Source organism: Sphaerodactylus townsendi, linkage group LG01 (genome assembly GCF_021028975.2).
Source record: "Sphaerodactylus townsendi isolate TG3544 linkage group LG01, MPM_Stown_v2.3, whole genome shotgun sequence".
Lineage (NCBI taxonomy): Eukaryota > Metazoa > Chordata > Lepidosauria > Squamata > Sphaerodactylidae > Sphaerodactylus > Sphaerodactylus townsendi.
This window is the reverse complement of record NC_059425.1, coordinates 120,178,557-120,466,914: the sequence shown is the minus strand read 5'-3', so window position 1 is coordinate 120,466,914 and position 288,358 is coordinate 120,178,557.

The following is a 288,358-nucleotide window of genomic DNA, read 5'->3' as shown; positions in this document are numbered from 1 at the left end:
ATATTTTATTAATATGCCACCCTCATCCTGCCAAAACAGGGTTTGGGGTGCTTTACAATAAGATTAAAACTTCATTAATAATTTAGAACATAAAAACACAAAAGCTAATAGGCTGAAACAGAGAAAAGCACAACACTTAAAATATGGCACTTGCAAATCTGCCTCCATTAAATCGTAGTACAATAATGTGGTGAAATGATCAAAAATCTAGTCTAGTTAGAAAAAGGGAGGCTGTAATGGAAAAGGGACAATGGGAGGGGGTTACTTTTCAAGATACTGGGTTTTGATGTTCTAAGCATCAACATGTACCCAAGTAGATGGCAGTTCAGAAAGGCAGCTCATGGTAGGCAGTGTCTATTAGAAAGGTGGGTTAGTTCTAAACGTGAAAGTTGTTGGAGTTGAGGATGCTGGTGTTGACCTTCAAGGCCTTACGCGGCCTGGGACCCTCGTATCTTCGAGAGCGCATCACCCCATATGTCCCTGCATGGCCTCTCCGTTCGGTGGAGGCCAATTTATTAGTGGTCCCTGGCCCCTCAATGATGCGGCTGGCCTCCACGCGGGCCAGGGCCTTTACGGCTCTGGCCCCGGCCTGGTGGAACACCCTTCCTCCGGCTGTCCGGGCCCTGCGGGACCTTAACGAGTTCCGCAGGGCCTGTAAAACGGAGTTGTTCCGCCGGGCCTTTGGAGGGACCAGCCGCTGAAATGGTGCCTCCCCCAGCCGGCCTTTTCATCTAGGCCACCATCTATAATGACTCGCCGCCCTCCTCCCTCTCTCTTCTGGGGAGAATTTTAAAAGTAGGGTTGGTCGGGCGCCCTAGTACTATTACTATTGTTGTTGTTATCGCTGTTTTAAAGATTTTAATAACTTTTATCTATACCTTATGTTGTACACCGCCCAGAGCCCCCCGGGGATGGGGCGGTATAAAAGCTGAAACAATAAATAAATAAAAAAAATAAGAGTCGGAGAAGAGGCTTGATCATGTTCCTGATGACAATACTAGGAGCATGGCAAGATCTGGAGTAAATAATAAACTGAATTTAAAATGGAGACTATCTAAACTGAGCCCCATTTCAGTAACCCTGTTTCAAATTAAGTTCAGGATCCCACTATCTGAAATGTTGCTGAAAAGAAGATTTTTTTGATCATATTGGTTAATCATCTCCCTAACAATGAAAAACCTGGTGGAAAAAGTTTCATATGTTTCTAGTTTAAAACCTTCAGCATTAGCTATTGTTACAACAACATTTATCTTTTCCCTCTTACTGAGGGGGAGTAAATATGTTTGCAAGCCTTCTCATATTAGAAGTGTCAGTTGTTATTTAGTAATGTCATTATGTAGTATTTGGAGAATGATAGCATTTTGCAAGGTATTTAATAAGAATAGAGCCAGATGTATTTTTTCTAATTTTTCCTTTGGGTGATTTAGGATGATATGGAGAGAGGTACTATATCAGCAGCCTTAGGTCTTTGTATACATTTTATTTCCAAGGCTACATTGTGGCATTTTTCCAATCTTAATTAAATCGTGAATACCAGCTACAAGGAGTGTCTCATATGTTTCTAGTTCAACAAAAGCTATGAAAACTAGAAAAAACAACATCCCTATAATTTTCACTGCTATCAATGTACAAAAATAACTCAGCATTACATTTTTTCTCTGAACCTTCACATTTTATCTCCATGGTTATTAGGCTGCACTGGCCAATTATGGTAAACTCTTGTTTTTCTTATTTGCTGTTTGTTTTTGACATCTCTTGTATTAATCTGCTTTGCGTTAAAGCAATTTTCAAAGAATCCACTACCTGGTGCTCTTGAGTTACCTTTTAACAATATTTATATATTCTTCTTTAGGGGGTGGGAACCAACTTTATAGCAGCCTCCAAGGTTGTGACATCATTTCTGCTATGAATTGGAAGTGACAACAACATATTGAGGCAACACTTTGGTGTTCTCCACACAGCAGAAATAAAATGTTTTGAGGATCTTTAAAAAAGTGTTCCGGGGAAGATGTTTGCTCAGCTCTCTCCCCCAAAATGCCTTCGGAATGTTTTATTTCCCTCAACCCAGGTTTTCCAAAAATTGCTAAACTAGCCATCTTTTCTCCCCAACCTGGGTTGAAGCCATTTCCTGCCTGCTGAGTGAATAAAAGCAGGCAGGAAAAGCTTTATTTTTCTTACTCAAACCTCTAACTTTCATTTTTGCAGTTTGTGCCCACCATTTTGTGTGCTGCAGTGGAGATCTCTGAAGGTTCCCCACGGAGATTTTGTCTGCTTGCAGCTCATTGGCTGACAACACGTTTAGTTGGCTGTTATTGACAGGCTGTGTGTAAACTAAAAAAGTCAAAATGGATCTTTTAAAAATGTCTGCAGGACATTTTATTTCTGCTGTGCAGACATCACCTTTAACATTTGCCAAAAACTCTATGGCAACACAGGGAAGGAAATGTATTACCTCCCATTTCCCCATCAACGCCGTAGTAATTGGTGGCAGAGGTGTTGGGGTGCCACCAGGAAATGTCCCACTGAAGCAGGAAACCTGGCAAGGCTCATTCATTTCTTGTCTCATTCTAATTTTCTTTGGCACCAGACTTTTAAAAAAATCTCCTTAAACATTTCATTGTTAATTGGAAGTAGTCCAAGCAGTAAATGCTATACTGCTAAGCCGACTGTTAGAAACAGTTGGTCTTGTTTTTCTTGATTTTTCTGTCTGCCATATTTGAGCCATTTGTTCCATACACATTCCTATTAGCAATATCTCTTATAGATAACTGTTCCTCTTATTTTTCTACAGCAGCATTTCCCAACCTCTGGATCTTAATGCAAAAGTGGGTTGCAAAGTTGTGAAAGAGGGTTCTGGGTCTTTACAGTTTTATTCCATTTGTATATGTTCTGTTGTTTTAAATGACACCATTCTAAATAAACTTAGAGTTCAAGGTCACTGCTCCAAAATGGTTGGGAATCAGTATTCTAAACTATTAAGTTAAAATTGGTTTCCAACATCATATATTTCATTGTTTCTGTTGATATTTTCCTGTAACGGTAGCTGAAGTTCTTGTCTGATGTTTGGATCAACAAGCAAACTCAAACCTGAAGTAACTGGACTCCAAAATACTGTTGATATGTAACTGAACCATTAGGCCAGCAGATCTCATGTTGTTACAGTAACTTATGAATTGGGTCTGATGTCACTACTAATTTATGAAAATACGAGGTAAAATTATATTTAATTTTTTTGAGGCTGCACTGAATATTTTTCAGTTTCTACCTTTGCAATAGGGTTGGGGATATTTTCTGAAAAACTGGTGTGATTGTGACAATACTCACTTTTTTAAAGTATTGATTGGCACTACTGTGTCTCCTACATGGTTCTGCAATAAGGCAATTTTCCTCTTCTACTGTCTGTTTGAATAAATCACATAGGTGACCTGCCATTCAGGGGACATCTAACCCATAGGATGCTTTCTTGACACTATTTAAATAGTGATATTACACTGTATGAGGCTGTCATTAGAGACAAGGAAAATCTATGGAGAGACAAGGAAACATAAACTAATCGGCAAATATTTTCACAGGAATCACTGAAGAATGATTGAAAGAGTAATGTCTTTTCCTTGTTTGAGACTTTTGAAAGCTTTCTTTAAAATGGTACTTTCATTTCTGTCCTTCTATAGACAGATTTTTCTGTCAGAGCACTGCCAGATCACAAGTGTCTGATCAGCAAAATCTAGTTGACAATTGTCATATGACCCAGCAGCATTCTGGGCATAATTGAATCTGTTTCATGATTGGACAGCAATATGTATAAAAGACTGTACTATACTTGCTTCACTGTGACTTATGTCTCCGCACTGTCTGGCGGAGCACTTTGTCTGAGTGCTCAACATTGTGAACAATAAAAGTAGGCCCGCTTCTGTGAAGCTGAGCTGCTGTGTGCGCCTGAGTTCCTTAAACGTTCCTTTGTGATTTGCTACTCTGCTGCCCATGGATTTAACCCCCTCCTTCACATTTTCTTACCCATCCAAGAACTCAGTACATTTGATTATTGCATACACATCAGTATGATCCCGTCGGTGTATATTTACATTTGTGGGCTGAGACCAAATATTGTGGGCTGAGACTCTTTCTGTAAACTTGGAGGACCCCCAGATTTGTACAAAAAACAACAACCTGAAGCATTAATAAAAATGGAGGTGGCTTAAATTCCGTCAAGCATAGGAGCATGATTTCTGCTTGCATAGAAACCTCACAGTGGAAACTGTAGATGGATTTCCACACTTAGCAGACATTGCAACAGGTGGGCATAGGAGGAGGAAGAGTGGGAGATGTCTCCCCACCAAATGAGCCGTAGAGGCAGCAGTAATGCAGGTTGGTGGGTGGGAGTGGGAGAGGAACAAGTGGTGCCTCCTCCCCACTACCATTTGAGTTTCAGAGGTTTTGGTGGACAGTGGGGAGGAGTGGGGGTCCCTCCTCCTGCTGCATGAGCAGTGTGGGTGGGCAAGAGTGGGGGAGTAAGGGTCCCAGGAGTGGGGGTCCCTCCAAAGCCTTACTGTTTCCTTCTCTGCTCTTTCCTTCACATTCTTTCCTGCTCTTCAGTCACAAAATGCAAATGAAGTACAGATCACTGGAAGGCATTTTCTTTGCTCTGCTAAGATTAAAGATATCAGCTAGAGCTTTTACTCCTCTGCTTGCACAGTAACACATGGTGTTACTGAACCAGTCTCTGTTGAGAACTGAACATTATCCTGGTAGAATCAGCTGGCAAATAAAGTGGATGTGTTTATCCAGTGATGAAACTGAAGTCTGAAGGGCACAGAGGAGTTCAGTTTAGAAGAAGAAAATGATCCCATGGCAGATGAAAACTAGTCAAATCTTTTGTTCTTTGAACACAAAGGCATTGGTAATGGTGCATTGGAGTTAGTGTTCCAAGCAGGAGTGTGTTGTCATTGGGGACCTGATTTGATTCTCACACTCTCAGCACAGCCTCAAAGTGAGTGAGGCATTGTGGTAATAGATATACCCCAGCTGTATGCAGGATCAAATGGAAAATAAATGAGCTTTTAATATGCTTAGCCCATTTTGTTTTTTTTTTCTTTGCAGGAAGCACACTCCACTCAAGTATGACCTGCTCCATTTGATGAAAATGTGACTGTGTTTCATCATTACAATATGCCTGTGCACACCATATGTCTGCCTCAGACTCTCAAGGAGAGGGAAACATCCAATATGATTCTGCTAGGCAGACCAGACGGTGATGTTTTTTCCCCAAGGAGGATTTATAATGTATTAGCTTTGCATTTTTTGACAGCAGTCTAATGTGTTCTATAAATATGCTTTATATGGGCAAATATAAACAGCAAGGGTGATGTTAACATTTAAGAGCCTGTAAAAAAAAATCCATTATTTCAGAGGGCCAGAGGTGAGTAATTGTTAATTTACTAATTAGGATTGAGCAAACTGCCTAAATTTGATCCTGTCCTGAGAGTCATCAGGATGATGCCAGTGAACCTCATGAATAAAATATGCTTTTAGAAGAGAGACCCTCCTTTTCTGACATGATTTATTTGTCCTTTGTTGACATATGACAAATGCAAAATTAATTTCCTAAGCATCCCATGAAAGAAAATCAGAAAAGTGCTATGCAGCATTTTAGAATTTTCAAAAAATTTATGATTATTCAAAAGTGTTTAAGCGCCAAAATCATAATATTAAACTATTTATGTCTTATAAAGACAATGAAACTGAATGCTGTATATTACAACTTGTATACTGTCCTTTCAAGATCCATATACAGATATGCATATACACATAAAATTGGAAGACTCTTTGAAGTGGGTTGACACATACTTTAATTTGAGAAAGCACAATTTTCCTTTCCTAGAAAAGTGTGGTGAAAAATTAGCACCTTTTAAAAGTTTGGATTTGGGATTGTTTTGATTTTTTTAAAAAATAAGAAAATCTGAATTTTCTACAATTCATATTATTAAGATCAAGGATTCATATATTAGGATACAAGGAACTGCACAGTCACATTGCATGACAAGCTTAAAAAAAATCTTTGTCTTGGATAGTTTTTCTTCTCTCCTCCTGTCTGATGCACACAACCAATTAATGAAACAATTCTGAGGGCATCTTCCCCAGTTCTGTTTTTCTTCCATATGCTATACAATTTTCATTTAAGAAACCTATCTTCATTTTTTTTCCAGTGGCACTTCATAACAACTAGACATTCCTATCCTGGGCTATTGACAGAGACTTATTAGTAAAAACAAATAGCTTCTTAATGCCATCCATGAATGAAAATAAAAATTACTGTGTTTTCACAAGATAAGAAAACAAAGTCTGCACAGATAAAGGTCACTATAGTAGCATATACCCATCCCAAGAGGGCAAACCATAGTTTCTAGTTCAGACATGACTAAATAGGACTTGCCAAAAATCTGGAGGCAATTCACTAAAATGTTGTGAATGAAGGGAGGAAGTACAAGCACATAAATACAAAGATTCTCCACATTTGTAATGAACAAGCTATGGAATGAGCCATGGTAAAGTTGTCAGCCAGCAGCTGCTCTGCAGCTGGAGACTGGGGCAGTGATGTAGAGGGTATTGTTTCTTCAATGGTGTGATATCATTTTGGGGGCAAACCAGAAATTGATGTCACACCATCAACACAGAGCTCTAACATTTTGAAAACTGATGAACCTGGATGTGATGTCCTACTGACCTACCGTCAATGCAATGCTCTTGTATTTACTGGAAACTCTACGATTACTATACAATTTCCAGTGAAGGGCAGCCCAATCCTAAGATGGGAGAAGACCTACCTGAGGAAGTGGCACAGCTCTTCATTGGCATGGGTGCCCACCCCGCTGGTACAGGGAAGAGGGGGAGATTTGTGGGTGACCAGGTTCCACGGGGTTGTCTGGTGCCTGATCCAGAAGCTGCCACCATTCCCCTGCCCCATTAGTACAGAAAGCTGCACCAGTGTGGCTGGGGGTATTCCAGAAGGTGGAGCCAACCTTAGCTTCTACTGCCCTCAGTGGTGGCAGTAAAAGGATGGTAGCTCTGTATAGTCCTGTGCTTCACTAAATATAATTTGAAAATCTCTAATCTGAAATAACTGCAGCTTTCCAAAAACTCAGCTCCACTATGCAACTTCCTTTTGCTGAAAAAGGTGACATCCTAAGCACAGATACATCCTTTTTTGAGGCAACCTACATAACATGTTTTTTCACTTGTCTGCACTAGTTTGTCCATGTTCCGCACAGCCACGAGGCTATGCGTGTACAACCAAAATAAATGAAAATAACTCTCCCCAAAACAGTTTTTGTGCAAAGAAATTGCTTGGGGGGGGGGGGATGAAGAGCCCTCCCCCACATCACATCATTCTGAGCCTATTTGGTCTATTTTTTTTAAAGTAGCGATTCCTTGCAGTTGCGGTGTGGCTGCAGAGAGCACAAGCAAATGAGTGTAAACAAGTGAAGAAACATGCTATGCAGCTTGTCTCTAAGCTCAATTACTTCCAAGAACTTAGAAGGGCATAATAAAACTATGCAGAAGTATCTATATCAGCATTAACCATACCAAGCAATTTATATACAAACATCCCATGGAAGATTTGAGCAAAAATCAGTGCTATATTTTGGAATGTCTAATTCTACAAAGACATTATGCAGAGCCTTTTAAAATCTCATTTAGCTTGAAAAACAGAGTTAGCTTGTAAAAAATCATAATGCATAATATACATGGATGGATTGAAGCACTTACCTGGGAATATCACTGAGGAAAAATATTACACATTTTTAATATTCATTAAACCTCTCTTCCTCAAAGTCTGAATTGAAACTGCACATTTGCAATTCTAGCAATCTGATAAACAAGGACATAAATGAACACTAAGAAAAAGATAGAGATGGGAAGCATCAGAGCTGCAAAAAACTAAAAACCCACCAGTGTGCAAATGCAGAAATTTAATTTGCTCATTCATTGGGAATTGGATTGCCATCAGCCTGAAATGATTTTATCTTAGCCAGGTTCTTTTTATTTTACCCTCAGCTTCACTGTTAGAAATGCATATTTAATTTACACATATTTAAATAAAGACATTAAAAGAGCAATGTCTCCTTTGTCCCCGAGTGAAAAGTTCAAACCTTTTGGAATTAACAGTGAATAATAACTATGACAACCTTTCCATAGACATTCTGAATATACTTGATTTTTTACACAGAGATATCTTCCACTTTTACAGACAATGTAGCAGTTACACAAGATAAGAGGCTCATGTGACAATGCTTATATAAATCGTATTTACTACTAAACAGTCACAGTAATGGTCTTAGTAATTGTATTGTCAAAGGCTTTCACGGCCAGATTCAACTGGTTGTTGTGGGTTTTCCGGGCTGTGTGGCTGTGGACTGGTAGATCTTGTTCCTAATGTTTTGCCTGCATCTATGGCTGGCATCTTCAGAGGTTTATCACAAAGAGAAGTCTGTTACACACTGTGTCCAGTGAAGGGAAGGAGGAAGAAGAAACTGCACCCGGAGCATGATCTGCCTGCACATGCCCCTGCCCACTCCCCGTCCATGCCCCACCCACACCTCACCCATGCCCCTGGACTTGTCAAAAATCTGGAGGCATTTCACTAAAATGTTGTGCATGAAGGAAGGAAGTACAAACACATAAACACAAAGATTCTCTACATTTGTTTGGGATATATATTGTCCATGGCCCAGGTTGGGGAACCAATCAGTAAAGTGTTTGGGTGGAACTTGCTATGCAAAGGTGTAGTTAACTGCACCCCACCTGCAATACAATGCAGTTAGCACCTCTGCATAGCAAGTGTTTCTACCCCCCCCCACGATGAACTCTGTGTGCGCATGCCCACAGAGAGGGCTCCGAGTGCCATCTTTTGCACCCATGTCATAGGTTCGCCATCACTGTTCTAGAATGCAATGCACCAATAACCCTTAGGAGAGAAATGCCTCGGTTTATTTTAACACACACACACACACACACACACACACACACACACACACACACACACACACACACACACACACACACACACAACCTATGCAGGCTGTCCTTACAGCTTATTTTTACAGCTCTCTGGTGCATTAGAAAAAAAGCAGCAACATGCTTACCGGATCCCCACAGCAGCCCCAGCTCTGGCTGCCATCTTGCAATTACCGTATATACTCGAGTATAAGCCAAGGGGGGCTTTTACAGCATAAAAATGTGCTGAAAAAGTCAGATTATACTCGAGTATATATGGTAATTAATATTTATCTGGTCACATAACAAGAATGAACAAGAATGAATAAAAAGTGATAAAACCCACAGTTTCACTAACACAGCCTCTTTGGCCAAATTCCCATTGAAAATTTAGTCTAGGTACAACCAAGTTTCAAAAGAATCGGCATCTTTTCATCCAGGTTCCAACATCCTCACTGCAGCATGTTTCTAGTGAAGACATCTAGGCCTGCCCCTTGGGGGTGTGTGTGCCTGCTGTCAGGGGTGCAATTGTTAAGCTAGCAGCACCAAAATTTTAGAGTATCTTTAGTAGATCCTCCTGATCATACCACCCAGGTTTGGTGAAGTTTGGTTCATGGGAGCCAAAGTTATGGACCCTCAAATGTGTAGCCCCATCTGCTATTAGCTCCCATTGGAGTGTTTTTCCCCCCAAAAAACGTGCATATACAAGCAGGTCCAGCAAAATCCCGTGATAAGGGGGTGAGGAGCGCCAGCGATGGGACTGATCTGTGTTCTGTGGTTTGGCTGTGAGGAGATCTCAAGGGAACCTGGATATTTCGGGTGACTATCCCAGGATTAATCGCCAGTCAGGATATCACCTTTGTTATGGACTTTTTAAGCTTTATATGCGTGAGGGATTTGTAATAAAATTCAGAGTCTTGCTTGTTCTTAAAATTGTTGTCTTTCGTAAATGGACTTCATCAATTGAAATAATTGCATGAGCTGCCAGCAGCAGGTTTTTTATATGAAAGTTTATGTGCAGGAAAGTGCCATTTGCCCATTTAGCCCAATACTGACTATCTAAACTGGCAGTATGAAGTCTCAAGTGGGAAACGTTCCCTGACCTTCTGCCTGAGGAATTTTAATTGGAAGTATTGGAGACATAATCCAGGATGTTTCTTATGTGATAAATGTGCTCAGATACTGAGCTTGGATCTTCCTGGACAGTTGTACAGTGCTATCCCATAGGAGAATCATAGTTGGTGTTTTCATACTCAGCTACCAGCATAGCCTTAAATAATGAGTTGCAGAGCAAATTTGTTGGTGCTAATCAGGAATTTTGGGACTTCTTCCCTGATTGGCTTTGTGTGTGTGTGTGGGGGGGAGGGGGGTGCGACTTTTTTCACTACTTCAGGTTGGACAGTTATTAAGTATTAGGTGATGAAGTATTTATAGTTGGGATTGCACTGGTCTGGTTCACAACTTGTTTGGCTGGGTTTAAGCCATAATTTGTTTGGCCTGGATAGGGCAGGTTGCTTACTGATAAGTAGGGAGCATCCATGAACACCCTGACTCATTAGGTGTGATGGAGGGCATGAACAAGCAATTTGGTGCTCAACAGCATCTTTCTGAACCTGGCAGTGACTTCACAGCACATTAGGGAAGCAGGTTGGATCTGGATACCTCTTCACACAGTATAGGCAGACAATGACAAAAAAAAGCTGGTGGCAGCTGCTGACCAAATTTGTATGCCAAATGGATTTGCCATAACAAAAGGCAGCCATGACTAGGCTGCCTAGTTCAGCATACTCTCAATTAAATACAGTTAATTAATGATGTAGATCAGCTGTTTGAAGTAAACTAGTTAAAACTCAAGCTGCAGTCTTGTGACTTTATTGGGTACTGGGGCAACAAAATAAGCAGAAATACATGCATTTATATAAATGGAATGCAAATTAAAATTTGATATAACTTTGAATTTGAACTGTATCACTGCTTAACTGCTAACGTATGCCCAAGGAAAGATCAGAAGCCACACAGTGTTACTGCTAGAGAAACTGATTTGGAGCTGACTACGAGACACTTTGAATTTTAATTTGTTGAAAGTGCTAGGTGATAGAGTATTTATAAATGGGATTGCACTTGTGCAAATTTTCCTAGGAGGTGATAATTTTATTTGATTTCAGTCTCCATGCTTGGGTACAGGAGCTTCTGCTCTGTATTATGCTTGTAGCAAAAGAAATCCAGCTATTCTTTAATCATGCTATGTTACTGAACTTGAAACAAAAAGGCCTTTCTTATGCCTTTGCTAAGCAGCTCCTGTTCATTGCCTTTTTTTTACTCTTGTGTGCTCCATCCATCATTTTTAAAACAGGCAGCCATCATATTTCACATTTAATTACCTGATACAGTTATTTGCAAGTGCAAGTAACTTCTGATTTTGAACTCTCCAGTGAGATCCTTTTGTTATGTATACTTAGGTTACTGTTTGCCTTCTCACACACAGCTACCATGACAACAGAAAAGAGTAGCGTGAACATGTAAACTGATTAATGGAGACAGTCGTTACACCAGTTTAATGTGATCTTTGTTTCATAATGCTGTTTCCTTCATTAAAACCAAGAGAAGTTGAATGATAGGTTTTTCTTATTTAATTAGTATTTAATTTGGTCTTTAGGGATAAGCTGTTGGTCATCAGAATACCCTGGAAGTGGGGGAGAAACATTAGGGGCTTAGTATTTCATTGGAATTTTCAGGGGGATATTCACACCTCAGGGAGTTATTTACATTGACAGACCAGATCTTTTACTGATTGCATTCTTGTTTTCTAATGTTTGACACATTCGAAACACATATCAGAGAAATAATATTAGAATATCACATCTTTACAAGTAGCAGGGATGATATGGTTGCAGCTACATCTGCTGTTGTTCTTAAGCTACATCCAGGAAAGTATCAACAAATTCTCACAGTTGTGCTTCCTTGCAGGTTTATATGACAAACAGAATGCCTTCCTAACACAGTGTAGCCACGTTGGTCTACAGTAGAACAGTAAGATTTGAGTCTAGTAGTACCTTAAACACCGAGAAGATTTTTAGGGTATAAAGTTAGAAATGTCAAAGCTTCCTTTGTCAGATAAAATAGGTGTATTATTTGTTCTGTAAAGTCAACAGGTAAGAAAACCGTATGAGTAAACCCCATGTTCTTGAAAGTGGCAGAAGGTTGCAACTGGGATCCTTAGATAAATGTAAAGGAGCTGCATCTTTTTAAATTGAACTTTTTATTATTTTAACACCATTTTAAGTTTTCAAATGTTGATTTTTTCCTATAAAATGTACACATTTTAAAATATTATTTGTACAGTGAAACTGAAATTATTGCAGATATATACATTTAGATAATTTTAATAGGACCATCTGTTTATTTTAAAGAAAATATATAGGTTGTGCAGATATTTCAGGTAGATAAACAAGAACAGTTCCATAGCCAGATCATATCAGGCTCCTGAGTTTAAAAAAAATTGGATGTAGTAAAGTATTTGCCTGTTCCCACAACTCTGTTGGAACCTTCAAATCAAATGAAGCAGCATTTTCATTACCCACCAAATCCAGGTGAGTATTATTTTCAAGTAAGTTTCAGATCCCTTGATACAAATGGGCAGCAGATTGCTCACAAATCTGCTGCCCTCATCTCCACTAGCTAGTAAGTTCCGCTGTGCTCAACAAAGAACAACATTTCTCAACCATGCATGTCATAAGCTTGTGATCATAACTTCATATGTATATGAAGCTTGTCATGTATAACTTCCAATGCACCACCCAGAGCCCTTTGGGGGTGGGTGGTATACCAAATTTAGTTAATTAACAATGACAAAGACATGGGTTGGAGTGCACAGGCTAATCTGAATTCCCCAGATAAACCTCCACAGCTCAAGCGGCACAGCAGGCAATCAAACCCAATTCCTCCAGATTACAGTATACCTGTTCTTAACCACTATGCCACTGGAAGCTGGCCGCCACCTCCCCGCTCACTCTATGGCAGTTTGCCATGGTAGTTTGCCATGGCAGCAGGCCAACTCCTGCCCTCCCCAGGGAGGAGGAGGGCATCATAACTATTGCATGTGACAAATCAAAAGCAAGGATTCCTCACTGTTTGATTGACTCATGAGAAAGCTTAACTTACAATACAACTGGGCATTTTGAAATAATAGAAAGATTACTTCTAGGCAAGTCTGCACAGTCACTGGGCAAAAGTTTCTATTTTGCTCTATGCTGGCGACGCTGTCTTTTTGTCATCTTCTCAAGTAGGCCTGAAACACCTATAAATTGCAGTTCAGGTTATTGTCATTCTAATAGGTTGATTCTTAATGTTAACAAGTTGAAAGTCATGATCTTTGCAAAATCCAGGTGTAGTTGGACAATAATAACCATACATTGGAGCAAGTAAGTCAATTTAGATATTTATGGCTCCTATTTCAGCACAATCTATCCTGGGCCCCTCACTGTAAACTAGCAGAGAATAAAGCCAAGGTGAATGCAGTGACAGTTCTCAATTTTTTCTATACTAAAGGGCATCAGTTTGTTCCTGCTGCACTGAGAATTTTCAGTGCTAAAACCACTCCTCATATACTATTTTCAAAGAATGTTCAATGCTAAAACCACTCCTCAGATACTATTCAGAGCTTCAATATGGATTACTCAAATCAAGAAATCCCTTGAGTCTTTGCAGTCATATTTTTACAAATAATTTTGGGGGCTCCAAGGTGTGTCCCTTATGCCACCTTATGTAGAGAAGCTGGGCAAAATAACATGGAACTGATTGCATGGACAAGAGCTTTCAAATACTAGTCTCGAATTCATTCCAGTCCTTCTATATCAATTATTGTTAGAGTCTACTTCTGTAATATGGTTAGCAGACATAGATAAGAAGCTCAGCAATATAGGTTTAACAATTCAGCACTTTCAAACCATGTCCATCACAAGTATCTATAATGAAATGAAAATTGTATTAATTGAACGAAAGAGAGAATGTTGCAAGGGGGGGGGGGATCTCCACAGTCTTTAGGCATCGATTGGTCAGACCATTGCACTAATTATCTGCATATCCTGAGCGATCCCAAACAAAGCAGGGCGTATTCATTAGCCCGCTTTAATGCTCTGCCCAATGCTATGACATTCAGCAGATACAATAATATCCCCTATGAGAACAGGTTTTGTCAGTGTACGATGGCTGCTATTGAGATGGTCCAACATGTACTTTTAGAGTGCCCTATCTATGACTCGCTTCGCTCTATTCAAATCTATCCTATGATAGCGAGATTAGATCCTGATATGTCATCATCTATTATGAATTTTTTACTCAATGGTTCCTGTGAGTTTATTTGTGAAAATGTTGTGAACTTTTTGAAGTATTACCTGGTCAAGCACAATCATTCTTTACAAAATAACTATGGTTAATTCATTTATTTATTTGCATTTACATATAGGAGCCTGTATGTGGATACTTTATGTATACATTTTAACATAATTTAACTGGGTTATTTAACTGATAAATGTTTTATTATAATTTATAATGTGCGTGTGGGTGTGTGTTAAATGTGCTATTAATTCTGAAAGACCACCATAAGCCAAAAAAGATCTTGGGACAGATGAGTAAAGTTTAGAGATATCACTTCATTTTGTTTTAACAGAAATGTTCCTAACCTAAACATGTTGCTATTCTTTAAATGAAAGCTGTCAAGTCACAAGTGAAAATCCCTGTTTTTCAAATACAAAAATTGTTATAACAGGTGAATCCATGTTCTACGTGGAGAAATGCACCATCCTAGCTAGATGCCTGATATTATATCTATGAGAAATCTAAGGTAAAAATGTAAAGGATCTATTCATATAAGTATGATTTATTTGATGTATCAGACTTTGGAAAATCTACCTTCAAATCTCAGTGATACTGGTTGACTGTTGATAATGCATATTGGGAGCAAGAGGTCCCCATGATGCACCCAATACAAACAGTTGGCCATTTTGTGTGGACTGGACAATGTGCTTGAACAGATTCCATTAATGTAAATCACAATACAGAGATATGTCTCTTTTGTGTATGTGCAGCAGTGTATATCCTTTTGAAATTGTTGGCACTTTTTTTGGAGAAGATATGGTTAGGAGAGAAGACCACAATTTGCTTTCATAGTCCCTTGTTTATCAGAAAAGGAGTAAATTCAAATAAAATGCCTTTGGTCAAATTGTGTAAAAAACCAGGTAAATGAAACTATGAACTTCTGACATTACACAGCTTCTGTGAAGAACTCACTTCACCTCTCCAGTTTCCAAAGATTTAGCTTTACTCTTGATTACTAGTAAATTTTGTCTACATATTTTTAGATTTTGAAAGCTCCACTTCTTTCACGCTCATGTGATTAAATGGTTTCAGCTTAATGAATGGCAGTGTAATGAGTGTAATTATACAAGCAGAGTGGAATTCTGGACATTCAGGTTCATATATTAATTATAACTCTTTTATAACATCTGTTGCATTTTAAATATTGTCCATGTTCCTTGCTGGGTTTCTGCATATACACGAAGAGACTTACTGGTGGTATTGATTAGGCATGCTGTGTATTTTCATCATTTCCCCCCCCCTTAAAAAACCTCCTCCATTCTTGAAACAATTTCATGAAAGTCAGCAAAGCATACATTTCTCATTGATGACTAATCATGTGCCAAGCTGGAATGTTTAAAACAAAACCATATTTGAGTCATCTGAGAACTAAGAAAAGGCCTAAAAATCTTAAAATGCAAACCAGCTTTAACTTATCATGTGTCTTAAAGGAATATTTTCTTGGGATTTGAATAGATATGGTGTTTTAAAAATCCTTTCTATTAAATCTTTAATCCCACTACAGCAACATTTTATTTAACATTTCACACATTTTTGGTTTTGTTTCCAGAGTCAGCGGTGGGTCATGTCTATTGAACTATCCCTAACAGCACAATCTTTTCATGCATCACCTTTTAAAACATGTTCACAAAGTTTTGGATGCCTGACATACAGGTGGCCTCACATTTTCTACTGATGTGATGGTCAGGGAGTGGAAAGCCACTTTGTCACCACTTCTGGGTTTTGTGAAAAAGCAGTGGTTATGTGTCCTGCTTCAAAAAACTAAATTGTCTGATATTCATAGTACTATCAGCAAAGCCCATGGATAGGATGCAATGAGTCCTAGCAAAGGGTAGGGGAGCAGGCATCTCCCTCCTCAATTCATTCTATTGAGGGCAGAGGCATACTGGCAGAAAATGGCGACCAGGGCAAGACCTCAATTTTTGGAAGGGCACCTGGAGTGCAGCGCCCCAAACCAGCTCCCAGCTGGGTTTTGTGCCACCAGAGTTCACCTATGGCTCCCCCGGTGGCACAGCTGTTCTTGCTGGCTGAATGAGCTGGGCCCTGAGTCCACACTCTGTAGCCGAGTGGTTCACCTTCCCTGGGAAAAGGCAAGTGGAAGAGGTGGGAAGAGGTGCGTGCAGAGACCTCCAGTCCAGTCTTGGGAGCAGGGAAAGCTCGCAGGAGGCTGGTGGGGGCTCAAGTGCCACTCCCTGCCCAGGCCGGACTCCTGGGCCCCCAGCAGCGTGTAGAGAGCCAGGCTGCCATAAGTGGGGCCAGGCATGGGGGTGATTTTGTGACCCCATGTGATCAAATGAGTGGTGCCTGGGGACATGAGACCCCACATATCCCTCTGGCAGATCTGCCACTGACTGAGGGTGTAGTGGTCTCTCACACCCTGCTGCCAGAGCAAGACTTGTGACCTATCTGACCCTGGGTCTGTGGCTGGGTAGTGAGAGAGTTTGGAAATGTTAGGCTTGGGGTAGGTTGGAAGGTGAGGATTTGGAGAGTTGGAAGGTGTGGCTTGGTGTGGGGTGTGGAAGAAGGGGCTTAGATATTCTGCTTTTTGCTGCCACCAAAAATATAAATTTGTTTTTATAGCCCACTCAAACTGATTTTTTTAAACACGGTCACCACCCTGACTGGGGAACTCAGACACACAGACAGAAAAATAAATAAACTGGAACGGTGTTTAAAGAACAAAAACTTAAAACTTTATTTGCTGGCTTTACACTCTCTTCAAAAATAAAAACTCAGTCCGCTGTTCCTCCTCACAAAAATAAAAACACTCAGTCTACGCCCAGTGGGATTCAGGCATAACAGCCTCCCTCTCCCACACTCCCAAAATCTGGCTTCTCTGCCACAGGAACTGGGCCTCCCAAGACTGTTGTTCACTTTGAGGACCGACTTTTGGACTGTTAGAGGTTTCCCTCACACACACAAAATAAAACACCTGAGGGCGGACACACTCCTCCAAACTCAGGGTATTTAGTTGTTCTGAATAGCCTCCAGCTATTCCTAAACCACAGCAGTGAGAGATCTCTGCAGATTCTCTTCACTCTGCCTCAAAAGTACCTGAGGGCACACCAGCTCCTACAGAGCCACAAAGTCCGAAGACTAAAAAGAAAGAACCCTTCAGCACTAGCGCTGACAGAATTTATACTATGTGCGTTTTTTCTCTGGCTAATCAGGGCTGGCCAGGGCTTAAGTCCTTCAGGGGCGGGTCCACCCTGTAATCTGAATGCAGGCTAAATGCATTCATCACATGGGGGAGGGTGGGAAGGTAAGGCATGAGTGGAATGGGGAGTCTTAGGTTGGTGGGTGAGTGGGTGAGTGGAATGGGGAGTCTTGGGTTGGGGGAGGGTTAAAAGGTGTGGTTTGGGGTGTGAGGAAGGTTGTAAGGTGTGGCTTGTGGTAGGGGAAGAGTTTGAAGGTGAATATTGGGATGTGGAAGGGTGGAATGGTGAGGTTTGGGGTGGGGTAAAGGAGGAATAGGGATGGTTGGAGAAGCAGGAGTTGTCATGGCTCATGGAGCAGCAGTTGCTCAGGTGCTGCTGCTCTGGTGGCTGGTGCTGTTGAAGTGGGAGGAGATAGGATGGCTTTTGTGGGCCCTGGGAACAGCAGGCAGTGATGTACTGGTGATCTGAGGGCCAGGCCATTGGGGTGGGGGGCATGCGAGAGGCCTTCTGCTTGGCAGTGAGGTGCTGCTGCTCTGTGACCTGGCGGTGCCCTGTTGGAGTAAGGAGAGGTGGAAGATCTTTTGCTAAGCTGGGGATCAGCAGATTATCTGCTTTTGCGGGCTCATGGATCAACTGGTTCATGAGCTGGCCTGGCGGTGGGAGTAGCCTGGGCTGGGGGAGGCACAGAACTGCAGCACCTAAGTGTTGCTGCTCCAGAGAGGGGATTGAATGTCTTGACTCCAAGCAAAAAAGGCAGGCTATAAATAATGCAATAAATAAATTTAGCAACCCTGAGTCCTGCGGGGATAGGGAGGGGAACATACTGTTTTCCTTCTGTTTAGGTGGATAAACTCAAACCACGTGTGACCTAACATGATAACAGCACTTCATGACTTTAGGCTTAGAAAAGCAAGCATGAACACATTTTTTGGAGATTTGATGTAGATATTTGACATTGGATGTCAATCTATGATTCACTGCCACTTATATCCAATTTACTCCCATGATTCTGTACTGATTCTTTTTCTTATCTACTCACAGACATAGGAAGCATGCTTTTCTTGTTCCTTTCATATAGAAGTCTGTCCATTAATGGAAATTCAAAAAACACTATAAAATGAACTTAATTTCTCACTTTTAGTTGCACAGCATTACTGTGCTAAAAGGTCTGTAATCTTTCATGAAGCATTTTTACGCTGAAGTTGAAAATAATTCAGTTACAAACTTATAGTTTGTATAATGTTTCATCCTCATGCAGAGAGATGCTGAGCTGTTTCTGGGTATTAAAGAAGAAATGCAGGGCAATGCATCAACAATAGTGATAGAAGGAAAAGAGTCACTTAAGTATCTTGAGCTGTATCATGCATGACCTTGACTAAGAGAGAGAAAGAGAGGATAGTTTTTTTCGTGTCAGTACCTTGCCCTGTTTCACATTTGAGTTTCACTCCATGATTACTTCCAGTCTAACTGGCTTTGACCTAATACTTTAGTTATCATCAGACAACATTTAGACTTTGTGCTTTAGATGAGGCAACCTGATCTTATATTTTCCTTGAGCAGTATACAGCAGCTGTGACATCCAACTGAGGCAAGCAGGTCAGCTCCTTATTTATTTAAGGCATTTTAATTCTGCCTTTCTCCTCATTCCCCACAAGGATGCTGTGACATAAATTAGGCTGAGACAGAGCATTGGGCTCAGGGTCGCATACTTGGTTTCATGATAGGTAAGAATTTGAATCCATGTCCCCTTTGTCCTAGTCAAATGCTCTACCCACCATACTCCTTGCTTCTCATGGTTGAATGCTGCAGCTCCTGTCTGTGAAAGATTAGACACAGAAGTTAGATGCCTTTAACTTAGGGTAGAGCAGAAGTGAAATGCACTTAAGAAAAATACCACATGCAACTTTTTACAAATTTATTTTTTTGCTGTTGCATTCAGGATATTTTAATCACATGATTTCTCTTTGTATTAGAGCAATTTTCCAGCTCCTTGGTTAAGTCAGTGAAAAAAATTCAGAGTTAAAGTATATAGACTGGCAAGAAGTTGCACAGCCAATCCTTACCTTCTCTAGCTAGCAGAGCTGCACTAACACACTGTGACATTGGATAGAAAAGGTGAACAGTTCCATAACACACTGTTAAATTTATACAGTGGTTTTAAAAATCATGGTCCTTAATCCTTGCCCATATAAGCATGTTAACGTTAGCTCATGTTTGAACTTGGAAATTTGTGAGGGGTGTGACACGCATATACCCTACAACTTGTAAGCAGTATTGCTGAATTTTACTACAAACAGCTCCTTTTTGTAAGCTTAATTCAAGGTATAACAAACTTTACAGAACCCTATTATGCAAGTTTAGGATTCAGTCCACAAATCTGCTTTATGTGTGTAGATTGCCTTTAGGGTCAGACGTAAATGTAATTCTTCACCATTCCTGGATTTTCACAAACTTTTGGATCAACAGCCTGGATTTTCGTAGTCTTTTGTGCAGTTCAATTGAACTGTGGAACTGCATTTTCCAAACATGTTCAGCAGACCAGTGAACTTGGTACTGTATAACTCTACTTTAGGTTGCAGTGTTAACTTGGAGCCACTACTGTAATAAAAAGAAGTTTCTCTTATGAACCTACCCAACCACTGTGATTATCTTCTGAGGCCTTGCATTTGGTGTTCCTGCCTTCTGAGATTAGCCAGGTATCAACCTGGAGGATGACTTTCTTAGTGGCACCAAAACTCTTTTAACTTCCTCCCCAGAGAGACTCGTAATCTGTTGCCATATTTTGTCAACAGGTGAAAACTTTTTAAATTTTTTTTGATGTGCTTTCAGTGACTCCTCCTTCTACCCAATGTTTTAATAATTGTTTTTATATACTTATGTGCATTTTAGCTGTGGTTTTAATTGCTTTCATGCCATGTTTTGTTGGGTTTAGAGGTTTTTTAATATGGGATTTTATTGCATATGTTATTAATTTGTTAGCCGCTTTGGTAGACTTCATGAGGTTGGAAAGTTGGGTCATAAATTTTGCAAAAGAAATAACAAAATCTATTAGAAGGAGTGGCTGTTTATTTTGGATGGAATTTCTTCCCCCACTCCCAAATCCAATTTCAATGCTGAAAGATTGCAAAAGTTCTGCACAATGCTAGTTCTAATATATCTACCTTATCTCTTTTTTCCAAATTATACATAGTAGTTAGACAGGTATGTACTTAACTGTTTCTTTATTTTTTGATAGCAATCCGGGTGGTTTTCTATATCATTTAAATGTACGTTTCTTTTTACAAAGAGTGAATGCTGTTCCCTCCCTTCCTCCAACTAGTTATACTGAGGACCTTGACTCTTCTTGCTATATGTGGGAAAGATTTGTTCCACAGTATATGAATTTTGATCACCCCATTCTTCCCCATAACAGAATGAAAGCAGAACAATGCTAACTAAATGTCAGTGTTTTGTTCCATGTCTCCTAGGCCATCTATGAATCATTAATGTTTTGAAAGCTTGTAACTTTACATTTTTAATGTGCATCACATCTGTACATCTTGGAGTTATCCATCTATATGAACAACAGCTGAAATACCTCATCCTGTCCCACTGCCAACAGCTTTCATGTGTATCCTGCTAGTTAATGCAGAAGGAACCAATTATTTTTAATGGGAAAATATCTTGAAATATTTTCTAAAATATTTAAGATTTGTGGGGCAAATCACATTTTCTTAATCCTAATACAGCTGTTTCAGAACCAAGCATAGCAACCCATTGTATGACAAATGCTTCAGATTTTCTCCTGGGATTTTTATTAACTGGGATTTTCCCCCCAAAGACAGCTGAAACCCTGCTGAATATTACTGTTCCCTTTATAATAAACTCATATTCTTATCTGCAGTGTTGCTGACTTGCATCATACCCCTAGCCTGGAAGCAAGTAAACAGCTTTATCCTGCAAGAGTCTAGAGCAAGAATGTGAACCTTGCTAACAAATGGGCTGAAATTTCTGAGCTGGTAAACTGAATAGTAATGTGAGTTCCATACAGTTCAATGTGAAAAAGTAGCTTAGAATACGAAATTTATGTACAAGGATATCTCTGTACCAGAGTGTTATCAGTTTGCTAAATGAAATCAGCCTGATCAGTGTTCCCAGCCACCACAGAAATATATAATAAGTCAAAGGGTCCCTGGTCATTTTCATATTTATTCTCCATTTAGTAGAAAGTTTGCACTTCCTGCTTGTAAATGTCAAGCTAAAAAGGATAGTTATTTATAAAATAACTATGCATTTTGATTTCTTATGTGTAAAAGCTTGAACTCTTGATAAATACATGAAGATATTTGAACGTGCATCTGCTAGTAAAAAGCCTGTCAAAATTGAGAAGTGAGTGAAAGAAAGGAATGGCCAGTTCCAATCTTTCCATGAACAGTACCTCATTATTGAAAACACTGCCTCGAACAGAGAAAGTCCACAAGATGCACCTACACGATGTACATGAACCTGTATGCAGTTTGAATCCCAAAATGTAAATTGTGGACTCTTCAGTTTAAGAGCATCATGGTGGAAAAAGTTATTTGCTTTAAAGGAAGTATGGTCAAGAGAAGCTGAGTAGATTTTTAAAAAATTACATGTGCAATATGTACAAGACCAGTTCCGCTTATGAAATTGTACATACTTTTAAAATATTCCTATATCTCTACATATAGAAGTCTTAAACTAAATGCCCATTTCCACATATAGCCTCTATATGTTAAATAAATAATATAATAAATAATATAATAACTCCAGATAACAATATACAACAGAGTTATTATAAGAACAGATGGCAACATAATGTACTGGATCCCTTCCAGTCTGGCTTCCATGCTGGCCATGGGACTGAGACGGTGTTGGTAGCCGTCGTGGATGAACTCCGGCTCCACCTAGACAGAGGCAGTTTGGCGCTGCTGGTGTTGTTAGATCTCACTGCGGCATTCGATATGGTAGATCATGACCTTTTGGTCCGCTGCCTCACTGATATTGGAGTTTGAGGTCAGCCTTGTGTTGGCTGTCCTCATTTCTCCAGGACCGGGTACAGCAGGTGCCATTGGGAGAGAGAACTCCAGGCGTCACACCATAGTTTGTAGGGTGCCACAGTGGGCAGTTCTCTCTCCCGATGCTTTTTAACATGCATCCCCTGGCAGGGTTGGTCCTGAGTTTTGGGCTGCAGTGTCACCAACATGCAGATGACACCCAGCTTGTGTTCACAATGGAAGGCCACCCGTCTTCGTCCCCTGGAGCTCATCCCCTGGAGCTGAATCCAGCAAAGATGAAGGTTCTGTGGTTGGGTCACGGATGGAGGCCAGTGGACTTTTGCCTGCCTACATTGGATGGCGAGGCTTTACATGTAGCCTCGACTTTCCGCAGCCTAGGTGTGATTCTTGACTCGATGTTATCGTTGGAGGCTCAGATCATCTGGACAGCCTAGGCTGCTTTTCATCATTTATGGCAGGTATGGCAATTGGCCCCATACGTCTTCTGCTTTGACCTGGCCACAGTGATCCATGCAATGGTCACGTCTAGGCTGGATAATTGTAACTCACTTTATGTTGGCCTGCCTATGGCTGTGATCTGGAAGCTTGAGCTTGTACAACAAGAGGCAGCCAGGCTCCTTATTGGAGTGTCCAGCCAGGATTGGATTAGTCCGGTCCTGTATCATCTTCACTGGCTGCCAATCGAGTTCTGGATCATGTTCAAAGTGTTGGTTTTGACCTTCAAGGCCATGAGGGTCTTAGCCCTGCATTTCTGAGGGACCATGTCTCCCCATATTGCCCTACCAGTTCCCTCTGCTCCTCGGAGGAGTACCTGTTAGAGGTCCCTGGCTCCGAGGGCCAGAGCTTTTATGGCCCTGGCCCCCATTTGGTGGAACAGGCTTCCTACGGAATAGGGTCCTGCAAAATCTGCAAGATTTCCGCAGGGCCTGCAAAACAGCCCTGTTCATCCAAGCTTTTCCACCTGGTCATCCAAGATGATGCTGTGTTCCATCTATTGCCTTGGCCTGTCATGGGTGCAGTGGGTGGGGGTGGGTTGTTGCCATATTTTATCACTGTTTTAATTTGTTGCTGAGTCACTGAATTGTTTATTCGATGTTGTGATTTTAGTTATAAGTTAGTTGTAAGTCGCCCTGATCCCTTCAGGGGAGGGAGGGCTATAAATGTGAAATAATAATACAATAATAATAATAATAATAATAATAATAATTCCTTCCAATTCATCCTGTCCTCCCCTGTCATGCCCCTAGAGAAACCCTCACTATTTTCTTTGTTTAGGTCTCAAGTTATACTCTTAGGTAGAATGGGCTTAGTTGTTTTTGGACAGTATTCTGTGTGAGGGAACTTTAGTTAGACCCTGTCCCTTTAAGAAGCCCTCTAGAGGTAAGAGCTTTACAGTATTTTTATTAGATAGCAGTACCTTTGTTTCAGATTATTTTAGTTTTCTGGTGTCTGTGAAAGACTGGAGACAGCAATATCCCAGACATATAAGGTATTAGAGATCCATAGTATTTTGACTAATCAAGTTTCAACAGAACTGTAGGAAAGCCAGAGCCCAGGTAGAGGACACTGGGAAAGTTCAGAAGAAGCTCAAGCAGTGCAGACTTTCTTCAAAGCAGTTAAGGAAGAATTAGTGCCTGCAAGCTGTTCAAATAATCTCCAATTGTTTCCTGCATCACAAGTATTCTTTATTAGTTAAACTTCATGGGAGAAGTCAGAATCCTAAACTATCAATACTATTAAATATGTTTTTGAACTGTTGCTCATTTGTCTATTTGTCTTACATTCTGTTCTGTCTGAGTTCAAGGCACCTGATATTAGTTCGCTTGGGGAATCATGGGTCATCAGAATGGCTGTAGCATGCATAGCTACGCATGTGTGGAAAGTGATTTAAAAAATAGATGTGCCTCTGTGCGAAGGTGCTATAGCAGTCCAGATTGTTTCCATGGGATCCGATCGCTACCTGCACAGGTGCATGTGAATGCAAAAACAGGAAAATGGGTTCCTTTATCCCAACTGCAACCTACTATACATTTGCTGTGTGAAAGGGGCTTTAGTATGCTCTATTCACTAAGCAGATACCGCTAGAATGTAATACAGTGATAAAAGCCACTACTGCACAAAATAATTATATTTACTTGCAGTAAAGCTCATTTTAAAATGAAATAAAATAGATTCTAGATGCGGGGGAGGGGCAGGCAGGATCGGACTGTTTTCCAATCCCTGCACATCTTTGGAAATAGGGAAGGGACCCCAACCCTTCATGCGGGACAGGGCTCAGCTAGCTCAGGCCCGCATGGAGGATCAGGCTGTTTCCCCCCCTCCTCCTTGTTTCCCAAGTCCTATGAAAATAGGGAAGGGGGGGGGTCCTATCCTCCATGCTGGATTCAGTGTGCTGAGGATCAGGCCTGCTTCTTCCCCCACCTTGCTTCCTGAGTCCTCCAGGTCTTGGGAAGGGATATGGGTGGCTGTTAGAATGTGAGGGATGCACTTCACACCCATTGACTGGGGGTTTGTCTTCAGACATTCCAAACCCTTAGCGTATTATTTATGTAGATGAATTACATTTCAAGAGTGCATTCCAAGGCAGGTTTAGAATCCTATTGAGGTCTATACTCTTTCTCACCATAAGTTGACAGGAGATTTGTGAATTAATCTGCCATTTCCTGGACCTTCTAGAATGCTCTGCTTGGATCCTAGTGCCTTCGGGACAGAACTAGGTAAGCACTAGGACTCATGCAGAGCATTCTGGAACTAAGGAGGTCCAGGAAATGGCGGATTAATTCACCAATTTCCTGTCATCTTTCAGTGAGAAAGTGTGTATTCAAAATAGGACTTATTTTCAAGAAAGTGTTCTTAGGACTGCACTATAAGTGGATAAAAAACAGATACAAGTGCATTTTCTGAAAGAAAATAGGCGAAAAAAATTATCTGAAGAATTATCTGAAGGAAGAGCCTTCAGATAATTCTTTTCCTTCCCTTATGTTAAGTTTTGTGTGAAGAACTTGCGTGGCTAGCATGAGCAATACATCTTCCCCACACTGTTCATAATGAATGGCTAATTAATTTCATATCTTTCAGATGATCAATTCTCCTGCAAATCTATTTGCAGTTAATTTGTTCAGCTGAGAAATATTTGTATTTGACAGTCAATTGTGTATGACAAATGAATGCAGTCCTAATATTCCTGAGCTGACTGGAAGACCCTTGAATTCATTTGAAACCATTAACAACAGTTATTCCATGACTCACACAAGGTCTCTGAGAGTATGTTTCTGCCCTAATGCTCTTTTCTGTATCTAGCCTAAAATATACTAACAATTTTTTTTCTTAAATGATGAGCTGGCTTTCTCCCAAACTTATCTTTCAAAATAATCTAAGTGATGGAGATATAGAAGAATCTGAAGGGAAGTTGCTCTAGTCTAGCTATATCAATTGCAGTGGAAAAATATGGCCAAGCCCAATACTTTAAGGTATACCGGGTTTGTCCCTGTTTTGCTGTGACCCATTTTCAAATTATTTTAAATCACAATATACAAAGCTCTGATATTTCATTCTACTATGGCTGTTGAAAACATGTAAAAAAGTTAGTATCTTAGAGTTCCTTTAAATGTTATTTAATAGTTATGTTGTAATTTTGCTTTCCTCCAAGGAACTTGGTGGCATACATAATGTCCCCCTCTATTTTGTCCTTATGAAGTTATGTTCATTATGTCCCCCTCTGTTTTGTCCTATGAAGTTATGTTATGCTGAAGGAGATGACTGAACAGGATCATGAGCTTCATGATAGAGTGGGGTGCCCCTGGGGCTAGTTCAACCATCTAATGACTACAGCACACTAAACGTAATGCTTTGCCTTTAGCTTTGTTTCATGTCATTTTAGCTAATATTCACAACTAATCAGTTTTAACTATGATAAGACATAATAGGTCAACTGAAATGCCAAAACTGAAGAATGCAAAATGAAATAGTTAATTAGCATAGTAGCTGTTACTAAACTGCAGTTATTAGATATCAAAAGCTAAGGAACAGAAAAATTTTGGAAGAGAAATATGTTTCTCCTGTAATAAGCTGATTCCAGCATCATTAGGTGCTAAAAGGAACAAATAATTCCAGATAGATGGCTTTATTGGTCTGCAAAAGTAAAATAAAACAGAATAATTCATCATCATGAAACGGGATAGCATACTTCATTTTTCCTAATCCATAATACTATCTTGAGTAGGTCTACTCAGAATCCTGCTCAAATTTATTTAATGGGACATCCTACCAGGAAAGTGCAGCTGTTTTGTAATTATAAAAAATTCCCTTAAAAATTCCAATTGATAACTCATGATAATAAATAAGCCATTCAATTTAAAAATTGGCAAACTTCTCTGTGTATTGTACTGACTACTGTCATTTTTTTAGCTCTTTGCTATCAGGCTGTAGTTGATTAAAAAAATAAATGCAAATACTTTGCTCTGCTTTTGCTGAATAATGGTGAGAATAAATTCAAATTTTCCTTCAACACACTAAATCTAATGCTTTGGGTTCAAATTTGTTCAATGCCATTTTAGCTACTATTCGCTACTAATTATTAGTTTTAACTATATGTTAACATACAACATTAGATGAATGCAAAATTGGGCATTCTTGCTTTCAGTAGGAACACTTTCTTTTGCTATATATTTTTTCTTGCTGACTTTTCTCCAGTCTTAGCTTTTAACATTGTCATCCCAAACAGAATTACATGCTTCTACACCCATTGATTTTAGTGCTCTTTGAAGGGTGTAATTCTATTTACGGTTGTACTGTGTTTATTGTCTCCTTCCAAGTAAATAGTCTGACTAGTTTATTTTATATGCTTAAGCAAAATGATGGTATGTACTTCCTGTAGGCATATCTATTGGGATACATCACTGTGTGCAATGCATAGAGTTTGGGTTGTCCCAGAAAAGATGGCCCCTTGTGTAACATTTATTTCATTCTAAGGGCAGCTTTAAACAATGCCCTGAAAGAATGCATCCTTTTTTGTTTCCTGCAACCAAAAAAATGGAAACACAGGCAACTTCATTAAAGCAACACCCAAAATTTTAGCACACAAACACAGAAGAAAAAAAATCATTTTTATTCCTTAAGAAACTTTTCAGGGTGGACTCAAAACCATAATAACTAGTTGTTTATAAAGATGCCTGTTTGCCCTTTTGCATTCTAGTTGACAACATGTCAGTGTTTCGACTGCACTTTCCCTGGCATTATTACATTATAATTTTGAGATGTAAATTCAATCCAGGCTAAAAATGTAACATGTCTTGGTCCGAGCATGATCATTCCTTTTACATGGGTTCAAAAATAGCTTTCATAAATTAAGGTGTAAAGTTGATAGTTGGCGCTTCAGGTTTTACTCATGTAGAACATGTTTCATCATGTCCATATCTGTTTCAATTAATTTTTGCTCATTCATATCTTAAAAACACAATTGTAACATGTTAACAGAAACTATTTTTAAATAAGGCTGCTAAGCCACATTCCACAATATAACATTTGCCTTAAAGAAACACTATTTCCCCCCCAAATCTGAACATTTTAAATATTATTTGTCTTTTTGGTGGCCCATGGCATCCATAAAGCTCTCTTCCAACACCACATTTGAAATGAATCAGTTTTCAAATTTAAAATCACAATGCTGGACTACTAGTAAACTTAATCAAACTTACACATCTCTGACTAGCAATAGGGAATACTATAATTTGAATGATCTTGTTCTTGGTTTTCGGTGACACTCCGGCTCATTCCTCACATACAGAATAATGCACTTTCAAACTGCTTTCAGTGCTCTTTGAAGCTGTGCAGAATGGCAAAATCCACTTGCAAACAGTTGTGAAAGTGGTTTGAAAACGCATTATTTTGTGTGTGCGGAAGGGGCCTCCCTTGCATGTAAATATATTTTCTAGTTCATGGTTGCCCTTCCTAGTCTTATTCTCCTTCTGATTTCTTGGTTGCAGTCTTCCTTTTGGTTGATGAAACAGTCAAGGAATAAAAATTGATAACCATTTCAGTTTCTTCACTGTCAATGGTAAAGTTGTGTAATTCCCCAGTAGCCATTACTTTTCTCTTCTTGAAGTTCAGATGTAATCTGCTTTGGCAATTTTATCTTTAATATTTATCAGTAGTCATTCCAAGTATTCACTACTTTCTTCCCATAATGTAGTGTCCTCTGATTATCTCAAATTGTTAATATTTTTTTTCTTATTTTGTCCTGATCAAGTAATATAGTTCCATGTTGATCTTCCAGTGTCCCTAGCCATGGTTTGAATTTCCCTTTGATTTCTTAAATCCTGTGGAACAGATTTCTTGTTCTTTCTTCAAATACATACAGCTAAATAAATAATTTCTGTGAGTGCTGTTTGCACTGTCAGTCATAATATTGGGAATGTGAATATTTATAGAATACTAAATTAGTGTTCAGAAATCTTCACATGAATGATCATTTTGTAATCTTTACTCCATGAGGAAAGTGACTATTTTTATAACTGCCCCCAGTACTCTAACTGTACTTTACTGCACAGTACAAATAAAACATCTTAAGGATGGGGAAAGATATCTTGGGAACTGCCGCTCTCTCCTCAGACAATTTTTTTGGTCCTGTATGGACAAAAAATGAAGAGACAGGTATTTTGGTTGTGCTAAAAGGCCACTGATAGAAAAAAATATCCATCAGTTTGTTGGAAAAATTTAGGAAAAATTCAGCAAAAAAAATTCAGCAAAAAAAAAATGAGCAATTTTTTTTTTACTGAAATAATGGAAATGACGTGAACAATTAAATGCTCTAGACTAGGCTTGGTCAATACCCTGGAAATTTGGTAAAATTTGGATTTATTCAGGCATAACATTATTTGTATGCCTGAATAAGACAAATGACATATTCGAACATAGCACGAATATTTGGATATACCAAAAAAAATTGGGTCCGTCTGATTTTTTTGGTATTTTTTTGGTGTTTTTTGCATTTGTGCCTGCAGGGGGCACATTTTTAAAGCTAGTGGCACCAACATTTCTAATTTTGCTAAAGTTTAGATGGCTGGGAACTCATTCTGTTGGCATAAACTGGCTGCCCACAACATTTGCCCCTCCCAAGCAAACTTTAGAAAAATTGGCTGGCTCTTTTCAAGAGACTCACACCAGCAGTCCTGTAGAAAATTAGACACCCCTACTCAGAACAACCCCCCCTCCGAGCCCCTCCCAATTCTCCAGTACAGAGCCAGTTGGGCATAACAACAAGCCCCACTGAAGACTACAGTGGGAAAAGTTAATTAATTTTTTGCACCATAGAGCTTGCTGAAGAGCCTAACAAATTCTGTGCTTTGCAGTGGCTCCATTGTAGCCATTGGGGAATTTCTGTGCAGACTGCACATTTTTGAAGATAGAAGTACCAGACTTTCAAAGTGTCTCCAGAAGGCCCTCCTGGTAATAGCATCCAATCTTTGCTTCTGGGGGTGGTGGGGGTGGGTGGGTTGAGAGAGTTCTGAGAGAGTTCTGAGTCAGCAGTCTTCATGTGTAGGAGCGGGGAAACAAAATCAGCCTTTTGGGGGCCCATAAAATTGAACCCCCAGAAGCAAAATTCATCAAGCCTGCCTACTATTACTAGGAGAGCCTCCTGGAGCCACCTTGAAATTCTGGTGCCTCTATGATAAAAAATGTACAGCCTGCTTACACACACAGAAATTCCCCATTGGCTACAATGGAGCCAAGGAACTGCAAAGCAGAGAATCTAGGCAAATTTCTTGGGGTGTCTGTCAGGGATGCATTTTTAAAGCTACTTTTTAAGACATTCCACAGCCATCTTTTTTGTGCTTGTTGGACCTGTGACTAGCTCAAGGTCACCCAGCTGCTTCATGTAGAAGAGTATGGAATCAAACCCAGTTTTCCAGGTTAGAATACAATACTCTTGACCACTATGCCACTGCACAAACCACCACTTATTATTTGCCCTGTATTTTTTCCTCACCGATTCCCTCCCCTCTGCACTTTTGTTCATCACTTCCATATTTTCCAGTCCCCTTGACCAACTAATAAATTGTCTTAAAAAACACATGAGAAGGATTTTCTCTGTCCATATGTATCAGGATGCTGCTAACCTACCTGGAGAATACTTTACACTCAAGAGTCGCTTATCAGTTCTCCTACGAGAAAATTTTCACAGACAAATCAGCATAAAGTGGATCAATCTCATTCAAGCAGCACAATCCAATGATCCCAGAGGCTTTTGGTGCCTATTTACCAATAGAATGCGTACATCAGTTAAGAACATAAGAACATAAGAACAAGCCAGCTGGATCAGACCAAAGTCCATCTAGTCCAGCTCTCTGCTACTCGCAGTGGCCCACCAGGTGCCTTTGGGAGCTCACATGTAGGATGTGAACGCAATGGCCTTCTGCGGCTGTTGCTCCCGATCACCTGGTCTGTTAAGGCATTTGCAATCTCAGATCAAAGAGGATCAAGATTGGTAGCCATAAATCGACTTCTCCTCCATAAATCTGTCCAAGCCCCTTTTAAAGCTATCCAGGTTAGTGGCCATCACCACCTCCTGTGGCAGCATATTCCAAACACCAATCACACGTTGCGTGAAGAAGTGTTTCCTTTTATTAGTCCTAATTCTTCTCCCCAGCATTTTCAATGAATGCCCCCTGGTTCTACTATTGTGAGAAAGAGAGAAAAATTTCTCTCTGTCAACATTTTCTACCCCATGCATAATTTTGTAGACTTCAATCATATCCCCCCTCAGCCGCCTCCTCTCCAAACTAAAGAGTCCCAAACGCTGCAGCCTCTCCTCATAGGGAAGGTGCTCCAGTCCCTCAATCATCCTTGTTGCCCTTCTCTGCACTTTTTCTATCTCCTCAATATCCTTTTTGAGATGCAGCGACCAGAACTGGACACAGTACTCCAAGTGCGGTCGCACCACTGCTTTATATAAGGGCATGACAATCTGTGCCGTTTTATTATCAATTCCTTTTCTAATGATCCCCAGCATAGAGTTTGCCTTTTTCACAGCTGCCATGCATTGAGTTGACATTCCAATGGAACTATCAACTAAGACGCCTAAATCCCTTTCCTGGTGTGTGACTGACAGCACTGACCCCTGTAGCGTGTATGTGAAGTTTGGATTTTTTGCCCCTATGTGCATCATTTTACATTTTGCTACATTGAACTGCATTTGCCATTTCTGAGCCCACTCACCTAATTTATCAAGGTCCGCTTGGAGCTCTTCACAATCCTTTGTGGTTGTCACCACCCTACATAATTTGGTATCATCTGCAAACTTGGCCACCACGCTACCCACCCCTACTTCCAGGTAATTTATGAATAGGTTAAAGAGCACTGGTCCCAAAACGGATCCTTGGGGGACACCACTCCCGACATCTCTCCATTGTGAGAACTTCCCATTTACACCCACTCTTTGTTTCCTGTTTTTCAACCAGTTTTTAATCCATAGGAGGACTTCCCCTCTTATTCCTTCATTGCTGAGTTTTCTCAACAGTCTCTGGTGAGGAACTTTGTCAAAAGCCTTTTGGAAATCCAAGTAGACAATGTCCACCGGTTCACCCCTGTCCACATGCCTGTTTACACACTCAAAGAACTCTAGTAAGTTTGTAAGACAGGATTTGCCTCTGCAAAAGCCATGCTGACTCTTTCTCAGCAGGTCTTGCTTTTCTACATGTTTTATAATTTTATCTTTAATGATAGATTCTACTAATTTACCAGGAACAGATGTCAAACTGACTGATTGGTGTGACATTGGCCATCTTCCAGTCTTCAGGGATGGAGCCTGATTTCAGGGATAAGTTGCATATTAAAGTGAGAAGATCAGCAATTTCATGCTTGAGGTCTTTAAGAACTCTTGGGTGAATGCAATCTGGGCCAGGGGATTTGGTAACATTTAGTTTATCAATGGCTGCCAGAACTTCTTCCTTGTCTACCACTATCTTCGCTAGTTCCTCGGATTCACCTCCTAAGAAGCTTGGTTCAGGTGCAGGAATGTTCCTCACCTCCTCTTGGGTGAAGACAGATGCAAAGAATTCATTCAGCTTCTCTGCAATCTCCCTGCCATCTTTTAGCACACCCTTTGTTCCTTTGTCATCTAATGGGCCTACCGCTTCCCTTGCTGGCTTCCTGCTTTTGATGTACTTGAAGAACTGTTTGTTGCTGGTCTTGATGTTCGCAGCCATGCGTTCCTCATAATCCTTTTTTTGCCTCCCTTACAGCTAACTTGCTTCTCTTTTGCCACCATTTGTGTTCCCTCTCATATTCTTCATCAGCCAAACTGGACTTCCATTTTCTAAAAGACATTTTCTTTTTTCTGATAATTTCCTCAACCTCTCTTGTTAACCATGGTGGCTTTCTTTTGGACTGGGTGCTGCCTTTTCTAACCTGTGGAACACATTCCTGCTGAGCTTTTATTACTGTGTTTTTAAATAACCTCCAAGCAGCCTGGACATTTTTGACTCTCTTGATTTTCCCTTTCAGCTTCCTGTGCACTATCCCCCTCATCTTTGAGAAATTTCCCTTTCTGAAGGCGAATGTAACTACATTAGTAGTTGCCACTTGTTCGCATGCTGAGATACTGAATCTGACAGCATTGTGGTCGCTGTTCCCTATCGGCTCAACAACATTGACTTCCTGCACCAGGTCCTGGGTCCCACATAGAATTAGATCTAGGATCACCTCTCCCCTGGTTGGTTCCACAACCATCTGCTCTAAGCCACAGTCATTTAGCATATCCAGGAATGCTCTCTCCTTACTATGACCTGAACATGCATTTTTCCAGTTTATATGGGGATAGTTAAAATCACCCAATACCACTACATTTTTGTTTTTGTTGGCCTCTCTAATTTCTTTTTTCATCTCAGAATCCTCTTGTGCACTTTGGTCAGGGGGACGATAATATATTCCTAATATTAAACTGTCCTTCACACCTGGTACTGATATCCACAGTGATTCTGTAGGGGAACCAGCTCCCCTTGCATTGTCTATTTTCCATCGTGATACTATGCTCTCCTTTTGATGTAAAGGGCAACCTCCACCCCCCCAATGCGCCTCTGTCCTATCCTTCCCTATAGAGTTTCCTGTGTAGCCTGGGTATATAACAGCATCCCCCACTGGTTCTCCTCATTCCACCATGTCTCTGTAATGCCCACTATATCAAAGTCCTCCTCTGTTCAAAACTCTGCACTCTAAGCTCCCCCATTTAGGTAGGCTCGAATGCTTCTACTATTAGCATAGAGACACCTGTATACCCTGTCTCTGTCCTTAACCTGGGATTGATGTGCTTTTACTCCTCAAAGTCTTCTTTTGTAGGAGCACTATCCCTTGTCACATGCACATTGCTATGTTCCCTCGGCTTGTATGTGGTTGATTTAGAAAAACCTCTCCTCTCTGTCTGCATCCCCATGGACTCTGTATTCGAACCAAAAGTCACCTCAGCTCTCGCCTGTCGGCTTTCCCCCAGTGATCAGTTTCAAAGCTGTTCTGCCACCTTTTTACTGTTGAGCGCCAGCAGCTTCCTGGTTCCTTCTTTGGTTAAGATGAAGCTCCGCCCCGCTTTCTGTACAGGGCCTTGCCTTGGTCCCAAAAGGTTCCTGCCAGTTCCTGACAAATCTGAAACCCTGCCTGTACACCAGCCACCTTCTCCCTATCCACGCATTGAGACCCTCTTGTATCTCTGCTTGCCTAGCTCAAGGCCTCTGGGCGCTGCAGGAACAGGTAGCATTTCTGAGAATGCCACCTTGGAGGTCCTGGACTTCAACCTGTTTCCCTAGCAGCCTAAATTTAGCTTCCAGGGGAATCTCCCAGCTACATTTCCCAATGTCAAGCTTGGTGCCAATGTGGACCACAACTGCTGACTCCACCCCTAGCACTGTCTAAAAGCCTGGGCTCATTAGACCTGCAGTGACATGGTCTCAAGTAACCTTCGTGACCAGGCAGGCAAGTCACCATGCGGTCATCACGCCTCTCCACAAACCTGCTAACTCTCTATGAACATTTCTAATGATTGAATCACCCACTCACGAGGAGCTCCCCCCCCCCACCTCCCCTCGCAGAGGTATCTCTCAGTGCGCAGAGGATAGCTGATCCCCAGCTAAGGAAGGGATCCCATCTAAGGGGAGCATCTTCCCCACCTTAGACTTGGCACCCTCTCCATCCCCAAGGCCTTTCTTTCATTCTCCAAGTGACGATCTGAAGAGATGTCACTCTTGGGAGAGTGGGGACCCTGGCTGTTAGGTCCTCCTGAAAGCCTCTGCCCTGTCACCCTCTCTGCCTCTTTCATAGCTTCTCCAGGTTCGTGCCACCTTGGCTTCAAGAGAACGCACACGTGCCTTGAGTGCCACAGGAGCTCATTGCAGCGAGGGCACACCCACGACTTCTGTCCTAGTGGCAGATAGTCATACACATGTGACACTCAGTGCAAAACACTGGAAAGCCCCCATCCCCCTGCTGGCTTTCTGTCTCCATATCTGATTTGTTTAGATATCTAAATATTAAGCTTTTAGTCACTGCCCCCCTGGAGCTATCTGCACGTACTATCTGTCAAATATGTCCTTATTAATTAAAAAAAACAAAAAAAATTAAATTAAAATTGCTGGTTCCAGAGACTGAACTAAAGCCCCACCTCTGAAGACAAAAGCCCCACCTCTCAGGACAAAGAGGAACAAGAGATGAACTCTGTTAACCCCTGTTAAGCCCCACCTTCCAGATTCAGCAGCCTTACAAGGAGAAAAAGAGATAACCTCTGTTAAAATACACTGTTTTAAAAGCTGTGGCTTTGAGAAAAGCCCTCCAAAATGAACACCAGCAGGTCACTCTGCTCTTCCTGGCCAAGTCTCTTCTGCTGCTACTCCTCTCTGCTGGTTCCAGAGACTATTGCCTATTGACTATTGTTCCTATTGCCTCCAACACTGATTCTCAAACTTGTCACATACTTTTGTCATCTGTTTGGTAATGTGACAGATGTCACCAATAGGGAGGTTTCCCCCTCTACTGGAGCTGTTCCCCATTGGCCTCCTGTCACTGAAAATGAAACAAGGTTATTAATTAACGATCTTAAACCCAATAATGCACCTGGCCCCGACGGCATCCCTGCTGAAATCTATAAATTGTTTGTTGACTGGTGGTATAGCTGCTGTATTCACTGTATTCATTAGCTGCTGTATTCACTTCAGTGAATAACTTGGGTCAGGTCCCTTCCTCCTGGACAAATGCCACTATTATCCCGCTGTTAAAAAAAAGTTAACTATAGACCAATCAGCCTTTTGGCAATCTCTGGCAAACTATGCCAAATCACTATTAAATCATCTTCTTTCTTGGATCTCGGCAGAAAAGAAAATTTGTTCGTTCACATTGAACAAATTGGTTTTACGAAAGGAAAGTCCACCTTAGGTCACTGTCTGATTTTGAATATGCTCATCTCAAAATATGTTCAAAAAAGTAAATCTAGCTTTTACGCAGTCTTTGTAGACTTAAAAGGTGCATTTGATTCTGTTGATAGGAGCCTTCTGTGGCCTAAATTGAGAAAACTCGGAATAGACCCCAGGCTCCTCATGCTAATAACGTCTCTGCATAAAAATCCTACTTGCCAAATTAGAATCAATCCATCAGGCCACTTAACCCCCAAAATTATAAACTCCTGGGGAGTGAAGCAAGGTTGTGTGCTAGCCCCAATATTGTTCAATCTCTTCTTGAATGACCTTGCCTCGATCCTGCATAGCACAAATTCCCACTGTCCTTATTTGGATAATGTTTCGGTCCCAATTCTTTTATATGTCAATGATGCAGTTCTGCTCTCTCATTCAAGGGTTTGCCTTAATAATCTACTCCTCAAATGCAACAACTACTGTGTATCCAACCGGCTCTCAATGAACCCAACAAAATCTAAGGTCCTGGTTTTCACAAATGCTTGCACCACTATGATTTGGTCTATCCAGGGCTCAGTTATCAAACAAGTCAGGGGTGTCTTCCAACATAAGCCTGGCTGGGCTAAACACAGAGATAAAGCCTTGAAGGGTAGTAAACGCATGTCTGCTGCTGTTCAGAAGTTTTTTTACCCTCAATTGTGGCAGATTCATCCCGGCGGCCTTGAAAGTATTCAACACAAAAGTGGTTCAACACCTGTTGTATGGGGTTCCTATAAAGATCCATGCATGGAAACCCAAGCTTGAACAGTTGCAATCCAGCTTCTTATATAAAATATTTTGAGTTCAACACTGTGTTCCCTACGCAGCCCTCTGCCTTGAGGCAGGACAGCACATTTTGGAGACCAGGGTATGGGCCACCACTTTCAAATTTTGGTGCCTCTGTTTCCATTCTGACCTGCACAGTCTGGTCCAATGTGTGATGTGTGAACTCCAGACTTCCAACTGGTGGCTAGTAACTGAGGCTAAGATCTCCCCACTGGGCCTTTCCTGGGACTCCTTGCTTATGCTCACTGCCAATGAGATTTATCTTCAACTTCAAAACAAATTATTTGAGCAGGAATATCATTATTTTCTCAGGGTGTTTCCCCACTCACCAGAATCCCTCCTATGCCGCACGCTGCTCTCAGTGCATGGCATCCCTGGCATGTGCCCGGGCGTCCCCATGACCCTGCGCTCTGCGCAGGGTCATCAAAAGGCGCCGTTTACAAGAGCGCCAGGGATGCCGCGCGTTGAGGGGGTGCGACAGCAGCAGGGTTGGGGTGGCTGCGTTGTCACCGCCCCTGTTGTGGGGAGTGCCGGGGGACCCCGCACTACTTGAGGAGAGTAGCGCGGGGCTTAAGGTAAGTGGGGAAAGGCCCTCAGCAAGGCACAGAGTTCCTGTTCACCCTTGCACTTCGGGATTATTCCCCAAAAGCTCTGTGTTGCCCATTATCTGAACCAATTCCTTGATTATAAACTCAGATGGGCATTTTCAAGAGCAAGATGCAATTCCTTTCCATCATCACTACTTCAAGGCCAGTTCTCAAACATCCCTCGGCATGAGAGATACTGTTCTTTCTGTCCTCCTTATTTTTACTCCCTTGATCACATCTTGCTCTTCTGCCTGAAGTACAACAGCTTTAGGCCTAACTTCTCTGGGTTGGGTTCTCAGATTTTTCCATCAATGCAAAGATTACTCTTTTGCTCAACAATCCTGAGGCTGAAAAAACTGAAACCATAGCCAAATTTTTACTATGCGTTTTGAACTAGTTATCCTTGGTTTCTGTTCTCATTACCTTTACTGTTCTTTACTGGATTAACTTTTTTATTCTGTCTCTTTGTTACATATGCCTAATAAAGTTTTCTGAATTCTGAATATGAGAATAATAAATTGCCCTTTGTCTGTTTCTCCCCCTACATCAGTTTCTCCCCCTACATGCACCTTTTAGGTCTAAACCTCCATTTGTTTAACCACAATGTCTCTCCTCCCTTGCTGGCTCCAGTACCATGTCATCTATTTTACCTCTCTTTTTCTCATTCCTACTCTTCCACTCCACTGAAAAAAATTTATTTATAATATTTGTAAGCCTTCTTTTCTTTTGAGCATCAGGTAACAACAAAATAAAACCTTTTCACCCACCAAGAGAATATAGGTTCTGTTGCCTTAGTTACCCCCTTATTTGATAGAAATGGTCTCTCCCTATCTGCAACACAGTCTGTGATTTCATCTTGTCCTCCGCTGTACTGCTTTCTCCCTTTTCAAATTTATATTGAAATTACTACTGGTGAAGAGACAAATGTTTTCTAAAAAGTCCCTTAATGAAAAAAAATTAAGTTCTAGTTTTGTGTAAAAGTTTTCTTTTAATTACTGCTTTTTATTCAGTAAGGTAGATGACATTTGCTGAATCAGTCACATGGGTTACGCCCGATAATCAACGCTTATGTAGTGACTGCTAGCATGATGTTACACCTATCAGATTTGGCAGTTTGTTAGTTATCTTTGGCAAAGGAAGTTAATGCAGAATTGAGACAATGCTTTCTAAATTAATGAGTATTTTTAAACTATCACTGAGGGCAAGCGGTGGTGGGGAGGGGAGACTTTTTGATGCTGCTCAAAATGAGTACTTTCAACTCAGTCCTGCTTAAACTTTTCTGCTTAGTCAATAAATGTAGGGTATATCTGGCCTATTGTTATTTATCATGTATTTTCACCACCATGTCTCTTTCACCACTGACCTTTTAAACTGTCATTTTCGAGTACATTTTAGATTACGTGCAATGAATTTTTCCCCTTCATAACAGAAGGTATTCCAGTCAGTTTCTTCAGCAGGCTTCATGTGGTTCTCCATCATAAACATGAGCTGTGATAATTGCTGTGATTGACTGTACAAAAACATGGAGCTCTGCAAAATTTTTACATTTTTATGAGGGTGGTAACTAATAAGGGGGCATACTTCTCTCAGACCTGATCTGAAGATCAGCAATTTTAACTAATAGCTGACCTCTGTGGCCTCCCAAAGACTATTGTGCTCAATGTCCTGCATTAATTGGCTATACTACAGGCTCAGCTGCTCTTTATTCCAATGCTGTACCTTCTCCTTTTTGTTGGGAAAGCAAGGGCTCTGATATAATCGAGTTGCACAGGATTGCCCAAGGGAATGAACCAGCATGCTGTTTTGAGACAGGCTGTGTTGTAATTCATGGAATCTCAACTTTCCAGGAAAAGAAAGGAAGAAAGGACATACAGGACATATAGCAAGAGGTGACAGGAGCCAAGGCCAGGGAACGAGGAGACTGGGAGAAGGAAATAAACTGAGGAAAACTAAGTTTGACACCCTTGAGTACAAAAACTGGATTTTTAGCTCTGTTTTTGTTTCTTTAAAGAACTTCTGAAAGAATAAGAATAATGTAAAAATAATTTAGTACAAAAGAGCAGGGATAAACTTGGTAGCCTTTCACATTGCACAGTTTTTAAAAAAAAACTGAAATGAACTTGCCACCCATTGCTACGCCGGTTCTTGCTTTACCAAAGGGATTTTATGAATATAGTTAAGAAGTCACTAAAATAAAGCAGGAAACAAACACAAACATTATCATGAAGTGTTGGATTGTGCCAAATTGCCTGGGATGATGTGCTAAATGTAGTTCTTTTGAGTGAAACATCACATTTCTGACTAGAAAGCCAGGGAACTTTCTAAGGGAGGTGGATGCCTCAAATCCGTACTGCTTATGGGCATGTACTTATTGCCTGTTCAGTAGAATGCAGGACTATCACAGATTGTGCTCTGCCCAACAGGAATGAATAGCAATGTTTGAATGCCTGTCCACTCAACTCGCATTCGGTTTACCAGTCACCAGAAGGCTGATATTTGTCTGTTCATCTCTCTGTTGGCCAATTTGTGGCTGTATACCTGATGGCGTCATCCTGTCCTTCCTGACAGTGTAGTGCAATGCAACTGGCTTTTTCACATGTGCATTCTCACATTGTCTGATTTGATTCTGTTCTCCCAGGTCTTCACTGTACAACTGTTGTGCTGGGAAGGCTATTATTTAAATAGGCAGCTAACAAACAACATCTGTCATAAATACATGCCACGTAAAAAAAACAGTGTCCATCAAGGTAGTCAAAGATTTACAGTTGTCAATTTGTTTGGATTAACAACATTTTTGCATACACATTTAAAAAATAAGGATGCAAGACTGTTTAGTGTTGTTTTGTGTTGAACAGAACAGACCCAGTGATCAGCTTCTGTCTAATTATTGCAGTCAAATCAGTAACTTCAACTATCAAACATGTTTGCCATGAACAATCAAATCCCTATGTCTTTATTTCATTATCATTTATTCAGGTATCCACATATGTCTATTTTATTTGGTGCTCTTCTTGAAATTCAAATTTACGTATATATTTGAATGACTTCATTGTCCTGTATGATGATTCTTAAACTTTACTGAAATGATGAGTGCAGTCATGCAATCGTGTCCAAAGTTTTATGTATCAGGGATGGAGAAAATATGAGGCATAAACCATTGCCCTCTGAGACCAGGTGTTGCTCCCCAGGAGCAAAGCTTTCAGATTTCTATGCATTCTGTTATTGCATTGAGAGTGTCAAAATCTGCTACATAATTTAATATAATTAAATAATAATGTCATAGAGAAAGAAGTGAAAAGGGGAAGTTCAGTTCATTTTGATGTCAAATTCAATAGAGAGTTGTATGGTATAGAATGTCATAAGCAGCCCTATTGTGTTTGTATTCTTAGTGTAACATTCCTACAAGGCTGTCCCACACTTGCTTTTTCCTCAAGGTTGTTTTCCTGGACCTTGGGCCTGTTCCGCACAGGCCAATAAACATGAGTTAAGGATGGTAAAAACCCTGTGGGGGGGGGGACTTTGCAATGATCCCACCCCTAAAGCGAGTCTGCCCCATGTTTTCCCCCAAAACCTGTTTTTTCAAGAATCACACTATCCAATAGTCTTTTGAAAAATCCCGGACTTCAGCTGCTTGTGAGCAAACAGCCAGGCAGGAGGTGATTTATTCAGCTGCTCTTTCCTTTTTTAATTTCCCAGTTTATATCTGCATAGCCATGCAGGTTTAGATAAACGTATTGTGGTATTGTGAGACGTTAGCATGGCTGTGGGGGTTCATTTTTGCATGCCTGTGTAGCTACGCATTGGTGGGAGGTAAATAAAAAGATGTGCCTCCGTGCAAAGGCATGACAGCAACCTGCATTGTTTCCTTGGGCTCCGATTACTGCCTGCACAGATGCATGCGAACGCGAAAACAGGAAAGGGAGTTACTTTATCCCGACTGCAACCCTCTATCTACTTGCTGTGTGGAAAGGGACTTGTTTTGGTAGATGTACGCCCAAGCAGAAAGCTGGAACTACTTTCTTCAAGGTACACCTCAGAATGCTTGTGGATCATTGACTGGAAGGCCAGATTTACCTAACCACCTGCTCCCACTGAACAAATGCCAGAACCAGAATGCCAGTCTGGTTACGTACATGAAATTGCAGTTTAACATACAATTCAAAACCCTCCTGGTGACTCCTTGATGATTCTTGCTTCTGTACAATCTTATGAATTGTGAAACAGGACAGCAGAAGTTAGAGATCAGTAGACATCTTCAGGAAAGTGGATTCTTCACCACAGCCATAACAGCATGCTCTGCTTTCTTTTCTGATTCCCCAGTTGGTTTCTAAAGACACAATTCTATGGACCTGAAGTAGGTCAAAAGATTGATTGTGTGTGTGTATGTGTGTGTGTGTGTTTCTTAACAAGGTCAAGATTATTGTTTCTTTTTTCAACGACATACTATGCAGACTTCAACAACATTATTTTCTGATTGTTTTAATTAATAAAATAGATATTCCAATTTCAAGGGCGGGCGGGGGGCGGGGGTTGTGCACTGTGCAGGTATAATCCCACAAAACATTATGCCTAAAAGCACAGCTATTGATGTGAATTAGTTCAGACTTTGAAAGGTTTTCCAGATGTATGATGTGGTGAAATTAAATATGTGTGTTGTTGCTTATGGCATTTCCAGTCTCGAAAATACTGGGCTCACTTCATACAAATGCTAATCCAGAAATTCAAAATCTTCCTGTAGGTGGTGCTATAATGCTACAGTGTAATTCTAATTAAAACAGTGTTCAAAAGGCCACCATAACAGACAAATTTTTCTTCACCAGGATTAGCAACCTTAAAGGGGGAAAAAAGAATCTGAGTATTAAAAATTATCTTGATATTCAGATCAAATGATGTTTAAGACACGTTTTCATTTATTATCACATTTGCTTTATCGCTACAGAGGGGTAACCCATGTGTTGCTTGGTGGTATTCCATTTACCAATTGAAAGAAGATTAATGCTAATCATTTGATGCTGTTGTTGATGCTTTCTAGTGCCCATTCGTGTGGGGTTAGGGTTGCCAACCTCTAAGTGGGACTTGAAGATCTGGAATTTCAGTTCCCTTGGAGAAAATGACTGCTTTGGAGGGTAAATGCTATGACATTACATCCCTGCTGAACTTCTTCCCCAATCTTAATCCTGCCTTCTCCAGACTCCACCCCAAATCTCCAGGAATTTCTCAATGCAGAGTGGGCAGCCCTTTGCAAAGTTCGAATATCCCCATTTCTCTGCTGGTATGAAATGTGGTGTGGGGCTGTGGCTCAGTGGAAGTGGCTTTGCTCGACATGCAGAAGGTTCAACACCTGCCATCTCCAGTTTAATGCTTTAGTAAAATGCATCTTTGTGAAAGAGGTGTGTGTATTTAGAGAGTGTATATATTACAAATTTCTTTATACAATTCATGTAAGATTGTTAGGGCAGCATCATTCATACTGTACTTCCAACATAACAAACACAATGTCTTTAAAGAAATGATTAGGTATATATTTGTTGCAACTATTGCAAAGACAGATTATTGCTTAGTGAAGATGCTCCTGCTGTCTTCTTATAGGAAGCTTCTTTATTCTGTTGTGTAGTACAAAACTGAGACCCACCTTGGATACTACTGTTCAGCTACTGTTTCCAAACTGAATCATACAAGCCACAATCAAATGCTCTCTCTCTCTCTCTCTCTCTCTCTCTCTCTCTCTCTCTCTCTCTCTCTCTCTCACCTTATACTGATATTTTATGGAAATGTCATTCTGGTGCTTCAGTGTTCCAAATATTATTGGTAAGAGGTGTAAGCAAATTGTTTAGCTGTCAGTGATCACTATGGTCAAATGAAAAAGGTCAAACTGTTTATTTAAATTTGTTTATTAGAATCAAACCAAATAGAGCAGTGGAACAATTAACTCAGGGAAATTAGTGCAATTTGCATAATTAAAACATTCAATAATATTCATAACTTGCTCAAGTAGGCAAGGCCAGTGGTTCCCAATGGTCATGGCATGATGACCACACATCCATATTTACTGGGTATGGTGACCACTTCAAAAGACTGTGCACAAATCAATAAAACAGTAAAAATGTGGGATTACAGGCTTCCCAACCACTTTTGGGCTGAGACCCACAGGTTGGGAATAGGAGTGGATGTTCAGTAAAATGCTTCCATGAATACACTGCTTTTGGTCAGCCAACAATGCATTGAAGAAGTAGAATGGTTTACTCACCTTGGTAGCACACTGGCCTGTGATGGAGATGTCAAAGTCAATGTGAATTATAAAATTGGCAAAGCATTGGCAGTATTCCAGAGGATGCTCCAAATCTGGTCAATATCTACCATCAATACTAAGTTGAAAATACAACTCTTCAGCACCATCATTGTACCAACAGCAATTTACGCCCGTGAAACATGGAAGATCACTGCAACAATAGCCCAAAAGCTGAACGTGTTCCAGCAGTGGTGCCTTCACAAGATTCATGGAGTCACTTACTGTGACCACATTACAAACAAAGAAATTCTGCACAGAAATGGTATATGAAGGTGCAGAACATGCAAAACACCAGAGACAAACTGCACAAGAGGAATGAAGAACCAGAAGAAACGTTTGAAAGTTGTACAGACGCTTATTTTTGCAAAGTCTTGCTTTTAGGGACAGGGCACTGACATTCCCATATATATAGTGTACACAGTCTTTGCAGAAATGCCCAGATCCGCGCACGTGTGCATGCGCGCACACACACAAGCACCCATTGCCCTATCAGGGGGAAATGGCGCTGGGGGCAACACCTCCTCCAGGTGCCCCCTTCCCCACGCTCCCTCGATGCTTGGGGCAGGGCTCAGGGGTGGGGGCAACTTGGACAGGCACTGCAGTAGCAGGCCAGTTCCTGGGCCTGTCATGGTGCCCATCTGAGCTGCCCCCCTGAGCCACCTCCCTGCAGGTCGCCTCCTGCCCTCTCCAGGCCCTACAGAAAGGCAAGGGGATGGGTGGCATGGCAGGTGGCCCCCTTGCAGCTGTCCAAGCTGCCCCCACCCCCAAGGGCCTGGGGAGGGAAGGTGGCCTGCAGGGAGGCAGCGGGGGCGGGGCATGGGGTAGTGATGGCTCAGACAGGCGCTGCGGTTGTCTTTAGGTGCCTCCTCTGCGCTGACCCAGCTCTTCCGAGTTGGGTAGATGCCTTAAGAGGAGAGGCGTGGCGGGCCCTCATACAGCCCAGAAACCACACAGCACCCCAGCGATTCCAGCCGTGAAAGCCTTCGACAATACATTTAAGCTCTTTAATTGTTGTTATTTGGGAATGCTGAATAAAATATTTTTTTTTCAGTTTTTCAGTTTTCTTCAAGTTCAGGATACCCAGCTATACAGGGAGACTCATGTGTGTGTTCTACCTGAAAATAACTAAAAATACAGGTAAGGTATTTTTCAGGTTTTTTTTTAGCTTGGCTATGATGCATACATATTCCAATATTCCTAGGTACTATCATACCCTATCTTCAGACTTAGGGACTTAAATTTCATACCATATAAACTTTTTTAAAAAATACATTTTCAAAAAATTGAGGATTTGGGACTGCTTAGACTTCTAGCTCTTCATGAGGGCAATCGCTTGACTCAGGGCAATCCCTGGCACTCAATCAGCCTATTATAAGCATGAAGAAACCACACAATAGGCTTGATGCAAACAAATTAACAGGTTTATTTCAGTGTTATGAGTGGCTTGGTTTTCCTTAATAGTTACAAAGTTAGTTTGCTGCTTTATGGATTTAGACTTATAACATGAGACAGAAAGTTTTCAACTTTTAACTGTTTTTGATAGGAACAGTACCCAAAACTTTATAACATATTCCCTCTTTTTAAATCTATTTTTGATACTAGGAGCAGCACCCAAACTCTACACATCTGAACTGCTTAATGGACTCCTTTTCTAGCCAGCGACTGCTGCCACCCTTCTCCTGCAAAAATCCAACACCCCAATTCTTGTCAGCTAGTCAACAGTTAAATTGCCAAACTCCTCCTTTCCCCATCCTTTTCTACATTCTAGTCCACCCTGTGGAAGAGATTAGCTGAGGCTCCTGGAGGATGGATCTTGAAACTGTCCATCACAGTAGGGCAAAACAGATAGGAGCAGGTTTGATTCCAGATAGCAAATGTCCTTCCCTTCCTTATCTGGGAAAGCAAAGTCAAGCACTTGTAGACCCTTCTGCGGTATGAGCTTTCAGGCCATGAATCTAAGTGTCCTGGTTCTCACTGATAGGACTCCTTCTAGGCTCTTATCTGCTCTCCCTTCATATATATCCTGTTTGGTACCATGATGGACAATCCACTAGTTGTACAGCCCTTTTTTTTGGGTGGGTGCTTGAAATTTTATGTTGTTTTGGGGATTTCAGGATGGAATTTTATTGTGATTTTACCATTGTTGTATGATATTTTTATGATTTTTATTCTAACCCTCCCTGAGATAGTGGTAAAATGCAGGATATAAATGTAAATAAATAAATAATCCAAAAGGGGTGGGGCATCAGTCAGTGATGGTGCTGGAGGGATGCAGCATCATTGCCTCCAAGGCTAGAGTAAGTGATAGAGTACCAGTGATGCAGGCAGCAAACAGGAGCAAAGTGTCCCAGACAGAAACACCAGCCGCATGAGCTAGCAAACCAGAGCAACAGGCAGGGGGAAACTAAGGGCAGGAATGGGGTGGGGGATGCAAACAAGCAGGCAGGGACAGGACTGAGGGGGAGGACAAGGTGAGGGATGCAAACAAGGGGTGGGGAGATGAGCAGGATTCAAATGAGAGGTGTGGGAGGCTACAGGTGGTGACAGTGTGGGTGACAGTGTGGGGTGACAGTGACAGTGTGCAGTGTGCAGTGGGGAGAGGCTGGGGGTGGGGACAGGGCAGGGGGATGCAAAAGAGGAGGTGAGGGAGGCTGTGGTTGGGGACAGAGCAGGGAAATGCAAATGAGGGGCAGGGGAGGCAGAAAAGGAAGTAGGAGTGGAGCACCATGGGGATCACCGGCAACTGTGCTGACCAGTGTTCTGCCCCTGCTGCCAGACCTGGCCACTGTGCAGGCCTCAGGGAGCAGCAGTTGGGGTGGGGGATTTGGGCATGGCAGCTGCAGGGTCTTGGAGAGATCATCGATGGCCCCCCTGCAACCAGCTGGCTCTCCTGGACGTCCTGTACCACTCCCACAAGGACCTCCAGATAGTCAGAGGCAGTTTGAAAGCAACACTCATGTCCTCTAGCATGAACAAAATTAAAGACTCTACTAGAAAAATGAATAATACATATAATACAGCAGGATTAGAACATCGAAGAACAATGAAACAAATAAGATCTTGCAGTGAAAACAGCATAAACATTCCTAGACAATAACTATGATCCTACTTCCCTGTACAATTTTTTATACAATTTTATATATCAGCGGTGTTGTAATGTCCTATCCCCCATTCTATTCAATATTCTGATGTCATTCAGCCTTATTTTTCATTATTCAAATTGTATGGAAATACTATATGGGTTCTCAACTTATTGCTGAGCTCAAATGCATAGGAGTGAACAAGCTGAAACTGAATCCTGACAGGAAGGAAATAAGGATAGTTGGGAAGGCAAAGGTATTAAAAGACATTGTGCTTTCCACCTGTGATTGGGTCAAATGGATGCTTGCTTACTCCCTTAAGAGCCTAGGGATTATTTTGCAGGAGAAGCAAATTAATGAAGTTGAAAAGAATGCATTGTTACAGTTTCAGTTAGCCTGGAAATAGCCCCCTCATTGACTTGGCTGGTCTGGCCACATGGATCCATGTTATGCCCCCCCCCCCCCTTGATGTTAGGCTGTTATAAAGCACAATGCATGGATCTACCTTAAAAGTCACCTTGGAAACTTCAGCTGGTACAGAATGCTATCAGGTGCAAGATGGAATATTAACCCATTCTGCAGTCACTCTGTTAGGCCGTTTCCGCACGGCCCATAGCGGCGACACAGAGTGGCGGTAAAAACGCTGCCCCCCAGGCCGCCCATTAGCTGGCGCTAAGCTGCTGCAACGCAGCAGCGGCGACCTGAATGCGCTTCCCTCCCCCCAGGGCAGCGTCAGGCTGCCCTAAACAAAAACCCTTTAAAGGGTTGTTGTTGGGGAGGAAGCGTCTTCCAGGCGGCCTTGGTGCGAACTGCGCTGCGGGGAGGCTGCAAATCACCCTCCTCCGTTCTACTCACGATGTCCTCATCGTCGCCTGCTGGCCCGTCGGAGCCCCGCCCACACTGTCCTCCGACCTCCAGGGGTAGGAGGGCAGCGTGGTGAACTCCGACGGCCAGCAGGCGATATGAGGACATGGTGAGTAGAAGCGGAGGAGAGGCGAAGAGAGGCGGCTCCGTCTTGAACCGCCTCTCCTGCGGCGACCTCCGGCAGCACTGCTTTCAGCGGCGCGGCTTGCGTCTTGGCGGGCTTGCACCCCCACGCCGCCAGCACTCTTGGTGGTGTGGGGGCGCAAGGAGGCCATGCGGAAATGGCCATAGATACTGATCATTTTATCAGGTTCAGTTCAAGATTATTATTATTATTATTATTATTATTATTATTATTATTATTATTATTATTATTATTATTATTATTATTTATTGGGTTTATAGACCGCCCTCCCCCGAAGGGCTCAGGGCGGTGATGCTGATCATCATGTACAAAACCCTCAATGGTCTTCGACTCACATATTTTCATGACTCCCTCTCTGGCTATGCTCTGCTGTGACAACTTTCCTTATTTAAGCAAATCCTTTAGAAGGGGGAACCTTACAAATGAATAAGATCAGCAACTGCCTTTTCATGCTCATTCTTTATGGTGGATTCCTTCTTGTGGAACAACCTACCTGTGGAACAACCTATTCTTCTGCAAAATGTACAAAACAGTAATGTTCAGGGGGGTTATTTTTATAAATTGAATAGAACTGTTGTACATTGAAAGCATCCAGAAAGATATCCTTACAATGGAATAGGATTTTAGTCTACTGGAATTATTATTCCTTATTCTCCTTTTACTGCCTTGTCTTCTACTCTTTGTAACCTATTGATTTGATTGCACATAGTATAGCTTGCCTTAGGAATTATTCTTCCTTGTCAGTTTATGAAATCAATAGCAAGTTAATAGAATAAACCCCAGATAACAGAGTATTAGTATAACTTAAGAATAATTTTGTGAAGCAGAAACAGTAAAAGATAGGCAGGCAGATGGGTGGGTAACAAGGAAAGGTGCAATCCAATTAAATCTCCTCAGTTGACTTCTCATGGAACTTCCACTTGTTTCTCCATAAAGTTCTATATCAATCTGAATTGTGAAAATTTCTATGTCATTTGGTCACCCGAGAGAATTACCAGGAATGACCTGACAACTGGCAGGAGATGAGGAAAGTGAGAACTTATGGTCAGAGTGTGATCATTGTCCCTGGCACAATGACATCAGTTCCGGTAAGACCTTGAAATAATATCATTGCAGAGTTTGGGTAAATGTTAGAGTGTCACCCAGGTTGTTACTGCCAGGTTGTAGAACGACACAAATGGTCTGTACCAGCAAAGGTGTAGACAAAACAAAACAAAATGTGCACAAGAATTTTCAAATATGTAAACAGTATTTATTCAATAACCCCAATGCATTTCACATCACAACACTTCCTCAGGGGACCAGGAACAGGAAAAAATGGTTGCTGTTTGAGAGACTTTTCAAGCTGTTGTTAAAAGCAAGAACTGATCCTCCGAGTCAGCATTGTGATGCAAAACATCTTGCTGTTTACATATTTGAAAATTCTTGAGCACTTTTTATTTTTTTTTGTTTACACTTCTGGGTTGTGCCAGAAGGGATGTCATCTCATAGGGGATGCCAGTTGCTTTCCATTTTGCCAGGGATTTCCCCACCACCACCTAGCTAACTAGCAGCAGGCAGCAGCAGTAAGGACTAGCAGTTCTCCTGCTAAGAAGAATATTATTTTTCACCATTCATTCATTCCAGGGACTTATGATTTGTCTCTTGTTTTATTTTCTGACCCACATGAAGAAGTGTCTGCCAAAAACATTTCATTTTTTAGAAGTCAGAATATGGCACAAGAGAGACTGAATGAACTAAGAACTCAAAAATGTTTTATTTTTCTCTTTTGGGGAAATGGTGAAGTCAGGTTGTCAGGGAGGTTTCAAGAATAAACTCACCAAGTAACAGCTCAACAGGAATGAAGAAACTTAAGATAATTATATACAACAGATAGTTTGTATTCTGAATGTAGCTGATATGTTTCGCAGACAGATGTTGGTTACTTTTGAGAGACTGAACACTTGGCAGTGACTGCTTAGTAGAACAGACATAAGTTTCTTTGAAACAATATTTCTAAAATTGGTTAAGGCAGGAACATACATACATACACAAGCCTTTGTTGGTATAATCAGAAGCAAATACATAGATAGGTAATAAAAGCAAAAGGCCCCACAAGGACCATAACAGATACGTGCTACTGGGAATTCTCAACTATCTCCATAATGAAATTGGCGACCTCTTCACAAAGACCAGGGTCCGAGTTATTCAGTAATAGAGATAACCTAATCAGATCAGGCAGCCCAGATTGAAAGAGAGAATATAAGTTGGTATATTTAGATCTGATTTTATCAAATCTGGTGCAGTGCAAGAGTTGGTGGGCCAGGGTTTCAAACACATTGGATTTGCAGCTGCATAGCCTTGCAGATTTCTCTAGGTTACTGAACCTACCCTTTAGTAGGGCAGAGGGCATAATGTTAACTCGCGCAATGGTAAGGGCTCTCCTTACACGTGGGTTCGTTAGAGCATAGAGGTGCACAACCCATACGGCTCTGCTCAAATGGAATTAAGAATTGTGTTGGGGAGCAGGTTTGTTTGGCTGCTAGATGTAAATTTGCAAATTCCAGATCTAAAAGCCGATCTCTAAACCTATTGTACACTTCTGAACAGGACATTAAGTAGAATGATTCAATAGGCAAGCTGATGGATATGATCTTCTCTCGATTAGAGTGAACCAAGGGTTAGCCTGTGTGTTTAAGGTAGTAACACATCACTAGATTCCCAGTTTTCTTTTTTAGACTTTGCTGGGGATCACCCTCTGTTTTTACAGCCATTTCCCTCAGGGAAGGACACTCAATTCATTCTCCACATACAAAACCCTTCTTGATCATTTGCCAAACTGTGTTCCTTCCAGCTTGGCTGTTAGCCTCTGTCAACTACTCACTGACAACTTCCACCTGACAGTTTCTGTCATTTTCCAACTGTCATTTTCCAACTACCTCTCTCTACTCCCAACTATAGAATTCTGTTTGAATCCTCTGTCACTCAAGGTTCCATGACCATGACAACACATCAATATTCTGCTGTCTGTCATACATGCTATGCTGAAATAGTTGTAGACAGCTGTTTGGACACTTGAAAATGGATGGCGGGAGGGGGAGACAGGATCATAAAGTGCTACCATGATTTAATCCTGATGAGTATCAAGCTCTTGCAACAATTTTAAAATTGCTAAATTCTTATCTAAATGGCATTAATCATAGATTGTTCTGTGTCTGTTGGTTTGCACCTGTAACATGAAGTTTGGCTCTGTGGGCAAGACAGGCTGCTTACAAGACATGGTATAGAAGGCCCTGGACTCAGATCTCAGGTGATGCAGTTAATCGATAGGAAAAGATGCATAAGAACCTCTTCTGCTGTAGAGGCCCTTTAGGATTGATTCTCTCTCAATTATCAGTATATATCTTTTAAAGATATTTTTTCTGGCTAATGTTACCAAGTAAGCCAGGAATAAAATAGTTCTTGTTTCTTTAAATCACATGACTCCAGGAAAAGTATCTATATGCTACAGAACTGACCTCATTCCCTCCCCCCCCCCACCCAATACATTCACCTGAAGCCTCAATGAAATATAAATTTTGGAGTTGCAATGTCTTAGTAACATCAGATGAGAAGCATTCTGCATTTGTTCCAGATGGCCAGTCTGCCCTTCTCTTGCTACTATTTTCCAACAAGGAAAAGGAAAAGGTTAAGGAGGAGCACTCTTGTACTACAAACAGATGGAATGAAGCAAAACAACTGAATAAAAAGCTCAGTGTTTTGAGAACAGGATGTAATTTTTAAAACAGATTGCTAATAAAAAAAATTTAAATTAATTTCGGGTATTTATATATTGCCATGGGATAAATATTGCAGGCAGAAAAGAACTCTCCACCTATTTGACTACATTTGTGATTTTTAAAAAATGTCCAGGAGAATATTAAAAGGGGGTCATATTAGGTAGCATTTGCACATAAATTAGCTAGTTTAATATTAGGTTGTCATTTCCAGGTAAAATAATTACCCTCCAGCCATATCACTGAAGAACACTGGGTGGTTATTACAAGTGAAAAGGGAGCAACCTCTCACTTGGTTACTCCCAAGTTCCCAGCATGGGCTACCCAGAATGTGGAGTCAGGTAAGGCAATTTTCAGAGGTCTAGCAAGCATACAAGGAGGAGAGGAACGAATGAAGCAAGCGTTATGCCTAATTTATATACTTTTCCTATTAATCAAGAGTAATGCTAAATATCACCCTTTATTATTAGAGGTGGATTTGAAATCAAACATAGGATGAGATGCTTGGAAAGGGATATTTAACTTAATGTTAGGTATTATTTATTGGCTGTTGTTTACGCGCCTCTTGTTACTTATATTTTATGATGATTATGCAGCAGCAGCAGCAGCAGCAATAATAATAATAATAATAATAATAATAATAATAATAATAATAATAATAATAATAATAATAATAATAATAATAATAATAATAATAATAATAATAATAATATAGTCAAAACTTTCAAATGCAGATAGCGTTGCCAACTTGAAATTCCTGGAGATTTGAGGATGGAGTCTAGGGAAGGCCAGGACCAGACTGGCCATATAACTTGCAAGGAAATTTTGTGGTGGACCACTGCCATAGATGGTTGCTGGTAGCCAGGAGCAAGCATAATCAAGCTCTAGCAACACTGCTAGAACCTCAGGTGTCTCTTGACTCAGACCTTTTATTGGCAACCATAGTTGGCAACCACAGACTGGTGCCAATTTCACCAGTCAGGGACAGATATGGGAAGGTGAGGTGAGCTGGTGCCCTAGGCAGCAGGCAGAGGGTGAGTGGCAGCAGGAAGTGAGGCGGGGGACTCACTAGCCCAGAAAAGATGGCTTATTCTGAAGAGTGCATCTTATTCCCCTAATTAAACTGCTGCTGTGAGGTGGGGGAAGTTCAATTGACCAGTAGAGATGACTCTTTCTGTAGCATGTGCACTGTTTCCTTTAAAAGACCGCTGCTGAGACTGGGAAAATTTGAAGGCAGTGCTCATTAATGGTTTAGAATGTGTGATGCACCCCTCTCTTTCCTACTCCCCTTCAGTGTGCTCTGCTGAGGCACTGCAAGTCATACAGCAGGCCGGAGTTAAACTGGCTAAAGGGAAAGAGGATAGGTTGTTCTTCCTCCCACACAAATACAGCTGCTTTAAAACAAGGACCAGTGTTACGCTTGCCTTTGCTAAAGGCAGCAAGTAGCGCTGCTGCCCCCTCATCTGATACTTTTGGCCTTGCCTAAGAGCCTTATTTTACACATTGGAAAGGGTGGGGGAGGAAATAAGAATATAGGGTTTGTTTATGTGCCACCAAGTCATTTCTAACTTATGAATTTAAGACCTCAAAAATATCTTCTCATTAACAGCCAATCCATTTTTATTAAGGATTTGTACTTAAGAAGCTGTTTCACACCCAGTCAGACCATCTATATATCTAGCACAGTACTGCTATTGTGACTGGCAGTAACAATCCATGATACGTGATATGGAAAGATCTTTAACAATACTTTCTTCCTGATATCATGTTAAATAAAGATGGTAGAAATTTAAATTCAGACATTCTACATTTTAAGCATATCTTCCACTGACCCACATTCCTGATGATGATGTACACAGATTGGGCAAAAGTATGCTAATTTTCTGGGGAATTATTGGCAATGTCTGCATTTCTGTCTTGCCTGCTATGGTTCAGTGAATTAAGTTTGCATGGGGAAGGTCCCAGGTTCAATTTTTGTCATCTATAGCTAAAATAGGGCCAGGAAGTTGGTGATATAGAATCAAGAGTTAAAATAAGGGCATACAGGCCATCTAGTCCAACACCCTTCTCAATGCAGCATCAGCCTAGTGATGGCGAACCTATGGCACTCCAGATGTTCATGGACTACAATTGGCCATGCTGGCAGGGGCTGATGGGAATTGTAGTCCATGAACATCTGGAGTGCCATAGGTTCGCCACCACAGGACTCAGCCTAAAGCTTCCTTGACAAGTGTTCATTCAAGCACTGTTTGAAGATTGCCACTGAGGGTGAGAATACCATCTTCCTGGGCAGCTGATTCCATGTGAAAGATCTCCACCTGAAACCCTGGGAAGCTGCTCCCAGTCTGAGTAAACAATAGTGACTTGGATGGACCAACAGTTTGATTCTGTACAAGGTATCTTCAGCAAACCCTGCTGAAAAAGACATGCCTATGTCACCATGTCACCTTTGGCCCATTGCCATTTAGATCTGGGTGATAAAATATCAAAATAAAAGACACAGTTCTTTCAGGTAAGGGTAATCTCCAGAACCTTCAGCAGAAGATGCTGGGGAATGTACACAGATTAATAGCCCCATCGGGGGGGGGGGGGAGGCTTGGGGAGTGACAGTGCCTTGTGCCAGCACATTTGTTCTCCCCTGAATATGAAGGAGGGAGATGCGCAGGTGGGTGCCCACCCCTCAGCTCTTTTGTGGCAAAACTCAAAAGTCCAGAGTGCAGTCAGGCTGCACTGATGTCCCAGTCAAAAGCCAGTATGGGGGAAGAGGGAAGATCAGGGCATTCTTGGGGGCAGAGTTAGCACCCACCTGGGGTTTAGGCAGTGGTGGGATTCAAATAATTTAACAATCAGTTCCGGTGGTGGGATTCAAATAATTTAACAACTGGTTGTTTACAAACACCATTTTAACAAGTGGTTCTGCCGAAGTGGTGCAAACCTGCTGAATCCCACCACTGGGTTTAGGACTAGGAGGGTGGCACCTCAGCCCTTAGACTTATACCACTCTTTGGGCAGTTTAAGTCTTGTATGTCTGGCAGTCTTGTATGTTCTGGCAAGTCTTGTATGTTCTGGTAAGTCTTGTATGTTCTGGCAGTGGGGTGGGGTCTTTGCATTTTTTGGTCACCACACCACCAGAAAGTCCTCTTGGAGGCAGCAGCTGCACTGGAGGGGTGCTCCATCCAGCCACTGGGGGCTTTGGATGGGGCTGCCTGTACATTTTCAAAATTCAGAGGTTGCTATTTGGAAAGAAGGTGGGAAAAATTGATTACCATGGATTCTTTTCAATCATATATAATTTTCTAGAGGTAAGATGCGGTGATGCGGCTGGCCTCCACACGGTGCAGAACCCTTCACTGACTCTGGCCCGACTATGATAGGCACGCTCTTCACTCCAACTGTCCAGACCCTGTGAGGGACCTTGGTGAGTTCCGCAGGGCCTGTAAGACGGAGCTGTTCTGCCGGGCCTTTGGAGGAACCGGCCCCTGATGGTGCCTCCCCCTCTCATGGCCCTCTGCCTCATGGCCCTCTACATCTGGGACCTGCCATTCCTCCCTCTCGGGGAGAGGATTTCAAATACGGAGCAGCTGGATGCCATTTATATTTATTATTGTATTTTATTGTATTATATTTTTTATTGTATTTTTATTGTATTTTATTGTATTGTATTTATAAGATTTAGCTTTTACTGTTTTATCGCAGCTTTTAAAGATTTTGCCATTTTATTATGTTTATTGTTGTACACCGCCCGGAGCCCCTCGGGGATAGGGCGGTATAAAAATCTAATAAATAAATAAAATAAATAAATAAAAGATAGGCAGGGTAAAGCAGTTTGACTGATCCATGCAGCCTGAATAGAGAATAGCTTAAATGAACAAATGAGACAGGGTTCTGTTTTCCCATGAGAAATGCTGAGTGTTATACTTGTCATACTCTTCATGCATTCTGACTGACTAATTACTAAAACTCTTATTTCACAGGTATGCAGATTAGTTTAAATCACTTCCAGGCATCTGGTAAAAGTAATTGAGATATGGTGTCAGATTGAATTTCATCCAAATTTAAGCCACATCTTTGACTTAGGGCTGAATCATTTTCTCCAATCCTGGTGTTTAGATCACCAACAATGACGACAGGTGTCAGAGGATGTTCTTGCTCAAGCGAAAGTATGTATTGATGGAATCGTGACCAGTTCTCTACGAGAATGCTTGCCTCTTCTGCGGGTGGCAAATAAACATTTACTAGTAAAAATTTCAGATTGAGCTGCGAAATCAATAGGGCTTGGGCCAAAAGCGGGCACGAGTTTAGTGCTACTGCATTGATTTCTGCGTTGAGAGAGACTAGGATACAAGTACCTGCTCTCATCCTACCTCTGGCCTTTAACCTGAATGCTGGAATTGAGAAGGAGGCATAACCTGCAAGATGAATGTCGCTACTGGTCCAAGTCTCTTGTAATGAGATAATATTAAAACTGGCTAGAAATTTCATTAAATCAGAATCACCTATGTGGCGGCACCACCCTGATATGTTCCAGGAAAGTATTGATAGTGCAGGACATTTCTGGCGTCAGGCTAGTACCGTCCAGTGGTGTGATCTGTGACTGAGAGTACTGTACACATCCATTAGATGAAATTCTGTTAACAATAGAGTTCATGTCTGGGTGTGTGACTGATATGGGTACTCTGGAAATTGTTCCGGTGTTTTGCGAAGTTGAGCCATTATTTGGGATGATGTCATAGTGGTGGACTTGAGCTGTTGATTTAATGAAGTTTCTTTGACCAAGTGCAGGTGCAGAGGAGGCTGAAATATCAACTAGATCTTCTTGAAGGCCAATAGAAAGATCCGCGAAATCCCTCTGTGTTCTTTCCTTCATTGATAGATGGATTAGGTGTTAAGTTAGGGGGGACCTTAGAACTAATACATATTAGGGTCTCATCTGTTCCATTGTGAGTTATAATAGTGTCCGAGGTGGTACCAGGACTAGGATCGATAGAACATAGTTGCAATTCTTCTAGTTCGGCTGCCCAAGATTTTCCTCCTAAGCTTCTGAAGTCTCTGTAATTGAGTACTCTTTCAGAACGCAGATCAATATCTATTTCTTGATTCAGTGGTTTAAAAGAATTTTGAGATTTTCTCTGTTAATGGTTTGGTATTGTATCGGCTGTTGATGGATGGAGAGATCTAGAGAAGTTGTGAGTGAGGAGCTGGGTCTATCTGAGGTTGTTTAATAATTTTAAAGCCACCTGCTTAGTTGGAGGGATTTCATCTGAGTTCTTGTGTGGGCGTTGATGACTCGCCATCCCCTCAATAAGAGTCTTTAGACAATTCCATTCTGTCAGGATGGAGTTAATCTCATTAAGATCCTTTCAGTGTATCTGTTGAGAGTCTCTGGTAGAGTACGGGATGAGAAAGTCGAGGGTTCCTTAAGAGAGATTACTTTATTAAATGACTTCTTGTTGCTAGAGTTGTCCACCAGTTTATTGATTTTGGTGTTGTAAAAAACCCTGTTTACCCAGATGTCATAGCTTTTAGCAAAGAAAGCTTTGTGCTTGAGAAGATAGGAAGGGGTGTCAGGGGACTCAAAGCTTAGTACCAATCTTGTATATTTATTTCGATATGGAAGTCTTTTAAAGGATTTCAGGTGGGTCTTCTTTGGTTGACAGTTGAGGAGTTTACTGAGGGATATACATATCCTGTGAAAGGTTGACCACCGACCATTGTTAAGAGCAGAGTCCCCTATATCAACCGACACTTGGTGGTGCTGCAGCACAAGTATGGTGGAGAATTTATCTGGGTTAAAAAATAAATGATTAGAATATAGGTATTTAGAGTTATATAAAGTGGGTGAATCAGGAAAGTTGGAAGTCCTGGATTGTTCTGAGATGGAAGAGGCAAGAGAACCCACTCTCGCGCTCAAAGAAGCAAGGCAACCAAGCAATTTCTCGTATTTGTATTTCGTATTTCGTATTTTGTATTTCGTATTTCTTGTATTTGTATTTGTATTTGTATTTTGGCAACATAGAAGTTTATAAAGATGTGCAACAAAAGTTGAAAAAAGATTGAAAGAAGTCCTTTGATCTTAAATTGTGTGTCTTGGGGTAACTGGCAGTCCTACTGATTATATATTATATATCACTGAATTATTAATGTGGGAAGGCATCTTTCTAGATCTTTCTCATGAATTTTCTCTAATGCTGCCCCACAATCAGATTATGTCTAAGTACAATTGCACATACATGCATAGAGAAAACAGATCTTGTCCAGGTTGTCTCCCAACAAAGAGGCTTTCCCATCTGCCTTTGCCTCATAGACCAGTGAGAGAAGCACTGAGTATGGAGGAGGGAGGAAAATGATGTCCAGATGTTTGCTGATATCGTGGCTGGAAACATACTTTAGAAGTCAGCTGACATCTAGAAACTGTATGGTATTACATAAAGGCAAGGCATCTGCAGGTGCCATCAGTGTTTGGCCATGCTTTTTAATAATAGAGATGCTGTCAGAACTGGTTACTGTATATACTCGAGTATAAGCCGACTTTTTCAGCACATTTTTTATGCTGAAAAGGCCCCCCTTGGCTTATACTCGAATCCCACTTACCTGTTCTCCAGTGCCTCATCAGGGAGAGCAGCTCCTTATCTAGGCTCTGCTATGTTGCTTTTTTCCTTACCTTAACTAATCTGAATTAACTCCATCTCTTGCTCCCCCCCCTCACCATCCTCTCCTCCTCTTCACCTCCCTCCCCTCCAGGGCAGATTTACCCAGTGGGGGCCCCAGAACCTAAGCAGCCTCAAATAACCACCAAATCCTTCTCACTGGATAAGGAAACATTTGTCCACTCGCTGGCGGAATGCACGCGGGCAGCTTCCAAGGGTGCAGACCGAGATAAACTGGTCCCCACCCAGAAGAAGGCCAGCAGAACGGGCAAGCAAGCCCCGATCAAGATGCATCCTCTGGAGCCACGTTTAAAAAAGCCGCAGCTGCAGCAACAGGAGCAAAAAGCAAACAGGTGGATGCCAGCGGCCCCAGCAGGGACGTGTCTGGTATGGCCCATCAGGAATGCTGAGCCAAGAAGGGAGGAACAAGAACCATACCAGAGAATGCTGACGGCCCCAAAATTGGCTGCTGCGTTTCCCACCCTAGGCTTATACTTGAGTCTATAAGTTTTTCCAGTTTTTTGTGCTAAAATTAGGTGCCTTGGCTTGCAAATTTTATACTGGAAATTAGTAGTTTTAACTGCACTTCTTAACCTTGTTTTGTTTTAAAATTTTGTCCTGTTTTATATGCCAATAAAGGCTTGTGTTGTGTAGGTGCCTCGGCTTATATTCGGGTCAGTTTATACTCGAGTATATATGGGTAATTTTCCATGATGGAGTAGCACTGAGTTCCAAAACTATACAATAATCATCATGGCTAAATGGAACGTTCATGCTCAGATTAGGGGGGATAGCTATCAAAACAAGATTTGGTCCCCTGCCATGCTTGGAAGCTCCCTGGCAGCATCTGGTTGGCCCCCATAGGATACAAAGTGCTGAATCTAGAAGGGCACCTCTTGTGTTTCCATTTAAAATTATGTTCAAAACTGATTTAAGATACATGTTTCAGTGAATCTGTAAATTATTGATCAGCCGTGACTGAGGAATTCTTCTCTAGGCATTTAAACTCTAATTCTCACATACCTCTATATAAAAACTATCTTAGGAGTGTGCATGTGTGTGTATATATGTGGCAAAATCAAAGGACTTACAAAAGTGTGTTGAACCAAAGGAGTGATATTTTAAGGCATTTCTCCCCTTCTTCAAAAGGATGACATTATTTTAAAAATAAATCATGAAGAAACAATATTTGCATGTTTCCTTATTCGCTGTCTTGGCTCCACAGTTCACATTACAAACTTGAGTTTGGAAGATTTCCCAGGCCATTTTCTCTTCATCCTGAGTAAGATGAAGATAAAGATGGAAACAGATTCTAATGCTTGGTGCAAGGGATTTTGACATACATTCATTACATTCCAACACATGTATTTAGGATGTATGAGCTGAAACCCCTCCCACCACAATTAGAATATCCGTTCATCCTGGCTGAATCCTGTTTTCTTTGTAGCTATTGTTAAGACAGGTTTTTTTATGCATCTCAGCTGAACAGGAGCAATAGAAGACATGCACCTTATTCCTGATCAGGCCAGATGGAATTCAGAAAAAGATTTTTGGTAGCTGCTTAAGACATCATGCAGATAAGTGTCTCCCTATTGCATATCTGGAGATAGATTGCTTTAATGAACTTGCCTCAAGCTATTGAAATCATTTGAGAAAGCAGCGGTGGCATTTATGGTTGTTGTAATTTATCTGCTCTTGAAGAAAGGGAGAGTTTGACTGTTATCAGATTACTGCACTGAGAAGCAGTAACACAGTGATTAAAAGGATTAAAGGTAAATGATCATTAGGAAACTACATTTCCGATAGGAAAGAGGAGGAACAGAGATAGCCTGCTGTTACCTTGTGAGGTAGGGATGAAGAGAGAGTTCTTAACTTCCAAAAAGAAGCAGGAAATTAGATCTGAGAGTATCAATCAAAAGACAGGCAAGAGTGACACAAAAGGATGGAGGAGTCACTAACCTTACAGCCCAATCTAGCTTGCCCCCTCCTGGGTCTTCTTCTGAGTTCCTTTGCGTGTTAGACATTGGTGAATTCCATACAGTGGAAATAAAATGTATTTAGAATGTTTTTAAAAAGTGTTTTGGGGAAGAATTTTGCCCAGCTCTCTTTCCCAAAACACCTTCCAAACTTTGTATTTCTCTCAACTCAAGTTTTTTGAAAATTGCTAATCTAGCAATCTTTTTCTCCAACCTGGGTTGAAGACATCTAGTGTCTGCTGAGTAAACAAAAGCAGGCCGGAAACACTTTATTTCTCATGCCCAAACCTCTTACTTTCGTTTTCACCAATCATGCCCCCCATTTTGTGTGCTGCAACAAAGATTCTATGAAGGTTCCCCATGGAGGTTTCCTCTGATTGTAACTCATCAGTGCATGTTTTCTATGTAAACAGTTTGTTTTGTCTAGCAATCCTATGCATGTGTCATTTATCCTTTTTTGTTTTGAGGTGTAGGTCTGTGAAGCTACAGTGACACAATTAGAGAAGCTGCAATATGCACATATTTGGGTCACCTTAACTTCACAGACATCCCCCTCAAAACAAAACAAAAGGAAAAACAACACATGTGCAGGATTGTTATGCAAAACAAACTTTATTCATCTCCTTTTTACAAGAAAATATATGCGAGTGAGCTGCAAGCAGAGGAAACCTCTGTGGAAAACCTTCACCAAATGGCATGGAGAATCTCTGCAGCAGCATACCAAATGGTGGGCACAACTGTGAAACTGACAAGTGCTCCATGCAGCAGGCTGGAAAAAAAATCCATTTTGGCTGGCAGCACTTGTGTTCTCTGTGATGTGGGAACACAAAATGCCCAAACAGATCTTTTTAAAACATCTGCAGGATGTTTTATTTCTGCTGTGCAGAAATCACCATTGCTACTTCCAATATTGATCTGGTTCATTGTGGCTCATAGTAAACTAATTACCAAATGATGTACACATCTTTATATGATAATTCATTTTTGGGAGTTTTCTTGGGGAGGGAGACAACCAGAATGTTGAATGGAATATTTTAAAAGATTATTATAATGTTCAGGTTATGCAAACCATCTTTTAATGGCATGTTAATCACAATTTTGGAGATGGGAGGGAGAACCAGCAACCAGCAAATCACATTCATAACTCCTGAAACATGAATAGGAGCTCAGTGAATAAACACTGTGGACCCCCTGTTTAATGGCCATCTTTCCCTTTCATATTTATTTTAAGAGATTGCTGCTCTTTGGTCTAGCCTCTTCATTTGAAGGTGAGCTTCATTTTAAATGTTGCATCCACTTTTATCCAGATTCATCTTTTTTGTTGTTTATGTTATATGATAAAATTAGTAGGTAAACATTTGCAGGTTTTGATTTAATAACAAAATATGACAGATTAGATTAAAAGCATGAGGGCCTTTAGAGATGTAATTTTGTACTCTTGAAATTTGTATTAGAAAAGGTGTCTGAAACTTTTGGATTGTATGTTCTTACATTGATCTATGACTGCAATAAACCAACAGGGACAGGGACTAAAAAAAGGTGCCATGCAAGATAGAATTTGGCTATTGATACTACAAGATTCTGTGAAATTTGCACTGCTGAAAGGATTATAGTAAACTAAAACAGTATGGGACCAGAACTGACTAAAAAAATATGGAAAAACTCTAATACTGGATATCTCTGGATCTTGGATTGTATGGTTAGCAGGATGTTAACTTAATCAAGCTTCTAGACAACCTCCCTTCTAGACAATCTTGGGGTTTTTGCACACATCCTAATATATATGTGAGTCTCAATTCAATGGATGTTGTGCAGAGCATAAGTTGTGTATGCTTTGCCATGCTTATGAGGGTCGAGAAATGTTGGGTTAATTAGATTTGACAATAAGAGTGAGCTGCATTTATGTGTATGGACTTGTAGTGGATTCCTACTCTCTCTACACGTGACTTAACCTAGCAAAACTGATTGCACCTTCCATTAGGGCATTCCAATGTAAAGAGAATGTCCCAGGAACAACACATGCTGGATACTGAGGTGTGATGTTTGCCTAGCACAGAACTATTTTCCGTGCATAAAAACATTTACAAGTAGATTGTGTTCACTTGAACTCTAAACCCTGGAAATTTCAGCTTGGATCCAAAATGATGTAAGCCTGTTTCTGTTCATGTAAGTTTTTTTTTAAAGCACTATCTCCTGAAAGTTGAGCATCCCTCTGAAATGGTCTTTGGGAGGTTTTGGGGTGTTCTGGCACTCATGTACTGAGAACTTCAAGCCCGATTTTTGAGCAGCCCTGGATTGTGGACTTATAGCAGTTCAACAGCACACCTGGTTTAGAATGATTAACAGCCCAATCCAAAGCTGATGGGCAGGCGAGGATGGAGCCACTCTGGCTACCAATCTTGATCCTCCTTGATCTCAGATTGCAAATGCCTTAGCAGACCAGGTGCTCAAGAGCAGCAGCAGCCATTGCTTTCACATCCTGCATGTGAGCTCCCAAAGGCACCTGGTGGGCCACTGTGAGTAGCAGAGTGCTGGACTAGATGGACTCTGGTCTGATCCAGCAGGCTAGTTCTTATGTTCTTATGTTCCTAACCCACGCCCTCCAAAGGGCTTTCCCATAGTGTGGGAAGCTTGAAAAGGTCAGCACAACCCCCCAAACTTTCCCATAAGAGAGAATAAAGATACGCCACTAAAATCATGGTCCATCTCGGCTGGCAATTCCACCAGTTCATGGGGCCAGGCTGGGCACTGGAGGCTGACTAACGTCAGCCCCGCCTCATAATCCACCCTAGAATGACTCTCGCCCTGCCAGTGCTGGGCAAGCCTGGGTGACAATGGAAGCTTTCAAGATGGGTGTCAGGGTAAGTTTCCCCTCTGCCTGTGCATTTTCCCCTTTTACTGGCAGAATGGGCAGTCATGTGGACATAGGGGTGTACCAGCTCCAGAGGGGAATTTGGGCCCCCTCTGGATTGGGCTGTAAGTATAACTTCAGGAAAATAAATATACTCTTTTTACACTTATTAGTTTCTCCATCATTTAAAAATATATGGGAAAATCCTTTTATTATCCTTTATTTGCATGTAATGGATGATACTTTATAAGAATGGGATTTTCTGTGTTGTATTCACAGGCCTTACACCATCTCAAGCCTGTGTATTTGAGGAAGAATGGAAACTAACTCCTGCTGGTTGATAGCAAAGGCCACCTTCATCTTCTGCTTTCAACAGAGATAAATGTAAGATACTACACTTAGGCACAAAAAATGAAATGCACAGTTATAGGATGGGTGACACCTTGTTTGACAACACTACATGCGAAAGGGATCTGGGAGTCTTAGTAGACCACAAACTGAACATGAGTCGGCAGTGTGATCCAGTGGCCAAGAAGCCCAATGCAATTTTGGACTGTATCAAAGAAATATAGTGTCAAGATCAAGGGATGTAATTGTACCTCTCTATTCTGCATTTGTTAAACCTCACCTGGAATATTGTGTACATTTCTGGGCACTGCAATTCAACAAGGATATTGGCAAGCTGGAATGGGTCCAGAGAAGGGCAACCCAAATGGTTAAAGGTCTGGAGTCCATGTCCTACGAATAGAGGCTTAGGGAGCTGGGGATGTTTAGTCTGGAGAAGCGCAGGTTAAGGGAGGACATGATTGCTATGTTTAAATATTTGAAGGGATGCCATGTCAAAGAGGGAGCAAGCTTGTTTTCTGCTGCCTCAGAGACTAGGACACGGAGTAATGGATTCAAAGTGCAGGAAAAGAGATTCCACCTAAACATCAGGAGAAACTTCCTGACTGTCAGGGCTGTTCAACAGTGAAATTCACTGGAGTCTCTTTCTTTGGAGGTTTTTAAACAGAGGCTAGATGAACATATGTTGGGAGTGCTTTGATTGTGTGTTCCTTCATGGCAGGGGTTTGGACTTGATGGCCCTTGGGGTCTCTTCCAACTCTATGATTCTATGATTCTATTATTAGACTGGGCTAGCCTGGGCCATCCAGGTCAACGATATCTAGCTTCAGTTAGCCTTTGGAGGCATATCATCAAAAGATAAGTTCAAAGAGAACTCTGGCTGAGGAAAAACCATTTAGTTTTATTGCTTTTTGGCAAATCCCACAAAAAAATCAGTGGAAAATTCCAGGAGGCATATTGTCAACACAAATCAACACAAAACCTTGCAATGGTTATGTCTGTGTGTATTTCAGGGTTCAACTCAGCATTGTTTCATGAATAAAGCTGGCCACGTGGCAACAGTAAATTAAAGCTACATCTTACTTCATTTATGATTATTACACTATGCTGACTGTACATGAAATGACAGTTTCAATCACACACTTAATATAGGAGTGCATGTGCTTCTTTAATGCTTACTGTAGTATGATTTACATTTGATAGGAAAGGACTTTCTCAGGGTATTCAGAGATGCCACAGTGAGTGTGCTGTCATTGCACAGATACATTCTAGCTTCCCTTTCTTACCCCCCAAAGCGAATGTTCTGTGACAGACAAAGCTGCATTATGATTTCCATTTACAACCCCAGGGTTTCACTTATGCCTTTGACATTATTTAAAGTTCTCAAAGTTTGTCCATAAGCTTTACCAAGAGGAGGATATTTCAGGTAGGCAGTCACAACACATTTTGAATGTGTTCTCCAACCCCACCCCCCCATCCCATTTTTTTCATATTAGACAAGGGAACATCCAAACTATCACTTTGGAGGATATAGATGAACACATTCTTTCTGACGACCATTATGGCAACAGAAAGGACTATCTCAGCTTCCCTCCAGAAATAAAACAACATCTGGATAATGATAACTGTCTGCTTTAAGAATTAATTTTTCTCCACTTGTATTATATTGGGACACAGCTAGACAATGTGTATAGATAATGCTGGCCCTTTTGAGGGCAGAAAGGCAGCTACTGCATTTTCTAAAATAAATAGATAAGAATAGCTAGGTTATTCTAAAAATGCTTTAACTTAGGTGGCCTAGGCGAGCCTGATCTCATCAGATCTTGGAAGCTAAGCAGAGCTGGCTCTGTTAAGTGCTTGGATGAAAGATCACTAAGGAAGTCCTGCGTTACTACTTAGAGACTGCTTTGTGGGTCACTTGCCTTAAAAAAACCTTAGGGGGATACTGTAAGTTGGCAGCAACTTGATTACATGTTCCAGCACCCATTGTAAAATGGGAAAAGCCTTTTAGAAGCTCATATAAGTAATTATACTCATTCCTAGAATACATTCAAGATACAGAAAATTGGGTTTAAAAAAGGGGTCCATCACTTCTTATGGCATCAGAGAATCTGCCAGTTTGCTCATTAAAGAACAGTGCAGGTCTGAATAGCAGATCATGCCTACCTGTGGTTTAGAAACTGTCAACACTTAATTTAGAGAAGGAGGTCTTTTTGACATACATACAGCAGGTACGATTTATTTGCTTCCAGCAGCACAAGTATTCATGCATGACTCTCATATTCTTCCTGCTGATTTTGAAACCCTTAAGCAATTTGTATTTCTTCCACTCATTTATTCTTTGAGCTCCTCCAATTGCTAGTCATTTTCAGTTAAGGTACACTGGAGATGGAAACCCATTCAGCAGCATGGTATTCTCTTGGTGTACAAATCAGCTGGTGACATGTTTGTAAAAAGGCATGTGGAGCTGCAGACACAGAACAGTCACATTAATTAATATCACCTTGACTCAAACTGACTGCTTCACACAGCTAAGAGAGTCAACACGTACCCCATCTTCATTCTGTTCCCAGCAGACACAGGCCTTGACTTCCTCTCTTGCTCCATACATAGCCTGATGGGAATGCCATTCCTCAAGTCTTTTTGTGTAGCAACAAACACTGTATAGCCAAATCTCAATTTAGCAAAAAATGTTACAGTATAAACCGCCCACTATTTCAAATAACAGAAAAACAGAAAAGAGTAAAGCATTCCTTCTGAAAGTCCTGCTTTAAAGGAGGCAGAAGTTGGATTTCCTTAACAAATTCATTTCCACTACATCTGGAACTGCCAATTAGCATTTGGAAAACTATTTTGAATACATGTTGCATTTCTTTCTTTTGTCAAAGCAATATTGCTGAGAACATATGGCTCTGAAACATTTTAATGGCCCATGGCTCTGAAACCTCTTAATGAGAACAAGAACCTTCCCTTTTTGTTTCATTTTAGAGTTTTCACATTCTATGTCATGTACTAGATGGTGTCAGGATTGTGGCTGGGCAGACTACTAAAAATTCTTGTTTCCATTTAGAGACAATCAGTTCCACTGAAAACAGTAGGACTTCGTTATTCACATGTGACATTAATTTCCATGGCCCTTTCCACACAGGCATAATACAGTGACGCAGGGATGGCAAAAACGCCGTCCCTGGGCTGCTGTTCGCACAGGAGGTGCTGCTGCATCCCAGCAGCACCATCCTGGCTGCCCGGGAGCGGCGTGAAGCCGCCCCTGTTAACCTCGCTAAACAAGCAAGGTTTTTCCAAAGCACAGTCTTCCCATCGGCATGGTGCAAACAGAAAGATGCTGTTCCCCCCCCTCCACTCACTGTCCCATCCAGCGTTGCTCTGGAGGACTGCAGTGCTCCGCCCACACTGCCCTCCAACCCCTGGAGGTCGGAGGGCAGCATGGGCGGGTCCCTGCAGCCCTCCAGAGCAATGCTGGATGGGACAGTGAGTGGAGGGGGGTAACCGGAGCAACCGTGAGTGGAGGGGGGCAACCAGAGCAACCGTGAGTGGAGGGGGGCAACTGGGGGCAAATGGTCCCCGAAGCCTCCACCGGCATGAATCATGCCGGTGCAGGTGCATTTCCGCCCGTGTGCGGAAAGGGCCCATGAGTCACCAGCATGGCTGACTTTGGCCAGATCAAGGGTCTTGATTTTATTTTAACAGGAAAAAATAGAAGAAAAGAGTTTGGATTTATATCCCACCTTCCCCTCCTGCAAGCAGACTCAAGGTGGCTTAAAAGCTCCTTTCCTTTCCTCTCCCCACAACAGACACCTTGTGAGGTAGGTGGGGCTGAGATAATTCTGAAGAACTGTGACTAGCCCAAGGTCACCCAGCAGGAATGTAAGAGTGGGGAATCAAATCTGGTTCTCCAGATTAGAATTCACCTGCTCTTAGCCACTACACCACACTGGCAAGTGTTGCTTCTCTGGAACTTTTGTATCTTATACCTAAGTGTTTCAAACACTTCACAGTTTATGGATATGTCATTTTAGCTTATAATAAGTAATCTTTCTAGCCTACAAGTGGGTGAAAGCTGATCCATTCATCCCTTCCACCTAAAGTAAAAATCAATAGAATACAACCTCATTTATCTGAATGGAATGGCAGAATCCAACCCCTAAACAAAGACATCTGGATACAGTTTTCCCCCAGATTGAGGTATAAAAACAAATCACAAACACATTCTTCAGCCAGTTTTACAACTTTCTTAGACAGTGGAGCCAATACTTGTTAGCTACACAGTAGCAAGATGATGATGCAGAATATAAGTTATTATTTTATAAATGCCAGTATTGTTGAGGCTAAGATCAAGCCCTCTCATGAACCCTACCCTTTGTTGGCTGCCTCTTTAAGCTGGTCAAGTTGATGCAATTCCATTTTCACTAGAAACTAAAGCTTCTCTCACTTATCACTTGATGGGAAGCCTACACTATTTGTATAAATTCTCTGCTTTCTGTCTTATTAAATGTCAAACGCCTTTCTGATTAGTATAATATAAGTCACTTTTAACTTGTGAATAAAAATAAGTCTAATGGACATTAACTATAGCAAAGGAGGTTGTGTCTAAATTTGAGGGGAAAAAATCCTGACCGTGAGGTTTGTTTTACACTGCAACAGTTTTCCTTGTGACATGGTAGATTCTCTGTCATTACAGGTTGTTAATTATTGCTTGGAATACTTTGTTCAAATACTATATTGAACATCTGTGTTGACGGGAGGTTAGACTAGATGACCCTGGTGGTCCCTGGTGGTCCCTTCCAACTCTTAAAATCAAATTAAACAAAATTAAATTAAACAGATTAACAAACAAACACAAATCTGTGCCTTTAAAGTATTTCCCCTCTGCCTTTGTATTAAGCCATGCTGTTAAAGCAGGGGTACGCAACTGAGACACTTAATTGGGACATAATGGATCTTGACTGGAAATAAGGGGGTTTCCTATGATGTTATCTGTCTGCATTATGGCCAATAATATTGTCAAGTGTTTTCTGAGAGGTGGCTTTTTGACACCCAATGGGAAATTTCTCATTGGATTCCATAGTATACTTTGCAGCGTCCAGAGAGGGCATCTTTCAGTTTTGTGCAGCAATTCCCCCCTCCCCTGTTCCATTCATTTTTTGATTCTTGCTTCTTTTTTATATTGAGGTATTGCGGTGGGTGTGGCCTTGTTCCCTCCTTTTCCTTAATTTGTTTAAAGGATTTAAGAGTTTCGGTTCATTGTTGCTCTGTTGAGTTGGTGGAGTTCTATTGTTGTGCTCCTTGTTGCAGGTTTCGTTTCAGTCACTGTGATATAGTAGTTGAGAAACTTAAACAGAGATTAGGGTTAATGAGGGTGGGTTAGGAATTGGGCTAAAAATTGAAATTTTAACTTAGGTGTAGGGCTTAAGTTTCATTCTAAGGCTTGTGGTAGGGATTCATAAAAGTCAAGGATCTTGTTTGCACACAGTTAACATTTTTGATGTCAGCTTTGACCTTCCTAACAATTGAAGGCAGATGGCCTTAGAAAACTTGGTCCTCAGTTCAGACTATAACTTTGTAGAGAGAAACTCTTCTCAATTCCTGTATCTGGAATTGGGGAGCTTGTAATAGAGGAACCAGGACAAATTTACTTTGTGAAAATTTGATCTCCTCAGAAGAACCTCCAAGTTTGGTGAAGGTTGGATCAGGAGGTTCAATCCCATTTGCACCCAAGTGAAGGAAAACTGGGTGCCCATAGAATTGGATCTCCCCCCAAACTTCACCAAACCTGGGGTTTCTTCTGAAGAGAGTCACCAGCAGCTCAGCAGCAAATGTGGTGCCTCCCAGGGACGTAGGTATAGATTTTTAGGGGGGTCAGGGGACCGGGGCCATGCTCCCAGCCGCCCCTGGGGGCACGGCCATGCCTCCCCAAGCCCCACCCCTAGCCTCAGTGCTTATAACAGCAGCTCTCTGAGGCCGGGGATGGCAGACTTCCCTGCCCTCCCCCGCCCCTCCACCATCTGGGCTCCCAGTCAACAGCCTTTCTGCCCTACCCTCCAGGTAGAGGTGTAGCTAGGGAAAATGGAGCCCAATGCAAAATCTGAGTTTTGTGCCCCCCCCATGGGTGGCCACTGTGATGCTGGAATCCACCCCCAGCATCACTTTGAATGGTGTTTAAACTAGAGAGCCCAAATTCACCTTTTAAATCCACCTTAAAGGGAGAATCTGGGGTCCCCAGTTGAAACAACATTGAAACTGATGCTGTTTTGGGGTGGATTATCCCCCACCCTGAAACAGCATCACTTTCAATGTTTAAACTGGGGACCTCAGATTCTCCCTTTAAATCCATTTGGGAGGGGTGCCTGCTGTCAGGGGGTGCAATTGTTAAGCTAGCAGCACCTACATTTCAGGGTATCTTTAGGAGACTCTCCTAATGATACCACCCAGGTTTGGGGAAGTTTGGTTCAGGGGGTCCAAAGTTATGGACCCTCAAAGGTGTAGCCCTCATCTTCTATTAGCTCCCATTGGAAAGAATGCGGGATAGAGGCACCCCTTTTGGGAGTCCATAGTTTGGTCTTCCTGCACCAAATTTTACAACACCTGGGTGGTATCAGTAAGAGACTCTCCTGATGATTCCACCCAGGTTTGGTGTAGCTTGGTTCAGAGGGTCCAAAGTTTTAGACCCTCAAAAATGTAGCCCCCATCTTCCATTAGCTCCCATTGGAAACAATGTGGAATGGGGCACCGCCTTTGGGAGTCCATAACTTTGGACCCGCTGAACTAAACCTCACCAAACCTGGGTAGAGTCATCAGGAGAGCCTCCCAAAAATCCCTGAAATTTTGGTGCTGCAGGCCACATACCGAAAAAACACTAAAAAATACAAAAAAACCCACAAACGGGAGGCAGAGCTTTGGACATGTAATGGGGGGGGTAAAAATCGAGAATCCCCCTTACCTACATCCTTGGTGCCTCCACTTTGAAAATAATACAGCCCTGAAAAGATCTCTCATTAAATGCAACTGGGGCAAAATAGTTACCCAAGCCCCCATTCCTTCCAATAGAGGGAGCAAAATGGCTTTTTTTCCTCCAGGAGGTATGCCCAAACAATTGCCATAAAGATATAGTTTCTTCAGATGTAGCATAAGGAGTAAATATTGTATTTTCCAGCTTTAATTAAAAAGTCCATCTGTTTGATAAAGAATGAATTTCTTGCTCAGTTCAGGAACAGTAATAAACCAAACATACAGTTAATTATGTTTTATGAAAACCCTGGGGATAGGCTTGCCAAATTGCCTGCTATGAAGCATCCCGCCATTTGCCCTAGCCTTCTGCTGATGTTCCAATGAGCAGTGGGAACAAAACAGGGAGTGGGGTTGGCATCAAATGACACTTTAATAATTTCCTGATTTCTGTGTTAAAAATCAGAGATATTTGGGGATTCCTAGAATATTTCCTGATACTGGTTTGCACATAACCCATCTGAATGTTCCTAAGGGTGACCAGTTGCGGGTTGGCAACCCTACTTGGGAAGTGGGCCTTCAGTTCAGTGGTAGATAATGTATGAGCAAGGGGGAGAGAGAAGTGAAGGGTTTGGATTTATACCTCATCTTTCTGTCCTGTAAGGAGTTCTGAGAGAACTGTGACTAACCAAGATCATCCAGCAGACTTCATGTGCAGGAGCAGGGAATGAGTGCAAGATTCAGTAGGGGTGTGCACAAAAACAAGACAAAAACTTTTTTTTTTCATTTGGGTATATTGAAGCTGAAAAATATTAGAGAGCCAGGTGGCCCATGTTACCCAGATTGCCTTTTTTCATCTTCGCCAGGCTCAATGGCTGGCCCCCTATCTCTCCCAGGCCGACCTGGCCACTGTGATCCATGCAACGATTACCTCCAGGCTGGACTATTGTAACTCGCTCTACGCGGGCATTCCCTTGGGACTGATCCGGAAACTGAAACTGGTCCAGAATGCGGCGGCGCGACTTCTGGTGGGTGACTCTTTCAGAACGCATATCACCCCCATGTTGCGCCACTTACACTGGCTTCCAGTGGAATTCCGGATCATTTTCAAGGTGTTGGTGTTAACCTTTAAGGCCCTTTGTGGCTTGGGGCCCTCATACCTTTGGGACTGTCTCACCCCATATGTCCCAGGTAGGCCTCTGCTGAGGACAACTTACTCCGTGATGTTGCTGGCCTCTACCCAGGCCAGGGCTTTTACGGCCCTGGCCCCTGCCTGGTGGAACACACTTAATAATAATAATAATAATAATAATAATAATAATAATAATAATAATAGTGAGCATCATCGACATAGCAGTATCCGGTGATTGCAGGGTCATTGAAAAAGAACACGAGAAGGTCACTAGATACCATGATTTAAAAATCGAGCTTCAGCGTCTTTGGCACAAACCAGCTGAGGTTGTCCCAGTGGTAATCGGCACACTGGGTGCCATCCCAAAAACACTAGGGCAGCACTTGAAACATCTTTGAATTGACAAAATTAACATCTGTCAAATTCAGAAGGCAGCCCTGCTGGGATCCACACGGATACTACACCAATACATTACAACTTCCTAGGCCTCTGGATGAGGCTCAAATTGTAATGAAGGCCAACAACCAGCTAAAGATCTGGCAGCTGTGAAATCTACAACAACAACAACAACAACAACAACAACAACAACAACAACAACAACAACAATTCTGTTATCCCTGAATTCCAATGTTGGTATGGCATTTAGATTTGGGTATTATTTGGGAATATGAAATTATTTGGCTCCATTATAGCTTATGAGGAAGTCATCCAGGGATCTGCAAGGATGAGACTGTTTTTTTAAGCTACAAGCACCAACACCAGCCCATCAGAAGCAGAGCCCAGAAATTCCAGCATAACCACAGACTAATATGGGATGCCCAATAAAACTATCAAACCAAAGAAACTCAGCACAAAAAAATGTAGTGGGGGTGCACTTCTGGAAACCCAACAGAACTAATGTCTGAGAAGCCCAGCAGAACCCAAGGTCAATGTGTTAACCCAAGACAATTAAAGTCAAGCCAAACAATTCTATCAGGTTGTGTTTGTTTATAATATGTTGGAAGCTGCCCTGAGCCTCTGAGGGGAAGGGTGGCATACAAGTTAAGTCAAATCAAATCAATAAAAATAAAATAAATGAATTTTCCAAAACAGGACAAAAAAAAATCCAGGAGTTGAATGCTAACAATAGTTTAATATCCAACAGCAAATCCCTCTCCAGTCTAACACTATAACCACAGTTCCTAACAAACCTATGTCCTTGGTGCAACTGAGACAACAACTTAGATCTTACTGGTACCATCATAAGAAAAGCAAACTCACTGAAGTGCTATTAAATCAACAGGATTTGAGTTTACAGTTAAACTTTTGGTACTTCTGGATTAAGCAGGTTTGGATGCGTGCGCACGCACACACACACACCTTTCTCTATATGGCATAGGAAGTCTTTAAGCAGTTTGATTTATGGCTTTAAAGCTAGGAAAATACACTGAGGATTAAGCTGTCCAAATTTTCTTATGGTATCAATTAGGATGTGCAAGCAATAAATGGCTGAATGCTCTTTTAGTAGCACATAAAACACATGAAAGATAAATAAATGGCTCTCTAATGTGATGGTCATTCTTCTTTCTGCAACTGAAAGTACTTCACCTGTTGATTACTTGTACCACAAGTGACAGGACATTATAACATAACTTACATGAAAGAAATGTAGATGAAAGATTAGTTCAGTTGCATTTTAACACTGCACTCCAAAATATATAATAAATATATTTGATTTCAATGATTCTTTAAGTGCTGGGAAACAAATTCTGTGCTATGTTGGTTCCACTAGAATTATGACCTTTTAAAGGAGTGGGTTTAGGGTAAGATAAAAAAATGTTAAGTATGCCTGATTACTTATGAAACTTTGAGAGGAAAGAAAGTGTAATTTGTAAGATTTATGGCATCTCTTCAGATGTTTGTTTTCCAGTTTTTTTAAAAAAGAACTGTACATAGGGCTGGATCCAGCCAACATTTCATGCAATTTCTCCAAACTGTCCTCCTTATTACAGGCCTGCATTCATTCACCTGGTGGGCCACTGCGAGTAGCAGAGAGCTGGACTAGATGGACTCTGGTCTGATCCAGCTGGCTTGTTCTTATGTTCTTATTTTGTCCGAGACTCCAAGCAAGTTTCCTAATTCATAACATAGCCTTTTGGGTGGGCAAAGATGGCCCTCTTCTGCCTTTTTCTTTAGTCTCAAAAAAGTTGTTTGGAATCAAACATATAATTCATTCTGCTTCAAGTTATTACAATTTGGGATGTCAGTAGTGGGAATATCAATGGTCAACTAACTCGTATTGTTGTATTTATTAGCTTTACTTAGGGGTTTTGATGCCCCCCTGCTGCTCTGTAATACTATTTTTAAAACTATACTTATACTGTGGCCTGTGTACTGTTCTACAGCTTAGACAGTTCACTAAAATAGATTTTTATTTTGTTAAATAAAGTTTGCAGTGGCAGCCAAGTGAGTTAGTTTAGTACTCAGATTATGCCATCGATATATAAAAAAATCTAACAGTGTGTTTGTCCCTGATGGTCTCCCTCAGAAGCTGCTGGACGGATCGCCCCCAAATTTTCACAGGATGTCCCTCCCTGTTGCAGGCAGGTAATCGGACCTTCAAACCACTGAAAGTCCATACCTGAGCCAGGTAAAACATCTTTTTCCTGGCACACCAGGCCATGAAGCTGCCTCTGTTTAACTGTCACCCTTAGAATGTTTGTGCAGCCTGTCTGTCTGTGGCCTGAGGGCTTGGTCTGAGGGCTCAGAATGTTCATGCAGATGGGCAGAGATGAGCAGTGAAAACAGTAAATAGGTAATACTGGTAGGTACTACGAGTGGAAGTGAAACACATACACACTTTACCGTGTGAGACGTCAGGTGGGGTTCTCCCCCCCACACACAGGTAACTTTCACTCTCTGTGCCTCACCCACTGCTACCACACAATACACATCCAGCTCATCCTCACACACCTCACTCTGCCCTCCCTCACATCCAACCACCACTTACCCACTTCCTCGCCACCCACTTATTCACCCACAGCTCTCTCTTTTACTAAAAGCGAGCTGGAGTTTGCCTTTCTAAGAAAATCCACGGGATGGGGGTGAACCAACACTACCGGCTCTGCTTCTTTTGCACGTGGCCCTTTAAGAACCCAGGGAGCTGGCCTCGATCTGAGCACCTCACCACCCTGCCTCTGCTGCCTGGACTGGGATAGCCTCCGCTTGCTCCCAGTTCTGGCCTTTCTACCCAAGCCAGGGATTGTGCTGCAATGGTCCACCAGCCTCATGGACAGCGGGATTCGCACTCTGGACAGTTCTGTTGTGGAATGGGAAGGGTTACCTTATACTAAAAAAACAAGAGAGCACCATATAACAATGTGCATTGAAAAGGGAAAGAGGGATTCCATTTGACCACCCCAAAAGGCTATGCTGGGGATCATTGGACCTGCATGGACATCTGTGTGGGTTGCGGACTGTGATGAGAAGGACAATTGCCATAGCAAAGCGAGGCCGGGCCCGCGAGTCTACTATAAGATAATTTAGTGGCAATTACCAATAAAATTAATTGCATATAAGCAGCAAAGCCTATTGCAGGGGAGAGGCTTTAACAAAGGGTGGAAGAGGATGCATTTTCCACTGCAATGGACTTTACTGGAACTGTAGCAGCCTCCACCCCCACTCCCAGTGCAATACTTGCCACCTATTTGGTTGTGAATCTGTGACTTGGGGGTGGGAGAAATTGGAGAGGTGTAGTTTGTGGTAGGTGAGAAGGTGAGGATAAGGGGAGGGTGGAGAGGAATGGCTTAGGGTGGGAGGAGGGCAGAAAGGTGAGGATTGGGGAAAGGTGGAATGGAGTGACTTTAGTTGGGAGGAGGTCAGAAAAGTGACAGTTTTGGTGGGGCAGGGTGGCAAGGTGAGACTTGGGATGTGAGAGGGTTGAAAGGTAAGACTTGGGGGAGGGGTGGAAGGTGAGTATGTGGGTGGCAAGGTAAGGCTTGGGGTGGGGGAGGGTGCAAAGGTGAGGCTTAGGGTGGGGGAGGGTGCAAAGCTGAGGCTTAGGGTGGGGAGGATGGAAAGGTGAAGTTTGGGGTGGCAAAGAGTTGGACAGTGAGTATTGGGGTGGGGGAGGGTACAAAGGTGAGGGTTGTGAGAAGGGTTGGAAAGTGAGACTTGGCGTGGAGGGAGGGCTGGAAGCTGTGGCTTGGGATACAGAACAGTGGCAAGGTAAGTATTGGGGTGGGGGAGGGTTAAAACTGCCCTGAGCCCTCAGAGGGAGGGCGGTATATAAAACTAATAATAAATAAAATAAAAGGTGAGCCTTTGGGTGCAGGAAGGTGGGAAAGTGCGGCTTAAAATAGGGTGGAGGTGGAATTAGAGAGGTTGGGGGTTGGGGGGAGGCAGAAGGGCTTTTCCGGGTGTTAAGGTTGGGGAGAGGTGGGAGGGCTTTGCCAGGGACAAAGCTGGGTGTTGGCAGTGATTGGGGTGGAAGGGCTTCTGCAGCCCTCAGAGTAGTGGTACCAAGGTGCTGCTGCTCCAGGGAGGGGATGGAATGCCCCCCACCAATGGGGAAGCAGGACTCTCATTGGTGGAGGGTTTGTTGGGACATTCCATCCCTTACCCTTTTATTATGGGTAAGATACGTGCAGTGCAAAAACCACATCAGTTGCTGTCATATCATTGCTGTCAGCTGCGTTGAGTCAAGAGGAAAGGTGAACTATAAATATTTTAAATGAATACATAAATTTGAAGTATCCTGCCTTAAGAACATAAGAACAAGCCTGCTGGATCAAACCAGAGTCCACTACCTCCTATGGCAACATATTCCAAACACCAATCACGCTTTGCGTGAAGAAATGTTTCCTTTTATTAGTTCTAATTCTTCCCCCCGGCATTTTCAATGGATGCCCCCTGGTTTTAGTATTGTGAGAAAGAGAGAAAAATTTCTCTCTGTCAACATTTTCTACCCCATGCATAATTTTATAGACTTCAATCATATCCCTCCTCAGACATCTCCTCTCCAAACTAAAGAGTCCCAAACACTGCAGCCTCTCCTCATAAGGAAGGTGCTCCAATCCTTCCATCATCCTCGTTGCCCTTCTCTGCACTTTTTCTATCTCTGCAATATCCTTTTTAAGATGTGGTGACCAGAACTGAACACAGTACTCCAAGTGCGGTCACACCACTGCTTTATATAAGGGCATGACAATCTGTGCCGTTTTATTATCAATTCCTTTCCTAATGATCCCCAGCATATAGTTTGCCTTTTTCACAGCTGCCATGCATTGAGTTGACATTCCCATGGAAGTATCAATTAAGATGCCCAAATCCCTTTCCTGTTCTGTGACTGATAGCACTGACCCCTGTAGCGTGAATATGAAGTTTGGATTCTTTGCCCCATGTGCAACACTTTACATTTTGCTACATTGAACTGCATTTGCCATTTCTTAGCCCACTCACCCAATTTATAAAGGTCTGCTTGGAGTTCTTTGCAATCCTTTGCAGTTCTCACCACCCTACATAATTTGGTATCATCTGCAAACTTGGCCACCACACTACCTACTCCTACTTCCAGGTCATTTTTGAATAGGTTAAAGAGCACTGGTCCCAAAATGGATCCTTGAGGGACACCACTCCTTACATCTCTCCATTGGGAGAACTTCCCATTTATACCCACCCTTTGCTTCCTGTTTCTCAACCAGTCTTTAATCCATAGGAGGACTTCTCCTCTTATTCCTTCATTGCTGAATTTTCTCAATAGTCTCTGGTGAGGAACTTTGTCAAAAGCCTTTTGGAAATCCAAGCAGACAGTGTCCACTGGTTCCTCCTTATCCACATGCCTGTTTGCATCTTCAAAGAACTCTAGTAAGTTTGTAAGGCAGGACTTACCTGTGCAAAAGCCATGCTGACTCTCCCTCAGCAGGTCTTGCTTTTCTACATGTTTATAATTTTATATTTAATGATAGATTCTACTAATTTACCAGGAACAGATGTCAAACTGACCTCTAATTTCCTGGATCCCCCTTAGATCCTTTGTTAAAGATTGGTGTGACATTGGCCATCTTCCAGCCTTCAGGGATGGAGGCTGATTTCAGGGATAAGTTGCATATTAAAGTGAGAAGATCAGCAATTTCATGCTTGAACTCTTTTAGAACTCTTGGGTGAATGCAATCTGGGCCAGGGGATTTGGTAGCATTTAGTTTATCAATGGCTGCCAGAACTTCTTCCTTGTCTACCACTATCTTTGCTAGTTCTTCGGATTTGCCTCCTAGAAGCTTGGTTCAGGTTCAGGAATTTTCCTCACATCCTCTTGGGTGAAGACAGATGCAAAGAATTCATTCAGCTTCACTGCAATCTCCTTGTCATTCTTTAGCACACTTTTGTTCGTCATCTAACGGGCCTACCGCTTCCCTAGCTTGCTTCCTACTTTTTATGTACTTGAAGAACTGCTTGTTGCTGGTCTTGATATTCGCAGCCATGCGTTCCTTATAACCCTTTTTTGCCTCCCTTACAGCTAACGTGCTTCTCTTTTGCCACCATTTGTGCTCCTTCTCGTATTCTTCATCAGTCGAGTTGGACTTCCATTTTCTAAAAGACATCTTTTTTCCCCTAATAATTCCCTCAACCTCTCTTGTTAACCACGGTGGTTTTCTTTTAGACTGGGCGCTGCCTTTTCTAACCTGCGGAACACATTCCAGCTGATCTTTTATTACTGTTTATATATATAGGTTAAAGAGCACTGGTCCCAGTGTACTCCAGCTCCCTCATTTTATTTTTATATATATATAAAAATAACCTCCAAACATCTTGGACAGTTTTGACTCTCTTGATTTTCCCTTTCAGCTTCCTGCGCACTATCCCCCTCATCTTTGAGAAATTTCCCTTTCTGAAGGCGAATGTAACTACATTAGTAGTTGTCACTTGCTCGCATGCAGAGTTACCGAATCCGACTGCTTTGTGGTCACTGTTCCCTATCTGCTCAACAACACTGACTTTCTGTACCAGGTCCTGGGTCCCACATAGAATTAGATCTAGGATCACTTTTCCCCTGGTTGGTTCCACAACCATCTGCTCTAAGCCGCAGTCATTTAGCATATCCAGGAATGCTCTCTCCTTACTATGACCTGAACATGCATTTTTCCAGTTTATGTGGGGATAGTTGAAATCACCCATTACAACTATGTTTTTGCTTTTGTTGGCCTCTCTAATTTCTTTTTTCATCTCAGAATCCTCTTGTGCGCTTTGGTCAGGGGGACGATAATATATTCCTAATATTAGGCTATCCTTCACACCTGGTGTTGATATCCACAGTGCTTCTGTAGGGGAATCAGCTTCCCTTGCATTGTCTATTTTATGTGACACTATGCTTTCTTTGACATAGAAGGCAACACCACCCACGATACACCCTGTCCTATCCTTCCTGTAGAGCCTGTAACCTGGGATAACAGCATCCTGCTGGTTCCCCTCATTCCACCATGTCTCTGTGATGTCCACTATATCAAGGTCCTCCTTCAAAACTCTGTACTCCAGCTCCCCCATTTTAGGTTGAAGCATAGGCTCTTTCTGCACAGGCCAAAAACAGCGTCCCAGGGATGGCCAAAACACCATCCCTAGGGAGCTTGCTTCCCCCAGCAGCGCGAAGCCGCCATTTTCCCACCTTGCTTCACGAGCGAGGTTGGTGAGAAGGGACAGCTTCCCATCGGCGCGGTGTGAACTGCACCGCAGGGAAGTCACTCCTTTCCCTGTCGGTCCCACTCATCTGCCTCTCCAGTGTCATTCTGGAGGACTGCAGGAACCCGCCCATGCTGTCCTCCAACCTCCAGGGGTCGGAGGGCAGCGTGAGCGGGTCCCTTCAGCCCTCCAGAATGATGCTGGAGAGGCAGCTGAGTGGGGGAGGCAACTGAGAGGCGGCTCCATGTGGAGCCACCTCTCTGGCTAGGGAGGGAGCCAGGACTGCTTGTGCGAGCAGTCCCCACACCTCCCCCAGCATAAATTATGCCGGTGGAGAAGCCCTGCCACCACTGTGCGGAAAGGGCCATAGAGATACCTGTTTACCCTGTCTCTGTCCCTTACCTGGGATTTATGTGCTTTGCCCTCTAGCCCTTTGTAGACACTATCACTTATCACATGTACATCGCTATGTTCCACGCTTGTATGTGGTTGATTTAGAAAAACCTCCCTCTCTGTCTGCATCCCCATAGATATTGTATTCCGAACCGAACTCACCTCAGCTTCTGTTAACTTTTTCCCAGGGATCAATTCAAAAGCTGTTCTGCCACCTTTTTAATGTTGAGTGTTAGCAGCCTGGTTTCTTTTTGGTTAAGATGAAGTCCATCCCTTTTGTACAGACCTGCCTTGTCCCAAAAGGTTCCCCAGTTCCTAACAAATCTGAAACCCTCTGTCCCTAACCTTACACCACCTTCTCATCCACACATTGAGACCCTGTATCTCTGCTTGCTTAGCTTGCCCTGCGTGTGGAACAGGTAGCATTTCTGCGAATGCCACCTTGGGGGTCCTGGACTTCAACCTGTTACCTAGTAGCCTAAATTTAGCCTCCAGAACCTTCCGGCTACATTTCCCAATGTCATTGGTGCCAATGTGGACCACAACTGCTGATTCCACCCCAGCACTGTCTAACAGTCTATCTAAACAAAGTGTGACATCTGCAACCTTCGCACCAGGCAGGCAAGTCACCATGCAGTCATCACGCCTCTCATAAACCCAACTTGTATGCCTTGTATGTTAACTATCATTCTGGAATGCAAATTTGTTGGTGAAAAAAAAATGTCCTGTCTAGATTCGTAGAAAATGTTTGATAATTTGAACAGTTTTTTTTGTTTAAGATTTTGGAAAATATGGATTTTGGAGAGAATTTTATAAAATAGATGAACATAATTTATACATTGTAATCAGCACAATAATTATTAATGGAGATTTTAAAAAGCCATGTAAAAAACACAGAAAGGAAGAAGATACGTTTGCGCACTGTCTCTTCTGTTTATATTAGTTCTGAAAGTATTGAGTAAAGGCATAAAACTTGATGAGAGCATTGGGGATATGAAAATTAAGAAAGAGTTTTATAAATTAAGAGCATTTGCTGATGATTTGGTGGTGGTTTTAGAAGACTCTTCAAAGGGAGTTGAATTTTTGATGTTGAAACTGAAAGAGCATGGTGCACTGGCGGGATTTAAAATTAATAAAAAGGAAACAAAGTGTTGAACAAAAATATGAAATTACAAGTTCAAATAGGCTTTAAAGTGGAAAAAAAAGTGAAATAGGAAATGATGCAACACTGATGTTGCTAGACCTTTTATACATTGAGTCTCTCACCCATACTGGAGCCATATGAATTTAGAAAACAGACCATTAACTGATATTTTGGGCCATGTTTTTGAAGACAATTTCTTTTTCCTTCTTGCCTTTCCAACAGATGAGACTTTACACTATGGAACTGGATGGAAGTTATAAAGCATCAGAGATTTCTCAGTATGCTGCTTTCGCCCCCAGTAGTAATCAAAGTTACTCTTCAAACCACTCTCTTTGAAGTGCCCATGTTAACTTTGTGCAGGATTACTCTAGAGTCCCTTTTAGTATATAGTACCTAATTTGAGGATGCAGTTAAAGTAAAAATAGACCGACCTTTAAAGGAAGGAGGTCATAGGCATTGAGGCTAGGGAGAAAATGAGGATAAACAAACTGGAGAGAATACAGCACACTGTCCATTGTCAATTAGACCATGTTTCTGGAAGGAAAATATTGGGAAACAGCAAGAATCTGGTAGAAAACTTGCACTTTCAGTTTTATATTCAGTTATATGGTTTCAGCATCATGCATTCATCTTATCCATCCTATTGGTATGAGTACATTTAGTAGTTTGCTGCTAATTAATCATTTGAAAATTCCCTTTGGTGGCCTACCTACTTCTGATGATATGAGCAGAACTTCCCACATTGATACCTGAGGGACATTGTGTTGGATCCTGGACTCTATTCCACAAATGGCAGTACCTGCCTATCTTTCAAAGGAGCACTCTACTGATGCAAAGCAGAATTTCTTGTATTGCAGAATGATCCTTTGAGAGCCCAATTTACAAATAGAGTTTCTTTATCATTCACATAAATACTATGGATTGCTATGGAATGCTTTGCTAGACTTGACTATTGTAGCTCTCTCTACGCTGCCCTTCTCTTATCTCTGATTTCCATTTGAAGCTAGTCTAACACACAGTGGCCAGGGGCCTGGCTGGTATCATCGTGGGAGCACATTACACCAGTTCTCCACTCACTACATGGCTTCCAGTTCCAAGTCAGGTTTCAAGTGTTGGTTTTAACCTTTAAGGCCATTAGTGGACTGGGGCCTCCATACCTTAGGAATTGCATCTCCCCATACTGCCAAAATTGGACCCTCAGTTCTTTGGAGGCTAACCTCCTGGTGGTCCCTGGTCCCTTGGAGATATGTTTAGCCTCAACTAGGGCTAGAGCAGTTACTGCTCTGACCCCCACTTGGGGGAATACTTTGCCATCTGCTATCAGGGTCCTGTGGGATCTGAAAGAGTTCCACAGGTCTGTAAAACTGAATTATTTCACCAGGCATTTGGTTGAGGCCAGTCTCACCATTTCCATTCAGTTTGTCATCTGTACTATCACCAGACTCTCCTAGGAGTGTGGGAGCAAGTGAAGATTTTTTCTGTTGGTCACATGTTTTAGTCTGTTTTAGTTGTGTGCACTAGTTGCTCAATAGTTAGTAATTTTATTGAGTTAGCATTTTAGACAGAATTATCTATTTTGTATGAATGTTGTGAGCCGCTCTGAGCTGTTTTGGAAGAGCAGCATATACATTGAATAAAATAAATAAATAAATCTTTATCATTCTTTATCATATCTTTATCATTCTTTATCATTCTTTATCATGGAGCATTTCCTGACTAAATAGCATCCTGTAATACAGCACTCCAAATAAGCATCCAGATCTTTTAAGAACTTCAGATCCTTATTTTTAATAGGAATACATAGATTTGACATCATTTAACATTTGAGGTGTTCATCTATTTGACTTGCATTAATGCATATAGGCAGTTATTTGTTTTCATGAAGAAGAAGAAGAAGAAGAAGAGGGTTGTTTTTGCATGGTCATAATATCCCAGGGTGAGCATGGAAAATATCACTGTGCAGCTGGGAATTCCACACAGTTCCCAAAGCTGCACAGGGTTTGCCCCACTGTTGTCCCATGATATTTAGCCCAGGATTTTCAAAAATTGCCAGTTTGGAGGTTCTTTTTTAAAATTCCAGTGTGACCCTGCTTGTGCCTGTACCATGCAAAAATCAATCAGGAGCAGGACCGGTTTATCTTTCCTGCCCAGCCGCCTGATCTCCCCACCTGACATTCATTCAAACTGTCACTCAAAAACAACAGCCAAACAGAATGCAGGATGCAAGGCAAGCTCACAGGTGCTTGCAGCTGCCACTCAAAACAACAGCCAATCAGAACACAGGACACTAGGCATGCTCAGACATGCTTCCGAAGTAAATACAGAAGTCCAGGTCGTGTGGAGCAAACTGGAGCATTTCCTAATCTGTTCCTGGGCAGAAGCGGGGAACCATGCAAAGGGAGAAACCGGGATAAAAAAGCCCAGGTATATATGATCCAAGTTCAACCCCAGTGTAATTGTGCCATGCAGAAACAGGAGTCTCAAAGTGGCTTAAAAACTGGGGTGCTGTGTGGTTTCCAGGCTGTATGGTTGTGTTCTAGCAGCATTCTCTCCTGACGTTTTGCCTCTCCCATAACAAGCACTTTGTGAGGTAGGTGGAGGTGAGAGAGTTCTATCTGTGACTGGCCTGAGTTCACCACAGGCTGCATGTGAAAGAATGGGGAATCAAACCTGATTCTCCAGATTAGAGTCCACTGCTCTTATCTACTACACCACAGTGGGGGGTTTATATTTCAAGTGGTTCTGGCCATATAGGATTTTCCTTACAAGTAGTTTCTTAACTTCTAGCATGTGCTTATATAGAAGCTTGTCTAGCCACAAAGAAAGTTGTGAACTGAAATTTATGACCTGATTCTAAGCAGATGTACTCAGAAGAAAGTCTCATGAGGTTTATTGCCTAATAAGGCTTTATTAAGGCTGTATTCTAAAACCAGTTCTTCACCTGAGTCAGTTCTGATGTTTACTGGAAGATGACCATCTTCCAACTCAGAGCTCCACTGAAGGTAGGTGGAAATGAGCTCTCACTAAAGTGAGAAACAGCTCTCAATTAGTGAGATGAGCGCTCACTAAAAAAATTACAAGGTGGTGCTGATGTTGCTATCAGGAACAAGGGTGCTGAACTGCCATTCACACCAGCTACTGTCAGCTATTTAGCAGTCATGTGCCAATACGATACTGCAGCAGTCGCCATAGTATCTCTGCCATTGACTTTCAGTACCCGCCCCCCAGTTAAGGTGAAGTGAAGGTTAATGTAAGTAAAGCACCCTCTTCTGCTACAAGGTGCCTGACAGTGAATGCTGTCAGTCCTCCGGCAAATATACAAGCTCCTCAACCTGATACTTTTTTCATGCTTTTATAATTTTATTAGCATTGCATCACATATAAAATAGTTTATCAATTTAACACCTCTGTATGGAACTTATTGTTTAGATTTCTGTTCTGGTAATTTACTTCTTTGCTAAATTACGCTACATTACCATTAAAGTATGTCTTAATTTTGCATTTCTCTGCATTTGCTTCATAGAATTTTCTTATAAAACATTTTTTTATCTTAAATCTTTCCCAATCCTTTTTGCATCAATTTTCTCCGCTCCTCATCCTGATACTAAGCATCTTAGCAGATATTTATTGAAAGAAAACAGTTTTTAAACTGAAACTATCGAACAAATTGAGCCCCTCCAGAAAGAATGGTTTAATTAATTAATTTATTTCACATTATTTCTCAGCCACTTTTCTCACTGAGACTCGAGGCAGATTATACAAATAGAATCAAACATTTCATCAGGAAAAAGAGCTATGGCTACATAAATCTGAAAAGAAAATTAGAAATATGCTTATGATGCCAAAAGCTGGAATTGTATAGATAAATAAAAATATAGTGAGAGCAAGATAATACAGCAGATAAGACATATTATATACAATAATGTAACTCACAGTCCTATTCCCCCTGTAGTAAACACCTTCTTAACCCATGTAATACAGCTTTAAAAAGCCTCCCCCCCCCCCAATAATTCTGTTCAACGTCATATGTGGGATTCTGCAAGCATGGAATGGCCTTCCTGACCTTTTCAGGCAGGCCATGCCACAAGGTGAGGGCCACAACAGAATCATGCATGCAAGTAGTTGTTGATTTTACCCATTGACAATATAGCACCTGCAGAAGGACCTACTCAGATCTGAAGCAAATATAGTAGGGAATAGAGGAGAAGCAGTTCTGCTGAAATGAGGGTCCAAGGCAATAAACAGTTTTATATGTCATCCACTACATTCACTTAAGCTTGCTAATTGAAGGAGTGACTGCAGAATGGATGTAATATGCATGCTTTACCTAGCTCATCTGGTAGAAGTCAAGGTGTGGCATTTTGTACCAAGTGGAGTCTCCAGATAGACTTCAAAGGTTCTGTGTAGAGTGCATTATAGTTGTCTAGTCCTGATGTTGCTGTGGCATGGATCCAGGTGACCAGATTGGCTGGATATAGGAAGCCACTAAAACATTTTAATAGTCAAAAATAAAATTCTCATATCTTGTAATTACTGAATATTTTTTCACATATTACATGAGATACATTTTTAAATTCAGTGATCAATGACACATTTTTTGATTTTCAAATTGCTTCCAACAAGAATGTTTTAAGGGGAGTTTGATGTAAAGATAAGGCAATCAACTAATTTTTGGCCAGTGTTAAGCACTCTAAATATATTACGACAGTATCCATGCATATCCTAAAGACCTCAAGTGTAACATCTCAGATAACCTATTTGTTCTGGAAATACCATGCCAAGAAAACAGTATCTTTGATATGTCTCTGTCCCAAATAAAAATCTGGCAGGAATGTACTTTAGGATGAGATGACTACAAAGTTGGATGCATTGTATATTCATGCTGGATGACCTGATCCAGTTTCTGGTCCTGTTCCATATTATGTGAGATAAGGCACAAGCTGTTTCTCATCCCTCTTTTAACATACAATTAAGTTCTAAGACAAATTTAATTACCAATGACAAGAGTCTAGTGAAATTCTGTTAGGCCAGCATAACAGGTCTGCTGTTACGCTGCCAAGGCCAATTAGGTAAAGGGCCTTTTCTTCTCTGACAATTCTCAGTGGAGGAAATGAAGATTTAACTTTGTTTGACAACCTATGGCAACTACCAAGAGCAGTTAAACAGCTATGGCTGTGATCCACACTTACTTGAAAGTAAAGTCTACTGAAACCAGTGGAAGTTCCTTATGATCTAAATGTTCTTAGGTAAGCAGGAAAACTGTTAAACTGATGCCCTAGCCAAAATCTTTGTATTTCCTCTGATTTTTGACAGGAGAGTATGTTCTTAATACTGTCCATTTAAATCTAAGGGACTAAGTGTTGCTCTCACTTTGCTTCATAAGATGTATTAATAAGGCTCAAGGTCAGACAAACACAAAGCCTCAAATCAGGTTCTGAAGCTGAGATACAAAGGGAGTTATTAGCCAATGCTTAGTTATGGTTTTGCATGATTATGAGTATAGACATCCAAATTTAATTCTGGTTTGGCCTCCAGCAAGGATCTCCCCAAGCTTCATGTGACGTCTGAACTCAACCTGAAGGAGAGTGATTACCAAGCACTCCAAATGAGCTTCATGGCAGAATGGGGATTTGAATCCAGATCTTCCTTCTCTGAACTAGACCAGTAATCCCAAACCTATGACAAACAGGTCAAAGATGACACACCTCAACATTTTGGGAGACCTACCAGTGTTCACCACTGTCCAACAACAACCACTCTTCCTGTTTGAACATGAGTCATTTTTGTAACCATTTGACATTTCTTTATATAATACATAGCTCCATACTTGAGTGGACTGTATTGTTTAAAGTAAATGAATATGCAAATACTTTTGGGGAGGCGGGGGGAGGGATGACACACCAACAGAGTCAAGTTGGGCATTTTCTGATTTTTTGACATACTGAGCCCAAAAGGTTTGCCATCACTGTTCCTAGACCTACACTTCAACCCACTATAAAATACTCCTCAGGAGTACAGGTGGTTGTTAACACAGAGTTTGTTAAAGTCTACCTCAAAGAGTAAAGACCTAGTAATGTCTGGCAATCAATGTATCTGGCAGGAACTTTTCTCCAATTAACTGATTGTAATTTCAAAAACTCTGGATTTACTTTTAACAAACTTTTCTAGTTTAGGAGATAAATTAGACCTGCTTACAAATCAGGATACTTGTTAAAGACCATTAATCCTGAGTTAGTCTCAGATGTGTAAGCATTAAGCCATGGACAGAATGCTGCAGCCTCCTTTTCTTCTGGTCTTGCTTATGTTGCTATGAGGACTAAGGTCAGAGGTGGGATCCAGCAGGTTCTCACCAGTTCCCGAGAGTAGGTTACTAATTATTTGTGTGTGCCGAGAGGGGGTTACTAATTGGGACTGCTTTTCCGTCTCCACGCCCTCGTCTCCCCCTCTCTTCTTCGTTCTTGTAGCCCAGAGCTTGCTGGCTAGTAAGAGGAGGGACCCTTTAACTTTGCTGGGACTCCCTGGAGAGACTGGCTGTCTTGCTGGTGTACCGGTCACCTAGCGCGCCAGTGGACAACCTGTTGCAGCTCTTGGAGCTCGTCTCACAGTGGCCGTTGTTGCACCCTAAGCTACTAGTGTTGGGTGACTTCAACGTTCATGTTGATTCGGCCTCCTCTTCTGCAGCTGCTGATCTAGTGTCAACCATATCAATGCTAGGTCTCTCGCTGGTGAACCCTGGGAGTCCCACCATCAGCATGGCCACACTCTAGACCTGATCTTTGTGGCTGGTGTGAATGTGGGCTTATCCTCTATTGATCAAGTGCCATGGTCTGACCACTATGTCCTTAAGGCTCAGATAGATGCTGCTGTACCCCCTGTCTAGGCGACAGACTTATTTTGGCCTGACTGCGAAGACTAATGGACCCAGAGTGGTTCCAGGATACTTTGTGGGAAACCCCACCCACTGGCACCTCCCTTGATAAGCTGGTAGAAAGCTGGGATACCAGGCTTTCTGAAACCAATGAGACTGTCACTCCAAGGCACCCTCTCTGCACCCACGCCAGACATCGAGGAGCTGTGACGGATGAAGCGGGAGCTGTGATGGCTAGAGCGAGTGTGGCAGCGGGCTCTTGATGAGGGGTGAAGACACTTGTACCAGACATATTTTGCTTCCTCTATCACAGTAGCTAGCTTGCATCCAGTGCAATTGTTTAGCATAATTCGGTCACTTCCAACCTCTACTATGGGTCCTAAATCAAGGAAATTGGCATTAAGCTGTGAGACATTTGCGAGCTACTTCACAAAGTCTTCACCCTCTGTCAAACCCTGCCTGTGACATTTGATACAATAAGTGAACTGGAGGCCCCTTCGCCATTTTCAGGTCTATGTCTGCACCACTTCAGCCTGCTCAACCCAATGGATGTGGACAGGACACTGGCAGCTGTATGATCTACCACTTGTCTTTTTGACCCATGCCCTATCTGGCTGGTAAAAGCCAGCAGGGAGGAGCTTCAGAGCCACCTGTTGAAAATTGTCAACAGCTCCCTTGAGAAAAGGTTTTTTTCCAGGTTGGCTTAAAGAGGCAATGGTCTGCCTGCTCCTGAAAAGACCACAGTTTCAAATTTGCCGTTTCTGGGTAAGGTAATTGAGTGTGCAGTGGTGGAGCAGATCCAGCAGTTCCTGGATGATGCAAACATATTGGATCCCTTCCAGTCCGGCTTTCACGCTGACCAAGGGCCTGAGACAATGCTGGTCACAGTTGTGGACGAACTCCAGCTCCACTTGGACAGATCTCACAACAGCGTTTGATATAGTAGATCACAACCTTTTGGTCCACCACCTCGCCAATATTGGAGTCCGGGTGTCAGTCCTGTGTTGGCTGACCTCATTTCTCTGGGACCAGGGACAGCAGGTGACATTGGGGGGAGAGAACTCCAGGTGTCACCCCATAGTTTGTGGGGTGCTGCAGGGAGTGATCCTCTCCTTGATGCTTTTTAACATCTAAATGTACCCCTGACAAGTCTGGTCCAGAGTTTGGGCCTGCAGTGTCACCAACATGCTGATGACACCCAGCTTGTGTTCACGATGGAGGGCAGTCCATCTTTGGCCCCTCTGCAGCTCTGCAGCGTTGTTTAGAGGCTGTCGCTGGTTGGTTGAGAGCGAGTCGGCTGAAAAATACAGAAAAATACAGCAACACAGCACAGCATATAATCATGCAGCATAAGGACAAGGAGCAAGAGGTAAAGGAAGAGAGATAGGGAGAGGTAAGGAGCATGGAAGCTACACCATAATATACAGCATTAAAGGTCAACCTCAGTTAACTGCCCAGCTGCCCTGCATTAGCATACAGTAACCAAATGGTGTAAGTATCTTGCTCCTGCAATAACTTAAACGTAAGAGATGCCAAATATTCTAGCAGGAACTCCACCTCCCTCAAAAAAAAAAAAAAGGAAAAATGAGATGTGCTCCAAATCAGCAGTCAAAACTAACTTTATTATGTACTTCAAGTAAAGAACATCTTCAAGTAAAGAACCTGTCATAATATATAAATAACTGAAGAAACTTATAAAGCTTAATTAAGAACTGTACCTGTTCCAAAAACTGATGTTTGTATATAGTTAATTCCTGCCTAATTTTCACCCACTGAAATATCTCCTGATCACATCTAGTTTGTTCAATAAATTTTATTTTTGTTTCTTGACCTTGCCTCAGTTCTCTGGTGCCTTGAAAAAAAGGAGGGGGGGAAAGGCTCCCTTCACCTTTATGGAATTCCTAAGGCTGAGACTAGAATAAAACACCTCATATGCTACCATAAAGATGGCTCAAAGAAAAGTCAGGAAAACCTGACCAGCATAATTAGGAGGCTGCCTGAGCCTGCCACAAATAGTTAGGAGAGTGAAGGGTGGGCAACAGCTACCCATCCCCTTAAACAGCTCAGGCAGCTTATGACAATAGATTTATGACTGAAACAACCAATTCCACTATATGCTATGCCACATCAATAATTATTAATTCAGGGGAATGAACTAAAGGTGAAAGGGAGGGGAAAGAAAGGGAAGAGGAATGGGGAAAGGAAGGGGAAAGGGACACCGGGTATGTTGGACACATTGCTATCCTCTGCCATAGGCCCGGTAGAACAGATCTATCTGTCAGATCTTGCAGAACTGCAATAGTTCCCATAGGGCCCAGGTCTCATTTGACCAAACATTCTGGGGCCAGTACTGCAAAAGCTCTAGCTCTGGGTGAGGACAGCTGGATATTTTTTTGTGCTAGGGACTACCAACAAGTAATGGGGTAGCAGCAGCAGCTATTTCAATTTTTTAAAGAGAAATAACTGCAAGAGCCAAACTGCAATGACCTGGCTCTGCAGAATAAGTGGCTACTGTGCAATTTCAAATCTACTTGACATGACTTGGATGAGAAGTCTGCCTTGCATGTGTTGGAAAGAATTGAGTCCCTGTCTTTCTGGTCCTCCTAACACATGTTCCTGTCTACTCACATCTAAAGTTAAGCCCACGATATCTTGTTCATTTTGGAGGGGAAGTGACATTTTGAATGTTTAATGCTACATCCACTTTTATGAATGACAGATGTAAAGATCTGAACATTCTTCTCAGAATGATTCCAATCAATGACTAGAATTGATGGACTTAAATTGCAGCACAACAGATTTAAGCAGAACATTTAGATATACTTCCTAACTTCAAAAGTAATGGGACTTCTAACTTATTGATAATGAAACTTCTAACTAATCGGGGAGCTGTCCCCAGCTGGAGAATTTCAAGCAGAAGTTAACAAGTGTGTAATAGGGACGTTCTTCTGTAGAATGATAGAATAATAGAATTGGGGAAGGGACCACAGAGGCTACCTAGTCCAACCGTCTGCTCAGTGTGCAATCAGACAAAAGAATCCCTGAGAAGTATTCATCTAACCACTGCTTACAGACTGCCAGTGAGGGGGAGCTCTCCCTAAGCTGATTTTACTGCTGAACAACTCTTACTGTATAGTGTCGAAGGCTTTCGCGGCCAGATTCAACTGGTTGTGGTGGGTTTTCCGGGCTGTGTGGCTGTGGTCTGGTGGATCTTGTTCCTAATGTTTTTCCTGCATCTGTGGCTGGCATCTTCAGAGGTGTATCACAGAGGGAAATCTGTTACACACTGTGTCCAGTGATAAGGGAATGTTTTAGTGTCATGTCCACAGGTGGGGAACCAATTAGTAAGGGTTTGGGTGGAACTTGCTATGCAAAGGTGTGGTTGATAGTATAGTATTGCAGGTGGGGTTTTTCAGTCCAGGGAGTAATTCACATTTGCATTCCCTGTAGGGCATGATTCACATTTGCATTCAGTCCAGGGAGTGACTCACATTTGCATTCCCTGCAGCAACAGCAGTATTGGTGAATGCAAATCCTGTGTTTGGGTGGAGTCCATTGTTCATGAACTTAGCATGCCCTTGGGTTTTGCTTTTGGTGTTTTTAAGTACTGGTAATCAAGCTTTGTTAATTCTCAGAGTCACTTCTTTCCTGTTGAAGTTGTCTTAGTGTTTGTGAATTTCAATGGCCTTCCTGTGCAGTCTGACATAGTAACCTTCTGAATTGTCCAGAATTTCAGTGTTTTCAAATAAAATGTTTTGTCCAGTTTTGTTTAAGATATATTCTGCAACTGCAGATTTTTCGGGATGGTTAAGTCGACATGTCTTTTGTGCTCCTTAATATGAGTCTGGATGCTGCGCTTTGTGGTTCCTATGTAAACCTTTCCACAGCTGCAGGGGATGTGATAGACTCCTGCAGAGGTGAGGGGGCCTCTCTTGTCCTTTGCTGAGAGTAGCATCTGCTGTATTTTCCTGGTAGATTTGACGATGGCTTGTAAGTTATGTTTTTTCAGCAGTTTCCCTATTTGATTGGTGATTCCCTTGATGTACGGTAGAAATATTTTTCCTGTGGTGGGCTGTTTGTCCTTAGTCCTCTAGGTTTCTCTTGGTCTTAAAGCTCTTCTGATTTCTGTTGTGGAGTAGCCATTAGCCTGCAGAACCCAGTCTAGATGATTGATTTCATCAGGGCGGAGGTGAAGTTCACAAATTCGTTTTGCACAAATTCGTTTTGCACAAAACTCTGTCAGAGTTTTGATTATGCCCCTTTTCTGTTGTGGATGGTGGTTGGAGTTTTTATGTAAATACCAGACTGTGTGAGTTCGTTTTCTGTATACTGTGTGGCCCAGTTGATGGTTGGGTCTCTGAAAGACCAAGACATCTAAAAAAGGCAGTTTTCCTTCTTTTTCAGCCTCCATGGTAAATTGGATGTTTGGGTGGATGCTGTTAAGGTGGTCCAAAAAATTCAGCAGTTCCTCCTCACCATGGCTCCAGATTGTAAAAGTGTCATCCACAAATTGGAACCAAGTTGTGGTTTTCCTGGGTGCTGTTTTGAGGGCTTGTTTCTCAAAATGTTCCATGTAAAAATTGGCTATCATTGGGCTGAGGGGGCTTCCCATGGCTACCCCATCTGTCTGCTCATAGTAATCATTGTCCCATTGGAAGTACCTGGTTGTTAAGCAGTGTTGAAACAAAGCTGTGATGTCGTCTGGAAAAAGCTGTGATGCCGTCTGTGTTCTGCCCTTTGCTCTGGGTTTTTGATGCACCATCTGTGCCTGTTATGAACATCTTTCATAACTGAGATGTCTATTCTTCTGGATGGTAAGGACTTTATTGGATTATCTTTGAACAGATCAGGTTGAAGAAGAAAATATATTTTTGGTGCCAGGCCAGTGCCTGAAAAACAACACAGCAGTTGGCTATCCCTTTCAAGAGGTTATTGGTATTTTCAAAATATATACATTAAGATAGTGGTTATGAAGATTTCTTTACATTAACATCCACGGTACTATACAGGCTGCTGATTTAGGATTGCCTTTATCAGAGGCAGAAAATCTAGGATTTTTTGACCATGCCTTCTGGACTAGGGTTGTCACTTCTGGTTAGGTAAATCCCAGGAATTTGGGGGGTGGAGTCTGAGAAGGGTGGCATCTAGGGAAATGAGGGACCTCAACTAGCATGTGATGCCATAAAGTTCACTCTTTGAAGCTGCTATTTTCTCCAGAGGAATTGATCTTTGTGGTCCTGGGATCTGTTGTAATTCCTAGGGAACTTTAGACCCCACTTGGCAGATGGAAAACGAATGTTGACCTTCTTTGATCAAATTATATCACTCCTCAGAATGACTGCAGTAACTAGCCTTTTGATTTTTGTACAAGGTAGTACCGATCAGAAATGCAAATCAGACTTAACTGTACAGTAGTTCTTGCCCAATGTCTTCTGCAAGTTAAACTGTGTTAATCTTCTGCTTTCAGATGGCAGCATCCAGTTCAATATCTTGTATTTCTTCTCATATTGTATTTTAGTATTTCAGTAATTCTACATTTTGGACCTTCTCCCAACTTTATTATCCCGAGCTATCTCCTGTACAATAGCAGCAACACAACACGCAGCAACAACAATATTTGCATGCTAAAAGAAGACAGTTCTTTAAACACTAACAACAATAATTGAAAGGTCAATCTCAAAAAAGTAAGGAAGGCTCATGATGAGCTTAACAGATTTTGAAAACATTGTTTCTACAAAGCTGTTGTTCCAAATCTAAAATATCTAGAAAGAGAACTAGACATCCTTTATGAACTCTCTAAATGTGGCCTAATGCAATAACCACATTTTAAGAAAACAAATATTTCCTGACACTTCACACCTGTGCTGTCACATGTTTTCACACCCACTTGATCGCTTTTTACAGTTTCTTGCATGAAAATAAAAAAGCTGGAACAGCAGAAGCAGAGTCAAGGTCATTCCATGCCTGAAAAGCCTTTATATTCAGGGAAGAATTATGTACTTTGAGTTGTGTTATAGTTAAAAAAAAGTCTAAAGGAACATTTTTGTGTGAGACAGACTGTTTTTGTGTTTAATTCCCACCATTTTAAAGAACGGTGAGCTCATTCATCAGTGCTTTCAAATTAGCAATGCCAACTGTGTCATGTAAAGCTGTGGGGATCTGGCATTGGTGTGAGTGTCTCAGCATGCAGGCAAGGCAGTCTAGTACCAATTACCTCATCTGACAATGCTTCCTTGCCAGGCAGAGATACTGTCTTTTCTCTCTGCCCTCCTCCAATTCATATTTGCTTACACTTTTCATTTTCCCCACACATGGCAATTAGATGCACTGAGAGAAACATTTAATTTTTGTTATCCCACTCAATTAGAAGTTCATTAACAATTTGCAAAGAGTTCAAAGGACAAATAAAAGGACGGTGCTAAACAAACAAACCCTTTATTTGGAAGCAGGCAGACATTACCTAAATGGACACTAAGCTGCTCTCAACATGCTCATCAGAAGGACAAGAAGCACCTCAGCCAAAACCTCTTCCAGAAGGTGTAGTCCAACCTTGAAACAGTAACTAATATTAAACCAGTTAAAATGTATACATTAGCCTTACAGAATCATGATTTTGACAGAGGTTCTCTTTATACAGCAGCCTTGAACAGACAATGGCTGTTTCTGCACTGGCGGTAGAAGCAACTGGCCACTGACATAATTCGGGACCTTTCATATGGGACTGTGCGGGCAGCCCTGAAGCTGCTGCAGGCTGCAGAGGTGGTTCCGCATGGAGTCGCCTCCAGTCTGTGTTGTTTGCTTAGCTTTTCTACCCTCCAAGGCTCCAGAGGGAGGAAGGGACACACCCACGCTGCTCTCTGACACCCTCTGACGCCCACGCTGCCCTCTTCACACTGCGCCGGTGGGAAGACAGTACTTTTCAAATAACTCTCCCATTAAGCGAGTTAGGAAAGGAGCATTTTCCTGCCATTTTTGGGGGGAGCGCATGGCACTGCTGCACTGCAGCCGTGGCAGCTGTGCAAACAGTTCCCCAGGGACAATGTTTTTATTGTCCCAAGGGCGCTGTTTTGGGCCTGTGCAGAAATGGCCAATGAGTAGATATAAAGTATATAGTGCTGGCTCTCATCCCCCCCCCCAACATAAAACCACAGATGTTATTAGGTCCCAACTCCATAGAAAACAGTATGACTGTGTTCCATAGTTCTTTAAATCACCAATTTGTATATTGACTTACTGAGACAAATTCTGTGTAATTCTCTGGTACCGAGTTGGCCTGTGTCACAGTTGGAATATCTAGGAGTTGCAATGAAGACAACAGTGTCAAAGTGCTTGTGCCTTCTCCATTTTAAGCTCTTTCCTTCCTGTGTGACCTTAGGTTGAAGAGGAATGGACCTTAAGCATAAATTCCTCTTCCTCTACTTCATGATTATGTTATGACTCAAAACCAGAAAAGAAGGAAGGCTCTCTTATGTTATGACTCAAAACCAGAAAAGAAGGAAGGCTCCTTCCTCCCACCATTTCCTAACACCTTGCAAGAAAATGGTGACTGTAGTCCCCAATGTGACTGATATCTTAACATCAGGTATCCTGGAATTTACATTTCCCAGGGTTCTTTTTTTCTAAATAATTTTTTTATTGTATCATTTGAATTTTACAGTTTATAGTAATTTCCTTCTTCATACATTTTCAAATGATATTTTCTCCCCTTTTCTCCCTCCCCCAATATTTCTTCTTCATAGTTTTGTCACACAAACAGCAGTAAGTTCATTCTCTGTAGCCTCTTCTCACATATTTCTTCATTGACTCGAGCTTCTTTCATCCAGTCCACGTATATTATCCATATCTTGAAAATTTCATTCTGTTTATCTTGCCACGTCTTGTTTTTGGTTAATATATCGAAAATATCAAGTGTCACTTGTTCTCAGATATATTCTAACCATTTCTGAAGTGTCCATTTTTTCTTTTCTTTCCAGCCCAAGGCTATTGTTGCATGTGCGGCTTTAATCATTATTTTATACATATAACTATATTGTTTATCCACCCTTCTGTCTTCCATTACACCCATGAACATTAAGTCATTATTTAAATCAATGTTTATCTTCACTAGTTTCTTGATATATAACAATACAATTGTCCAAAATTTTTTTACTTCTGCACATTCTAACCACATATGGCTATAATATGCCTCTTGGTCATTTCCCATGGTTCTTGAACTGCTGAAAATGTCTTGGGTGCTAGAATAGGAGAAGGAGATATGTTATTTCTAGCATCCACTGACTACTTACTGGCTGCTGTGGCAAGATACACTGCTACCAGCCCATAAATGGACTGGGATGGGGGGGGAAGCTGAGGAAGGGGAGGGGTTGGGGTTCTTCTGTGGCCTTGATTAACATAAATGCTCTCAAATTAAAGTGTTTTCTTAGATATATTGTGATCTGCCAAAGTTCATATTTTAAGCTTAGGGAGAATGAGCTTTGGTAGCACCGGAAGCAGTCCATTTCAGTGGAAGTGTCTGTTTAGTCCCACTTTCCACTTCTTGACTTTAAAATGTGATGACTTTAAAATGTCCTATTATTTTATTACTATTACGTTTAGGATTCTTTAGGGACAGACCTTGCGAATGTTTTGAAATGTGTCCATAATTTGGCAGATTTAGCTGTTATTGTGACAAGGCATGTACAACATTTCAATTTCTTTTTGCTTTGTATGCTGTCATTGCAAACCTATTTTATCTCAGACAATTTTCTCTTGCCTGTTCCCAATTCATTGGCTCCTTTTGCAACATCTTATACCATTTTATATCATGTTTATGTTATGTGCAATTAATGCAAAAATAACATTCATGGTGTGTAAGTTTAAGAGGAAACAAAACATGTCAAAAAACTAAATGCAGGTTCAATTTTCACCAGGCAGAAATGGAAATAGAACAACACTTTTTCAGTAAACAATGATGCTGTGAAATTTGCTAATATCCATGGGATCCAAATTTTTTCATAAGTGTAAAGGATTCAATGGTGTTGATAGTGAAGTAACCTTGAGTACATTCCACAGCCCGGGCGATGGGCCAGATGCATCGGCAGAGACTTTATCTTTGCGCAGGAGATGAAGACTCTGTTCCCATGGGAAGCAGGAAGGGGGGATGGGGTGAATGGTATTATAACCTGTGCTTCTGGCGGGAAGTGTCATTCCTGCCACTGCGTGTACTTGAGCTTTCTAAGATGTCTTAATAAATGGACTTTTACTCCCAAAGCCTTTTATTTCTGCGTCTATGGAATTCCTTACATTGTGGCAGGAATCCTAATTCATCTATATTCTTGTGCAGTGGACCTCTTGTCTTGCGATGGAGAGGTTGAATGTTACTGCGGAAGGTGCGGTAGCCCCAAAGAGGGCTCCGACCTTTCCTTCTGGATCTGGAGAAACCCGGCAGGAGAACGGGCCTGCGCTGGTGGCCCCTCGTATCAGCTCACGAGTCTTCCTTTACTCCCGTTGGAACGAGGGACGTGACGACGACAATGGGGACTTCCATGAGTCGTTTGGGGCGCTGTCCATGGATCGAGCGCCTGTGGATCGGATCTCTACCCGTTCTCGTGTGGATTACAAACCTCAGATGCAACCTGTCATGGAGGAGACGGGCTTGACCACCTTTCATGCGGCAACCCAGGAATCCATTGAACGCATTCCTGGACCTCGTGATTTTGGTGATGCTCCCAAGGAACCACCGTGGCACAGCACTGGGGCCCGTCCTGACACCGGGACTCAACTGGGAATTGGGAGGGGTATCCGTACCGCTTTAATCGGACCCCATCCCGGTCCGGCGACCGCGACCTGAGGTGCCTCGGGGAGCCACCCGTGGCTACGGCGGCTACGCTGCCTCCGATGGCTCGCTTCCTGATGACGAAGAGTCTGAAGAAAGCCTGCATTCCCAGCCGGACCGGTTTCCTCTGGGATGAGGAAGTAACCGAGATGCCCAAGCGGCATGGAACCGTGAACGCCAGCTATGGGAGGAGGAACGGGCACAGTTGCAGCAAGAGCGCGAAAACCTGCAGAGGGACCGGGAACAGCAACGCAAAGAAGTCCAGCTCGAGTTGGACCGTGCCAAAGACGCGCTCCAACGACAATATGCCCAGAATCTGTCAGTCCATGATAAAGTCCTGGAACAGTCCAGACTGGATTTACAACGGCAACGCGAAAGCGTTCAGGCTCTGCGCACGCAAAGTGAACTCACTGAAGCCCTTAAACGGGACGAACTGCTTAAATTAGGGCGAGAAAAAGCTGCTTTGCATGCGCACCAAGATGCATTGGCTCGCAAGGAGGGGAGCTGGCTGCGTTGGAGAGGGGACTAAGGAGGCAGCAGACCAGGGGGCCCCAAGTTGGAGCCTATGCTGTTACTGATCATGCCGGTGGTACCTGGGTCCCGCCACCCAAGCACCGCCAGCGCCCTCGATTCCGGCCCCCCCCGCATACAACAGCTGCCTTTGCTCAACCAGCAACTATCGGCCCCCGATACCAGCCCGTTTTGATGGGACCGCTTCCAAACTTCCCTACTTCATCTTGCAACTCAATGCCCACTTGGAAGACTATGATGATCTATACCGGTCTGAACGCGAAAAAATACGGGACATCGGCTCAGTCCTGGATGGGGCAGCAGCCGACTGGTTCGTGACTGTTTTGGATTTGCAGGATGAGGACTCTCGTACAGTGCCCGCATTCCTCCAAGCTTTAAGAGCGCGCTTTCAAGATCCAGGCGCCGAGAATGAAGCTATCCGCACCATCAAAACCATCCAGCAAGGCAACCGCCCGTTTGCAGAATTTGTCCGTGAATTTCGTGCGGCGGCTGCTCGACTTCCTCCTGAGTGGCCTGAACGCATGAAATGCGAATACTTCTCAGATGCGGTGGACAGCAAACTACGTGAAACGGTGTTTTTAATTCACCCTCGTACCATTGCAGATTGGATCCAGTTGGGGTCTCAGGTGGCGATCTCGTTTGGAATACGGCGGCTTCGTCAAGGAGGCCGCCCACGCCCTAAAACCACTACTGTGTCCACTCAAATCAAGCCCAGCCGCTCCTACGGAAACCACCTCTGAACGCCACGACTTGGTTAATGTGTGGCTTTACTGCGGAGGGCCAGGTCATCTAGGCCGCCAACTGTCCCAAAGAAAACCAACCGCTCCAGCTCCACAAGCACTCCGTCTGCCAAACCACCACGCAGGTCAGGGCGCTTCCCACTGGCTCGTTTAAAGCGGTGACCGGGAGAAGCAGCTGTTTGTCTTTCTTCAGCCCCCCTCATGGACATGGGCCCGACTCCTGACGCGGTGAGTGAAGGCAGCGCTCCCATTACTGTTCAAGCATTTCTGGCCAACCCCGCTAAACACACTGCGCATTATAGCCTCGGCCCTTGTGGATTCCGGCTGCTCCCACTGCCATCGGCCCCAGGTGGCAGAGGAGCTAGGTCTAGACCGAATTCTGGCTAAGCCCATACCATTCACCCAAATGGACGGCAGCCCCTCGGAAACGAAGGACCGGCCTAGTACAAAAACACAGCCCGGTTCTCCTCCGTTCCGCCGACCATTGGGCGAAAAATTAGTTTCATTTTGGCTTCAAACACTCCATAGTTTTGGGCACGCCTTGGTTATTGCTACATGAACCAAAATTCATTTTGGAAAGAAAGGATCCCAGAATTCACTGACCCTCCCTGCGGTGAACACATGAATTGGGAAGAAAACCCAACGTCTCCTCACACACCCCCCTCTCTGGCTTCCTCAGTGATTGCTCCCGATTCTATTGGCATCCCACCTGCATATCAGGATCTAGCCAGAGTTTTCAGGAGCAGGAATGCGATCAGTTGCCACCCCACAGAGACACTGACTGTAAAATTGTCATACAACCAGGGGCACAACTACCCAAGGGTAGAATCTACCGCATGAGTCCCAATGAGGAGAAGGAACTTCGTGCCTTCTTAGACAACAACCTTGCTCGCGGGTTTATCACGGCGGGCTACCAAACACACACACGCTGCTCCCGTTTTGTTTGTCAAAAAGAAAGATGGGTCTTTACGGCTTTGCACAGATTATCGAGGTCTCAATGCGGTCTCCTGTCCAATAAATATCATTTGCCTTTGATCAAGGACCTTTTAGATGCACTCGGCAAAGGACGCATTTTTACTAAATTGGACTTGAGAGAAGCTTACTACAGAGTCAGAATTGCTGAAGGTTATGAACACCTGACTGCGTTTAACACAAAGTTTGGACAGTTTGAATATTTAATAATGCCATTCGGGTTAAGGGGGGCCCTCGGAGCTTTCATGGCCCTTATCAACGAAGTTCTCCATGATTTACTGTACAAGGGAGTGGTTGTATACTTAGATGACGTCTTAATTTACTTTCGCAAACTATAGAAGAGCATGAAATATTGGTTCGAGAGGTATTGAAACGCCATTTGTGACAACTCTCTCTTTGCCAAGCTCTCCAAATGCTGTTTTCATCAGACCTCCATTGACTATTTGGGTTAATGGATCTCGCCCGAGGGCTTAAAATGGATCCTACTAAAATTGACGCAGTCCTCCAATGGCCTGCCCCCACCAACCGCAAAGAACTCCAGTCGTTCCTTGGTTTTGCTAATTTCTATCGTGATTTTTTATACCCCAATTTGTTGAACTGACTCTCCCTCTCACAGACCTCTTACGCACTAAAGGTAAAGATCCACTGTCCGCCAAGCCCGGCCCCTTTCTGGTCTGAGGAATGTCAAACAGCCTTTCAACTATTAAAATCTGCGTTTACCACTCCGAACCTATCCTAAAGCACCCTGACCCGGATCTCCGTTTGTGGTTCTACGTGGGACGGACAAAGCACTTGGGGCAGCCCTGTTGCAGAAAAATAAAGATGGTAGACTGGTTCCGTGGTAGCTTATTTGTCTAAAAATTCTCTGGTGCCGAACTCAACTGGACTGTGGGAGACAAGGAGACTTCGCGGCCATCAAAACAGCACTCTCCACTTGGCGCCACTGGCTGGAGGGGCTAACACCCCTTTCAAGTTTGGTCGGATCATAAAAACCTGGCAGCTCTTTTCCACCCCCCCCTCAAGATGTCCGCCAAAACAACTTCGTTGGGCCGATTTTTCTCTTTTACAGTCCATTTTTCCTGGGGAAAACCAACAAATTGGCTGACGCTGGCCTGCTGCTTCACTCCGAGGGTGGGGCTGCCTTGACGAGACATTCCACGCGACTGTTCTTACCCCCCTCCCAGTTGGGGTTGGCTGTCACCCGATCTCAAACGTCCACTTCTCCTCCACCCCGTTCCCAGTCTCTGTCTCTCCTTTCCTTCGGGAATTGGAGGAGGCGGGGCTGCATGAGCCTCCAGCGGCCGAAGGAGACTCCCACCGCGTTTGGAGAATGGAGTTTGGCGGAGGGGGGAATGTTGAGTACGCAAGCAGGTTCTTGAAGCTTGCCACGATGCCCGTTCGGCTGACATTTTGGCTTTTGAAAACTCTGCACTTAGCCCGCCGGCAGTTCTGGTGGCGCAAGACATTGAGGCATACATTAAGGGCTGCTCGGTTTGTGCAGAAGCCAAAACCATCCCGGGAAAGCCCCATGGACTATTGAAACCCTCTCCCGTAGCTTCCCGCCCTTCGGCAGTCATCTCCATGGATTTCATTACAGATTTGCCCGAAAGTCATGGCAATACGGTTTTATGGGTGGTGGTAGACTTATTCTCTAAGCCCATTTTATTCCATGTGCTTCCATCCCTCCGCTCCTAAATTGGCACGGCTGTTTATTCAACATGTTTACCGTCTCCATTCCGCTAAGGTGGTCTCCGACCGCGGCCCCCAATTCATCTCAAAGTTCTGGAAAGCGTTTTTGGGGTTGTTAAGTCACTGCCGCCGCCGCCTCTTACCACGTTCAAAGTGACGGCGAGACGGAGAGAACGAACAGAACCCTAGAGCAGTATTTACGTTGTTACACCAACTACCACCAAGACAATTGGTGCGAGCTTATTCCGTTTGCGGAGCACGCCTACAACAATGCGGTTCATAGTAGTACAAAGAAAACCCCCTTTGAAATTGTGTCTGGTCGCTCCTTCCCGCCGTTGCCACAACTACCCGCAGCTGCTTTGGACCCCCCCAGAATTTCAACAATGGATTTCATCCCTAGCCGAGGGATGGAAGTCGGTCCAGACCGCCTTACAACAAGCAAAGGACTCCCAAAACTGCAAGCGGATAAACACCGCTCAGATTTCTGTGGGCTCCTGGGTGTATTTATCTACAAAAAATCTCAGAGACGTGCATAAATATTCCAAACTTGGCAAGAGATTTGTGGGACCTTTTCAGATTACTAAAGTGATTAATGATGTCACTGCTCGCTTAGATTTGCCTAACTCTCTTAGTAACATCCATCCTGTCTTCCATTGCAGCTTGCTCAAGGAGGCTCCCCGCTTCCGATGCCTGGCACGACCCGCCGGAGAGGCCCCCTCCGACTATTATTGATGGCCACAAGCACTACGAAATTGACGCTATCCTGGACTCTCGCTTTAATCGCAAACGCTTGCAATATTTAGTTTCTTGGGTGGGATATTCCTCTGGGTATAATCAATGGGTTTATTCCGAAAACATTGAAGCCCCCACACTTATTTCTGCTTTCCACCCCGCCTTTCCGCATAAAGCTGTGGGGTCTTTAGGGGAGGCAGAGTGTAAAGGATTCAATGGTGTTGATAGTGAAGTAACCTTGAGTACATTCCACAGCCCGGGCGATGGGCCAGATGCATCGGCGGAGACTTTATCTTTGCGCGGGAGATGAAGACTCTGTTCCCATGGGAAGCAGGAAGGGGGGATGGGGTGAATGGTATTATAACCTGTGCTTCTGGCGGGAAGTGTCATTCCTGCCACTGCGTGTACTTGAGCTTTCTAAGATGTCTTAATAAATGGACTTTTACTCCCAAAGCCTTTTATTTCTGCGTCTATGGAATTCCTTACATTAAGATAACTGGACTCCCAAATTGCGTGTCCTATGCAGCCCTTTGTCTGGAGTTAGGTCAAAACTCTTTGGAATCAGCTGCCTTGCTGAGGGCTTTTAGATTCTGGTTGCGAATTCATTTTCTCTCGGACTGTAATTCCCTGGTCCACCATCTGCTCTCTGACACCCATTCCAACCCCTGGTTTTCCATAATCGAAGAAAAAATGGCTTCTATTGGACTGTCAGTGGATTCACTTTGCCCTTTTTTTCCTATTCAGAAGCTTATAGAAAATTAAAAGGTCAACTATTGGATAGAGAGTTCTCTACCCTAATCACTGCAGCCAAAAAAACATGCTCCCCCCTGTATTTTTCTCTCCCATTTGAACAGGGCCACTTGGCACACTACCTGTATTGCTTAATAAACCCTGCTCAAAGGAGAGCCATAATGCTTGCCAGGTTTAATGGCAGATTTAACAAGCAAGAAAAGGCTAAAAGATTGTGCCCATGTAATGATGGCTCAGTTGAATCTCTGGCCCACCAATTACTACACTGTTTCAGATTCAAGGAAATCAGATCCAAGTATGTGAATCTTACTCCTTTACATTTACCCGATCTCCTCGATTTATTTAGATTACACTACTTGCTGGACAATCCTGATCCTTCTTTCTGTATGATAGTGGCAGACTTTCTCGTGGAAATTACTAAATGCCAGTAGTTTTCCTTCCACTTAACATTTATTTCCTGTACTGTATATGTTTTTTAAATCAGTTTTTTACTATTGTTGTACTGTTGTCTATGCCAATAAAGGCTTGCAGCTGCTAATATCCATGGGATACTATTCCACAACTTTCCTTATATTAACAGAGAAACTAAGACATAGCTTGGTTTCACAGTCAAAATTATCCCAAATTTTGGCCCAAATATTTTCTTTCTTCATAATAGTTGCTGTTGTTTACACTGAAGAAGGAACTGTTATATTCTGTCACCTTGTGTTTTACTGTGATGCTGATAGATACACCACAATCATCTTGCATGGATTTATAAATCAGTTCACAATGTTTGCCATTTTAACTCTTTTTCAGCCACCTCCCTTTCAGAGAATGAAAGGTGAGATTCTAACACGGATAACAGAAAGCAACTTTTGAGGAGGGTCTGAATGAAGGGCATTTGTTCACTGTAGCATTAATTAATGCATGATGTGGTAGGTAATAGATTTTCCTTATTTATTCTTTGGTTTCAGTAAGAAAAGAATAGCAAGCTGCAGCATAGTATTCTCAGCACTTTATTCCTTTCCATAATGCAAAATCAATATGGAAATTTTATGTTCTGCTTTCCAAATCTTAAACACCAGATCAACCTTTTTTTAAAAGGGAAATGTGGTCTCATAATGGCTGCAGCAACTCTTCTTGAACTTCAGTGGCTGTACATGTAGTGTAGCATCACACGGTATGGATATGATGACTTACACATTTCTGACAGGTCCTGAAGCCTGTTGCCATGGTGCCAGCTTGGATTCTAGGGCAAAGCTAAAGTGCAGACCGCAACTTCCTTGCTTCCAGCTGTCACTGACTGCAGCCTATTTTCCTCTGACATCAAGAAGAACACCAGGATTTTAAAGTCTAGAATCATTGATAATGGGAAGACACACATAGGTTTTTCTATAGAGCTCACATGATTTCAGAATGCATGCAGATTCTCAGAAACTGGAGGCTTCTCAAGTGAGACACATCATAAAGACAATTATGCTTCATCTTTCCTCCCCAAAGTTTCTGTCTACCAAAGGCCTTCTATACAATTAAACAGGGCAAACGTAATATTAGTCTTTATATTCCAGTGACTGTTCAGCAATTATTGCCAGCAGTTTCTCTGAGGACCAAACTAGGTGGGGTGGGGATAATTTGCATTTTGTGTAGCCACTTATTCACATCTAAAGTTGGAATGGGTGGGTCTAATTTGAGCAAAGATGAAACTCATAAGCAGCATGAACTTCCTCTTTACCTAACAGTCTGATAATTTAAAGATTTTGGTTCCAGTATGACTATGATGCTAGAAATAATCCAGGATGTTAAGATAAGATACAGGAGGAATGACATTTACATCTCTTTAAACTCACATTCAAAATGGATGGAAACAAAATGCTATATGTTCCCCCAATCACATCTAGCTTGTCTCTTACATAGAATGTAGAATGACCACAAAATACCTTATATGCCTGGAGCAGAAGGAAGTACATTGGATTCCATGGATTGTGTTGACAGGAAGAAGGATTTTCACTTAGGAAGCATAATTTTCTCACCTTCCCCTGCTGTGACAGCTTAAAATGACCCCCCCACACACATTGTTCCTGGGAGACAGAACACCTCCCCCCCTCCAGGAACAGAATACTGTGGTGCATGTTCAGCTGCATGTTAGCATGGAAGTTATTCTCTGTCAGCAGAAATCTCTGCCTAGGGAAAAATTCCAGGACTTCTAAGCTTTTGTAGTGTTGTGACTACATAACTATATAACCAAGTTTGGGTGCAGACAGTATGGCCAGGTTGAACTATGGAATGTGTATCTTAAGTCACATGAAGTACCAACATTGAAATCCTAAAATCATTTATTAGGGAGAAAGGCTTATTGAACTTAATGAGACAATTCTAAGTAAACGTGCTTAGACTGGCACTGCATATGCTACAGTCAAAATAAGCAGCAGCCCAAGATGTAACCAAAACAGTTTTTCAGTGCAAGCATGAAAGGAGCACAAGGAAATATGCTGGGAGGAGACTGTGAGGATCACTTTAAAAGGGGAGAGAATACTCATCAAATTCTGTAATCCATTTTTTTAATGGAACCAGAAGATATGCTGTAATAAAGCCCCAAACCAGAGACAAATAAGCACCCAGCATAGAAAACATTTAAATAATCAAGCATAGCATTAAGGACAGTTAAACAGCAGAACAAATGAGAACCACAAAACCCAAAGAGCTGAATAATGAAAGATAGTACCCGAATGATGTCCAGGGGGAAAAAAATTATTTTTTTAGGTCATTTAACTTACAGAAGAATTCCAAATGATGACAATGTGGCAAAGAATGCATCAAAAGTGATTTTAATTTTCTACATATTAAAATATTTGATACTAACAATGATAATTATAGTTTTTTTGTCCTGTAAAAGGTGTGATCAAGAGCTTGGAGGTTAACTGTTGTTGTTCAAACCTTATTTTTTTTCAGTTTTTGAGGGCAAGAAGCAGCAACTGGGGCATAGCATCAAGGCCTCTAATTCAGTATTTTTATTTATTTATTTATTGTTTCAGTTTATATACCGCCCGATCCCCGAAGGGTGCTTCCTTTAGTAAGTAAGATCAGTCATTGACTACAGTAGCACATGCCTAGGAGATAGATTAGTCTTACTGAAACATGTATTTTTCCTATGGTTATTTAATGTATTAAAACATAAGAAAAAGCCTGCTGGATCAAACCAGAGTTAATCTAGTCCCGCACTCTGCTACTCGCAGTGGCCCACTAGATACCTTTGGGAGCTCACATGCAGGGTGTGAAAGCAATGGCCTTCTGCTGCTTAATGTGTTGTGCCAGTGGTTGTGTTGTGCCAGTGTGGTATAGTGGTTAAGAGTGTTGTACTAGTATCTGAGAGGCCCAGGTTCAAATGCCCACTTGTGCCATGGAAGCTTGCTGAAAGACCATGGCCCAGTCACACGCTCACAGTCTAATCTACCTCACAAGGTTGTTGTGAGAAAAACATGGAGGAGAGAAGAATAACATAAGCTATCTTGGGTCCCCATTGGATAGAAAGGAAACATGTGAAACCGGTAGCTGATTGAAAAGGGTAACAGTGATTTGATTATTAACATTAATTAAATTCTGGAAACTGGATCAAAAAGGAATCAGAATTCTCACTACAGGATCATTTGGAAGAACATAATCTAACCTCTCTTGCATAAATATATATAAATGAAAGTCTCCATAGACACCAAGTATGCAGAAATGCTCATTCACTTAAGGGGAAACCCAGGGACAACTCACATACCTCCACATTCTGGCATTTTGTTTCGAAGCATGTTTCGAAGCATGTTTTATGCTGTACACCGCCCAGAGCCCCTAGAGGATGGGGCGGTATAAAAGTTTAATAAATAAATAAATAAATAAAAAATAAGGGGTTCTTTGAGGATAATTGTGCTTCTATGAAAGCTGAAGAGACTGGTGGTAGTTGTAACGTTTATCTATTTCCAATCAAAGAAGCGTTATAAGCATAAAAGTAGCAGGGATATAATTGTGGAATAGGGTATAGAATGCAGTCATGTAAGGAAAATTCAGATGTCCTAAACGACTTAATAATTTTCAAAGCACTTCAAAATGAACAGCAGCAACATATCAAGATAAAAATGCTACTTAGCTGTTACCAGACTGACCCATGATGGGTTGGGAGAGCCCTGTTTTCCAGCTCTACCCTTCCTGCCAACACTTGGGTGCCTAACAGTGCAGTGCCAAGATGGTGAGCCCATTCTCTGTGTTGGCTAGTGTACCCACAAGAACAGAAATCTTGTCTGGTCTTGCCCTTGCCCATATCTGCCTTGCAAAATAGACTGCCACCCCCTTCCTAAAGGGAGCAAAGCAAAGACAAAACTTCTGCTGTAGGAGCCCGCTTTCCACCTCCAGCCCTGGACTATCTGCCTCACTAGGACAAAGAACATGCCAGTGTGTTTACTCCCAAGTTTTCCTGCCAGCACAACCCTAATCTTAATTTCTTCCTCTGACTAGCTCCTCTCAAAAGACCAACTGATTTATATTGACATTGTGTGATTTATGTAGTACCAACCTTTGTTTTGTAACAGGTTTAGGGTGACTGATCACTGATGTCTTTTCCTTCCCATGTAGTAGTTTTTTGTAGATATTATACAATTAATTAATTAATTATCAATCAATCAATCAATCAATCAATCAATCAATTAATTAATTAATTAATATCTAGAACAAACGACTACATGGGAGGGAAAAGACATCAGTGATCAGTCGCCCTAAACCTGTGGAATATATAATTATGGAATATATATATTCCAAGAAAACAAAACTGAAGTAGACATGGACATTATGGCCATTTATACATGCACTACTTACTCTGCAATGAATACTCTAACTTTGCTTTGAAGTAGGGTTTCACCATTTTTTTCTTTACACAGGTTACTCTTCTGCAGAATATCCCTAGCCAAAGCAATCTGCCATTTTGTCTACCTGCCTACCTCTTTGTTGTTTCGTTCAACCTCCATTTGGGGAGGTTGTTTGCCACCACTCTTTTTTGTTTTGTTTTTTGCCATCTTTCATCTAGTGCTACTTCGCTGGGTCAGTCTTGTCAGTTTCATTGGGTTCATTGCTCCAGCAATAGATCTTCATAGTTAAGATTAAAAAGGAGTCCTTCCGATCATCCTAAAATGGTGGCTGAAAAAGTGGGAGGAACTACTGCTGTCTGAGTGAGCAAAGGTGGGACGAAGTGACAAAACCCAAGGAAGACTAAACACGTGGTGATCTCCTTTACTTTTCTTGTGAGGTGAGTGAAAAAGTTGTACTTAAAGTGCTTTCCGAAACCATGGGGATTCTCTGATCTGACAGCAGGGTGAATGCTGAAGAGGAGAAAATGTGTGTGTAACTGAGAATCAAACCGAAAGGGAATATATGCTCAAAGAGAAGAAGACCAAACATGGATAAATTGACTGTCTTTTACCATATCCTGGGAAATTTGTGCAAGCTTCACTGTATAAAATAATCATGTTACTTAGCGTGTACTAAGAGATCTTGAGAAAATTGTCAGTGAAAATCAGTCAGTGAAAAAGCCCATTGGCAGAGAAAACAGAAGATATGAATTCTTTTCAGCCAAAACAGGAAGCGACTTTAATGTAGCAAAACAACTGAAAGTGAAAAGGACTATAACTAAAACCAGGAAGGGGACATATCTTGCACAAGCGGATATATCCTTTATCAAGGCAACTGTTTTCAGAAATCTCAGTCCCAGAGGAAAAAGCTAAGAAAGGTTTAGGTCCAGGCAATTTGTTGCAGATTCTTTAATTTCAGAAAAGTATCATCCAACTTGTCATTTATTCTATAAGCATAGAATGATTAGCATCAGCCCTTGAAAGGAGCGTTTTGTCACTTAGAAATGAATCAGTGCAAATTTTGGTTTAGAAGTGTTTACAAATTATATGGAAAGACCATCAGAGACTAGAAATCTCAGGGTCCCTTAATCCCAGTCTCTTAACAACTAGGTCACAACTTAAATTGACAAAATATTTTCTGGCATTGAGCAATAAATTGTGCTGACAGGATATATAAATCTCTTGCAATCTTGTATTCACTAAAGTCTAAGCTAATGGCTTTTTGAGCTTTGTTATCCTCCTTAGGGGTGTGTGCAAGAGCCAAAAAGGAGAGAGTGAGCAGAGATGGTTACAAATACTTGGCTCCAACATCTGCATTACATCTGTTCACAGGGGAAAGAATGAAGAATGTTTTAAAACTTCAAGCCTGCAGTTCTAGGTAACATTCTTTTTGTTTTTCAGTCTAAAGTGTGACAGTACACAGCAGCCACATCATCCAAAATTTAGGAACAAAATTAATGAAAAAGAAGACTTACAGGCAATTTTAGTCAGATTCATGCCATCTGTGAATATGATTCTGTGCCAGGCCATAGCATGTAGAAAAATCCATTTGTGAATGACATAGTTGGTGATTCTAATTCCAGACTTAAAGCAGTAAGATAAATAGGGGGCTTGTTCTGATACCAAAATAATAATAATATCAATTAAATCTTAAATCTTTAATCCTCAAACACAGGATAAGAACCACTGTCAAAATGAACTAGCATGGAGGTCAGTTTACCACTCTGCTCAAAATAACTCTATATGGTTTGGTCATCTTTGTAACATGCAAACTCAGACACACCTCTGAAACTTTTCTCAGTCATCAACAACAGTAGCAAAAGTGGAAAACAGTGGAAATTACTGAGGTTAATACCTTATTACATTTTTATACCTTATACCAATTGTACACATAACTACATTCTGGTAAGTACCATGCAATGGCAAGAGATACTTTTGAATATAAAAGATCATGCTGAAATATTGTTAAAGAAGTCAGACCTCAACAGGGACTAATTTTTGATATGATAAAGCCACAATGAAGTAACTTTCCCTCCCATTTTCATTTGGTGAATCTCTGGCCCCTTTCGCATGGGCCAATAAAAACGAGCTAATGATGGTATAAAACCCGTTTTGGGGGGAACTTTGCACGGATCCCATTCCTAATGCGAGTCCACCCCGTGTTTTCCCCCCAACCCAGGTTTTTCGAGAATTGCACTATCTGCAATTCTTTTGTTTTAGCCGGGTTTGCAGCTGCTTCTGAGTGAATGGCCAGGTAGGGAGGCACTTGTAATGTGACTGCACATTCTGTTTTTCCTCTCTTCCCCGCTTGGCATACATGTAACATCCATCAGCATAGCTGTGGGATCCAGTTGTGCATGTCTCTGTAGCCACACATTGGTGGGAGGTAGTCTTTTTTTTAAAAAAGCGTCTCTGTGCAAAGGCACGAAGGCAATACACGTGGCTTCTGTGGGCTCCATTCGCTGCCTTCACCGAGGTATGCAAAAGCTCTTACTGGACAGTGGGTTGCTTTAGCCTGACTGCAACCTGCTGTACTTTTGCTGTACAGAAGGTGGCTCTGTCCTGCATGCATTAACATGGATCAATTTTTTCATTGCCACACACAAGGATTCATAGAAAAATATTAGAGGTTATTGTTTGTTACCTGTCAATGTATACTGGGATTTCCAACTCCAGATTGGAAAATTCTTGGAGATTTTGAGGGTAGAACCTTATGAGGGTGGGATTTTGGGAGGCAAGGGAGCTCAGCCATACATTCCACTTTACAAAGCAGACATTTTCTCCATGTGAACTGATCCCTGTAGACTGGAGATGAATTTTAATTGTAATTCTAGGAGATGTCCAACTTATGTACACACTGTGTGCACTGAAAATGTGGTGCTAGAAGTTGGATATGTCCCTCATCCAAAATCCTGATTTTTCACTGTTTAGTGCCCCAGTGAAAGATCACCTTCTCTGAAGTACCACATTCTATCTATCTATCTATCTATCTATCTATCTATCTATCTATCTATCTATCTATCTATCTATCTATCTATCTATCTATCTATCTATCTATCTATCTATCTATCTATCTATCTATCTATCTATCTATCTATCTATCTATCTATCTATCTATCTATCTATCTATCTATCTATCTATCTATCTATCTATCTATCTATCTATCTATCTATCTATCTATCTATCTATCTATTTATTCACACATTTAGACCCTTTCAGTTTAGCCTGCCTAGAAACTGAAGTGGGTCACAACATCATATTTATAAGCTCTGGCAAATTATTACATAATTCAGAATCAGTAAAATAAAAAAGAATAGTGTACCAGACTAGGTTTGTTGTTTAAAAAAGTGGTATGTTTTTGCACACTTTCCTCAAAGACAGTAAGAAGGTGCAATCTCTTAGCAACTCCTAGGAAAAGGGGTGGGGGTGGGGAGACAGCTCATGCTCTATTTTAATCACATCACATTAGAAACAAATGCACAGATTTTAGTTTTGCCAATTAAACCTGAAAGCTCAAACTACATGTGCAGCAGAAAAGGTTAACACTTGTATTAGCACAGTGATGGAATTAGCCCCCCCCCCAAAAGCAGAAAAGGGGTGATTCCATGATGTGTCAATACTTACTTTTACTGTGTCAGAAGTATGTTCATGGATATGAAGGGAAGGATCTTGTTGTTTGGCCCCTTTCTGGGTTCATAAGCAGGTATATTATTGGCAATACTGGTAATGTTCAAGCCAATAGAGAAGCAATGGAGGGTATAAGAGCAAGCTCTGCCTCTCCTTATGCAGGCATTTGCCACATACTGCTGACCCTCATGCTATTAACTCCCGTAACAGTCCACTTTACATTGCACTACATACTTGGTTGGAAGGGAACACCTCAGTACTGAGCAGCATCAACCAAACCTTTAGTTATCTATTTGGTTTGTTGGTGAGGGGGAGGAAGCTTGGCACTCTTGGCTCATTTCATATGCTGGCAGGTATTAACATGGACACTGTAACTGCTGGCCAAATTTATAGCCGGGGTAGGTTATTTGTCTACCTTATTTACTATATTTATAGTCCATCTTTCTCACTGAGACTCAAAGCAGATCATGAGGTATAAATCAATACAGTCAATATGAAGAGACATCTAATAAGTAGTGTATCAGGACAAGGATTACAGAAATCTGAATAAACATAGCACATTAGACATGATATAGAGTTCAGATGTAAAGAAGAAAAATGGTATTATGTCCAGATGTGCAGATGCTTTCTGGTGAATAACCACAGGACACATTCTTGGTATAAAATTGGGCCGTAGCCCTTTTATTATATTTACATTATTTTAAGGTGGAAGCTGGGTGTGCAAGAGGAGCACATCCGTTCACTGGCCAGTCAGCACCCCAGGCTGACCCTGGGACCATCCCAATCCATCTTGGGGAAGACAGAAAGGTCAGGGCCACCAGGGCATCCACCCTTTGTGGCCCCCTAAGTGCTGGGGTGTCAGGCTCAAATTTGCAGAGGCCTCCACGACATGCCCATGAGCTCGCCCCACCCCAGGCCTCTTAAGGAGGCCCCGAAATGCGAGGAGATCCAAGCGCGAGCCCAGCCTCCCCACAAGGATGTGCTTCTCTGCCCAAATTGCCAGGGCTGCGACGAACAGAGCAGCCCTACCCAACTCTAAAATAGGTTGGGTGGGTGGGTAGGTCAACTTTCCTCTAGGCATTGAAGAGGCCGGAACAACCTTGTGCTGCCTAATATATAGGCAGCGTGCTCCACCCTTCCAGCTCGTGCGTATCAAGTGATCAGGACCAGGTCTGGCTCAGCCGCCAGGCTGGCCCAGGGCACACATGCTCACCCATCGGAGCTCACCATGTGCCCTACCCCCCTGTTGCAATTATGGCCTAGATGATTCTAGAGCCGTTATTTACATCAATATAAAACAATGTAGTAACTACCGATATCTGAAACAAACAGATAATATGTCCTTTAAACATTGGTATAGTACACACAGTACTTTTCACTTTATAAAATGCCCCTTGAAACACACTACAGCTGTTTAGCCTTAAAATGTTACAATATTGTAATAATTATGACATAGATCACTTATTTAAGTTAGTAAAACACATACTTGTGTCTTCATTTGGGGGATTGGTGCTGGTGACAATGCTTTTTCCACACATCTCAGTCTGTTTCACTACATCACAAATTGTACATGGAAACTGGGACTTGAACGGAGAAGAACACGATCGTTTGCCACCCACTGATTCCATTCGCTTCTTGATGCTATAAATAGAATTTGCTGACAAAGCATTAGTATGGATTTGCTTTACAACAAAGACTGTGCAATTTCTAAGAGAATACTATTTTTTGCCAGCTCAGCTTCTCACAAACCAAATCTGTCATGAGTATTAAAAATGGGGAATTTTAAGCAACCTTTCTACTTACATGCATGCAAACCTTTACTCTGTGTATTGATTTGTTTACAAGCCATTGTATGTGGAATGGAAGAAGATGAAGGAAAAATACAAAGTCCAGTACTCTGTTACAGTGGCAAATTGCTCAGTCTTTTCCTTGCAAATAATGAGTGTCCCCATGTTCATTTTTCATATAATACCTGTTACTGTTACTTTTTTGAGAAGTTGCATCAAGTATTAGATATGATATGATCTTAACACATGAAGCTGCCTTATACGGAATTGAATCCTTAGTCCATCAAAGTTAGGGTCTCAGGTGGAGATCTTTCACATCACCTATTGTTTAGTGATTTTAACTGGAAATGTCAAGGATTGACCCCTAGGACATACCAAGCAGATGCTTTACTACTGAGCCCCACCCTAATGCCTATTTAGTTTACAGGCTGTTTGCAAGCACATTTTAGGATGCCATAATTCAAAGCCCTTACATATATCTTAGTTTTACTACTGCAGTTTTACATTTATTATTAATGCTATACAGGGACAGAGTGCCCACAGGGACATGTGGGGTCACATGTCCCTGGGCATACACCATCCTGTCACATGGGGGAGCCCCAAAATTTCCCCCCACACCCCTCCCATGCCATGTGTGGGGAGGTGCTGTGGGGGGGCAATTGTGCTCCCCTCCCATGCATCCCTCGAGCTGACTCAGTTCGTCCAAGTCAGTGCGGGGGAGGAGAGCATGGTGCCCATTGGGGGGGGTGCAAAATCACCCCACACCCCTCTTCCCCCATGCTGACTCAGCTCATTCCAGTCGGTGTTGGGCAGGAGGGGATGGCACCTGTGGGCAAGAGGTGTAAAATTGCCCCCACACCCCTGCTCCTTCCCCCCTCAGCTGGCCCCAGCAGGCTGTTCCTTCAGCTGGTGGAGGCTAAAGGAGCAGCCTAGTGGGGCCACCACAAGGTGCCCCTCAGCCCTGCCCCTCCAGGCTGCCTGGGACCACCATAGGCTTAGGTAAGTGGGGCACAGGGGGTGTAGCTACCACAGAGCATGGGACACAGGGGGTGGGGGCGTGGGGATGTCATTTTGCCCTGAGCACCATTTTCCCCTGCTACGTTTCTGATGCTATAGACATGTTGCTAGCAATTTCCAGTGTGGCTCACAAACACAGGACACAATACTGTTCCTATTTACACAAATGTAAATAAAATGTGATGGTAATGCCAGAAATGGATCTCTGTCTCTCTCTTAAAACAATTGAGTGTGATGTACAAAAAATCAGTAGTATCTGACTGGGCAAAAACTATTTATTTGCAGACACTGAAGGAAGGTAAAAAACTTGCTAACGTAACACCAGATGGAGCTAAAGAGGGACAACAAAAATATTGTAAGGTAAAATTTTCCTTTACAATCCTAATTTAGAAATTCATTCAAGAAAATCTAATAGTGGAATCCAGATTGGGGGGTGGGAAGTGCTGAGAAGGCCAGGGACGGGGCAGTGAATGTGCTGCCATGCTGCCTTCACAGGGGCTTTGGGTAGTGCAGAAATTAGGATAATTTGCAAAAGCTCCTGTTGCTTGAATTGAGCTCTGATGGGGGCATTCATGGCCTGGAATGCCATTGGAAGCTGACTACAGTCATCACCACCCTGGGAATGGCCTAGCCTGGCCCACCACACTGCCACACCAGCATCTGCTTGAAAGCCAGTGTTGCTCTGTGGTGGAGCCTATTTCCAGATTTCACTGCTGCAGATCTGTGGGGTGCTCAGACACCAGTGTCTTTGCCCTCTCTGTATTGGGCTGCTAGTGAATATTGATAGCTTCTGTCATTATCTTCTGTGATAATTTACATATTGGTATAGTACTATATTTTAGGGACAGTAGTATATGTTTAAAAATGAAGGAAAATAGTCACCTGTTTTAAATTTGCCAAAAAAAATCAACAAGACTATTTTTGAAGTGTTGTCTATTTCAAAAAATATGGCAATCTCTTTTATTAATTATTATGAGGACGTGGTTAACTTTTCAGCATCTGCTGAAGTTTCACTAATAAAAATCAGACACCCCATGACCGCTGTGACAAATGCCCATATTTGGGAAGTGGTTTAAGTGAGAGACTGCCCTGAAATAGTTATGTTCTGCCCAGTCCTGATTGGCTGGAGGAAAATTGCCAGGGAAGAAAAGAGGCAGCTGGAGTGTTGAGGGTCTTTTTCCCTTGGTTCGTGCTTGGACCAAGATCGAGAGCAGAGAGTGCAGATCAGGGAGAGAGGTCTGTTGCTGCTTGTGTGTTCTGACAAGAAGTCAGATTGCTCTAGTCAGGCTGAGGAGGCTTGAAGGAGTGTGAGGGAAAGCCCTGGGCTTGATGGAAGGTGAATCCTCCGCTCAGGTGCTTGGCAGCTTGGCTGTCCAGACTAGTGTCTGTCCAACCCCAGTTCAAAGCCCAGTCAGAAGAAGACCAGTCCATAAAGGGGGCAGTTAGGCCTTAACAGGAGACTGGAAGGCAAGGTGGCGAGCCAGAGTCCTTCCAATCTTAAGATATGGGTGGTTGTGTGAACTAGAAAGGGTGTGGATCAAAGAGAATCTAGTGTCTGTGTTTGTAACAACTAAAAGCTGAAACCTCTGTGAGAGAAAGCTGAAGTAAATTAGAACCTGTGTGTATAAGAAAGCTTAAGAACCAGAACCTCTTTAAGATAAGAAGTATACTGGCCACCTGCGTGTGACCAAATGGAAAACTTTAGTGTAACTGACTGAGTAACCTCGCAAGTAGAAACTCTTTCCTTTCTGTAACCGACAAGTTTTTTAAACCTCTCAAGTCAACTGAGAAGCCTTCATTTCTAGCCAAATAAACTTTACAACTTCTGTTTCACATTTCCATACGTTCCAGTCTAATTTTGTCTGTGTGCCTACAAAGGGAGGTGTCTATCTGCAAATAAGCCAAAACGCTCACTTACAAAATTTCTCCTCCATTTTTTGTGAGAGGTTCTTTTTTCCCCCCTCTGGGGAGAGTTGAAGTGAGGCAGACTCCAGAAAGGGAGTCTGAGTACAAAACCCTGTTACATTTTGGTGTCAAGTGGTGGGATAATATCTCTCCCTTCCCCCTTGAATATAAGTGTTTCTGTTACAACCGCTATTCATGACAAAACTGTCTATTAAATACAAATACAATACCTTTAATGGCATATAAAAAGTGGTAAAATACAAATTATGTTAAAACCAATTGACTAAAATTTACACAAAGGTTTCACCCTTGATCCAAGTGCCTTTGTTAAAAACCTGGCAACTGATTCAGTAGTGTTGGAATGATGGTCACTAAGCAAGTATGAAACTATTTCCTTGTCTGATCTCACTGAAAATTTCTTCAAGATGGCCTCGAGAAAAAGCACCCGATAGACTGCCAAATCTTTACAATGAAGGAGCACGTGTTCAGTTGTTTCGGGTAGGCCCGCTGCGCAGGAACAAGTCCTGTTCTCCTGTGGGATGCCATGATATCTGCCTCTTGTTTGGGCAGTCGGTAGCACATTAAGCCGAGCAAGCATAAAATATCTACGGAGATGTGGATTGATTAAATTACTCAGATATTTAGCCATGAAACCCGGCAATGGTGGTGAAATGCCATAAAATGTGGGAGAACAAGTTCTGCAAGCTCCATCTTTGAGAAGCTGCCCTTCAATGTCAAGAGTACGTTGTTTCAAAACTCCGAAAGCCTGTCTTTCGTCCATCAGTAGGAGTTGGTCAAAAGATACACTTATGTTGTTTATTTGATTGATAATTTTGGTGTGCCAGGTGGAGTGGAAGTGGTCGCTTAACAGGAGATATGTCAGACTGCCCAGGAGGGCTCTAAAATGACAGTTGAAGTGAGGCAGACTCCAGAAAGGGAGTCTGAGTACAAAACCCTGTTACATTTTGGTGTCAAGCGGTGGGATAATATCTCTCCCTTCCCCCTTGAATATAAGTGTTTCTGTTACAACAGCTATTAATAACAAAACTGTCTATTAGAGAAAACTGTCAGGCTTTTAAACTGTACATCTCTTCTCTTTCAAAATGCTAATGACAGTTGTGAAATCTAGTGGAGGTTGAAGGGTTTAACTGTTCCTCCCTGTTTCCAGTGCATTCACTCCATCTTTCCTTCACATGAACCTGATATACATGATTGCTCTGCAAATGCACTGAACGCACAGGGAGGAAGAAAAGGTGTGAGCACATTGCTCCAACTTTCTCCTTCCGCCTGATCTGTAGGGGCTACTGCATGGAGGACATGGCCATGCAAACTCTTCCTCCCATTATGAGTAACTTTGGAAAGCAGCACAGCTGTCCTCAGGCAGGGAGTGTCAGAATGACCACTTGATTTGCCAAGTAGTATCCTGCATCCATGTGGAGACAAGGGGCATGGCCAGCATGTTTGTACCCCTCTCCAAGAATTCAGTGAACATGTGGGGTTGTCATGCATATGAAACTATTGTATTGCTCCCAACTAAGGCTGTGTGTTCTCTTCCTTTACCTTTTATAAATTGATAGAGATTTATGCATGATCTTCATCATATCTATGTTGGGTCTAATTTACAGGTGGATGGGTGGTCTTCTTTATGTTCTTTTTGCCAAACATGGAAACAGCAAATGAGAAAGGATATGGAGGTTCCCTTTGAAACTCACTTCCTGAAGCTCACTTTGAAATTCAACTCAGCAGTCCCTAGAAGCTAAAATGATTAAATGGAAGCGATTGTACTCTAGTCATATTATTAGAAGATAAAAGTCACTGGAAAAGACAATAATGCTAGGAAAAGTTGAAGGAAAAGAGAAAGACCCAACATAAAATGGACTGACACTATAAAAAAGCCATGACTCTCAGCAAGGCTGTAAATGACAGACACTTTGGAGGACATTGATTCATAGGGTTGCCATAAGTCAGAGGAGACTTGATGGTACTTAACCCACACATGAGGAACTGATTTCTTTAAAAGTCCTGATTGTTTCTCAGTTTTTTTGGTTCAAACCTGTTGTGCTCCCCATTGCTGGGAATATAAGGAAGCTTAAATCTTTCCCCATATGAATTCTCCTCCCCCAGATTTCATGGGAGCACTGCCAAATATCCAAAAAAAACCCACAAAACCCTACACTTTGGGACTGAATGCTGAGTGACTTCTTTTGATCAAAATTTTACTTATAGCCTGTAGCATCAACTGGTAAGGCTCTCTGAAAGATCCCTTCTGTTGCCTGGAATACTGAAACTGTGTTCAGTGGTACTTCAGGCCACTGAAGTACTCAGTATAAATTTCATGTTGCTGCATGTCCTCGGTTCCATAATGACCAGCACATACCCAGAAGCTCGCTTTACATTCCAAGTCAGAAAAGAACTTCTCAAGATCCAATGCTCCATTTCTAAACCAGTTAAGCATTGTGTCCTAGAGAAAATCGTGCTCCAAATAAAGTAACTATGAACTCTGGTAACATCACAAATCAGTGCTGCCTTTGTGAGCTCACAGTTTCAGGACTGTTCTGCTCTGGGGGACAGGGGTCACACACACTTGCAGAGTACAGAGGCAGAATTATTTTTGCTCTGACTCTGCCATTGAAAAGAGATGACTTATCTTAGTCTCTTGTTACTCAAATAGCAGTGAAGAAAAGATCTCCAAAATGTGCTCTTTATAGTTCACATCATTTGATTTATTTATTTATACATTTTCCAATTGTATTCTCTAAGGAATTGGAGGCCTGAAAGGTTTGAAAGGTAAGTACTAGCAGCAGGGTATGCCTGGAAGCAAATAAACAATAAATACAAACAAATTAGTACAGGAGTAATATTATCCCTTCTTCAGAGTCTTGCCAATAAACCAGCTACTGCATTAAGTAAACATTCCAAACTATTTTGGAGTCCAGTGTACATCCTGTTATAGATATTCAGAGTTATCAATGCATGAAGAAAGGAAGCAAGAAATGGATGGGAAGAGAGGCTGGAGTCAGTTCAACAAGATTTGTGAAAGGGTTTCCTGACTAACCACAAGAACTATGGGTGAAGTTGCAAGACACCATCTAGGAAAAAAACTCTGGCTGCAATTATGCATTGTCTAGTGGAATTAGCCCTGTTAAGAATGGGCAATCATACCCCTCACATCATCCTCATACATTTTTAGACCTGTTAAAAACCAGTTTGATATATGGATGGTGTCTTGCTTTCAGGCTGACAGGCAGGTGTCAAGGCAACAGCAGCAAGCCTTATGGGATCTGTTAAACCAAAAGAGCTTCCAGACTTCTGTAGCCTTGTATAACATTCCTTTCTGATAACCTGGCTAGAGTCCCAGTTCCTGTCAAGAACTACTACATCTCATCTCCTTTATGGAAAAGGCTAGAGTGAGGCAGACCCCCAGCTGTTTATTGTAGGTTCCTCTACTGGGTTACCTGCCTCCACTCTGGTCTGCCTTTGTCTCTGAAACTAATGCTCTGGGGAACACTCTGTGGACTGGACACTAGACTTGTTTCAGCAATCCAAAATTGCTTGCTGGGGAAGGATCACTATAAGGTCTGCATGCTGATCATCCAGAGGGGCCTGTGCCTCAGAAATCTCATAGCTTAAAAGGGATTGCTCATCATCAGAACAGTTTGCTTCTGTGCAACTGGGGCAGGCCTTGACAGATGTCCAGTCCATCCTTCTGCTCCCAGGAGCTGATAGGTAGGACTTGGGAGGTGAAAGTGTTGCTGATTATTTGACATCAGTCCCAGGTGAAGACTTAGAAATTGCATAATTGCCCTCACCATCGCCATGACACCTTGGGAATCACCAAAACTGTGTGGCAAATACCATAGACATTCATCTGGTCCTAAAACATCATGGAAGGGCAGTGTAAAAGCCCCAAATTCTTAAAATTTTATAGATACATTGCTTGGAATCTAAAAATTGATTGTGGTCATCAAGGAAAGAATCTTTGAGACACACTGAAAAACTTATATTAGTTCTCAAAAGAAAAAAAATCAAAGGAAATGTTAACAAATATTAGTAAAAGGACTGGAAATACAAAAGAGGGTCTAATAATGCCATTTCATTTATATAAAGACAGAGGCGGGTTATGGCAATCCCATCAAGTGTAGATGGAAAAAAACAGCAGTTAAAATGATTATTTGCATGGAGCATTTTCACTACAAAGACAAGCTTGAGAATCCAGGGAGTTGGGGGAGACAACTAAAAGGTGACATAATAGAAATTTATACAATTATGGTATGGAAATGCTGAATAGAGAAATCACTTTCTGTTTTTTTTTTAAATCTCTAAAAGTGGTGGCTATCCAATGCAATGGAACAGAATAAATTAGAAGAAGCAGAAGGAAATACTCCATGTATACTCATACATGGGATTGCATTCCAGAATGCCCTAGCCAAAAATATACACAAAAAGAGTTGTTACCATGATTTTGTGGAATGACTACACAAATTCAAGATTCGTAGACATGAAACAACTATCACTCCACAAAACCCATATGGTTTTTCATGTTCAGGTGCTTACCAAGAGCCGTGGACAGCATCTTGTTTTTGTTTGACTTTCCAGATTTCCCAGGCCAGGCACTTCCCACTCAGTGCAAGCCAGTTGCAGGTCCCAGAAGAGCTGCAGTTCTGGCGCCTGCCTGCCTGCCTCCTTTTCTCCTTTGCTGGTAGGATGCCTGGGAGCACCTTGTTCAGGGGCTCTGAAACTGGACATCTTGGTCCAATTCACTTGAAACTTGTGGTGAGTTCTTTCCTTAGATTTTTTTAAAGGCAGAGTCCCCAACAGCTGATAGTATGCTGGGATGGCTGGGTGTTTGAAAATAGTCTTGTTAGGTATGCACATGGGGGAAGCATTTCTCAGCCTCACTTTTTACTATCCAAAATATTTCATATGGCATAGGAGAATATGAGTCAACTTATTCTTTTCAAAAAACATAGAATCGGGGTTAGATAAGCCATCACCTCCTTACCTGGTTCAGTTACCATAGAAAATTACTTTATATACTGCTGAAGTTCAGGGCTAGGCAAATGGGAAGTTACTTGTTCTTTCCTCAAATTCAGCAGTCTTTGTGGCATGGGAAAAGAGGGATTCCTTATTAATTTTCTTCTATAATTCCTCTCAGGTTCATAGTTTGTAAATGACAATTTCTGTAGTAATGTTGCTATTTCTTCCTCTTCAATATGTTTAAATGATACAGAATCATACCCATTTTATGTTTGGTGTGACAGAGCAAGGGAGAGCTGTACCACTCTTTCTGTTGCATAGATCAAGGATATCCCATCTAAGCAATACAAACTTTTTAAAAATATATATTTTTTAACATATCCATCTGCCTCGATTCGTGTTTTATTGTATTTGATTTCAGGTAGAATAATTAAAATTTTGGGTTCTGGAAATTGCTACAGAGGTACAATAAGTTACCATTTTATGATGTGAGGCATAGACTCTATTCATATAGCACTGTCCCTGCCCACAATATATACATATGAGAGCAGCCCAGCATTTTTCTAAGTCATGTGCACATTTGCCATCTGGAGGAGTCACTGTAAACAGGGTTGCACATGGATGCAAACAACAGTGATTTTTACAAATCCTGACAGCTTTTTCTTGCCACTGTAATCATAGGAATTGCTGCTATGACAGCTGTGTACACTGACTCTCCCTTGCACATAGACGGGTCTAACTGCTCTTCTATAGGAAAAAGCATCAGGAAAACTGATAAGTTTATCCCTACAAAAGGTGCTTTTTGCAGACTGACATCATTCCTAATAATTCGTCAGCTGAAGGTTGAATCAAATGTAATGATACTTCTATTCATGGAAGAGAGGTTTCTTCCATTGCATGCTTGTCCCATCCTGTTTGTGACACATAGGAGTAGAAGTGGGGGAGGGGGTTAGAACACTGCAATGAAAGGAGAGGCAAGAAATATCTGTTTCTGTGAACTTTGTTTCACACATTTTGTATCCAAGCAGAAATTTGTATTCTTTACCATTGTCACACAGTTTTAATGAATTTTCTACTTTGCTCTCAATTTTTGGTTGTCACAGCCAGTTTAGATCTCATCATTTTGCATTTAGTCACTTCTTCTCATGAATAGTGTGGTCCATTAACTTAGCCTGGAGACATCATCCGGGAAACCTTCATAGTCTATTTAGGATTTCAGCATCCTAAATAATTTGGTTATTCACATATTTGGCTTTTTCAGTTGTCACCTCGATTTCTGATAATTTAGGAATAAATGGAACCAATAAGTTGGTCTAAATATATGTCCCTGGGAGACACAATGCTTACTTCCCTTCATTGTAAAGCCGTCTACTTGTTCCTAATCTGTATCCTGTTTTTTTTAATTAGTTGCTATAAATAAGACAACCTGTTATCTTATGCCATGAAGGATATGCAGTTGGATCTTGCACGAGTTTAGTCAGAAGTAAGATCCAGGTGTGCACAATACTGCAAGCGTTATATATTTTTGAACATGAGAAAGGATTTAAAAGATGTGTCAGGTAATACACACTGCATCATGGAATGATTTTATCTGGAAAAACAGAAAAACATGGTCAAGCACCCATCAAGAGGTACAGAGTATTGGTGTAACTGTTGGTGGTGATACTACAACCACTGGCACTCACACTATGCTAAGACTGTTTAAATTCTGGACAGTACAGTGCATTGAAATGGAATTTTGAAGGAAGACATATGACCTATACTAGACAAATGGCATAATAGGGCCAAAGTGGGCAAAGTGAGAATACAGTGATACGTGGACAGTTTTTAAAGGGTAGGCCTTGACAAAAGACTCATAGGAAGAGAAAATATTCTCCCTGCACCAAGTGACACCACTTTAAGCGTGACTCCTGCTGACTTCTATGTGCTGGGACAAACAACGCACAAAACAGTTTGCATATAACAGAGCATGGGAAAGTGATGATTGGGAATTGGGAGAGCATTCCAAAAGGTGGATCACATTCCAGGTGGTCTGTGCCCTGCATTACTGCCCCCCTTCCTTCCTACCAGGATGTGGAAACAGTGGGCAGGTGGCGGGCAAGGAAACTTTTCAGATTTATTACTTCAATGTTTATTATTTATTATATTGTAATATTGATATATCGATATAAAAATATCATCATTGTAAAAATGTTTTTTGTGCATTTTCAAACTGGATCTTTTCCTCCCACCAAAAAAGTACTAACATGATCATAAGGGGATTTCTCCAGCCATAATCGGATAAGCACTTGCATTGCAATTCCACTATTTTTGAGAAAAGAGCACTCATCCCTGAAATGTTGAAGCAATATAAATTGCAACAGAAGCAGCATAAGATATTTGAATTATTATAGCCACTGGTCTAGTAAAATGAGGTGTGTTTTTTTGAGGGAGGGAGGAAGTGAGGGGATATCCAATTGCATCTAGTGGGAACACGCATGCAGCTGGGCTGGACGGAACAGGGTAGAGCTGGCAATCAAATGAACATGATGCCATTCAGCCTTCAACAAGTAATGTTGTACCCCAGGGTAAAGAATGCCTTCCCCACTGTAGATAGGATGAGAAGCACAAGGAGACAGGGCAATGGGAAATAATAGCAAGCATGCCCCGAAGAATGGAATGTGTAGTGAATGCTTCTTCTGATTGTGGTAAGCTCCCTGTACATAGTGGGCCAATGTGTCTTACCATGGTATGAGCTATTGATTAGAGTATCGAGGAAAGAAATTAAGAATTAACAAGTTTCACTGTCCTTAAAGTTATACATGATCATGTATTACATTCTGCTTTTTATGAGAATTACAACTTCATGATTTCTCTGGTTTGATTCCAAAGTTGGAATTTTTACATAGTTTCTGGATCTTTAGAATAAAAATTCAGATGTCTGTTCCTGACTGAAATAACAAATTCAACAAAAGAATTGGTATTGAGATTGACAATTGGTGAGTACAATTGATGCATTAATGTATAAATGCTGCAAAAATACTATATTATTAAATGCCATAAAATGAATAAAACTGGAAAACTAAAACAAGACTCTGCAAATACAGAAGAAATGTTCAGAAATAGAAATCATTTAGAAGTGTACTGAAATGGATATAGAATTGCCTTTTTCTGCTAGTGAAATGACATGAACAGTTCTCCCACTGCTGTGAGGACAGCTGTATGTTTAAGCATTGTGTGCTATATTTTCATGTCTGTGATTCACTGTTGAGTCTTTGTTTACACTATAAGCAACATAGGTTTGAGGGCTATCCTCTGTCTTTGTAAGAAAACATAGCTTAGTCATGTGATATTTTATTACAACCAGTTTGTGAAACACACTGAAATGATCACAAATTAAGCAACCACATCATTATATTATGTTGCATCTTAGATATCATATACTTTTGCTTGTGCCAGCCATATAAAACATCAAATTGTAGTGTCACCCCAGGGTTAGATTTTAAGCTTCCTTGTCCTCCTAGTTTTTCATGAGTTTACACATCTTTATAGCACTCAGTGTTATGCTTATTATCTAGTTGTTTATGTATTAGACTAGGCTATGCCTTATAAACATTCTGTATTCAATATATTGTATCTGTCACTTGGGTTACGATTGTATTAGGAGTTTTTTTTATTTTGCTTTATATTAGAAAGGACTGTCTGAGCCAGAAGTCTGAGCCAGACACTTTCTTCCTGCCCTTCCTACCTGACTGGTTGGCTTTATGATAACAAGGGACCTCTCATGTTAGACAACAGAACTGATAACACTGGTTGTGGTGGGTTTTCCAGGCTTTGTGGCCGTGGTCTGGTGGATCTTGTTCCTAACATTTTGCCTGCATCTGGGGCTGGCATCTTCAGAGGTGTATCACAGAGGGGTATCACAGAGGAGCTAGCTGTCTGTACCAGTGCTGGCCCACAGCAGCGGTCGTGGTATGTGCCGTGGCTGACCTCACCAGCATGGCTGCCAGGATGGTCCTCCCTGCCCATCATGGCCGCCGCCACTGTGGGCCACCGTTGAGAGGGTGGCTTTTGTGGCACCGATTCCTGCCAGGCGCTTTACATGAATGCGATTGTGGAGTGCCACTGTTGAAAAACTTCGCCTACTGAGTGACTTTCGATTACATGGTTTTGGCTCTGCTTGAGCGTTGCCACATTGCTGCTGTGTCAGTGCTGCAGCGATGCCCATGTGAACTCTCCACCTATAACGCTGCTTTTACCATGCTTTTAGTGGATTTTGCAGAAACAGCCTCACTCAGAGTTCAATCTATAAGTTAAAAAGTAGTTCACCTTTACTAGGACACAGAAATGGCATCTGTATATCAGTAGTTTGGTAGGGACCCTATGATTTTCCCTATGTATTGATTCCATAGATGGCACCATCATAGATGAACAACTCTTGGTATGTGTACTGAATAGGCCATCTCCTTATTCCTGGAATCCACCTAATTTTCCACTGTCCTGCCAATATTTATTTAGCATATTTATATTATTAAAATATTTATATCTAGCTTTTCACCACAGTTTAAATTGTTCCTAACCCATTCAGTTTTTGTGTGCTGCTGCAGATGGCAAAGACTAGAACTTGGTTTTCTTTTAAATAAAAGCTCAGATTCGGATGTACATATCTAAATGTGTGTGAGAAATCTATGCCATTGTAGAATTGGTCCTTTACAACATAGCAAAATACAATCCATGTAAATTACCATGTAAATTACAGCAACCTACTCTGTCCATTTCTTTCACTTTATATGAGTCAACATGTATATCTCTGTCAATTTCCAGTATACAGAATGTCCACTGAAGAGTAGACATTGGTATGCAGCAGGCGGATAAAGCAAAATGCCCTTTCCACTGATCACTAAAATTTATCTCAAGGAAGTCAATTTATGCTCCTTTCATAGACTATAAGTTTTAGACAAAGCATGTGCTAGAATGCATACTGAGGGGAGCTGCTTATTTAGGATGAAAACTTGCCCAGTGTAGGCCATGTCCATTCAAAAAAAGCAGAAGTATTAACAAAGGACAATATTGCAAGCTAGGCAATTTTTATGCTTTCATCTCAGAAAATCCTACCAGAACCACATCATTCATTTATACAGTGGTATTAGAATAAAGATTGCAAAGCATGATGATTGAAATACCATTGGATTGTATTACCACTTATTTTAGTGGATTTTTTTTATTTCAGTGGAGAAACATCTGGTCTTTATTGAAAGTTCATATCAGAGTGGTGTATATTAAAATGTCACTCATGAGTAAAGAAAGATATATGCAAACATCAGGGGTAACAAACTGGCTCAATATTTTCCAGAAATAGCAGATTTAATCCATTAATTTTTATCCGTTAATTCCCTATGAAATATGATTACATTTTCCATTTGTCATTCAGGTCTATGAAATAAGTCAAATTATGGTTTGAAAATAAGTTCCTGACCCAGTACTTTAATCTGAGGAATTTATTTTTTCTTAATATAAACATGTCCTCATAAAATGATCCATTACACATTTAAAGTTATCATGGTAATTCTAAGCATGACGTTCTGCTCTGATGAATGAACTGCCCTCATTAGCTGACAGTATTTCTACCTTCTGAGATTCTACAAATACCGCAATGGGTAATTCCTTTCAAGTAGACAACTTATAACTGAAATACAACAGATACCAAACCTGCAATTACAGCTCTTATGTATTGATTCTCCCCATCCCCATCTTTCCCCCCCAGAAAATAAATGTATTTACTTTGTCTGAAAACAAATGTTGTGAGATTATGGGAAATCCCTCCAACAGTTTTGACATTTTTCCAGAAGAAATTAAGAGCTGAATTCATGAAGCATTTAATGTAAGAAGTTAGAAACTCTGGAATGTTTATCCAAAGTCCCAAGCCCCACAGCAAACTTTGTCATCCTGCCGGGCTCCAGTCAAAAATCAGAGCCAAAATAAACACAGACAGAAATTGCATCTGACTGATCCTGTGGAAACAGCTGTAACCACTTAGGTGGAAAACCACCTCAGATTCTTCTCCCAGAAAACCCTGATGACATGGGAGAGGGCAAGCAGGAAAACTTTGTCAAGTTCTGTTCAGCTGTGGTCAGGAAAATATTTTCTTATTCCACAACTGTAAACAGATGGCTTGAGTAACTATCACAATAAAAAAGGCCAAAGGAGAGGAATTTGCTTCTCCTTGTTCCTTTCTCTCATATGTTGCTGGGTACTTGATTGTTCATATTTCTCCCAAAATCTCTTTCTTCAAACTGCCTACACAATAAGGTTTTAAATGTTTATGTATACAATTCTACAGTTTCAAATCTTGGCTGCTAGAGTTTTACTTCAAGATTTCTCTCTTGCATTCAGAGTTGGGAAGTATAACATTTGAACATCTTCTGGTCAGACACTATTATTATTTGTTAAGAAGTTTTTTGTCAAGAGGTTTTCTACAGAATAGGAGAAAATATAGGATATAGAAGAAGAAATAAACATAAACAAAGCTGGAGCTAGAAGGAGGGGGGATTTCCTCAAACAGTGTAGAACTGCCCAATTTTGGAGCAAATAGTTTGCAGAGAGGAAAATGTAAGTGAGGAAAGAACGAGGCATCAGGAGAAAAAGGAAGGAAATTTGAAAACGGTTTGGATCAAACTTTCAATTTCTATTTTAAAAACCTTCAATATCCACAAGATTCCATATTAATGCTTTGCTTCTACCATTTAAAAATATTGTATAATGTAGGTTCAGTTGCTTTTGTCATAGTTAATGAGTTCCCTGCAATAATTTTGTAATACTAAAGCATGATTATGATAAACAAGCACGCTGATAAGGAGTAACACTCATATTTTCATTTTATTGAGATCTATTGTATAACTATTAGAATTAATTTTTACGGTTTATCGCTGCTTTTAAATGTTTTAACTATCTTATATTGTTATTTTCATATGCTGTACACTGCCCGGAGCCCTTCGGAGATGGGACGGTATAAAAGCCTAAGAAATAAATAAATAAATAAACATTTTATTTTGTCTTGGGAACAAACATACTGTTCTTCCTGTTCCCTGTAAATATTTTGTATTAATTTATATTCTGATCATTATACATTATTATTTTAGGCTAACGACATATCTCCAGTTTTGAAATGGGAAATGAAGGAAGAATAACAACCCACTAATTCTACCTAAAGGAATATTGTATAACTATTAAGGGGAAGAGGGGACGAAGATTTTAGGGGGAAGAACCTTTTTTTCTCACCCCACAAAGTCACAGCTGAGGCACCAGAATGGACAATTGCAAGGCATTCTTCACAAATGTATCCAGTTCTTCATTTATTTATTTATTTGATTTCATGTATAGTCTCTCTCATGGAGACTCAAGGCCAGTTGGAATATACAGAAAACAACTCAGGAAGCACATTGGGAGACAGATGATTGTAAACCTGGGGAGATTAGCAAACAGCAGTTCACATCGCCATTACTCCCCCCTCACTTCCCACCATAAAAGACAATAAGTGTTTGGGCAGAGTGTACAGATGCTGTGTTCAAGACTTTTCTTTAATAGTTTGCCTTTTTAATGTCAATATATCGATCTATTGATAGACTGATATGTCAATATATTGATTACATTAAGGATAAAAATAAAGATTATATTAAAATTAAATCACACATGTGCAATAGAGAACCTGTGAAACATGCCCCACCCCCTGCAGATGCAAGCAAAAAGCCAGTTGATGGGTAATCAGCTGATCACTGATAACAGGGCACTGGGTAATAACGCCAAACATGTCCCAAAACAAAGACTCCCCAGCCAATTCTTTTTGAAGACACAGGAACCATGCTATGTGTAATCAGCCTATGTGTAGTTTAAATCCACTGTTTTCCATTCTCATACATGAAGCTGCAGAGACTGCAATCCGTATAGAGAACAATGCACAAATTGGAGGTGGGATTTTAACCTCTCAGTCAGAAATGTTGCTTGTCACATTAGCTTTTCTTCTCTATGTGGAAAGTATTGGTAGCTATGTCCTTTATAGAGTGCATCAAAAAGCACCTAGTGGTTATGTTTTTTTTTTAAAAAAACAGGAAACAGACAGAGGTAAACAGGTTAAACACCTTTTCCTCTCAGTGCACTGGTTTTCCATTCCAGATTCTATCTTTGAGGTCTGGCTCTGATTATTTTTAAAAGAGAAAACATGCAGAGGCAGAGCTTCCACGGGGACATATGAAGACTTTTGCTCTGGGCAGGCTGCCATTTGGTCACGGGGGGCAGAAAATCGCCACCCCACTTTTCCTCCCCCCCTTGGCCCTGCCTGGCCCCGCCAGACTGCTCCTTCACACAATGGAGTCTCCGCTGACTGAAGAAGAAGCTGGCAGGGCTGCTGCTAGGCACCCTCGAACCCACACTGCCAGGCCCGGCCCTACCAGGCTGCCCGGGACCACCGCTGCCTGTAAGTGGGGCGTGGGCCCCATTTTATCTCACTGTGGGCAGCTGCAAAAGGTCTGAGAGCTGCCCTGCCCCACCCCCTTCAAGCTTGCTGAGCTGCTGAAAGCCTGGTGTGAGTTTTGCTGCCCTGTGGCCTGGGGAACTTGAAGAGCGGTGGAGTGGGGAAGCCCTTGTCAGGCTCTTTGTGACCCAGCTTGATTTGTGATGGAGGGTGCTTTCTCCAGGCCTTCTGCAACCCAGGGAGCTTGAAGGGGGCAGGGGGCAGGCACTCCCACCAGGCTTGGGGAGAGCTTCCCCGCTTCCGCTCAGCTTGCCAGGCTGATGAGAGCCTGGTGAGAGCTTCCATGCCCTGTGGGGTGGGGAACATCGGGGTGGGGAGCTTCAGGGTGAGCAGAGTTGGGGAAGCTCATGCCAAGCCTGGCAGGAGCTGCCCCAATCCTGCCCCCTCCAGGCTCCCTGGGGTGCAGAGGACCCTGCGAGAGCCGCCCTCACCCCCTTGCCACCTTTCCCCACCCCTTGATACCCCTTGCCAACCTCTCTAACCCCTACTCACCCCTTTCCATTTTACCCACCCCTAGCCATTTTTGACACCCTTTCCAACCCCTGCCAACCCTTTCCCACCCTCCCCCACCCCTTCCCATTTTCCCACCCTTTGTCATTCCTTCCCACCTCCCCCACCCTAGCCACCCCTTCACATTATCTCCAAACACTACCCACCGCTTCCCACCCTTCCTCACCTTCCCCACCCCTTCCCATTTTCTCAACCTTTACCCATCCCTTTCCATCTTCCCCACCCCCAGCCATCCTTTGACACCCTCTCCAAACCCTACCCACTCCTTCCTCCACTTGCCACCTTCCCCCACCCCTACCCACCCTTTACATTCTCTCCAACCACTCCCCACCCCTTCCCACCCACCCTCACCTTCTCCACCCCTTCCCATTTCCTCAACCTTTAGCCATCCATTTCCATCTCCCCACCCTAGCCATCCCTTGACACCCTCCCCCACCCCTAGCCACACGTTCCCATTTTCCCCACCCCTTGCCATTCCTTCTCACCTCTCCCACCTCTAGTCATTCCTTGCCACCTTCCCCCACCCCTAGCCACCCCTTTACATTCTCTTCAACCACTACCCACCCCTTCCCACCCTCCCTCACCTTCCCCACCCCTTCCCATTTTCTCAAACTTTAGCTATCCCTTCCCATCTCCCTGACACCTAGCCATCCCTTGACATCCTCTCCAAACCCTACCCACCCCTACCCACCCTTCCCCACCCCTTTTCATTTCCCCCACCTCTAGCTATCCCTTGCCACCTTCCCCTACCCATCCCTTGCCACTTCCCCTACCCCTAGCAATCCCTTACCATCTCCTCCTCCCCTAGCAATCCCTTGCCACCTTCTCCAATTCCTATCCACCTTTTCCCATCCTCCCCTCACTCCCTTCCAAGTTTCCACACCATCATGGGGGGGGGGAGCCACACACATGGGGGGGACTCAGATTTTGCCCTGGGCTCCATTTTCCCTAGCTATGCCTCTAAAAACATCACAGAAAAATTGCCCACAGCTTTGCATCATAGGTACTCTCCAATGTCCAATAAGTTTCCCTTGATTGCCCACAGCTTGATCTTTTCTTCCTAACCTTTTACTGTACTGTGCAGGCAACAACAGCTGTTGGTATGTTGGGGATATACTCTAAGTTTAGGCAGCATAATGGGGCCTTTCCCCACTTTCCCCTCAGCCGCCGTCGCTGCGCGCAATTCCCAGTGCGCAGCATCCCTGGCGCGCACCCGGGCATCCCCACGACCCCGCGCTCTGGGCGGGGTCATCAAAAGGCGCCCTTTGCAAGAGTGCCAGGGATGCCTCGCGCTAAGGGGGCGTGACAGTGGCAGCGTCGGGGCAACTGTGCTGTTGCCGCCCCTCTCGTGGGGAGTGCCGGGGGACTCCGTGCTACTCTCCTCAAGTAGTGCAGGGCTTAAGGTAAGTGGGGAAAGGCCCATGGTTGGTTTACAGCCCTATCCACAGCCTCATATGAACTCTATAATTCTATGAAATTCAGACTGGAGTGCCATCAGTATTCTGATGACCCCCAGCTTTATCTGTTGATAAGGGACCAGCTAAACACCATCCCAGAAAAAACTGGCTGACTGTCTGGGAGCTGTTATGAAATGGTTGCATCAGAGTAAGATGAAACTCAGTCCATCAAACATGGAGGTTCTGTTGCTGGATCAGAGGGAGTTGTCAACAGCTGAAATTGGACAGGATGACATTGGCACCTTCCCTTTCGGTTCATAGCCTGGATGTGGTCTTGGATTCCTCCCTATCTGTGGAGGCCCAGGTCACACAGACAGCCAAAGTGGCTTTCTAACATCTTTGCCAGGCAAAGAAATTGGCTTCCTATCTGTCCTGCCTTGACCTAGCTTCAGAGATCTATGCAATGGTCACCTCCAGATTGGATTACTGTAATTCGCTTCCCTTGAGGTTGCTCCAAAAACTGCAATTGGACCAGAATGCGGCGGCGAGGGTCCTTAAGGGGACCTCTGTTAGATTGCACAATTCTCATGTGCTTCCCAACTCACCAGTTGAATTACAGATAAAGTTCAAGGATCTGGTGTTAACTTTTAAAGCCCTGAGTGGCCTGATATCCTCATATCTATGGGACTGCATCTCCCAGTATCACCCTGGAAAGAGCTATGCTCCTTTGGAAGTAACCTCTTGGAAGTCTCCAGCCCAAAGGATTTCTGTCTGGCCTCAGCCAGGGCTGGGGCATTTTCTGCCCTGGCCCCAATCTGGTTGAACTGTCTGTCACCTGAGACTAGGGCCCTGAGAGATGTAGTGAAGTTCTGCAGGGTCAGTAAGACAGAGATGTTCCACTAGGCTTTCATCTTGACTGGTTTCTCCTTCCCTTTACCACCCTTCTATTTTCCCTTCCCTTCCCTCTCCTCCCTTTTTTTAAATGGGTAGGTTCTGGGGGAGTAGAAGACTTAGATCCCCACCTGGGGTGTGTCTCAGTGTGTGAATCCACTCTTGAGAGTAGTGGGGTGGCCACACTGGTAGATTTGCCTATAATATCTCTACTTAAAAGTCTTTAACTAGGGCTAAATCCTACTATGTTTATAGCTTTAATATTTCATTATGAACAACAACAGCAAAATACTCTTTTCTTCAAGCCTGGAAATCTTTTTACTTGGGAAGGATAACAAGAGGACTGGATCTAAGCAGTGAATCTAGTAGGTTATTGTTTAAGGGAGGAATCTCAGAAAATCCAATTACAGGCTGAACAAGCCCTACCTTGATAAGTCAGTGCCAAAATTATGTAAAGCCAGAATGAGAACAAGAAGATTCCATTGTTATGTATCATTTTCTACAGCTGCATCTGGACTACAGCCCAGGAGGCCAGAAAAGCCAGCAATCCCCTTCCTCAAAGTAACAACATAACAGAAACATCTGCTATGGTTGGGAAGTGAGAAACTTAAAGTAAATTGTGTGGTGGAAGCATACTGGAGACAACACATTTTGGAAAGGATAAATACACACATTCATTTTCAGTCTGAACTGTTGATTCTGTGCACTAAAGGGAAGTATCAGATGCCAAAGCAAACTACAAATGATGTGCTTGTCCTTGAGTTTGAATCCTTGAGTCTTTGTATGCAGATCTTGGAATTCCAAACAGCAGGAACCCCAGAGCATCATCCAAGGACAAAACGATGCATTATGTTTGAAATTCATGATTATTGTTTGAGGAGATTGAACTCTCCCCCCCCCCCCCATGATTTCAGATTTTTCTGTAAACTAGGAATTTTTCAGGTTTGTGAAAAGAGCTGTCTTGTCTGCTCATGGCTTCAGGCTGTGAATTCAAATATCCACAAATGAGGCCATTGAAAATTAGATATATTGATAAGTACTTGTTCTCTTTTTCCCCATGGGAGCTAAAAACAGCTCTTGGGCATTTTTAGTTGGCAAAATGTCCCCCTTTTCTAGTACTTCAGTGACACAATTTCTTGCTTAGGGTCAAAGATAAATTTCTGTTTATCAAATGATCCAATGAAACATTTAGAATGCAGAGAAGCCAAAATCCCACCAGAACTGTATGATGACAGAGTGGCTTCTCACTCTTACTTTGTTCTTTGGCTTCAAGCACTCCAGCTATGATGATAGCTGGAGTGCTCGAAGCCAAAGAAGAAAGTAAGAGTGAGAGGCCACTCTGTCACCATCTGAAAACAATCGGGGTTTGCAACTTGGAGTCAAATTACGGGGAGTGGGGCAGTGGGACCTTTCTCAGCTCCTTTGTGTCGGTCTGCAGCTGGCTCTCGGTGGCAGTGGCACTCATGTTTCTTGGTCTGGCAAGTGGAGTGGCATTTTGGTGACTCTGGGGTGTGCTTGGTGGGGGGGGGGTAGGTGACAGAGGCCCCCAGATGATGACTAGCTGAGGCCCCTGGGAGGTGAGGTGACCAGCTGAGGTATCTCAAACAGCTGAGTGAGTCTGGGAGACAATGGAGGTTGCCACGACTTGCCGGTGCTTGGACTTGCAACGGCGGTAGCAGCTGCAACAGGATTTACGGCAGTGACAGCTGTGACAGCAATGGCTCCCCATGGACAGTGAGAGTGCCAAGGTGAGGTTTTTTTCATCTGTTGCCAGACAGCAATGGAGACCAGTGGCAGGTCCCCCAAAAAGTGCTTGAGGGTTTTCCTCTCAGCAGTGGGGCTGGGAGTGTCCCAGTAAGAACATGGTGGCAACAGCAGTGGTGGCAGTGGTGGCATTAGCCTCAGACACTGAGATCCATCTAGGGCAGAGACTGGTCAGGCTCCTGTTATGTTTTTTAGGTAGTAAGTTGGGATATTGTCTATAGGTTTTGTAGAGCTAGTGTTAGGTATAGATTGATGATATACTAGGCTTAATTTAGGTAGTTTTCTGTATTTTAGGTTAGTCACTAGGCTAGGCTTACTACATTAACGCTGCTGTGGGAAGGAACAGCAGTGGCATAGGAGGTTAAGAGCTCATGTATTTAATCTGGAGGAACCGGGTTTGATTCCCAGCTCTGCCGCCTGAGCTGTGGAGGCTTATCTGGGGAATTCAGATTAGCCTGTAAATTCCCACACACGCCAGCTGGGTGACCTTGGGCTAGTCACAGCTTCTCTGAGCTCTCTCAGCCCCACCTACCTCACAGGGTGTTTTTTGTAAGGGGGGAAGGGCAAGGAGATTGTAAGCCCCTTTGAGTCTCCTGCAGGAGAGAAAGGGGGGATATAAAGCCAAACTCTTCTTCTTCTGTACTTAGTTTAGAGGGTTAGTCTTGGGTCTTTATATATACTTTTGTAGGTTAAGGTGTAGGAGTTGCCGTCTGTTGTTATTCTTGTTGTTTACTAGGGATACCATGATTGTTTATGTTTATTTATGTTTCTTGTTATGAGGTTGTGCAAGGGGTTGTTACTTCGGTCATCAATCATGACTCAAGAAGGTTTCAAAAGCTTTATTGGAACTATGTCATCCCAAGGCACAGGTAGCCGAAACTGAAGTTTGACTCCCTGGCCTTGGCATATACCTCGAAGTTACAGAAAGGTTCAGCACATAATCCCCCACCCCCACATTCCCATAATATCAGCATTTGAAAGGATGGTGGGAATAGTGGCATTGTTTGGAACAAACAGTTCATTCCTCGAAGAAAGCAGATAAGAATGAATGGGAAACTCTATTGACTAGGTTTGCATAAGCAGGGGGAGGCCTCCTTAGCCTGGGATTATGATAATGGCAAAGATATCTGTGGCCTTGGAGTGGACGTGCTAGCTGCCAGGCCGAGAATGGTGCAGGCCTTACAGGTTGTGATTACTGATGTTATTGATGTTAAATTCTGTGCTCATTTATAATGATGTGATTATTGGCGTTTATCCATATTGCCTAATTATGATGTTATTATTATTGTTGTTTATCTATGCCATTATTGTGATGTTATGATTACTGATGTTTACTCATGTTATTTATTTGATGTTATGATTATTGCTATTATGGTGATGTTATGATTATTGATGTTTTGTTGTTTATGACTGTTGTTGTCCACTGCCCTGAGCCCTATGGGGGAGGGCGAGATATAAATCAAATAATTTTTTTTTAAAAAGTAAACATCTTATATTAGTCCCAAGTATTCTGATCATCTACACTCCCTTCTAGAGCTAACAGTGGCCAGTTCCACACGATCCTGTGCAGCAGTGGCACGCTGACATATATGATGCCGGTGGAGCCCCGGGACTGTTTGCACGCTCCAGCGCAGATTGTCCCACAGCCACCATGGCCCACGGAGGCACCTTCACACGGAGGCGCCTCCATTGTGTTTTTAAACTTACCTTCTCTTCCCTGCGCACCTCATGAGGGCACCTCCCCCCCCCCATGACCATGGCAATTCCTCAGGGATCGGAGAGCAAAAGTCATGTCCCCTCATCCCTGCAGAGCTGAGCAGGGAAGAGAAGGTAAGTTGGTAAAGAAAATACAGTGCTGAAAAGCAGCACCTCTGACCTGGTGCTGTTCGCTCGGCACTGGGTTCAAAACACTATTTTTCAAAAGACTCGCTCATTGAGCAAGTTTCAAAAACTGTGTTTCCTCACTGGTTGGGGGGGGAGCACGGTGCTGCCTCATTGCAGAGGTGGCAACTGTGTGAACTGCGCTCCTGAGATGGTGTTTTTACCATTCCGGGGCGGGGGGGGGGGCTGTTTTTGGTCCATGCAGAGTGGGCCATAGTGAAGTAATTAAGAGTGATGGACTCTAATTTGGAGAAACAGGTTTGATTCCCCACTCTTCCACATGAAACCTGCTGGGTGATCTTGGGCCAGACACAGCTCTGCCAGAATTCTCTCAGCCCATGGGGAGACAGGCAATGGCAAACCACCTCCAAATGTGATATGATGACATATTCCACCACCACCAGCCTCCCTTCTGCTTTGAGTTGTAGCTCATACAAATGGGATCAGAAATGCTAAGATGGAGAATCTGAGTTTTTATTCTTATAGTGAAAAAGGAAATCATCAGTTCCCTAAATCAAATTCTTCAAAGTGACCCCTTGCAAATTTACTTAATTTCCGCAGAATACTTCCCAGGTTCTTATTTGGAGCAAAGACTTTTGCTAGCATTTAGGAAACAATTCCATTCAAGTTAATAAGTAAAAGACATTTCCTGGAATCTTTTGGCATTGCTATGACCAGAGTCATAGAATCATAGAGTTGGAAGAGATCCCAAGGGCCATCAAGTCCAATCCCCTGCAATGCAGAAACATACAATCAAAGTACTCCTGACATATGTTCATCCAATCTCTGTTTAAAAACCTCCAGAGAAGGAGACTCCACAACTCTCCAAGGCAGTGAATTCCACTATCAAACAGCCCTGATGGTCAGGAAGTTCTTCCTAATGTTTAGGTGGAATCTCTTTTTGTACACCTTGAATCCATTACTCCGTGTCCTAGTTTTCTGAGACAGCAGAAAACAAGCTTGCTCCCTCTTCAACATGACATCCCTTCAAATATTTAAACATAGCCATCAAGTCCTCCCTTAACCTGCGCTTCTCCAGACTAAACATTCCCAGCTTCCTAAGCCTCTCTTTATGGGGCATGGACTCCAGACCTTTTACCATTTTGGTTGCCCTCCTCTGGACCCATTCGAACTTGTCGATATCCTTCTTGAACTGTGGTGGCTAGAACTGTACACAATATTCCAGGTGAAGTCTAACAAATGCAGAATAGAGGGGTACAATTACTTCCCTTGATCTTGACACTATACTCCTATTGATACAGCCCAAAATTGCATTGGCTTTCTTGGCTGCCGCATCTCACTGCCGACTCATGTTTAGTTTAGTTTAAGACTCCCAGATTCCTTTCGCATGTAGTGTTGTCAAGTGAGGTGTCACCCATCCTATATCTGTGCATTTCATTCTTTCTGCCTAAGGCTGATTCCGCATGGGCCAAAAACAGCAGTGTGAAAATGGTGTGAAAATGGTGTAAAAGGGTTTAAAGCGATTTAAAAGGGTTGATACTGTTTTCACACCATTTTCACACCACTGTTTTTGGCCCATGCGGAATCAGCCTAAGTGTAGTATCTTACATTTATCTCTTTTGAAATTCATTTCGTTTGTTTTGGCCCAGCTCTCAGATCTGTCCAAGTCATTTTGAATTCTGACTCTGTCCTCTGACTCCTAATTTGGTGTCATCTGCAAATTTGATTAGCATGCCTTCTATTCTATCATCCAAGTCATTGATAAAAATATTGAATAGCACTGGGCCCAGGCAGAACCCTGTGGCACCCCACTAGTCACTTCTTTCCAGGATGAAGATGAGCCATTAATGAGCACCCTTTGAGTTCGATCAGTCAACCAATTACAAATCCATCTAATAGTAGCATTGTCTATCCCACATTTCACTAGCTTACTTGTGAGAATATTATGGGGCACCTTGTGAAAAGCTTTATTAAAATCAAGGTATGCTACGTTCACAGCATTCCATTCATCTACTAAGCTTGTCATTCTATCAAAAAAAGAGATAAGATTGGTCTGGCATGACTAGTTTTTCAGAAACCCATGCTGACTTTTTGAGATCACAGTATTCCCTTCTAAGTGCTGGCAGACCGTCTAATGATCTGCTCCAGAATCCTCCCTGGTATTGATGTCAGGCTGACTGGACAGTAATTATTAGGTCCTCCTTTTTCCCCTTTTTGTAGATGGGGATAACATTAGTCCTGATCCAATCCACTGGGACTTTTCCTGTTCTCCAGGAGTTCTCAAGGATTATAGCAAGTGGTTCTGAAATTACTTTTGCCAGTTCTTTTAATATCCTGGGATGTAGTTCATCAAGACAATGTTCAAGACAAAGTAGTTCAAGACAATGTTATAAAACTCCTCTTCCCAGTCCACAAAGGCTTTGATAACATGCATTTAACTCCTGTCTCAACCTTTTTGCAGAGATCTTCTAAATCTCTATGAAAACCTTCAATAAGCTTCAGAAAAAAACTAAGAAAGCTGTACAGACACTGGATATAGGGAACTTTATGTAACTTCACCAATCAGATATAAAGAAGTCTACTGCATGAAAAACCTGTTTAGTTCTTACAGCCGTCTGGCTCCAGCACCCCATTGTTAAAAGAAAAAAGAAAAATAAGCTTTAACTATTATGGGATTTTCAGGGTGTGTGTGGGGAGGGGACCTACTTCTCAGTGCAGTACTTTGCCCCACACCCTTATTTACCCTACATATATGATAATTCAAAAAAAAATTATTTGGTTACACTTCACCACCAAATCAGGTTTTCCTAATGCTCCCCTCCTATCTCTCCAGTAATATACAGGAAAAGAAAGATATGACATCACTGTGTTTATCATCTCTCTGTACCCTACAGACAGCAGTCTGTGAGTTGAATGGGGAAGCACTTAATGTGATGATAACATATCACAAATGTCTTTTACTAGAAACTATCAGGGAGATGTGAGTATAGATTGGTTAGGATTGGCCGCATGTCCCATAGGATAATACAGTAGAATTCAGTTGGTTCCAGGCAGTCTCAGTCATAGAAAGGGTCTGCAAGCATCTTGGAATGATTTTCAGCTGTACAAAAGACCAGCTCAGCTACTTATGAGAATCTGTGCTAGGCTGCCCTTTTATTTTGTCAACTGTCATCCACAGAAAGTATGGATTATTTAGGGATGGAAACAGCTGGTTTAATAAGTAACAAGGGTTTCCCTCAAGGGTTTTCATTTGCTGTTTCTTAAAAATGTGTAAAACACAATGTTTCGCCTGATTATATCATGGTTCCCACAATAAATATTTTTTTACACTCCAGCAGCCCTTTCTTAGTCAAACATCTCAGACAAATGTAACATGTGCATGAGGTAATCAAAGAAATGGCTGAAAGCATTTCCAATGCTTGATTACAGAAGCACTTCTCAGACCTCCGTGCTTTAGGAATTCTCCATATCTTTGTATTCTTCATACTTTTGTTGCTTGGATTGCTGTTTTAGTGAGTAATTATCCAAGAACAAGTGATTATGTAGTAAAGCATTTAGAATTTGTTCTATTTCTAACATTTCTAGAAACACTGTCTTTAGAAAATATAATATTTTATATTGCAACTGTTCAAATGGTGGCATTTCCCCAAATATATTCACCACAAAATAAAACTTCTTGGGGGTCTTTAGAAACTCTCAGAAATATCTGGGCAATAGGATCAGAGGATAAAGAGCCTTCCCCAAGCTAGCTCTTGTTTTTAATTTCCTCAGCTTCATAAGACCAAAAAGGGTTGTGTACTATTATTGACAGCTCTGCCAGATGGCTTGTCTACGTGAAATAATTGGTGACTCTGGGACAGCTTATAGTGTCCAGATGTCCATATCATCACACAAACAAATGAATAAATACACATACACATGTTCACTGATGACTTTGTTGGCACCCACTGCGGAGATGCCAAGTGAAAGATTACTGCACTGGACCAAAGCTGGAGACAATGATGAATTAGTTCATTGATGTTTTCAATGTCCACACCTGTATTCTAAGCCAAAAGAATGTTAAAGTGGTTGGTTAAGCACTTCTCACAAACATTGAATTTGCCCTGTGATAGAGAACCAAAAACTGTTAAGCATTCAGCTTATGAAGAAAAATGACAATGTATTCAACTGAAGACAATGTACTGCTAATGATTATGTCTGAACCATACCTTCTGGTTTAATCTGCTTTTGCCATACATTGCTCCCTTCTTTAGTGGCTAACATTAGAAAACAATAAGCTTTCTAATAGTTTTGGTTTCCTGTCTTGTTATGGCTTCTAAATTGATAATGTGAACTGATATTTTTTCTCTTCTTTTGCAACTGTGCATATTTTTTCTATTGTGTGTAAACAGATCATACACACTGTTGAAATCACAGTAACTATTAACATTTAATCTTTACTAACCTTCTAGACACCATGTATACATATGTCCAATAGATGGTTAGCTGCCCTGTTTACTGACAGATGCTACAGTACAATAGATGTTATTAACCAATTCAAAAAAAATCAGCAAGTAGGTATTGCTAGTAAAGAGAACAACAGCTTCACTGTGCTTAATTTCATTTTTCCAGATTATGTGCCTGCTCTGTTCCATCCAGACAGATTATAAAGGATCGTGTTTGGCAGTTGTCCCTCTTCTTAAAGAATACTAATCAGTCAAACTAATTAATTCCATCCCTATCTCGTTCATCACACAGTAAAAACTCACAAGAGAGAGCAAGAGGCCTCAGAGTTCCATGCTGTTGTCAATCATATGGTACTGATACCTGCTAACCAAAAAATGCTGTTCTGTGAAAAAAAAATACTACAATGTGCCCTTGGTTTAAATGATTACTGATAGAAGAGTGCAGAAATCTAGGAAATTAAATTATAGAGTTAAGTAAAAGGAATTTCAAGGAAGCTACAAATACAGTATAGAAAGATGAAAAGGAATACCTAATTTTTCTTTTTACATAAAATAGGGCTGTGGGAAAGAACTTTGGTACCAATTTTCCTTGAAACTACGGTAATTTTTATCAGACAGCAGCCAGTATGATGAACATTGTAGTACAGAAGTGTCCCCCCTGTGCAGTGGTGGGATCCAAAAATTTTAATAACAGGTTCCGATGGTGGTGGGATTCAAACAGTGGCACCGCTGCACACACCAGTCCCTATTGAGCAAGGAGATTGCTTTAGTAACCCCTTCTCGGCACTCAGAAAAAATTAGTAACCACTTCTAGAGAAGTGGTGAGAACTGGTTGGATCCCACCTCTGCCCCTGTGGCAGGAACAACCTGGAAATATCCTGAGTAATGATCATTTTCTTCCTGTGAAGGGATTGAAATAGTTGCAGCTGACTCTCTGAAAGTCATCCCCATTTCCAATGTACTTAATTTCAACACATTGGCCATTGTATTTGTATAGGGCCTAAAGGCCAACACACATAAGACATGAGCCTGAACACCACACAGCTAAATTATACAGACAGCACAGTTTTTACTCATGTCTCTTGGCCTCTTCTATCCAAGGCACAGATGTCAGGTGACTCAGAAAATAAATTTGGCATGCTGAGGTAGAAGCACCAACCAATAAGATCCTGATCCCAACCACATATAAAAAATGACACAAGTTTTCGTAATACAATCCTACCCTACAGTAATTATATCTGGGTTCTTGACATCTTCATGACATCTTGACATCTTGACATCTACCCTCCTGCCTCATCTTTGTCTAGGCTTGAGACCATTTGCATTCTCATCTAACTTTTTGGTAATTTTGTTGATTTGGCTCCAGATTGATTCTTGATTTTTGTTTTGCTGTAGTAGACCTTCCCTCAGCGTTTGTCACCATGACCAGTTTTCTACCAGTATCCTGTATTTTGATATTGAACAAGCTGCTTTGAATCTTATTCCAAACCTACATTTGTAACAATTCTGTTTCAGATGCCAATCTTCCCTCGATGTCTGCTTTATTTACAAATGGATGTGTTTACTCATGAGAATTAGTCATTAGAAAAGGATCACTGGGAGTCAGATTCAAGAAGATGAATCAAGATTTTAACGTTTTGAGATGGCTAGTGACTGCACAGCTTGTATCCTTATCCCTCTCTACTTAAGCTAGTGTGCTGTATTGTCTGCATGTAACTCCAGAATTACAGGTTGAATCTGTTTGGTTCCAGGTGCTTTTGCCATTACATTGCCGTGGACTCCTGACATGACAGATTAAGAATGATCCATCACAAGTACAAAGTTGCTGGTACAGCAAGTCTTGACAAGGATCATTTTCTAAGTTCTGCATTTCCATATACATTTTTGGAATGAATAGATTGCAGAAACTTTCATTAATGTATATCTGCACACTTGTCCTCATTTGCCCTTTGCTTTTTTGAATTGCAGAGTTTTCTGCTTAGGATTTTGCAAAATAAATGCTTTCTTCATTAAGTGAACTTATATGATAAGCTACTATCCAAAGGGAATGTTCACACTTCAAGTTATAAAACTACATAAATGCTATATTAGAATGGAAAGCAAGACGGCTCTAATCTATAGCATTGCAAACCCTGTGCTATAATACCCCTATCATCTCCTTGCAAGCCATGTCACATAAATATGGCAGGAGACTTGTCATATTGTGAATGCTTGCAAGAAACAAATGGAGCACAATTTACATAAATACATTCAAGCAAGATATTTGGCTCTTGAAGCCAAACACATATTATCTGCAGCTAAAGAAACAGTGGTGCTGCATTTCAAAACATAATGGGGGTTTTGGATCTAAATTTGGCCTAGTTTACCTCTGCATAAGAGTTAGATAAAATGTTGGGCATATCCCAGGGCATTTATGTAAATTAGACTGCACTGTACATTTGTGTGGCATATTTGATATTTGCTTGCAATCTGCAATTAAAGTACCAAAACAGTTTAGGCTAAAAAAAAAAGATCCCACCTTCCTTGAATTGTCCTAAAACACAGTAGACCAAAGTAAGGTTCTCTTCTTTTATGTCAGTGGTTTTTTAGTTGTATTGGCTGTATTAATTTACATGAACTTTCTTCAGAAGATACTGGACTGCTAGATCTGAAAAACAAATTAGAGTGAAAATCAACATATACAGTCAAGAAAGTCACTGTAACGTTTTAATGCTTTGAAGCATAGAGGTTTGTGTTCAGATTTATGCTCAAACATGTGGCTTAGCAGGTGAATTGAAGCCATTCACTCTTTCTCTGCCTAATCCATCTCACGGGGCCGTTTCCACACGGCCATCGAGGCGCCTCCACGCCGGCAAGAATTCTGCCGGTGTGGAGGCGGAGGCCGTTCGCATGCAGGCATGCGGACGGCCTCTGGAGAGGCTGGCAGATGGCAGGCGGCTCCACATGGAGCCGCCTCTTCCCCCCTTCCCTTTCCCATTTACCTCTCGTGTCGCTGTCCTGCGGGCCTCCTCAGCCCCGCCCACACTGCCCTCCGACCTCCAGGGGTTGGAGGACAGCGAGGGAGGGACTTAGGAGGCCAGCAGGACGGCGACACGATAGGTAAATGGGAAAGGGAAGGGGAAACAGCGTGTTCCCGGCGGTGCGGTTCGCACTGCGCCTCCGGGAAGACGCTTTCCCCTCAACAACAACCCTTTAAAGGGTTGTTGTTTAGGGCGGCCTGACGCCGCCCTGGGGGAGGGGGAGCGCAGTCAGGTCGGCACTGCTGCAACGCAGCAGCGCCGCCTGTGCGAACGGTGGCCTGGGGGCGGCGTTTTTACCGCCCCCAGGCCGTCATTTTTGGCCCGTGCGGAAAGGGCCAGGGTCATTTTGAGGATGAAATAAGATAATCCTCATGTATATTGCCCTGAGCACCTTGAAGAAAAGGGCAGCATATGAATATGAGAAATTAATTGCATAATAGAAGTTTTATTGGAATCGTGCCTTTGAAATTTACCTTGAATATGGCCCCTAGCTTCCCCCCCAGAGTTTTCCCCCCAGAATATACATTAAGAGGTTTCTTGTTTACCAAGGATCAATTAGGCTGTAAAATAAAACTGCCTTGTTTGTGTCTCTCAAACATGTGGTGATTGTTTGTGACCACATTAGAGAGTTTAAAAAATCCTAAACCCTAGTGATATATTTTACAACACCAGTTAAATGATATGTAGAAGTGTTTTGAACTATTCCGTTGGTTGGAATGATGCAGAGCTGTTAAACTTAGCTGCTACCTTTTATGATCACTGAAGATTTTGTATGTACTAAACTTCTTCCATGTGCTTTATTTTTAAAGTTCTATGAAGTTAGAACTTGGACTGAATATATTTATTTTCATGATTATTCTAATGTTTAAAAAGCCATGCATGGGATGTGGGTATATTAGTATCAGTTTACTCACCAGCCACATCTTCTAAAAGCAAGACCGTTTGAAAAGGGAAATCCTGCTTTTCAGCAGGTTTCTGAAATATGACACCTTGATCACCACAGGAACATGGGAAGGCAGCAAATGTTTTGAAGGGGGGAAAAAAGCAACCCTTTAGATTCATGTTAAATTCAGATGTTTTCATGCTAGAGAGGGCTTTACAGCAGATCAGATTCTACCACTGGCCTGCTGCCTTTTATTAATTTAAGCTGTCTCTGGCTGCCCAGAATGGAAAAGTCTCCCTGCCGCCAGTGGTTAGGAGTTATTATTAACATGACAGCCAAAGAAGGCTCACATGCCTGAGCCATTTATCCAGAGATATCATTTAAAATGTCTAAAGCTTTATAGGCTACTTTCAAACACAGCTGTAATTCATTTAAGTGTTATTTTTTAAGGAAAATCTAACTTATTTCTTGTTGAGAATACTGTGCAGATAGGTCTTTACAGGAATGAGTTAAATTCACCTGATGTTGGTACCCAGTATCAGGCTAAGGGGAAGACAGTACGTTAACCTGAAGTATATTACCAGAAATAAATTCCTTTAATTCTTTCACTTATGCATCTGTTTATATGATGCACAAAGAGATATAACAACAACAATACCAACAACCCATAAATTTAGAGTACTTTACTGAGTAGTTGAAGCAGGTTTTTGCTTCATGTAGTTTACAATCTAAATTTCACCATTGGGAAATAAGCAGCAGGTAGGTGCAGTAAGAGAGAAGAAAATAGACAAATATCAGACAGGATAAATGTGAATACAATTATATTCAGGCTTTGTGTATTATTATGATTAATGTTAAGTGCTTTGCTTTGTTTGATGCTATTATCAATGCTACAAATGAAAAACCACAATATTTTTGCCATGGAAATTCAAATGATGTGACCACGCTAGGGCCCCTTCCATGCATGCAGAATAATGCACTTTCCATCCATTTTCACAATTGTTTGCAAGTGGATTTGCTATTCCACACAGTAAAATCCAGCTGCAAAGTACATTGAAAGTGAATTGAAAGTGCATTATTCTGCATGTGCGGGAGGGGCCTAGGTTTAGCATTTTATCCATATAATCTTGATTCCTTTATCTATAGGAGTGCCAATTGATCTGAGCAAACAGAGCAAAGTAGGATAGGTATGGATCACTGATTTAGGAAGCAGGGGTATACTTTAATTTTTTATTTTGGAAAAAAATGTTTCTTGAAATGGGGGGACACTTCCCTGTGACACTTGAAACTATAAACCTCCTTCCCAAATCACATTTTGCACTATAATTTAACAGATTTGAATGTAGAATGTCTGCATCTTTGCATAAACTTAAAAACTTTGCATAAACTTAAAAATTTAAGCAAAAGAATGCTACTGTTATCTTCTATATGTCATGAAAAGGTTTTTAGGAACAGGAAGTTCTTGATGAGAAATATTTTTAACCACATAAGCTTCTATGCCAGAGCCCAGTTACTGGGTAAAACATGATAATCTATAATGTAAACATTCCAGTCGTGTAACCTTAGTTTAAAGGGAATAGTTGTAAGGTATTGCACAAATGAAATAAAGTATGAAAAATACAAATCTGCCACCCATGAGGCAGTTATTTATACAGGAGCAAGGTAAAAAGACAATAGAAATAAGTAGTGGCGGTATATTTATGCTCACTGTTTTGTTTCATTTGTCTGAATTCAATGTAGATATTATTTCCAAAAATATGACAAAGCTAGTTAAATAATCTTCACAGAATTAGACTTTGGCTATAATTCACTTGAGATATTGAAACATTTGGAAAGGGCAAGAAAAGAGAAGGTACATGAACTAGAGGTAAGGCCTTCCAACCATTTGTCAGCAGAGCAGTCAGGTAATTTTAGGTTGTTGGGGTCTCACCCTCATCATTAAAGTCAGGTGTTCCTGCAAGAATGCATTAGAGAGAAGAAATTGGATGACTAAAGCTGACAGTGAGCTGGGCAGAGTTTTCCATCTCTAGCTACAGCCTGCAATTGAAGCATCTCCACTAAGCCAGGATTTCTGGGAGCCCAATTTTTGCCCCATAAAATGGCAATGATGAGTGTACTATTATTGCTTGGCTGACAACATTATAGTTAGATAATTCTGCATGTAATGCAGAAATACAAATACACACCCTTTATTTTTCTCTCCCCTCACATCATAAAGAAGGAAGGGAATCTAGCATTATATTTATACACAAGTGCTGCCACTCTACCATAGAGTTTCTGCTGAATCCTAAAGTAGCATGATATCATTTCTGGGTTTACCCTGGAAATGCCATCATGCCTACAAAGCAGCAGTGGGGGGTTGGAAGTTGCCACTGGAAGTGTCCTTATATAAATGAACAGATTCTACTTTAGATTTAGACAGACACTCTTTTTGACCTCTTCGCCTGCTTTATTTTTGACAGTGTTACTAAGAGGCGAAATGAAGGCAGAGATCATGACAAGCCTAACACCAATTCTGTTGTGTTTGTTTTTCCGTTGGGTAAGTTAGGTCTCCTGTGCCAAGGCCTTAAAGCAGCATATCTTAAAGGTACCCTTAAAGCAGCACTTCATCCTTGTTTTTGATTTGCTTAGAATACTTTCAATACCAACTTTGTCTATTAAAAGATATATTCCTCCCATTTCACTAAAAGTTGCCATAAATTGGGAAAGTTTCCATCTGGGTGAATTACAGCAACAGACAACATTTTAAACCATATTTTCCCAATTAAAAAGGAATATATTTTAAAAATAATGGACTGATAAATTTGAATATTTTTGGGAGGGAGGGGTGGGGAGAACAGCTAGAAGAACTTTAATGGGATATAATGACATAGAATCCACCAAAGCAGCCTTTTTCTTCAAGTGAACAGATCTTTGTCACCTGGAGATTAGTTGTCATAGCGGGAGATTTCCAAACATCTCCTGGAGGTTGGCAACCCTAACTTAGCCAGTATTAACCAGTTTGCCATTTTTACAATAAACAAACTATTCTGGGCATTCTACATTCCACTGCTTGTTCTTTTTTATTTATTTCCCTTAAGACAGACGGTGTGCATATGATACCTTGTTAAAATTAATGAGATAAAATACTTTCTTGTGAGGCAAAAAAAAAGTTCTTTGAATTCTTCAATGTATGCTTCTACATCAAAGTAAAACTAACACAATACATAAGGTTTTAAAACTAGTCTTCCTTTCTAGCAGTTGGCTTTGCTCCCATTTCCTAATCTAGTTGGAAGAGACCAGAACTGGCTTTTCAATTCTTCCATGTTTGTTTATTACAGACACATAAAACCAACGCAGCAAAACAACCATTTAAGGAAAGCTACCAGAACTGGGTCAGTAAAAACAACTATATTTTGAAGGGCAAGGGTTGCTAGTCTGATGGCAGGCTATAATGCAGTGATGGCGAACCTTTTTGAGACCGAGTGCCCAAATTGCAACCCAAATCCCACTTATCTATCACAAAGTGCGAACCCAGCAATTTAACCTGAATGCTGAGGTTTTAGTTTAGAAAAAACGGTTGGCTCTCTCTTCCTCTGCCAGCCTGCTCTAGCCTCCAGCAAGTCCTGCGCGCACCACTCTGTGCCTCTCTAGCATCTCTGCCTCCTCTGCACCCACCCTCCTTGGGCAGCAGCCACTCGGACCTCAGGAATCAGGCCCATCAGCCAAGTCCTCCCTGCTCACCACAGTGCGTGCACATCGTGCTCAGTGGCCCAGGCCAGCCTAGATGGGTGGGGGAAGTGATTTTCCGCCCCCCACATGACGAACTTTGTGTGTGCGTGCCCACAGAGAGGGCTCCGAGTGCCACCTCTGGCACCCATGCCATAGGTTCGCCATCACAGCTATAATGCATTGGTTAGTTGACCTTTCTTTCTTTCTTTCTTTCTTTCTTTCTTTCTTTCTTTCTTTCTTTCTTTCTTTCTTTCTTTCTTTCTTTCTTTCTTTCTTTCTTTCTTTCTTTCTTTCTTTTACGAGACATGAGTGTTTAAAAATGTCTCTAACCACATGAGAATTCTTTATACATAGATAAACAAGGGCTTTTGGGGAGGCTTGTTGTCTGGTGCCTTTATTTAAATGGAATGTCCTAGGTCTATTAATGCTAAAATAGATTATGTTTGTCCTGTAAATTCTGCAGTTAGGGAATGATTGTGCATAATGTCATGGCAATATCAATTTGACCCATTATTACATGTTAAATTAACATTATGAACGAATCCTGATCTAAAAATTAGGAAGAAATTCTTTTTTATGGAAGGCTTGGACAGATGGGAAATTTCACTTTGGACCAATACATAGGCTATGACAATGATTTTTTGTCATTTTCTCATCTAATATCTAGATATGACTGCAAGATCTGTTATTTATCTAAATATGGCCCTTAAACATTAAGTGTTTCAGAGTCTCCCTTACTTCTGAAAATTCTTGTTGAATTAATGAAGAAAATGAGACTTACAGTATGTGTTTATAAATATTTGATGTTGATTAATAACTGTGACATGCAGGGTCTTGGGAATGAATGGGAAAAGGAGTTAGATAGCTCTGTTATGCCAAAACAATGGGATATGACTTCAAAGTTTATACTTAGAGTTTCTATGGATTTCAAACAGCAACTTGTATCAGACCCCACAGCACTTTTTAGTAAAAGACTTCATAAAGTGTCTAATTACTGGTATTGCAACTGACAGGATATCGCTCTTAAACATATGCTCTGGGTGTGCCCAGTTATTCAGTCTTTTGGGAAGGAAGTAATTAATTTTGTATTAGACTATCCAATGATTTTTGAGGATGATGCTTGTTCAGTAGGTCTAAATGTGGGTCTGATCACTGCTTGAATCAAGAGTCATTAGTGACATTTCACACATTTTGAAGAAGCAAACCCAAATTTTCCACAAAATGTACAATCAATAGTGTTCTGCAACCAATCATGGGGTCCCAAATGTACATATCTGCACAATGCAAGTTGTGGATTCAGGAGTATCCCTGCCCCTGCCCTCAGAAGCTCCTTCATTCATTGCATCCCTTCTGACTCATAAAGGAGCTTGCAGAGCCTTACAACTGGAGATACAAAGGAGCTTACAATGCCTAGTTCTTCCTTTCTGCAGAGTATTTATTGCGTAGCCTGAAGAGAGAGCCCAGCCAGCTCCACACTGGCCTGCTTCTAAGCATCTTTATGACAAGTGTAGTTGCATGCACTTGGCTAGTCTCACCCTGAAGACTCACCACAGTGAACATTCCTCTAGGGGAATCCTAAACTGATTCTCCTCCCTGCGTTTTTTCTGGGTGAACCTAAACCACCCACAGCTGTTGCAGCATCTACAATGCGGCCTTCAAGAGCCCAAACTGCATCACTGGAGCTGCAGGAATTGTTGTTGTGGCCACCATTATTACAGGTTTATCTAACTTGTTGTCCCAGTGGGTTTCCAGGCTTCTGTCCTGAAGCTACCAATAGGCACAGAGACAGCTATAGCAATGCAACCAGGCTTGGTCCCAGTCATGCGTCCAAGCTAGGGTTGCCTTCTGCCCACTGGGAACATGTTTTTGATGATTCTGGTAAGGCCTGATTCAGATATAGGTGTGCATTTAAGAAACCATAAGTATCTAGGTATATCACATCAGATCATTCTATATCATATAATTTCCTATTATATGTAACACTCAGTAACACTATAGATTTGTTCTGAGTATAGTACACAAGTAAATACTGTTAGAGAATTGTTGCTTCCATTTTAAGCTTTCTATTAAAGAATCACTATTGTGTTCTTAACATAGACTAAACCAGGGATGTTGAGCTAATTTAGTATAAGGGCTGGATATGACATAAGTGTCATTTGGTCAGGCCAGGCAATGTGTACCATAAAATGTAATACCAGGTCCTCATTATCTTATGATTTCAAACACCATGCAAGGTTATCTATATCTGAAATGTCTTCTTATAATATATAACTAAAGTTAGTTCATTCTTGCTACTTTTTATACATTTAGAAAGTTTATTTAGAAATGGTGTCCAAGTTTTTCATACATATCAGCATCTTTTGGCCCACAACCAACACATCCATCTTTAAACATTATCTTCATTTCTGTGTAGATGGAGATTCTTGTGATTCTCAGAAACTTCTGTGCCTGGCCATCAACAAATTGTATCTATGGATTTTTAAATTTTATTTTTTTATTTTGGATTTCTAGGTCGCCCATTCCCCAAAAGGGTTCAGGGTGGGGTACAATCAATAAAACAATGGATACAATTTAAAACAAGTAGCTCATAATCAAGAGTTCAAAACAGTAAAACCCAGTAACATAGATGGCGACTTCCCAACACGGACCCACGGGAGGCTTGGATAAAGAGTAAGATGGAGTCAAATCTACACAAGGGCACATCATTATTAGATCTTCTTACATGGCTTCATGGCTATTGTATTCTGGGTGTCTAGACTGTCTTCTCAGCATGCATCCCTGGAAGGCCAGTGGTTAATCTTTCCTCTCGTGAAGCCCCCTTGGTAACACATTTCAGGAAACATGGACACACAGAAAACGATATGAGATTTCTGGTTCTTAAAAAATACAAACAAATCCCATTTGTTGATTTAAACAAATTTATTTTACAGAAAGAAAATAAATTCATTTTCAAATTTCTAAGCCACAGATTTGGCTTAAATAAAGATCTTGATTTTTCCTGCCACCTTAACTGAATGTAAGCTGAGTACTTCACACCTGTGATTGATTAAGAAAGAACATATAATTACTGTCACTAGGCAGTTGCACACAGATAACACATGGATAGCTAATGTAAGTTCATAGAGCGAAGCATATGTATATATATTGTTGATGCCATGTAATATGTAATTAAGAATAATGTTATATATGTTATTATTTTTAGATTACAGCCGGTTGGCTCAATTAATTTGTAATAAATTGCATGTTCCTGAAGAAGATGGATGATTGAAAACGCAAATACGTGATTGCATTCGAATTGAACTGTTCATATCATCATTAATCGAGGCTTGCATTGCCACAGCGGAGCAGCTTGTAAACAGTGACACTTGAATTTCGCAACAGCTGAGCAGCACTCGAACTCTTTGGCAAGAATTTGCCGGCACCACATTCTGTTATGGACTTTTGTGGTTTGCATTCTGCTGTTTGATACATAGCACTGAATAAGGAATTTAGCTTCTTATGAACTATACCTCTTTATATTTAAGAATTGTGATGCAATTGTACTAATAGTTTAAGAACTTATGTTAATAAGATACATTTGAGTTTTTGAAACGATAGTAGATTATTTATTTGACCATAATTGTTTATTTTTTCACTACCAGCCAGCCGGTGTGCTGCGCAACTTCCTGGGTTAATTATTTTCAGGAAAACCTAGATGTGATATCATGCCTCTCTAGTAATAATTGGAAAATATGCTAAAACCATAGTGTTTTTGATAATTTTTAGAGAAGAATGATATCACTTGCAGGGAAAATCTACCGTTTAACTTTGTGAAAATAAAAGCAAGGTATTCTAATATTGCAGGAAAAGTATTGTAACTGTCTCCCTATATCTGATTTTTGAACAGCATTGTGATTCTTTTTAAGGTAACCTCTGCAGTCTTTAGAAATAGATTAAAAAAAACACCTGCATTACCATCAGGCAACATTTGACAGATCTCATGGGACAATGTTAGATTGCAGAAACTTGTCAGATCACACCAGTAAAATAATCTCTGAGTCTCTATCTGAGATAAAATGATCTTCAACTCAAATCCAAAAGGGGAAAGGGCGAATGCAAAGGATATTTCTAAAACCTTGAGTTCTTCTTTCTAAGAAATGCCATTCAAATGTATTATTTGCCAATCATAAACTGAAGACTTTGTGAAAGTATTTTGGCTTATATCCAAACCACTATGAATGGAGCAGAATTTGTGGAAGGAAATTTTTGCCAATCACACTTTTTCATTGTGACCCCCTGTGCACTACCAGTTTACTTTATGCCCATTTGTCTTTCTCTACATTGTTCTTGGAGCCACTATCTCACTCTATTCCCAAAATGTCCCTTGCCCCAGCTTTTCAGAGATTGCTTATATAAATTCAATGTTCAAAGAGATTTGGAATTAAGCCTTCATTTTTGTAAATTGGCACTGTGGAGATGTTGTTCTAGTTACAGTGTCAGGCAGATTCACACTAGCCTGACAAGGACCTTTGATCTCCACATAGGAAGCCTAAACGCTTTGAATAAATTACACAAAGAAAGCAAGTAGTCAAACAGTTGTAGATCAGTGAGGTTGATTTATGGGCGGGGGGGGGGAGGAAACGGAATTTACCTGAGAAATCTCTGTATTAAAACATTTTCTTATTTTCTGTTTTTCAATAAAATCTTTAAAAAACTCAGCGGTTTTTGAGTATCTGGGAAAAAAGAACCCAGGGTTTATAAGACAGGCGAGCAGCAACCCATCCCTGGTCTTGTGACAGGCACAAACTAATGTCAGATTCCAATCAAAGTTAAAAGATTTCTAGAAGAAGAGTTTGGATTTATATCCCCCCTTTCTCTCCTGTAGGAGACTCAAAGGGGCTTACAATCTCCTTGCCCTTCCCCCCTCACAACAAATATCCTGTGAGGTACGTGGGACTGAGAGAGCTCAGAGAAGCTGTGACTAGCCCAAGGTCACCCAGCTGGCGTGTGTGGGAGTGTACAGGCTAATCTGAATTCCCCAGATAAGCCTCCACAGCTCAGGCGGCAGAGCTGGGAATCAAACCCGGTTCCTCCAGATTAAATACACGAGCTCTTAACCTCCTACACCACTGCTGCTCCTAGTTAAACAAGTCAACTCAGAATTCTATTCAAAGCTACAAAATGAAAGATATTTCAGGAAAGTTTCCTTGGGATCACACTATAAGTCTCCCACTTTTTGGAATTGACCCATTTCTCCTATTTTGTTTGGTTTCTCTTTCATTGATGCATTGTGCCCTTGTTTTAGTTTTGTCAGTCATGAGGCAAAATTATCTAAGTTCATGCATATCCATTAAGACCAAGGAAACTTTGAAATAAAATTAGGCACAAGACACTGATTGGCCAGGATACTTAATTACTAAACTATGAAGGGGAGCATAAAAGTGGCTTTTCACTTCCCTTTCAGAGGCTTGCCACTTGCCACACAAATTCCTTAGGGCATCATGGGATTAGCCGGTCACTTTGGGACTGAACCAAACAGGAATTTTGGATGTCCTCTATAACTGGGTTTGGGAGGGAACTTTTTTCACCTGCATGTTGCCTTAGGAGAACTTGGGATAATTAGGTCTGGTCCTAGAACTTGTTTGATCATAACTTAATTGACTGGATTAGGGAGGTTTCTTATTATAGTAAGATGAAGCAGTGAGCATCCTGAGATAATGAAGAGGTGCATTACTGAAGAGTACATCATTCATTCTATCATAGAGTCAGTTTGGGAAGGAATGTCCTAGGTGTTGAACAGCATCAACTAGATCCTTAGTTGTCTGTCATTACCAATGTCCTAGCAAGCATAGTAAGGGTTCGGGTTAGAGAGTTAGGGTTAGGGTTAGTAAGGGTTGTTCTTCTTTTGTCACTGGGGACACATGCTAGATAAGGAACCAATCTTTCACCTAGGCAATATTTCCCCATCATATAACAGAGTAAGCTATAGCCCGGAGTACTTTCGCTCCCAGAGAATAAATATGATATCCAGAGTGTCCCTTTTCCTATCTTACTTGTCCAATGGTGCCAGCACCATTCCATACTTGTTGCTTAGCCAGCACCACCTTCATCACCAGTGAGTCTGGGGAAAAGACAAAGGTAGACAAGACAGAGTTGGAATCATATATATGGTAAAGATTCTCCACTCATTCTTTTGCAGACCTCATATGAGGCTGATCGACTCTGCAAGCTCCCCAGGAAGTCATTATGTGACATACTGGTATGAGAGTCAGAGCCCCTGCACTTCTGTTTGATTCACATGTGAACAAAATGGCTATAGGTGCACCTTAGAGCAAGGTGGGCTGCAGTGAGACCAGTCAGGCGCACTTCCCTTGTGGTGTTGGGAAAGGCCTTCAACCATTGGTCAGGCCAGCATGCTGCCATACAGCATGTTGTAGTTACCAGCCCCCAAGGGGGTTGCTGTGGGGTGCAAGGCAGGGAAGCCAGTCCATCTTTAAGGAGAAAACAGGGGACGTCACCCACTGAGGGCAAGTGAGAAAACACTGGACGTCGCCCACTGAGGACAAGTGAGAGCATGGCCATTTTCCACTCCTTGTTTTTGAGGCTGAATGGGCTGATGCATTGTGAGGAACACTGGGATTGCAGCCCAGACAAGTGCCCCCTATCAGCCCACTGAGGCCAGTTCTGCTGCAGGGAAGGCAACCTCTGACAACTAGTAGGCTTTGAAGCCCTCCTTGGTGAGGACAATTTTAGCTCGCCTTGGAGGAGCCTTTTGACCCACACAAGTTGGTTCCTTCCTGGGAAGGGCAACTCAGACATGTTGGGGCATTTGTCTCCTGGGGGAGGACGATCAGACAAGGAGGCAATGACTCATCAAGGACTCATCAAGGACTATCAAGATCAGTCTGCCCTCAGGGAAGCGTGCAGCCTTAGGAGGGAGCACTGCCCTGCAGGGCACGAGGACATGTTCTAATATTGTTGTGCTTTGTATTAAATGTGGCCTTTTTTCTTTTTCTTTTGTTTGCTTTGCTTTTAAAAAGTATGACTTATATTAACCCAGCTTGCTAAGCAAAATGCCCTCTTGGCTATCAGCCCAGAACAGCAACTATAAACATATGTTTAGATTTCAAGCTGCCTTCAACCATTCTCCAGATAGTTTATCATTTCCTCACTACAGCCGTTTGATTTCACACCATTCATCAGACCTGTGCAAATAAATCACATCCTTGAGAACTTTAACTGTCTCCTGAAGGGAGTGCCCATCTTTTCTTTATTTGAACAGAAAACTTGAAATGATAATTTAACAGCTATTCAGCATGCTTATTGTGCATTAAATAGCTTTCTGTTGTATTTTTCTCCCTTTTACCACCATGCCTCTCAACCCGAATCAGAAAGTAAGTTCCATTAAATTCAGTGGGACTTATATCCAAGAAAGCATGCTGTAGATCAGTGGTTCCCCAACTTTTTCAAGCTGCTGCCCCCTTTGGTAATTTGAAAGGGTATGTTTGCATTTCACCTGTTATGTCTTCACAGTTTTAATGGGATAGATGTGTTTGCTGCAGATGGTGAGACCTTTCTTCGCTCAAATAAAGACACAACAACGACAGGCTGGAAAAGGATTGGGCCGCAGCCCAATTTATTAGTGTGTGTGTGTGTGTGTGTGTGTGTGTGTATGTATGTATGTATGTATGTATGTATGTATGTATGTATGTATGTATGTATGTATGTATGTGTGGGGGGGGGGGGGGGTGGGGGGGGGGGGGGGTGGGGGGGGGGGGGGGTGGGGGGGGGGGGGGGTGGGGGGGGGGGGGGGTGGGGGGGGGGGGGGGTGGGGGGGGGGGGGGGTGGGGGGGGGGGGGGGTGGGGGGGGGGGGGGGTGGGGGGGGGGGGGGGTGGGGGGGGGGGGGGGTGGGGGGGGGGGGGGGTGGGGGGGGGGGGGGGTGGGGGGGGGGGGGGGTGGGGGGGGGGGGGGGTGGGGGGGGGGGGGGGTGGGGGGGGGGGGGGGTGGGGGGGGGGGGGGGTGGGGGGGGGGGGGGGTGGGGGGGGGGGGGGGTGGGGGGGGGGGGGGGTGGGGGGGGGGGGGGGTGGGGGGGGGGGGGGGTGGGGGGGGGGGGGGGTGGGGGGGGGGGGGGGTGGGGGGGGGGGGGGGTGGGGGGGGGGGGGGGTGGGGGGGGGGGGGGGTGGGGGGGGGGGGGGGTGGGGGGGGGGGGGGGTGGGGGGGGGGGGGGGTGGGGGGGGGGGGGGGTGGGGGGGGGGGGGGGTGGGGGGGGGGGGGGGTGGGGGGGGGGGGGGGTGGGGGGGGGGGGGGGTGGGGGGGGGGGGGGGTGGGGGGGGGGGGGGGTGGGGGGGGGGGGGGGTGGGGGGGGGGGGGGGTGGGGGGGGGGGGGGGTGGGGGGGGGGGGGGGTGGGGGGGGGGGGGGGTGGGGGGGGGGGGGGGTGGGGGGGGGGGGGGGTGGGGGGGGGGGGGGGTGGGGGGGGGGGGGGGTGGGGGGGGGGGGGGGTGGGGGGGGGGGGGGGTGGGGGGGGGGGGGGGTGGGGGGGGGGGGGGGTGGGGGGGGGGGGGGGTGGGGGGGGGGGGGGGTGGGGGGGGGGGGGGGTGGGGGGGGGGGGGGGTGGGGGGGGGGGGGGGTGGGGGGGGGGGGGGGTGGGGGGGGGGGGGGGTGGGGGGGGGGGGGGGTGGGGGGGGGGGGGGGTGGGGGGGGGGGGGGGTGGGGGGGGGGGGGGGTGGGGGGGGGGGGGGGTGGGGGGGGGGGGGGGTGGGGGGGGGGGGGGGTGGGGGGGGGGGGGGGTGGGGGGGGGGGGGGGTGGGGGGGGGGGGGGGTGGGGGGGGGGGGGGGTGGGGGGGGGGGGGGGTGGGGGGGGGGGGGGGTGGGGGGGGGGGGGGGTGGGGGGGGGGGGGGGTGGGGGGGGGGGGGGGTGGGGGGGGGGGGGGGTGGGGGGGGGGGGGGGTGGGGGGGGGGGGGGGTGGGGGGGGGGGGGGGTGGGGGGGGGGGGGGGTGGGGGGGGGGGGGGGTGGGGGGGGGGGGGGGTGGGGGGGGGGGGGGGTGGGGGGGGGGGGGGGTGGGGGGGGGGGGGGGTGGGGGGGGGGGGGGGTGGGGGGGGGGGGGGGTGGGGGGGGGGGGGGGTGGGGGGGGGGGGGGGTGGGGGGGGGGGGGGGTGGGGGGGGGGGGGGGTGGGGGGGGGGGGGGGTGGGGGGGGGGGGGGGTGGGGGGGGGGGGGGGTGGGGGGGGGGGGGGGTGGGGGGGGGGGGGGGTGGGGGGGGGGGGGGGTGGGGGGGGGGGGGGGTGGGGGGGGGGGGGGGTGGGGGGGGGGGGGGGTGGGGGGGGGGGGGGGTGGGGGGGGGGGGGGGTGGGGGGGGGGGGGGGTGGGGGGGGGGGGGGGTGGGGGGGGGGGGGGGTGGGGGGGGGGGGGGGTGGGGGGGGGGGGGGGTGGGGGGGGGGGGGGGTGGGGGGGGGGGGGGGTGGGGGGGGGGGGGGGTGGGGGGGGGGGGGGGTGGGGGGGGGGGGGGGTGGGGGGGGGGGGGGGTGGGGGGGGGGGGGGGTGGGGGGGGGGGGGGGTGGGGGGGGGGGGGGGTGGGGGGGGGGGGGGGTGGGGGGGGGGGGGGGTGGGGGGGGGGGGGGGTGGGGGGGGGGGGGGGTGGGGGGGGGGGGGGGTGGGGGGGGGGGGGGGTGGGGGGGGGGGGGGGTGGGGGGGGGGGGGGGTGGGGGGGGGGGGGGGTGGGGGGGGGGGGGGGTGGGGGGGGGGGGGGGTGGGGGGGGGGGGGGGTGGGGGGGGGGGGGGGTGGGGGGGGGGGGGGGTGGGGGGGGGGGGGGGTGGGGGGGGGGGGGGGTGGGGGGGGGGGGGGGTGGGGGGGGGGGGGGGTGGGGGGGGGGGGGGGTGGGGGGGGGGGGGGGTGGGGGGGGGGGGGGGTGGGGGGGGGGGGGGGTGGGGGGGGGGGGGGGTGGGGGGGGGGGGGGGTGGGGGGGGGGGGGGGTGGGGGGGGGGGGGGGTGGGGGGGGGGGGGGGTGGGGGGGGGGGGGGGTGGGGGGGGGGGGGGGTGGGGGGGGGGGGGGGTGGGGGGGGGGGGGGGTGGGGGGGGGGGGGGGTGGGGGGGGGGGGGGGTGGGGGGGGGGGGGGGTGGGGGGGGGGGGGGGTGGGGGGGGGGGGGGGTGGGGGGGGGGGGGGGTGGGGGGGGGGGGGGGTGGGGGGGGGGGGGGGTGGGGGGGGGGGGGGGTGGGGGGGGGGGGGGGTGGGGGGGGGGGGGGGTGGGGGGGGGGGGGGGTGGGGGGGGGGGGGGGTGGGGGGGGGGGGGGGTGGGGGGGGGGGGGGGTGGGGGGGGGGGGGGGTGGGGGGGGGGGGGGGTGGGGGGGGGGGGGGGTGGGGGGGGGGGGGGGTGGGGGGGGGGGGGGGTGGGGGGGGGGGGGGGTGGGGGGGGGGGGGGGTGGGGGGGGGGGGGGGTGGGGGGGGGGGGGGGTGGGGGGGGGGGGGGGTGGGGGGGGGGGGGGGTGGGGGGGGGGGGGGGTGGGGGGGGGGGGGGGTGGGGGGGGGGGGGGGTGGGGGGGGGGGGGGGTGGGGGGGGGGGGGGGTGGGGGGGGGGGGGGGTGGGGGGGGGGGGGGGTGGGGGGGGGGGGGGGTGGGGGGGGGGGGGGGTGGGGGGGGGGGGGGGTGGGGGGGGGGGGGGGTGGGGGGGGGGGGGGGTGGGGGGGGGGGGGGGTGGGGGGGGGGGGGGGTGGGGGGGGGGGGGGGTGGGGGGGGGGGGGGGTGGGGGGGGGGGGGGGTGGGGGGGGGGGGGGGTGGGGGGGGGGGGGGGTGGGGGGGGGGGGGGGTGGGGGGGGGGGGGGGTGGGGGGGGGGGGGGGTGGGGGGGGGGGGGGGTGGGGGGGGGGGGGGGTGGGGGGGGGGGGGGGTGGGGGGGGGGGGGGGTGGGGGGGGGGGGGGGTGGGGGGGGGGGGGGGTGGGGGGGGGGGGGGGTGGGGGGGGGGGGGGGTGGGGGGGGGGGGGGGTGGGGGGGGGGGGGGGTGGGGGGGGGGGGGGGTGGGGGGGGGGGGGGGTGGGGGGGGGGGGGGGTGGGGGGGGGGGGGGGTGGGGGGGGGGGGGGGTGGGGGGGGGGGGGGGTGGGGGGGGGGGGGGGTGGGGGGGGGGGGGGGTGGGGGGGGGGGGGGGTGGGGGGGGGGGGGGGTGGGGGGGGGGGGGGGTGGGGGGGGGGGGGGGTGGGGGGGGGGGGGGGTGGGGGGGGGGGGGGGTGGGGGGGGGGGGGGGTGGGGGGGGGGGGGGGTGGGGGGGGGGGGGGGTGGGGGGGGGGGGGGGTGGGGGGGGGGGGGGGTGGGGGGGGGGGGGGGTGGGGGGGGGGGGGGGTGGGGGGGGGGGGGGGTGGGGGGGGGGGGGGGTGGGGGGGGGGGGGGGTGGGGGGGGGGGGGGGTGGGGGGGGGGGGGGGTGGGGGGGGGGGGGGGTGGGGGGGGGGGGGGGTGGGGGGGGGGGGGGGTGGGGGGGGGGGGGGGTGGGGGGGGGGGGGGGTGGGGGGGGGGGGGGGTGGGGGGGGGGGGGGGTGGGGGGGGGGGGGGGTGGGGGGGGGGGGGGGTGGGGGGGGGGGGGGGTGGGGGGGGGGGGGGGTGGGGGGGGGGGGGGGTGGGGGGGGGGGGGGGTGGGGGGGGGGGGGGGTGGGGGGGGGGGGGGGTGGGGGGGGGGGGGGGTGGGGGGGGGGGGGGGTGGGGGGGGGGGGGGGTGGGGGGGGGGGGGGGTGGGGGGGGGGGGGGGTGGGGGGGGGGGGGGGTGGGGGGGGGGGGGGGTGGGGGGGGGGGGGGGTGGGGGGGGGGGGGGGTGGGGGGGGGGGGGGGTGGGGGGGGGGGGGGGTGGGGGGGGGGGGGGGTGGGGGGGGGGGGGGGTGGGGGGGGGGGGGGGTGGGGGGGGGGGGGGGTGGGGGGGGGGGGGGGTGGGGGGGGGGGGGGGTGGGGGGGGGGGGGGGTGGGGGGGGGGGGGGGTGGGGGGGGGGGGGGGTGGGGGGGGGGGGGGGTGGGGGGGGGGGGGGGTGGGGGGGGGGGGGGGTGGGGGGGGGGGGGGGTGGGGGGGGGGGGGGGTGGGGGGGGGGGGGGGTGGGGGGGGGGGGGGGTGGGGGGGGGGGGGGGTGGGGGGGGGGGGGGGTGGGGGGGGGGGGGGGTGGGGGGGGGGGGGGGTGGGGGGGGGGGGGGGTGGGGGGGGGGGGGGGTGGGGGGGGGGGGGGGTGGGGGGGGGGGGGGGTGGGGGGGGGGGGGGGTGGGGGGGGGGGGGGGTGGGGGGGGGGGGGGGTGGGGGGGGGGGGGGGTGGGGGGGGGGGGGGGTGGGGGGGGGGGGGGGTGGGGGGGGGGGGGGGTGGGGGGGGGGGGGGGTGGGGGGGGGGGGGGGTGGGGGGGGGGGGGGGTGGGGGGGGGGGGGGGTGGGGGGGGGGGGGGGTGGGGGGGGGGGGGGGTGGGGGGGGGGGGGGGTGGGGGGGGGGGGGGGTGGGGGGGGGGGGGGGTGGGGGGGGGGGGGGGTGGGGGGGGGGGGGGGTGGGGGGGGGGGGGGGTGGGGGGGGGGGGGGGTGGGGGGGGGGGGGGGTGGGGGGGGGGGGGGGTGGGGGGGGGGGGGGGTGGGGGGGGGGGGGGGTGGGGGGGGGGGGGGGTGGGGGGGGGGGGGGGTGGGGGGGGGGGGGGGTGGGGGGGGGGGGGGGTGGGGGGGGGGGGGGGTGGGGGGGGGGGGGGGTGGGGGGGGGGGGGGGTGGGGGGGGGGGGGGGTGGGGGGGAACTACATTTTCCAGGGTCTCCTGGAAAATGTAGTTCCCACCAGGGCCTTTGAAGCCTGGAAGGGAACAGGCCTGTTGTCCAGCCTGCTTGGTTTCTAATGTAAGTGGGGGGGGCACCGTGGGGTGTGTGTGCTGCCGGGGGTTGGGGGCGAAAAAGCCAAAGTGCGCACCAGGCGCACTCTGGCCCAGCTACGCCTCTGGCTGCCACTGAAGTTAAGGACTCTCATTTAATAAATAAACGAAATGGAAGGATACTTGGGTGGGAATCATATGTAACTTCATCTGTATTTGCTTCTGGAAACCTAATCCTGTGATGTGGGTAGCAGTGACTGAGTAATGTGGGTTTGATCCAACCAAGTAAGTCAGATAAACTACATGAAACCCATTTCATTTAAATGGCTACCTATCCATACAGAATATCTATACTGCTCGTATTCTCGTTATCAGCCACACTGTTCAGATAAGGTATGAACTGAACCAAAATCACCCATTCTCTTTGTTTCAAGGCATTTGTTTTCAGGGTAGTGATTGTCTATTCAAACCAACTGACCTTTTGGCAACTCAGTTACGAACCCAGGAGTTATATTGGATCCAGCACCGTCTTCCATTCTGCAATCTTTCTATTGGCTGAACATAAATTACTGGACTCAATTCAAGGTATTAGCTATCACACACAAAGGTGTGTAGCAGGTGAGAGTGTGTGACTGGCCCAAGATCACTCAGTAGGTTTCCAGGGCAGAGTGGGGATTCAAACTGCTCCACCCATCTGTTAGAAAGTAAAATGCATTTGTGCATAAATGCTATTGGATCAAAGTACAATGTTCACAAAGACACAAAATAATGGTTTTGACAAAAGCAGTGTGTAAAATGAATGATAATTCTCATATTCATTTGGGACTATATTATAATGTGGAATTTTCTCAACCTCAGTGGAATTTTCTCAACCTCAGTGAAATTTTCTCAACTGACTAAACTAACACCTTTATGTGGAACAGAGTATAGCTATTAACATTCCCTTTTGTGTCTTTGAGATTATGGGTTCTTATGAGCACAGCACAGAATGTGTTCTTGACTCAGATTTATCTTCATTGACTGTATAGCTCCTGGAGCTCTGCCCATGAGAAGCTGTTCCAAAACCAAGTTTTCTGGACTTCGGTTCCCTGAACCTTCAGGAACAGAATGCAGTGTAGAATAGGGTTTTTAGCAAGATGAAGAAACTGGTAGAAATGTTCCCTACTTATATGAGAAACACTATTCCTCCCCCCCCACCCCCCCCACCCCCAAGAGCAAGCATTAGATGGGGATCATTTTGCCAAATTCCACTCAAGTTTCAGATTCTTTTCCTTCACTGCACTCTACACTAAACTCTCAGACATCTTTCCAGGTGATGCAGAAGATTATGGAGGGGTCGATAGGAGGGAAAGAGATTCTAAGAAATATAACTTGTATGATATATAATATTAACTTTTTTTCTTTAATTCTTCAGACTCATTCAACCCAATGGGGAAGTCACATTGATCTGATTAAGATATGTTAAAAGGGAAAGGCAGTAATATGATGACATATATATACCAAAGTTAAGATGATTATGAAGATCTACTGTATATACTCGCACATAAGTCGAGTTTTTCAGCCCTTTTTTTAGGCTGAAAAATGCCCCCCTCGACTTATACACGAGTCAGTGATTTTAGGGCCCCCCCCCGTGGTGCCCCCCACACTTACTTTAACAAACTGAGCAGGCTTGAGAAGAGGCCTGCCTGTGTTCCCTTCCAGGCTGAAACGGCCTGCTGGGAACTACATTTCCCAGGAGACCCTGGGAAATGTAGTTCCCACCAAGTTGTTTGAAGCTCAAAGGGAACAGAGGCAGGCCTCTTCTCAAGCCTGCTCCGTTTCGTAAAGTAAGTGTGGGGAGAGTGCTGCGGGGGGGGGGGGCGCCGCGGGGGGGCCACGCCGATCAGGGAACCCCCTCTGCCCCAGGGAAAAGGCAGCTGCCTTGTCCCTGGGGCAGAGGGGGAATGGCGGTGGCGCCTTGCTCTGTGCAGGGGACCCCCTCTGCCCTAGGGAAAAGGTGGCTGCCTTGTCCCTGGGGCAGAGGGGGAATGGCGGCATCCTGCTCTGTGCGCTGGCTGCTGCATTTCCCACCCTCGACTTATACATGAGTCAATAATTTTTCCCAGTTTTTATGGCAGAACAAGGTGCCTCAACTTATACTCAGGTCGACTTATACACAAGTATATACAATAGTTAATCCTTAATGTCAAGATCAAGAGTATAAATACAATGTCAGTCTTGCTTGCGTTTTGTGTTATGGAAAACTCTGAATATCTTTTTTTAACTATGTAATTCACAATATTCTAAAATCAATAAAGAAATGAAATTGAAAAAAAGGAGAGAGATTCATTTTATTAACTTTTCTTCACAGTTCATAGAATCCATCCCTATGTATATTAAATGCATTACAAAGGGATAGTTGTAAGACATTTAAAACCTCTCGATAGCACCCCTCACCACACTCCCATTTTACCTCTCTTCTTCCTGGAATACAAACTGTTTGTATGATACGGCTTAAACCATGAGCTCCTCAGCTTAGAGTTGTCCATGTAAAATATTAAATACAGTATGTATGTATGTATGTATGTATGTATGTATGTATGTATGTATGTATGTATGTATGTATGTATGTATGTATGTATGTATGTATGTATGTGGCTGGCTGGCTGGCTGGCTGGCTGGCTGGCTGGCTGGCTGCCTGCCTGCCTGCCTGCCTGCCTGCTTGCTTGCTTGCTTGCTTGCTTGGTTTTTTTGCTCTGCCCTTTCCTGACCAAAGTCAAATTTAGGGCAGCTTCTCCTGTTTCATGAAGTGAGAAGGCAAGTCTGACGCTTCATCAACTTTGTGAGTTTTATAGCAATGCTGTTTAAGTGGCCCAAGGATCCATCTAATGTAGCCTTCTTTCCAACAGTGGCTGACTGGTGGTTGCTTCAGAAAGCTAAAAAGCAGGGTAATCAGACAACATTGCTACTGTTCTTTAAACTGCAAACTGAAATAAATGTTGTTCCGTTGTCGTTCTCTAGCCAACAATGGACAGTGCATAAGTAAGTGACTGGGTTTAAGACTAATGGGCAGTTCTGTCTCAAACAATGAGATCTGCAGCCTGTATACAAATTTTTACAGCTTTCACTATTGTTTGTCATTTGCACAGACAGATCAAGCCTCCTAACAATTGCAAAAACAAGATACATTATGTTCTCCACCAGAAAATCTCTTCATTTGTTTGGCACAGCAGCTTAATTTCTCTTTGTGGAGCTATTGTCTTTTCCCTTCACTCTTACGGAAAGGCTTTGTATTTTGGTTTGCTACTTGGACATTTGTTTCTGAGCTCAGGACTGTGGATGCTTCATCTATCACATATGCAAGTAATGGGTATGCTAGAGAAATCAATTCATTTTAATTGTGTTTTATTTGAAAGTCATGAATTGAAGCTTACAGAAGTATGAGGCCAATATTTTGTCGGTCTTTGTTCTAATATTATTTGTGGGATATATATAAAAGGATTATTAGGAGGATTTACCAAGAAAGTATACTCTACAAATTATCTACAATCACCATATTCGAGCTTTCTTTACAAGAGCCTTGTTCGCCTGGTCAACAGCAATATAAGATACCAAAGGAAAAAATTGAATATGTCAATGAATGGGTAAATGAATTACTCAACTATGTAGCCAAGTACTTCAAACTTATAAGTTATGTGTTTTACGTATGAAATCTGATCACACAGGCACACACCACCCTTTAACATCTCCTTCCCTTTTGGTTTGCTTGCCCATTCGCTGATGTTTAAGTCAAGTCATATCAATTATGGTACTATTACTGTATTTGGATTATCCTAATGGATTTGGGCTTTGCTTTCCACACATTTGTTTACTTCTCCCATGAAAATCCATAGGAATGAAAAGTACCAAATTTTAGAAGTTTGGGAGACGTATTGATATACATCAATAGCCTCAGCATGTTTACTTGGAAATTAGAGGCTCTGGCCACAGTTCAGTATGGATTGCAATGGCTTAAGCACACTGAATTTAAGTACATTAATAAATGGGACCAGTTCAATACCCAAGCAACCTAAATCATAAGGATTTTGCCCAAAATAAGTTCGTTATTTTGAGAATTTTCCTCCATATTTTTCTATTTTCATTAGAATGCTTAAATAACTCTAACACAGCTAAAAACAATATGCTAAAACAAATGCTAATTAAAATGCAATATGCAACTTATCCTTGAAATCAGGCTCCATCCCTGAAGACTGGAAGATGGCCAATGTCACACCAATATTTAAGAAAGGATCTAGGGGGGACCCGGGAAATTACAGGCCAGTCAGTTTGACATCTGTTCCTGGTAAATTAGTAGAATCTGTCATTAAAGATAAAATTATAAAACATGTACAAAAGCAAGACCTGCTGAGAAAGAGTCAGCATGGCTTTTGCAGAGGCAAATCCTGTCTTACAAACTTACTAGAGTTCTTTGAGGATGTAAATAGGCATGTGGATAAGGGGGAACCAGTGGACGTTGTCTACTTGGATTTCCAAAAGGCTTTTGACAAAGTTCATCACCAGAGACTATTGAGAAAACTCAGCAATGAAGGAATAAGAGGGGAAGTCCTCCTATGGATTAAAAACTGGTTGAGAAACAGGAAGCAAAGAGTGGGTGTAAATGGGAAATTCTCACAATGGAGAGATGTGGGGAGTATGAATTGTCCCCCAAGGATCCGTTTTGGGACCAGTGCTCTTCGCTTATTCATAAATGACCTGGAAGTAAGGGTGGAAGTAGCGTGGTGTAGGATTTGCAGATGATACCAAATTATGTAGGAGTGGTGAGAACCACAAGGGATTGCGAAGAGCTCCGAGCGGACCTTGGTAAAAGAGGTGGAGGAGCGCAGAAATGACAAATGCAGTTCAATGTAGCAAAATGTAAAGTGATGCACATAGGGGCAAAAAATCCAAACTTCACATACACGCTACAGGGGTCAGGGCTATCAGTCACAGACCAGGAAGAGGGATTTGAAGCGTCTTAGTTGATAGTTCCATGGGAATGTCAACTCAATGTATGGCAGCTGTGAAAAAGGCAAACTCTATGCTGGGGATAATTAGGAAAGGAATTGATAATAAAACTGCAAAGATTGTCATGCCCATATCTAAAGCCGTGGTGCGTGCCGCGCAAATTACTGTGTTCAGTTCTAGTCACCACATCTCAAAAAGGATATTAGAAGAGATTGAAAAAAGTCGCGAGAGAAAGACAACGAAAAGGATGATTGAGGGACTGGAGCACCTTCCTTATGAGGGAAAGGCTGCAAGCGTTTGGGACTCTTTAGTTTGGAGAGGAGACGTCTGAGGGGGGATATGATTGAAGTCCTATAAAATTATGCATGGGGTAGAAAATGTTGACAGAGAGAAATTTTTCTCTCTTTCTCACTGTACCTGAACCAGGGGGCATTCATTGAAAATGCTGGGGGGAAGAATTAGAACTAATAAAAGGAAACACTTCTTCACGCAACGTGTGATTGGTGTTTGGAATATGCTGCCACAGGAGGTGGTGATGGCCACTAACCTGGATAGCTTTAAAAGGGGCTTGGACAGATTTATGGAGGAGAAGTCGATTTATGGCTACCAATCTTGATCCTCTTTGATCTGAGATTGCAAATGCCTTAACAGTCCAGGTGATCGGGAGCAACAGCCGCAGAAGGCCATTGTGTTCACATCCTACATGTGAGCTCCCAAAGGCACCTGGTGGGCCACTGCGAGTAGCAGAGAGCTGGACTAGATGGACTCTGGTCTGATCCAGCTGGCTTGTTCTTATGTTCTTATGTTCTTATGCAATCAAAAGTATAGAACACTGTGAGCTAATAAGAAGGTTAGCAACAAAGACAAAAGTATGTCTTTGGGACTCATAGAAATAAACATCCACAAATTAGTAAGGCACAATTCCCTTAGGAGAAAGTTCCTGTACTGCTGGCTGAGGCAAGGTGAGGTGGCTTTGGCCCAAGCAACCCGGGCTCCTGGGCAAGTAACTGATTGAAGTGTGGCCATAGGCCATAGTTCAAGGGTCTGGACAGGCAGCACACAAAGATGTAGTCAGAAAGTCCAGAGTTTGAGGCTGGCAGCAGGAGAAGTCATAGTCACTGACGAAGGAGTCAAGACAGGGTATAGATTCATGCAGGTTGAGAACTGGGCAGGTTGAGAACTGGGATTGAGAGAAGCCAAGAGAGACCAGATGCATGGAATTTCCACAAGGATCATGTTTGTTGCACCCATACCAAACAGAGCTCTTGCCCAGGCATAAATAGAATGCTGGCTAGGAAGGGAGTGAATCCCTGCAAGGACTTCCTCTCCCATCACATCTAATTCAAGCCTCTCGCCATAGCACGTGGCTATTCTGACACTTCACCTTTTTTGATGCCCATTCAAGCCTCTGTTTCTGCCTCTGACATTTAGCTGACTTATCAGTCACCCTGCCTGGGTCTACTCATGGCTCCCCCAGCTGCGAGGTATCTGTCTCTGTTGTTGATTGCTCTGCAGCTGCAGGGAAGGGGCCTGGAGCTGTCTCTGTTTCTCCTTCCAGGAGCTCTTGATTTATGGCTTTCACAGGTCTGATTTATGGCTTCCACAGGTTCAACATTTCCTAGGGGCTGGTCCATTACAGTTTCACTATATCATTGCTACAATTTAGAGTGTTGTGTTCTACCTACTGTTGACAGAGGTGGCACACAAAGAAAAGTCTTCAAAGAAGCTCTTAATATGTGGATAGGTTCATAAGGGAATAACTAATCCTGTGAGTTTCTAGATCCAGGACATCAGGAGCAGTAAATAATAAAATAAACAACAAATTGGACCCAGAAACAATCTGGCAACTAGTGGACCATATGGGTTATCACGTGACCAACTTCTATTCACATAAGCTTCTATTCATATATGTTTCATTGCTGCACCACTCCCAGACTTGATCATCAGCCCCAGAACAAGGTAAACCAAGTGGTCCCTGTGCTAAGGGCAGCATTCCAGGGGCTACTGACCTTCAGATCTGGAGCTCATAAGAGTGGATAAGCAGGTGCTAATGGGCGACAGATCACTGCAAAATTCTACACCAATGGACAGTCCCTCACCATGCCAGACATGCCAGTTTCTGCCCTCCAGTGGCCGGCCTGCTGCCATGGCCTCCACCTGGGCCGCCTGCCTCTGAGCCCCTTCCCTGACCTCCCTGCAGGGCCTGGGGAGGGCAAATGATGGCCTGCAGGGAGGCTGAGGGGGCACAGTGGTGGGCAGCCAAGGCGGGCAGCTTGGGTAGGTGCCATGTTGGCAGGCCAGTTCCTGCCCTCCAGGAGCTAGCCTGCTGCTGAGGGTGTCTGCCTGGGCTGTCCGCTGCTGAGCCCAGCCCCCTGGCCTTCCTGCAGGCTGGGTGCCCTCCCCAAGGCCTGGGGAAGGCAGGAGCCAGCCTGCAGTGAGGTCAGGGGCAAGGCTTGGTGGCGGGCAGCTCCTACCCTCCCTGGCCTCCTTGGGGGGGGGCAGGAGCTGGCCTGCAGCCACAGCATGAGCTCAGTTGGCTAGCAGCACCATGGCATGGGGGGAGCCTCTGGGTGCCAGCGGGGTTGCTGCCCCATGGAAGAGGCCAAGCACGGGGATTTGGTCGGTGGCCGGCACCCTCCCATGTGATGAAATGGCACTCCTGCATATTTCCTAGGGCTTCTGAATGCTTCCCAATCACCACATACATTGTAGTCTAACACAGAGTAAACACATGGATTTCAATGACCTTAGACTGGAGATTATGCAGAGGATTGCATATATATCAGCATGGAGACTGATATAATCTGACTACATTCAATCATTATTCATACCTGCAATCTCTTTCAGTAATTGCACACCCATACTCCCCTTGAAGAAGGATTGGGACTGAATAAATCAGTCTCACTAGTGTGCCACCATGCTGTCTCCAGAGGGTTTCCAGGTGACGCAGGGAGGCAGCTAATTCCATAAAATTTCCAGCCACCAAAAATACTTTTATAAAGCAAAATGGACTTACCCCACCATTTTGGGTGGCATGTCTGAAGCCTGATCCAGGAAAGTTCCCAGCTCCAAAGCCAAGTGGAAGCTGACTGAAGTTGGCTCTACCTTGGGAACACCCATAGCCTGCCCCCAGCTACATTGGCATCCAGCTTTAGGCTGGCGCAGCTCTGAAGGAAGCTGGCTCTTCTGGGTTGAGTGCCATGGAGCTCTACAGCACCCACTTGCTTCCCTGTTTGCCCTCCCCACTGGCATAAGTGCCACTCCAAGAGCCAATTCCCCCCTCCCCCCAGACTGGGTTGCAAATCTCACAGGACAACTTTTAAGAAATCATTAGAAGTCATGTAGCAGCTCAGAGGGAGGGGTAAATGCATGGTCATCCTTATATCCATAATTTCTGCTTGTAGTGGAACTCAACTTTACTTTCAAGTGAAATATAAGAGAAAGTACTGCTTGCAGGTTAGTATACATCCATGTCTATTTTTTCTCTTTAAATGTTCCAGTTTGTATCTCTCAATATTAATCCATAACAAAGTCAGTCTACAACATCCTTGATATCTGCTGCTCTCTTTAATATAATGCTGTATCCAAATATGCAATTGCTAGGAAAGTAGGACAGCACTCAACGCTAATACTCATAGGCTCAGTGACAGGAAGATGCATATGGATGTGGGTTCACACTCATGCTATCCAATGAAATGTTATCCTCATGGATTGGAATGTCTATCTGTAAAGGCTGAATGATTTCACTACAGTTTCCAGTCAAATATAACAGTTTGGGTTATGTAAATAAATATGGGCTGTGTCAAAAATGTAGAAGAGAAGCATTAGAATATGCAATCTAATGTACATCCAAATATGTATTTAGTCAGTGAAAATTTTGTAAGCTGTACAAATTCACAGATGTGAACAGTTAGCATTTTGAGTAGGGAAAAATCCAATATTGGGTCATTTGAGGACAAAGTCTTGTTTATTTAACAGCAAAGTACTTAAACTGATACAGTAACATGGAATATTTGGAAAACAAAAAGTGGAACTATGCACACAGCTACAAATTGTCTGTTAAGCTCCAGTTGATCTACATAATGTCAAATACATGGAAGGTGTTTAAATGGAGACCTTGATTGGTACCTTTCACAACCATATTAGATTTTACTCACTACAGTCCTTCGAGGTCTATCAGTTAAATGTAGCAAGTTTACACTAAAATATTGCTGTGCTATTTTAGAACTGCATTCAGGAATTAAGCCCATGCTGTGGTTCATATTACTTTGAGACCATTAGCAATAAAATACATTGCGGTAAATAGTCTCCATTAGATCAGACTCCATTCTATCGGGTCTGTTATAATAAGTTATAATAAGAAAGCTGATTTATGCGTTGATCATGAAGAGGAGGAGGAGTCCTTGGGCTGGTCTCTATTTCTAATTTTGTGGGTCTGGGAGTTGAAAATGCCACAGAAGGGATCAAGTTAAAAATGAGAATTTTTTTTGGGAAGTTATAATAGAACCTAGTGCTACCTTAACTAACCACCATATTGGCTACTCTGGCATTCCACACTGTTTCCCCTCCCCCCTGGGCATTTAGTTAGCCAGAAAAGGCAGGAGCACATCCTCGATGGGTATTACAAGTATGTTTTTACCTTATTAAAATTTGATTTCAATAATGACAAATGCAGGCCTTGCCCAGAAAAAAAAGGGATGGGGGGAGCACAATTTTTCAAATTAGTTGTCTGGATATGCTGCCTTTATGAGAGTGGGCCAGACTGTATATCCCATTAGTGGGTGGCACCTTTCAAACCACCTGTATTGCAGGCTCATGAATTTGCAAGTGATGCTGCTGCTATGAATTATGGCAAGGTCATAGTTTAAGGATGCCAACCTAATGCTAGCCTCCATAGTACTTAGAATCATAACAGTGGCGTAGCCACCAGGAGACGAGGGGGTACACAATGCACCGGGCGCACGCCTGAAGGAGACGCCAAAACCTAAAAAATGCATTTAAAAAAATATTTTAGTGTTTTTACTTTGTTGGCCTGCAGGGGATGCAATTTTTAAACTAGTGGCACCAAAATTTCAGGTTATCATCAGGTGATACTTATGATGATATCAGCCAAGTGTACTGAAGTTTGGTTTGGACCCCCAAAAGGGATGGCCCATTCCCCATAATTTCCAATGGGAGCTAATAGTAGATGGGGCTTCCCTTTGAGGGTCCATAACTTTGGACCTCCTGAACCACACTTGACTAAACCTGGGTGGTATCATCAGGATAGTCTCCTGAAAGTAGCCTGAAATTTTGGTACTGCTAACTTAAACATTGCTCCCCTGACAGGCACACTCAAATTTTCCCCAGATTCTGGTCCCTTCTGAGTGGATTTAAAGGGAGAATCTGGGCTCCCTAGATTTTAAAAAATTGAAAGTATTGCTGAAGACTTTCACAGATGGATTCAACTGGTTGTTGTGGATGTTCTGGCTGTGTGTTGGTGGTCTGGTAGATCTTGTTCCTAATGTTTCACCTGCATCTGTGGCTGGCATCTTCAGAGGTGTATCACAGAGAGGAGTCTGTAATAAGAGAAGTCTGGACTTCTCTCTGTGATACACGTCTGAAGATGCCTGCCACAGATGCAGGTGAAACATTAGGAACAAGGTCAACCAGACCACAGTCACGCAGCCTGGAAAACACACAACAACCAACATTGAAAGTGATGCTGTTTGTGGGGTGGGTGGAGAATCTACCCTGAAAAAGTATCATTTTCAAAGTTGTTTAAACTAGGGATCCCAGATTCTCCCTTTAAAGTGAATTTAAAAGGAGAATCTGGGCTCTCTAGTCTAAAGAACATTAAAAGTGATGCTGTTTCAGGGTGGATTCCTCCACCCCCCCCCCCCACAAACAGCATCACTTTCAATGTTGTTTCAACTAGGGAGCCCAGATTTATGAGTTGGGACATGTGTTCAGATTTGTGAGTTGGGGCATGTTCTATAATGTGATTGTGACTTTGAGATGACATGGTGCAAAATTGTTCTTTGGTCATAGTGGGGGAGGGCAGCCTTTGGTCGTGGGGAGGCCATACACACCGGGGGGGGGGGCGCAAAACTCGGATTTTGCACCGGGCTCCATTTCCCCTAGTTACACCTCTGAATCATAATTCTTACCTTGGCATCACTCTTAGACACACTTTTCTACATGGAAATATGCCAATATTCCATTTCATTTCTACTTCATGTACCAGTTAAAGTTGACATTAATGTTAGCACTACTTCATAGCATTTATATGTATGTACAGTATTTTTACATTCCAGGATTCCATAAGGTAAATACAGGGAAACATGGAGAGGAGATTTAAATTGTTTTTATTTGTTCAAATTGTAAATCATCTTTGCTTAAAAGTGAGAAATAAATTTAGCAAATGGAAAGATATGAAAAGTATACTTCCATTTTCCCAAACAGTGCCATCTTAAGAACACTATTCAGGGAGTAAGCCCTACTGAATTTACCTGAATAGTATTCAGAGTTATCCATTTAGGTTTGCTGACTAAAATATTTCTTAATCATTATCATCACCATCATTTCCAGGCCTTGTCTATGGAGAAGAATATTGATGATCCGTAAGCCTTTTGAGAGAGAACATAAAATTAGTCAGCACTGTGGTCAAGGCCAGATCATGTCACTGAAGACAATACATTCAAACTGAACACTGTGTTTTGTTCCTATTTTACCTCTGGATAAACAGTGGCTGGTACTCATTAACAGAGGTTTCCTCATATCCACAGAGATGAACACAACATATGAAATAAGGGTATCTATTCCTATAAAAAATGTTTGGAATTCAATGGAGAATTTAACACAAGGGCTTTGTAGGACCACAGTGGTTCCTTTGTGCTTAATGGAAGACCATTAAGACTTTGTGCTTAATGGGAGACCATTGAAAAATGCAGAGAAAAATGAATAGAAGTTCATTTTCTTATCATTGCAGATAAACTAGAGATTTATCAGAGATGTGATCATGGTCTAGCTCAGTGAGAATAACCCCATTTTCTTTTATTTTAAGCAGCATGCATAATGTATTAAAGGCTTATTCTGTCTTTTTCACAATTCATTAAAAACAATGAAATGCTTTCAAAGAACTCAAAAAAACCCTTTCATGGATTCTATCATGTGACTAATGTTGTGTTTGTTACATGTCTGGCTTTAATAAGTATGCTTCCTCTAGAAGCATAAGATATCAAATGAATTAGTGTGGTATGCAGGATAACTGTAGATAAGAGTTTGAACATGTTGTGATTTAACAATACACATATGGTGTTATTTTGAATCACTTGTATAGGACTTCTGAAAATTAAGAACACACTTCAAAAATGCAGGGTTCTGGTAAATCAACAAAAGAAATATTAACAGATTCAAAAGAGGAAACCTCATCTGCACATTTCATCTATCAACACTTTAGGGTTCTGGCATGCAAGGACAAAAAAAGCCCCTTAGAAACACTGTATCTTTCTTCATTTGTAAATTAAACTATTTTAAACCCAGCATTAAAAACATGACAAAAACAGAAAGCAGCCTAAAACATATCATAAAATAAAATGTCATAAAATACTTTTCAGGCTAGAAGCAGACTGTAAAAATGAGCTTAAAAGGTCAACTCCTTAATTAAAAAAGCCTTGATAAAAATAAATGCTTTACTTACTACCTTACTTACTTAGGCATCAAGCAAGTTTGAAAAAAGGATATTCCATGGGATAATACCTCTTTCTAGTTGCCACTTGACTCACTCCTAAAGACTTATGAGGCCTTGTGAAGGAGATATTATTCAACATCCTGCTGGCTTGATCAATTTTTTCTATTACACATGAGTTCAGTTGCATTCCAAAACTTTAATAAATGATTAGCTCTCTGAACATATGTGACTAGTTAGTTGTGAACTGAATCACAACTGAATCACAAAACATCCCGAGGGAAAACCGGGATCATATATACCAGGATGTTTCCATCTCGGTTCCTCCCTCCGGACAGCAGCCCAGCAGCACGTTCAGAACTCCAGGTGATTACGCATGGCCTCCAGTTTACTTTCATTTTCCTTGCCGGCGATGCCGTGCATGTGCGAACTGTCCCGTTTTTCCACTGTTCTGATTGGCTGCAGCCAGCGAGGCGGGAAAAATAAATCGGCCCGTCTCCTGCAGTGTTTGCATGGGCATGGGAATGGCGCGCTTTTTTTCAAAAGAACCGCCAATTTCATCGTTTTTTGAAAGGTGCGGGGATAAGGCAAATCTCATGAGGTGGGCCTGATTTAGTCCCAGAAGTCATGCGTAATTCATGGCCAAACTGGGATGGTTCACTTCCTTATCCCAGGATATATTGGCCATGGGGAAAACACCTGAGTGAACTTTTTTGGACAATAGAGAATAAATAGTTACATATAGTGTAACCCTAATTCTCCCTGATCATGGATGGTGTAGTGCAAGGACCTTCAGTTTTTTTGTTTCTTTTTCTTTAATTTTTTAAAAATTAAATTAATATAAATGTTTACAGAAAGGAAATGTAGCGATTTACCATTTATCTCATTACCATTTGGTTAAGTAATAGAAAAAAAATGAAAAAACATGCATTTTAAATCTGTTAATTCTGAGATATTGTACAATTTTCCATTTTTACCTTAACATTATGATTCTTAATTTTACATCAAATACAATATAATATAGTAAAGTTAACAAAATAGGAGATAATCTCCTATTATTTTACCTAACCAACTAAAATTAAGCAAGGAGAGATAGGGCTAAATTGTATATAATGAAACAATACAGTTATTCCCTTCCTTCCCTCCCGCCCATTTCACACTTGTAGACTTCCCCTACAGAGTTCCCTATAAACTAAAATTCAATATTCCAAATATTCCAGAAGAAAAGAATATACAGGAATTTAAGAGAAGCTTTCTTTAGCAATGAAAGAAGACAGTAAGAGAAAAAAAATAAAACTGAAGAAAATTTTTAAGACACTGATTCCAGTTTGGGTTAGCATCACATCTATTTTAATCTCTAGTGAAAAATTCCCAAGAGATTAAACTAAACCACTCATAATTCATTATATTGCTAATATTCCACTATATAATCAGATTATAAGTATTCTGCTGGCTGAATGGTAATATCATTAATTCTAGACAAGTATTGGAATCAGGGTTGCCATTTTTTCAATGTAAAACAATGTAAATTTTTTCAACGGGCATAACAGCAAGCTTCATTGAAGTCTATGGTGGGAAAAGTTAATTTTTCCCACCATAGAACTTGCTGAAGAGCCTGGCAGATTCTGTGTTCTGCAGTGGCTCCATTGTAGCCAATGGGGAATTTCTGAGTGTTTAAGCAGGCTGCACATTTTTCAAGGTAGAGGTGCCAGACTTTCAAGGTGGCTCCAGGAGGCCTCCTGGTAATAGCATCTAGGCTTGGTGAACTTTGCTTCTGGGGGCAGTGGGGGATGGGTTGACAGAGTTCTGAGATAACACAGCCAGCAGATAGTAGCACCAGAATTTCATGGTATCTTCTAGAGACTTTCCACGTGATACCACCCAAGTTTGGTGAAGTTTGGTTCAGGAGGTCCAAAGTTACAGACCCTCAAAGGGGTAGCCTCCATCTCCTGTTATCTCTCATTGGAAATATTGGGAGATGGGGGTACCACCTTTCTTGCCAAATGCTACTTTTTCCTTTTAATTCTACAGTCCCCCCCCCCCCCAATTTGGTACTGGAAATGTTTTCTCTTCATCTTTCCTCCATTGTTTTCCTGAGCCCTTTAAAAGTGATTTTTTTTAAAAAAAACCAACAACTCTGTTTCTAAGTCAGCTTCCCTTGGGCATGCAGTCATGTTGAAATGACCTTTATTTCTATACCCCACTGGACATCTGGCCCTTATTCACCCTCATGTGTCCAACCTTCCCTTTAGCCCTCCCTTTCCTCCATTTTCAAAAGGAATTTTTTAAAAAATTATCTGACAAAGCAAAGTAACACCGTAATGCTGAAAAAGAGATACAAAGAAGCCGTGGCCATTGGATCAATGTGATATCAAGATAGTGATGTAACATTAGGGTAGAGAGTGATTTTGAAGCAACAGGGTGATTACATCAGTGATAGAACACTGAGATGCTGGGATAATTGAAAAGAATATTAAGAGTAAGTGCTGCATGAAATTGGGGACTGCTGCAGTAACAATTGTGAATTACTGCAGACCAAATTTGGTGGGAAAATGTGGTGCTTTGTGTGTGGGGCGGAAGTGTCCTATGTGTTTGTTCCTTCAGGTAATGGCTCCTACTCAAGGAGTTGTTTTGACTTCCATTTTGAATTAGTAGTTCTCAATAATACAAATAGAGGTGAAGATATTTTTAAAATGCTGCTAGACCCCTGCACAATAGAAAAAAAAAGGTTGCATCCCACCAACATCAGGAATGTACATTTTCAGGAGTAGTGTGTGGAATAAATGCAACTGAAGACACAAGGGGGGGGGGGGATGGCGGTGTGCTGAATGATTTTACAAAAAATGTTTCCAAGACACAACGTTTTACCATTGAAGAAATCTATGGTAAGCTGCACATTTGTGATAGGTACTCAACCATGAAGTTTGCTATAAGAGGAATCTAGTAGGAACCCTCCAGGACATGTTGGATCATGTCATATCCCTCTGTACACCCCTCCCTTCACTATTTCCTCTTTCAATTCTCCTAGCAACTGCCATATCCTCACCTTTTTTGCTCCTCTCCTTACCACTCACTCACCAAACTACATTTTATCTGCCCCCATGTTCACCCATACATTATTTGTTTGCTATGTATACTCCACCTTTCTCTACAATGGGGTTTACATTAATTTTTCTCTATTCTTTTTTTATCCTTGCAGCAACACTGAGAATGTGTGACTGGCCAGAAGTCACTCATTCTGCTTTCATGGTAATGGGAATTTAGACCTCCCAGATCCTGCTTTGAAACTTCATCCACTACACCCACTGGCTCTCTTGTGGTGGTTGCTGTGGAACACTGGCAAGCAACAGGGTTGGGTTAGTCAAAGAAGTTAGGTGACAGCTAGTAGAAAGGTGGTTGCTCATTGGCCTGGTGTAACCCCTGTGTCAGAATGGGATGACCCAGGCTCTGACAATTCCTCCCTCAAGGGAAAACACCTCTTGAAAGTGTTGTATCCCCTCCTATCTGTTGATAGGTCCAATTTTACTCTCTCACTCTTTCTCTGTTTTCCCACATCACCATTTTTTCTTTCTGCCTCAACAGTGCTGACAGCAAAACACCCAGCTACTCACCCACCTGGCAGTTTCCACTTTCTCACTTAATGTCATTTTTAATCATGGCAATGGCTTCCCCAGCTGCCTGCCTGGAACCATCCACATCTCAATGATGGTGTCGGGTCCCTTGACTACCTGGCAGCTTCTTCCATCAGCAGTACTGGTGGTGATTCCCTTAGCTCTTGACTACCCAGCAATTTCAACAGCAGCAGTGCCTGGTCAGCTGCCCACCTGACAGCTACTCCTCAACATCAAAAATGGCAGCAATTGTCCTACCCCGCCCTATCCCCCACCTGGTATCATCCCTTCCTCAGCATCAATGACACTTACAACTTCTCCCATCTGCTTGCAGCCTTGCCACCTCAGCACCAAAGTGATAGGAAGTCTCTCCCTTTTAGAGTGAGGAAGCAGCAAGAGAGCAGACTCCTGACTTACCTAGAGATCAGGCAACATGACACTTTGATTGCCTATGTATACAAGAGTCAGCTTTTGCAAGAAACTCACAGGAGACAGAATAAAGTTTAACAATTTTTATTAAGGAATAACACAACAACAAAAATCAAAGCAGCAGAACACACACAGTCCTAGCCTACAAGCAGTTGTGAAGGGTTAGATCCAGAGGTGGGATTCAGGGGGTTCCAAAGGTTCTGTAGAACCTGTTTTAATACTCAAAATATTTTTATTAAGTATTAATATTTTAATATTTTAAAAAAGTGATATTAAAAATATTTTTAAATACTTTTTAACAGTCATTATTTGAATCGCACCACCATCGGAGCCTGTTGTTAAAATGTTTGAATCCCACCACTGGTTAGATCTGGAATAGATGAGGAATTTGGGGAAGTAAGGGTTATAGTCACCTAATCTTGGAGTGGAATGGTCCAATGAACAGAACTGAGTGACCCACGCTTAGCTCTGGAAGAGCATGTTGTAGACCGATGTGTCCAGAGATACTGAACACTGACTATGGGAAAGGGGGTTCTTATAAGGAAAAATGGACCCTCAGGGTTATGCAGAGTGATCCCTAATATCTCAGAACAAAGAGAGTTCCTACCTTTCCATGGAAAGACAACTGACAGCTATCAACCTTAATGGCTGAGTCATTGGTCTAATGAATTGAGACATCAAACTGATGTTCCAGGCTCAGAAGTATCTCCAAGGGTATAACAATGATAATGCAAATGAGATGGTTGTTAAAGGTATTAGAGGAAGAAATATTAGTTACTACAACACTGGACAGGGAAGCATATTAGTACATCCATTGCCTTTGCCAGGGTGTATTGTCCAGGACTGGAGATGGGAAGTCTCTCCAGGGTGAGGTCTTTGTGTTCACTTAATCCTATCAGGAAGAGTGTGAGAGAAGCATTGTGCAAGCTGATTTGGAGGGAGTCAAATCCAGACATAGTTCTTTCTCCTAAGGGTACACTGAGTCAATGCAAGGGATGGGCTCCCCATTGTGGCTCTGCTTCTAGGCACCCCATGTGTTGGCTGAGGTTGATAGAGATGCCACTGTCTTCCTAACAGGGTCCCTTTTGGTCCACCATAGGTCGGTCCTGCAACACAAGCACAGACAAAAACCCCTCCCATATACTTTTTCAACATTTTTAGATTTGGCTGCAAACCTGGGGATTCTCACAAGTGTGTGGAAAGATTTGACATGACTGTTGATGGGTCCAGTTTCCAAATGTAAGTGTCTTCAGGTTTGCCTGACTATTAGAATGTAATAAGAAAGTTCAAGACTTTTCTAAAAAGTTTGCAGAGTAGCTGTTCGAAGTGAATCCTGGGAGATGTTTATTGCTACCACTGTTCTATGCTACAACTTCAACTATATTTTGTGTTTTAACTACCACTTCTCTTAATATGATATAAACATGTTGAGTAAGATTGTGGTTCTAAAGCTGCTTCCAGTAACTAACACATACCATCAAATATTTTTAGGACTGAGACAGAAAAGTTCATGTCAGAAACATCTGTCTTCCAAATCATACAAAATCTGTACATAATATGATACATTTACATCATTAGAAAAATGAACTGAAATGTTTAAATAACTTCAGTCAGAAAATAAGAGGAACTGTCTGACATGAACAAAGAGGAGTTACAGACTTGAACACAGATTTGGCTCCTTATAATAGGGATTGAACTGAACTTGAAATGAAATAAACAGTAAAGTATCAGAAGTTTAAAGCTTAAAGGAAGTCATTCATCATAGGGAAAGAATGTTTGATCTGACATGCAGTAGTATAGCTCACAAATTTTATCTTCTGCAGCATTTCCCTCTGCTTCCTTGTACATTCAAATAATAGATGACATCTGAAGAAATTCAGTATGTCCGATGATTGTGAACAGAAGTGTGTATGGAACATATAGATATATAGCTCTTAGATACATACATCTTAAGATGCATGTGACAAATGATTTGTTTTTTATGTCCCTATGCTTAATGTAATTTTGGATGTTCTGCTTCTTGGGAAAGTTCAAGATTGATTTGATCTAGAACACACTTATTTGTCTTTCTGGCAGACCATGATACCTCTAGACCTGATCAGGATGGCCCAGGCTACCCAGTCTCATCAGATTTTGGAAGCTAAGCAGCATTGGCCCTAGTTAGTATTTAGATGGAAAAGTAACAAGGAATTCCAAGATCACTGTGTGCAGGAAGGCAATGGCAATCTACTTCTGCTAGTTTCTTGCCTTGAAATCTTATGGAGTCACCATAGGTCCATAACTTGAAAGAATGTTCTATACACACATATACACATGGTATTCATAAAACTTTCTTCCAACATTATATTTCAAATGAATCAATTTTCTTCCAGTCAGTTTTTGTCATTGTCCACCTTTCACATCCATACATAGTAATGTATACATTATTTTGATTTTGGTTGCTAGTGATGTATCCATATTCTTTAAGAACCTTTTCATCTAATTAATTTTTATTGTGTTATAATAAAATCAACCATAGCAGTCTTGTGAAACTTGCATCTCTCTCTCTCTCTCTCTCTCTCTCTCTATCTCTCTCTCTCTCTATCTATCTGCTATTCATTCAGATTTACATCATTACATTCTAGTTCAAATTTTTAAACATGTAATAATTTATCTTCTGATAAACTTCTGATACTTTACTGTTTCTGATACTTAAACTTCTGATATTTTACTGTTTATTCCATTTCAAGATCAGTTCAGTTCTTATCTTATCTATACTGCCCTTTTGTTCATTGGTCATAAATTTATTCAATTTACTGTTCTCTGATTTGCATAGTTAATGAAAATTTTCTGTCTCCTCTCATCCTCTATGGAAGGTCTGTTACGTACCAAAGATGTTAATTTCACCATTGTTGAATATCCAATGAGTTTATTCATCCATTTCATAAACTCTGGTTAGCTTTCCACCTCTCTTACCATTTCATAAATCTGGATAATGTTCAGCATTCCACCTTTGCCACCCAAGGGAGGGATATTACTGAATATAACAACACACCTGGTAGTTTGCTGAAAAACATGCAGACACTTTATTGTGGTAAATAAAATTGGCCATAGCCATCTGTTTTATTGACATGAAAGACTAAAGAGCATAAGGTGCATCATGGGGGTCTGATCCAGATGCTGGGCAGCCAAGAAGGCTGCCCCCCAGCACCCGTTTTCTTCAAACCCACCTGTTTGAGGAAACAAATAGACCATAACCAAACTAAGGGCAGCAATGAGGGAAAAATTCCAGATGGGCAGTGGGCCGCATTCTGAAGATCCCCTCCCTGACACCACTCCGCCCATTTAGCAGGGCAGGGAAGGCTTGGCGCTCCACCCTTCCCCTGGCAGCAATGGCGGCCTTGATAAATGGCAGCCGTTACTTTCTCACTATGAATTATAATCCAATATTGCTTTCGGTTGCATCCACCACAAATGATAAAAAGTGGCATCAGTATTTTGACATTTCCAACATTTCCAACATTTTGGCTCAAACTTGTTATTTACTTTAATTGTATTTTTGGGTGTTATAGACCATCTGAAAAACATTTTGTACCAATTTTCTCTTAATATTTGAGATTCGGTAAATTTAATTTATTTGGTCCAAAGTATCTCCTATTGTTTCAAGCTTGAAGCACCTTTATTAGCTTCTTCTTCTTAGCCTTGTCCCACTAATGCAGGGTCCGCTGCTCAGATGTTTAAACACCACCATGCCAAGCTAAACCTCTACAGCTTTAACTGAATAAAGAGCTGTAGCCACTTTTGTACCCAAAATATTGGTGTATTGTCTTTTTACTCCCACAGCACAACTCCTGCCCACCCACTTACCGCTGAGCTACAAGAGATTTTTATGAATGAAAAAGTTTTCTTAAAATAAATGTTGTTTTTTTAAAGAGAATATAAGGCTATCAATTTCAAACACAGGCTTTATAAGCTTTTTTTTTTTGCCTAAAGGAAATTTTTCATCAGGCTCCTAGAATAAAGACAGAATTTTTTAACAGCTGTTTTGCATATTATAAAATTAGGAATGCTCAAGCTGCTTGAAACAATGACAAAGAAAAAAAATCCAAATTTAATTTCTTTACTTAATAAGATATGTGTTTTTTTAAAGAAAAGAACCCACTAATGGGGCAAAGGGTCAAAGAACTTTACAAACACCAGCCTTGAGCAACGAGCATTTATGGTCTATCCCACAACTTCATCAGTCAGCCATGTTTCATTTATGAGGGAAGAAAATGGAGCCTAACCAATGTAGGAGAAATTACAATAAATGAATATGTTTTTAAAATGTTGGGGTGGGAAAAGGTGTCAGAAGGATGTTTGAAAAGGTTTTATTATTACCTAATAAGCACAGTTTCAACAGAAATATATAATGCCTGACTATGAATTCATGAGCACGCAGGGATTTATTTGAAATCAGCAGAGTTGGTTCTTCCCTCTTTTCCACAAAACCCTTGAATTTAGAAAAGAAGTGGTAAACAAGCAGCATATTTCCTGCAGAGACATGTCTTAAAACTAATCAGTTTTTATCCACATTACAAAAAATAATTTCTCTGCATGCACATAAAGTGACCCATTGCAAATTCAGTTCTTTATAATCTGGATTACAGGTTCAATTGCTGGCCATGAGTTGCCAGAAAAAAAACAAGGTGGGGGATAACATCAGTCAACAGTGTTATTTGTTATCTCCCCCCAACATGCTTGGGGGGATCTATTATAATCGACATCTAGTCGACATCTAGACTTAGGTTTTTAGTAGTGGTTTAACTGTTTTAACCATTTTGTATTATTTTATTGTATGATTCTGGTGTTGTTGCCACTCTGAGCCCCTAGGGCAGGGGTAGGGAACCTGCGGCTCTCCAGATGTTCAGGAACTACAATTCCCATCAGCCCCTACCAGCATGGCCAATTGGCCATGCTGACAGAGGCTGATGGGAATTGTAGTTCCTGAACTGGGGGGGGGGGGGGGTGGGGGGGGGGGGGGGTGGGGGGGGGGGGGGGTGGGGGGGGGGGGGGGTGGGGGGGGGGGGGGGTGGGGGGGGGGGGGGGTGGGGGGGGGGGGGGGTGGGGGGGGGGGGGGGTGGGGGGGGGGGGGGGTGGGGGGGGGGGGGGGTGGGGGGGGGGGGGGGTGGGGGGGGGGGGGGGTGGGGGGGGGGGGGGGTGGGGGGGGGGGGGGGTGGGGGGGGGGGGGGGTGGGGGGGGGGGGGGGTGGGGGGGGGGGGGGGTGGGGGGGGGGGGGGGTGGGGGGGGGGGGGGGTGGGGGGGGGGGGGGGTGGGGGGGGGGGGGGGTGGGGGGGGGGGGGGGTGGGGGGGGGGGGGGGTGGGGGGGGGGGGGGGTGGGGGGGGGGGGGGGTGGGGGGGGGGGGGGGTGGGGGGGGGGGGGGGTGGGGGGGGGGGGGGGTGGGGGGGGGGGGGGGTGGGGGGGGGGGGGGGTGGGGGGGGGGGGGGGTGGGGGGGGGGGGGGGTGGGGGGGGGGGGGGGTGGGGGGGGGGGGGGGTGGGGGGGGGGGGGGGTGGGGGGGGGGGGGGGTGGGGGGGGGGGGGGGTGGGGGGGGGGGGGGGTGGGGGGGGGGGGGGGTGGGGGGGGGGGGGGGTGGGGGGGGGGGGGGGTGGGGGGGGGGGGGGGTGGGGGGGGGGGGGGGTGGGGGGGGGGGGGGGTGGGGGGGGGGGGGGGTGGGGGGGGGGGGGGGTGGGGGGGGGGGGGGGTGGGGGGGGGGGGGGGTGGGGGGGGGGGGGGGTGGGGGGGGGGGGGGGTGGGGGGGGGGGGGGGTGGGGGGGGGGGGGGGTGGGGGGGGGGGGGGGTGGGGGGGGGGGGGGGTGGGGGGGGGGGGGGGTGGGGGGGGGGGGGGGTGGGGGGGGGGGGGGGTGGGGGGGGGGGGGGGTGGGGGGGGGGGGGGGTGGGGGGGGGGGGGGGTGGGGGGGGGGGGGGGTGGGGGGGGGGGGGGGTGGGGGGGGGGGGGGGTGGGGGGGGGGGGGGGTGGGGGGGGGGGGGGGTGGGGGGGGGGGGGGGTGGGGGGGGGGGGGGGTGGGGGGGGGGGGGGGTGGGGGGGGGGGGGGGTGGGGGGGGGGGGGGGTGGGGGGGGGGGGGGGTGGGGGGGGGGGGGGGTGGGGGGGGGGGGGGGTGGGGGGGGGGGGGGGTGGGGGGGGGGGGGGGTGGGGGGGGGGGGGGGTGGGGGGGGGGGGGGGTGGGGGGGGGGGGGGGTGGGGGGGGGGGGGGGTGGGGGGGGGGGGGGGTGGGGGGGGGGGGGGGTGGGGGGGGGGGGGGGTGGGGGGGGGGGGGGGTGGGGGGGGGGGGGGGTGGGGGGGGGGGGGGGTGGGGGGGGGGGGGGGTGGGGGGGGGGGGGGGTGGGGGGGGGGGGGGGTGGGGGGGGGGGGGGGTGGGGGGGGGGGGGGGTGGGGGGGGGGGGGGGTGGGGGGGGGGGGGGGTGGGGGGGGGGGGGGGTGGGGGGGGGGGGGGGTGGGGGGGGGGGGGGGTGGGGGGGGGGGGGGGTGGGGGGGGGGGGGGGTGGGGGGGGGGGGGGGTGGGGGGGGGGGGGGGTGGGGGGGGGGGGGGGTGGGGGGGGGGGGGGGTGGGGGGGGGGGGGGGTGGGGGGGGGGGGGGGTGGGGGGGGGGGGGGGTGGGGGGGGGGGGGGGTGGGGGGGGGGGGGGGTGGGGGGGGGGGGGGGTGGGGGGGGGGGGGGGTGGGGGGGGGGGGGGGTGGGGGGGGGGGGGGGTGGGGGGGGGGGGGGGTGGGGGGGGGGGGGGGTGGGGGGGGGGGGGGGTGGGGGGGGGGGGGGGTGGGGGGGGGGGGGGGTGGGGGGGGGGGGGGGTGGGGGGGGGGGGGGGTGGGGGGGGGGGGGGGTGGGGGGGGGGGGGGGTGGGGGGGGGGGGGGGTGGGGGGGGGGGGGGGTGGGGGGGGGGGGGGGTGGGGGGGGGGGGGGGTGGGGGGGGGGGGGGGTGGGGGGGGGGGGGGGTGGGGGGGGGGGGGGGTGGGGGGGGGGGGGGGTGGGGGGGGGGGGGGGTGGGGGGGGGGGGGGGTGGGGGGGGGGGGGGGTGGGGGGGGGGGGGGGTGGGGGGGGGGGGGGGTGGGGGGGGGGGGGGGTGGGGGGGGGGGGGGGTGGGGGGGGGGGGGGGTGGGGGGGGGGGGGGGTGGGGGGGGGGGGGGGTGGGGGGGGGGGGGGGTGGGGGGGGGGGGGGGTGGGGGGGGGGGGGGGTGGGGGGGGGGGGGGGTGGGGGGGGGGGGGGGTGGGGGGGGGGGGGGGTGGGGGGGGGGGGGGGTGGGGGGGGGGGGGGGTGGGGGGGGGGGGGGGTGGGGGGGGGGGGGGGTGGGGGGGGGGGGGGGTGGGGGGGGGGGGGGGTGGGGGGGGGGGGGGGTGGGGGGGGGGGGGGGTGGGGGGGGGGGGGGGTGGGGGGGGGGGGGGGTGGGGGGGGGGGGGGGTGGGGGGGGGGGGGGGTGGGGGGGGGGGGGGGTGGGGGGGGGGGGGGGTGGGGGGGGGGGGGGGTGGGGGGGGGGGGGGGTGGGGGGGGGGGGGGGTGGGGGGGGGGGGGGGTGGGGGGGGGGGGGGGTGGGGGGGGGGGGGGGTGGGGGGGGGGGGGGGTGGGGGGGGGGGGGGGTGGGGGGGGGGGGGGGTGGGGGGGGGGGGGGGTGGGGGGGGGGGGGGGTGGGGGGGGGGGGGGGTGGGGGGGGGGGGGGGTGGGGGGGGGGGGGGGTGGGGGGGGGGGGGGGTGGGGGGGGGGGGGGGTGGGGGGGGGGGGGGGTGGGGGGGGGGGGGGGTGGGGGGGGGGGGGGGTGGGGGGGGGGGGGGGTGGGGGGGGGGGGGGGTGGGGGGGGGGGGGGGTGGGGGGGGGGGGGGGTGGGGGGGGGGGGGGGTGGGGGGGGGGGGGGGTGGGGGGGGGGGGGGGTGGGGGGGGGGGGGGGTGGGGGGGGGGGGGGGTGGGGGGGGGGGGGGGTGGGGGGGGGGGGGGGTGGGGGGGGGGGGGGGTGGGGGGGGGGGGGGGTGGGGGGGGGGGGGGGTGGGGGGGGGGGGGGGTGGGGGGGGGGGGGGGTGGGGGGGGGGGGGGGTGGGGGGGGGGGGGGGTGGGGGGGGGGGGGGGTGGGGGGGGGGGGGGGTGGGGGGGGGGGGGGGTGGGGGGGGGGGGGGGTGGGGGGGGGGGGGGGTGGGGGGGGGGGGGGGTGGGGGGGGGGGGGGGTGGGGGGGGGGGGGGGTGGGGGGGGGGGGGGGTGGGGGGGGGGGGGGGTGGGGGGGGGGGGGGGTGGGGGGGGGGGGGGGTGGGGGGGGGGGGGGGTGGGGGGGGGGGGGGGTGGGGGGGGGGGGGGGTGGGGGGGGGGGGGGGTGGGGGGGGGGGGGGGTGGGGGGGGGGGGGGGTGGGGGGGGGGGGGGGTGGGGGGGGGGGGGGGTGGGGGGGGGGGGGGGTGGGGGGGGGGGGGGGTGGGGGGGGGGGGGGGTGGGGGGGGGGGGGGGTGGGGGGGGGGGGGGGTGGGGGGGGGGGGGGGTGGGGGGGGGGGGGGGTGGGGGGGGGGGGGGGTGGGGGGGGGGGGGGGTGGGGGGGGGGGGGGGTGGGGGGGGGGGGGGGTGGGGGGGGGGGGGGGTGGGGGGGGGGGGGGGTGGGGGGGGGGGGGGGTGGGGGGGGGGGGGGGTGGGGGGGGGGGGGGGTGGGGGGGGGGGGGGGTGGGGGGGGGGGGGGGTGGGGGGGGGGGGGGGTGGGGGGGGGGGGGGGTGGGGGGGGGGGGGGGTGGGGGGGGGGGGGGGTGGGGGGGGGGGGGGGTGGGGGGGGGGGGGGGTGGGGGGGGGGGGGGGTGGGGGGGGGGGGGGGTGGGGGGGGGGGGGGGTGGGGGGGGGGGGGGGTGGGGGGGGGGGGGGGTGGGGGGGGGGGGGGGTGGGGGGGGGGGGGGGTGGGGGGGGGGGGGGGTGGGGGGGGGGGGGGGTGGGGGGGGGGGGGGGTGGGGGGGGGGGGGGGTGGGGGGGGGGGGGGGTGGGGGGGGGGGGGGGTGGGGGGGGGGGGGGGTGGGGGGGGGGGGGGGTGGGGGGGGGGGGGGGTGGGGGGGGGGGGGGGTGGGGGGGGGGGGGGGTGGGGGGGGGGGGGGGTGGGGGGGGGGGGGGGTGGGGGGGGGGGGGGGTGGGGGGGGGGGGGGGTGGGGGGGGGGGGGGGTGGGGGGGGGGGGGGGTGGGGGGGGGGGGGGGTGGGGGGGGGGGGGGGTGGGGGGGGGGGGGGGTGGGGGGGGGGGGGGGTGGGGGGGGGGGGGGGTGGGGGGGGGGGGGGGTGGGGGGGGGGGGGGGTGGGGGGGGGGGGGGGTGGGGGGGGGGGGGGGTGGGGGGGGGGGGGGGTGGGGGGGGGGGGGGGTGGGGGGGGGGGGGGGTGGGGGGGGGGGGGGGTGGGGGGGGGGGGGGGTGGGGGGGGGGGGGGGTGGGGGGGGGGGGGGGTGGGGGGGGGGGGGGGTGGGGGGGGGGGGGGGTGGGGGGGGGGGGGGGTGGGGGGGGGGGGGGGTGGGGGGGGGGGGGGGTGGGGGGGGGGGGGGGTGGGGGGGGGGGGGGGTGGGGGGGGGGGGGGGTGGGGGGGGGGGGGGGTGGGGGGGGGGGGGGGTGGGGGGGGGGGGGGGTGGGGGGGGGGGGGGGTGGGGGGGGGGGGGGGTGGGGGGGGGGGGGGGTGGGGGGGGGGGGGGGTGGGGGGGGGGGGGGGTGGGGGGGGGGGGGGGTGGGGGGGGGGGGGGGTGGGGGGGGGGGGGGGTGGGGGGGGGGGGGGGTGGGGGGGGGGGGGGGTGGGGGGGGGGGGGGGTGGGGGGGGGGGGGGGTGGGGGGGGGGGGGGGTGGGGGGGGGGGGGGGTGGGGGGGGGGGGGGGTGGGGGGGGGGGGGGGTGGGGGGGGGGGGGGGTGGGGGGGGGGGGGGGTGGGGGGGGGGGGGGGTGGGGGGGGGGGGGGGTGGGGGGGGGGGGGGGTGGGGGGGGGGGGGGGTGGGGGGGGGGGGGGGTGGGGGGGGGGGGGGGTGGGGGGGGGGGGGGGTGGGGGGGGGGGGGGGTGGGGGGGGGGGGGGGTGGGGGGGGGGGGGGGTGGGGGGGGGGGGGGGTGGGGGGGGGGGGGGGTGGGGGGGGGGGGGGGTGGGGGGGGGGGGGGGTGGGGGGGGGGGGGGGTGGGGGGGGGGGGGGGTGGGGGGGGGGGGGGGTGGGGGGGGGGGGGGGTGGGGGGGGGGGGGGGTGGGGGGGGGGGGGGGTGGGGGGGGGGGGGGGTGGGGGGGGGGGGGGGTGGGGGGGGGGGGGGGTGGGGGGGGGGGGGGGTGGGGGGGGGGGGGGGTGGGGGGGGGGGGGGGTGGGGGGGGGGGGGGGTGGGGGGGGGGGGGGGTGGGGGGGGGGGGGGGTGGGGGGGGGGGGGGGTGGGGGGGGGGGGGGGTGGGGGGGGGGGGGGGTGGGGGGGGGGGGGGGTGGGGGGGGGGGGGGGTGGGGGGGGGGGGGGGTGGGGGGGGGGGGGGGTGGGGGGGGGGGGGGGTGGGGGGGGGGGGGGGTGGGGGGGGGGGGGGGTGGGGGGGGGGGGGGGTGGGGGGGGGGGGGGGTGGGGGGGGGGGGGGGTGGGGGGGGGGGGGGGTGGGGGGGGGGGGGGGTGGGGGGGGGGGGGGGTGGGGGGGGGGGGGGGTGGGGGGGGGGGGGGGTGGGGGGGGGGGGGGGTGGGGGGGGGGGGGGGTGGGGGGGGGGGGGGGTGGGGGGGGGGGGGGGTGGGGGGGGGGGGGGGTGGGGGGGGGGGGGGGTGGGGGGGGGGGGGGGTGGGGGGGGGGGGGGGTGGGGGGGGGGGGGGGTGGGGGGGGGGGGGGGTGGGGGGGGGGGGGGGTGGGGGGGGGGGGGGGTGGGGGGGGGGGGGGGTGGGGGGGGGGGGGGGTGGGGGGGGGGGGGGGTGGGGGGGGGGGGGGGTGGGGGGGGGGGGGGGTGGGGGGGGGGGGGGGTGGGGGGGGGGGGGGGTGGGGGGGGGGGGGGGTGGGGGGGGGGGGGGGTGGGGGGGGGGGGGGGTGGGGGGGGGGGGGGGTGGGGGGGGGGGGGGGTGGGGGGGGGGGGGGGTGGGGGGGGGGGGGGGTGGGGGGGGGGGGGGGTGGGGGGGGGGGGGGGTGGGGGGGGGGGGGGGTGGGGGGGGGGGGGGGTGGGGGGGGGGGGGGGTGGGGGGGGGGGGGGGTGGGGGGGGGGGGGGGTGGGGGGGGGGGGGGGTGGGGGGGGGGGGGGGTGGGGGGGGGGGGGGGTGGGGGGGGGGGGGGGTGGGGGGGGGGGGGGGTGGGGGGGGGGGGGGGTGGGGGGGGGGGGGGGTGGGGGGGGGGGGGGGTGGGGGGGGGGGGGGGTGGGGGGGGGGGGGGGTGGGGGGGGGGGGGGGTGGGGGGGGGGGGGGGTGGGGGGGGGGGGGGGTGGGGGGGGGGGGGGGTGGGGGGGGGGGGGGGTGGGGGGGGGGGGGGGTGGGGGGGGGGGGGGGTGGGGGGGGGGGGGGGTGGGGGGGGGGGGGGGTGGGGGGGGGGGGGGGTGGGGGGGGGGGGGGGTGGGGGGGGGGGGGGGTGGGGGGGGGGGGGGGTGGGGGGGGGGGGGGGTGGGGGGGGGGGGGGGTGGGGGGGGGGGGGGGTGGGGGGGGGGGGGGGTGGGGGGGGGGGGGGGTGGGGGGGGGGGGGGGTGGGGGGGGGGGGGGGTGGGGGGGGGGGGGGGTGGGGGGGGGGGGGGGTGGGGGGGGGGGGGGGTGGGGGGGGGGGGGGGTGGGGGGGGGGGGGGGTGGGGGGGGGGGGGGGTGGGGGGGGGGGGGGGTGGGGGGGGGGGGGGGTGGGGGGGGGGGGGGGTGGGGGGGGGGGGGGGTGGGGGGGGGGGGGGGTGGGGGGGGGGGGGGGTGGGGGGGGGGGGGGGTGGGGGGGGGGGGGGGTGGGGGGGGGGGGGGGTGGGGGGGGGGGGGGGTGGGGGGGGGGGGGGGTGGGGGGGGGGGGGGGTGGGGGGGGGGGGGGGTGGGGGGGGGGGGGGGTGGGGGGGGGGGGGGGTGGGGGGGGGGGGGGGTGGGGGGGGGGGGGGGTGGGGGGGGGGGGGGGTGGGGGGGGGGGGGGGTGGGGGGGGGGGGGGGTGGGGGGGGGGGGGGGTGGGGGGGGGGGGGGGTGGGGGGGGGGGGGGGTGGGGGGGGGGGGGGGTGGGGGGGGGGGGGGGTGGGGGGGGGGGGGGGTGGGGGGGGGGGGGGGTGGGGGGGGGGGGGGGTGGGGGGGGGGGGGGGTGGGGGGGGGGGGGGGTGGGGGGGGGGGGGGGTGGGGGGGGGGGGGGGTGGGGGGGGGGGGGGGTGGGGGGGGGGGGGGGTGGGGGGGGGGGGGGGTGGGGGGGGGGGGGGGTGGGGGGGGGGGGGGGTGGGGGGGGGGGGGGGTGGGGGGGGGGGGGGGTGGGGGGGGGGGGGGGTGGGGGGGGGGGGGGGTGGGGGGGGGGGGGGGTGGGGGGGGGGGGGGGTGGGGGGGGGGGGGGGTGGGGGGGGGGGGGGGTGGGGGGGGGGGGGGGTGGGGGGGGGGGGGGGTGGGGGGGGGGGGGGGTGGGGGGGGGGGGGGGTGGGGGGGGGGGGGGGTGGGGGGGGGGGGGGGTGGGGGGGGGGGGGGGTGGGGGGGGGGGGGGGTGGGGGGGGGGGGGGGTGGGGGGGGGGGGGGGTGGGGGGGGGGGGGGGTGGGGGGGGGGGGGGGTGGGGGGGGGGGGGGGTGGGGGGGGGGGGGGGTGGGGGGGGGGGGGGGTGGGGGGGGGGGGGGGTGGGGGGGGGGGGGGGTGGGGGGGGGGGGGGGTGGGGGGGGGGGGGGGTGGGGGGGGGGGGGGGTGGGGGGGGGGGGGGGTGGGGGGGGGGGGGGGTGGGGGGGGGGGGGGGTGGGGGGGGGGGGGGGTGGGGGGGGGGGGGGGTGGGGGGGGGGGGGGGTGGGGGGGGGGGGGGGTGGGGGGGGGGGGGGGTGGGGGGGGGGGGGGGTGGGGGGGGGGGGGGGTGGGGGGGGGGGGGGGTGGGGGGGGGGGGGGGTGGGGGGGGGGGGGGGTGGGGGGGGGGGGGGGTGGGGGGGGGGGGGGGTGGGGGGGGGGGGGGGTGGGGGGGGGGGGGGGTGGGGGGGGGGGGGGGTGGGGGGGGGGGGGGGTGGGGGGGGGGGGGGGTGGGGGGGGGGGGGGGTGGGGGGGGGGGGGGGTGGGGGGGGGGGGGGGTGGGGGGGGGGGGGGGTGGGGGGGGGGGGGGGTGGGGGGGGGGGGGGGTGGGGGGGGGGGGGGGTGGGGGGGGGGGGGGGTGGGGGGGGGGGGGGGTGGGGGGGGGGGGGGGTGGGGGGGGGGGGGGGTGGGGGGGGGGGGGGGTGGGGGGGGGGGGGGGTGGGGGGGGGGGGGGGTGGGGGGGGGGGGGGGTGGGGGGGGGGGGGGGTGGGGGGGGGGGGGGGTGGGGGGGGGGGGGGGTGGGGGGGGGGGGGGGTGGGGGGGGGGGGGGGTGGGGGGGGGGGGGGGTGGGGGGGGGGGGGGGTGGGGGGGGGGGGGGGTGGGGGGGGGGGGGGGTGGGGGGGGGGGGGGGTGGGGGGGGGGGGGGGTGGGGGGGGGGGGGGGTGGGGGGGGGGGGGGGTGGGGGGGGGGGGGGGTGGGGGGGGGGGGGGGTGGGGGGGGGGGGGGGTGGGGGGGGGGGGGGGTGGGGGGGGGGGGGGGTGGGGGGGGGGGGGGGTGGGGGGGGGGGGGGGTGGGGGGGGGGGGGGGTGGGGGGGGGGGGGGGTGGGGGGGGGGGGGGGTGGGGGGGGGGGGGGGTGGGGGGGGGGGGGGGTGGGGGGGGGGGGGGGTGGGGGGGGGGGGGGGTGGGGGGGGGGGGGGGTGGGGGGGGGGGGGGGTGGGGGGGGGGGGGGGTGGGGGGGGGGGGGGGTGGGGGGGGGGGGGGGTGGGGGGGGGGGGGGGTGGGGGGGGGGGGGGGTGGGGGGGGGGGGGGGTGGGGGGGGGGGGGGGTGGGGGGGGGGGGGGGTGGGGGGGGGGGGGGGTGGGGGGGGGGGGGGGTGGGGGGGGGGGGGGGTGGGGGGGGGGGGGGGTGGGGGGGGGGGGGGGTGGGGGGGGGGGGGGGTGGGGGGGGGGGGGGGTGGGGGGGGGGGGGGGTGGGGGGGGGGGGGGGTGGGGGGGGGGGGGGGTGGGGGGGGGGGGGGGTGGGGGGGGGGGGGGGTGGGGGGGGGGGGGGGTGGGGGGGGGGGGGGGTGGGGGGGGGGGGGGGTGGGGGGGGGGGGGGGTGGGGGGGGGGGGGGGTGGGGGGGGGGGGGGGTGGGGGGGGGGGGGGGTGGGGGGGGGGGGGGGTGGGGGGGGGGGGGGGTGGGGGGGGGGGGGGGTGGGGGGGGGGGGGGGTGGGGGGGGGGGGGGGTGGGGGGGGGGGGGGGTGGGGGGGGGGGGGGGTGGGGGGGGGGGGGGGTGGGGGGGGGGGGGGGTGGGGGGGGGGGGGGGTGGGGGGGGGGGGGGGTGGGGGGGGGGGGGGGTGGGGGGGGGGGGGGGTGGGGGGGGGGGGGGGTGGGGGGGGGGGGGGGTGGGGGGGGGGGGGGGTGGGGGGGGGGGGGGGTGGGGGGGGGGGGGGGTGGGGGGGGGGGGGGGTGGGGGGGGGGGGGGGTGGGGGGGGGGGGGGGTGGGGGGGGGGGGGGGTGGGGGGGGGGGGGGGTGGGGGGGGGGGGGGGTGGGGGGGGGGGGGGGTGGGGGGGGGGGGGGGTGGGGGGGGGGGGGGGTGGGGGGGGGGGGGGGTGGGGGGGGGGGGGGGTGGGGGGGGGGGGGGGTGGGGGGGGGGGGGGGTGGGGGGGGGGGGGGGTGGGGGGGGGGGGGGGTGGGGGGGGGGGGGGGTGGGGGGGGGGGGGGGTGGGGGGGGGGGGGGGTGGGGGGGGGGGGGGGTGGGGGGGGGGGGGGGTGGGGGGGGGGGGGGGTGGGGGGGGGGGGGGGTGGGGGGGGGGGGGGGTGGGGGGGGGGGGGGGTGGGGGGGGGGGGGGGTGGGGGGGGGGGGGGGTGGGGGGGGGGGGGGGTGGGGGGGGGGGGGGGTGGGGGGGGGGGGGGGTGGGGGGGGGGGGGGGTGGGGGGGGGGGGGGGTGGGGGGGGGGGGGGGTGGGGGGGGGGGGGGGTGGGGGGGGGGGGGGGTGGGGGGGGGGGGGGGTGGGGGGGGGGGGGGGTGGGGGGGGGGGGGGGTGGGGGGGGGGGGGGGTGGGGGGGGGGGGGGGTGGGGGGGGGGGGGGGTGGGGGGGGGGGGGGGTGGGGGGGGGGGGGGGTGGGGGGGGGGGGGGGTGGGGGGGGGGGGGGGTGGGGGGGGGGGGGGGTGGGGGGGGGGGGGGGTGGGGGGGGGGGGGGGTGGGGGGGGGGGGGGGTGGGGGGGGGGGGGGGTGGGGGGGGGGGGGGGTGGGGGGGGGGGGGGGTGGGGGGGGGGGGGGGTGGGGGGGGGGGGGGGTGGGGGGGGGGGGGGGTGGGGGGGGGGGGGGGTGGGGGGGGGGGGGGGTGGGGGGGGGGGGGGGTGGGGGGGGGGGGGGGTGGGGGGGGGGGGGGGTGGGGGGGGGGGGGGGTGGGGGGGGGGGGGGGTGGGGGGGGGGGGGGGTGGGGGGGGGGGGGGGTGGGGGGGGGGGGGGGTGGGGGGGGGGGGGGGTGGGGGGGGGGGGGGGTGGGGGGGGGGGGGGGTGGGGGGGGGGGGGGGTGGGGGGGGGGGGGGGTGGGGGGGGGGGGGGGTGGGGGGGGGGGGGGGTGGGGGGGGGGGGGGGTGGGGGGGGGGGGGGGTGGGGGGGGGGGGGGGTGGGGGGGGGGGGGGGTGGGGGGGGGGGGGGGTGGGGGGGGGGGGGGGTGGGGGGGGGGGGGGGTGGGGGGGGGGGGGGGTGGGGGGGGGGGGGGGTGGGGGGGGGGGGGGGTGGGGGGGGGGGGGGGTGGGGGGGGGGGGGGGTGGGGGGGGGGGGGGGTGGGGGGGGGGGGGGGTGGGGGGGGGGGGGGGTGGGGGGGGGGGGGGGTGGGGGGGGGGGGGGGTGGGGGGGGGGGGGGGTGGGGGGGGGGGGGGGTGGGGGGGGGGGGGGGTGGGGGGGGGGGGGGGTGGGGGGGGGGGGGGGTGGGGGGGGGGGGGGGTGGGGGGGGGGGGGGGTGGGGGGGGGGGGGGGTGGGGGGGGGGGGGGGTGGGGGGGGGGGGGGGTGGGGGGGGGGGGGGGTGGGGGGGGGGGGGGGTGGGGGGGGGGGGGGGTGGGGGGGGGGGGGGGTGGGGGGGGGGGGGGGTGGGGGGGGGGGGGGGTGGGGGGGGGGGGGGGTGGGGGGGGGGGGGGGTGGGGGGGGGGGGGGGTGGGGGGGGGGGGGGGTGGGGGGGGGGGGGGGTGGGGGGGGGGGGGGGTGGGGGGGGGGGGGGGTGGGGGGGGGGGGGGGTGGGGGGGGGGGGGGGTGGGGGGGGGGGGGGGTGGGGGGGGGGGGGGGTGGGGGGGGGGGGGGGTGGGGGGGGGGGGGGGTGGGGGGGGGGGGGGGTGGGGGGGGGGGGGGGTGGGGGGGGGGGGGGGTGGGGGGGGGGGGGGGTGGGGGGGGGGGGGGGTGGGGGGGGGGGGGGGTGGGGGGGGGGGGGGGTGGGGGGGGGGGGGGGTGGGGGGGGGGGGGGGTGGGGGGGGGGGGGGGTGGGGGGGGGGGGGGGTGGGGGGGGGGGGGGGTGGGGGGGGGGGGGGGTGGGGGGGGGGGGGGGTGGGGGGGGGGGGGGGTGGGGGGGGGGGGGGGTGGGGGGGGGGGGGGGTGGGGGGGGGGGGGGGTGGGGGGGGGGGGGGGTGGGGGGGGGGGGGGGTGGGGGGGGGGGGGGGTGGGGGGGGGGGGGGGTGGGGGGGGGGGGGGGTGGGGGGGGGGGGGGGTGGGGGGGGGGGGGGGTGGGGGGGGGGGGGGGTGGGGGGGGGGGGGGGTGGGGGGGGGGGGGGGTGGGGGGGGGGGGGGGTGGGGGGGGGGGGGGGTGGGGGGGGGGGGGGGTGGGGGGGGGGGGGGGTGGGGGGGGGGGGGGGTGGGGGGGGGGGGGGGTGGGGGGGGGGGGGGGTGGGGGGGGGGGGGGGTGGGGGGGGGGGGGGGTGGGGGGGGGGGGGGGTGGGGGGGGGGGGGGGTGGGGGGGGGGGGGGGTGGGGGGGGGGGGGGGTGGGGGGGGGGGGGGGTGGGGGGGGGGGGGGGTGGGGGGGGGGGGGGGTGGGGGGGGGGGGGGGTGGGGGGGGGGGGGGGTGGGGGGGGGGGGGGGTGGGGGGGGGGGGGGGTGGGGGGGGGGGGGGGTGGGGGGGGGGGGGGGTGGGGGGGGGGGGGGGTGGGGGGGGGGGGGGGTGGGGGGGGGGGGGGGTGGGGGGGGGGGGGGGTGGGGGGGGGGGGGGGTGGGGGGGGGGGGGGGTGGGGGGGGGGGGGGGTGGGGGGGGGGGGGGGTGGGGGGGGGGGGGGGTGGGGGGGGGGGGGGGTGGGGGGGGGGGGGGGTGGGGGGGGGGGGGGGTGGGGGGGGGGGGGGGTGGGGGGGGGGGGGGGTGGGGGGGGGGGGGGGTGGGGGGGGGGGGGGGTGGGGGGGGGGGGGGGTGGGGGGGGGGGGGGGTGGGGGGGGGGGGGGGTGGGGGGGGGGGGGGGTGGGGGGGGGGGGGGGTGGGGGGGGGGGGGGGTGGGGGGGGGGGGGGGTGGGGGGGGGGGGGGGTGGGGGGGGGGGGGGGTGGGGGGGGGGGGGGGTGGGGGGGGGGGGGGGTGGGGGGGGGGGGGGGTGGGGGGGGGGGGGGGTGGGGGGGGGGGGGGGTGGGGGGGGGGGGGGGTGGGGGGGGGGGGGGGTGGGGGGGGGGGGGGGTGGGGGGGGGGGGGGGTGGGGGGGGGGGGGGGTGGGGGGGGGGGGGGGTGGGGGGGGGGGGGGGTGGGGGGGGGGGGGGGTGGGGGGGGGGGGGGGTGGGGGGGGGGGGGGGTGGGGGGGGGGGGGGGTGGGGGGGGGGGGGGGTGGGGGGGGGGGGGGGTGGGGGGGGGGGGGGGTGGGGGGGGGGGGGGGTGGGGGGGGGGGGGGGTGGGGGGGGGGGGGGGTGGGGGGGGGGGGGGGTGGGGGGGGGGGGGGGTGGGGGGGGGGGGGGGTGGGGGGGGGGGGGGGTGGGGGGGGGGGGGGGTGGGGGGGGGGGGGGGTGGGGGGGGGGGGGGGTGGGGGGGGGGGGGGGTGGGGGGGGGGGGGGGTGGGGGGGGGGGGGGGTGGGGGGGGGGGGGGGTGGGGGGGGGGGGGGGTGGGGGGGGGGGGGGGTGGGGGGGGGGGGGGGTGGGGGGGGGGGGGGGTGGGGGGGGGGGGGGGTGGGGGGGGGGGGGGGTGGGGGGGGGGGGGGGTGGGGGGGGGGGGGGGTGGGGGGGGGGGGGGGTGGGGGGGGGGGGGGGTGGGGGGGGGGGGGGGTGGGGGGGGGGGGGGGTGGGGGGGGGGGGGGGTGGGGGGGGGGGGGGGTGGGGGGGGGGGGGGGTGGGGGGGGGGGGGGGTGGGGGGGGGGGGGGGTGGGGGGGGGGGGGGGTGGGGGGGGGGGGGGGTGGGGGGGGGGGGGGGTGGGGGGGGGGGGGGGTGGGGGGGGGGGGGGGTGGGGGGGGGGGGGGGTGGGGGGGGGGGGGGGTGGGGGGGGGGGGGGGTGGGGGGGGGGGGGGGTGGGGGGGGGGGGGGGTGGGGGGGGGGGGGGGTGGGGGGGGGGGGGGGTGGGGGGGGGGGGGGGTGGGGGGGGGGGGGGGTGGGGGGGGGGGGGGGTGGGGGGGGGGGGGGGTGGGGGGGGGGGGGGGTGGGGGGGGGGGGGGGTGGGGGGGGGGGGGGGTGGGGGGGGGGGGGGGTGGGGGGGGGGGGGGGTGGGGGGGGGGGGGGGTGGGGGGGGGGGGGGGTGGGGGGGGGGGGGGGTGGGGGGGGGGGGGGGTGGGGGGGGGGGGGGGTGGGGGGGGGGGGGGGTGGGGGGGGGGGGGGGTGGGGGGGGGGGGGGGTGGGGGGGGGGGGGGGTGGGGGGGGGGGGGGGTGGGGGGGGGGGGGGGTGGGGGGGGGGGGGGGTGGGGGGGGGGGGGGGTGGGGGGGGGGGGGGGTGGGGGGGGGGGGGGGTGGGGGGGGGGGGGGGTGGGGGGGGGGGGGGGTGGGGGGGGGGGGGGGTGGGGGGGGGGGGGGGTGGGGGGGGGGGGGGGTGGGGGGGGGGGGGGGTGGGGGGGGGGGGGGGTGGGGGGGGGGGGGGGTGGGGGGGGGGGGGGGTGGGGGGGGGGGGGGGTGGGGGGGGGGGGGGGTGGGGGGGGGGGGGGGTGGGGGGGGGGGGGGGTGGGGGGGGGGGGGGGTGGGGGGGGGGGGGGGTGGGGGGGGGGGGGGGTGGGGGGGGGGGGGGGTGGGGGGGGGGGGGGGTGGGGGGGGGGGGGGGTGGGGGGGGGGGGGGGTGGGGGGGGGGGGGGGTGGGGGGGGGGGGGGGTGGGGGGGGGGGGGGGTGGGGGGGGGGGGGGGTGGGGGGGGGGGGGGGTGGGGGGGGGGGGGGGTGGGGGGGGGGGGGGGTGGGGGGGGGGGGGGGTGGGGGGGGGGGGGGGTGGGGGGGGGGGGGGGTGGGGGGGGGGGGGGGTGGGGGGGGGGGGGGGTGGGGGGGGGGGGGGGTGGGGGGGGGGGGGGGTGGGGGGGGGGGGGGGTGGGGGGGGGGGGGGGTGGGGGGGGGGGGGGGTGGGGGGGGGGGGGGGTGGGGGGGGGGGGGGGTGGGGGGGGGGGGGGGTGGGGGGGGGGGGGGGTGGGGGGGGGGGGGGGTGGGGGGGGGGGGGGGTGGGGGGGGGGGGGGGTGGGGGGGGGGGGGGGTGGGGGGGGGGGGGGGTGGGGGGGGGGGGGGGTGGGGGGGGGGGGGGGTGGGGGGGGGGGGGGGTGGGGGGGGGGGGGGGTGGGGGGGGGGGGGGGTGGGGGGGGGGGGGGGTGGGGGGGGGGGGGGGTGGGGGGGGGGGGGGGTGGGGGGGGGGGGGGGTGGGGGGGGGGGGGGGTGGGGGGGGGGGGGGGTGGGGGGGGGGGGGGGTGGGGGGGGGGGGGGGTGGGGGGGGGGGGGGGTGGGGGGGGGGGGGGGTGGGGGGGGGGGGGGGTGGGGGGGGGGGGGGGTGGGGGGGGGGGGGGGTGGGGGGGGGGGGGGGTGGGGGGGGGGGGGGGTGGGGGGGGGGGGGGGTGGGGGGGGGGGGGGGTGGGGGGGGGGGGGGGTGGGGGGGGGGGGGGGTGGGGGGGGGGGGGGGTGGGGGGGGGGGGGGGTGGGGGGGGGGGGGGGTGGGGGGGGGGGGGGGTGGGGGGGGGGGGGGGTGGGGGGGGGGGGGGGTGGGGGGGGGGGGGGGTGGGGGGGGGGGGGGGTGGGGGGGGGGGGGGGTGGGGGGGGGGGGGGGTGGGGGGGGGGGGGGGTGGGGGGGGGGGGGGGTGGGGGGGGGGGGGGGTGGGGGGGGGGGGGGGTGGGGGGGGGGGGGGGTGGGGGGGGGGGGGGGTGGGGGGGGGGGGGGGTGGGGGGGGGGGGGGGTGGGGGGGGGGGGGGGTGGGGGGGGGGGGGGGTGGGGGGGGGGGGGGGTGGGGGGGGGGGGGGGTGGGGGGGGGGGGGGGTGGGGGGGGGGGGGGGTGGGGGGGGGGGGGGGTGGGGGGGGGGGGGGGTGGGGGGGGGGGGGGGTGGGGGGGGGGGGGGGTGGGGGGGGGGGGGGGTGGGGGGGGGGGGGGGTGGGGGGGGGGGGGGGTGGGGGGGGGGGGGGGTGGGGGGGGGGGGGGGTGGGGGGGGGGGGGGGTGGGGGGGGGGGGGGGTGGGGGGGGGGGGGGGTGGGGGGGGGGGGGGGTGGGGGGGGGGGGGGGTGGGGGGGGGGGGGGGTGGGGGGGGGGGGGGGTGGGGGGGGGGGGGGGTGGGGGGGGGGGGGGGTGGGGGGGGGGGGGGGTGGGGGGGGGGGGGGGTGGGGGGGGGGGGGGGTGGGGGGGGGGGGGGGTGGGGGGGGGGGGGGGTGGGGGGGGGGGGGGGTGGGGGGGGGGGGGGGTGGGGGGGGGGGGGGGTGGGGGGGGGGGGGGGTGGGGGGGGGGGGGGGTGGGGGGGGGGGGGGGTGGGGGGGGGGGGGGGTGGGGGGGGGGGGGGGTGGGGGGGGGGGGGGGTGGGGGGGGGGGGGGGTGGGGGGGGGGGGGGGTGGGGGGGGGGGGGGGTGGGGGGGGGGGGGGGTGGGGGGGGGGGGGGGTGGGGGGGGGGGGGGGTGGGGGGGGGGGGGGGTGGGGGGGGGGGGGGGTGGGGGGGGGGGGGGGTGGGGGGGGGGGGGGGTGGGGGGGGGGGGGGGTGGGGGGGGGGGGGGGTGGGGGGGGGGGGGGGTGGGGGGGGGGGGGGGTGGGGGGGGGGGGGGGTGGGGGGGGGGGGGGGTGGGGGGGGGGGGGGGTGGGGGGGGGGGGGGGTGGGGGGGGGGGGGGGTGGGGGGGGGGGGGGGTGGGGGGGGGGGGGGGTGGGGGGGGGGGGGGGTGGGGGGGGGGGGGGGTGGGGGGGGGGGGGGGTGGGGGGGGGGGGGGGTGGGGGGGGGGGGGGGTGGGGGGGGGGGGGGGTGGGGGGGGGGGGGGGTGGGGGGGGGGGGGGGTGGGGGGGGGGGGGGGTGGGGGGGGGGGGGGGTGGGGGGGGGGGGGGGTGGGGGGGGGGGGGGGTGGGGGGGGGGGGGGGTGGGGGGGGGGGGGGGTGGGGGGGGGGGGGGGTGGGGGGGGGGGGGGGTGGGGGGGGGGGGGGGTGGGGGGGGGGGGGGGTGGGGGGGGGGGGGGGTGGGGGGGGGGGGGGGTGGGGGGGGGGGGGGGTGGGGGGGGGGGGGGGTGGGGGGGGGGGGGGGTGGGGGGGGGGGGGGGTGGGGGGGGGGGGGGGTGGGGGGGGGGGGGGGTGGGGGGGGGGGGGGGTGGGGGGGGGGGGGGGTGGGGGGGGGGGGGGGTGGGGGGGGGGGGGGGTGGGGGGGGGGGGGGGTGGGGGGGGGGGGGGGTGGGGGGGGGGGGGGGTGGGGGGGGGGGGGGGTGGGGGGGGGGGGGGGTGGGGGGGGGGGGGGGTGGGGGGGGGGGGGGGTGGGGGGGGGGGGGGGTGGGGGGGGGGGGGGGTGGGGGGGGGGGGGGGTGGGGGGGGGGGGGGGTGGGGGGGGGGGGGGGTGGGGGGGGGGGGGGGTGGGGGGGGGGGGGGGTGGGGGGGGGGGGGGGTGGGGGGGGGGGGGGGTGGGGGGGGGGGGGGGTGGGGGGGGGGGGGGGTGGGGGGGGGGGGGGGTGGGGGGGGGGGGGGGTGGGGGGGGGGGGGGGTGGGGGGGGGGGGGGGTGGGGGGGGGGGGGGGTGGGGGGGGGGGGGGGTGGGGGGGGGGGGGGGTGGGGGGGGGGGGGGGTGGGGGGGGGGGGGGGTGGGGGGGGGGGGGGGTGGGGGGGGGGGGGGGTGGGGGGGGGGGGGGGTGGGGGGGGGGGGGGGTGGGGGGGGGGGGGGGTGGGGGGGGGGGGGGGTGGGGGGGGGGGGGGGTGGGGGGGGGGGGGGGTGGGGGGGGGGGGGGGTGGGGGGGGGGGGGGGTGGGGGGGGGGGGGGGTGGGGGGGGGGGGGGGTGGGGGGGGGGGGGGGTGGGGGGGGGGGGGGGTGGGGGGGGGGGGGGGTGGGGGGGGGGGGGGGTGGGGGGGGGGGGGGGTGGGGGGGGGGGGGGGTGGGGGGGGGGGGGGGTGGGGGGGGGGGGGGGTGGGGGGGGGGGGGGGTGGGGGGGGGGGGGGGTGGGGGGGGGGGGGGGTGGGGGGGGGGGGGGGTGGGGGGGGGGGGGGGTGGGGGGGGGGGGGGGTGGGGGGGGGGGGGGGTGGGGGGGGGGGGGGGTGGGGGGGGGGGGGGGTGGGGGGGGGGGGGGGTGGGGGGGGGGGGGGGTGGGGGGGGGGGGGGGTGGGGGGGGGGGGGGGTGGGGGGGGGGGGGGGTGGGGGGGGGGGGGGGTGGGGGGGGGGGGGGGTGGGGGGGGGGGGGGGTGGGGGGGGGGGGGGGTGGGGGGGGGGGGGGGTGGGGGGGGGGGGGGGTGGGGGGGGGGGGGGGTGGGGGGGGGGGGGGGTGGGGGGGGGGGGGGGTGGGGGGGGGGGGGGGTGGGGGGGGGGGGGGGTGGGGGGGGGGGGGGGTGGGGGGGGGGGGGGGTGGGGGGGGGGGGGGGTGGGGGGGGGGGGGGGTGGGGGGGGGGGGGGGTGGGGGGGGGGGGGGGTGGGGGGGGGGGGGGGTGGGGGGGGGGGGGGGTGGGGGGGGGGGGGGGTGGGGGGGGGGGGGGGTGGGGGGGGGGGGGGGTGGGGGGGGGGGGGGGTGGGGGGGGGGGGGGGTGGGGGGGGGGGGGGGTGGGGGGGGGGGGGGGTGGGGGGGGGGGGGGGTGGGGGGGGGGGGGGGTGGGGGGGGGGGGGGGTGGGGGGGGGGGGGGGTGGGGGGGGGGGGGGGTGGGGGGGGGGGGGGGTGGGGGGGGGGGGGGGTGGGGGGGGGGGGGGGTGGGGGGGGGGGGGGGTGGGGGGGGGGGGGGGTGGGGGGGGGGGGGGGTGGGGGGGGGGGGGGGTGGGGGGGGGGGGGGGTGGGGGGGGGGGGGGGTGGGGGGGGGGGGGGGTGGGGGGGGGGGGGGGTGGGGGGGGGGGGGGGTGGGGGGGGGGGGGGGTGGGGGGGGGGGGGGGTGGGGGGGGGGGGGGGTGGGGGGGGGGGGGGGTGGGGGGGGGGGGGGGTGGGGGGGGGGGGGGGTGGGGGGGGGGGGGGGTGGGGGGGGGGGGGGGTGGGGGGGGGGGGGGGTGGGGGGGGGGGGGGGTGGGGGGGGGGGGGGGTGGGGGGGGGGGGGGGTGGGGGGGGGGGGGGGTGGGGGGGGGGGGGGGTGGGGGGGGGGGGGGGTGGGGGGGGGGGGGGGTGGGGGGGGGGGGGGGTGGGGGGGGGGGGGGGTGGGGGGGGGGGGGGGTGGGGGGGGGGGGGGGTGGGGGGGGGGGGGGGTGGGGGGGGGGGGGGGTGGGGGGGGGGGGGGGTGGGGGGGGGGGGGGGTGGGGGGGGGGGGGGGTGGGGGGGGGGGGGGGTGGGGGGGGGGGGGGGTGGGGGGGGGGGGGGGTGGGGGGGGGGGGGGGTGGGGGGGGGGGGGGGTGGGGGGGGGGGGGGGTGGGGGGGGGGGGGGGTGGGGGGGGGGGGGGGTGGGGGGGGGGGGGGGTGGGGGGGGGGGGGGGTGGGGGGGGGGGGGGGTGGGGGGGGGGGGGGGTGGGGGGGGGGGGGGGTGGGGGGGGGGGGGGGTGGGGGGGGGGGGGGGTGGGGGGGGGGGGGGGTGGGGGGGGGGGGGGGTGGGGGGGGGGGGGGGTGGGGGGGGGGGGGGGTGGGGGGGGGGGGGGGTGGGGGGGGGGGGGGGTGGGGGGGGGGGGGGGTGGGGGGGGGGGGGGGTGGGGGGGGGGGGGGGTGGGGGGGGGGGGGGGTGGGGGGGGGGGGGGGTGGGGGGGGGGGGGGGTGGGGGGGGGGGGGGGTGGGGGGGGGGGGGGGTGGGGGGGGGGGGGGGTGGGGGGGGGGGGGGGTGGGGGGGGGGGGGGGTGGGGGGGGGGGGGGGTGGGGGGGGGGGGGGGTGGGGGGGGGGGGGGGTGGGGGGGGGGGGGGGTGGGGGGGGGGGGGGGTGGGGGGGGGGGGGGGTGGGGGGGGGGGGGGGTGGGGGGGGGGGGGGGTGGGGGGGGGGGGGGGTGGGGGGGGGGGGGGGTGGGGGGGGGGGGGGGTGGGGGGGGGGGGGGGTGGGGGGGGGGGGGGGTGGGGGGGGGGGGGGGTGGGGGGGGGGGGGGGTGGGGGGGGGGGGGGGTGGGGGGGGGGGGGGGTGGGGGGGGGGGGGGGTGGGGGGGGGGGGGGGTGGGGGGGGGGGGGGGTGGGGGGGGGGGGGGGTGGGGGGGGGGGGGGGTGGGGGGGGGGGGGGGTGGGGGGGGGGGGGGGTGGGGGGGGGGGGGGGTGAGGGGGGGGGGGGGGGGTGGGGGGGGGTGGTGGGGGGGGGGGGGAGGGCGGGGGGGGGGGGGTGGGGGGGGGGGGGGGTGAGGAGGGGGGGGGGGTGGGGGGGGGGGGGGGGGGGGGGGGGGGGGGGGGGGGGGGGGGGGGGGGGGGGGGGGGGGGGGGGGGGGGGGGGGGGGGGAGGGGGGGGGGGGGGGGAAAGGACATTATTGTCTGTCTATTCAGTAACTTTGTAAAAACTTTTCTTAAAATTGTGCACTCTAATATTTTAGTGATGTAAAAGAAGCAGGGAGGTGACTCTGACCTTGAAGAAATAATAAATTTTATGAAAAGCTTTAATGATTTTTGCAGTGATAGCAATCTGATTCATGATTATTTATTTATTTATTTATTTATTTATTTATTTATTTATTTATTTATTTAATTCTTTGATTTATACCTTGCCCATCCCCAAATTGCTCACCAAATAATAAGATATGGTATGGGTATGAAAGGCAGAAGGAATGTTGCTTATCACATTGCATAGTGGAGTAACAACAAATGCTCACCTCTGCTCACTTTCCTTTAACTTTGTTGTTTGTTTTAACAACACTGAGAACTTCAGGGTGAATAACTTGTCTTCAAAGAAAATAAATAAAAATAAAAGCTTATCTGCTTCTCACCCATGTAGGCACAGACCTGGCCTAGAGAGAGATCTTCCCTTATTACAATGATTTCCAGGCAGCAAAGATAGGCTGCTTTGGAAGGTGGACACAATTTATTTATTTTCACATTTCTACCCCGCCCATTCCCCACAGGGTTCAGGGTGGCATACAACCATATAAATATAAAATAAATTTAAAACAAACAATATATAAAAATTGAGTTCAATAAAATACAGTATAATAAAAATAATAAACCAGTAGAAAATGGTGCCAGATGAATCTTGTCCATGGGAGGTCAGTTATGATAGAACTTAGCCCGGCTGGCTTGATGGAAATGCCTGATGGAATAGCTCCATCTCACAGGGCCTGTGGAATTGATTTATGTCCTGCAGGGCCTTGATCTCAATAGGAAGCTTATTCCACCAGGTTGTAAAAGCCCTGGCCCTTGTAGAAGCCAGATGGACATCTTTGGGGTCAGGGATCACCAGAAGATTCCCCTCCAATGAACGGAGGGGCCGAGAGGCCAATTATATGATGTATTTAAGTGTTTAACTGTTCTGTAAACCACCCTGAGCCCTTCGGGGGTAGGGCGGTCTATTAAATTGAATAAACAACAACAACAACAACAACAACAATATGAGGAGATGCGGTCCTGAAGGTATGTGGGTCGCAGACCACTTATGGCCTTCAAAGTCATAACCAAAATCTTGAAGATGACTTGGTACTTGATAGGCAGCCAATGTAGGTGTCGCAGGATACGTGTCATGTGATCCTGACCAGGAACCTGGCCACTGCATGTTGAATGAGTTTCAGCCTCTAGATCAGCTTCAAGGGAGCACCATTTAAGCCTTTCCCCTCCCCAAATACCACCCTCCCCAGATTACATCCCCCCAAAAAATCTCCAAGTATTTCACAAGACCAGTTTCCCCCAGATTCTAAGAGAAATGGAACTCCAGAATAATTCTTGGATGACTACAGAAGATGGATGCTCCAGATGTCTTGTTTCTCCTATGACACACTAAAGAGATTTAATATCTTCACTGCTCTCCCTCTCCTCCTCAAATACTGTCCCTAAACCCCCAGGAATTTCTGAAGATGGGAGTGGGCATCCCATGACAGGCAAAAAAAGCCTCAGCAATGCTGCCTATGCCTCAGTTGCTGGACTAGAGATCTGGCCGTGAATGACATGAGAAGTGGTGTGATACACTGCTATCAGAATGTGTGTCAGGATTTGCCTACCCTTTCTCTAAAATGAAGTAGAAAAATGTTTGAAACATTGTTGGATAAGTTGTGTCATAACAATGAATTATAACTATCTGAGAGGTTAAACACGCTCTCACACTATAACTATATGAGAGGTTTAATACTCTCTCACACACTTATCTTGGTGTTGAATTGTGTTGTTTTAATTATGAATCACCAGTTGCTTTGAATCACACAGGGAAATGTAAGCATAAATATTTTAATAAATAAATAAAGTATGCACCAACTTTTTTGTGCTGCTTTTTAAAAATAATGTATGGCTATCTAGAAGAAGAAGAAGAAGAAGAAGAAGAAGAAGAGTTTGGATTTATATCCCCCCTTACTCTCCTGCAGGAGACTCAAAGGGGCTGACAATCTCCTTGCCCTTCCCCCCTCACAACAAACACCCTGTGAGGTGGGTGGGGCTGAGAGAGCTCCGAGAAGCTGTGACTAGCCCAAGGTCACCCAGCTGGCGTGTGTGGGAGTGCAGAGGCTAATCTGAATTCCCCAGATAAGCCTCCACAGCTCAGGCAGCAGAGCTGGGAATCAAACCCGGTTCCTCCAGATTAGATACACAAGCTCTTAACCTCCTGCGCCACTGCTGCTCACATTACCAAGTGATATCTACTGCTCTTGGTTCCTAAATGAAACACTTATATTCTATAGAAGTGTGGAAAATGATTAAAATACAATTGTACATTTTTACACTCTAAATTAGAGTACAACATGCACTGTAAATTGAATTGAAAGATCCTATATGGTAATTGGTCTTAATTATATTGTGTGCAGTGCAGTATTATAAATGTAATTTAATAACTAATCTTAGAATATGTTACACAGTTATCTCGTTCAGTAAAATGTCAATAAATCCATCTGTCTACCATTACATCAGGCATATGCAAAGTGATTGACCTCTTGCATTGCCCACAGGAGTGGAGTGTTCTAGCTTGGTGCCTCATAATGTTAAGAGCTAAAAACCAACAATACGAACATCCTCCTTGCAAACTGCTTGAAGGCCCTAAGATTACTAATATCAAGGTCATGAGCTTAACAGAAGCAGGATTGGTGAGTGGCAGCCTCAGGAGAATAGTCCACTGAAATTGTAGCTACAAATGAAATCACTTTGCACTCAGCTAAGTAAGGCTGTTAGTCTAATTTTAAGAAAACACAGAATGAAAGATAAATGACACTCCATCCAGCCCTTTAATCACTACAATCTGGTAGTCTTGGAAAGGAACACATTTTTGAACTGGTTGGCTGCTAGTTTAAAAGACAAAAATGAAAATCCTGAGCAAGATTCAAATCATGATTTTTAGGGTTAGATAATGCTTGTCAAATGACTTGGTTATCTGAAATGGCTTTAAGGACATGCATCATTAAAAAAAAGGTTAAACCATCTACATTTTATGATCTACATGCATTTTTAAAGTAAGGGTTATTAGTGGTTTTTTACTATATATAAATTTGATTTATTTTAGTATTTCTTTGCTGCTGGAAAAGGTAAAATAAATAAAGGGGGAAATGAACACCATATTAACTGCCTATATTCAAAGTAAGAAAATAGCTGAGTGGCTTAATGCATCAAGCCAGAATAGCTATTAGACTTATTGAAACTATTATTCATTATTAAATGAAAAGGCAATCTGCCTACCTAAAGGAAGCTAATGTGAGGAGGAATCAAGTCCCAGCCTCTGTAATCATATCCACAGAGCAGAAGCGCATGCTGCAGTTAAATTGCAACCATTCAACAGACCATTCTGGATAGTCCTACTAGTTGCCTGCTTCTGATAGGAAGGTTTCTGTCACTGGGACTGCCATTCAGCTATTGCTCCCCAGATCAATAGATATGATGTCATGTCAATCTGAAACCATGAAATAAGTTCCAAGGAGTTTTGAAGACGAGGGCATACCCTGTGCATTTACGTCCCCTCTGGGGGTTTGGGAAGACATGACATCATGCATTTCACAACGTCATTTCCACCTTCATCCTGCCCCTAAAGCCCCTAGGATGCTGTCCCCTAGTCTGGCAGCATCCTCTCTGGCTTTTGACTAGGAAAAAAAACTATTATCTGATCACATTATTCTTTAAAAAAAGCAACACAACAATGATTGTCCATCTTTGTTGTTAGATTTCTGGTAGGCCAGTCAGGAGAGGGTGCTGTAGAAGCTATGTATTGCCTTTGTGCCCAAACAAACCACTTTCTGTAGCAGACCTGACCCACTCACCTTTCATAAAGCAGTACTAGAATAGCTGGTTTTTGAGTTCTTTTCTTCAAATTGGCAAGAAAATAACCCCTTTTTGCCTTCTCCCCCTCTCTACCCCTACCCCGCAGGGAGGTTGGACCATGACCAGGTGCGAGAACCCCTCCCCCTCCCTCTGCCCAGGGTGTGTGGGCCACAACCAGAAGACGGATCTCCCCCTCCCCACAAGGTGCGTTGGCCATGGTATTGTTTGCATTAACAAGAGAGGGATCTGATAAATAAGTTTTGTTATACCCTAGATCAGTGATGGTGAACCTTTTCGAGATCGAGTGTCCAAACTGCAAAGTGCCAACATGGCAATTAAACCTGAATACTGAGGTTTTAGTATAGAAAAAACAGTTGGCTCTAAAGCGCACGTCACTCGGGAGTAAGCTTGGTGGTAGTCGGAGGCTTTGCTCTGAAGCAACTGTGCAATGCTTCGAATGGGTGAATCATGACCCTAGGATGGTTTACTCAGAAGCAAACCCCACTGCCAGCAACCGAGCTTACTCCCAGGTAAAGGATCACACTTTCGTTCTTCCTATGAAAATCAGTAGGGTTTAACAGCGCTTAACAGGGTTACCTACACTGCTTCCCCAAAATTACACTATTATCACATGACGAACTCTGTGCATGCGTGCCCACAGAGAGGGCTCTGAGTGCCACCTCTGGCACCCGTGCCATAGGTTCGCCACCACTGCCCTAGATAAAGGTAGACAGGTTTAGTCGGGGTTAGGTACTTCAACTTAAGCATCTGTGAATGGGAGAAAACCAAAGCGGACTCTGTGGGCTGACCAGCACATGGAGCCTGGGAAAGAAATTTTCTTGCAGCTGGCCATTGCCACCTCAATTTGCATGCCAACCTGAGTATGGGGAAAGATGTTGGGAAAGATGTCAACAGCATCTCTCAGCACAGTATGGTGTGCAGGTAAGGAGAAGTGAGATAGGAATTCATCATCACTTCAATCTTTAAACTGCTAGCAAAATGTTTAGTTGTCTGTAACAAAATCTACACAAATAAAAGGGGGTGTTAATGTTTTGGACCCAGTACAGCATTCCTGTGGATAGTAAGATTGTGGAGCATTACTTTCTCTGTTCTTCTGCTGCAAAAGATTTATTTATTTACTCAGGAAATTTTATGCTGTTTCCCCAGAGTCTTGCTAGAGCTGACTTACAAGTAAAATGCCATTAAATCAACATACAGTATCAACAAGTCATCAATATAGGTCATTAAAATAGTATCAAGATATCCATCCAAAAGACATCGGAACAGGAGCAAGTCATGAAAATGGTAAAACTCAGTTAAAACCCAGAGTAAAAGAAATGTTTTAGTCTGGTTCCAGGAAGACATTATAGTAGGTACTATGTGAGCCTCAAGGGACAGGATGTGTGGTCACTAAAAATGCCTTATTTCTAGTTACCACCTATCTCATCTCTGAAAATGGAGCCACAGATAGCAGAGCTTGCCAAGTAAATCTTAACTGGTGGACTGGACAGTATGGGAGAGAAGAAACAATCCTTCTGTTACCCTGGCTTTTCTGAATTTCCAAATTCCTATTGCAGCTCAATAGTTATAAAAATTACCACCCTATCTAAGTGTTCAGAATTCTTTCATTTGTTTAACCAAAACCAGGAATCTGTGTTTAAAATGTTCACACTAAAATAGTATTTTGTTTTTAAAAATATTTTATGCTAGGTAGGTGCTGAGGGCTATAAGCCTGTGGACGCTATCAGCTAAGCATTCCACTTTACTTGTTAGTAGTTAAGTAGTCACATGATTTGTAACTGCTCAAAGCATTGGTTAATGAACTGTATATATATGTTAAGTTCCTCTATGTTATTGTCCTTTGCTGAGGATGGGTCTTTTGCCAAAGGCTCTGTCGGTGTACTCAAGGATACTCTAGTTAAATTCAACTACTATAAACTTCAACTTCTTTAGTTAAACTTCTTGGCTCTATTTATTTATGTTTGCGCTCTGTTCATGCTCAGAGAAACCGCTGCTGACTCTGTCAGATGCACCATATTTTATTTTTAATATTTGTTCAGTGTACTAATTCGAGGCACTATTTAAGTAGACAAACACACAGTCCTGTGAATATAAGCACAAGACACTATGCCTACCACTTGATCTGTGGAGTATATATTCTTAACTTTTCTAAATGGTGCCCAAATATAAACACAAGTAATTTGAGCAATTATACACAACAGAATTAGTTTAGTGTAGCTAGTTTACAAGACTGCAGCTTGTGTGTAATGGGTGCATAGGGAGGGAAATGTTCACATCCAGTAAAAATGTAGTATGTGTATTATTCCATTTGGTCCCCTTTGGATACCAATTTTGTTCTGGTAGCTGTGAGTGAAACAGCTGGTTTGCAGTCTTTGTCACAGTTCCCTGGATACAAGCAAATGAATTTTAAAATTATGAAACTAATGTATGTGGAATTTAAGCACATGGTTCAAGTTAACAATCAACATGTCATTACATTTGGAGCATTTGATCATATCTGGGATTTAATATACTTATTTTAGACAACTGCAACTTTTAACTTTTATGAAATACAAAGGCTCTCCTGCAAATGTTAGAATATAAGCCACAGGTGAATTATGTAGGGTTGCCAACACTTGGGAAAAATGTCTTGTTTCTTCAGAGGCTTAACTAGGATGCTATTTACCAAGTGATATTGTTTACTTTCAAGCCATGAAAAGCTCCAGCGGTTTGTTTCCACACATTAAACTTCTATTAAAAGATCCAGGACATTTTTCTCCTGGCCTGTTGACAGTTATGTGCTGTTGCTGGTATTGTCTCCTTAAAAAACAGGTAATAGCAGTTAGTATAAAATTAAAAAACCACAGTAACTGGGCAGTAAAAAGCACAGAATAAAGAAGATCATCACCTATATATTTATGAAGCGTGGTCAGATCTAAAGATACTTAAATCTATGGATTGGGTCTACACTGAGAGAATATAGATTTTTCTCCAAACTTGGGTAGCTCACCAGATTTTCAGAAAAAATCTTAAGCTTTAAAAATATATTGTGGTTTTAAAAATACCTTGGGGGCAAAAATACTTCGAGGAAGTGTTTGTGCCTGTTTGTGTCGGCACAGAAAAGCAGGAAATGTCTTGAAGATGACTTCTGGATAAAGAGTTTACATTTTAGAGACTTTAAAGTAAAACAACTGGAGAAAAATAAGGACATCTTGGGGAAAAAGCTGTGCGGACTTCCTCCCAAGAACCTTTCCCCCATCTTCAAGACATCTTATTTGTGCTGTGCAGAAAGGGCTATTGACTTTTCTGCAAACCTAGGGGTTGTTCAGGTTTGGAGAAAGATCTGCCTTGCCCATTCACAGCTTTAGACACCAAATTCAAGTATCAAGTATCAAGCTGGGAGAACACCCCAACCTTCACCTTTCAGCAGGGTAAGTACTTTCCATCAGGATAGAGAACTACCGGGGAAAGAAACTCCCCTGCAAAGAGAGATATCATAGTGCAGTAAATTGGGAGACTAGCCTCTTCCTCGAAGACTGTACCCCTGCCAATATTCAAAATTATGAAAAGAAGAGAATAAAATATGCTAATAAATAGAATTGCCTACAAGTGGCTGTCTCGAAGGTAACACAAGATACTCACTTTTTTGGAAAAGGAATTACCACGGCATGATCGGGTTAGAAGGAATTGTATACAAGAGTGCTGTGAGGGTTTTGGAAAGTAATTAAACCAGGCGCCTTTGTCTACAGTTACATATTAGTGACAATGGCTGACCTTGTGTAGAACTTCTTTTCTAATGTTATGTTATTGTTAATACTTTGCTTAATTATTTTGTAGTACTTTTAATAGCTCTTGGTGCTCAACCACTTTAAAACACATGGAGAGAAGTGGCTGGAGCAACCGTGATTAGTGAAGTTAAATACAGGAAGGGCTTATGAGGAAAGATCTGCTCTAGCAGGGACTATTTGGAGCAATCAAAGATACAATTCAAGTAAGTTCACATTTTAGTGCTACTACAAAAGGATGATTAACAAAGAGGTAATTGTTGCATAATAATTTGGTAACATTGTTAAAGACTTAAGATTGTTTAAAATGGAATTAGTAATGTTTATGGTTTTTTATTGATAATTAACAACAAAGGGGAGAGTTATACTTAATAGGTATTAACATTGTTCCATGTATTAACTTGCAGCTTATATTTAGAGACAATTGGAGAAACATAATGGCTAATACCAACATCAACAAAACAAAACAAATAAGACAGCAACTGATGATAATACTCCCATTAGAAAAAAATCAGACTCCTCCATTAAGATGGAACATATGTTGGAGGCCATTGTCTCTTTGCAGACAGAACTCACTAGCCTCACAAAAGTGAAATCTGAAATAAGTGAATTTAAAGCTAATGTAGATGAAATGAAACTGGAAATGTCTGAACTTAAAAAACTGGAAGAAGCTATTCTAACAGACAGGACATAACTAGGGTTGGTTCATACTCAAAAAATTCGGTAAAATTCGGATTCGGGTGTTTTGGGGCATGAAATGATTTATATGCCTGAATTTGAATCCAAGCCAATTTGGATATGCCCGAAAATTCGGGTAAATCTGAAAAATTCGGGTCCATTTTAATTTTTTGGTGTTTTTACACATTTTGGCCTACGGGGACGCACTTTTAAAGCTAGCAGCAACAAACTTTCAGGATATCATCTGGAGACTGTCTTGATTATTCTCCCCAAGTTTTATGAAGTTTGGTTTAGGGGGGCAAAGTTATTGACCCCCCAAAGGGGTGCCCCATCCCCCATTGATTCCAATGGGAGCTAACAGGAGATGGGGGCTACACTTTCGAGGGTCCATAATTTTGGACTCCCTGAATCAAACTTCAACAGTTTAGGGGTGGGAACTATGTTAAGTTCCTGACCAAACCGGGTTACATCCCCCCCTGGATATTTGGTCAGTGAGGAAGGGGCCTTAGTGGCTCATGCTGAGCTCTGGCAGAAGAACAATTAGTTGTGGAACAATATCACAGGCAGAGAGGTTTCCAGAGATATTGAACAATGGCTACTGGGGAAAGGGGCTTCTTATGTCACAGGCTGGCCACAAAGGATGCATGAGGCAAAGTGTAGGGAATACTCACAGCTTTACTGATACAAAATAATCAAAGAAGCTCACCACTCCGTTGATGCAGCAAAGGTCACACAAGCTCAGTTCCCAAAACCAGTTCAGCAAAGTCCACAAAGTCAGGTTTACCACAAGGTTCAGAGCAGGGTAGCCAGCAATGTGAGCTTTGTTGTCTGCAAAAGCATGAAACAGCAACCAACCCTCTTTATCCATGTGGGACTAATTGCCAAGCCTCAGGGAGCCAAGTCTGTGAGCACTCACATCTTGCTTAGGGAGCCGAGTCTGTGAGCACACACATTGCTCACAGCCAGTCTAGCTGATCGCCGGCACTCTGTCAGGTCCTGCTGCAGCCATTGCCTTCGCTGCTCTAGCGGGGTAGGGGAACTGGGAGGACTGCAAGCTGTGGGGCCTGAAGGTGAGATCTCAGCCTGTTCTGGGGGTGCTGGCTGAGCTGGCCATAGGTCTATAAGGCCATCAGAGGCCAGTGTGGCTGCGGCTGGGTCCTCATCCTCCAATGAGGTACTGCGACTAGGTGTTGCTGAGTCAAAAGATTGGCATGACAGGCTATCATCCTCACTGTCAGACTCAGTGGGGGAACAGACCCTGACATCTTATAGGGAAAAAGGGATCCTCAGGGTTATGCAGAGTGGCCCTTAATCTCCCAGTACATCCTGCCTTTCTTTGGAAAGACATCAACCTTAATGGTTGGGTTGTTACTCTGATGGGTTGAGGCATTAGTTTGATGGTCCACATTTGGGAGTGCCTGACAGGGGAAAAGTAGCTAATGAAATTACAGCTGTAGAAAAAATGTCAATATAAATAAGGCAGTCTTTAGAGAGATTAGTCAGAGGAAGAAGCATAGGGTTAACACAACACCTGGCAGGAACACTTGGGGCAAACACATTAACAAGTCCTTTGTCTTTGCAGTGTGTATGGTCCAGGGCTTGAGAGGGGGTTGCTTTCCAGGGCAGGGTCATTGTGCTCTCTTAATCCTCTTAGGAAGTATGTGAGGTAGGTGCTTGTGGGTGAGGGCAATTCCAGAAAAGTTTTTACTTACTATTTTGTCCTTGTCAGTACACTGAGGCAATGCTGGTGATGGTCTCCCCATTTTAGCACTGTACTGCTACGCACCCCAGGGTTGACAGAATGGGTAGAGGCATCACTGTCTTAAAACCATGCAGGAGAGAAAGGGGGGGATATAAATCCAAACTCTTCTTCTTCTTCTTCTTCTTCTGGTAACAATGGCTCCCATAAGGCCTGTACCACATTTTTTCTGGTATAATCCTGATTGGACAGTGTGCTGTTTGACTATCCTGTAATTGTCTGTTTGCTATAGCAGAGCTCAGCACAGGGATTGGCATGTGCTCTGTCTATACTGCTTACAGTATTCACACAATTAAAATATTCCTCTCAAATGGGTACTTTCTTGCTTTACCTGGTAGAAACATCAATTTCATAATTTTTACTGCAAGGGTGGAGACACTGCATGTCTTCTTCAAACTTGTGCACATTTTTATCATAGCAAAGTAATTTTCATGATACCCAGTGGCTCTCTTGACTTCAACTTTATCCCTTGTTTACTTTTCCAAAATGAAATAGTTTCTGTTACTCATGGGAGTGGTTCTGCACATTTGGAAAACAGTGCTTTTGTTTTAAGATCCAAATTCTTCTCATCCCATGTCATATTACTATACCTTCAGGAACCATAAATCATCATGTCAATGAATATTTTTTGTATAATGCAGCACTAAAAATCACAACAATAGCCTTAAGGATTCAAGGACATATGCTCATTTTTTAAAAGTATCCTTTTTCTTAATCCCAGGAAGGATACCAAGGTTTTTAAATCCAAAATAAAAATACAGGTATATTAACTATTTCTAGCAGATGAAAATGTGGGGAATCTTGTGGGTAAGATAAGTTACAAATCTTACATTATGTTAGACAGTACAAAATTATCTATACACCCTTTATGTCCCATTGAATTTAAGAGCAGAGAAATACATAACAGTATGCTTATTTGGCTCATTGAATGTAATGGAACCTAGGCGCACATGAATACATCTGCAGGAGGAAAGGTGGTCTGGTATAGCCTAATTTCATCAGATTTTTAAACTTGGCATGGTTTGTACTTGAATGCCATGCCCCTGGTATGTTCAATAACGAGATTTCATGATTAAATGACTAGTTTTATTGCAAACAGCATTAGGATTAGGCATTCAGACTTTCATTAACAGAACAAAACAGCTCCCATTATACCCATTCCACTCAATTCCCCCCTTCTACATTAGCCTTTTGGTGCCAGTTCCAAAGGTGGGGCACACCCCTCCGCTCTCATGAGACGGCAAATACACAGCCTTCAATGAAGCAAAACAACTCATACTCCCCAACGCTTTAAAGGGTAGCAGCTAGCAGGTGTCTAATAAGCTAGTTAGGCCTTGCCTAAAAGTGAAATTAAGAAGCAAGAGAAAGCAGTCCCAGACAGAGAATCCCACATACTGGATGGGAGACATGATAGCATTGGGCCATAATAGGGCCAGATCATGACACTGAATGAGAAACCAGCAAGAAAGACTCTGTACAGAAAGGCAGTGACAAACAATTTGTCTGCTCACTTGACTTGAAAGCCCCTTGTGGGGATCATTATAAGTCAGTTGCAACTTGACAATACCTAAATATGTAAATATTTATGTATTATACCAAGAGCTAGAATTTGGGTACACATCCAGAGGCAGTGCAAGAACAGAAAACCTCTGAACTTGCTTTTGCAACTTTTGATTGTTATGTCATGGCAATAGATAAAACAAGCAATGTGGTGTACTTGGATAGCAAGTATGATGGGAACTGTGGATTACAGAAGCAAGATACTGTATACCTTTCTAATACTGTTTTCTAAGCATGATCTTTAGGGCAACTGGACAAATTCTGTCCATTTTCATATGTACTAGAATGGACACAGAAAAGAAAGGCAGAATTTGACAGATCACTTGGAAGCTTTGTTGATGAATGAATGGGCTTGAGTGGGTTACAACCAGAATAGTTTCAGACTCATATTTTGTGTCCTCCCAAAACAACGTATTATTTTCAAGAACGCAGTTAAATTTTTGAGTCAAATAGGCCTGTAAAAAAAGTTAAAAGTTATTGGAACAAGATACAATGTTTATGTGTTATTTTATATGGCATTTATTTGTATAACACACATAATTCAATATATGCTAATCTACTGCAGAGGAAGGCAATGGCAAACCATCTCTGTTAGTCTCTTGACTTGAAAACTTGACAGCACTTTACACACACACAATCAACTGATGCACAACCAATGTATACATACTGAAGGGCAAAAAATGATCCAATGAAACCCATCACATAGTGGGGCAACAATTTGGGTCTCTGGGAAAACAGAGGAAAAGTAGGATATAACCATTCAAACAAGCAACATTAACAAGAGAGAAGTGAAATCAACACAGAGTTGTCAAGTCAACAACAAAAGTAGGAAATCATCCCAGCCTAAATCATCCTATCTGAAAGGGCTCTTTTGGTGCTGGCCATTGTTGGAATATAATGCATCTTATGGTTCTATCTCCATGCCATTCTCTAGGAAGGTATCAAAAGTATCCAATAGCTCCTAAAACATAGTATTTTTGTTTTATGTAAGTTAAGTTCTTAGCCATTTGATCTGTATGTATGGCATTTAATTGATCCTTAAATATTTTAATTTTTTCCTTATATGCTTCCCTACTTTTTCCTTCAGTAAATCCTTTTCCAACTGTTTTATTTCTTGTTCTATTTCCTGCTCTCTATCTTTTTAACTTTTGTTAATCTCCTCACTTAATATACAACCTCTCATCACAGCTTTATGGGCATCCCATAAAACTCCTTCATCAGCTATGGATCCTTTATCTGCCAAAATTCCTTTAGTCTTACACTAATTTCCTCCCTACATTTTGGATTTAGGAGCACCTATTCCTTTATTTTCCAATTCGTACAATTACTTACTGATCCCATTTCCCAGTAAATGGCATTATGATCCAATCTTTGTATTAATGCAAAACAATTTTGATGACCATATCATATCGATTCTGGAGTACGAATGGTGGCTAGCAGAGTTATAAGTGAATTCTTTAGCATTTCCCTCCCATTCTCTCCAAATATCTTTTAATCCCAAGTTTACCATCAAGTCAAAAAAGGATTTAGGTAATTTATTTTGGTTTCCTAATTTCTTATTCTTCTTTACTTTTTAATGCAAATTTAGTTCATCCTTCTTTGGATCAAACACCCCGTTAAAGTTTCCCATTATTATCCAATTTTCTTCTGGAAAGTCTTTCAATTGGTTTGCCAACCTTTGGTAAAATTGGGATTTGTTTTCATTGGGTGCATAAACTCCTATTACTCCTATTGTCTTAGTGTTGCTTAAAGTAATTTCTACCCCATATATCTTCCTTCTACATCTACCAAAATTTATTTCGGTTTCAAGAAATCCTTTACATATAAGGCAACCCCTCTTTTTTCCCTTTTATATCCCCCATAAAACAGCATACCTAATCTATGATTCTTTATATATTTCTCCTCTCCCCTTTTTATATGTGTTTTCTGTAAACAAGTTACCCAATTATTATCTCTATTTAATCGAAAAAGACTTTTTTCCTTTTTCCTGAATTGTTCAAGACATTTACATTAATACTCAGTATTTTACATGCCGTTCTCATTACCTTTGGCACCCAAATTTATTTTTCAGTGCTGAGTAGGTTGGATTTGTTTTTCTTGAGAAACTCTTGAGCCTTCTGCATATTACTAATGTTATATCTCTTTTCGTTGTACTTGAAGGAAATGCCTTCTGGGACCATCCACAGAAGTTGATGTTGTTCCTTCTTAGTTTGTTGACCAGCTCTGTGTAGTCCCTTCTTTTCCTTAGGGTTGCTATTGGGATTTATTTCATGATGATCATGTCTTTTCCATCAATTCGTAGTTTTTTAGCTGATGGTTGTTCTAGAATCTCATCACGTAGGCTCTTTCTAGCACAATTAATGATGATATCCCATGGCAGGTGTTTGTCTTTAGCAATCCTTGAATTAACTCTGTAAAGTTAGCCTAATTATTTGGCTGCTTCTTCCTTATCCAGCTCCCAGACCAGTCCTAGTAGGGGCATTAATTTCTTTAACAAGTTCTCATTGTCCCTTCCAGCCAGGCCTCTTATTCTCAAAGTTGTTTCTTTTTTATTTTGCTCTAGCACTGCCATTGCATCTGCTTGGAGTTCAACCTGGTTCTTTAAGTTGTCCACCTTATCCTCCACAGCATCAATGTGCTCTGCATTCTCATTTAGAATTTGTGATTGCTGGAGACATTCATCAATTTTTTTAAAATTGTCCCAGTTCATTTTTTATTTCTTGCAGGTGTTCTTTTGTTTCTTTTTGAAAGTTCAATGTTAGCATTATTAACTGTTCAAGTTTCATACTGGAGTCTGCTTGTTTTTCCAGTATACCCACTGCTGAAATGGCCATTCCTTTTAATTGTTTATTTTCATTAATGAGTGCTGCTTTTCTAGTCATGGTCATCTTGCCTTGGAATTAATTTGTTTAGTTATTTACCTTTTTTCTCTCTCGTACCATTTCTGCGCACTCAGCAAACTCCAGCTTTTAGATATGGGGTTTCTTAGTCCTTCACCATTCTCTATCATCTATATGAACCCTCCGGAAGTGACTTCTGAAGCCTGCGAGAGGTCACACAATTATCCAGCAGCCCTTTGTTTTCAAAAACAACAAGATTCTGACAAGTTACCACTGCTAGTTTTTTCAAATGTTTCAGATTTTCACTTTATTTTATTTTTTTCTTTTCAAACAGCTTCCTGTCTTTGCCGGCAGCTTGGTTAGACCTCTGCAAACTCCAGGACATCAGGATGTCTCAAGACAATCTTTCACCTCCTTTTGCCCCTCTTTCTGTCCCTGTTCACCGCTCGTGACCACACCACACCAGCTTGGATCAGTTCACTCGTTCGTTTGATAAGTGACTCCATTAGTAAAGTTCCTTTTTCAGTTTTGGAGGACCATCTATTGTTAAACCTATTTCACTTCATACTTTGAAAGGTGGAATGGAGTGGCCTCACCTTCCTTGCTTCCACCTTCTAGTCTGTGCCTGATGGTGGGGGTAGGTCTGCAATCCCCAGGGTGCTGGTATTAGCACCACTGGCAAAAACTATCCTACCCTTTCTTCCAAGTTCTCCTCTACCTGAAGGGAGAGTGAAGTTCCATCCCCACTCAGGGATGAAGGGAATTAGACTAGATGTCCTTGGGATCATTTTCAGGAATGTGCAGTGATAGCCATCTCCAAACCGAAAGTGAGGCAGATTTTGTTTAAGGGGTCATTTGCCATTGCCTTCTCCAGTCATCTACACCTTACCTCCAGCAAGCTGGGTACTCATTTTACTGACCTCATGAGGAAGGCTGAGTCAAGCTCCTTGTGGAAGGATAACCAGTGGTATAAAGTTGGAGCTGGTCAGACCCAGCACTCAGTTTGACATTGGGTTCAGTCTGGATGGGTTGAGCTTTAAGCTGCATGCTCAAATGGCATCTATGTCAAGTACTATCCCTGCCCCATGGCAAGCCATCCCTGGGTGCCATTTTCTACAAATATATCCCTGGTAAGGATCAAGCATTACCAATTTGCTCTTATTGTGTTTGTTGTCAACCTTAGCTGTTTGCTCAAAGTGCTGCCTTTTACAGCAATTTGCCTTTTAATCATAATTGCCATCAAGAATGGTTGTAATCTTAAATTCATTCAATCTGAGATATAACTGCATGTCACATGTCCTATGAGTGGAGAAAGGAATTCTCTGTCTGAAGTAGGTATGTTGTGAGTAGTTGTGGAATAAAATTAGATTCAGCATAATCGTTTTGGACACAGAGTGGGGGGAAGTGGGAGAAGTTATTTAAGTTCAATTGAAGGGTTTTTTTTATACTATATCACTTCTTTTGCTGTATAATATTAAGCTGTATTTTAGAGGCCTGGCTAAGGAGTTTGTTCCTGGTTGACAGGGTCATGGGATCCTAATTAAACATTACTTCTCTCATGACCTCACTTCATCCTCAATTCTGCCTAAACCTGTCCCTTACATGAGCAGAGGTGCATGTGGGGAATTTCACTAGCACAGCTTCCCATTGGTATATCACCTTAAATAAACATCTGTACAGTGCTCAAAGTACTTAGATGGGAGGCTATCATCCTGTTGGCACTATAGATTGAATACTGAATTACATTGTGAGTAACTCAGCTGCTTTTGAAGAGGTGCCTAATTTGTTTTGGAAGAAATTTCTTTATAAGCAATATAAACAGGAAGAGCATTGACTGGGTATTTGCAGAATATATTTAATTCTTGTTCATATTTAGAGTGTAATATGGAACACATTTAATTTTCTCAAAGCAAAAACATTCAGGAATGGTATCTTAAATGCAATCAGTCAAATTCTTTATTGCAGTCAAAGACCAGCACATAATAATACAAACTGAGAAGTGCACTTATATACAGTCAGTGACTGTATACTAAAAGGTCAACTCGCGAAAAAGCAAGTAGTAGGTAAAATACATTTGATTATGGCAAAAGATTAAAAAGTTAATATAACTACACTTGTAAAGTGACTGTGCAGTCTTGCTAAAACCTATAGTGACATTACTAAAAAACTCCGGCCTCCGACCATATCTTCTAAGGATCGCAATTCATTCAGTCTTTCCCTCCCTAAACTATTGGTCGACGAGATACTCTTATTGTATTTGCAAATTAAAGAACAAAAACGGGCCGTTGCCCGTGTGATTTTCTGGTCCCTACCTGTCAGTATGTAGGCCAATGCATCTTTGTAGTTTAGGCCTATTAGATCTGTCATGGCTGGGCTGAGGATTTCCTTTCGGGGCTTTTCAAAAGTGGGACATCTAAATAACATGTGTTCTAATGTATCTATTTCGCCTAGAGGGCAGGGGCAGAGCCTCTTTTCATAAGGAATTTTCTTGTATTTCCCGTCTAACAGCGAGGAGGGAAAAGAATTACATCTGGCCAATGAGAAAGCTCTTCTTGTGTTACTGTTTTCAAGGAAAAACAGATATGGTGCTGTAGGCCGTTTCCTCACAGCCTCCATTCGCCCCCCCCCGCCAAGCATGCGAACGGGCCAAGCAGAGGCCGACAGACGGCAGGCGGCTCCGCACGGAGCCGCCTCTTCTCAAGCCCCACTCCGCGATGTCCTCGTGCATTAGCCTGCTTGCACAGGCGTCGAAGCCCAGCCCACGCTGCCCTCCGACCCCTGGAGGTCGGAGGACTTGGGGGGGGGGGGGGTTGGGGGGGGGGCGGGGCCCGGGGGGGGGGGGGGTCTGGGGGGGGGCGGGGCCCGGGGGTGGGGGGGGTTGGGGGGGGGGGGGGGACCGGGAGGGGGGGGGGGGGGGGGGGGGGGGGGGGGGGGGGGGGGGGGGTGGGGGGGGGGGGGGGTGGGGGGGGGGGGGGGTGGGGGGGGGGGGGGGTGGGGGGGGGGGGGGGTGGGGGGGGGGGGGGGTGGGGGGGGGGGGGGGTGGGGGGGGGGGGGGGTGGGGGGGGGGGGGGGTGGGGGGGGGGGGGGGTGGGGGGGGGGGGGGGTGGGGGGGGGGGGGGGTGGGGGGGGGGGGGGGTGGGGGGGGGGGGGGGTGGGGGGGGGGGGGGGTGGGGGGGGGGGGGGGTGGGGGGGGGGGGGGGTGGGGGGGGGGGGGGGTGGGGGGGGGGGGGGGTGGGGGGGGGGGGGGGTGGGGGGGGGGGGGGGTGGGGGGGGGGGGGGGTGGGGGGGGGGGGGGGTGGGGGGGGGGGGGGGTGGGGGGGGGGGGGGGTGGGGGGGGGGGGGGGTGGGGGGGGGGGGGGGTGGGGGGGGGGGGGGGTGGGGGGGGGGGGGGGTGGGGGGGGGGGGGGGTGGGGGGGGGGGGGGGTGGGGGGGGGGGGGGGTGGGGGGGGGGGGGGGTGGGGGGGGGGGGGGGTGGGGGGGGGGGGGGGTGGGGGGGGGGGGGGGTGGGGGGGGGGGGGGGTGGGGGGGGGGGGGGGTGGGGGGGGGGGGGGGTGGGGGGGGGGGGGGGTGGGGGGGGGGGGGGGTGGGGGGGGGGGGGGGTGGGGGGGGGGGGGGGTGGGGGGGGGGGGGGGTGGGGGGGGGGGGGGGTGGGGGGGGGGGGGGGTGGGGGGGGGGGGGGGTGGGGGGGGGGGGGGGTGGGGGGGGGGGGGGGTGGGGGGGGGGGGGGGTGGGGGGGGGGGGGGGTGGGGGGGGGGGGGGGTGGGGGGGGGGGGGGGTGGGGGGGGGGGGGGGTGGGGGGGGGGGGGGGTGGGGGGGGGGGGGGGTGGGGGGGGGGGGGGGTGGGGGGGGGGGGGGGTGGGGGGGGGGGGGGGTGGGGGGGGGGGGGGGTGGGGGGGGGGGGGGGTGGGGGGGGGGGGGGGTGGGGGGGGGGGGGGGTGGGGGGGGGGGGGGGTGGGGGGGGGGGGGGGTGGGGGGGGGGGGGGGTGGGGGGGGGGGGGGGTGGGGGGGGGGGGGGGTGGGGGGGGGGGGGGGTGGGGGGGGGGGGGGGTGGGGGGGGGGGGGGGTGGGGGGGGGGGGGGGTGGGGGGGGGGGGGGGTGGGGGGGGGGGGGGGTGGGGGGGGGGGGGGGTGGGGGGGGGGGGGGGTGGGGGGGGGGGGGGGTGGGGGGGGGGGGGGGTGGGGGGGGGGGGGGGTGGGGGGGGGGGGGGGTGGGGGGGGGGGGGGGTGGGGGGGGGGGGGGGTGGGGGGGGGGGGGGGTGGGGGGGGGGGGGGGTGGGGGGGGGGGGGGGTGGGGGGGGGGGGGGGTGGGGGGGGGGGGGGGTGGGGGGGGGGGGGGGTGGGGGGGGGGGGGGGTGGGGGGGGGGGGGGGTGGGGGGGGGGGGGGGTGGGGGGGGGGGGGGGTGGGGGGGGGGGGGGGTGGGGGGGGGGGGGGGTGGGGGGGGGGGGGGGTGGGGGGGGGGGGGGGTGGGGGGGGGGGGGGGTGGGGGGGGGGGGGGGTGGGGGGGGGGGGGGGTGGGGGGGGGGGGGGGTGGGGGGGGGGGGGGGTGGGGGGGGGGGGGGGTGGGGGGGGGGGGGGGTGGGGGGGGGGGGGGGTGGGGGGGGGGGGGGGTGGGGGGGGGGGGGGGTGGGGGGGGGGGGGGGTGGGGGGGGGGGGGGGTGGGGGGGGGGGGGGGTGGGGGGGGGGGGGGGTGGGGGGGGGGGGGGGTGGGGGGGGGGGGGGGTGGGGGGGGGGGGGGGTGGGGGGGGGGGGGGGTGGGGGGGGGGGGGGGTGGGGGGGGGGGGGGGTGGGGGGGGGGGGGGGTGGGGGGGGGGGGGGGTGGGGGGGGGGGGGGGTGGGGGGGGGGGGGGGTGGGGGGGGGGGGGGGTGGGGGGGGGGGGGGGTGGGGGGGGGGGGGGGTGGGGGGGGGGGGGGGTGGGGGGGGGGGGGGGTGGGGGGGGGGGGGGGTGGGGGGGGGGGGGGGTGGGGGGGGGGGGGGGTGGGGGGGGGGGGGGGTGGGGGGGGGGGGGGGTGGGGGGGGGGGGGGGTGGGGGGGGGGGGGGGTGGGGGGGGGGGGGGGTGGGGGGGGGGGGGGGTGGGGGGGGGGGGGGGTGGGGGGGGGGGGGGGTGGGGGGGGGGGGGGGTGGGGGGGGGGGGGGGTGGGGGGGGGGGGGGGTGGGGGGGGGGGGGGGTGGGGGGGGGGGGGGGTGGGGGGGGGGGGGGGTGGGGGGGGGGGGGGGTGGGGGGGGGGGGGGGTGGGGGGGGGGGGGGGTGGGGGGGGGGGGGGGTGGGGGGGGGGGGGGGTGGGGGGGGGGGGGGGTGGGGGGGGGGGGGGGTGGGGGGGGGGGGGGGTGGGGGGGGGGGGGGGTGGGGGGGGGGGGGGGTGGGGGGGGGGGGGGGTGGGGGGGGGGGGGGGTGGGGGGGGGGGGGGGTGGGGGGGGGGGGGGGTGGGGGGGGGGGGGGGTGGGGGGGGGGGGGGGTGGGGGGGGGGGGGGGTGGGGGGGGGGGGGGGTGGGGGGGGGGGGGGGTGGGGGGGGGGGGGGGTGGGGGGGGGGGGGGGTGGGGGGGGGGGGGGGTGGGGGGGGGGGGGGGTGGGGGGGGGGGGGGGTGGGGGGGGGGGGGGGTGGGGGGGGGGGGGGGTGGGGGGGGGGGGGGGTGGGGGGGGGGGGGGGTGGGGGGGGGGGGGGGTGGGGGGGGGGGGGGGTGGGGGGGGGGGGGGGTGGGGGGGGGGGGGGGTGGGGGGGGGGGGGGGTGGGGGGGGGGGGGGGTGGGGGGGGGGGGGGGTGGGGGGGGGGGGGGGTGGGGGGGGGGGGGGGTGGGGGGGGGGGGGGGTGGGGGGGGGGGGGGGTGGGGGGGGGGGGGGGTGGGGGGGGGGGGGGGTGGGGGGGGGGGGGGGTGGGGGGGGGGGGGGGTGGGGGGGGGGGGGGGTGGGGGGGGGGGGGGGTGGGGGGGGGGGGGGGTGGGGGGGGGGGGGGGTGGGGGGGGGGGGGGGTGGGGGGGGGGGGGGGTGGGGGGGGGGGGGGGTGGGGGGGGGGGGGGGTGGGGGGGGGGGGGGGTGGGGGGGGGGGGGGGTGGGGGGGGGGGGGGGTGGGGGGGGGGGGGGGTGGGGGGGGGGGGGGGTGGGGGGGGGGGGGGGTGGGGGGGGGGGGGGGTGGGGGGGGGGGGGGGTGGGGGGGGGGGGGGGTGGGGGGGGGGGGGGGTGGGGGGGGGGGGGGGTGGGGGGGGGGGGGGGTGGGGGGGGGGGGGGGTGGGGGGGGGGGGGGGTGGGGGGGGGGGGGGGTGGGGGGGGGGGGGGGTGGGGGGGGGGGGGGGTGGGGGGGGGGGGGGGTGGGGGGGGGGGGGGGTGGGGGGGGGGGGGGGTGGGGGGGGGGGGGGGTGGGGGGGGGGGGGGGTGGGGGGGGGGGGGGGTGGGGGGGGGGGGGGGTGGGGGGGGGGGGGGGTGGGGGGGGGGGGGGGTGGGGGGGGGGGGGGGTGGGGGGGGGGGGGGGTGGGGGGGGGGGGGGGTGGGGGGGGGGGGGGGTGGGGGGGGGGGGGGGTGGGGGGGGGGGGGGGTGGGGGGGGGGGGGGGTGGGGGGGGGGGGGGGTGGGGGGGGGGGGGGGTGGGGGGGGGGGGGGGTGGGGGGGGGGGGGGGTGGGGGGGGGGGGGGGTGGGGGGGGGGGGGGGTGGGGGGGGGGGGGGGTGGGGGGGGGGGGGGGTGGGGGGGGGGGGGGGTGGGGGGGGGGGGGGGTGGGGGGGGGGGGGGGTGGGGGGGGGGGGGGGTGGGGGGGGGGGGGGGTGGGGGGGGGGGGGGGTGGGGGGGGGGGGGGGTGGGGGGGGGGGGGGGTGGGGGGGGGGGGGGGTGGGGGGGGGGGGGGGTGGGGGGGGGGGGGGGTGGGGGGGGGGGGGGGTGGGGGGGGGGGGGGGTGGGGGGGGGGGGGGGTGGGGGGGGGGGGGGGTGGGGGGGGGGGGGGGTGGGGGGGGGGGGGGGTGGGGGGGGGGGGGGGTGGGGGGGGGGGGGGGTGGGGGGGGGGGGGGGTGGGGGGGGGGGGGGGTGGGGGGGGGGGGGGGTGGGGGGGGGGGGGGGTGGGGGGGGGGGGGGGTGGGGGGGGGGGGGGGTGGGGGGGGGGGGGGGTGGGGGGGGGGGGGGGTGGGGGGGGGGGGGGGTGGGGGGGGGGGGGGGTGGGGGGGGGGGGGGGTGGGGGGGGGGGGGGGTGGGGGGGGGGGGGGGTGGGGGGGGGGGGGGGTGGGGGGGGGGGGGGGTGGGGGGGGGGGGGGGTGGGGGGGGGGGGGGGTGGGGGGGGGGGGGGGTGGGGGGGGGGGGGGGTGGGGGGGGGGGGGGGTGGGGGGGGGGGGGGGTGGGGGGGGGGGGGGGTGGGGGGGGGGGGGGGTGGGGGGGGGGGGGGGTGGGGGGGGGGGGGGGTGGGGGGGGGGGGGGGTGGGGGGGGGGGGGGGTGGGGGGGGGGGGGGGTGGGGGGGGGGGGGGGTGGGGGGGGGGGGGGGTGGGGGGGGGGGGGGGTGGGGGGGGGGGGGGGTGGGGGGGGGGGGGGGTGGGGGGGGGGGGGGGTGGGGGGGGGGGGGGGTGGGGGGGGGGGGGGGTGGGGGGGGGGGGGGGTGGGGGGGGGGGGGGGTGGGGGGGGGGGGGGGTGGGGGGGGGGGGGGGTGGGGGGGGGGGGGGGTGGGGGGGGGGGGGGGTGGGGGGGGGGGGGGGTGGGGGGGGGGGGGGGTGGGGGGGGGGGGGGGGGGGGGGGGGGGGGGGTGGGGGGGGGCCCGAGGGGGGGGGGGGGGGGGGGGGCCCCGTGGGGGGGGGGGGGGGGGGGGGGGGGGGGGGGGGGGGGGGGGGGGGGTGGGGGGGCTTTTTTTTTTCTTTCTTTCTTTTCTCTTTTCTTTCTTTTCTTTTTCTTTCTGCCTGCCTGCCTGCCTGCCTGCCTGCCTGCCTGCCTGCCTGCCTGCCTTCCTTCCTTCCTTCCTTCCTTCCTTCCTTCCTTCCTTCCTTCCTTCCTTCCTTCCTTCCTTCCTTCCTTCCTTCCTTCCTTCCTTCCTTCCTTCCTTCCTTCCTTCCTTCCTTCCTTCCTTCCTTCCTTTCTTTCTTTCTTTCATACTGAGTGAAGTAGTTGACTAAAAAGGGTAGGCACTGAAGATTTGGAGGAAGAGCTGGGAACTCTGAGAGCTTTAAAAGGCTGCTGATAGAAAAACACATATTGTCTGGAAGATGCAGACGAAATACAATATTCTTCTGTGTTCTTTTTCAGTATGCTTGAGAAAGCATAGTTACAATGTGGAGAAGGCATACAGTGAGGAAGAAAAGGGGAAGACCACAAATCTCTAGTGTTCCCCTTTCATACTCATATTCCTTAAATGTAGAAATCTAAGACAGATATAAAGTCATATATATACATTATTTCACAATAACAGCTGTCACATATTGAGCAAGAACTTTATTTTAACTGTGGATTTAATTCTCAAGTTTCCATTAAAGTTTTTAAAGTGTTGGTGAAAACAATATAGAAAGAAAATGTCAGTTGGGGCCACTCAGTGTTCTAAACTCATTCAATTTTTTTTCAAGTTTTCAATGCAAAATTTTACTAATGGACACACAATATCAGTTGAAACATAATAAAGGAGTAATTTTCTGTCTTTCCTTGTTATGTTCATCCTAATCCAATTGAACAACCTGGAATGTATCTAAATTAAGAATGATGAAAACTGAATGCAAGTATGCAGAAAACTGATATTAAATCACAGGACAGTATACTCAGAATGAAACTGAGTTGTTGCTGTAGGGTCATAAAGCACAGCTTTGATGGCCCATCCTAAGGAGCTGTTTCCTCTAAATGTACCAAAAACTATATTCTGTCCAAATTTGGTGTCAAGGGCTGATTATACACTGGTGCTCTACCCAATACTGAAGGGATATTCTTTTTAGGGCAGGCCTTCTGTTAGGGATGCATTTTTGGAAGGGATTTTAAAAAATTATTTCAACTTCAAGCTTTTGTACCATATTAGATCTATTGAAATAACAATAGAACTAATACAGGAATATTGAAATACCAAGGGATATTGAAATAATAAGCCTCTATCTCTTCTGATGGCAGCAGCAGTAGCAGGAAGTGTGTGTGGGGGTGGAGGGGGAAGAAAATATCAGTTCTAAACATGATCCCCTTCTTCAGCAGAGTATGGTCCAAGAAACTGCATTGCCTCTTTCATTTGGGAGGGATTGTTTTATGAAAGAAGCCACAATATCAATATAACTGTAATAATACAATAACTGTAACAATATCAATATAACTGTAATAACAGCAATGGTCTGTTCTGCAGAGCACAAAAAAATACATCCGTGGGATATCTTAAAAAGAGGTGACTGCCTCTTTTCACTCCACACACCTAAAAAAGTGATGGTTTATGATGCAATTTGCAGACAGCAGAAGTGTAGAGGGAAAAATAAACTATTTTCTGCCTGACCATTTTCTCTCTGATCAGTTTCATCCTCAGCTTGCACCTGAAATTTTGCATGCAGTGGAAGAGATTTTCTCTGCTGTCATTTGCTGAAGGTAGCACCAGGATGTTTGCTCAGCAGGGTCCAATTCTGGGTGCCTTTTCAGCCCAAAAAGTACATAGTTGTAATCAGCTGGTCCTGCTTACTGCACAGAAAAACTAAGTTGGACCTCAGAGGGCATGTCAACCCAATGCTTCCCAATAGGATGTAGACAGGTCTTCCAAGTGGCTGAGATTCTTGTGTTTGTGTCTATGTAGCTACAAAGATAGCTCATTGAAAAAAATTTAAAATAGGAAAACTATAAATTGCCAGAGTTCAGCAGCCAAGCCCCACAGCAAGCAGTGGCATGTCTCATCACATGTAAATGGAGAAATGCAGAGGCATAGCTAGGGAAAATGGAACCCAGTGCAAAATCTGAGTTTTGCAGCCCCCATGTTTGTGTTTTTGTATTTTTAGTGGTTTTTTTTTAGTTTTTGGCCTGCAGGTTTTTGGCCTGCAGGTTTTTTTAGTTTTTGGCCTGCTATTTTAGGATAGCAGCACCAAAATTTCAGGGTATCTTTATGAGACTCTCCTGATGATACCAACCAGGTTTGGTGAAGTTTGGTTCAGGGGGTCCAAAGTTATGGACCCTCAAAGGTGTAGCCCCCATCTCTTATTAGCTCCCATTGGAAACAACGGGGGAAGGGGGCACCCCCTTTGGGAGTCCATAACTTTGGACCCCCTGAACCAAACCTCACCTAACTTGGGTGGTATCATCAGGAGAGTCTCCCAAAAAATCCCTGAAATTGTGATGCTGCTAGCCTAAAAACTGCACCCACTGCAGGCCAAAAACAGAAAAAACACTAACAAATACAAAAAACACAAACCTGAATTTTTGTGCGCCCCCCAGGCACGTGCCCGGTGCAATGTGCACCTCCCTGGCCCCCTTGTAGCTTTGCCTCTGGAGAAATGTGAGGAGACCTCACTACAACTCCTCTGTACAACAAAGAGTCCCGAGGTAAGCATTCCATGCATAATGGACCATTATCTTTAAAAATAATTGCCCAAAATCTTCAAATTTGTTCTCCATTGAAAATTATGGTCCTAAAAGTCTTATCCCTGAAAAAAACTACATGGATTTGAATCCTGAATTGGTAATTACCTGCCTGTAAGTCACCAATCACCATAAAATCCTTCTCAAATTCCAAAAATTTCCTTGAACACTCTTGAGTGAACCCTCTAGCCCAGGGGATTTGTACTCATTCAGTGCAGCCAGGTGTCTCAACAACCTCTCGGTCCATGTCAGCCAGCAGCCTGGACACAATGCCTTGCCTATTACCATCACTAGATGAGCCTGTTCTCTTTTTCAGGGAACATAGACATTGACCCATTTTGTTTTCTGTCTGTTATTTGTCAGAGTTTGTCCATTTTACCCAACTGTGGGCCTATTGCCTCTTTAACCATGCATTTGCTGTCACATACCCAAACCAGTTTTTCTTGTTGTAGCAAGTCACTCTGTCCAGCCTCAGCTCATTCTGAGCTTTCATCTTTCTTTTGTCTTCTCTGGTGCTGAGCACTAGAAACTCTGCCTTTTTTCATTGATTCCCCATCTGCATCATTGATTCCCCATCTGCATCAACACAAAAGTTCTGTTTAAAGATGCAAAATAACAGAGAACAGAAAAGCAGAAATTGGGCTGCCTCAGCACTGATTTACACCAGAGTTCTGTAACTTTCTGTTTAGCAAAAGGAAAATAAGAGCAACTTGAGAGAGAGAGAGAGAGAGAGAGAGAGAGAGACACCAGGAGAGACTCCAAAACCCCATTCTTTCTAAGTACATTTGGCAGTAAGTCTGTGGAAACATATGACCTTTTACATACTTACAGTGAGAAAGATGAGTTCCTGGGGAGGAAGAAAAAAATGCTCAATGAGATTAGCAGGGGATATCTTCACTGCTGGGAATCCCACCACAGTGTTTAGTCATCTGGAAGGAATCTAGTCCTGATGTTTATATTTGATTAATAGCATTTTAACATACATCACAAAACTTAATACTCATTCTGTGGGAGAGAGCATTTATTTTGCCGTGTGCAGGGGGAAGAAGACTTCTGTAAAATGGGCCAAGTTGAGTCAAGGGAATGCTGGCCAGATTTTTCCATTAATATTAATTTGTTTCTGCAGTGAGTTCACACTTGTGAGATTTGCCAGGTTCTTTTGTGTTTGCAGTTTTTTTTATAGCCAACTGCTTCTTTGCTTCATCAGCTAATTTGGTAGCATTACTAGAGCAATGAATTTGGCCCTTTCTAGATAGTGTAGCATTTCAGAAAGAGAGCTTCTGGAAGAAACAAAGGCTTTCAAAGGCAAAGGAGTAACACACAAATCAACTGAAGAGAAGAAACAAAATGACACTGAGTAGATGATGCTTTTTAAAGTTACAACAACTGACTCCATTGCAAATTTTAATATTTGATTTCAAATTTCAGATTTATTTATTTACAGTCCACCTTTCTCCCTGGGACTCAAAGTGGATTACTTGGAGTTTGTTAATACAATCAACAGGATGTAACACTCAATAAACAATGAAATAGGATTTAGATTGTAAAATTGACCAGAAATCTAAAAAAGCAGAATTGAATGAAAGCATAAGTGTTAACATGACACATAAAATATTGCAAGATTACATAGTAGGATCCAGTTTACAGCAAATTATACGCAGCAGTATAGACCATAGTCTCTAAAAAATTGTCCAAATAACTGTGCTACCCTATTGTCTGTGTACAAAAGCCCTTTTGAAAAATTCAGTTGTACATTGTTTGTGAAAAGCCATGAGAGTGGGAACCTTCTTGACCCCTTCAGACAGGCCATTCTGTCTGTGGCCATTCCACAAGATGGAGGCCACAATAGAAAAGGTCCATGTGCAGGCAGTTGTTTTTCCTGTTTGAAAGATGGTACCTGCAGAAGGCCCTGTGCAAATGAGCAAAACTGTTGTAGTGAAGCATAGTGGAATAGATTTGAGTGTTCAAGGTCATGAAGGACTTGGTATGTAATATCCACTGCCTTACATTGAGCCTGGTAGCTGGTGGGCAGCCAGTAGAGTGACTGTACAATGGAAATAATATGGCTGTTCTGTCTAGCTCCCAATAATAGCAAAGCTGTGGCATTCTGCATTGGCTGGAATTCACAAATTGATTTTGAGGGGAAACCAAAGTTCAGTGCATTACAATAGTCTAGTAGTCTCTGTGTCACTAAGGCATAGATCCAAGTGGCCTGATCAGTCATATGAAGATAAGAGGCCATTTTTCAAACAAGGCAAAATTGAAGAACACTTTCTTTGCAACTTAACTTGCTTCTGCAGAAATAATGTTGAGTCCAGTAAAACCCTGAGGCTCTTTAACTGAGTCAGCAAGGGTCAGAAGAGCCCCACTGAATAGGTGGAGTATAATACTTTTCAAGACCTCTACCATCATCTGAATATTAATGACAGCCAGCCCTAGGACTGCAAATGATTTGGCAGATGATGTGATGAATGTTCCTCCAATTCACTAAAAGTAAAAGCTTAAGATGCTAGGGAAAGAGTTCTAGTTTAGGCTTTTTATTTCGTATCAGTTTCTATGTTTATTGATGGTTAGTACAAATGGAAATGTTTGTCATGCACTCTAACCTGTATTCTGAGGCTTCAAGGGAACAGATTATAAATGTATCTGCCTGAATTCAGAACACAGTGGTCCATTGCACAAAGCACAAATAAGATGTCTGGGGGACATCTTAAAAAGAGGGGACTTCTAAGTTTCACTCTGCATAATTCAAGATAAGATGTCCTGGGAACATCTCAAAAAAACCCCCCGCCTCTCATTTGTTTTTCAGACAGCAACAGAAGAGGCAACAGAAGAGGAAATAGTCTTTTTCTTTCAGGAGCTGTAAACTCCCTGGTCAGTTTCCTTATCCTCTTGCACCCAATGTTTTGTGTGCTGCTGAAGGGGCTTTCCCTGCCACCATTTGCTGAAGATTCCTCAGGGTTTTTTCTGCAGGCTCCAATCCTGGCATCTTTTCAGCCCCCAAAGTACATAGCTGTACTCAGCTCTTCCTGCTGATTCCAGCAATATATAGTTTCCCTATTTTTTTTTAATTTTGGAGGAACTGTATTCAAAGATACATGCATCTGAAAATCTTAGCCACTCAGAGCACTTCCATTGAAAAGCACTGGGAATGCAGAGGGCAGGTCTATTGTCTGTAGACCTGCCCTCCATGTTCCCAATGTTTTTTCAATGGGAGCCTGAGCAGCTAAGATTCTCATGTGCATGTCGGCGTATCTTCAAATACAGCTCCAACCAATTTTTTCTTCAAAAAGGAAAATTATATATTTCCAGAATTGGGAGAATTTTTGGGGCTGGGAAGGTGACTAGGATTGGAGCCTGTACAGCAAACATCCTGGGGCAGCTTTCAGCAAATGAAGGCAGGGAGAATCCCTGCAGCAGCAGCAGCAGCAGATAAACTGCAAGAGGAGGAGGAAACTGACCAGAGAGCTTAACAGTTGGGTCAGAAAAATAAGATGCCTCCTGAGCTCTGCATTCTGCACAGCCAGGCAGAGAATGTCTTGAAGGTGGCTTAGGCAACATGATGCATTTTTAAAAATCCTCGAAATAGGACATCTTGAGCAGAAATAAGGCATTCTGAGGATGTCTTGGGGAAAAAGCTGTCCAGAGTTCCTCCCCAAGATGCTTGTTTTTGCATCCTCAGGATGTCTTATTTGTGTTGTGCAGAATGGATCCATGAGAGGCTGAACCAATCCCCAGTTGAATGCAAGTGGGGACATCCTTGTTCAGTAGACCTTGTAAACAGAACTTATGCTTGCAGTCTCTGGGAATATAGGATATATCCAGGAAGTGGATTGTAGACTCTAGGGCCAAATCCCCACCGGGAAATTCAATCTAGATCAAACCAAGTTTGAAAATAAACTGCACCTTTTCATCGAGGTTTCAACCTCCCCACCGGAAGATGTTTTCAGTGAAGACATGTAGGCCTATCTCGGATTCAAGACATGTAACAATCCCCACTACCACACGATTGGCTTGTCAGGTCTCTCCTGATTGGCTGTCGTGCCATGTTGGAGCAGGACCTTTTTTTCTCCTGCAAAAACGTGCTCACGTTATGACATTAGCACGTCATCACGTCTCCCCCACCCAAGTTTCTGGTTGGTTATCGTTGTCTCGTGCTCTCGTGAGAACAGCACCATGCACACCAATTGGTTGTAAGGCATTTGCGTCATGCTCCACGGTGGGAAATTTGAACCAGGATTAGACCCCCGATCCTCCCCTCCAAACTGGATTGAAGACGTGTTTTTTGAAAAAGTAGTACTTTTCAAGCCGGTTCAACAAAGACACGGGATAAGGGGGAGAATGAGCACCAGAACCAAGATAAATCTTTGTTCATCGATCAGGCAGTGGGGAGTTCTTCCTGAATCCTTGATATTTTGCATGAGTATCATGCAATTAATTGACCATGACCTAGGTTGGAGGGCAGGTCTTGCAATCATGAACTCTACTTCCACCCTTTATTTTATTTGGCTGCTTTATTGGGCATAAAAATGATTTGGATTTTCTGAGCAGATATGATAAAGGCTAACATGCACATTTGTAAATGGGTTTGTGTCTGTTTTACTTTCACTATCACTTTTTCAGGTGACATACGGGAGTTTACTATTGAACAGTAATCCATCAGTAAAAGATATAATTTAATTTGCCATCAAGGATAAAGTGGTTATCACCTGCACTTTCCTTCCCCTTCCTGTGTATTAATTCATTGATAGTGGGTAGATGTTAACTGTGGTTTAAATATTCATGTTTTCCTGGTTATGTGTGAGGGCAGTGGTGAGATTGTAAGCTGCTTTGCATCTACATTGAGTGGAAAAACAGGCTAATATGGCCCAGATGAATAAATTAAATAACTGTATGTACATATGATAGTTATGACCAAAAAGATACCCTTCCTTATGCATGGTTCCTAATCATGTGTACAGAACCTCCATTCATCCGACTTGCACAAAAGTTAAGTGTATTTGCAGGTTTAGTTGAAGGGCAAGAGCTGAGATAGAAATCATAAGCCCAATTATTCTCCTCTACAAGCTAATAAAACATACTGTTTTACAAACTCTCCCTTTTACAAGCACACATTCTGTCAAGTCACTTCCAACTTATAGCAACTCTATAAATGAACAAACTCCAAAGTACCCTATCATTAATAGCTTTGCTCTAGTCTTGCAAACTGAAGGACACAGCTCTTTTCACAGAGTCAATGCATCTCATGTTGAGTCTTCCTCTTTTCCTGCTTTCAGCTTTTCCTAGAATGATTACCTTCTCCAGTGACTTAGTATGATACCTGCATTTAAATGTGCTCTGATACTCATTTCTTTTATATACAGTGTAATAATAGAACATCATTTAAATCAGTCCTGCCTGCTCCATTCTGCACATGTAACCCTTATTCCTCAACAGGCGCATAGCTACAGAAAATGGTGGTGGGGCAAACACATTTTATGGTGCTGCATCACTTCTCTGTGCCCGTGGCCATTTGCTGATGGTTTCCCCAGCACCTTTGCTCTGTCGGCTCTGCTGCTGGATGGCTTTTCAGCCCCAAAAGTACATGATTGTGTTCAGCTCATCCTGCTGATTCTAGCAATATATAGCTTTCTCTTTTTAAAATTTACAATAAGCTGTCTTTGAAGTCTTGCAGATATAATATAAGAATCAGCATGGATTCTGAAATCATGTCTGCATGTCTTTGAAGACTGTTCATCGGGGAAAAAAAGGAAAAACTATATATTGCCAGAATCAGCAGGATGAGCTGAACACAATCATGTACTTTTTGGGCTAAAAGGCACACAGCAGCAGAGCCTGCAGAGCAAACGTCCCGGGGAAACCTTCAGCAAATGGCTGCAGCCATGGAGAATCACTGCAGCATTATAAAATGTCAGGCATGAGCACTTTAAACTCAGGTGGGAGAAAGTGGTAGGTGGGGAAAAATCTCTTTTTCCTCTGACACTTTTTTGTCAATGCAGTCTGACTAAAAGGAAGCAACTTTTTAAAGATGTCCCCAGAATGTCTTATTTTTGCTGTGCATGACCCAGGACTCATTTCAGTTCAGAGAATGCCTTCTGTGCAAGCCTTTCTGCCAAGAATGGGCAATGCACAGAGGTAACATGATGCAGTTTCCTAAATTTTACTTTTCGGTGGTTAACAAATCTCTAATAGTATTTGTTCTTGAACAATAACAGAAGCTCTACATATTAACAATGGCCCCTTCTGCACACGCAAAATAATGCATTTTCAAACCACTTTCACAACTGTTTGCAAGTGGGTTTTGCTATTCCGCACAGCTTCAAAGAGCACTGAAAGCAGTTTGAAAGTGCATTATTCTGCATATGCAGAATGAGCCAATGTTTGAATATTTGATGAATGTTTGATAAAAAAACTACTAAGATCATTTGCTGTTAGTTCAAGACTAACTTGTTTGTACCTACTCTTTTCTGTCAATAAAGTAAACCTCAATCATTTTACTGCACACACAAAAAACCCAGCAAAGTGGGTTCATCTTCAATGAGGGGAATTACTTCTCTTAATGATCAAAAGGTGAAAAAACCACCCCAAAATCCACACACTGGAGACCAACCAAATTGAACCAAGACAGGAGGAGAGGTGTCACTTTTTTTTAAAGCAAGGCTGACTTCTTGTACCTCAGCCATTCCAGTGGGGAAGGGGGAGATGAAGATTAGATGTACTCAGTGAAAGGCTGAATTTTAATTTAAAATTGTTAATTAAAACAGTTAACAAAATAGAGCCTTGGCAAGAAATGCCTAAATATGCTGCAGTCTGTACAGCTTTGCATTTAATTAACTTTACACTCTTTTGCTTATTAAGGTTTTTCCTCTTTATGCCCTTCTGTATATATGCCAGCTGATGAGACATCACATATCTGATGACATGGGCATTAGTATAAATACTTTAGAATCTAGGCTTTTCCTGCAATGAACTAGAACCTCCCTAAGAATTAACCAAAGCATTGCTCTTAAAATATTGGTCCAAGCTGAAATAATCAAAGCTTATTGGTGAACTGCAAGTAACCCTTATGAATTTTAATGGCAGTCTTACACAATCTTCACCCAACTGATTTTTAAATTACATTTTAAGACTGTGAAACAGAAGATAATAAAACCTAAAGTTTCACTAAACATATCTTGATATGTAACTAACTCTAATCTGTGCGAGACAGGGGGATAAATAAACCTAACCCTTTAAATGTATATCAGTAATTTGAAGGGTAGTCCTGTTAGTCTGCTGTAGAAATATTAAACAGCAGCCCAGCAAAGACCAACAAAAAATTATTCCAGCACAAGGTTTCCAGCAGAATTCCAATTCTCTTTCCAGCTCTCTCTTTCCACATGGTGACAAGCCCTATCAAAGAGTGCTAGAAGAAAATAAAAATAATTTCAACCATGCAAAAAAGTTAAAATCCTGTTTGCAAAGAGCAACTTTTTTCAGAGTTTTCCTCTCTTTTGCCTTCCCCTTACAAGATCCTCCAATGCTAGTTGTAGATTACAAGGGGTCAGACTCTCTTCCTTCCCTGTGAAGGAGAAGGAGGTGGTAGAGATGAGAGAAGAAACCCAATTTTGGTTCTGACAGTAAACAGTGAGGCATGGAGGGAAGGGAGCTGTTGTACTAAAAACACACAACCTTTGGAGTCTGAAAGAAGGAAAAGAATAGTCTGAGGTCCCCTCAGCACATGCAGAATAATGCAGTTTCAAGCCACTTTCACAACTGTTTGCAAGTGGATTTTGCTATTTCAGACAGGTCGAATCCCCATGGTCAATTCATCACGTGATACTCATGCGAAATATCAAGGTTTCAGGAAGAAATTGTCACTGCTTAACCACTGAACATGGATTCATCCCGGTTCTGGCACTCCCTCTTCCCCTTATCACGGTTTTTAAGAACCTGCATGGAAGTGCACCTTTTTAAAAAAACACGTGACGAAGCCGGATCGGTGGGAAGGTTCAGGGGTTGAATTTAGGTTTGTTTTCCCACTGCTGGGAGTGACATGGAGCCTTCCAGCAAATCAGAGCGCAGTGGGCTGTGCGTGATTTGTGCACAGCCCTTTTTTTTGTTTTGTACCAGTGGCGGCTACATTGACACGTGGATGCGTGGAACATGATTTCTGTGCCAACTGCAAACTAAAATTAGATTTTCGTGCCAGCACAGCTGCATGGGTAAAGAGTGCCGAAGCCACGCATAAATGTAGCTTAGTGTGAAAAACAGCTATCTACACATGTGCATGTTGACGTAGCTGTGCAAAAAAAAGGTTTTTTTAAAAATTCCCACCCCAACACAGCGCAACAGCCAATCAGGACGAGGAAGAAAGAGCCACTGAGCAGATCACACATTCGATCGTGCAATCGTGGGGAGTGCTGCACTGTTTGAAACCATGACAGACATCGATGTCCCCATCACACACTCACTGCAGTGGGGAGGGTGAAACCACGATGAAAAGGTGCTGTTTCTTTTGAAACTGGTTGTATCCGGCTTTAATTTCCCAGTGGGGAAACGGCCACAGTAAAATCCAGATCCAACATTGAAAATGGATTCTAAGTGCATTATTCTGCATGCGCGAAAGGGGCCTGAGAATCCAAACAGTGAAGAGTGGCTTTTCTGAGGAGGGGTATGTGCCTTCTCTTTGGGGGGAATCAAGCATGTGCCCTCCACCTTTCTACCTCCCCTCTTCCACCCTCCCAGCCCCTAAAGTTGAGATCCTTTACATGCACAGTGCATGTAGTTCAGGAAGCAGCACTGGGTGCTCTCCCACCAACTGCAGCAAGTCTTTTTGAGACAGGTTTACTGGAGGTGTCTCAGGCACCCATTATGCTGCCTGGAGATGTCTTAGGAACCCAGGCAGCTCCTGCTGCTTCCTGCCTTCATCTTGGGCTGCAAGCAAGGTACCCTCTCACTCATCTGCCTCTGCCTGACTTCCTGCAAGATGGATTGAGAGGGCAGTTTCAGGAGTGGTGCCAAATGCCCTGGGCCAGAAGGCCTTCTTCCCACTGGTCCCACAGTGACTTCTTGGGGCAGACTGGCACTGGCTGCTTGGAGTCAGGCTTGAGAAGACTGCTTTGCAAAGGGGTAGCCCACCCACTTATGCAGGGGCATTTCACCATTTTCATCCCCTGGCCTGGGGTGAGCCACAACCTTGCAACAGCCGTTCCAAATCCTTGCTCCTGGCAGGAAGAGTATCCAAGCGCACTACCACATGGCCCATACATGTGGCACCTTTGGTTCCCCTTTCTCACCCCCTCCCTATTATATGCCTGTTCCAACAGACACACCAACCCATAGGCTTCATATGCAAACAGTTTGAACTCCTGAAATTACTGTGAATATTATATACATCTGCAGCAGTACAGTAGCAGAGAGATACTCATTTGAATACTGAATAAATAGGAAAGACTACACATACATCAGGAACTCCCCACTAGTTGCATATCTTTGTGACCCATGCTCTACTCTCATACTTCAGTCACCATTATGTGACATGATAGATAACTGAGGCCTTGACTTTATCACTAGGTTTATGAACTTTCCTATGTAGTTTTTTAAAAAATTCAGAAACTGCCGATATATTAAGGGAAATGCCAAAAAAGGACTGAAGCTTGTGTTTTATCCAGCATTTTATTCGAAAGTGATCTTGCTATGTTTTAAAACCTGAAAAGTTTCTTTCCAAATAATCATCTTGGACAGCCCAGAAGCTGAATTCTACAGCAGGATATTTAGCTATTGAAGGCTGCTGTCACAGATGGCCAGCAGTGCAGCTGCAAAGAACTTCCTCCCAAGAGGACAAAGTGGGTCCACAGGAAGAAACATTCCTTTCCTCTTTGAATCTGTTTTCCACTATAAAGGAAGACACGGCTTACACGCCTACTCAATAGTTGCCTGCACAGCATTTTTTCTGCTGTAGTGAAGCCCAGGAAAACATTTCTAACAATATATGTCACAGAAGGATCAAATAATTTTTTGGTACATAGGATTTTAAAGAACAGGAGAACCTATGCTCAGTCATTCTAATCTTCTAGAAAAACAGAATATTATTGCTGTGTGGTTGTGGTTGTCCTTTAAAGCTTTAGGCCTTGGGGAACAGTTGTGGGTTACATGTAAGGGCTTCTTTTTCAGGGTCCAACATATGTCAATAACCAGGCCTCCTTCCTTTGTCTCATTAAAGATGCCTTGTTTTTGTTTTATCAGGGAAAAAGTAATGCATATTTCTTCATATGCCTAAGCCATTGCAAATGTTTGTAGGATAAAACCTGAAGTTTGAAATCCTAATGGAGTCAGAATTATTTTTCTCACTTTTTCTTTGGTCACAGTAATCATTTATTCCCCAATAGTTGGGTGGAGTTCCCTTGACTTTAATTTTTAATCTTAGCGCTGGCATACAATTTCTGTGGGATGTGTGATTCATGGACACTGTGTCACATACAAACATTCCTTTGCAATCCATTTAATTTACAAATGTATGCTCTCAATGTGATTTGAGATCAATGCAGACAAAAAAGTAGATTCGGATTGGTTGTTGTGGTTTTTCCGGGCTGTGTGGCCGTGGTCTTGTAGATCTTGTTCCTAACATTTCACCTGCATCTGTGGCTGGCATCTTCAGAGGTGTATCATGGAGGCAAGCCTGATATACACTTTGTCCAGTGAGAAGGGAATGTTTCAGTGGAGTATATATTGTCCATGTGCCAGAGTGGGGAACCAATCATTAAGTGTTTGGGTGGAACTTGCTATGCAAAGGTGGGGTTGATAGTATTGTATTGTGGGTGGGGTTTTTCAGTCCATCTCAACTCTAATGACAGACTTATCAGCTTTGATGTTGTCTCACTGTTCACCAAACTTCCAGTGAAAGACACACTTGCACTCATTGGCCAGATTTTTCCAGACGACATTACAGCTTTGTTTCAACACTGCCTAACAACCAGGTACTTCCAAAGGGACAATGATTACTATGAGCGGACAGATGGGGTAGCCATGGGAAGTCCCCTCAGCCCGGTGAAAGCCAATTTTTACATGGAACATTTTCAGAAACAAGCCCTTGAAACAGTAGCCAGAAAACCCACAACTTGGTTCCGATTTGTGGATGGCACTTTTACAATCTGGAGCCATGGCGAGAACTGCTGAATTTTCTGGACCACCTTAACAGCATCCACCCAAACATCCAACTTACCATGGGAACCGAAAAAGAAGGAAAATTGCCTTTTTTAGATGTCTTGGACTTTCGCAAACCCAACCATCAATTGGGCCACACAGTATACAGAAAACCTACACACAGAGACCAGTATCTACATAAAAACGTCAACCACCACCCACAACAAAAAACGGGTATAATCAAAACTTGACAGATTGTGCAAAATGAATTTGTGAACCTCACCTCCTCCCTGATGAAATCAATCATCTAGACTGGGCTCTGCAGGCTAATGGCTACTCCACAACATAAATGGCTTTAAGACCAAGAGAAACCCAGAGGACTGAGGAGAAATAGCCCACAGGAAAAAATATTTCTACCATACCTCAAGGGAATCACAGATCAAATAGGGAAACTGATGAAAAAACATAACCTACAAACAATCTTCAAACCTACCAGAAAAATACAGCAGATGCTATGCTCAGCAAAGGGCAAGAGAGACCCCCTCACTTCTGCAAGAGTCTATCACATACCCTGCAGCTGTGGAAAGGCATACATTGGAACTACAAAATGCAGCATTAAGGAGCATGGAAGACACTCTTGGCTTAACCATCCTGAAAAATCGGCAGTAGCACAACAAAACTTGACATAACATTTTATTTGAAAACACTGAAATTCTGGACAATTCAGAAGGTTACTATGTCAGACTACTCAGGGAGGCCATTGAAATCCATAAACACCAAGAAAACTTCAATAAGCAGGAAGAGGCTCTGAGAATTAACAAAACTTGGCTACTAGTAATAAAAAACACCAGAATCAAAGCCCAAGATCATGCTAGGTTCATGGACAATGGACTCTACCCCGACACAGTGTTTGCATTCACTAAGACTGTTGCTGCTGCAGGGAATCAAATGTGAATTATTCCCTGGACGGAAAGACCCCACCTGCAATACAATACTATCAGTCACACCTTTGCATAGCAAGTTCCACCCAAACACTTACTGATTGGTCCCCCACCCTGAAACATGGACAATCTATACCCCACTAAAACATTCCCTTCTCACTGGACACAGTGTGTAACAGACTCCCCTCTGTGATATACCTCTGAAGATGCCAGTCACAGATGCAGGCGAAACGTTAGGAACAAGATCTACCAGACCACAACCACACAGCCTGGAAAACCCACAACAACCCCCCTTTGAATCTGGCCGTGAAAGCCTTCGACAATACACAGATTTGGATTCTTTGAGAATTTTTTAAATGGTAGAAGCTAAGGCTACAATTTGGATAAGTGCTGCAAAGAGAGCAGTTAACTCTTCCGCACAGTACTGTTGTACTGATCAGAACTGACCTTCTCCATGCTGCTATTAGCTGTAAGGGGGAGGGGAAAAGATATTTTGCCCATTTTTTCTTTTGAGGGCAATAACGTCATGCAGAGCACTTTCAATTAGTACAACCATGAGAAAGAGGGGGGTTAAAATCCCCCCCCCCCCGATACACAACCATGATCCTAATTGCAGCCCCACAGGGCTTTTATTATTAGATTTTAAAAATACTAGAAAGATCCAAATACAAATATGTGAATGTGTTATTTTTCCCTTTAAATTTTTTCATGAGGTATCTTCAAAGCCACAGAGACACAATATGACAATCAGCAATATGCACAGATTTTGAGTCTCTGTAGCTTCAAAGATGCCTCACAGAAATTACAACAACAACAACAACAAAACCCTGGGAGAACTATTGTTGCCAGAGATACTTTATTGTTCTGCACTATGTGGACAAAAAAAGCCATACTTTTCAAAATGTTTTGAATGTTCTGTGCAGAAAAAGCCCATGTTGTGCCCTGTGGAAAAACAAAAGTAAGGCTTTGAATGTGAAACAAAAAAGAAAGCAAAGTGGTTTTAAAATGGGATATCCAGATGTGATCTGAAAGATATTAGAATATAAAACAAAACAAGTTTATTAGATATAATTATTTATTTAAAATGAAAAGGTAAAATCCTAGCTCTTTTACACAATACAGGAGCTAAATTCACTGCCAAAGACACTGTTGTAAAAATTACCCTAATTCCTGCCAACATTATACTGATTTTAATATCCTCAGAACATTGCATTAAAAAGTAATTACTGATACAATTAAGTTACATTGTTATCACAATGGCAATACTATAAATTGGAAGAATTAATTACATCCGTCTAGCAAAAGAAAAATCTCAGAAGGAATGTATGAAGTAAACCAGCACAGTCAAATATTTCAAATTATTCTCTACTGTTGTTGCTGCAATATATCTAATGAATCATGTCACTCATTCTCTAATTTATATCCCTGTGACAAAACTTTTAACTAACTTATACTCTTATTTTTTGAGAATGCAGCTGAATTACCATCCTTCAATTGTAAACCTTAAGCTATTAAGGCACACACTTCTACGTTTTATCTCGTCAGATATAAATTAATGCCTAATAACCCAGTAATTCACAGGACTATCTTTTCACTTAGCAATTTTCACAATTTTGAAAAAAAAATGGAAATAAATGTAAGGTTGACAGATCCTTCCTGGCAACCTGTAGATGTTGGAGGTGACTTACCATCAGAAAGGGGCGTCCAAGACCAGCATCTCAGCAATGTCACTGGGATCTAATAAGTACCTTTGAAATAGATTATGGATCTACTTTAATTTTCATGAAATATAAAAAAATGCTACTTTATAATGGCTGGTGGGCATGCTGGGCTGGTGGGCATGCTGCTGCCCAAGGCGGAGGGGGGACCAGTGCACTGTGAAGGCGCCGGCCAGAGGCCGAGTGGGAAGCAGTGTGACTGGCTGGAGTTGCTGCTATATTACCATGCACGAGGAGCTCCAGGACAGACGGCACATTACAGCCCCAGCAGGCAGGCAGCCTGCAAGGCTAACTGGGGAGGGAGCTGTTCGTGGCCATTGCTGGCCAGCTCTGCCCAGCCAGCGCCTGACTCCACGCCATTGGCGTGGAGGTGAGAGCAAGGACTTCCAGAAGAGAGAGGTATGGTGGCTGGAGCAGCACCTGCTTTCAGTGGGAGCAGTGCTGTTAAGTGGGGGTTGGGGGAATGGAGAGGGGAGGTTCCATGTGGGGGTAGGGGAAGTCCCAGGTGCTCCTCTGCTGGGTTCTTTCTCGCCTCCTTTCTTTCTCTCTCTCCTTTCTTGCTTTCTTTCTCTCCCCTTCTTTTTCTTCTTCCCTCTCTCTTTCCCTCTCTTTCAGATCTCACCCCACCCCCCCCGGTGTCCTTGCATGTCCCAGTTCATAATAGGATCCAGTGTGAGATATTCTGTGGATTCTTTGCCAAAAGCATCTCCATTGCCTTTTTTCATTCATAACTATTTATAGAAGAAGAAGAAGAAGAAGAAGAAGAAGAAGAAGAAGAAGAAGAAGAAGAAGAAGAAGAAGAAGAAGAAGAGGAGTTTGGATTTATATCCCCCCTTTCTCTCCTGCAGGAGACTCAAAGGGGCTTACAATCTCCTTGCCCTTCCCCCCTCACAACAAACACCCTGTGAGGTAGGTGGGGCTGAGAGAGCTCCGAGAAGCTGTGACTAGCCCAAAGTCACCCAGCTGGCATGTGTGGGAGTGCACAGGCTAATCTGAATTCCTCAGATAAGCCTCCACAGCTCAGGCGGCAGAGCTGGGAATCAAACCCGGTTCCTCCAGATTAGATACACGAGCTCTTAACCTCCTACGCCACTGCCTTAATCACACTCCTGTGGCTGAGCTTTGGACACTCAAGCCTTGTCTTAAATTGTTACAAAGCTCCATGAAAATGTAAACGGAGGATATTTTTATACCAATATTCACAATTTAGGAAAAAAATGTTTTCATGTTCCAAGAGTATCGTCATGGACATTGTGACTGGGTGTAGTTATTAAGATGCCTCTTTCTGATGCCAGAGTAGTCCTTTAAAAAAAGTATTTTAAAATGATAATTCTTAATAAATGATATTGATTGGGGGTAGGCCAGAAAAAAAAGAAAAGGGTGAGCCCTGTAGTGGTAAGGAGGATTCATACACATGTACTGTGCAATCCTCATGCTCAGCGTGAAATCTTGTTGGCCCAGACCCTAGATGGCTCCACCCAAGCCAGTTGGTGGAAATCTAAGGTTGCTAAGATGAGGCAGGCAATAGCAAATCACCTCAAAACATCTTTCCCTGAAAAACCAGCTGTGACTTGAGGGCACTTTCCTCCCCCACCACCAAATGGGGAGATGTCCCTTAAAAGCTCAGTTATTTATGTGTCTGATCCTAATGCATAAGGTGATAAAGTACTGGCAACCCAGAGAGAACAGTATAAATACAAATACATCCTTGATAACCCTGGCAATATAGAATGTGGGGTTTGTTAAAAAGCATTTTGAAAACATGGTGACTTGCGCACCTGGTATGAAGGTTGTGATCATCACATGCTGTTTATGCTGTCTCAGAAAAAGATGTTAATACTGGCAGTTGAGGTGTGGTCAAGAAAATTGTATGCTTCTGCATTAGATTATAGTCCCAAAGGAATATGAGAATAATGATTCATTTTTACGTGCTGCCTTGGTCAAAACCATTATTTTGTGCATTATTGAACATGATACTTTGCTACAAAAGTATTTGTAGTTCATTGAATGATGGGGGGGGGGGGAGGACAGGGCTAGGTAGGCACTAGGACCCAGGCAGAGGATTCTACAACAAAGAAGGTCCGGCATGTTGAGTTTTGCGGTGGAGGAATATACAACCCTGCTAACATCTTTTTCTGAGACAAACTATAGATAGGTTGATAAATAGGGCTAAGGAGGAGTTAGCAGTCATGCTGGGCACCATAGGGAAATGTAGTTGTGTGGCCCTGGAGAAAGAAGGTAGGTTAGCAGGCAGAAAGTTAAAGACCAGAATCTCAAAGATAGCGAGGCAGGCTGGGAAGCAAAGTGTCCGTCCTGTGGATATGGGCTGGGAAGCAACGTTTCTGTCCTGTGGGTATGGGCTGGGAAGCAAAGCGCCCGTCCTTCAGCCGTGGGCTGGAGGGGGCCCGCTGCTATGAGCAACGGTGGAGCAGAGACCTTTTGTCCCTGGGAATCACGCCCAGCATGCAGGGGAAGGGGCAGGCCCGCATACTTACCAGCGGCAACGAGAGTTAGAAATCGCTAGCTGGCCCAAGCACATGGCCGGCACAAAGGAGGGTTTGGCCCTTTAAAGGCTTGGGCTAACCTTCCCCTTCCCTGACGTGGCCAGTGGGCAGCTGGTGCGCTGGTGCTTGTCCTGGCCCCACATGGCCACCTGTCTGCTTCCACCTGTGCTGGGGTCAGAATCAGAAACTTAGCCTTGCCCACCCCGAGCGGCAACTGTGGCCCGTGGTGATTCACAGCCATCTTTACTGGGGTAACTAGATGTAGCAAAAGGCCTGTCTCCTCACACCACTGTAGTGCTAATAATAAGGCATTCCTATGGGGGTGCTGTCTACCAATTACGTCCTAGACAAGTAGGCTGTCACTCTCTTCATTTTAATGTAATTGAGAGTCAGCCAGTTGAAGTCTTGCATGTTCAGTAGCCCTCGGATGCATTGCAACTAGAGGACAGGGCACATGCACAGCTCTCAGACTTCCCTTTGGAAGGAGAGACTTCCCTTTTGGCAATCAGTACTGCCTTTCTGGAGGTTCTTTACAACCCTATCGAAGGGGCCAGGAGCACTGTGACTGTACTGGGCTGCAACCCCAAAGAGGCTTCCTATTAGCATGTGAAGGCTTAAAAAGCTGAAAAGCCTCCCTGCCACCAGGAAGCCCCTATTGGGCTGAATGATTTACAACACCTTTTTAGTGGCTAAGTCTGTACTCCCAGCTGTTGGCACAATGCAGTGAATGGCTGGGAGGTTCCCCCAGTCATGCCCCGGAACTGCTCCTGCTGCACCAGCAGCACTGTGGAGGTGCAGGGACACTGGTGCAGCATCCTGTGCAGCATCTCACGGGGAGGGCAGTAGCTACTACACACCAGTGGATTCACCCCTCACTAGGACAAGTACCCCAGGGAGGGAAAATCTACTGGCACAGTCTTGTGCTGCTCCCACAGGTGGATCCCCCCCCCCCCCGCGATGGAGCTGTTAGGCTCCATTTGCTTGCTTTCATCCTTGTTCATTGCTATTGGTTTACATTTATCAGAAAAGTTTGGTTGCCAGAACTTTTTATTTATGAGAAAGTCATTTGCAACGTTTAGAGCATTCAATATTCATTGCTGAATGTTCATTTAAGATGAAATTTTTGCTCTTGCAGCCGTTTTTAAAAAGTGAGCAGCTCAGATTTTATTTTTATTCCCAAGCAACTGCTGCAGCTGTTTCTCATGTTTAAATAACAATAGTTGTAATTAAAACACATTTCTATATTGTCTGTTGCTATCATCACAAGCTCTGCTGGGGGTTGTAGTTTTTCAGGAAATAGTGCTCAACAAATCATATTGAACTTGATGCTCCTTAAGAAATTAGAATCAGTAGATTTGAATTCTAGCTCTGTTGCTTTTGGGTAAATTGTTGCTATTTAACTCCTGTTGGTAGGGGAAACAATGAAAATAGCATAGATGGCAACATTAAAAAGTGTCATGAAACACAAAATCACCAAGAAAATATTTTGCATTTTGTAATTAGGGGATTTGGGTTTGGCATCAGATCAGTTTGAACTGGTTTGGCTAAAGGGGACTGGTGCTCAGGTTTATATCAAAAGACTGTAATGTTTTTTAAAGACAGTGGATGATTTTTTAATTGGAAATATTTGTTAGCTAATGTTTCTCTGGAAGTCTTGTTCAAGTACCAATCAGAGTCTTATGGAAGCAGACCATGCAAGTGAAGGATGGAAAAGAGATATATATTTGAGGAAATAAGATTACAGGTTGGAGAGAGAGAGAGAGAGAGAGCGAGAGCGAGAGAGAGAGAGAGAGAGAGAGACTGCTGTGAACTGACTGAAGCTTCTTGAGGTTCAGGATCTCTCTCTCTCTCTGTGTGTGTGTGTGTGTGTGTGTGTGTGTGTGTGTGTGACTCTCCTGTGTAGTAACAGACACTGCAATGTAGGTATGCCAGCTTACATCTACCTGAAGTCTACTTATATATTCATTAATAAAGTACTACAGAAATGCTATAGCTCTCCAGTGCTCTTTTCTCCAAGATAGTCAAACCAGGCCAAGTTGCCCCTGGAACCTATCACTAATTGGGGAAGGAGGAAGTCAGTAACACAGTTTGAGATGACCACTCTCTTATTCCTGTGTAAATAAATATGATAGGTGCAAAATAATATTTATTTATTCCTTCCCTTCCATATCTATATATCACTGCCACTGGGAATTTAATTCCAAACCCTTTTTTCTTTCCTTCTAAGGTAGTGTGTTTGAGCTTTAAAGCAGTTTTGAAGGTCTGCATGGTCCTCAGGAAATTACTAGTGTGGGATTTTAGGATACATTTAACAAAATAAAATTATATTATTTATGTTCATTAGCTTAAAATTTTTCAAGAAATAATTTACAATAAATAAAACAATCTAATGAGGTGACTTTCACTTCACATCAGTTCACTCTCACTCCTTTACATCACTGAGACCCTATTACAATTTGACTTCATTTCTAGTCTCTCAACCGGCCCTTTCCGCATGGGCGATTTACAGCCGCCCAGGGATGGCAAAAATGCCGTCCCTGGGAGGCTGTTCGCACAAGAGGCACTGCTGCGTCGCAGCAGCACTGTCCTAGCCACCCAGGAGCGGCATGAAGCTGCTCCTATTAACCACGCAAAACTAGCGAGGTTTTTCTAAAGCACCGTCTTCCCGTCAGCCTGGTGCGAACAGCACCAGTGGGAAGACACTGCTTTCCCCCTCCCCTCCACTCACCATCCTGTCCTTCGTCATTATGGAGGGCTGCAGAGCCCTGCCCACGCTGCTCTCCAACCCCTTGAGGTAGGAGGGCAGCATGGGCGGGTCCCTGCAGCCCTCCAGAGCGATGAAGGATAGGACAGTGAGTAGAGGGGGGTGACCGGAGGCGGCTCCATACGGAGCCGCCTCTCCGGCTGAGGGGGAAGTGCCGGCTGCTCGCACGCTAGCGTGTGAATGGCCCCCGGCCGGTGGAGGCTCAGATCCACGTGTGTGTGGAAAGGGCCAATGTTTCTACCTATTTCTTTGGGTAGTTCTACACTTTGTATGACACCAGGCTGTTAACATCATCAAGCTCTCTTCTCACTATCATTTAGCATAGACAGCCCCCCCTCACCCTCAGTTCAGCAGAGTCAGTCTCTAGTGACAACCAATCACCTCACTCTCTCATCCCCTTTCACTCCCCCCGTTCCTTCTACAACTAACCTTTCATTTTAAAGAAACACACACAACATTTGAAATCATTTCACAGTTATTTGGACAATACTATAAATAAAAAGAGGAAGCAGGAAATCTGTAGATGGCTGAAGGTAGTGCAGGGGCGAAGCAAGGAGGAACTGTGCCCGGGGCGCGAGTGTGCCCTGTGCCCCTGCAGCAGCATCGCTCGCCCCTGCCCCACTCCGGAACGCCCCTGCCACACCCCCTCCATGGCCCAGCTTCGCCTCCACCATGGCGCCACGCAGGGCATCATGCCCCCTACCCCATTGGTGCTACGCCAATGTGGTAGTGGTAATAGAGAAGTAAGATCCACCATCAGTAATCTATCAAGATACAATATAATTTATCCAAGTTCTAGAAGAAAACCACCATATTTTAATGGTCATGCTTTGTGTCATACGTGACTGAATCAAATGTATTCTGTATGATCATCAACCATCATAAATTTCTGTGCATAGCATGTATCAAAACAGGTAAAGCTGAGCACTTAAATGTTCGCTTGTCCTTTCAGTAGGAAAGTTAAGCACATTTATTTAAATTTAAATAATTCAAATTCATTGAAATTTAAATGATTCAAATTTATTTAAAGAAACATAAATATACATGTTTTTATTAGTTTAAGCCCTTAGCAAATAGTTCAGCAAAAGTCAAATATGTGTTTCCACATACTAAGATGTCTGTTAAAGGATCAGTAGAACAAAAATGCATCATATTAAGAGGAATGGAGGGATATAAATGTTTTAATAACTACATTAATTAATTAATACCATTTCTGAGGGATTCCAACAGTCACCAGCACAATTCATTACTCAGTCCCACTAATGTGAATATAGGATACAAGAATATAATAATGTATGTTTGATTTGAAAACAAATGAAGTTGGTTACTTCCTATATTTTAAAACAACCCAACAGGTCACTATTCTAATACAGTCATTGAGAAAACTTAACAATCAACTAATAAAAGGGGAAGTCCTCCTATGGATTAAAAACTGGTTGAGAAACAGGAAGCAAAGGGTGAGTGTAAATGGGAAGTTCTCACAATGGAGAGATGTAAGGAGTGGTGACCCCAAGGATCTGTTTTAGGACGAGTGCTCTTTAACCTATTCATAAATGACCTGGAAGTAGGGGTGGGTAGCATGGTGACCAAGTTTACAGATGATACCAAATTATGTAGGGTGGTGAGAACCACAAAGGATTGCGAAGAGCTCCAAGTGGACCTTGATAAATTAGGTGAGTGGGCTCAGAAATGGCAAATGCAGTTCAATGTAGCAAAATGTAAAGTGATGCACATAGGGGCAAAAAATCCAAACTTCACATACACGCTACAGGGGTCAGTGCTATCAGTCACAGACCAGGAAAGGGATTTGGGCGTCTTAGTTGATAGTTCCATGGGAAAGTCAACTCAATGCATGGCAGCTGTGAAAAAGGCAAACTCTATGCTGGGGATCATTAGGAAAGGAATTGATAATAAAACTACAAAGATTGTCATGCCCTTATATAAAGCAGTGGTGCGACCGCACTTGGAGTACGGTGTCCAGTTCTGGTCACCACATCTCAAAAAGGATATTGAAGAGATAGAACAAGTGCAGAGAAGGGCACTGAGGATGATTGAAGGATTGGAGCACCTTCCTTATGGTCGTTTCCCCACTTCAGAAGTGAAAGTGGAGGAAGACCGGGCTCGTAAGAGCCTGGTGTTGTTGAGTGCAGGTTAATGCTCCCCACCACCGCCGCCACCAGGGTGGGGAGGAGGCGCAGCACCCGCCAGACTCCAGCAGCAGCTGCTGCACTTCCCTTTGTTTGCTGCCGCACTGGCAGCCCCCAAACCTCCCACAACAGGTGAGGCGAACCTGGGGGACCAGCTCTCCTTCACATGCCCCCCACCCAGGTCTTTTCTTTTCTTCCTCCCTCTCCTGAAGGCGAGGTTGGCTTTGGAGCTTAGCACGCCACTGCCCGCCTCCACCCGTTTTCCCGGAAAAGGTGCAACTACTCCCCGGCTCTCCCTAAGCCAGTTGAGCCGGGGTGCGGGGGGGGGGATGTTTTCCTCCGCAGTCCTCGGGTTTCACAAAGGGCAGAACGACGAGGATTTGGGGAGGAGAGCAAGCTGTGGCTGGGGAGCTGCCCGGACGAGCAGCTGCCTGCCCAGCTGCCTTACCTGCTGTTACTCCGGCGCCAGGGTGGGAAGACACAGGGGCGGGAAACTCAAACTCCAAATTCACCCCCTGGACTTCCCCACTGCCCCGTGCTACGCGCAGGGTTTTTCAAAAGGTGCTGTTCAGTCCAGGATCTTAAATGACACGCGCTGAGGGGGTAGGGGAGCGGCAGAATCGGGGTGGCTGCATTGTTGCCGCTGGTGTAGTGGGGAGTACAGCCTGATGCCGGTTATTTGCCGCCAGTAACCCGCAACAAATGGTGAGTGGGGAAATGACCCATGAGGAAAGGCTGCAGTGTGTGGGACTCTTTAGTTTGGAGAGGAGACGTCTGAGGGGGGATATGAATGAAGTCTATAACATTATGCATGGGGTAGAAAATGTTGAAAGAGAAATATTTCTCTTTCTCACAATACTGAAACCAGGGGGCATACATTGAAAATGCTGGGGGGAAGAATTAGGACTAATAAAAGGAAACATTTCTTCATGCAATGTGTGACTGGTGTTTAGAATATGTTGCCACAGGAGGTGGTGATGGCCGCTAACCTGAATAGCTTTAAAAGGGGCTTGGGCAGATTTATGGAGAAGTCAATCTTTGGCTACCAATCTTGATCGTCCTTGATCTGAGATTGCAAAAGCCTTAGCAGACCAGGTGCTCAGGAGCAACAGCATTGGTTCTGGGGGTCCAAAGTTATGGACCCTCAAAAGGGTAGCCCCCATCTCCTTAGCAAAGAATGGGGGATGGGGACCCCCTTTGACCCTAAACCAAACTGCACCAAGCTATTAACCTTTAATTGTGAAACTAGTGTAATTCGATGAGTGTCCAAAACAGATTTGGCATTGCCTGTGGTCCTGTGGAGTTAACAATGTGTATTCAATTCAGACCAGTCAGCAGATGACAGACTACCAAAGTCTGTATTTGTGAAACCACTTGTTGCATGAGTAGTTGCATGAGTAGTTCATCATTTCAGAAATTCTTGATGATCTGAGTAAAGAGAGTCTACATTCAGGTTGTTCAGTCACTTAAAAATCTATACAGTGCAATCCTGGGTAGAGTTATACTTTCTAAGTCTGCTGAAGGCAAATGGCTTAGAAAGGAGTAGCATTCCTTGGGACTGCCCTGTTAATCAGCAACAGGAGTCTTGATTCTCTCATTTATTTCAGTGGAAGTGGCTCTGGAAGAATTCATTCTTCCACTGAGACTACAGTTGAAGGACATTACGTAAGGCATTCACATCTGGTTTCTTCTTCCTCTCACTGAAATTCCTAAGTGAATAGCAAAATGTGATATTCTCCATTGCCAAGCAGGGAGGTGCTGCCGCCATTGGGACTGTACAGAATGAGGCATATATTCATTTCAGATGAAGAACTTGTCTTCATAGGTTTCTCTTCTTCCAAAGCTATTTGCAAAATCTTTTAAAGAAGCTTTTGGAGTAACTCGTTAAACATTTTTCTACATTTTAAATGGAGCTGAAGTACAAGGAACTGCAGTCACCTTTCTTCTCCATTCACCATACTTGGGTTTCCGTCTGTTGTCTCCTTGACTGTCTACATTTAGATTGCAAGAACATGAAGGGAGGGGCAGATCTTTTGTATCAGTTTAAATACTATGTACATCAATTATAATCTTTATCTAGAACAGGGGTCAGGAACCTTTTACACTCAAAGAGCCATTTGGACCAGTTTTCCACAGAAAAGAAAACACTTGGAGCCGCAAATACTTTTGGACATTTAAAATGAAGATAACACTGTATATATTGGGGTTTTTAACCAATTATAGCGTGTTGCTTATGAAATCCATCCTCCCCATGGTTTTTGTGCACTGAGTTCATGCAAAATAAATATATTTTATAAATATGAAATAAATATGCGACTTCAGCCACAGGTTGCTGGTGACTTCCTCCCACTATAAGCCCGCAGCTCTCTCCTGTCTTCTGTTCTGCCTTTTCCCTCTCGGCCACTTTCTCCGCTTCCTTCCCTGCTTGGCTTTCCTGTCTTTTGCTCTGTCTCTGCCTTCCATCCTTCAGCCGCTTTCTCAACTCCCTTCCTTGCGCGGCTCTCCTCTGTTTTCTCCTCTGCCTTCCCTCTGCCCCTTTCAGCCGCTTTCTCTGTCTCTTTCACGGCTTCCTTCCCCTCTCTCTTCTCCTCTTCTGCCTCCCTTCCTGTTCCTCGCAACCTCCCCAGGTCCCGGTTCCTTCCCTCTCCCCAGACCCCCACACCACCCTGCCTTAAATAGCCTCCCAAATGCCTCTAGGGCTACCTTTTTCCTCGCCCCCCCGTCTTGTGACAGTGCCACGGCAGCCGGCTGCAGCAGAATCACCAGCTTGCCCCGCCCCCGGTTAAGCTGCTCTGCTCCCGCTGGGGCCAGGGCCGGGGAGGCGACCCATGGCGGTGCGATCACCACTTGCCCCGCCCCCGGTTAAGCTGCTCTGCTCCCGCTGGGGCCAGGGCCGGGGAGGCGACCCGCGGCGGCGCAATCGCCACTCGCCCCGCCCCCTGCTAAGCTGCTTTCTCCTGCCGCAGCTGGGGCCAACGTGTTCTTTGGCTGGCGTTTCCTCGTGGGGCAGCACGGTGGAGCCACTAAGTCTGGGGCAGGGCCTCCTGGCCGCCCCCGAACAAGCATTCTTTCGGCATGGCGGAGAGGAGGGGAGGAGAGGAGCCGAGACAAGCCTCGCTAGCCAACTGGAGCTTACGAGGCCCCAGGAAGGGGCAGCCATGCTGGGAGCCGCACTCCAAGCAGGAAGGAGCCACTTGCGGCTTGCGAGCCGCGGGTTCTCGACCCCTGATCTAGAAAATACACATGCCATTTATCTAGAAAGCTGCTATATAAATAAGTTTAAGGATTTATAGGTTGGAAAGTAAGAAAGAGTGCTGTGAATTGGCTGAAACTCCTTGTGGTTCAGGATCTCTCTGTTAATGATAGGCTGTTAACAATAGGACATTTTTGAGGACATTGATTCATGGGGTTGCCATGAGTCGGAAGTGATTTGATTGTATTTAACACATACACCAAGTTTTTTTTATATAAAAAGGTTGAATAAGGAAGATATAGAAAGTCTATACAGTCTCTTCCACTAAGCAAATTAACATCTATATGGAATAGGGGTGTTACAGATGCCCCACAGTTCTACCTCATGCAACCCAGTTTGGATCTAATTTTACCCAGGGACAACTCACAACCATGAATCTCTGTTTTCACATTGTATTTAGCTTGCACAGATGGATTCTTTCCTAAAATTGAATACATTTTTCAACATTATGTTATTTGGGTGTATACCAAGCATATGGCATCTGAATGGTGCCTGAGATATAAAATATGTAAAAATGATATAAAAATTATATTAAAGTGTGTTAAAATGCTATAAAATGCAACAAATGAAACAAACCAGCTAGCAACACTAACAACAAATATGAGTAAAATGAAAAGGCTCACAATGATAACATTTTTTAAAGGAAATAAGGTCACATTTGTAGCACATTTCTTTGAACCTGGGTCAAACATTATACAAGCTATTCTCTGATTTTTTGTGAGATAGACAAACTATTAATAAAATAAGTTTAGTAAAACAACACATGCAATCTTGTGACTCATAAAAGTTTTTAAAAAAACTACTATGGCAATGCAATAAATAGGGCTGCCAGCTCTCGGTTCAGAAACAACTGGAGATTTTGGGGATGAAGTCTGAGGAGGGTGGGATTTGAGGAGGGGAGGGACTTCAATGGGGTATATTGAAATAGAATCCATCTGACAAAATAGCCATGTTCCCCAGGTGAACTTATCTCTGTCACCTGGATATCAGTTGTAATAGCAAGAGTTGGCAACCGTACAATAAACTTTATAATAATAATGGGTTTGCTGCCACTACTCCTGAATACACTTGAGCACTGGAAAGTAATTTTCTGCCTCCCTCCACTGCTCACTGAGTTCTAACCCAATTTCTTCTCTCTGGCAGTTGCTCAACAGGGCCAGGCCAACAGTGCCATTGGGGTCTGAAAGAACAAAACAAAGTTGTTTGATTAGTAGCCCTCACGTTTTAATGATATTTCTGAAGATTATTTTTTTCTAAATGCTATCATTTAATTTCTTCAAACAAGGAAATTATCATTATAGAGAATTTGCTAATGAATTATGCCTTACCAGAATATACTTCTGGGTAGGGGGAGAGATATATCATATATTAAATGCATAATCTTTATTTCAGGGGCAATTTTTGCAGTGCATTTATACCTACCAATAGTCATGGAAAGGTAACTCAAGATTGTCCTGTAGAAATTGCACATTGCAAAGAAATAAAATTGTTAACAGTTTTAATTAATGTTTACCCTTGAGTTTTGCTCACCTTTTACATTCCCTCTAAAGCGTGGCCGCGCCTTACCGCGGCCGCCATTGCTGGGGTGGGGCCCGAGGAAGGAGGCTGCTGCCCGGCCGCCGATGCGGCCGGTCGGCGGTTATAGCTTCCGCGCATGCTTGGCGCCAGGGTCGGGCGATGCGCTGGGTTGGCGGCTTTTAGGCAACGCCGGGCTTCTATTGGCCTAAGCTGGGAGTGGCCAGGCCGAGTGGTTACGCTGCCGCTGTGACTGGCCAGCTCTCGCATCAGGTGAGGGTGTGTCAGTCAAGTGGGGCGGGGCAGAGCTCTTGCTAAAAGGCCTCTTAGCCCACTGCGTGGTTGTGGCCAGGAGCCCCATCTCGAGCCTGGCAAAGGAAAGATCGGTTTTTCCCTCCTCACCCACCCGGTCCCTGCTTTGTTGGGTTGTGGTTTACTTGTTGTTTTGTCATAGCCATTGGCCGGGTTTAGCGTATGGGGAGATGATCTTGGATGGGAAGGGGAGCTGGGGGGGTCCCCGGTTTTTGCACACCTCCTTAAGAGGTGTGGGGTGGAGCTAAGCTCAAGGAAGGAGGGACACTCAGCTGGGGGCTGGAGAAGCTTGCGCCCTTAAGCGTGAAGTTGGATGGGGCCTCCAGTCATGGGCATTTCGCTGGACTGGACATTGTCTCACTCCAATCTTTCGCCTGCTTTATTCCTCCAGCACCGTGCTGAGGAATCGGTTTGCCCTGGGGTCAGTACTTGTGCTGCCCAGAGGCTTGGATCACCCCCCATGCTGCGCCATCTATATTTCCTATGCTTTCTGTTAATAAAGTTCTTTGGCTATGGCCATTTACTTATCCACTTTAAAATTGTGTTGGTAGTTTCTTTGGGGGAAGCATGACCGATCGGGAGGGCCACCAATCCACCCACAAACAATCTGCAAATTTAACTGTTATGAACTTTCCTGTAAGTTTCAGGGAATTTGTTTGGGGTTTTTTCATCAAGGGTTGCCATAATCATATAATTACACCTACATTGATGTATTGCATTCACTCCAGTTCAGAACAGAAAAAAAACATTAGACATACATTACTTCCAAAACTCATACAACAACTATGTATAAAAGACCAAATATAAGTCAGTGGTATATTTCTGCATCACTTTGGGCTAACAAATTCCAGTGGGCAGTGTAAAACAATTCTTTGCTGTGATCCAGACCCCTCCCCCAAGTGAAGAAGTATTATAATAAAGGGGTAATAGATTCATCCAAAAGACATGCAGACAAATTCTTCATAGAACAGAAGTCACAAGCAAATAAGCTTAACATGGAAACCCAAATTATGTCAACATGAAAAGATCTGGGTAGTTAAGAGGCAGACCTTTATCAGAAAGGCAACATATATGGTTATTTAAGTGTTTTAAAATAGGTGCAAATATCGAAAGAGTACACAAAAAATTGTGGAAGGATGGATGGGACCCTCCATTGATTCTATGCATATGTGTGCATAGTTCTATATGTAGGTTCTGAACATCCAGGCAATATTACAAAGCACAATCATGTATTGGAGCCTCTGTACAAAAGAGTGCCTCTGTCTGAAAGTTCTGATAAACATGTAGTTGTTAGACATGGGCCCAGAACATAATTCTGGGTCCCCATCTCTCTCTCTCTCTCTCTCTCTCTCTCTCTCTCTCTCTCTCTCTCTCTCTCTCTCACACACACACACACACACACACACACACACACACACACACACACACACACACACACACACACACACACTTCTATCTCATTGGAACAACTACAAGGGATTTCAAGTCCTTTTAGCCATATCCTCGTTATCTGCATATTCCCAAAAGAATTTATGCATTTAAACTTCTTTCAGACCCTACCACTCAATAAATCATGTGTCTTTTTTATAGTTAGACCTTAAAAATGTGAAAGAAAGCTATAGATAGCTAAGTAATGACATTACTGTCTTTCTTGTAAACATCTAACCTCTACAGAAAGTCAGTGAAAAAATTTAACTTCATTAATATTTACTTCAAAATGGTCTCTTAGAATCTATATTCCTTTTTTCCCAGTGAAATAGTAGATAACATTTAAAGTTATTTATAGATCACAACTGACATTCAGTAGAAGTCAGGATTTAACAGTATCTGACATCTAACAGGCAGTCTGCGAAAATATTTAACATATAACCTGCACACTTTTTATCAGTACCTGACATGTAGTAGTCAATGGCCAGACAAGTAACAGAAATGAACAACTAATAGCTGATAGATGTCTTGCAATGAAATGTAATAAATTTATTTGTTTAGAAAATGTACATGCTCTCTCTCCAGAGACTTGTTCAAGGTGGTTCTCAAAGTAACTGAATATAAAACAGTATAAATAAATAGGACTGGATGGAGTAGACAAGTGAGGCCCTAAGTAGGATGGTAGATTTAATGCAGTCTGATGGTTAAGCTTGTAAAAATGGCATGCAATTTGAGTTACGTTAGGATAAAGAGAGGTAACTATGTTGGTTACTTTGTCCAATCCAAGTACCAGGAGAGGGACCTGTCTCCATCCCAGTTATCAATGTCAGACCTTCATGTTGTCTGGAAATGGCTTTGATGGGCAGAGTCTCTCAGCACTACTTTCCTTACATCATTATATGTATTTCATTTATTTGCTAGAATTAAAAGAACTATATAGTGAAGGTGTGATTTAAACAGCAAGGTATGTGTCACCACTTTGAATTGGGTTGCTACCAATATAAAATAGCTACCTTTGCCAGCATTGTATTGGAATCAGACCTAATTCCACTCCCTAAGGCAGTGATGACGAACCTTTTCGAGATCGAGTGCCCAAATTGCAACCCAAAACCCACTTATTTATCGCAAAGTGCCAATGCGGCAATTTAACCTGAATAACCCCCTCGAGCAGGGGCCAGCCTGCTGTAGCCTCCAGCAAGTCCCACATGCACTGCTCTGCACTTTTCGAGCATCTCTGCCACCTTTGCCCCCCCCCCCGGGCAGCAGCCACCTGGAGCACAGGCACCAGGCTCACCAGCCAAGTCCTCCCTGCTTGCTGAGGTGCATGCACATCAAGTCCAGTAGCCCAGGCCAGCCTAGATGTGTGTGTGTGTGTGTGTGTGTGGGGTGATTTCCCCCCCCCACATGACAAACTCTGTGCTCACGTGCCCACAGAGAGGACTCTGAGTGCCACCTCTGGCACCTGTGCCATAGGTTCACCACCACTGCCCTAAAGAGCCCCTGTTTGTCTTCCACATGGCACACCTACTTTGAAGTGGAGGGGTATTTAAAAAAATCTGTGCTATGGCATAAAAATTCCACATGGCCAAGACCTCTGATGTACCAAAAGTAGCTCATTTTCTGCTGACTTTTACATTTCCTGCCATTTTCTTTCTTTTCTTTTTCAGTAGAAAGGGCAACAAAATTGCAACGGTGCAACAAAATTATCATGCATTCCTACATTATTACAGTCCTTCTTTCAAGGTTCTAATAGTGCTAATTTCACTGTTTATAATGCTAATTTGGATATTTGAATACACAGATACAGGGGATAAATCCCTGATGTTTGCTAATAGCAAAGCTGGAATTTGCAGAGGTATTCTCAAAAGTCGCTGCATCAGCTGCAATGTTAATTTCAATTGGACTGTTCCCAAACATGAGGCAAGTCTGATCCTCATATATAACATACTGTCTCAATGAAAATAAATCCATTGTAAAAGCTATTAAATAGCCATTAAAATGAGGAACACATATTCTTTTGTATGACATCATTAAGAAAGATTAATTTCATCTGGAACTCTACTAATGTCCCTAGTGTTGCTTATCAACACTCATCAGTGAAGGAACTGGTCACAAAGGCTGGTCACATTTTTGTTATAAAAGAAACAAACATTGCTTGCTTTCAAAGCCCTGACCTGTATGTTAGTATGCTTTTATGACCCAAAAACCATTCGTAAGTTAGCTGCAATATAGTATTGTTGCTGTTGTTGTTGCCTAATGTCTGTGCAAACTGCACTAGGCTACATTTTTTCACAAGGCCTCAACTACCATTAGATATATGATCATGCTACAGTTTGCTGGCCCCTGGTGAACTTCTGTCAAGGACATTCAGGAACAGGGACACATTTGCCCACACATGGAATCCCCACATTAGTGGAGTTCACTTTTTGATACAAGAAAAGGCTTCCAGTTGAGGAAGCATGGGGTGTGTGGCTAGAAACTGGCCCCACTAGGACTTTCCCAAATCTCTATGGTCGAAACTGGTGTTATGCAAAGCTCTAGGAATTTCTAAGATCTCTATGGTGAATTCTGCACAGCACAAATATAACATCTTTGGGACATTATAAATAGTGTTTTGGGGAAGAATTTTGCAAGTCTGTTATATTACTCTGAACCTGAGTTTTCACTAAACAAGCAATCTTTTTGCAAAATTCCAAAGATGCTTCCATGCAAACATAACAGGCAGGAGATGTTGTAGGCTGATTCTCTGAGTGCCCGCCATTGTACAAGTCCCCCAAGAACATTTTCTCCCCGTGGCAGTGGGTATGTCTGCCATTTCACTCATACATCTACAGCAGGGGTAGGGAGGAACTATACTTTGACTCTCCAGATGTATCGGGAGACTACCAATTCCATCAGCCCCTATAGCATGGCCGATTGGCCATTCTGACCCAAGGAAGCTGATGAGATTATGGTTCCTAATTTATCTGGAAACAGGATTCCTGATTTAATGTACATTCATTATTGCCTGACCATTGCAAGAAAGTCCCCTTTCTCTCTTTTTAATTTTTTTGTGTTGAACATGCGAAGTTGCACAGGTGCAGCCAATCAGATTGTGGGGAAACCGGTATGGCTTTGAGGGTTCATTTCTGTAACCCTTTGCAGCTACACATGCACTGTAAAAAACAATAAAGAAAGAGAAATGTCTCTGAGCGATGGTGCAAAAACATTCCTTATTGTTTCCATGGGTTTAAATCACTTCCTGAATGTATAAATGGTCCATGTGCGAACAGAGATAAGGAAAATGGGTTCATTTATGATGACTGCAACTCATACATATGCTGTGCAGAATCCACCTATAGGTTTTTTTATTTATTAGAAATTCCTAGAGCTTTGCCCAACACCAGTTTTTTTCTTATTTTTTGCACCTGCTGCTCCATTGAGCAGCAACAAGAGCCTGAAGAGTGGAGGTTGTCCACCACAGAACTCAAAGAAACATAAACTCAACATGGACAAAAATTCCTGCAGCCCCTTCCGCTGAACTCAGTAGGAAATTTTTGACAAACAGAAGACCTTTCTGAGTGCATAGAAAGCATACTATGCTACCTGAACTGGACCCAGAAAACTAGCTTTTAAAAGGGTTCCAGAAAGGAATCATGTGAGACCTTGTAGACTGTATATACCAGGGCAGATCTCAGTAGATATACCCCAAAATTGAATTATGAAATAAGAGCATGATTGTAAATGCAAAGAAATAACTATATTGTATCTAAAATAAAATAACTTACACTAAGAAGCTGACAACTGATTCCTTAAATGCTCATACAGACACCTACAAGAAGGCACACCTAAGAGGGAAAATGCAAGAAATTGGGAGATTTATGGAAGGGGCACACTACCTTATATCTGGACACAGCAGAGTTTCAAGGAAAAGAGCAAGGAGCCGGCCAAGGGGTTCTCAGAAGGTAGCCAGAGTTCTGACCAGAGATCTGAGGAACAATTTGCTTGGTCTTGAGGTCCCTTTTTTATACACAGAAGGACCTTGGTCTTTGGCCAGACTTTGAATTGTGCTAGATAAGAAGTTTGAATTGTTTGACTTTGAATTGTGCTAGATAAGAAGTTTGAATCTTACTGGCAGGTTTAAAGTTAACTGCTGTCATATTTCAGCAGGAAAAATTGGGAAGATTGACTTGATTAACCTATTGTGGGATGGATCTGCATGGGCCAAAGACCCGTGAGGCACAAATGACTAATGAAATTAAGTGTGGAGAATAATTTAATGCCTTAAGTGTTCTCCCTGATTGAGAAATGACTTAAGTATCTTTCTGGAATAAGTAATCAACCCTGGACTTGGAAGACATGTCCACGGAGGATGTGGACATTGAATAACACCCTTAACATTAAAAGGTCATTTGCTCTGGAAAAAGATATGCTCAAGATAGGGTGGGGGATATTGCATTTAATCATTTTAATTCCAGCAACATTTGTCCTCTTTCCCTGGGACTCTCCAGTATCATGGCTGAACTCAGGTGCCTTTGGGAGTCTCCCCAAGTTTCAGATTCACTGGCATCTAGGGTCTTAAAAGGGGGTGCCTGTTAAAACAATGGCCCTTTGTGAACTCATTGTCTGCTTCATGGCTCTTTGCTTCACAACAGGGTGTCCCCATGTTTACTCATTTACACATGAGAAGGTGCCCCACTGTTCCTCTTGAGTTGACTTCTGGCTTCTGTTTCCAGGAAGTGGTTTGCCACCTCTTTTCTGTTCTTTTGAGATGCCGTTTCAATGATCTATCACAGGAACAACAGATCAAAAGTATTTTAAAAAACCCAACAAACAGGAGGCCCCACTGACCCCCTGGAAATGCCAGTGGAAGGTATCCTGTATGAGCAGAGGAAGGCAGGGCAAGGCATGTCAAAGCAGAAAAGCCAAGCAGAGCAAAATGTACACTGGTGCACTCCACTTTCCCTGTGCAGGCAGAGAAAAGGTCATGCTTTCCCCACTACTGGAAACCATGGGGTTTACCTGACCTGCAGAGTGGTAAGATCTGAAGTGGGAGGAAAATGTGAGCCTTTGAGAATCTGACCAAAAGGTAATGTCCACTTGACCCAAAGAAACCAAATGTGTGCAAACACCCAATATGAATTCCAATAATTTTTTGCAGTTGCACAGCCTGCTACTAATTTCCTAACAATGGATGGAAATGGATGGAAGAGCCCTTAGGGGATGGGGCGGTCTACAAATATAATAATAAATAAATAAAATAAATGAAAAGTATCAGATGATAGGGATTCCAGTGTACCACAGTTTTTTACCTTTGTCTGTGATACTGTATAATGTGGATTGTAAAATAATTTTATCAGGCCTAGCTAATGTTCCCAATCTTATGTGTGACCTTTTCAGTTATATACAACTCTTCATCACGTTAGATGTTATTTAAAATTTTAACAGAAAGAAAAATATATTTTTGGAAGACAGAATGCTCTTGAATCATGTCTGTAGATTATTTCTGTCTTATAATAATAGAGGAAGGTGAACTAATTAAGCTAGAACTGTCAGTGCAAAATATATGAAGCATACTGGGATACAGAAGCAATGAAAATCTGTCTCCTTGAAAATATAAAAACCATGATTGTTTCCTGATTGCTTACTAGACCTATATGACAATCATTAAGTGCTGTACCTTATGATTAAGTGCTGTACCTTATGATTCTTGACAAATGTATTTTTCTTTTATGTACACTGAGAGCATATGCACCGGAGACAAATTCCTTGTGTGTCCAATCACACTTGGCCAATAAAGATTCTATTCTATTCTATTGTATTCCATCCATTATCCTAATTTGTCCCTGGCACTGGTTGCTTGTGTATCTCATTACTGTAAAAAAGGCTCCACCGATCAATGTATGCTCATCCACATTCACCCTTTCCAAGACTTACATGCAAAATTCAAACTGAATTTTCCTTAATAAGACAGGAGATATAAAATGTGTTTAATCATTTTCTACAACTGTAGTAGTCAATCTTGGTAGAAACTGACCAGTTCTGGGAGTTAGCTTTTCTGTTGCCCGCAGCCAATTTTTCAGTTTTCACATAAAACATGGCTTCCTTTCCGCAATCCCAGACAGCATATGGGATGAGAATTCCTGAAAGTGAGCCAGAAACATGGCTTTCAGGGTTATACATGTAATTGGCTTGCATTACACATTTATCCAAATATAGCTTGAAGACTGCTATTTTATTGTGTGGATCAGATTTGAAACATCAAGCCTAGGAAGAGACATGAGCCATGACATTTTTGCAATAGCACAGTGCTCCAAAATACTACAGCAGGTGAAATCAAGTTTTCTTTCTAAGAGATTATCTAACTTCAAGAGAATAGAACAAATGGTGATATTTGAAAATCACTGCTCTGTTTTTGGAGCTTGAACAGAACAAGACTATACTCTTTTCCACCAAAAGATCTAGGTGTAACTTCATCCACCAATGCTGTACCGTCTTTGTTTTCTAATGTTCCACTTGGGTCTTAGTACCTACCTAGTTCTGTTAGGTAGGCACTAGGACCTAAGTGAAGCATTCAAAAACAAAGATGGTCCAGCATGTGGTGAGAAAGTTACAATTCTACTTAGATCTTTTGGTGGAAAAGAGTATAGTTGTTCTTCATTTGTCAGTGAGGCTCAAACCAGAGAAAAGTACCAGACTTGCAGAAATATGTAAAATATAAACAGAAATACAATGGAGGATTAACAACCCTCAAATACCATGTTTCCCCGAAAATAAGACAGTGTCTTATATTAACCTCTACTACGTCTTATTTTCAGAGGATGTCTTATATTCGGGGAAATGGGGTAATAGAAACAGTGTCTATAGCTTTAAGAAACAAATGCTTTCAGTGGCCATTGCTAGGAAACTACAACAATATTGCCAGTCTTATAACCTTGTTTTTTGTTAGTAAAAAGCAGGAGAAAACACAAGGCCCTTTCCAGGGCTGTTTTGGCTTTTCAAAGAGGATTCATCAGAGCTAAACACAAAAGCAGCCACTAGAAGATTTGCTTTAATGTGACTTTCATGACTCGCTCAGGACTAGATATTTGCTATTATTCAACAGCAGTTGCTAACAAAAAGACAGTGTGATGTAGTGGTTAGAGTTTCAAAATAGAATCTGGGCGACCCAAATCTGAATCACAGTTCAACAGCAGCTATTCCATGAACATTAGTGTAGTGTAGTCTCCAAGCCATTATTTATCCTTAAATGATAGAAAGTTGTGTTAAGATTAAAGGTGCCAATAGGGGTGGGACATGATAGCCAATTTTGGCATTGGACACCGCAGAGTCATGTTGCCTCCAGGTGTTCAAGTATCTGCCCCTCCACCAGAGCATTTGCCTCTTGCACAAATGGAGGAGGTACCTATGCTGGTGTAACCTACTTATCCTTGGCCACATCAATCTCCATTGGAGACCTAGGAAATAATATATGACAGCACCCTGTGGCTTAACAAACAAATATAAAATTGCTTGAATAAATTAACAAACCTTTAATCTTAACACAACTTTTCATCATTTAAGGATAAATAATAGTGAACATATAGTGAGTCTATATATACAGCACAACACAATTGTACAAAATCTTCAGTGTTTTTTTAAGAAAAAGCATTCAAAACAGTTACCACCACTAACAGTGCCCAATAATTAAAGAATAGCAAGAAAGTCCAAACTATTAACAAAGCAGGGCTTCTTTCTCCCATCTGGCCTTCTGCATCTGATGTAGCTGCTGCAGGTCTTTCCTCAATTTGGACCTGTAAAAAAATAAGTAATTCCCTTCCTTCTCCTACTGCAGGACAGATCAACTGAGGAGGGTTACATAGTTAACAACCTAATATTTCCATTACATTTGGGAAATTCTAATATATTTTTCTTTCTTATTGGGCCCAACACATACCTGTAAAAAAGATAAGTAATTCCCTCAATTGAGCTGCAGGCCTTACTTCTCCTACTGCAGGGCAGATCAACTGAGGAGGGTGGGGCTCTTGCTGTTGGTAATAAGTAAGCAAGCTTACCAACTGCACATGCTCAGTGAGCTTTTATCCACTGGGCCTAAAGATCCAAACAAAACAAAACAAATGCTAAAATGGAAGGGTTACACTGGCACAAGGCTGTGGCAACTCTGGAGATGACTCTGCTGTCTCCACCCCATACTGGGATCTAAATATGATATAGGAGTGTTTATCATGTCAGAAAGTCTGGGAAAATCCTGGTTAGGACTGCCAATTCCCTTTAATGGAGGCTTCATAGGATCTTATTTACCTCCATGCCATTAAAAGTTTAAATGGCTCATTTCCACACATGGATGGTTTTCTATTTGAACTTGTCTGTATGTATATATAGAGAGACACATTTTTAAAGTGTGTTCACTATTTTTGTTAAAACTATCTGGCAATCCTAGAGGTTATCATAACGTCAGTGGGATCCAGCAGAGTTTCCCCTCACTTCTGCTTAAACTAAAGCCTCACTACAACTGGTTTTAGAAAGGAAGTCAAGAATTGAGGGAGTCTGTTTCTGAAACCATCTTCTGTACAGAGTCAGAGGCCACATTAAGGCTCCATTAGTAACTGAATTAATTCTGTTTGGGATTAAATTTAAAACCTAATTTTTTCCAATTACACAGAACTGAAAAATTTACTCTCATTTAATGTTTAAGTTTCATTTTTAAACAGTTTGTTTTAATGAGGGAACTGAAGGGGACATTAATGCTTGGCTTTTACGACTGCTTCAAAAAGACTTTGAAGAAACTATTAAAATGTGCTTCTAGGACCAGGAATGTGATCTATTGCTTCATAACAGATTGCAGTTCTGCAAGGGACTCACAAGACTATTTAAGCATGAAAGATGACACTGAATAAATATAATTACTGGCATTGGTCTCTATCTTCTGGAGCTTCTTTGTTTATTTTTGCTTCCCCCCTTTTTATTTTTGCTTACACAGATATATAGGGATGGAAATTGGCATACCACTAAAACCCATTATTACAAAATTCAGCAATTGTTATAGCCTTCTGAACTAGTACAAACCTCGCCTGCTTGATGCAAGAGGGCAAGAAGATGCAGAACTGATTTTTTAAACTCATTATTTGGTTTTAAGCACCATGGTACTTGCCCAAGCTTAATCATATCATTAACCATAGACAGAGGCGTTCCTCCCATTGGGCAAAGTGGGCAGTTGCCCAGGGCGCCCCCTTGTGGGGGGCGCCAAAAATGCAGGTGGGATTTTTTTTGGAATTTTCAGTGTTTTTTTCTGTTTTTGGCCTGCAGGGGACGCAGTTTTTAGGCTAGCAGCACCAAAATTTCAGGGATTTTTCAGGAGACTATCCTAATGATATCACCCAGGTTTGGTGAGGTTTGGTTTAGGGAGTCCAAAGTTATGGACTCCCATAGGGAGTGTCCCCATCCCCTTGCAATGTTTCCAATGGGAGCTAATAGGAGATGGGGGCTACACCTTTGAGGGTCCATGACTTTGGACTCCCTGAACCAAACTTCACCAAACCTGGGTGGTATCATCAGTAGGGGCTCATGAAGATACTCTGAAATTTTGGTGCTGCTATCTTAATAATTGCACCCCTGACAGCAGGCACACCCTAAAAATTTCCCCAGATTCTCCTTTTAAATCCACCCCCTTCCTGCCAATTCTTGTTTTCTTGTTTTCTTTTATTCTTTCAATACCTAATAAAGGTGGTTGTTGTTGTTGGGGGGGCATCAATGGTTTTGCCCAGGGCTCCAGTTTGCCTAGGTACACCACTGACCATAGAGCTTGCCTGTTGGGTAATTCCAAAACTTGTCTACATCTCAGGACCCGCACCAGCAAAGAAATCATTTTTTAAACCAACCAAGAGCTTGCTTGGGCAGATGTCAGGTGTCCTCCTAGCTCTGTGATAATTACAAATTCGTCAGCAGCTCCTGTGAGGTTGGGAGAATCTGTAGAGACCTCATGAGTTAACACAGTTTATGTTAAATATGTTCTAACATTTTAGATGGCACCTGCTCCTGTATTTTTATGTGTGTGCAGGACTAGTGGTAATGTTTATGCTCATGTTGTAGAAAGCATCATTCTTTCCTGATAATAGCAAGCTGCTGCTAAAGACCAATGGACAGACTAACCTGGGAGTTGTTTTTGTCAACCAACAGCTAGAGTTGCTCGAGGCAGAATTGGATGCTTTTTGTTACATGTAAATAATTTATTTTTGATAACCTTAGATTAATAGTTTTAAAAAAGGTCTTGCCCCTACATGAAGAAACATGAATGCTATTGTGTTATAGTTAGGAGACAGCCTTCTGTTGTATATGCTTGGATTCCACAGAAGATTTTCATGGATGGAAAGGGATAGGGTGTAATTTTGCTGATTCCTTTCCAAAGCAGACCTCAAGCTCTTCCCTGATGCTGCTCCTGGGCTCCCACTTTTCCCAAGAAGCTGCTATGCTGCATTTCACAAATTTATTTTGGGTTGTATCAATAAGGGGAGGTGGGGAAATCTCTTTCTTTAGAGGGAATCTACTCCAGGATCCAAGCCATAACATTACATTTTAGATTTAAGCTAATAACCTCTTGGTTTGATTTCAGTTTCTTTTCTTTCAGTCTGGCAAGTTAACTTTTCCCTTCATCCATGGAACCATCATAGAAACTGTGCTTATCTATCAGCACTACTGATCTGGTGGTAAAACAACAACCAAAGGGCAATTTATAACCTCACTAAATCCTATTATTTGGAGAGCCTAAATGATTGTCTAATATCACTCTGGGAAATTAATTATTGGTGGGATGAGGAAAACAGAATTTTAATGACCCTTGCACTCTGAAAGAAACTGTATGATGCAGTTTTATTTTCTCTTTTAAAAAATTGAGGTGGGGTACAGATATTACATATAAATTATTATAAGGACATGGCCTAGCCAGGGGCTTAGGGAGGAGAGCAGGGGTGCTCTTTCTCCTGGCCACTGTCCCCCACTCCATGTTAGCAACCAACCCATGGTGGGTAGGGGGGCTAAGTTTTAAGAACAATGTCTCTACCCATTCTGCCAACTCTTGGGGTGCTTAGTAGTGTTGTGCCAAAATGTGGAACCCATTCTCTGCATTGGATAGTGAACCCATAAGGACACAATAAATACTTATCTGGACTTGCCTTTGCCCATATCTGCCTTGCAAAATACTTTCCTCACACCCTTCCTAAAGAGAAGATAATGCCTCTACATTGGAGAGCCTTCCTATCTCCAGCCCTGGACTATCCACCCTGTAAAGACAAATCCAACCCATTTTAGCATATGTAAGTAACAATGAGGGCATCTGCATAGTAGCTGTTTAGCATTTTAATCCATTTGATTGCTTCCTGCCTGGAGACATACTGTGTCTGGGCGGTGTTTCCTAATCTTTATCTTTATCTTTATTAACCTTTAATAGGCATAAATAGATCATGGGGGGGGGTGGGGGGGGGGGGGGGTGGGGGGGGGGGGGGGTGGGGGGGGGGGGGGGTGGGGGGGGGGGGGGGTGGGGGGGGGGGGGGGTGGGGGGGGGGGGGGGTGGGGGGGGGGGGGGGTGGGGGGGGGGGGGGGTGGGGGGGGGGGGGGGTGGGGGGGGGGGGGGGTGGGGGGGGGGGGGGGTGGGGGGGGGGGGGGGTGGGGGGGGGGGGGGGTGGGGGGGGGGGGGGGTGGGGGGGGGGGGGGGTGGGGGGGGGGGGGGGTGGGGGGGGGGGGGGGTGGGGGGGGGGGGGGGTGGGGGGGGGGGGGGGTGGGGGGGGGGGGGGGTGGGGGGGGGGGGGGGTGGGGGGGGGGGGGGGTGGGGGGGGGGGGGGGTGGGGGGGGGGGGGGGTGGGGGGGGGGGGGGGTGGGGGGGGGGGGGGGTGGGGGGGGGGGGGGGTGGGGGGGGGGGGGGGTGGGGGGGGGGGGGGGTGGGGGGGGGGGGGGGTGGGGGGGGGGGGGGGTGGGGGGGGGGGGGGGTGGGGGGGGGGGGGGGTGGGGGGGGGGGGGGGTGGGGGGGGGGGGGGGTGGGGGGGGGGGGGGGTGGGGGGGGGGGGGGGTGGGGGGGGGGGGGGGTGGGGGGGGGGGGGGGTGGGGGGGGGGGGGGGTGGGGGGGGGGGGGGGTGGGGGGGGGGGGGGGTGGGGGGGGGGGGGGGTGGGGGGGGGGGGGGGTGGGGGGGGGGGGGGGTGGGGGGGGGGGGGGGTGGGGGGGGGGGGGGGTGGGGGGGGGGGGGGGTGGGGGGGGGGGGGGGTGGGGGGGGGGGGGGGTGGGGGGGGGGGGGGGTGGGGGGGGGGGGGGGTGGGGGGGGGGGGGGGTGGGGGGGGGGGGGGGTGGGGGGGGGGGGGGGTGGGGGGGGGGGGGGGTGGGGGGGGGGGGGGGTGGGGGGGGGGGGGGGTGGGGGGGGGGGGGGGTGGGGGGGGGGGGGGGTGGGGGGGGGGGGGGGTGGGGGGGGGGGGGGGTGGGGGGGGGGGGGGGTGGGGGGGGGGGGGGGTGGGGGGGGGGGGGGGTGGGGGGGGGGGGGGGTGGGGGGGGGGGGGGGTGGGGGGGGGGGGGGGTGGGGGGGGGGGGGGGTGGGGGGGGGGGGGGGTGGGGGGGGGGGGGGGTGGGGGGGGGGGGGGGTGGGGGGGGGGGGGGGTGGGGGGGGGGGGGGGTGGGGGGGGGGGGGGGTGGGGGGGGGGGGGGGTGGGGGGGGGGGGGGGTGGGGGGGGGGGGGGGTGGGGGGGGGGGGGGGTGGGGGGGGGGGGGGGTGGGGGGGGGGGGGGGTGGGGGGGGGGGGGGGTGGGGGGGGGGGGGGGTGGGGGGGGGGGGGGGTGGGGGGGGGGGGGGGTGGGGGGGGGGGGGGGTGGGGGGGGGGGGGGGTGGGGGGGGGGGGGGGTGGGGGGGGGGGGGGGTGGGGGGGGGGGGGGGTGGGGGGGGGGGGGGGTGGGGGGGGGGGGGGGTGGGGGGGGGGGGGGGTGGGGGGGGGGGGGGGTGGGGGGGGGGGGGGGTGGGGGGGGGGGGGGGTGGGGGGGGGGGGGGGTGGGGGGGGGGGGGGGTGGGGGGGGGGGGGGGTGGGGGGGGGGGGGGGTGGGGGGGGGGGGGGGTGGGGGGGGGGGGGGGTGGGGGGGGGGGGGGGTGGGGGGGGGGGGGGGTGGGGGGGGGGGGGGGTGGGGGGGGGGGGGGGTGGGGGGGGGGGGGGGTGGGGGGGGGGGGGGGTGGGGGGGGGGGGGGGTGGGGGGGGGGGGGGGTGGGGGGGGGGGGGGGTGGGGGGGGGGGGGGGTGGGGGGGGGGGGGGGTGGGGGGGGGGGGGGGTGGGGGGGGGGGGGGGTGGGGGGGGGGGGGGGTGGGGGGGGGGGGGGGTGGGGGGGGGGGGGGGTGGGGGGGGGGGGGGGTGGGGGGGGGGGGGGGTGGGGGGGGGGGGGGGTGGGGGGGGGGGGGGGTGGGGGGGGGGGGGGGTGGGGGGGGGGGGGGGTGGGGGGGGGGGGGGGTGGGGGGGGGGGGGGGTGGGGGGGGGGGGGGGTGGGGGGGGGGGGGGGTGGGGGGGGGGGGGGGTGGGGGGGGGGGGGGGTGGGGGGGGGGGGGGGTGGGGGGGGGGGGGGGTGGGGGGGGGGGGGGGTGGGGGGGGGGGGGGGTGGGGGGGGGGGGGGGTGGGGGGGGGGGGGGGTGGGGGGGGGGGGGGGTGGGGGGGGGGGGGGGTGGGGGGGGGGGGGGGTGGGGGGGGGGGGGGGTGGGGGGGGGGGGGGGTGGGGGGGGGGGGGGGTGGGGGGGGGGGGGGGTGGGGGGGGGGGGGGGTGGGGGGGGGGGGGGGTGGGGGGGGGGGGGGGTGGGGGGGGGGGGGGGTGGGGGGGGGGGGGGGTGGGGGGGGGGGGGGGTGGGGGGGGGGGGGGGTGGGGGGGGGGGGGGGTGGGGGGGGGGGGGGGTGGGGGGGGGGGGGGGTGGGGGGGGGGGGGGGTGGGGGGGGGGGGGGGTGGGGGGGGGGGGGGGTGGGGGGGGGGGGGGGTGGGGGGGGGGGGGGGTGGGGGGGGGGGGGGGTGGGGGGGGGGGGGGGTGGGGGGGGGGGGGGGTGGGGGGGGGGGGGGGTGGGGGGGGGGGGGGGTGGGGGGGGGGGGGGGTGGGGGGGGGGGGGGGTGGGGGGGGGGGGGGGTGGGGGGGGGGGGGGGTGGGGGGGGGGGGGGGTGGGGGGGGGGGGGGGTGGGGGGGGGGGGGGGTGGGGGGGGGGGGGGGTGGGGGGGGGGGGGGGTGGGGGGGGGGGGGGGTGGGGGGGGGGGGGGGTGGGGGGGGGGGGGGGTGGGGGGGGGGGGGGGTGGGGGGGGGGGGGGGGGGGGGGGGGGGGGGGTGGGGGGGGGGGGGGGGGGGGGGGGGGGTAGGGGGGGGGGGGGGGGGGGGGGGGGGGGGGGTGGGGGGGGGGGGGGGTGGAGGGGGGGGGGGGGGGAGGGGGGGGGGGGTGGGGGGGGGTGGGGGGTGGGGGGGGGGGGGACTCAGCTCTTAAAGTTAATGTCTTTCTTTTGTATTTTCCTGGAAGGACAGGATTCTCCTTTGTCCTGGGAGATTAAAGGCCACTCTGCATAATCCCGAGGGTCACTCTTGCATTGCAAACCAAATGGGGTTGCCATAAGTCAGTGGTGACTTGACACTACATGCAAAGAGACAGATTTTGAAGAAAACATTTACTAATGCTGTCAGAGTTGAGACACCTCTCCCCACATGATATTATTCCTGATCTCAACACATGGAACTCTGAACAGCTTCCCCAAAACATGGCAAAGCTACCAAACCACTTTCCCATGAGTTCCATGATCATTTCTGTTCACACAATAATCAGATAAAAGGATGTTTTATGTCTAAAGATTAAAAAATCAGAACAATTAAAATTCCAGTTCATTCTCTGTTAGGTCCAAGATAAACAACAATAACAAAACTAACTCATTATGTATATAAGATGTACACGTGGTGAAGATGGTAAATCTTTTGTAAGCAATCTGATAATAGTAAGCAAAAACATAATCCAAATTTTGGAGTAACACGGCATTAGAAGTGTGCATTCTGCAAAGTCAAACTGGCCTCCCCCTTATCCCCCCAAAATAGCAACAATATAAGGGAGGTGAAAAAGCAGGTCCCCCAAAATGCTAAATATTATGGGAAAGGCGCATTTTTGCACCACTTTGGCCCCATTGTCATTTTTAAAAGATGAGAAAACCCCTCTCCCCCTTGTCTCCCAGTCACTTTACCTACTGACCCTCCACAACTCACATGGGATGGCAGGCAGCAGAGAGCTGAATGCTGGGCTCAGCCATGAGTACAATCCCAGCATTCAGCTCTCCCCAGTCTCCTAATTACATGTGGACTTTGGAGGCAGCACAGAGCTGAATGCTGGGCTGAACAGAGCTCAATGTTCATCTCCCCCACCCTCCAGCCAGGCTCAGCTAAGTCCAGGGTTTCAGAGGAGTCTTCCAAGAAGTGTCAGGTGGTGGCATGGTGCTTCACTCCAGCTGGCAGCAGTGGAGCCTCTTGAGAACATGGCCCCTAGGGTCACAGCTGGAAACCAGCACAAAGGCTGTGGGAACAGATCCTGAGCCACAGCTAGAGACCTGCTCATATGCTCACCAGCATCCTGGCACCAGGCTGACTGCAGTAAGCCCAGCTTGCTCTTCCCCCATATCCCTGAGCAGTGTGAGTGGCACAGTAGAAGGCTGCATAGCAACCTGCAGGGCAGGAAATGTAGCATGCACTTGGCGGCCCTGCACTGCCCCAGACTTAACAGAAAAGAGGAGTGTCTGCAGCAGCAAAGCTGACATGATGGGCAATCATGAGGGTGGTAATTGGGCTGTACATTTTAACTCCCCCCCCCCAGGTAGGTTTGGCTGGACTGGCAAAAATACCCCCCTTTGCTGGATTGCTCTGGAAGTAGAAGATTGTTCTTCTCCTTGCCTGTGGTTGGTTTCCAGAACAACAGGATGGAGGGAGATTCCCCCCACCCCTTCATTTTCTGTTGCTTGGTTCTTTGTTGTGTTGAGGTATTGTAGGGGGCCAGGCCAGACTCTTGTTTCCTGGTTTTCCTTAATTTGTTTAAAGAGTTCAGAAGAAGGGATTCTCTTCATTATGGCCCTGTTGAGTTGGTGGAGTTATATTTTTGTACTCCTCCTACAGGTATTATTTGATCCATTTTGATATAGCAGTTGAAATTTAATTCTAGACTAGTTTTAATAAGGGCATTTTAGTAATTATGTTTTTTTTAAAAAAAAACTTCAGATTTTAACTTAAGTGTAGAGCTGTAGTTTCTTCCTAATACAGCTTATTATAGGCGTCAACAAGAATCCAGGATCTTGTTTGCCAATTAGTTAATTAGCATACACTAACCTTTTGGGTGTTGACCTTCATAACATAGACCTTTCTGCATAACCAGAATAAAATGTTTTGAGGCAGGAAATAAAATATTTTCTCTGTGGAATTCTGAATGCTTTATTTTATTTTCAGCTTGAAAATAGTTTTTAAAAGATTTAAAACAATTTGGCTTTCAAAGTAAATTAAACAAATTTGATGAAATAATAAAGAATAATAATAATAATAAATTAGCAAAATATACAGACTACTATTGAAATTAAGAACAGAACAAGAAATAGTCAAGAAGGAGATTTTTAACTGGGCGAAAGATATAGGGGGAAAACATCTCACTAGCAGAATGGAGCAATATTTTGAAAAAGAACAAGTTTACATTATCAATGAATTTAAAAGAAAATTTTGTTAAACTATTTAATAGATGGTACTTAACACCAATTCAGCTAGCAAAAATAGAAAAAAAAACCCCAGCTGAATACTGTTGGGAATGTAGGAAAGATAGGGGCACATTTATCCATATGTGGTGGACATGTGAACAGATAAAACTTTACTGGGGAAAAATTGTTGAAGAAATAAATAAAATATTGAAAACAAAGATTCCATTAAAACCAGAGATTCTCTTGTTGGGGTCGACAGACAACAAAATAATTAAACAAAATGAAAATCTATTTCTTTATATGACAACAACAGCTAGAATCCAAATCGTGAAAAATTGGAAAAAGAAAGAAGCTGTCTGAATGGGAAAGTAAATTATATGAAACAATGGAACTTGATCAACTGATGTTGAGACTAAGAAAAACACCTGAAAAATTTGAAACAGTTTGGAAATCGTATTTAGAATACCTTCAACGATAAACGTACTGAAATAGAAAAGGAAAAAAATGAAATCATTATTAAGAAATAAAAACTCAGTTAAAATAGTAGGTCTCTTAAATCATGCATTATTCTATATGTTTATGAAATAATAGCAATATAGATAGGATGTTACATAAATTATATTTACAACATATTGACACAAGAGACAAAACCCAGCAGATGGATAGGAAATATCTGCATGTTCAATAGGGCTAACTATGATGTATTTTTTAAAACAAATTGTAAGTGTAATTAATGCATATACAATTTTTGATGTCATTATTCTTTGATGTTTGTATTTTGTTTTTGTTATATGTTGATGTAGTGGTGTTGTTTTTTAATTTTATAATTTAGATTCTGTACATACATATGGAGTATGGATGCAATAACACAAAATTTCAATAAAACATTTATTTAAAAAGAAAAAAGAAAATTGTTTAAATTAATACTCTTCTTTAGTAATTCTTTTCTGGGTATGGTGTTCTGGAAGCAATTCTTTCGTAAAAGAGTTTTCGCTTGCTGCGCAGATCTCTTTAAATAGTTTCCCATGCTGCTCTGCAGTCCCCAGATTATCTCATTGGTGCCATTTTCTGAGCTCTCATTGGCTTGTATTTATATCAGTTTTTTAAAAATTTCAGTGGTCATGTCTCCATAGCTTTGAAGACATGACCACTAGAGAATTGCAGCACAAGGCTTTGAAGCTTTGTAACATCAGATCTACAGTTTAAAAAAAGGAACTACTAAATGGCAGCCAGGAATTGTTTCAAGGGTTTGAGTGTGGACAATCAGAGTGGAGGCAATTTTTTGGCAAATATTTTTGGGAATCTATGCAAAAATGTGAGGTAGGTGGGGCTAGGAGAGTTCTTAGAGAACTGTGACTAGCCCAAGGTCATAGACCTAGGCTTAGTTTCCCTGTACCCTAGGCTTAGTTTGGAAATACTTGGAGATTTTAAGTGCGGAGCCTGAGGAGGGCAGGTTTGGGGAATGTAGGGCCTTCAGTGTGGGGGTATAATGTCACAGAATCCACCTTCCCAAACAGTCATTTTTCCAGGTGAACTGATATCTGTTGCTTGGAGAGCAGCAGTTATAGCAGGAGATCTCTGCTACTATCTGGAGGTTTGCAACCCTACCCCACCACCCACATCTTCCTGCTTGCTAGGAGGTGCTTGGAAACACTGTTAGTTTCCAAGCTCTGATGATGTTGTGCTATACTATACTGGAGAGGTGGTGATTTAAATTTGAAACCCCTCACTTATAATAAGACTTTTAGTGAGTTTACTGATTGGCATCTCAACCAAGCAATCAGGATCTGGAGCAAAATGCAAATCTGACTGGTCCTTACAATTCATCTATCTAGTTGAAGAATTTTTTCCCCTCATAACACTCCACCACCAAGTAGAGGTGAGCCTGTGGTTTCATAAAACTGTTGTGGCAATAGATCATTAAATTCAAAGTGTTTCAGGCATTGACAGCATTATTTTCCAGAATGTTACATTTTTATATTTCTTAATGTTCTGTGCATAAGTGTGTGTGTGTGTGTGTGTGTGTGTGTGTGTCCAAGAGCAATAATTCATTTGTTTGATGATTCTGGATACAGATTCCTGAATCAACCCTACTACTTTAGCAGCAACACAGAATCAGACAATTGCATAATGAAGTGGTCTGTCTTTATTTACACAATGTATTTTTGTATTCATTGGGCCAGAAAGAACAGTTCTGTGTAGCAGCTGTCATTGTATTTTTTCCCCTTATCTGTGTCCTGTGTGCCAATTTTATAATTCACCAGCTGACACCCGCCTTGGCAAAGACTAAGTGGAGTTATTTGGTGCCAAAGCAACAACAGCACTCTGAACTATGACACAATTCTTCTTAGTTCTTGTTAACAACGGGATTCTTTCTGGCTTTTTCACTGTTCTGTTGATACACTTCACTGCCATGGGGGGTGCAGTGCAAATTAGTGTTGAGAAACAGTTACGGCTCTGTTACACTCCATGGGTAAAGGCCATGGGCAAGAAAGACCAGACAAGCTGAAAAGGGGGAGAGAAAGAGATGGATGGTCCAGTAAAAGAAATTCTAGCTTTTTAAAAAAGTGCAGAATTGGACAACTATGAACACTGAACCAGAAACTAAAACCATATTTATTTCAAATATGCTGTGTTACTTTAAGCTCCTCGTTAAGCAACTGCCACTATAGCCTTATGTATTTTATTAATATTAACCATATACCACTTTTCCAGTTTTATTGTTCAGAGATTTACATCCAAATAAAAATGCACAGAAAGAGCACAAAACCAAATTAGATTACTATAAGTAATACAGAGGAATTAAAATAGCAAATAAAAAAATCAGAGCAGCCTAATAGCAATTTCATCAGCACCAGTATCATATACGTCAGCATATTTGATTTGGTTTGTTTTGACCCATGCTGCAATAGTCACCTCTCTGTGAATGGAACTTAACAATTTATGTTGCCCTTACAACTGCAGGGAGTTGTGGGGAAGTTACTTCCCACTTTTTGGAACTGCATAAGCAGAATTCCATGCTCGTGCAGCTGCAAAAAGGCAGAAATAACTCCCACTGATGGTATTTTGGGCTTTTGAAAACTGTGGGAAGAGTCCTTCCTCCCCCCATGCTGCAGGTCCAAATCTAATTGGAGTTTCTTTCATTTTTAAGAGACATAACCAGCAGCTTCTGTCTGGCTTCAAGTATGGTGAATCAGCCCAAACTCTTTCAAAAATGTAACATCATTCTGACCCTAAGTGGCAACTACTTGCACTGACTAATGTTTTAGCACTTGGCTAAGCACAGATAAGTATTTGGTCTGGTGTAGTAATTAAGCATTGAGACAACTGTAGACAGAACTGCACAACCAATTATGGCACTCTTGTGCTTATATTCTCCAAGTGGGTTGGGGCAGTTGGCCATTAACTGTTTGTGGTCTGCAGAAAACAGACAGAAAACAGCAGAAGTGAGGCCACAAGTATGAGAATGCTTAGATTAAAAATATTTCCTGAAAGCAGAAAAGATAAAGCATGGCATTGTTCCTTAAAGGAACAGGATAGAAAAGGATTGTTCATCTCTGACATACTGAACTGATTTTCACTGGCAGTCAGCTTGCACAATGAATTTTGCCCTTAACTGGTGTAGTTATGCGACAATGGTGGATTCCGCACAAAATAAATACGTCTTTAGGACATTATAAAAAGATCAGTTTTGTCATTTTGTGTTTCCACAGCATGGGGAAAAACAAGCATTGTCAGCCAAAACATATATTTTTTCCTACCCGCTGCATAGAGCTCTCGTCAGTTTCACAGTGGCGCCTGCCATTTTGTGTGCTGCAGCAGATCCTCCATGAAGATATCCCATGGAGGTTTCCTCTGATAGTAGCTCATCAATTTGCTATTTCACTGTCAAAAGTAGATGAGCAAAGTTTGTTTTGCCTAGTAATCCCATGCATATGTCATTTTTCCTTTTTTTTGTTTTGTGGTGGATGTCTGTAAAGCTACAGCAATTCAAACATGTGCACATTGCAGCTTCTCTAATCATGTCACCACAGCTTTGCAAACATCCCCCTCAAAACAAAAAAGAGACAAAAATGACATGATCACAAGTTCGCAAGGCAAAATAAACTTTATTCATGTACCTTTTTACAGTGAAATAGCAAATAGATAAGCTACAAGCAGAGAAAACTTACTTGAGGAATCTTCACAGGGAATCTATTGCAGCCCACAAAATGGCAGGATTGAGCGACAGAAATGACAGTGAGAGGTTTGGGTGGGAGAAATAAAGTGTTTCTTGGCTACTTTTGTTCGTTCAGCAGGCAGGAATCATCTTCAAACTGGTTTGGGGAAAAAAGATCCTGGTTTAGTGATTTTTGAAAAACTTGGGTTGAGAGGGATATAATGGGCTGAACTTGTTTTGCGAAGAGAGCTGTGCAAAGCTCTTCCCCAAAACACTTTTTATGATGTCCTAAAGACAGTTATTTGTGCTGTGCAGAATCTACCAATGTTAAACAGGGCTAGTTGGAAGCGTATTTCAAGTTGTCCCAAGAAGCATATAAGCAACACCTTTTGAGACCTAGCTAATTAACATTGATGTTGCTGTTACCTGAAATGCACAATTTTACCAAAATGTTTTTGTTGGTGTTGGCAGATTATATTCCCATTTTGCAGTATAGAAAGCGAAAATCAGTATAAATCTCATTGCCTCTATTCCTGTCACATCAACTGCTTTTCTCACTTCAAATATTCTTTCAGTCTTCATTCCCAGAAGGGACAGCAGTACTGTGCTAGAAAGCATGATAGGAAGTATTTCATAGGAACATTTCCCATTGTAGAGATTTAGAGATCCTAGAAGCTATTTTGGCAACATGGCAGTTGAGCCATTTCTTGTGCTGATCCTGGAAGTCTGCATTGGTGCTGATCAGCATGGGAATCAGCACTTTGAATGTCTGAATGGCAGGATTTAAATTGATGTAAAGTGGCAATTACTTGCAAATGACTATGTCCGGAAGCATCCTTTAACTGAAGATGCCAAGAATCGAACATAGGACCTTATTCATTCCAAGCATGTACTCTACCACTGAACCACAGTCTCTCCCTAATTATACTGCGCACACAGCAAAAATGGGATGAATTTAAATGCAAGATATTCCTTCACTCAGTTTTTAAATTGCATTGCTCAGAACAGTTATTTGGGGATAAACTAATTATTTGCATGCAGCAGTCCACTGAGCAAAAATGTTAAGAGCTTGTCAGAAAAGGACATTATATTAAGCGCAAGGATGACAGACAAGAAAAGGAAAATCCAGAAAGTAGGCTTCTCTTGTCTCTGGAGATTCATGACACGTACAATTAAATTCTGCCATTAAACAAAACCCTAATGAAGTTTGTTTCATAAACTGCTTCACTCCTGGATAACAGCTATGAGACATTATGACTCACAGTTCCTCGCAGTATTCTCAGAGGGTGGTGATTTTATGGCCTGTATTAACTATAAATGTCCTCTGCCTTGTTATGTCTCATCTACTTTGGTAAGCATGTTCATCAGCCTAAACTTCCATTCCAGTGGGTTGTTCCAGTGAAGGATATTTGGAGAGGAGCCATGGTTCAGTGGTGGAACTCATGCTTTATTGGGAACGTGTTACTGACTTAATCCCTTGGCATCTCCAGTTACAGGATCTCTGATCTGATAATTTCATCATTAGATTCCTCAGGAGTCTGATAAGTAATAACATTTTCATATTAAAACATGGTTGGGATGAGTCTCAAATTTTTCTCATTTTTTTTAAAGCTCAGAGGTTATTTCTGAACATACTTTTTGCTGTGGTGTTGGCAGAGAGAGGTCCATGTCATTAGCAGGAACTGGCATAGTTAGGCTTCCACTGACTGACAGGATATAGGCAAGCAGGAAGTTTAAACTGTTGTTCTGGCAAGGCTGAAGGCTAATTGAAATTATTTAGTAGTCTTGTAGGAACCATTTATCTGGAGCACAGGAAGAAGAGACTGTTGAAAAAGGTTAAAGTTGCTGTGATCCTTTACAGAGATGCTCTTGGGTCTCCATACTGCCATTGAAAAATTATCTCATGGTGAAGTTGTCTATGGGACAGTGAGTATCTAAATCTGAGGAAAAGAGCATTGTGTATTCCATCAGAAGGTGGGGGGGCAGTGAGAAAGGCACCCATCCTTTGGTTGTTGGCAAGCCTAGTGCCAGTGACAGTGAGGCCAATAACTTGGGCAGTGAGGCCGCTAACAATGCGGCTGACAACAACGCAGCGGTGGGAGAGCTGGTGGGTGTTGTCGGCAGCTATCTTATACCAACTACAGGAGGTCTCTGCGGCTCTCACCCTCTGAAATTTGTGATTTTTGTGCCTTTTGTGCCTCTCTGGCCCAGAAAATTGTGTCAAGGTGCTTCCCTTGGAAAAACGAGTCATCATCACAGTTGACAGCAAGTTTCTGGTGGTGTGAGGGCCAGGGGATCTCATCTGCTAAGAACAGAGGGAATCTCAGCCAATTTCAATCTTTCGCTTGTGTGACCCCTGTTTCTTTTCTGTTTACTTGGCCTTTTTGATTTTTTTTTGTTTTGGTTGCCCACTTTGCTGTTTGTATTATCATAGGATAGGGATTTGTTAATTTGGTATATTAGATAGATAGATTAAATCCAGCAATTAACTCACAAATTGTTAGTTTTCCATTGTTCACTGGGGGATTTATTGGTGAGAATCAATGTCTAGGTTTAGTTAGGTTACGTATTTAGTAGTGGTGCTAGCTATATTAGTATTCTTATCTATTAGGCTTAGCTTTTAGGTAGTGAGATTAGTTAGTGGCTAGGCAGGGAGCTTTTTATATTGTTGGTGCTGCTATTTTGTGTTGGTTTTCACAGTTCACTGGAGGATTTATTGGGCGATTTAGTGGCTAGGTTTTAGTTTGGTTAAGTATCTAGTGGTAGTGCTAGCTATATTAGAATTTTTATGTATTAGGTTTAGTTTTAGGTAGTTAAAATTAGTTAGTGGCTAGGCGGGGATAGTGCTGCTATTAGTGGGGTTGTGATCTCTGAGTTGTTAGTGGTTAGATAGAGAGTAGCCTATAGGGATGGCACTAGGTTTGGTCAATACCCTACAAATTTGGTAAAATTAGGATCTGGACTTATTTGGGCATAAAATAATCTGTATGCCTGAATAAGACAAATAATGTATTCAGATATACCCAAATATTCGGATATACCCAAACAATTCGGGTCTGTCTGATTTTGGGGGGTATTTTTGGTGTTTTTCCACGTTATGGCCTGCATGGGGCGCATTTTTCAAGCTAGCAGCACCAAAATTTCAGAGTCTCATTCAAAGACTGTCCTGATGATACCACCCAGGTTTGGTGAAGTTTGGTTCAGGGCGTCCAAAGTTATGGAACCTCAAAAGGGGTCCCCCATTCCCTATTGTTTCCAATGGGAGCTAACAGGAAATGGTCCATAACTTTGGCCCCCCAGGCTTATTTTGTTTTCCTGCTCCTGCACATGAAGCCTGCTGGCTGAGTTCTCACAGAACTCTCTCAACCCACCCCCTGCCTGCCCCCGGAAGCAAAGTCTACTCTACCTCAGATTGTGAGATATGGGCATGTTATCCCTTACCTACAGGGCTGGGTTTTGCTTTTGGTGCTTCTTGTAATGCACAAAGTTGCTGCCAGTCTTTTTCAGTACAATAAAGTATGTCATAAAACTATCAGAGCATCTTAGAACTAACACTGACCCTATTAGAAGAACAAATCTTTGTAGATAAGAAGATTAGTAAGAACTTCATAAATACATGTAAAAGCAATACTACACTTTGTTGTAGTCCCACTACTTTCACTATGTGGGGATTTAGCTATATACTTGTAAAGGCAGTATTCTGGAGCCATCAAATGCTGAACTCTGCTAAGTTTAATGGGTTTAAAACTGCAAATCTGGAGTATACTTTATCATCCAAGCAGTGATTTAAAGCACTCACACCTTGAATTATTATGTTTTAAAAGATTTTCATGCTGCTTAGAAATTACATTTTGAAAAGCTATTCAAGAAAAAATAGAAAGAGGTAAAAATTCAATGTCTAGCTATCCAAACATGTTATATTTGCTTACACACTGCCAGCTGGTCATGTAAAAAATTACAAAGATTCACAAGGCACTGTGAGTGTGTGGTAGGTAATAAATCTGTCAAAGATTATGGAGGTTTATATATTCTAACATACTGTGATGTGACCTTAATCTTCCTTAAGTCTGAAGAAAAAGAAATTCTGTGTCTTTATGAAAGGTCCATTATCTACTTGTAGATAATGCTGTTTGCAATTTAAGTCTGTTGCTGAAGTTTATTTTTGCTGATTGGCATTTGGCATGCAATATAGAAAGTTGCAGTGGAGAGAGGTGCTACGGTCAAGCTCAAGCACGTAAAATAGATGTGCCTCTACGCCGCCAAGAGTTCTGGCGGCGTGGGGGCGCAAGCCCGTTCGCATGAACGGGCGAAGTGGATGCTAGTATCCGTCAGGCGGCTCCGCACGGAGCCTCCTGATTCCCCCATCCCCGCCCCACTCACGACGTCGTCTGCTGCTGGGCGTCGCAGTTCCCGCCCACGCTGCCCTCCGAACCCTGGAGGTCGCCTCTGATGGGCGGGGCTGCCACGCCTACCTGCCGACCATGCACGACCGTGGAGTGGGGCGGGGGATCGGAGACAGCGTCGCCCGGCGGCGCTGGGTTCGCGACCAAGCGCCGCTGGGAAGACGCTTCCTTCCCAACAACAACCCTTTACAGAGCCAGTTGTTTAGGGCGGCCTGACACCGCCCTGGGGGGAGGGAAGCGCAGTCAGGTCGCCGCTGCTGCATTGCAGCAGCGGCGCCTGTGCAAACGGCAGCCTGGGGGCGGTGTTTTTACCGCCCCCAGGCTGTCGTTAATGGGCCGTGCGGAAACGGCCTATGCTTAGCAGAGGTGTATGGTGGGGAAATGGCGCCCCGAGACAGCTGTTCTCTGGGAGTCCCCCTGCTATGCCAGGGGTGGGGCTCAGTGGGTAGGGGCCCATCCTCCCAATCCCTACCCCCAGGCCTTGCCTCCCCCAGCTCCCAGTTGGCAGCTGGCAGTCCCTTCTGCACTCCCCTCTAGGGAGAGAAGAAGGAACTGAAAAGCTCTGTCCTCGGCAACTTTGCTTTTATAAGCACAGGGGTGGGGTTTGGGGGCAGGCCCCCTCAAGTCCTGCCCCCATGCTTATAAAAGCAAAGGAGCCAAGGACAGAGCCTTTCAGTTCCTTCTGATCTCTCCAGAGCTGGCAGCTAGGAACTGGGGGGCAAGGCTTGGACTCAGGCTTGGACTCAGGCTTTCTTGGCCTCACCCACATCAATGACAACATGGGCTGGGCTAAGAGCAGCCAAAGACGACAAGGCAGAAGTTCTTCCTTCTTCCTTGCCATCTTCCTGGTCATATGGGGGGCTGATTTTGCACCCCCCATGTGACCAGATTAGTGGCACCCAGGGACAGAGGGTACTCCCTGTTCCTAGGCAGATACACTACTGATACTTAGTAGTCTATAATGAAACAGAGTATATATTTTTCCTAAGATGAATAAAAATTCCTGAAGAGGATTTTAAATACAGATTACAATATTCTAATTTCAGACACAAAAGTTTTTTTTAGAAGTACCACACTGTCAATTGAATAACAGAAATCTAATCTTCCTAGCATTCTATGAGCCATTATAAAACCACGCTGTACCTGGATGGCAACCACTGGTGAACTTGAGTGAAGTGTATAGTGCCTATTACAGGATTATGAAAAAGTCAGAAAATTGAATTCTATGTATGTTCGTGAAACAGGCTTCCACATGCATATCTCTGGTTGAGTATGCAGTTTTGGGTCTTCATACATTTAGTCACAGAATTTCTGGTAGAGAAATCCAGTGGGTTAAAAGAAAATGATTTTCTAGAATGCTTAACACAATATGACCTCTGCTCTGTGTATTAATCAGAAGCACGAGATTGCTTCTGCTATACAGCAGATAAGCACATGTACAAAAGAGCTTTTGAATGCATACATGAAAGAGAATAGAGATATTTTGAAGAAGAATTGACTTTTACAAAATGTAAAATTCAGGGACAAACTGCATTTGACTTTCTGTATTTCTCTATAAGTATTCTTATCCTTGGAAGCTTCATGGCAGTTAAATGAAATCTACCAGAAGAATTATGTGACACAACTCAATGACAAAGGCTATTATACTTTCCATTGTCAGATCTGCATGTAGCAAATCAAATCAAATTTTGACTAGGCAGTTTTATAACATATTTATATTACACTTTTTGGCCTTGTCAGGTGTTGTCCAAGCAAATTCAGCATTTAGAATTTCCATTTCATGGTACTTTAATCAATCAGTTCTCATCAGTTTGAAATATATTGGAGCAGGTAGGTAGCTTTTGTGTATATGTATATATGTTTTCAGTCTTACAAAATATTAAAATGAAAAGGCAATTGTGCAAAGCATCCAAATTATTTTCCATCAGTAGATGAACAAGTGTAATGATAAAAACAGTCACATCCTTCAAAGTCCATTAAAGCCAATGACCTTAGAAGGATTAACTCTGTTTCTGATTGCACTTTAAATGTGCCAGAGTTATTTTTGTGTGTGCAAATCCATCCTTTATTGACATAATAAGTTTTACATGCCATTATATTATGAAAAAGTAACATATTACATGACAATACCATTATGTGACATTACTAACAAGAAAATTTTAATGACATGTCAAAATGTTTACAGTGCACAGATTACTAGATAAAATTTTACAAAAAGTTATCAGTCAAATTTCATTTTAAATTAAAAAAAGATCAGTAATTCAATTAGGATTAGACAAAATTCACATGATTTTGAGCAATTTTTTCAACTTTAAAAACATTTTGTTTCATAGTTTCCAGCAAGAAGTTCACAACCAATACTGCTGTTTTCTTTTCCTATCACTTAACAGGAATTGAGTCAATTTAGCACCTTTAGTTGGCTATAATTTATTTTTATAAGATGTTTTTTAGGGGAATATGTAAAAAATATATAATCGGTAAGCATAGTCTGGAACATTACATGCATGTAAGTATAATCTCTTCTGAAGATAGGCACTTCTTTGCCTTGAGAAATGTTAGAAGAAAAGATGTTTAAGCAGGCCAGCATAAATGTTCAGCAAGCAAAGGAGGAACTTAAAACAGTAAAGCAGAACAGTAACATTTTGTAGGAAAGGGGTATACTATGGATTTGTGACAAACATATTCTGGGAGTTGCAGGCTTCAAAAATTGCCTCTCCTGATCCTCCAATTTCTCAGTTATCAGTTTCAATATGCATATTTCCACATAACCTACTACTGCCTATAAATTAATTTTAGACCAGTGCTGGGGGCACCTTCTGCACGTGCAGAATAATGCACTTACAATCCACTTTCACAATTGTTTGCAAGTGAATTTTGCTATTCCACACAGTAAAATCCAGCTGCAAAGTGCATTGAAAGTGGACTGAAAGTGCATTATTCTGCATGTGCAGACCTAAGGGTCTCTCATCATGTGTATTAATGAGCTTGCTGTGTGGGAATGAAAGTGGATTTTTAACCAGTATTTAGATATTTCAATTAACTGCTTGAAGACAAGAAAACCCCAAACCTCCCACCCAAGGAAGCCTTTGTATTCTCTCTTTCTGTCTTTCATTAGGAAAAGACTGGCTGCCTCATAAAAGTGAAGCCAATATAAGCTGAGACTGCCATAACAAAAGAACACAGAATAAAATTAAAGATTTTTTTTCCGTTATGGGCTCTTTAAATGGAAACATATTTTGTTTTCATTTCAATTACATATGTGTGTAATCCAGAAGGGTATGAGATTGGACTTCACTTGGAAATAGTAGCTGGTTCAAAATGATCTGGAAGGCAGACCAATTATTGTCATGAGGTAGCTGACTAGAATATATTTCTATTGGTATAAAGGCAACTCAGCATTATTTGGACATATGGGGGCATTATGTTTCTCTTTGTAATGGAATCACAATGTGTGTTCTCTTCCTACTGAATCAGGAAGGTGTGCCTTTGGTCAGGGCTGGTGAAATTCAGCAACTGCCAGGGCCTATGGATTCTGGTCAGCCTTATTGCTGCTGACTCTCTACTCATGCATCTCCTCTGATGCCTCATTCACTTCCTTCTACTGCCTACTTGTGACTGCTTTGTCACTTCTGTTCCTGGTTGCATAAGTGTTGGTGGACAGGGGCATGTTGCTGGTGCACAAAGAATCAGCATTCCTGGTGGCCATGACAGTGACATTCTACAGTCAGGCATTAAGGACCCTAGCTCACCCATGTGGGTGGGGAGGTGGTGGTCTGACAGTGGGGAGCAAGACAGAACAATTACAAAGGTCTGGTTCCCTCCCTGTAGGATATCTCTTTCCTGGTGGCCCTTCTTGACAGTGGCATATATGATGGATTGCCAAGAAAGGATTGGGCTGGCAGGCCTGGCTGGCTGGGTTGGGTGGTATGACTACAGCAGCACATGACATCCACATACATATGGTTGCGCTGCCTGGAGGAGTCACCCAGGAGGTTGGTCCAGCCAGTTCACTGGTTCACTGGAAGTTCACTGGGCTGTTGGTTTGCCTGCCTGCCAGCCAAGCAGAAGTCCACCTGGTGAGCTGCCACCTGCTGCCCATGGGAAGGAGTGAGCGTCCTTTCCCACCCACCCCATTAGAAATACCTGCAGGGGTGTCTGGCAGCTACAACAGGAGTTCCACCAGCAGCCCAAGGCAGCTGACTTGGGCAGCAGCCGAAGGGCACCACCTGTTCAGGGACTGTTTGGGGAGGGTTGATGGAGTAGACTCTATGCTAGTTCATTGTATTTTAGTTTTTGTAGTTGTGGGAACTGTGATTTGGGGGTTAGCTGATATAATTGGTTATTGTTTATAGTGCATCATTGTGATGCATTATTATGCTGTTGATATTGTTGTATTATGATTTATTTTTGTTGCTGTTTATGCTATGCTCTATTGTTTGTTCACTATTGTTGTTTGCCACCCTGAGCCCTCCGGGGGAGGACGGTATATAAATTAAATGTGAAATGAAATGAAATCCTTGGGCTGCCCATGCTCATGTCAGTGCTTGGTGTTATTCAAGTTTGGAGGTTGAACTCTCAGGAGATGGAGCCTGAGTCCTACATGGTCAGAGGAATCTCCATCTAATCAGATGTGCAATTCCTGCAGCCATCCCAGATGGCTGATGTCTTTGCAATGTTTGCAACTGGTGCATTGAGCTGGCATCTAGTGACCTATCCAGATATAATAATGACCCAGAATGCTCTGGTGGGAAGCAGGAATTTGAAACTCAGAAAGTGCTGCTGAACTTTCCTCCCATCAGGGAACTCTTCACATAAGAATGCCAAAACATGTTGCTCTGGAACACACTATCTGGGGGGAAAGGTGAGACCCTGTCAGTGATATGAATGGGTAGGAGGGCTGCTTATGAGTGTCTGGCAGATGCTTTTCTCAGAAGTGCGGTCTCTGTTTCAATGTGACTCCTTTCTGGGCCCACTGATTGCCATGCAGTGGCACAGGTCACTTCAGGGGGGGGGGAGGGATTAACTATCATCAGGGTCTGCGTGCTTCTGTCTACGGATTTGTTTCCTTGCTTTGAGTTTTGGACTGTCCCCCAACCTTCTTCTCATCCCTTTCAAGAGGCCTGGATTGGACAGCAACTGCTCCATCCCCAGTGCACCCCATTGCACTCCCCATTATCAAGTGAAATTCCTCCCCTCCCATGGTTTTAGATTATGATTTTCTACTCTTTTTTGGCTATCCTTTCAGAATTTGTGGTTCTTGTTCTTACTATTCTAATGTATTTGATACAAGCTTTTATAGTTTTACAGGATTATTTTAAAAGATATGTTTAAGGCTACTGTTTATTTCTATGTTTTTATTGTAGTTTGCTCAGATTGGAAGTCATTCTGAAAGATACAGAATTTGGATATTTTAACTTAAAATATGTCTCATGTTTTAATTTTGTTGCATTTTAAAGGTAAAAACAAATATAAAAGTTATTTTAAAAGTTGTTGAAAGTAAAAAGTATTTCTAATTGAATTTAATGGGAGACAATGAGCATCTGTAGAGAATTAAAAATGTTACAGATCTTCAGTCATCCATGGCATTGCAAAATCAATTCAGAAGTTCAGAACAACCACCAAAGCTAAAACAAATTTAGAATTCCCCAGCCTGAACACTTTGTACTTCAAAAGATGGGATTCATTTTGACATGCAGTCTAATCTTGTGCATGTTTACATGTAATTAAGCCCGACTGAGTTTAACAAATTCTTCTTCTGAGTAAGTAAACATAGGATTAAGCCACGGTTTTCAACATTTCATAGTTAATATCCTTAGAATGCTATGCAGAGTTACTCTAGTCTAAGTCCATTAAAATCAACAGGTTTAACATGGAGTAACTGTGCATAGGATTACATTATTATTTCCTCACCGAAGATCATCAGTTGCACAGTCAACCCTCCCACACACACTCACTACACATTGTAGAAATGCTTTGTCTGCTGACCGCTATATTTATTTACTATTTGGCAGTCTGATACTAATGGCTGTCTAAAAAACATGCATCGTATGTGGGGGAGGAAAGGCAGCAGGGCATAGCCCAATCCCATCAGATCTCAGAAGCTAAGCAAGGTTGGTCCCTGGATGGGAGACCTCTGCAGAGGAAGGCAATAGCAAATTACCTTACATGTCACTTGCCTTGAAAGCCTCTTGCTGGGGTTGCCATAAGTCAACTGCCACTTTGCACTTGGCACATCTGGCTGTTCTAAAATTATAGAGATAAAACAAAACAGCTAAACTAAAATCATTCAGCAGCCAATCATGTAATCTTACGCTAACAAAAGGCCCAACATCCCTTGATTTTTTCAATAACATTCTATCACAATAATTCCCTTCTAGGATTATCAGCAGACCATTCTCAATTTAAAGACTGGGTATATAGATTTGAAATCCTGAAATTGGCCTTGATCAATAATCCTGAAATTGGCCACTGCTCAATGGTTTAAATTATTTAGAAACAATAATCTTAGAACTCCCTACCTAGTCAATAACTCAAATTAAACCTTATAGTAGCCTTAATGTATTTATGCTGTCAAACAATACTTTTGTATCTGTGGATCAATAACACTGGAGGATTTACCCCATTATATAGTTGTCTGGTGTACGTGGAACCCAGGGCTAAATTTCTTACCGGGATGGTTTCTGGTTTAAATATTCACTCTACTGCCAAAAAACTAATATTTTTGTTAACGAACACTGATGACAGTACATTTCTCATAGAATCTCTTTATGTGATCTGGCAGTGAAGAAAATAAGGTCCAGTGTGTTTGCTAAGAGAACAGTCTTAGAGCTGATTTTTGATTATGTTTTATTGGTATATTGCTGTATATTTTACACATTTTAGCCATATGTAGCTGTATATTTTGCTTGAGATTAGTGTACATTTTATTGGTATATTATTGTATATTTTAATTTATCATGTGTATTCATAGTGTTTTTAAAATATAATTTTATTGATTTTTATTGGTTTTTTAACATCTACAACAACAAAAAAGGAAAACATAGAAAGAGAAAGACACCAGTGATCCAGACACCCTATTTTACTTACACAACAGAGGTTAATACTACATAAACATACTACATATACTACAACTTGCATGCCATACCTAGCTATTGATCTTATCCATCACATTTCTTCATTGTTTATTAAACATCTAGCTCAACCATCTAAGTTCCTTATTTATCTTAAACTTTTTCTAACATATCAACATACAATTTGAGATTTTTAACATAAATTCTCCTTTCCCTTCCTTACCCCCCTTCACTTAATCATATATCTGAATTTACCCTCCTAACTTATTTATCATTAGTCTCCAATATGCCCATTTTCTTCCCCTTTTGCTAAATCATTGATTGATTGTAGGGGTGAGCCCGCGAACCCAGCAGAACCGCAGATAGAGCGCATGGAATGCCTGTGCCAGCTGCGGCCTTCTGGGCGCACACGCTCCCCCACCCCCCGGTCCCCCGTGAGTCACAGGTCATGAACTACCTGAATCACAGTCACCAGGTGTCCCTGACAAAGGGACAAAAGGGCTCTTGCCCCCAGGTATGGCTTAGACCCAGACGCGGACGCTTCCTCCTGCACGTAGCAGCCCCATGAGATAATGCATCACATGATGATCTCCCGCTCTCCCGCTCTCCTGCCTATTCACCTCCTTTACACGCCCCCAGAGAAACCCTAATAAAAGGTGCCAGGGACTAGCACACGGCAGAGTAGCCAGGCCCACGGATCAGAGCTATCGGATCCAAGGACCGCGCTTCCTGCTGCTGGCTCTCTCCACCGGATGATATCACCGCGTCTCGCCTCTTCCTTGCGACCCCCGCGGGCCGACTTCATGCTGGTGCCGAAACCCGGGAATCTCCAACCTCCGCCCGCTTACCGTCGCCTGGAATAGGCCCCCTCGGTGCACCGTCGTCCGCTGGATCTGCTCATCCTCGGACCCGCGTTCTAGGACCCTCTCTCGTCCGACGAACCACTGGTAAGTATGGGAGCTTGCCAAAGCACTGCTTATGACAAACACGTCCGCTAGCTGAAAACGCTGATGAAAAGCGCCAGAGTCCCAGTAAAGAAAAGGGATCTGCGCAAATTGGTTGG